The 253,449-nt window shown below is 49.6% G+C and overlaps 6 protein-coding genes and 1 pseudogene across 31 annotated transcripts; 3 read left to right on the forward strand and 4 right to left on the reverse strand.

Annotated features, from left to right (window-relative positions):
- The first annotated feature begins 1,166 nt into the window (after positions 1–1,166).
- Nkd2 (NKD inhibitor of WNT signaling pathway 2) lies at positions 1,167–31,701 on the forward strand. Of its 6 annotated transcripts, XM_063288362.1 has the most exons (13): positions 1,167–2,324; positions 3,304–3,380; positions 4,026–4,135; positions 4,410–5,052; positions 5,149–5,185; positions 5,439–5,542; positions 23,269–23,329; positions 24,437–24,558; positions 25,079–25,174; positions 25,842–25,986; positions 26,860–26,944; positions 27,396–27,523; positions 28,639–31,701. In XM_063288362.1, exons 4-13 carry the CDS (start codon positions 5,029–5,031, stop codon positions 29,220–29,222), a joined length of 1,386 nt encoding a protein of 461 aa, XP_063144432.1. In that variant the 5' UTR covers positions 1,167–2,324; positions 3,304–3,380; positions 4,026–4,135; positions 4,410–5,028; the 3' UTR covers positions 29,223–31,701. The 6 variants fall into 6 exon arrangements, with proteins under 6 accessions (XP_063144432.1, XP_063144436.1, XP_017444579.1 ...); XM_063288366.1 differs by lacking the exons at positions 1,167–2,324; positions 3,304–3,380 and having other exon boundaries at positions 4,018–4,135; XM_017589090.2 differs by lacking the exons at positions 1,167–2,324; positions 3,304–3,380 and having other exon boundaries at positions 4,410–5,053; positions 5,159–5,185.
- Positions 31,702–33,553: 1,852 nt separating this feature from the next.
- Positions 33,554–115,136, reverse strand: Slc12a7 (solute carrier family 12 member 7). 4 transcript variants are annotated; one of them, XM_006227789.5, is made up of 24 exons: positions 114,850–115,136; positions 65,691–65,785; positions 65,148–65,270; positions 61,684–61,830; positions 60,397–60,451; positions 59,611–59,741; positions 58,132–58,373; positions 56,729–56,940; positions 56,008–56,175; positions 55,629–55,727; positions 55,079–55,136; positions 54,240–54,414; positions 53,383–53,501; positions 52,880–52,978; positions 52,253–52,372; positions 51,509–51,613; positions 50,576–50,744; positions 45,948–46,143; positions 45,356–45,525; positions 45,118–45,249; positions 42,631–42,738; positions 40,209–40,387; positions 36,524–36,657; positions 33,554–35,348 (listed from the first exon to the last, which is right to left on the reverse strand). In XM_006227789.5, exons 1-24 carry the CDS (start codon positions 115,067–115,069, stop codon positions 35,257–35,259), a joined length of 3,348 nt encoding a protein of 1,115 aa, XP_006227851.1. In that variant the 5' UTR covers positions 115,070–115,136; the 3' UTR covers positions 33,554–35,256. The 4 variants fall into 4 exon arrangements, with proteins under 4 accessions (XP_006227851.1, NP_001013162.2, XP_063144456.1 ...); NM_001013144.2 differs by lacking the exon at positions 114,850–115,136 and adding an exon at positions 86,765–86,936; XM_063288386.1 differs by having other exon boundaries at positions 33,554–36,657; positions 114,850–115,116.
- A 31,918-nt stretch (positions 115,137–147,054) lies between these two features.
- On the forward strand, positions 147,055–167,243 carry Slc6a19 (solute carrier family 6 member 19). Of its 2 annotated transcripts, NM_001039722.3 has the most exons (12): positions 147,055–147,313; positions 153,688–153,828; positions 154,988–155,125; positions 156,972–157,153; positions 157,258–157,368; positions 157,701–157,813; positions 160,615–160,743; positions 160,885–161,041; positions 162,380–162,584; positions 162,702–162,861; positions 164,821–164,983; positions 165,150–165,828. In NM_001039722.3, the coding sequence occupies exons 1-12, from the start codon at positions 147,112–147,114 to the stop codon at positions 165,351–165,353; spliced, it is 1,905 nt and encodes a 634-aa protein (NP_001034811.2). In that variant the 5' UTR covers positions 147,055–147,111; the 3' UTR covers positions 165,354–165,828. The 2 variants fall into 2 exon arrangements, with proteins under 2 accessions (NP_001034811.2, XP_038946126.1); XM_039090198.2 differs by lacking the exons at positions 147,055–147,313; positions 153,688–153,828 and adding an exon at positions 154,205–154,262 and having other exon boundaries at positions 165,150–167,243.
- A 1,644-nt stretch (positions 167,244–168,887) lies between these two features.
- Slc6a18 (solute carrier family 6 member 18) lies at positions 168,888–182,789 on the forward strand. Of its 8 annotated transcripts, none has more exons than XM_063285328.1 (12): positions 168,888–169,150; positions 170,946–171,086; positions 171,296–171,433; positions 172,187–172,368; positions 174,030–174,140; positions 175,233–175,345; positions 176,872–177,000; positions 178,720–178,957; positions 179,818–180,022; positions 180,423–180,582; positions 180,792–180,954; positions 182,139–182,785. In XM_063285328.1, exons 1-12 carry the CDS (start codon positions 168,994–168,996, stop codon positions 182,328–182,330), a joined length of 1,929 nt encoding a protein of 642 aa, XP_063141398.1. In that variant the 5' UTR covers positions 168,888–168,993; the 3' UTR covers positions 182,331–182,785. The 8 variants fall into 8 exon arrangements, with proteins under 8 accessions (XP_063141398.1, XP_006227836.1, XP_006227834.1 ...); XM_006227774.4 differs by lacking the exon at positions 179,818–180,022 and adding an exon at positions 180,095–180,185 and having other exon boundaries at positions 178,801–178,957; NM_017163.2 differs by having other exon boundaries at positions 168,964–169,150; positions 178,801–178,957; positions 182,139–182,789.
- Positions 182,790–190,977: 8,188 nt separating this feature from the next.
- Positions 190,978–197,954, reverse strand: LOC103690946 (activated RNA polymerase II transcriptional coactivator p15 pseudogene; annotated as a pseudogene).
- Positions 197,955–198,076: 122 nt separating this feature from the next.
- On the reverse strand, positions 198,077–220,961 carry Tert (telomerase reverse transcriptase). Of its 9 annotated transcripts, none has more exons than XM_063287988.1 (16): positions 219,444–220,952; positions 218,031–219,354; positions 212,712–212,907; positions 211,534–211,714; positions 210,739–210,900; positions 209,894–210,052; positions 208,227–208,328; positions 207,415–207,500; positions 205,264–205,377; positions 204,929–205,000; positions 203,305–203,493; positions 201,474–201,600; positions 201,011–201,072; positions 199,794–199,918; positions 199,470–199,607; positions 198,077–199,015 (listed from the first exon to the last, which is right to left on the reverse strand). In XM_063287988.1, the coding sequence occupies exons 1-16, from the start codon at positions 219,672–219,674 to the stop codon at positions 198,912–198,914; spliced, it is 3,372 nt and encodes a 1,123-aa protein (XP_063144058.1). In that variant the 5' UTR covers positions 219,675–220,952; the 3' UTR covers positions 198,077–198,911. The 9 variants fall into 9 exon arrangements, 8 of the variants coding, with proteins under 8 accessions (XP_063144058.1, XP_063144068.1, XP_008756905.1 ...); XM_063287998.1 differs by having other exon boundaries at positions 219,456–220,949; XM_008758683.4 differs by having other exon boundaries at positions 210,739–210,918; positions 219,444–220,949.
- Positions 220,962–228,404: 7,443 nt separating this feature from the next.
- Clptm1l (CLPTM1-like) lies at positions 228,405–244,459 on the reverse strand. Of its 2 annotated transcripts, none has more exons than NM_001108240.1 (17): positions 244,032–244,388; positions 243,402–243,502; positions 242,046–242,235; positions 240,603–240,751; positions 239,458–239,536; positions 237,156–237,273; positions 236,707–236,801; positions 235,953–236,037; positions 234,771–234,874; positions 233,856–233,921; positions 233,343–233,393; positions 232,527–232,609; positions 232,015–232,049; positions 231,201–231,256; positions 231,072–231,116; positions 230,338–230,453; positions 228,405–228,986 (listed from the first exon to the last, which is right to left on the reverse strand). In NM_001108240.1, exons 1-17 carry the CDS (start codon positions 244,191–244,193, stop codon positions 228,902–228,904), a joined length of 1,620 nt encoding a protein of 539 aa, NP_001101710.1. In that variant the 5' UTR covers positions 244,194–244,388; the 3' UTR covers positions 228,405–228,901. The 2 variants fall into 2 exon arrangements, with proteins under 2 accessions (NP_001101710.1, XP_006227853.1); XM_006227791.5 differs by having other exon boundaries at positions 228,433–228,986; positions 240,603–240,748; positions 244,032–244,459.
- Between the last annotated feature and the right edge of the window lie 8,990 nt (positions 244,460–253,449).

The raw sequence follows: 253,449 nt of genomic DNA on the forward strand, positions 1-253,449 counted from the left end.
GTTCTGCCTCTTCATCCATCTGAAGGCCACTAAGAAGAAGACTGTCTTACAGGCAACAAGGATGAGGGTCTTAAAGCCCACACCCACAGGGATACTCCTACTCAAACAAGGTCACATCTACTCCCAACAGGGTCACACCTCCTAATAGTGCCACTTCCTGGACCAAGCATATACAAACCATCACACCATCCTTCCTGTGAAGAAACATGCTTCACATCCCACTTCCTGGGATCTCTGGGTTTGGGGTGCTCACTTCAGGGACACTGGAGGAGCTGCTCCGGAGATCCGTATTACTTTCAGATTGGAGTTTTCTCCATCTAAGATCTGCTGGGCCACAGAGAGCAAGCAATCCAAATTTTGGAATGGATGAGAGTGGAGTTACAGGTATGCAAATGGTTAGGCCTAGCCATTATCTACTGACTCTCAAACACACTCCTCGGACATCTGGCAACCTTCTGCACGGCTAGATGGGGCAGGGTTTCAGAAGTGAGCGTGTGGGGCTCACATTCGCTGCCATATATCTTTCCTTAACTAATCCTCTACCCATGAGTGAGTGATGGTTTTTATGTATGCACCTGCCAGTGCATGTTTGCCCTGGGTCCGAGATGGCTCGACCTTCGTGCTCTCTACTGCTCACTTACGCCTTCCAGATGCCCCTATTTTACAGCTTACAAAGCTTGATCTTAACTGTGATTAAAACAAATAACACACACAAAAAATTACGTTGAGGACACGCTTGGAAAAACACTCTGTGACTAGGGTGGATTTTCCCCTCTTTGATTTCTAAATACAAACTTGCATGAAATGTTTGCACAAATGTGGCTTGATATTGAAAGCCGTTATCTCCTTCCCGTTCATAAAGCAAGGCCAATTCTCTTTGAGTAGCAGAGTTACACCCTTCACTCATTGAGGTGACTCCCAGTCAGAGGGATGAGGTAAATGCTTCAAGAACCTCGGTGCGCAGAAACCGCCAGGCGTGCTGAGGTAGGGCTCATTACCTCAAATTCATGCCCCTTTAGCTTTCTGCAGCTGCCACACCAGCACCGGGACCCTGTAACTCTTTTGTACTCAGGGTAAGGTCTGAAGTCATGAGAGTGAGGAAGACACAGCTTGAAATACAAAACACTGTGTTCTGTAAATCAGTGTTGGCTTTTCTCTCCAGGCCTTAGAAGGATCTGTAAAAGACCAGAGTGCATCGGTGGAAAGGAAACAGATGCCTGCAGAGAGCTGGCGGCTACTATTTCACAAACAAGCAGAAGCAACAATCCAGCCACAAAATAGTGAGCGCATACTGTGTGAAGGAAATATTCCCTCAAACCCGGCCTCTGCCTGCATGTGTGTGATACCCTCATGGAAGAGGCTCAAGAGATAGATTGGTGTGTTCTGTTACCTAATGTTTGTTGTCCCAACGCAGACCCTATTTCTTAAACAACACCCCAGGTTCATGAGGAAGCTTGCCTATGTGCACCCTGGTCCACAATTCAAGTGGTCTCCCTGTGTGCTGAGTGACTTCAAACAGGCCAGGATCAGCAGAGCTCAGTTCTGGGCCCTAGGGCCACCTTCTACCCTCTCTGCCCGCAACTGGCCAAAGCACAGCCCATCACAGACCTCCTTTCACTTCTGAAGAGGGGAGAGCGATGATTAACAGCAACCACAACCGAGACAACCACAGAAACAGGACAAGCGGCTTCTCTGCACAGTGGACACCATGTAAGAACAGCTCATAACAGGTGCCACGTGGTGCCATGCCATCCCATGGAAGAAACACACACACACTGGTCTTCTTTCTTAAGAATTCATGAAGGCAAGAGTCCCCTTCCCCTGCCTGAAACAGACCCAACAAGAGATCACCACCACAGGCAGAAGTGGGAAAGTGGAGGGCCCTTCTAGGAGGGCCCCCATAGCTATGCCTCATTCAGACTGGGGCCCAGCCTCAAAGAGCAGAGGGCACACGGCTACTGGAGCTGTTGAGCTTTCGCTGTTGGGAATGGAACAGCATGGGACACCATCATGGGCAGGTGTGAGTAGCTAGGGCTTGGATGCAGAGATGGACACCAGGCAGCGTCTCTTCATCTTAGAGATAAGGGCACTGCCCTACCCGCCTCTGACAGATAATGACAAAGTGCTTTGAACAGCTTCAAGCCCGCGACTTAATGAGACAGGTGTGGCTGTAGCGCAGCCTTGCTCTTTGAAAGTTCTGAGAGTTGATTTTTATCAACTGATGAAGTCTTCCCAGAGCCTCAGGCCTGAGTAAGGCAGGACACTAGGTGTGGGATGCAGGACCCAGGATGTTAGATCAAGGACACAGGATGTTGGATACAGAGGTAAGTCCTCATGTGGCCAGCCCAATTGTGTTCAATTCTCACACTGAGCAGCCAGAAAGGGGAAAGGGACCCCAGCTCAGGCTGTCCCAAAAGATGAGAGTGGGAATCAGGAAGTGGGAACAGGCTGAGAAGAAGCCTGGGTACAGGGCCAGGGGCTGAACCACAGACAGGTCCAGAGAGGACATGTCAGGCTGGCTGCATGTAGAGCGGGTGTCTGCTCCACTGGACTCGAGATGAAGCCACAGTCTAAATGGGTTCTGCCTTGATACCAGGATGTGGCTTTCATGTCTGTGGATTTGTAGTACAGCAATTTCCTATTGGTTGGAAATGGCCATTGCTATCTTGAAGCAGAGTAGCTGTAGCCTCCTGATCTTCATGATATCATATTAATTTATTAATTTTACATCATGGAGGGATGGAGAGAAAGTTTTGAGGTTCGGGAAACCTTCCTGGAGACCCCCTAAGCTCCTCCCCTTTCTGATATTGTGTAAGGAGCAAAGCGGGGGTTGGAGTTCTTGGTGGTGCGGCTGCCATGTGAATAACCCTAACACACTGAGTGGTTCACCAAGCTGCACTTGCACAGAACTGTCTTTGTTCTGTCTGTGCTCTCTTTGTCTGGGGTAAAAAGATGTGTATTTCTCCCCAGGAAGCCACATGCAGCCTTCGTGTTGTTTGTTGATGTCAAAGTCCTTGGTTCAAAGCTCAGAAAGACCACAGCAGCATGGGGTGGGGGTAGATTCCAAGGGACAGAGATTGGCCTGGACACGGGATCAGTGAATGGAAATTCACTGCCACACCGGGTTACCTCCTGGGCCTCGAATCCCAGCCTGAGGCTACTTTTGTCCAGTTTGACAGTTACACTGGGTCTTCTCAGGCCAATAATTTATCTATCTTACCGAGCGGTGACTCTGGGAGTGGGGAGGGTGGGAAGAATGGCCATTTCTGGAAATTTCCATCCAAGTCTGTCTTCATCAATTAGGAAGCCACACTCGAGACACCTGAACAGGGTGAAGCAGAGGATATAGACCAAGCCAACCTCCCCTGGTTTGCCCAAAGGTGAGCCTGAACTGGGGTAGGCAGTGGAGCACTGTCCTCGTGGGAACCTTCCTCATTTATGACCTCTATGATGGTGATGGCTGTATTTGCAAGCAGTCCCCAAACATAGTTGTGAACCCTGATCATTGAGTCCCCTCCTGGGACTGCATTCCGTCTTCCTCAGTTGCTGGTTGTGGGTGGAACCCTGACACAGATAAAGAAGGGAGGAAGCTAGGTGAGTGACCTGGTGGGTAAGGAGTCCCCATAGTTACATGAGTCCATTACAGCCGTGTCATGCCTGTGGCTATGAGACGGTCCTGTTCAAGGTAAGCAACTTTATTTTCTTGGCAGCCATGAATCCTTAATATCAACAACTCCAAAGAACTCCAGAAGTTCAAGGCCATCCTACCTATACCGTGAGTTCAATGCCAGCCTGGAATACAGACCATGGAGAAAGGGCTGCAGTTCTTTGCAGGAAGTACATGCTAACGTTAAGTCAGTCTAGGAGTTGAATGCTACAGAGCGAACTATACCAACATATTTATGAACAGATAACAGGTCACTGGGTAGTGACTCTTGAATGGGAGAGTTATAGGGTGTATGAACCACATCTCAAGAAAGCTGGGGAAGAAAATTATCCATTTGTTCTTGACCTGTGTGTTCTAGATTTCCGCGGGTAAAGTAGGGAACCAAGGAGAGAAGTGTCACCAGAACAAGCTGGAGCCCAAGGAAGAAGGAGAATGAGCTTTCTCCGAAGATAAGCAAGATAAACAAGGGTGAGCGATCTCCCATAAGGGAGAAGCTGCACGAGGGGATATTGAGAAGATTTTCAGAGGTTGGCTAGCCAGCCAAGGAGGAGCTGGTCAGAGCTAGATGTACCAACCACAGCACAGCAAGAACCCTGCCTGGGCCAAAGTCAACGGGAAGGGTGCAGGGCCGTCCATGCTGATAGGCAACACTGGTCCTTCATCAATGTGGAAAGAAGGAAGGAAGGTCCACTCCAGCAGACCAAGACACAGTTTGGTCCTACCTGCTCTCCCTCTCTTCCAGGTACCTTCCTGTAGCCTTCTATCTCCGCACCCCACTCACCTCCAGCCCTCTCACGACGAGCCTGTGCCTAACACCTCTCCCAGCCAAAGGAATCAAGATTCTGTAAGACCTAAGTAACTCTCTTCCAGGGTTCTCTCTTCCAAAGGAGGGTTCTTAACACCGAATTTGGGATCTCAAGAAAAAGTTTGGTGAGGATGGAGGGTGTTCCCCACAAGAAACCTCAGAGAGCCAGAAATCCTGAGTCCACTGCAGGCAGGCCCTGTCTGCACTCACAGATGCCCTGTGCCAGTCTGATCAGAGCAGGTTCAAAATTGCTTGTCTGATAGAAAAGTCCTAGGGTGAAGGAGACGCTAGGGTCCAGTGTGCTACGGTCCGCGGCCGCGGGGGGCGCTGCGAGAACCGCTGTTAAAGCCCCGTCGCGGGCACGCGCGCTCATAGGGAGGCCGGCCGCTGCCCGCGCCGGTGTCTCCGGTTGCCGGGCCAAGCCTCGCCCGACTGCCGGGCCCCGGATCCAGGCTCCACAAGTCTCTCTCGGCGCGCGGTTCACGTGCCCCAGGCTCGAACCTCGGACGTGCGCCTGGGAGCTCAGCCGGAGGGTGGGTCCGGGTCCAGCGGCGACATGGGGAAATTTCAGTCCAAGCACGGTGAGGAGCCGGCCGGGGGGCGGGAGAGAGGGAGCGGGTGGGCGCCGCCACTCACTGTCCCTTCCCTCTTCCCTGTGTCCTCCGACCGCGCCGCTGCCGCTGCAGCCTGCAAGAGGAGAGAGAGTCCCGAAGGTGAGCCCGGGCACGGTCAGGGCGCGAGGCGGCCCTGGGGCCGGATGCGCAGAGCTCTGAGCTTGGGGCGCGCCTTGCCTCGCGCCCTCGGGTAGGACACGCCTTGGGTCTCCGGGAGCGCATGGCCCCGGGGCTCTGGGGACCGGGTGGGCGCTGCGAGGCAGGCTGGGCAGAAGCGCACCCCGCGAGTCTCACTGTCTCCTTTCTTCTCCGTGGGTGCTGCGTTTCCCGCGCGTCTGCGGGCGGGCCGCAGGGGACAGCTTCGTGGTGTCGGCGTACGCGAGCGGTCGCAAAGGAGCGGAAGAGACCGACCGGCGCGCGGGCAGCGGTGTGGAACATCGCGCACGGGACAAGCAGGTAGGCGACGGGAAGGTGGGCGGGGTCGCGCAACCACTGGCCTTGAAGTACCGGTGTCGTGCCTCTTTGCAACTGGGAGATGCAAAAGGCTCTTTTGGCTGGCCAGGATAACCTATCCCTCCTCACCATCTGGCATAGCATCCCAGAGGGGGCTGGGGTGCTGGAACCTCCAAGTCCTAGACTGGACTGGTGGCTCCACCCCTGAGGCAGGAGGAGCTGGTGAAAGGACTCTAAGGCAGAGCTGAACTCAACTGGGGGCCATGATCTCAGAATTCCAGGCTTCAGTTGGAGGACCTCCTCTAATCTGTTCATGGATGGTATAGGGCTGATCGCTTACACAATGAAGTTGTCCAAGAGGTAAGGGCTACCCTTGCCTCCCATGTTTTAGAGAGCGTACTACAGGTCTGTAGGGAGGGTCCCTGGACAGATGAGCAGTGGAAAAACGGTGCACCCAAACCACAAGTGTTTGTTACCCCGTGTTACTCAAAGTAGATAAGCCATGTGCTGTGTTTAAGAGCAGAGAACTGCCCAGGGTCAAAGCCCCAGGGATGAGATGTGGTGGAGCTTGCTAGCAAGAGGAAGTAGACATTGGGTTATTGGTGTTAGAAAGAGCAGAGTTTGAAAGGACAACTACATACACTTGTCACCTACAACTGGCTCCCCACTACTGGCTCCTACTACAGACAGGCCCCTCACTGGCTGGGAGCTCTGTGGAGTCAGCAAGTGGACTGGCTCAGTGTTCTTTCTGAAAGGACCTTCTGGTTGATGAATAGAAACTTCTGGGTGTTCATGAATACTTTGTGTGGGCCTGACCTGAGACCTGGAGCTACAGAGTAGTACATAGTATAATATGTACTAGAGTTCGGAAGCGTGCTTCCTGGGAGGGTCTGCTGTAGCTTTAAAAGTGGGTATGCTGAGGTATTGTGGGTCTAGTGTGGAGATTCAAACAGTTATGTGCCGTCCATTTCTGGGAGAGGAGCCAGGCCAGACTCCAGTTCTGCCCAGGTCTATCTTGCTACCACTTACATGTCCTGAGGAAATCTTGATAGGCAGTTGATGCCTCTGGACAGCTTGGTTCTCAGATGCATGTTAGCCAGAGATATAAAATTGAGGCTGGTGTCTAGGAACTTGTTCATGCCGTGGGAGAACATTTAGATTGGCCCTACCCCTGAGCCGTCAAGCCTAGGGTCTTTGCCCCCCCCCCCCTCACCGGAGCAAGTGTGAGCTCAATCCTTGGAATCCCTACTGGAGAGCAGTGCTGTTCAGAATGGGGCACATCTTAGCTGACAAGGAAGTGGGTGTCACTGGAGTATTGAGGACCAGAGTATCTTTCTGGAGGGTATAGGCGTTCCCTGTGTAGATGTGGAATTACTGAGGTGAAGCTGTGATCTTAGGACCATGAGTACTACACTTTGGGTCATTCTTGTTTTGTTTTAGTTGTGTGGGCTTTGGCTTGCATTGTTTCTTTTAGCTTTGTCCTTTTGTAATTAGGCTTTTCTAAGGCGGCTAAGAACAGTCTTAGTAGGACCGACTTGGCTTAGGTAGCTATAAGCAGCAACACTCTGTTCTCTGGGTTTCCCTTATCTGGCTGTGGCTCCCAGCCAGGCAAGACCTTGCTTGAGCTGAGGCCCTGGCCCAGGTATTCTTGAAGCCACGTTGGTGCCCTTGTGTCTAGCAGCTTGAGCTGCCCTAGGTAGCTCTTGCCCAGGTCTGGGAGGGACTTTATCGCCATGTTCTTTCTTCTATCTGGAAAGCTCAATGGGAACAGTTAGTGTTGGGTCTATGTCCTTTCTGAAATCCTTCTTTTCACAATGTCCAGAGTTTCGCCCAACTTAGTGTCCTCCCAGGAGCTGTGCCCCAAGGAAGGGCAGCCCTGATTGTACTGCATAACACTCATGACGGTCATCAGGAGACTTGCATTCTCCTCTCCTGACTTCTCCTCTGCTCTCCCCATTCCCTGAAACCAAAGAATGAAGTTGCTTTTTTTTTAACTTTGTTATGGAGCTGTGCATCTGTGTACACCTAAAAGTCTCCTGAGTGCCACTTTCTGCCTTGAGTGGCCGCCATTGCTATTCCCAGAAGCTCTGCTGTGTGTCAGCACCTGTGTGGCTCCTTGCCTGTGGGGATATGAAGGAAGGGGCTTGGGTTTGTTAGCAAGAGCCAAGTGCTGATTTAGAGAGAAGCATGTGGCTTCAGAACTACTCTAGTCACAGGCTTGGAGACAGTACTGATGGGGCTATAGTTCAAACAGCAGTTGGTGGTGGCTTTTCTCAAAGTGGCTGAGTAGTCATCCACAAAACAGTCTCCTTATGTGTGTCATTTCTTCCACTAGACTGTCTTTAATTTCCCCAGTTGCCCTCGAGGCTGGCAGGAAATTGCTACGAAGGCAAGAGTCACTGTTATTTTTGTTTTTGTTGTGAATTAAACACAGATTTCCATTGAGCCTAAGGAAGGAACATTCTGCTCATTCGAGTGGTAGGGTTTTAACTTGGGCTTTGGGGGATCTGCTTGTATGTAAGTTGAGGAGGCCACTGAGAACCATGCCTATGGCTGTCTATGGTCATTCTACAGCTGCTCATCTTTGCAAGAGGGAAGGACATCGCTGCTTAGCCAGTTGAGGGGCTGTGTGGCTGTCTTGAGCAGACTGCACCTTCACCATGCCACTCACCAGCTCCAACCACATCTCCAGGGCCATTCTGTGTGTGCTGACATGTTATACCTTTCAGAAGGAGATAGATAACCCTGTAAGATATGGGAGTGATCAACGTGAGACCTTGTGGTACTTTCCGGGGGCTGAACTTGGCTTCTAACAAAACCCATCGGCCCTTATCACCATCTTGTCTATAGGTTCCTCAGAACTGGAAATCTTGCCCGTTCCTGCTTTGATCCCTTCTGACTGGCTAGAAGTCTCTGGTGCTGGCTGGCAAGCCTCAGCCCCTTAACTCTGGTGCTCCTGCTGTGGGAGAGGTGGCTAGTCATTTACCTGACCTGAGCCGGGAGCCACCTCACCCACAAATTGACATGCTTCTGTTAGGGAAGGAGAGATGTTAGCCTTTGAGACATTCCTCATGTTTCTGTCACAGCCTGGCTACCTCCCCAGCCCTGGTGGACACAGAAACATGGCACACGGGCCGTAAGACATGTGCAAGGGATATACGGCGTTCCAGGGGGGGTGATGGGGAGATCATGGTTCCTCCTCAGCTGCTAAGCTTCACGGCCTCCAAGAAGAAGCTGTATTTGCCTGGGACTGCCTACAGAAAGTCTGGAATGGAGGCCCTGAAGGCGCCTGGGTAAAAGAGGCATAACTTAGGTATCAGCAGCAACCATTGTAGCACATCATCATCGCTCCCCACTATCTCTGTGCCTTCTGTGTTTGACTTTTGGGACCCAGTGTGACTCTCGAGACGTTGGCACAGAAGTGCAGAGGGATCCAGGGGCTCACTTTAATGCAGGAACATCAAGGACAAGCCTGGGCAACATCAAGGAGCATGAGCGCCCCCAAGGTCAGGTGGTCAGGTGGCCCTGAATACCTGCCTCTTCTATGCTTCTGGGTTTGCAGATGTCTCCTTGAGCCCCACAAATGTGTGATAAGCTGAGTGGTTCGTACCCAAGGGGATTTGAATCAGCAGAGGTCTCAGGAACCACCCAGCTGATTTGCAGGAAATGCCTCTAGGAGAGGGGAGGCAAAACTGGCCCGAGGACCAAACCTGAGGGAGCTAGTAACAGTATTTTAGGCACATGGCTGAAGGTTACCTCCCAAGATATGGATAGGGCTAAACAGAGGAGAGAAAGGAGGCACAGGCTACAGCGTTATCCCTGTGTTGCAGAAGATGTTGGAGTGGGCCTCAAGGACTAGCCAGGCGCCATGCAGTCAGTCTGGTACTTGGAGGCCCTGACACTGCTTTGATGTACTCAGCCACTGAGGAACCGTGTATGATTGGGCTCTGCCCTTGCTCATTGCCTGGTTCTCTGGTGTCTTATGACAGGAGCTCTGGGAGACTGACCATCTGAGGGCGTGGTTAGGGCTGTGGCCACAGAGACTGGAGGGGCACAGTCCTGGTGTCTACAGTAAGGTTGGCTGGCACAGCCTCTCTTTATGAAGGTCATTGGTATTGGAGGAGTGTTCCCCTGGGATTCAAGTTCTTTGAGAGGTTCCCAGCAAGATCAACCAGCAAGTGTTGTCTGGTGGGCACCGAGGGAGTAGATATGTGCAGATGTGTGAATTGCACACCTCTGCTTCGGAAAGCCCTACATAAAGTGCCTAGGTCAAGGCTCTCAGAATGTGGGGCATTTCGCCTCGGGGTGCCACCTGCATCTGATCAGGGGAGGTTCATAAACAGCTAGGACTAAGGCTAACACTGGGTAACTTGTCTCATCTAGATTTCTAAGACAGCTTCACCTCACAGGGTTATCCCTGTGGCCTGTGCCTCCTCTCCCTCTTCATTTAGCCCTATCCATAACTTGGGAAGTAACCTTCAGCCAACTCAGCCATTTTGCTGCTGAAGGAGCTAAAATCTTGGCTTTCTGGAAGTATTAATAAAAGTGGAAAAGTGGCTTCACCCCACCCTGTCAGCAGATTGGCCACTGTGGCAAATGGTGCCACCTCTCTAGAACTCATATTACTTCCTACGGTTTTGCTTGTGGCTGAGTAATTTACATATTGTGCTCTGTGTGTGTGTGTGTGTGTGTGTGTGTGCGCGCGCGCGTGCACGCGCGTGCACTTATGCATATATATGCACATGTATGTGGAGGCCAGAGGTCAACCTTGGCCACTGTTCCTTAGGAGCTACCCAAGAGTTAGCCTGTGATCACCATTCTTGACCAGAAGTCCTATTCAACCTGGAGCCCTGGGGAGGAGCAAGGGGTCTGAGGTGAGCTTGGGGAAAGGCAAGCAGGAAGCCACCAGTGGCATGACTTGTAACCATGGTTTCAACCATACACAGGGAAATGACTGGCCTCATGAGTGTTCTGTTCTAGCACTGTGGTCCAGTTTCATGGGCAAAAACAGGCTGGCCAACTTCCCAATCCCTATAGCTTGTCCAGAGCTAGATAATGCAGACGGCCCAGTCCTTTCCCAGCAGGGACAGGCCTACTTGCTCTGTAACTCTTGTCACTTGCTCTGTAGTCTGGGGACAGGGATTGGTGGTTTCTGTTTCTTGGTAACCAAGAAGCAGTTAAGAGCGCTGGCTTCTCTTCCAGAGGTCCTGAGTTCAACTCCCAGTGACGACATAGTGGCTCACAACCATCTGTAACGCCCTCTTCTAGGCACAGGTGCACATGCAAAGTAGTGGAGTGGTGGGTGGGTGGGTGGGGGGAGCACCCTCATAGAAGCAGGGTAAGGAGGGATTGGATAGGGGGTTTGCAGAGGGGAAACTGGGAAAGGGGATAACATTTGAAATGTAAATAAAGAAAATATCCTATTTTAAAAAATAAATAAATAATTTTTAAAAAGAAAGAAAGTAGAAGACAGCTCTGTCTCCAGTCTCAAGCCTCGGTAGTGAGGTCAGGGGGTACCCACTGGTCATCTGCACAGAGGTTGTTGAAGTCCTGGTCACAGCTAACATGGGAATCCCTGCCAGGCCCAACAGAAACATGACTCTTTTCCTGCCATGGACAGGAGGCAACAAATTGGCCCTGGCAACGATGCTATGGCTTAGCCACGTGTCCAGGTCTTGAGGCCTTCTCCACACGTCTCTGAAGTTCAGCTTAGTTTGTTTCCTGTGGCCTTGAGACCACATATTTCTCACAGTTCAACCAGGAGACATGAGAGGACAGATGTGAGGGTCTAGGATAGGATGCACGATCTTGGCAGAGGCTGACCCCTGTGCTTCAAACTGGCCTGGTCTAGGGAGTCAGTGTCAACACACAGTAGGATCACCCACATGTGATTAGGAAACACAGTGGCCAGCCTTGTGCTTAGGAAAACCCTGTGGACATAGACCACTTCTCCCTACAGGTAAGAGACATTCCCAGAATGTTGCTTGTGTCAGAAAGTCTCTGGGTTATGAAGACAGGCTTGTGTCACCCCAGGAGACTATGGAGAAGCTAACGCAAAGCCGCTCAGAAAGGCTGCTGTCCCTAACTGGTTAGTGGTGAAGCCCTTCAGAGCTGTGTGGCTCTGAGGATCACAGTAAAGAGTTGTTCATGAGGGAGCTCCCTTCGTATAAGCCTTGGATGTGTGCTCTACTACTGAGAGTGAGGTTAGCATTACATGGTAATCTTGTCTGTTCATTGAGCTGCTGTGGGTGCTCTTGTGGGCTGCTCTTGCTGTGGAATGGTACAGGCGCCCATGCCATCAAGTTCATCCATACAGAGCAGAGCAGAGCCTGAGACCAGTGACCAGACCCTGACAAACAGGATAGCAGTTCAGTACAGTTGTGCCTGGAGGTTCAGATGGGTGTGTTACTGCTGTGTCCGGCCTCCCTTTCATAGCCTTCTTCTTACATAGACATCTTCTTACAAGAGGGAAGATCCTGAACCCAAGAGATCCCATCCCTCCCACCCCAGCCCTTCCGAGGAGTCAGTTCTGTGTCTTATGAGTTTTGTGTCAACTTTACCCACTGGCTGAAGGATCCCTAGAAGGGTTCAGAGAGCAAGCCAGGTACCCAGAATCTGTCCTGGGTCGTGTGAGAAACCGAAATCCCACTAGTGTGAAAGATGGGCTATGCCCTCCCGCTACAGAGCCATCTGGTCCCGGTGGGGCACTGCTTATGCGTTTGATCTGTCAGGTGGACATGCTGATAAGCAGAGCCAGGTGGAGCCCGGGTGGCCAGAGCTTCCGGAGGAACTTAGGCTTTGGTTTGGCTACAGGGTCACTGGAACACGTGGCTCAAGTGAGACTCCTCATACCTGAGGTGGCAGAAGGAACGGTTATTCATACAGCCCCCCTCCTTCCCAGCCCTTTCCTTGATTGGCTTTCTGTGGTTATCTTTGGGCTGTCAAAACATGAGTGCTGTCTGCCCACTGTGACCCAGCATGGGTCAGAGCAAATGGCTCCTCTTGGGCCATCAGTGGTGATTGGGGGAAGCACCATCATTCTCAGTCTCCATTGTTTTATTAACTGACCTTGGTGCCAGGTATCATTGAAGCCTGGCCTAGAACATGGACTGGCCACGTTTAAGGACAACATTGCCCTAGGCTGTGAGAGGTGAAAGCGATTACCCCACGTACTGGCAGGAACAGCGACGAGATGGCCTGCTGGATGGGGTATACCCTTCTGCTACAGAGTCGTCTGGTCCTGGTGAGGCACTGTTTATGTGCTTGATCTCTCGGGTAGTTGGTAGACATGGTCAGCTGCTAGGACCGTCCTGGGCAAAGCCCAGCACTGGGGTGGGCAAGACTGGTTTGCTGGAACTACTACTTACAGCTAAGCCTGTTAGTGATCAAAACCCTCGCTGCCCCCTAACCTGCCTCGCGGCAAGCTGCACCTTCTGCAGGGCTGGTGACTGCTGTAGTCAGCTTTCACATTGGTGGGAGATTTGGCAGCATCCGGCTGGCAGCTCTCCATGCCAGCGCTGAACAAATCGGTCTGTTCGATCCTGTTTGCCACGCACAGCTGGAATGGACTGATGTCGTAAAGCCTGGCAGCCAGAAGGGAGGATTTATTTTACTTTTGTTCTTCGGAATCTTCTCAGCTAGCTCTGGCGAGTTTTGAGCCCTGAAATCAGAGACACTAAAAAAGCATGTAATATTTTAATACAGAAATTCAGATGGAGATTATTTTAACACACCGTTAGGCATCCTGGTTGGTCAGTGTCTAAAGCTCTGTAAAGGATGTTCTGTGTGCTAGGAAGCACAGCCCTTCCTGCTCTCTGTCTCCAGGATCATAGGGGCTGCCTGTGTAGGGGGTGCCAGGGCCCTCTTGGCTTCTCTTATGCCGCCAATGGGGAGGTCCTGAGTTGATATATTTAATTCACTGAAGGGATGTGATTTACTTGTATCGCCTTGAAGCGAAAGCCTGACCTCATCCCGGCTCTGAGGAAGAGCGTGCTCAGAAACAGCAGGAAACAGTCACCCTGGTAAACTGTCATCTTTCTTCTGCCACAAGGACCTGGCACACAAGCTCCACTACAGGAACCTGCAGTGTCCTCCCAGGGAGACTGAGAGTAAGGTGGCTGGTTAGCCCTTTCTGTTCACCCTGCTCAGTGGACTCTCGCAGGTTTCCTTAGCCTTCCGCTCTGTTTGTGTCTTGGTAGGGAAGTCCTGGATGCTCACCCAACACTGTTGGCTTCATATCCTGTTCAGTGTCCCCTGCCCACTCAGTCTTCCTTCCCCATAGCTGACTGGGTGCCTTAGCTAGACTGGCGTTTGGTCTCTGAAACTCCGTCCAACCCTGGCCCTTGCTGTCCCGGGGCTGCTCAGAAGCTCCCACATATGTCACCCAGTTCAGGGTGTCCAGACCGTAGGTCTCCCAGAGGAGTGAGTGTCTCTGAACGTGGCCTGCTCTTGTCATTCCCTGTATAGATCCGGTCCCTGCTGCTCTCTCTGGTTGCCCACAGACCCTCGCTGGCAAGGTTAGCCCTCGGACTCCTATAGTGACTTATTAGGAGGAAAGGCTAGACTAGGGCAGAACCACCTTCCTCTTCCATCAACTTTAGGTGGGCCTCACCTATGCTGGGAGTCCTGGAGCCTATTTTCCTAGGGCTTGGGAGAGCCAGCTTTAATCTGAAGATAACATTGCGTTTCAAGAAAGATGAGTAGAAGAAAGAGAACTGCACTGCACTCTGATGGATTCCTTGGAAATCTGGGATGGGGGCGGGGGTCCACGTGCTTCAGAGTTGTGTACAGGAAGCAGTGGGTTCCAGGAGGCCAAAAGGATCACTGGCGAGTGGGCAGTGGGAAGAGAAGTTGGTGGACTCGGCTGAGCCCTCGTGGAGTGCAGAGTCTACAATAATGGGATGAGGCTCCAGGGGTAGACACGGTTTAGCATGAGGCCTAGGAAGAAGGGACCAGAATACGTCACTAACAAAGTTCAAGCCGCAGTGAGCACCGTCTGGCAGCCCAACCTGTGTAGACTGGAGTGGAAGCGAGGAAGATGGTAAGGAAGTATTGGGATAAAAGCAAAGAGTACCCCAAGTACAGAGAGAAAAGCCACATCCGGGCGCACTGAAGTGGTGGCCCTAAAGACCCTTCTAGGCATGCAAGGCAGTAGGAGCTGACCAGTGGCTTTGCCTTGGGTATCCACATCCTGTCAGAGAGGGCATTAGCTCATCTGTGGAAGGGGGAAGCTTCCCGGGGGTTCTTTGAGGAAGAGCTCCTTCGGGAAGCAGTGAGGGAATCACTGGGTACCATATCTACCTATGCAGAGAGGAAGCAGATCCTTAGTGGGTGAAGTAACCAGGTCAGAGCTCTCACCTCTCCCTGGCCAGCCCTGGCAGCCAGAATCTCCTTGGTGTGATAGCCAGCCAGTCCCTTGGACTCCTTCATGAATATCCTAGGAGCCTTGCTATGTCCCAGGCTTCCTTTTGCGTCTGGATGACCCTGCACTCACTTCCCCTCACTTCTCCCTGCAGCTGGGCAGCGTTCTGCTGCCTGGAGCGGGCTCCATTTCTGAACCAATATTATTTGTTAAGAGCTACAGTGCAAGTCTGTCACGGGGACCCTACTAAATCCCCTTACAGTTTGGAGAATACAGGTTCAGCTTTTTCCCCTTTAAGAACTTCATGTGGCTGCTGCCAGATAGGGTAGCTGTGAGGCCCTCTTTGATCTTCACGGCCCAGCCAGGCAGCAGAGCCAGTGAGGCTATGTTTCCACAGAGCTCTACGGAGAGCACTTAACCAAAAACGAACAGCATTTATTGCTTTTTCTGAGTCGTGAGCTCCCCAGGGGCCTGGCGCCGGTTTTCAGCCTGCTTATCTCTGGTAAGAACACCACATCACACAGAACCTTCTAAAGTAAAACAAAAACAGTAACGTGGGGTTCAGTTCTCTTCCAGCTTTGGAATTAATCTGCCTTTGAAATAAGAAGCATAAAGCTTTAATAGGAACGAAAGGAAACAAAGATGGCCAGTGGGTTTCCTGAGTAAGAGTCGAGGTGGAGGGAACCCTGTGGGGTCTCTATTCAAATCAATTGAGTCCACGTTCATCCAAGCAAGAGGCAGAGGGATCTGAGGCTGGGAGACCAGAGTTTGGGTTCCATTTTGTTATTTTGCAACCTTTGTGGCCTGCGAACATGAATAGAAACTGTGAATAGTCACCATCAGAGAAGGTTGGCCAGCCTTGATCATCATTTTCTGTGAAAGACAGTCATGGTGTCAGGCATGACAGGTAAAAGAAGATCAAGGTATAGACCAGTTACAAGTGACTGGAACATGGAGGACTAAACCAAAGCAATTGCAGTGTGGCAAGGGTGAAAACAAGGGATGTAGTCAGCATGCCTCATGATTATTTGTCTCTGGAGAAATGCATGTATGTATGCATGCATGAGTATGTGTGTATGTGTGTGTGCACGAATGTGTGCATATGTGTGTTCTAGTGTGCGATGTGTTTGTGCACGTGTATGTGCACACATGTGCAAATGTGTATGCGATGTGTGTACACATGTGTGTATACAGCATGTGCAAATGTGTGCACACGTATGTGTTTGCATACATGTGGGCACACACGTGTGCAAATGTGTGGTGCACTATGTGTGCATTAGTACTTGTGTGTGCACCGTGTGCATGTTTGCACATGTGTGTATGTCCATGTGCGTGTGTGCACACATGTGCACAGGTGCACATATATGTGTGCATGTGTGTGCATGTCCATGTGTGTTTGCATGTACAGTGAGTACAGACATGCTTATGTAGAGTCTTCACACTCACACATAGAGATTTAATGTGCGTGCTGCAGGCAGTTTGTTTCAGGGTGGGTCCCCTGTGATGTCTTTGTTGGAGATGGATTCTTGGAAGGATGTGGCGTCTTCTTTCTTTGCTGAGGTATGGGGCTAGTTGTACTCTGCTTCCCACTTGTGTAGGTGAGTGTGGATGACACGAGTCACCCAAGTCCTTCCCTCTGAGTGAGGGATGGAGAGTCTTGGCTGCCAGACATTAAAGGGAGGCTGCTGACCCTTTACGGCATATGACCTTCCCGGCAGCATGTCTCACCGCACGAGTTTCTCCAGCAAGTGGCCAAGGCTCATCCTTGTAATGCATTCATTCAGGGACGCGTCTACCCTCTTCTGTCCATCTAGTACTCTGAGAACTGGGCTTCCTTGGCGTCCACCTCCTTGTGGACAGTAGATGGTCAACTCCACACAGTACATGTGGCTGGTCAATCCTATACAAATTGGGGAGTAGTGTGTTTTTGGATGAATGGGTATTGGGAATATGGTCCATGTTATATCTTCTATCGTTAATTGAATGATAGAAACAATGGGAAACTATGGTAGGAAGATGATGACGGAAAATGAAGGAAGGCAGACACTGTGTGCAGGAGTTTGTGTTTTAGGAAACCCAGCTGTTATAAATTTTACCTTTCTTTGGTTATACAGCCCCCGGTGAAAATGGTCCTAGCTTCCCCTCCCCCAATTAAAAAAAAAGAGTAAAAACACCCTGCAGATCTTAGAAGAAAGTGAGACACTAACATGCACTTGTTGTGTTCCCTTCCCACGGTGGGCTCTGGATTCACTATCCTTAAACATCCTGATTTAGATTCTCAGGCACTCAGGACTTCATGGCTCTCAGCCCCTGCAGGGGACCCGCCAGGCACCACAGGAACTGCTGGGCCCCTACTGCACAGGTGTCGGAATTATTAAGCCCATAAAACTAGATTGTCACATCTGAAACTGTTTAGCTGCTGAAACTGAGTCGTGACTTCAAAGCTGCCCAAGCGTTTCCAGACAGACGAGTGGGCCAGCACCTGGAAGTGGAATTCCAGCCCTTGGCGGCAGGCAGAGTGGCCTCCTCACCTTTTCCTAAGAAAACACTGTTCCTCAGAGCCTGGGGCTAGATGCCACACCTGGAAGCCTGTGCGTGGAACAAGGCCCCTGCATCTGAGGGCTTTGCTACTTCCCTGCTCCAGAGCTGTCTGCAGCTTCACCCCTCCAACCACCCCTGCCCACCCCCATCTCCTCCTTGTCTCCTGTTCCCTGCTTTTTGCTAGTCCTTACTCCACCTGGTACCTGCCCCAGCAGAAGAGGCTGTGGCCTTGCTGTCTCTACCCAGCAGCCTCTTCCTCCATTTCCCTCTTGTCCCTGCCTGTTCCAGTATGGTGATGGTCCTGGCTTCAGTTACCTCCTTCAGGGCCTCAAAGCTCTTTGTGGCTCTCCAAGAGTAATCTGTCCCATGGGAGATGCCCTAAATGTAAGATATGTGAGGGATGCCCATCAGCAGCCTCTAAGCAGGAGCCCAAGCGTTCTCCTGGCTCCCTGGGCTCTCCTGCGTGGCCCTAAGGAAGCTGCAGCCCACACTTGAGAGTACTACTGGCCACTCCTCTGGATGGCTCGACTTCTGTCTGACTCCACAAACATGAATCTCCACGGCATGAATCTGGCATAGATCCTGTAGCTCTATCTTCCCATCAGGATATTCTTAGCCTGGGCTTGTGCCCCAACACCAGTCTCACATAGTGGCCAGGTCTGATAGATACTGCAGAGCTGCCCCAGAGGCCATCATGGTGGCCTCTGTGATATGTTTCTGGAGACTTCTGCATCTGAGTAGAAATAACTAGGAGTTGAATGTGGGTGATTTTTCTGACAGCCAGGAACAGAGTAATAGAATAGTGACAGGAATAGAGTAATGAGACACCATGCCTTCTAGACCACATACCCTCCCCAGCTATCCTGTTGGGCACAGTTCTGGAGAGTGGCTTCAGTCTGCTCTAGCCTCGCTTCCTTCTGTCTCCCCTCCCCTAGAGGACCCACTGAGGGTCTAATCCCACTTCTTTCTCTCCCCATCCCTGCCTGTTTCTGTCTCTGTATTTCCTTATGGGAAGTCTGTCTCTCGGTGTGTCCTTCTCCACAACCTCACCCCGTCTCTGAGGCACTGACAAGATCTCCCCCTTCATCAAGGTCTGTATTCCAGGATGTACAGCCTTGACCTTAAAATTGACAGGTGGGACCAGAGCTTCCACAGCCCACAGGCTTCGTTGAGGGTCACACATCGCCTCGTCACAGAGAACAGGATGTTTTGGGAGCTGGCATGGCTTGTCCTTCCACCAGAGGCCTGACTTGATTCTCTACCTCAGCCTGGATTCTGCTTACAGAAGTCCGTCGGGAAGGACACATGGGTTGTTCTCTGGACAGGAGCAAAGTCCCCTTGCATGAGGCCCAGGTGAAGACAGAGTTCTTGTGTTTCTGAGTCCAGGGACACCTCAGGCAGTGAACAACTGGCATGTGGTTGTCCTGAGGTCCATCTGCCTGTGGTTGCTCTGTTCCTCATTCTTTTAGCTGTCTATGGTCTGTGGGCAATTGGAAGATGCTGGGGTGTGGCTCTCCCAGGCCTGCAGGTTCTAGTGAGTGATTTGATTCAGGAACATGACCCTCTTCCAAAGGTGGGTGGCAGTGCCACCGTCTCTGACTTTAGTAGGACAAATTGTCTTCTTAGGAAACTAGGACTCCGGGTTTGTCGGGAAACTTCCCCGCTTGCTACTGCCACCTAGTGGCAATTATGGGGAATGTTTTAAGACTGGCCTGGGTTGTCCTGGGTCCTGTCACCTCAACCCTTTGTGGGGTGATAGAACAGGGCAGGAAGTGTGAAGAACTGTGGACCCCTCATTTTGGGTGTGAATAAATGGGTATTTCTAGTATGTGGACTATGTATGTATGTAGCAGCAGGGCAAGGAGCCCCATAGGCCAGCACAAGTTAGTCCCAGACATACCTTAGATGCTTATGGGTTACGTTCCCACTGTGGCATGGGCCCCCACAATCATGACACCGGTCCCCAGTAACTAGGGGAACATTCATCAGAGACTGGAAAGTTGCAAAGGCATCAAGCACCTTGGGGTAGGGTGTGTAGTGCAGGGAGGTGCCTATGTGTCAGGCACAGAGGACACGTGCAGAATGCTAAGCTGGAGCCTCCTCAAACAGTCGACCTCGACAGGACATCTGGAATATCCAGCCGCCGAGAGTGTGAGGAGGAGGGAAAGCCTGATCAGAGAGGAGTGACTTCTGAGGTCCGAGCAAGAGGGTGTGGTTCTTTTAAGAGGAGCTGGGGTGAATGGGGAGGTAGGACCCTCAGGTCCCTATCTGCTAGGGCCTGTGGTCACCAGACTCTCACAGCAGGGGTGTGTAATGTCTGCCTTTCACAGCCTTGCCTGTGAACCTCAGTCACAGGGAAGGGGGCTGCGTGTCTGGCCGGTGGCCCTGTACGGGTTTTATATGATGGTGTTTCTACTTAACTACAGCAGTGCAGATTAAAGGACATTTCTTTGTGAGCAGAGCAGATTTGACTTAAATCACCAGGCCGAGGCCAGAATTACCCCCGACATACTCATTTTCTCCTTTGATCCGGGTCCTCTCCAGCCACCCCTGGGCTAGTGTCTAGAATCCTCCATGTCCTGGGTTCTGGTGTGTGTTGACAGAATCCGCTACAGTGGCCCTGCCCACAGATGGTGTGGCTTTGGTCAATTATAGCAGCCCTGGCCTATTATTGTAGCCTTGGGAATGTCTCGGGAGACCGACCTAGAGTTTGTGCAGGATCTTCCTTATTTATTTTTCTTCTTTTCTTGCAGTGCTGGGCATTGTACCTGGAGGGTTCATTCCGAGCATGCTCTCCTCCACGAAGCCCAACTCCTAGCTCCCTTTGTGAATTGAATGTCCTTGCTTCCCCCACCTAACTTTAAAGTCTCTACCCATGCAAGGCTCCGAAACTCAAGATTGTTTTCTTAAAAAAGGGAAATGGAAGGTGTCCACAAATGCTGGTGGTTCCAGCAGTAAGGTAGTAGTGATAGGCAGTTTATAGCAACTGGCAACTCAGCTAGACTTCCCTCTGGGGGTGCTATACCCACCAGCTTCTTGGTAAGATGAGACTTGCCTGTTCATGAAGGATTTAAGCTCTCAGGGGGAAGCAATATGTCTGGAGAGGGAACTATTGAGAAATCTTAGGGATTGTCCCTGATGTCACCTGCATCACTTTTCAGGCCCAGCAGGGCCCCCAAAGGTAGCTGTTGGTGACTCAGGAGATGACGCCTTGACATTTGCTCCATCTGCCCTGCTCCTGTCTCTTGACGTGAACTGGAGTCTTCGCCCCTCTCCCTGATGCCACCAGCTTCGGTTTCCCTGCATACCTGTGTTTTGTCAGCAGCAACTTGAAACCCAGGACTTGTAATCAGACATAGTACCTGTCAGCCACAGCACCTGAGGCTCCTCCAGGATGAAGCTGAACCCTTGGGGTTCATGTCCTTGAACCTAGCTTCCATACCTCCTAGGATCTGGAACTGAAACTCTCTACGAGTTACTCTGATTTCAAAGAAAAAAAAAAGAGCCCCAAATCAGGTTTTTAGAAATTACTAAATTTTATAGCTTTGTGTTCAGCCGGGACAAACTGGTCCCTGTCTGTCTAAGCTTAGGCCTCCAGTCTCAGGAGGACCTGTCACTAGGCACTGTAGACATAAAAGAGCTTCATAAACCAGGACAGACTCCTCGCACTTCCTTAAAACCAGATCCTTTGAGCCTTCATTCAGTCGGTGTGTTATTTGACCAGTGCATTGGACCTTCTCCATTTTGAAAAGGGGTTTGGGGCTGGAGAGATGGCTCAGTGGTTAAGAGCACTGACTGCTCTTCCAGAGGTCCTGAGTTCAATTCCCAGCAACCACATGGTGGCTCACAACCATCTGGATTGAGATCTGATGCCCTCTTCTGGTGTGTCTGAAGACAGCTACAGTGCACTTACATATAATAAATAAATACATCTTTAAAAAAAAAAAGAAAAAGAAAAAGGGTTTCATTATGTAGTCCTAGCTATCCTGAAACTTGCTAAGTAGGCCAGGCTGGCCTCAAACTCACTGAGGTCCCTTGCCTCTCTGTGTCCCAAATGCTAGGATTAAAGACACATGCTACCATATGTGCTTAGAAAGGGGACTTTTTAATAATTAGAGGTTTTCTCATAAGGACGATCTCTAGTATAATCTCCTAAGTGACATCCTAAGAACGAGCTTTGTATGTATCCTATTCATAATGGCTCCCACGAGTGGGAGTTCCAGAGAGAAGATGACTCTGGGGGTACTCATAAGATGTAGAGACGAGCAGGGGTCTTCCATGCTTCCTGGCCCTGGTCAGGCCTTGAGCCTTTGGTCTTCTGCAGTGAGGGCTCCTCAAATGCTGTGTTTCCTACAACGGCTGCACAGCCAAAACAAAACAAAGCCTGGAGCGGAGCCCTTCTCTCTCTTCCCCATGTTACATTTTGGAGTAGTCCTAAGGAGAAACCTATCCTGGCTTCTCCCTTCAGGAGATGAACGCTGGGTTTGTCCTCACCAAGCCTCCCACAGCTAATACTGCCTAGAATACTGCTGTATTCCTGTCTCTGTCGTGTACCTGAGCACTTCTGGTATTCCTCATCACGTACTGCAGAACAGTCAGCCTGTCCGTTCAGACGTGGGGCTTTCACAGTTATTTTCTCATTCGCTGCTAGAGAGCAGACTGTTTTCCCCATCCTATCCCAAAGGCATCAGGCTTTTAAACCTGCTCTGTCATTCCATGCTCTGGGTTTGAATGAGACCTGTGTCCTTTATGTTCTGCAGATAGGCATGAACCCACAAAGTTGTGTTAGGTCTCCTGCCAGGCGCCCCGTGTTACCTCAGTGAGGAATGGGGTAGGGCTAGCGACCACCCTGCAGTCACTGACAGGTGAGAATGTGCCACATGCCCCTGGGGTGGGATATAAAGTTGAGGAGCCTTATCTTTCCCTGTCCCCAGCTACAAACCAAAGGGATCATTTGGCCCATGTAATCCCCAGGGGCATTGCCAGTTAGCCAGATGAGTGGGTCTTAGCTCAACTTCTCATCTCCTCCAGGGCTCGCAAAACTTTGAAGCCACCTGGAATCAAACAGGGGTGCCAGGAAACTGGTGGGAAATCCTCCCTCCCGGAGGCCCTGAGTGCCAGGCTGGGGGCTGAGAGCCCCCCTGTCCCGAGGGGCCCTTTGATTGCAGATGGCTTCCGAGGCACATTTTCTGTTTCCTTTCTCGTAGCCTTTGCTTCTGTGGACTATTTACAAGAACCATGTGAGCTTTTGTTCTGCAGAGCTTCTTGGCTTAAACATTGCCTGGATGTGTTTGAAGTCCTTCCCATTTTTCCAGAACTGGTCTTGAGATCAGCTGTGGGCTGAGGATGTTTCTTGGCAGCCATCCCTGCTCCTCAGCCCAGCCCTGAAGGAGGCAGTGGCCCCTTTGCCGCTTCAGTGAATGCTACCCTAAGATCATCCCATGGGTACCATGGGGGCAGCTTTGGTGGACAGCTTTGCAAGCCAGGCCAGGAGCAGAGGGCCACATAGGACTCGAGGCTTCTTATACTTGTGTTGGCTGAGACCAGGGAGATCCCAAGCCTCACTTGAAAGTGGGTTTTGCTTGCAGACAATGAGGCCAAGTCCTGGAAGCGACTCCAGCACATGGTATTTGTACACTCTGCTGTGTGAAGTTGTAAGGAGCTGGCCTATGTGGGCCCACAGATTGAGGGACCTCTTAGAGGTCTGATGCTGGTTTCTAGTCAGGGCTCAGGCTCACAGAGCGCCTATTTAGTGACTTCCTCTGCTCTTCGAAGTCTCAGAGTTAGTAGTCATAGATTATCACTTTTTTTTTTTTTTTTTTTGCAGGAGCTGCCCAATGGAGACCCTAAGGAAGGGCCTTTCTGGGAAGACAAGGGTTCCCTAGAAGGTGAGTCTCACTCCTTCAATTGATCCCAAGACTTCACCCTGACCCTAGGACTCAGACCCTCAACACTGGCACACAAAAGCTGGGATCGATTGGTTCCTAGTCTCAAGAGAAGTTAGCTCTTTAGCAGGCAGGAACCTTAGTCACCTGTGATTCCTTACCAAGCAGGCAGCTCAGATCTGTCCATGGCAGAAGCAAAATACTGAGCCACAGGGTCCCCATACAATAGTTTATTTTGTGTGCGTAGTCCTGGGACTGAGCAGGGAGGTCAGACCGCATGGACTGGTGCTCTTGAATTCTGAGCTACTGTCATGGTCACTTGCTTCACCAGTTGTGGAGTGGTGGAGCAGTCCTAAACATGCCAACTGTGACTTGAACCCCACTTGAGTCATATCATATGTGTACGTCTTTAGTGGAGTCAGCCCCACTCAGAAATGGGATGAGTTCTTATCGGCTTCTGGTTAGTAGGTGCACTGGCCTGTAGACCCACCTCCAGACATCTGCTGAAGCCCACAGGGACCCCCCAGCACTTCTTGCTGGAAGTCAGGCACTCTCAACGGACACCTAACCAACAGCCTGGGTTCCTCTCAAGACACAGCTTGAAACCCTGAGAAGACATGAACCCCAGAAACAGGGCTTCTTATGCATCCACACTAGGATTCAGGGGAGACAAGATTGCTTGGCCAACAGACAGCTCACACGTGGCTTTGCCAATGGGTTTTGGATTAAAGACATTAGAAAATGGCCATGAAAATGAGGAGAAATGCCAGGGACACGGGGACTCGCTCTCCTGGAGGACTCTGGAGTGGATACTACTCCGTTTTGGTCTTGAAGTTTCTTCTCCTGTCCCACCTGTACAGTGTCAGCCTAGAGGAGACAGACTGCTCACTGAGAGCCACTATGGGCTGTGTAGTGCAGCCAGGGTACACCCAGTGGAGCTAACCCAAGTGAGGGAGGCCTCTCCTTCTCTCTACTTTCCTATTCTCCAGAAGGCTCTAGCTCAGGGCTCATGGAGAACAGAAGAGAGCAGAGATAGTCAACCCATTTCCCCTCTGTCCTCATGCTACCCTCATGGACAGGCCCTTGCCTCACCTCCTCTTGTCCCCTCAGTTGTGCTGCCCCCTGAGAAGTCTGAGGGCCATGAGGGCCAGCTCTTCAGCGTAGATGATGGGGAGAAGGCAGCAAACCGAGAGGGTCCACTAAGACTCAGCAAGAAGCACTTGAACATCGACGTAAGTCCTCTCCTGTGTACACTGGCGTGAGTGGGATGAATAGTGATGACCTTAAATGGGAACCATGGCCTCTCTGAGGTCTTATCGCAGGACTAAAACGTGCTGCTCTGGTGGTTTCCATGGTATTGCTGTGAACCTGGCAATGCTGGGCAAATGAGATTACATATGTGATAGGTATCTAGCACGACAGTCAGGGAACAAGAGGGGGATCCCCTATGCCCACAGACAGGGGGGCAGCAGGAACACCTGGTTCTAATTCCTCCAACTCAAAGTGATCGTGCGTATTTACATGAGCAGAGACAGATGCCACAGGGGAGAAACTGAGTCATGAGGCATGGAGTCAGCTCCTCACTAGAAGGGCGGTTAGAGCTGGGCAGGGAGCAGGGTTGAGGGGTGCAGGCCAGCTGCTCCTGAGCTACCGTTTCCTGGCTGAAGATGGGGGAGAGCCACAGTTGGGGCACTCCCAGTGTCAGGCACCAGTGATTCTTCCTAGTTCCCTACCCCTGCATACCGCCTACAGGCACTCCAGTGTGATGTCTCAGTGGAAGAGGACAACCGTCAAGAGTGGACGTTCACGCTGTATGACTTTGACAACAGTGGGAAAGTCACCAGAGAGGTAACGTGCCCACATCTGTCACTCTACCCACAGGATGGGGAGTTAGGGGTGTGGCCTCTTGAGATCTGGTTCAGCAAGATGGACAGATAATGTCTGAATCCTTAGATGGATAGACAGAGTGAACCCTGACTGGAGAGAAAGAAGAGACCAGAACTTTCCTGAGACAGAAGAGGAGGCAGGGCCCATTTTAACATCCTGACCTAGCTAGTGCCAGTGTCTCCTTACTCTGTCAATCTGCACGTGTCTCCTCACCAATTCCAGCATGGCCTTTCTCTGTAGCTCTGACATCCCTAACTAAGCCTGTGTTCCTCACAAGACAGCCTGAGTTGGTGGAGTGCCCTTGCTCCATTGAACTGTGTCTGAGAGAGGCAGAGGAAGCATCTTCATTGGCCATGACAGTGCTGCTAAAAAAAAGTGTATCTAGGTAGAAAGCTTATCTGGTTGCTCATCTAATATTTTAGAATGTAAAAGTCAGAGGTGTGGCTTCAAAGACAGACAGCGGGGCTACTGATAAGCCATGTACAACATCCTGGGTCTAATCTGGGTCTAAGTCAGTCTCAGATGGGGAATAAATGGACCCAAGGTGCCTGCTGTGGACAGGGGGTGAATACATGCTTGGTAAGGAGAGGAAAAAGCTGTCCCTTGAAGTCTGTCATGTTGGTCCCAGGACATGTCCAGCCTGATGCACACCATCTATGAGGTCGTCGACGCCTCTGTCAATCATTCCTCGGGGAGCAGCAAGACCCTCCGAGTGAAGCTAACTGTCAGCCCTGAACCCTCCAGCAAGAAGGAATGGCTTCCCCCTGGCCAAGGTGAGGCAGGAGCCTTCTAGTTCAAGTGCTGTTATCTCCATGAGCCCCACCCCTCAGCCGATCCTGCAGGGGCAGGCCACGCCTCCAGCCACCCCTTCCCAAAGCACTTGTCTCCACCATTGGTCCCTGATATCAACATTGTTTCCCAGCCACTTCCAGTCAAACATGTCTTGTTTCCACAATGCCCCAAGCAGAACCTGGTACCTGGCATGGGGACAGAACTTTGCTTAGTGAGTGGATGACTGAGCAAGGAAAGTAATTCATTAACAAAGGGCACAGTGGTGTAGGCCTCAGTCCATGCGCTAGAGAAGCAACAGGGTGAAAAGTTCAAGGCCAGCTGTGACTTGTTTTATAACTTCGTATCAGCATGGATTGGTTCCTGCACTTTATCCCGTGCACTGATAAAGTCTGACCTTCACCTCCGTTACGCATACTCTGCAAGTGAAATCATGTTTCTTTGTATCCAGCCATTAATTTATTTTTAAACCATTAACTCTACACACAACTGTGCTAAGACAGCGTAAACTATCAAATCCCTATGTAGGGATATGCAGTGTGCAAGAGGCAATATCTCGTATGGTGATGTATGATGTGGAATAAACCCTACGTCTTAACACTGGAGTCGGGGGAGTTCAAGACCAGCACTGGTTATACCATGCCTGTCTCAAAACAAAACAAAATAAAACAAAACAAAACAAAAAACAAGACAACAGCAAAGAATGAGTGGGTGGATGTCCAGATGCGTAAAATGGATAGGCAGAAGAAATGCATGAGTGAAGGCGTAAGCAGGTGGGTCAGGGATGAGTGAATGACTGAATTGCAATGAGCGAATGAATGAATGAACTAACGAATGAACAAACGCCTTTCTTTCAGAGCGGGAGCCCACTCGTGGCAGAACAGAGAGTGAGCTCCCAGATGACCCACGAGTGGCCGACAGAAGGCTGTCTGCCTATAGCAGGTGAGATGTGGGGCCGGTGGTTGCTTCCTGCTTGCCCCCCTCCCCCCTCCAGTGTGCTGTCAGACAGGCTGCTGAAACAGGGAGGCATTGTGTGCTATGAATAGTGAGGTACGTCGTGGGGCTGAGCACGTCTATCCAAAAGAAGGGAGCAGGGGCCATTGTGGTCCCAGTTAGGTAAACAGAGGACACCCTAAATTTAGGGCCACTCGAGCCTGTGCGACCTGTGGTAGTATCCTGAGTGCTGGCATAACAAGCTGTGGACCTTAATTCTCTGGACAGCAAACAACACTGTCCAACTATGTTACTTCTGCCTTCTCTGGGTAGTGGGTTCCAGTCAAAGTCCCTACCTAGGCCTCCTAGACCTCTATCCACCTCTGCAGGCAGCCCTGTCTTATGACTGAAGGTCTGGCCTTGAGCAAATTGTCAGGCCTATCCTCTCCGCTCCACACAGGAAGCCCAACACAGATCCCCAGCCCTGTCCTGTGCGAGTGCCCTACTGTGTGGATGAGAACACAGAGCGAAGAAACCACTACCTAGACCTTGCTGGCATTGAGAACTACACATCTAAGTTTGGTCCTGGTAGGTACTGGAGGACTCCCACCCTGTATCTACCCTGTTGGGTATAGATGTCTCCCTGAAGGTCCAAGTAGACTGTGCGTGTGTATGTGTGCGTGCCTGTGTGCATGAGTGTGTATGCACATGTGTGTGTGAGTGCGTGCGTGTGTGTGTGTGTGTGTGTGTGTCTGGAATTCCTATGATCTGGTCCCAGGTGCACCACCCCATTATCCTCTTCCTAGATGTGAACCCACAGCTTACCCTTCTTTCACTGTCAGGGGCCTCAACATCCAGGTGTATGTATGAGACATACTCTGGCTTAAAGAAGATATAAAACCACTAATTCAAGAGCCCTCCAGCTGGGGGAGCTGGCAGTTAGGCCAGAATTGCCAGCTTGTGTAGAGGTGGACAAACCAGCATTGTGGACACTTGTAGTCCTGCTCTGCTTCATGTTCCTTTCTGGTTTTGTGCCTCTTGTATCCTTTAGAGATTCACCAACTGCAGCCTGGCTGGCACTCTGAAAGCTGGAGGCCGAGTCTCCTGCTACTACCCCATTTCCACTAGGCATCCCTAAGGGTCCACTCAGGCGATCTGTACACTGTGATAGTGCCTGGTCAGCTAGAAGCACCTGGCTAAAGTGGACCCACACTTGGGAAGGGCTGGCTCCATGTGCTTTGCACGAGAGCTTTGGCCTCTGACGATGGGGCCAGCTGAAGAAGGACTCCAAAGGTTTAGAAACTGGCCCCATATACTAAAGCCACTGCACAGGGCGACCTTAAGGGTTTAAGCATTTCGTGAAGCTGATAATGTGACACAACTGTTACCCTCCTTATAGCCAAGAAGGGTTCTGACTATCCCAGTGAGAATCTGCTTCATGGGACCCACAATAAGGACAAAGGGTCAGCTGAGCCAAGCCGCAAATTGCCAGGGTAGCCAAAGGGTGACATTCAGGGTCCTCAACGAGGTGCCTGATTCCCAGAGCTTGGGACTGAGATTTTACTTCTCCCCCCAACCCCCACCTTGGGGCATGTGGCCATCTGAGATGTGATCCAGCCAGAAAGCCAGCTCTATTGCAAACCCATAGTGCAGATATGACATGTCCCAAGCCTTACTCTGGGCCACCTTTGTCTTGTCTCTAGGGTCACCACCTGAGCAGGCCAGGCAAGAACATCATGGCAGGGCCACACACATTCCAAGCAGGTCCCGGTCTCAGGAGTCGGACGCCCATGCTATACACCACCGCAGGTCTCAGGTCCTGGCTGAGCATATTGTGCCAGCTAATGAGCCTGCTCCTCGGGCCCTGGCTGCACAGCCCCGACTCAAGGGGCAGGAGAAGCAGTTCCTCAGGTCTCCCAAGGGTCCGGGAAAACCTCTTGGGGCACCAAGCGGCAGCAAGCCAGGGAAATCGCTCAGCCATTGCCTGCAGGCTGTGCCGCTGTCCCAGGGTGCTCAGGACGGCCACCACCTTCCTCAACCCCCACCGCAGCCTCCGCCACAGCCCTATGGTCACAAGCGGTACCGGCAGAAAAGCAGAGAAGGCCACTCACCACTTAAGGGGCACGGCCAGCCTACCATGGTGGAGCATGAAGTGGTCCGGGACCTTCCTCCCATGCTGGGGCCTGAGGGCTACGTGGTGCCTATGATCCAGAGGCATGAACACCACCATCACCATGAACACCACCACCATCACCACCACCACCACTTCCACCCAAACGCCTCCTAGCGCCCAAACAAGCACTCCGCCCAAATGCCCTTGGGGACATAGACCAGATGCTGGCAGGTGCCCGGTAGTCTAGCGTCCCCTGGCCCCAGGGAGATGACACCAGCCTGGATATTCGTGGACAAAGCTACCTTTCTCCATGCCGTTTGGATGCCAGTGCATTTGATGCAGCTGATGATTACAGTAAAATGTGCTCCCGTGTGGTCCAGAAAGCCCATACGAGTACACAAAAGCATGTGCTCCCACTTTTACTGCAGTGTCGCCGTGGGACGTTGGAAGGGCTGTGCCTAGGCATTCTTTGTATCCGCATGGTCCTTTGACCTTTGGGTGCCTAAATGGAAAAGGCAATGCTTTTTGTGAAGTTCAGACATTGGAAAGTCTGAGGGCTGGGATTGGGAAGTGCTTCTTAAGTGTACCCTGTTAAACGAGGCAGAACAAAGAAGCCAGATTATCAGCAACCGTGGAGGGGGCGTGGCTGAGCAGAGGGGCGTGGCTGAGCAGAGGGGCGTGGCTGAGCAGAGGGGCGTGGCTGAGCAGAGGGGCGTGGCTGAGCAGAGGGGCGTGGCTGAGCAGAGGGGCGTGGCTGAGCAGAGGGGCAGGGTGGTGATGTCCAGTGGCAGCGTGAGGCTTGGTGTCCAGAGCTCCTAGCATCCTAGGTAGATGTGGATAAGACCCAGACAGGTTGGGGTGGGTGGATCAGGTACTATGCTGGAGGTCCCCAAACAGGCTGTGCATAGCTAAGTGACACTTAGATGTCCCTCCATAAAGGCTGCAAGGGTGTGGAGACTTCGACAAGCCATGATCCTTGTGGTCCCACCAGCAGGCTACAGCGAGGGGACCTCTTTGCCTTGTGAGTTTGTGCAGGTGGCATTACGCCTTCCTGACATAATAAAAGATGGCGCGTTCTGTAACATGGCATATCCTTGTATTAAAACACTTTCTGAGCGCTGCGGTCAGTCTACCGACACACCGCAGCTACAGGTGAAGGTGGCAGGTCCTTGTGGAGGGTAAGTGCTGTAGGACCATTTTGACTTATGCTGGTCACGCACATGACTCCATAGTAATACTACTCACTAAGCGATTCTCAGACTAAGAAAAATCAGCACTCTAAACCCGGAGCTCAGCTCATGTTAACAAGGAACACCAAGCCCCACGTGGACTCCGTGGGCTACAGCTTATGCAGGCTGTTGGGAAGCAACACAACCTTGTGCTTATCCCCTCTCCCTAAAACCCTGTGCCTATTCTAAGGAGTTACTGAAGATCTGAGTGTGATGGTTCTTGGGACCTGGCTGCACATGTGTAGGGAGACCTGGGGATCAACCCCCTGTAGGCTGTTGCTAGTCACTTCAGCTAGAGATGCTCATGAAAACCAAAACGTGCCACCCTTTCCTACATGACTAAAGCGCTCACATCATGGACGTCGAGATGGCACATTCATAAGGTCCCACCACCCACGCCACAGCAGAGGGACTGCACAGGAGGTCAGCGTGGACTCCCAGTTTGCTTCTCAATGTGCAGCATTCTTACACTGGGTTTGTAAGACGTCCTTTCAGGAAGAGATGATGATGATAAGAGCACTGGTTGCTCTTCTGAGGACCTGGGCTCAATTTCCAGCGCCCCACGTGGCAGTTCACGCCTGTCTGTAACCCCAGCTCCAGGGCTTCGGGCACCCTCACACAGACATCCATGTGGATAAAACACCTATGAACATAAGCTAAAAAATAAAATAAAAAAGCCAGCGATGTCACATAGGATATCCCCAATGACATGGTTCAGCTGAGCACCGTGGGAAGCGGTGAGATTCAGCCAAGTCTGAGCCCTGGCTTCACATTTTAAAAACTCAGGGCAGGCGGTAACCCTAACGCGCTTGTGGCAGGGGCCGAGCATCTGCCGCTGTGTGAGTGTTAAGCAGAGGACTGTGCAACACTCCAGACAGCAGGATCCTCCATGCCGCGTGTCAGACCTAAAGAGATGGGAAACAAACGCCCGGACCATTTAGTTGGGTGTGGCAGTGAATGCTTGCGGGAGCCTACAGCAAGAGCTACAATTCAGGATCAGGCTGGGCTGTCTAGTGACACTGCCTCGCCTGCCCCACACTGCTGGTGCTCTCCAGCATTTAGCCACTCTAGACATGGTCACCAGTGTCTGCACATGTCGTTTAGAAGAGTGGATCTGCTGAGGTGCAGAAACTTGGGTTGATTTAGAGACTCCAGGACTAAAAGTAAAGAGGTAAAACAGCCATGTTGCAAGTGGAACGAGAGGTAAGAAAGCCAGGGGTGGGGATGCCTTGCCCACCCTGTGCTGTGCGCCAGGACGGTGTCTCCATGGCAGTTGGTAGCACCTGGCAACAGGAGAGGGTGGCCATTGTGGGGAAAACAACCAACCTTGGCCGTGTATGTGGAGGTTGTGGCTACTGTGTGTTCCTAGAACTGAACAGCCTGATCTACGTACATCCCCAAATAAAAACCGCCAAGGGAACAAAGGTGTCGCCAAGATGCCCCTTTCTCAGCAGGTACCCCATTACTTTCAGGGTGAGCCTTTTGACTCCAGTTTCTATTTAGCCTCTCAAGCAGGATCTGGAATCCTGATGCCCTGAGCTGGCTACGGCCTTCGTTCACACATGGAGGTCTCCTAGCAAATTCAGTCAAGCATAGGGTCCTTGTTCTTCTAAACCTTCAGGGCAACTCTGTCTCTTCAGGGCTTAGACACACTGCTCCTGCCTGCTACCCAGGCCAGTTGTGAGAGCAGAAGACAGTCTTCGCCACTCTCAGCTGGCTTCAGAGTGTCTTTGTCATTCACCAGACCATCCCCATGCGCACTAACAGCCCCGGCCTACGCTGGGCAGCTCTTCAAGGGTATCTGCTGCTTGGCCCTTGTTCTACCTTAGGTCACAAGACCACTCTGCTTTTCCCTTGGGCCTGTCCACAGCTGCATGTTTTCGTGACCTTGGATAAAGTGACCCGGGTGCTGTTCCCCAGCCCTGGGGTTCCTCGATACAGTGGTATCATCGATGTGATTGTCAGTGAACCAAGTCCATCCTCAGGGACTCTGGGGTGGTGCCCTTTCTGTTTCTAGTGTCCTTAAGCAGAAGATGTCAGAGTCACTGACAGATAGCTGTGGTTCCATAGCTCTGGCCACTGCACCATGGCATTACTCCCAAAGGCAAACAAAATTCACTAAATCCCACCTGCAAGTGTAACAGGCTTCAAAGGCTACACTGCCTAAGCTTCGTACTTGCCATAGAACCTGGATATGTGTCTGCACTTGTCTCTGTGTCCGCCTGCTCCCTATGACACCCCCATTCCTGAGCTCCTAGTCTCTGCCATGAATGCCAGGCCCATGTGCTCCAAGCCATGCATGAGATCTCTGGTCTCCAGTAGGGCCAAAGGACGGCTTTTCTCCCAGTTCATCCTCATAGCCAACACACAGCTATTCCGAGTCCTTGCTGTGTCCACGGTATTCAAGGCTCACAACGGATAGTATGACTACTCCACACGACAGTCATTGGCAGGTCAAGCTTCTCCATCAGAACATCGTCCCAAAAGCAGCTCAGTGTTCACTTGGCAGTCTTTCCTGAACTGTCCTCCTTCCTTGAATGATAAGCACTCTCCTTGGATTTGCTTCTTCTGTGACACAACATGCGTGAACTCCCATACTGTGGGAGCAGCGTCGGCTTCTCTGAGTAAGTCTTCCAGGTTTGTGCATGCTGCTGTTTCTGTAATCAAACGCTTCTCTACTGCAGAATGTCTGAGTATAGAAGACCCCATGATGAATACCAGGGAGGAGGTTTATGAGGATATGTCCTGGGTCACCAAGATAACCCTACTTATTAACAATTGTGGGGACTCCAATGCCATGGCTGCACAGTTCCGCATTCCAGTGATTCAACACCTCCTTCCTGGTCCCCGTTTTCTAGACTATAGCCTCACTGTGGTGGTTCTGGGGCTCCCATCCTGGGCAAATCCTGAGTTGCGTCACTATAATGGCCCTACTGAGATGGCAGTTACCAATGGCAGCACGCACAAACCTGGGAGACTTACTCAGAGAAGCCGATACTGCTCCCGTAGTATGGGAGTTCACTCACGTTGCGTCCCAGAGGCAAATCCAAGCAAACGGTTTATAGTTTAAGGAGGACAGTTCAAGCTGGCACAAGTTTCCCTAATATTTTTATAGAGCTTCTCCAATGCAGGAGGGTCATCCCTGACCCCGAGTGCCCTGGGCAGTCAGTCCCTCTGGTGGTCAGTCTTGAAGTGGGCCTCTGAGGAGCTCTGGGAAGGAATGAGCAAGTGCATCTTCCCCCACCCCTGTACTCTACGGAAACAAGACACACGGAGTTCCTTAAACATTTATATTTTATAGAACTTTACTCTTCTACTAACAAAGTCATACAAAGGCAAAAGCCTATAAAAAGGAAAACATGAAACTGATCTGAATGGCCACAGTTACCAGGAACACGGAGTCTGCGAGATAAGGAGGCTGGACACTCTTGACAGGCAGCTCTTGTAAGCAGTGACCCAGAACCTGAAAGGGCCACCTGCCCAAGGCATTCCTGACAGCTGGGAGCAGCGCCCCACCTGCTCTGCTCTAGACATCGAGGGCTCAGGAGTCTGAGCCAAGTCCAGTGCTGAGTCAAAAGCAGGTGTGGAAATCACTACCCTGATGGGGACACACACCGGGCAGCAGTTACTTGGCAAGCCTACCTCTGGCTGCCTAACAAAGTCTGAAGAAACTGTGCAGGTGCAAACTTGGCTTCTACCCTAACCAGAACGTCGTGAGTGTGGACGGGGTTGATTCTCTCGGAGGAAGCCAGAGATGCCCAGAGCCTGGCAGCACGGGGCATCCACACAGAAGCTATCTCTATCAAGCTTCCCCAGGGAGGGTTAAATAAATAAATATGCCACACACAATGTGAGGAACGGATCACTGCTGTTGCCCACAGCCTGTGAACAAACCATGACCTACAGAACAGAATGCCCAAGGGTAAAGTGCAAATCATCTGTCAGCTCCTTAGAAAGTGCAGAGGCGCCCATGGCCCCGGCTGAGCAAGGCTCCACAGCAGGAGACAAGAGACTCAGCCAGAAAGACCCAGGGCTGTGGCTGCCGATGCCGAGGGTACTGGGCTGGGCCTGGCTGTTCTCTCCAGGAGGGTGAGGGATGGGACGGCATGTCATATGTGAAGCTGTGTGCATGGTTCACACTCTGGAAGGTGCCTTGCTGTCATCATGGACTATGTGCAGAGTTCTCAGTGTTCCTGCTGTTTGTCACACTGTGGCTCCCGGTAGTCACCCGCTTGAGGTCCCAGCTCAGTGCTTATGAAGTAAAGTGACTGAGTTCCCGTGAGAAGAGAACGCGGGCTCACTGCAGAGAGCCCTGCAGAACAAAGGTTCTCTCTGCAGGAGCTCCTAGGGCATCAACTCAGATGGGAACAGAGCTGGCAGGCACCACCGGCTCTAATGGTGACCCACTCCTATCCTGTAAACACTATGTCACTTTCCAGTGGTACCCTGAGCCGTGTCTGAGGAGAGCGGGGAGGAAATAAGGAGGTGAGGTGTGCGTGAGGGTGAACAGTCCTCAGTGTGCCTACTGTACAGAAAGCACATCAGGGATGCTCCAAGGAACGAAGAAGGCAGAAGCCAATGGAGAACCGCTCAGTGACATTCTAGCCCCAAGGAACTGTGTGCTTGTTCACGTGTTCTGGTTCATCTGTCAGGTTCGTGAAAGGTACAGAGGCGCCAGAGCTGCCCCAGATCCCCTGGGTATACCTACCGTTGCCCACGACAATGTTAAGGAGCCATTCCTGTCAGAACAGCTCTAGATACTCCCCATGTAGCATCCTCTGCTTGGAGGAAGCCTACGGAGTATTATGTCTGTGGGAAGCCATGTGTGTCAGGGTGACCAGGATCACTGCAACATCTTGGTTGGCCAGGCAACAGGTGCTAGGGTAGGCCATCAGTCAGCAGCACCTGGTGAGCCCCAGCCTGGTCACAGGCAGCTCGCGAAGTCCTGACCCCATCCATGTGTGTCCAGGCTTCAGGTGTTAGGAGTAGATGGTGATGACTTCCCGGCCACCACCCCTGACCAGGAGGACCCTGTTCAGCCCTTCGGTCAAGACCTCAAGAAATTCCATGTCTGGGTTGATAGTTAAGGCCATACCAATCTTAACTGGCCATATCGAGGACCGCAGTTCCTATTACAGACTCAGCCTGAGAAACCAAAGCCCATGACAGATGGGAAGATGCCAAGAGGCTAGCGACCTCCAAACCGAGGAAATGACAGGCTGGTACCATGAAAGAACAGGAAGAAAGCTGCCACCTCCAGAGGGCAGAGATATTCCTGGAGTCTCCAGTTATTAACTCCTTCCACTTGAAACCGATAGGTAACGGGGTCACAGGAATCCCGGTGGTTCTGTGGTCTCTGACCAGGAAACAAGAAGACATCTCTCTCACTTGCCATTCTATGGACCAGAGCGGCTGTCGGACAAGACCCGAGATGTCTTGACACTAGCAAAACACAAACTGCCAAGGCTGTGGCCACCTGTCCTGCTTGCTATGTCACTGGGGAAGACTAAGCTCAGAGTATCAGAGGAGATTGCATCTAGGCAGGGAGACTCAGCACTGTTCCCATGTCAGCTCTGCGCCTGTGGCAGAGAGCCACTGAGACCATGGCAGGACACGCAGGACAGCCAGGGCTCAGTTCTTCCTGTGAGACACTGTTCTACTCAGGAGGGCTTAGGATCACGCTGCACTCGCTGGGCATTCAGAGGACCTAGTCTGTGTTCCCACTTATACTGCTTTGGGTCAAGGCTTATCACCCAGGGACACACCATGCAGTCGGGTATGAAGCAAATCAAAGGTGCACCCTGGGACAGGGCTATCGTACGCTTACTAGCATGCTCCAGGGCCTGTGCTTGGGCCCCAGCACTGTAAGGAAGGGCCCATCACTGATCCTCAGGAGCTGAAACACAATGTCCTTCCTTCAAACACTAGGAAGGACCTGACTTCCCCAGCCCTCCCAGTCTGCTCAGACTCCATGACACTTGCCTAGCTCTGTCCCCAGATCTCCCAAGGTCCCTGGGATCATGCATGATACACAAGAGGTAGAAAAGCATGTTTTGGCATTGATGGGCCTAGGTGGAGCCCTCACTGTACCACACATCACTGTCTGCCTTCCCCCCCCAACCCCCATCACTGTCTTCCCCAACTCACAAGAGTTGAGACTCTGTGAACAAGAAAGGTCAGGCCTGACAGTGTCAATAGTTGTGATACTGTTCACTACCACCACCAGGAAACATTGGAAAAGGATACAGTTCTCGTCGCCCTGCCGACTTTTTGGGGGGCCTGGCATATTCAGCAGGACGAGTTGAGCATCCTGGGACTTGTTGAGAACCACACCATTGAGCTTCACAGCAGTATGCATCCTTCTGACGTTGGACTGGTCCCTGGGAGAAGGGTGGTAAAGTGGGCACAGTGGGCTTGAGGCCTGTAGTCTGCCTGGCCCTCCCATCTGTTCAGGGGAAGGGCGAGGCTCGGCAGATGATCTGAGGACAGGGTGTGGGGACGTAGCAGCAGAAAGCATCTGGCTCTAGACACTAGAACGGAGCATCACTAAACCGCTAAGCCTCTAGGGACCGTAAAGTGATGCAGGTAAGCTACAACACACTCAGTAAGCTGCATTTGCGAGGCAACCATCGGTACAGGCAGAAACAGGGTATGAGGGCACAGCAGCTGTCTGGGCAGGCATGGGAACTGGCCTGTGTCTTAGGGCACTGGTACAGCTGCTGAGTCCCTGGCATCCTGACATGTCTGGTGCTGCCAGGTAGCAAATCTGTTGAACTGAGTCCACAGTACTTAGTGTAGTTGGAACTAGGTGCTCAAGAGGAGAGCGCGCGAATGTCCTCTAACCAGCCAAAGACACTGCCATCCTGGTCCTGCCAGGTTCTGTGTGGAAGCTGGGATTCAGCAGAGAACTGGGTCTGGGCTTAGGCAACCCTCTTTCCCACACTGTCAAGCTGTGACAAAGAAACAGCTTCTGGCACTGCACGGTTGAGATTCACATTTCTAGACACTGAGGTGAGTTCTCACGCCACGTGTTCTAATGCTGTAATGGGGCCCTGCACCCTTCATTTTCCCAGGCAGCAGGGACCACACCCACATAAGTTTCAGGATATCACAGGCTTATTTATACTCACTACAACACATAAGCAGTGGGGTGCCTGTAAGACAGAGGTCAGCCTCTGACCTTCTCATCCACCAAACATCCCCTTCTCTAGAGGACTGGACCAACCACATGTAGAACCTATGTTTAGAAAACTACCTTGGGAAATTTTGCCACAGAGCACTACCTGTCCCAATGAATTTGTATTTCTATCGGTCCTGGGACATCTGGGACATCCTTGGGCTCAGTCAGGACACAGGGCAGAATTTTTGGTTAGCCTTTAATCTGCCTATACAGTCTTGATTGCAGCCCTCCTGAGAAGAGGCATCTGCTCCTCAGAGAGAGAGACAGGCAGATGAAGCTGCCGTTTGAGGGTCATAGAGAGGTCCTGAGATGCCCCAGAATCACACCCAATGATCAACTCAACTCTAAGCCAAATATAACAGCTTGTAACTGCCATTCTCTGGGAAGAAAACAGTCATGGGCCCTTTATCTTCTCTCTTCAGTTTAATCTGATAAAATTATAGGCGAGTCTCTGTGGCCCCAGTCAGGCCTTTCATTACAGGAACCCTGAATTCACTCCATGGAAAGGGCACAATTACTGTATGTTTGGTCCAACAGCAGTTCTCAAGCTGCATGACATGAAGAGCCTGGGAGAGCGCAGCAGCCACGTGGAACCTGAGTCCTAGGTTTGGCCTGTTATCCACGCCACTGTGGGGCATGCCCTATTGCAGCTAGAAGAACACCAGAGGGCCAAGGAAACTGAGTTCTGAAAGCTACCTCAATCCCACCTCTGTTCCCAGTAAGCCAGCAGAGCTAATCAGTAAAATGTCTTGTCTTTCTAGACAGTGTCCACACCTGGGAGTGTAAGTCTACAGAGTCTAGGAAGCAGGAAGTGAAGTCACATGTCCTTTAGCTGGCTGTCAGCAGACCTGCCCAAGACCATCCAAAAGTAGAAAATACATGCACTTAAATGTCTACAAATGCTACCAGGTGCATTCCAACTCACACATGCAGGTAGGTACACAACACAAATGTCCTCAAACTGGCACACATGCTCATCTGATAACGCATGCATGAGCTTTACCTGGTGCACACATGTTCTAGCCACTTTACATGTTTTCTAACTGATACACACATGCACTCTAACCAACATACATCCACAGCCATATATGTTCTAGGGAAACTGAAAGGAAACACATCTCTTGCTAGACGAACCATGAAATACACCTGAACGCTAGATCTTCTTCCTGACCCTGGCTAAGCTTGGGTCCTGACAGATAAGTATCCCACCGATAGTCCCTAGGTGTATGTCAGGGAATCTGTATGTTATATACAGGCACATGTATATAGGTACATGGGCACAAGCAGTGTGGGGTCAAACCCTGTTACTATGCCTTCCTGATTATGTGTTTTAATAAACCATGGTGGGTGGGTGGGGCTTTAGATTTGCAGACAGCAGGAAGACTGAGTGGGGTGCTCTCAGCTTCTCAGTTGTCCATGCTTCTCAAGGTTCCCTCGATGTCTGAGTCATTCAGCTATAGTCACGTAACTACCTAACCAGTACCTTGCACATTACATGTTAGGGACAATGGCACAGAATGACTGGAGGGAGACAGGACAGGGACGACACAGAAGAAAGGACCAAAGAGCATCTCCAGGAAACCTCAGCATATGTTCTCCCAAAATATTCCTGACCATGGGCTTGTGGGTAGACCCTCAGACTGCATCCCTGCCTATGACGCCTGGCCCAGAGCTCACACACGGGTACTCTGACTATACAGAATTGATCCACTACCCCTTCTCACTGGAGAGGAAAGATGGCGGCCTCCTGGATAGATGGAGAGCCAAGGAAGCAATTTTCTATCAACTGAGTAGACCTGGAGGGGTGTGGGTGAACTCGTTCATTGATGCGGGAAACACACACCTGCCCCGTCTCAGAGCAGCTCAGAATCAGCTCTCCCACTCTGCCTTTGATGTCACTTAGAGAAGGACATCTGGGTGTGTGCCCTGAGCCACTCTGAGTGGAGGCAGTGAGGTCAGCGGGATGCTCTACACACACAAGGGCTGTACACACACAGGCATGCAAGACAGCTCAGTCTACGGCGGTCTAAAAATCGAAAGTGCACTTACAGGTTTCCCCACTCTCTACATGGAAGAGAACACAAAGAGCAGGTTACTCCAGCAGAGGATTCCACACGATTCAACCAACTCAAATACTGATGGCGGCCATGCTAAGTGGTAAAATGGCTGGCCTTGGCCCTTCAACAGATTTCCCCACTCCACAGAACCCTACAACCTTCTTTCTCTCCCTAGGAACTTAGAGCTTTAGAATAACCCTGCCATAAAGACCTAGTCAAAGGGGGCTCTGGCCCTCTTTTTGGCTGTGACAATTAAGTCTTTTTTTTTCTTTTTTTCGGAGCTGGGGGCCGAACCCAGGGTCTTGCGCTTGCTAGGCAAGCGCTCTATCACTGAGCTAAATCCCCAACCCCGACAATTAAGTCTTAACCAAATCAGTCATGATGGCATCCCCACAGCTCTGTGACAGCCACAAGGACCTCACAGTCTTGGGATTCTCAAGTCAGCCAAAATGACAGGACCCCAGAGGTCTATGACAACAGCCTAGACTCTGAGGGTAGGGGTGGGGTCTGGGAAGTCGTCTCATAGCCCAGTCCTCTCGGGACCTGGCTCACTGGCACTGACAACATAGCCTTGGTCTGGTCCCAGTCCCTATGGCCCAGTGCGCTGCCCTCCAAAACTCCTTGGGGCACACGGGGGGAAGGGGCTGGAAGTCTATCCCCATTGTGCATTGGCCCAGGCCAAATAGACACTCACGGCTTTAGGCTGAAAAGGTCTTTGAAGCCTGATGTGCCGGTGTCCTTGTTCCTGTGTTTCTCTGCAATGAGTTTCTCTTTCGTCCATGTCATCTGCACTTTGTCAGGTGTTGGTGGGGCTTCAGTTCTAGCCGTTGCTACGGTGTGGGATGCAGTGTTCCTGTCGTGAATCAGCTGGGCCTGGTGAGGGAAGAGCAGGTCAGAATGGAGAGTGGCTCCTGAAATCCGGCTTCCCCAGAACGGGCCCAGTGAGGCAAGCAGGCTGCAGAATGAACCCAGAGGATTCATGTGCAACTGACTAGAACCCCTCAAGAACTCCACAAAGGGTGCTGGCACTGTCCCCACCCCACAAGGATCTCCCTATTTCTTGTACCACCAGATGGGAGTTCACACTGCTGCATCTTCCTACCTCACTTTTCTGCCTTGAAAGAAAAGAAAAGTGGACCCAGAACTCTGCTGAGCTATTGGAACACTGGTGCCAGTCTCCTTACTTGATGTAGCCAGCCCCTGACCTCTCAGACATCAACCCTAACCAGGACATACTTTGGTGCACCTCTGTGGCAGCTTCCATCTCAGGGAAGGGCTAGCTCAACAACCCCTCTGGCTGCCAGGCTCACGGGGGCTTTAAAGGGTCATAAATGGGTGGTACCTGGTAGCCCCGGGAGGTTGAACTCAGGGGGCACCTGCCTATATAGCTCCCTCCAGTGGCTCAGGCACTGAGGGAGCAAAGGGAAGTTTAAAGATCTGAGACCAACCTGTCCCCTAGGTGAAGGATCAAAGATCTGAGCAGGCTAGAAGAGTCACCACTGGTCCTCTGGATCTGGGCTGTCAACGGCCGGGCATAAAATGGAATACGGTACCTGTCTCACAGAGCCACAGCTAAAGCTCAGAGAGAAGGAACTCTGGAGCTCCAGTGAGAACCAAAGACCCTAGGAGGTCTTGCTCCAGTAAGCACGTCCACCCACAGGAAGGCTAAGTGGGACAGCATGCAGCTGAGGACACGGAAGCCCCCACTTGGAAGCAAGCCCCTCATAACTAGTCTCACTAATGTCCCCACACGACAAATCGGTGTCCTGAGGGGAGCTGACAGGAAGAGGGAGCCACATGCCTTCTTCATGTTTGACAATATGAGTCACTGAACGATGAGGGCACACAAGGGCACGTGCCCTCTGTGGGATCCAGACAACTGAGTCTGGCTGGGCGAGGACCTGCCACGGCCTCACGGCCTCAGCCTATGTGGGTAAGGACTTACTGCCTGCTCACGTGCAGAGCCCCAGCCAGGGAGTGCTTCAGGGAATGTTACTCAATAACCAGTCAGTTCTGTCTATACAGCAGGGGTTAGCAGGGGCCTCCAGGATGGACACTGGAAGGCCTATGAGGTAAGGCTCAGCCTTGACCTCCTCAGATAGTACATGGGTCAACTCAGCTATATATGAACTTCATGGTCCCTTAGTGTCCTTACCTCCAACATGGCCTTAACTTTTCCATAACTTCCACAGGGAAGACTAGCCTGTTAGCTACCTACCATAATAGATCCAGTATAGTCTAGCAGTGCAACCGGAGGTCCCCACCACCCTGCTGACCAGCCCATACGGGACAAGTGGCCTCTGTGCCATATGGAAGCCCGTCTCTGCTGAAGCTTGAGGTCAGGCTCTTGAATGTCATCCCCCTACCCCAAACCCTTCTTTATCTGAGTTTAGTAAGTCTCCAGGTTAAAGATGCCGCTCAATCTAGTACAGGTTCTTTGTCCTGGACAAGGCTGGAACAGACTGGCTGACACTAGGACTCCCTGCAGCCCACAGGGACAGTGAGAGAACAAAACCGTTGAGTCTTTCCTGACGTTAGAGCCAGCTGCCCGGCATCCATGTTATGGTCTCTGTGCACAGCATGGAGGGCATCCTACCTGGATCCCAGCTCTCCTGTCTTCTATGCCCCCAAGTCACCTAGAAGCCCAGAGCAATCACTGCTCTGACTCTCCCTTAGTTATGTGGCAGGCGCTGACCATGGCCAATCATCATGAACCAGGTTACAAGGTGGTGGGAGGCAGGGGTCCCGTGCCTCTGTGACCACAGTGTGGTGTCACTGAGTCCAGAGAGAATCATTCCTTCTGCCCAGTGAGCCTAGAGTCTGTACAACAAAAGATCTACGGGCACAGTCCCAAAGAAAGGCAGACGTCACGTTATCCACCGTCTGTGTCTTTCCTAGGTATGACACGACCGCACAGATGCCAGCCCTCAGAGTCGCACTGTACCAATGGGTACAGGTGGCCATGCTCGCTCTCCATTAACAAAGTCAAGTGCCACAGGAACTGTGTGAATCCAGAGCCATTTGTTTCGAGGTTGCTCTGTGCCCCCATCAACACAGACTCCATGTTTGGGGTCAGATGGCACTGACCCTACCTACTTTCTCCCCAGTGCACACACCTCTCTCTCCCGCTCATTCTTTGACAACTGCATCTGTTTCAGCATCTGTGACCTCTGCTCCATCATTAGCGTCTTCTCATAGGTGAATGCAGAAATGTCATTTTCAACCTAAAAAAGCATCAAGCCACAGAAGTAAACAATGTATACAAAACATGGTGTCACTGTCAACCACCACCTACCCAACCCCCATTGTCAAGTGAACTTGAGCAAGCAGTGGCTATGTACTCCAGGCCTAGATGTCTGTCCCTGGATCGTCAGGGCTCTGCCCTAGAGCAGCCGGGCAGGGCGCGAGAATGTGTGACAATGAATGCAAATGTGTAGTCTGCAAAAACAGGTGGACAAACACAAGAGCCTAGCTACGTTCCTTCTGGGGACTCCGTAGCCTTGCCACGGTCAAGGCTGCTGCTGTATTTCACACTGACTAAGCACAGAGCTGTTCAGGGTTCTGGACCGGACAGTCCTGGCTTGTCTGTAGGAGCTGTGGTCTCGAGGGATACATACTCCTAAATAACTAGTGTCATTTCCTGTCTCAGAGCAACTCACTCTTCACAGTTATTAAATCCATAGGGGACGATACTGAACCGAGGACAGCAGCATTTAAGCACTAGTGATCTAATGATCCCGACTGCTGGCACTCAGCATAGCCCTGCCTGTTATACCCAAACACCTAACTCCTTACACTCTGGGTAGCCCCTTGTCAGTAGACCATTTCCCCAGGGTAGGGACAAAGTCTGTATTCTAGTGGGAACTCATAGGGAGGTTAGCTCTAAAAGCCACCCCCCTGGGGCAAGACTGAAGCTGAGGGCTTAGGCGGACCACACACTGGACATTACAGACACTGGTCCAGGCCAGTGGACTGCTGGGCTCCATGCCTAGCCTGGACCACGTCATAAGACCTCGTCTCCCCCCAGGGTTCCTTTCTGGCCAGCTTCTGTTACTTAGTCAAAAAGGTAATTTCTGACTACTAATAATGCAGACAGACCTAGAGTGCCACCTACAGAGGAGATTACAAACAGAAGCCACAGAGAGCAAGTCTATAACTCCAGATGGCTGGGAAATGTCCAAATGTGGACATGCATTTCTGACCAGCACACCCAGAGCACAAAGCGCAGTGAAACCCAACCTGCCCTTACCCAAAACTCTCACAGAGGTCTCCAAGTCTCAAAGACTCACACAAAGCTCCTATAGAGAGAAAATAAGGTTCCCTGGGAGCTGACCAAAGAATGCAAGAGGTCGTCAATAATGCAGAGAGAAGCCAGACCTCATCCATCATTAAAGAGACACAGGCAGAGACAAGCAGTGTGCAAGCCCCAGCTAAGAAGTGCTTCTGCAGCCCCAGAGCTGGGATTCCTCCATGAGACCATGGAGGGTAATGAGAGTTCCCTTTACCTAATGTGGCACTCCGCATGGCCGTGGGAAAGAAATGGGCCCTTCTGGTACACCCTTCAAACATAATCTCTCTGTGAGACTGTAGAAAAGCCGGCCTCTCTGGGACTATTTTTACCAAATGTGACTCCCTGCCAGTTCTACTCCAGGGACTGAGCTGCACAGCCACGCACAGACCATGCAGGGTGATCATGTACTGGGTGTCATCCAAGATCAGGTGATGAGGAATAAGTCATGTTCACCACACAAGTGAGAACTGGCATTCAGAGGAAGCAGAAGGCAGTAAGGAGCGAAGGACACAGTTAATCCACATGGGGCTGCTCAGTCCGTAGGGACAATCTTGAGTCCTCAGAGACAGCTGGAGTGGGCACCTCAGGATTAACCTCACTCCTTAGTCATTCAGACATGGTAAACTACATGTACTGTAAGCCACAGTCACTTTACCTATTAGCCCAGCAGCTCCACTCGTGGCCCTATATACCCACAGACGGGAGATAATTTCTAGCTGAGGAACTATGGAGTCAAGGGCAAAAAAAGAGCCCCAGGCTCCAGACCTCTGGGCAAACCTCACCCCCAGAGACTACACCCCACAGGCCTTCTCCTCCAGAGCTGCTGTCAACTGAGACATGCTCAGACAAAGGATGGGGACAGTGAGACAATACAAGTGTCACCCTAAGGAACACGTCAGGATGTACTATCTCTGAGGTTCCACAAGTGTAGCACGACACCCAGTCCAGTACACTCAGTCGTCTGTCTGCCTGTCTGTCTGTCTGTCCATCCACTAAAGGAACAGGTCAGAATGTACTATCTCTGTGGTTCCACAAGTGTAGCATGACATCCAGGCCCATTTGCCTGTCTGTCTGTCTGTTCATTCATCCATTCACTAGGGAATGCATCATGATGTACTGTCTCTGTGATTCCAGAAGTGTAGCATGACATCCAGGTCCATTTGCCTGTCTGTCTGTCCATCCGTCCATCCACTAAGGAACGCATCAGGATGTACTATCTCTGTGAGTCCACGAGTACAGCATGATGATCCGTCCGCCTGCCTGTCCGTCCGTCCGTCCGTCCCCCCGCCCCAGCACCCAGCTGTGCACGCACCATCTCTACCACCTCCACCTCGGCGCTGATCCTGAGATGGTACAGGAACATCTGCAGGTCCTTCTTCATCTGGATGCTGTTATCGTCCACCTGGGCGACCGTGAAGATGCGCATCCGGCACTTTCGCCACACCTGGGGAAGAGCGGGGACATTTCTGCAGGGACTCGGGCCAGGCCACACCCTCCACACAGTGCTGTCCCTGTAGCCCGGCTGCTGGCCTACGGCCCACGGCAGACACCTTGTGCTGGCGCAGCAGGAACGGCAGAAGCATGAGCATCCCCCCATCGTGCACGATCCACCACACATCGATGTTGCCGTCGCTGAAGCGCTCCTGGTTCTGCGGGAACAAGTCGATGTTCTTGGCCACCAACAGTGCCTGATGTGCTGCTGTAGTGTCACGGACAGTGTCTGTGGAGAGAGGTATCCGTGGGTTAAGTTACCAAGGGCCAGCTGGACCATGGGCTCTCAGGACAGAGAGCTGGCTTCCCTCCGGATAGTGCGGAGACTGTCATGGGCTAAATAGACAAGGTCCCTTTAAGTCATCTACCCAGGAAGGCATCAAAGAGCAACTTTCCGTATCACCAGCTACTCCATGATCTCCAGAAGACTGTGTGTCACATTCTAGGAAAATCCCCAAATGGAGACTGGTCTCAGGCAATAGGAGAAAAAGTATTCAAGAATGTAAAGCCGCCATTTGCTTTCTCAGGAACTAACAACGTGGCCAGCACATTCAGAGGACCCAAGTCTATATTATCTGGCTACATACTTGGTGTGACACTAACTCTTGGGACTATCAGGGAACCTGGGAGGGGGATGGCTGCCACACCCACCCACAAAGTTCTTCCAGGAGAAAGGGTTATCTGCCTGCTTCCAAGCCTCTGGCCAGGCCATGAGGACAGTGTTGTGCTTCATGCCACCAAGGCCAGCTGACTGGATCAAGTGGGATGCACCGTCTCGCAGGTTGGACGACACCACCAGCTGGCAGAAGCCTTTCATCTTCTCTGCACTCATCAGAGACCGGATATTCTGTGAGAGTGGTGGAGGTGGGTGTTAGTACACGATGCCAAGACACATGTCAGCGACACCATGTCCTTCATCCTTCCTGTGAGGTGGCCCCACACGTACTCCATAGCCTGATGCTTAGGGAGGGAGACGAGGAGGGACCAGCCATGTGTGTTTGTACACGTGTAAGAGACAAAGTGAACCAGACGCCGTGAGGCACAGCTGTGAGCAGGTGTCAAGGAGGGTCACCACCAGGGTATGCCAGATAGTGCTTGAATGTGATCTCTGACTTTACCCACCACCCCTTACTATTTGGATTGGGGGTGGGGTCATATCAGACAATAGGCATCAAACGCTCATGGGTCATGTTTCATGGGTCGACGTTAACAGCCTTTGAGCAAATGGAGGGCTCCAGCAGGAGCTATGTGACAAGCCACAATGTCAGTCTCTACGCCTGTCCCTTTCTGTCATTCCATCACCGTTAGCATTTTGTCCAAGTTCCACCTGACAGTTGCCTGGCAGTAGCCAGGTGTGCCTGACTCGATATAACAAGGGCTGCTTGCCCCCTCCTCTCTCTTGCTCTTGCCTTCTTGGCTCTGTGCCCTTGCCCCTTCCCCCCCTCTCTCCCCATTCCTTCCTCCATGTGCTCTTCTCTACTCTTTCTCTCTCTGCCTTTCTCTGCCTCTATTACCCCCTCTCAAATCCTCTCCCCTCCCCCTGAATGAACTCTACTCTATACTATACTGTCATGTGTGGCTGGTCACTTAGGGGGAAGGGAGGCCTCAGCATGGGCCCGTTGAGGCACTCCCTTCCCCCATACCTTACCACACACCCACAGAACATATTCCTCCTCCCTCTTTATCTTTTTATAAACACAACAATCACTATGTCAGGCATCTACTAGGACAGCTCCTCCCTCCCCAGAGCAGCTTAGGGACAATAGAGAGGTTGGACACTATGACTCAGAACACACCATTCACTAGTCAACAGCCCTAGGGATGCAGTCCTTCTTCTGTGACAGGCAGGCTACTAGATCCTGTTGGGTGTAGGGTGTCTGACGGTACCTAGAGGAGCAGCCCTACTACACTTCACACTTATGCAGACAGCGACCCTCATGCCTTTGCACTCTCCCCTTTAGAACAGGAAGACCAGGCTGGAGAGATGGCTCAGTGGTTAAGAGCACTGACTGCTCTTCCAGAGATCCTGAGTTCAGATCCCAGCAACCACATGGTGCCTCACAACCATCTGTAATGAGATCTGATGCCCTCTTCTGATGTGTCTGAAGACAGCTACAGTGTACTTATATATAATAAATAAATAAATCTTTGGGCTGGAGGGATGGCTCAGTGATTGAGAACTGGAAGACCACATCACTGTCCGGCAAACATTTTCCACATCTCACGGTAAGCAGAGAGGAGTTCCTCTTGTTGTAGTCTGTAATGAGATTCATACTTATTGATGCTCAAGACTTTGGAGACTGCAGCACAATGAATGTAATTTGCTCGGGAGGTAGATGTGCTTAGGGAACTTGGACTGTTGAGGGCTTGAATGGTGTTCCCAAGAGGGGTTCGTTTTGACCTTGCTACAGCCAAAATGGGAAAGCATGACCTTATTTGGAAATAAGTATCCTTGCAAAGGAATCCTAACTGTTCAATGGGACCCTGAACCAAGTAACAAGTAACTCTGAGAAGACAGACAGACAGATCTGAGAAGGAAGGCAGCCACGCAGAGACAGGCTGAGTGCCTAGGAATGCCTGGAGCCTCCAAAGCCAGAAGTGATTTGAGCCTGCCCTGCCCACACCTCAGATGTAGACTTCACCCAGTCTGGACTTGCTCCACTGGTCACAAGGCAGTCTTCTCCCTCCTTTGCCCCACAGTGACACTGCCCTGCACCACTGCCCCACAGCTAACGCTGCACAGATAACACATGCGGTCCCAGCCATCCTCTCACCTCCACCAACCACCAGCCACCCCGGGTAGGCCAGGCTCACAGCAACATGTTCCACTTATAGAATCCTGCATAATCCAGAAACAATCTAAACACAGTCCTAAAAGGGGAACATGCCAGGGAGTGAGAGGCAGCCCAGGCGGGAGGTGTGGTCACGGGGACACAGCTGCTCCCAGGCAGGAAGGACAGTGCTCACGACGGGGATTTCACAGGAGAAGTACTAGAGAGGCTGACTCAGCTTAATGGCATGTGGCAGGGCTACGCTGTCCTCCTATGGGCTGAAGCTGGCTAAAGGTCACAGCACAGAGAATAAAGACTGTGGACCAGAAGGGTATGTCTACTGTTCAGAGGGTCTACTCACCTGCCCTGGCTTTGTGATGCCTGTGTCCCTGACACTGGCTGCAACGTTGCTTTCCCCATGCGAGACCCAAGGAGCTAGATCTGGATCTTAGTCCTTACCTTACAACCAGAGACTCTCCTGCCCAGCCTAAGGCTTTAGAGGCCAAAGCCCTGACCAGGCAGAGCCTGCCCTGGACAAGAAGTCAGCACTTCTGCCAAAGCCACTGTGGGCAGGGAAACCTCACAGAAGAGGAAGATGGGACCCTCAGTTAGGGAAGGATAGGGTGACTCAGGCCCTCGCATACAAATGCTGCAGTGGAGGGAAAGGAATATTAATCTCCCAGATGTTAAGGAAATGCCCACAACGCATTTCTTACACAAGACTTGATGATGGCTTTCCCAAACTGTCCTCATTTACTACTACTAATAGTCTGACTCAATGGCAGAGCTCCGTCAGAAAAGTGACAGGTCCCAGACGCTGGCATGAGGGACAGGTGGACCCTGGGGCAGCTCCTTCTTGCTTTTGCTGAGCAATAGAAACGACTAATTCCAATGCTAAACTTTCCTGTGGTTAGCAGGAGAGGCAAATGCTTGGCTTCTGTTTTTCAACATGTGTTCCTGATTCCAACCTTCCACCTAAAAGCGCACAGAGATTAAAGTCATCCAGCCAGGGTTTGAGTATGGCTTAGTGGCCAGCCACTCGTCTAGCACATATGGATCCCACCCTAGCACAGAGCCACCCACTTCAACACAAATACCTTCTCCCATGTTCTGCCAGGGACATCCGATAATAAGAGTCCATGTGCACCCTTAGAATCTGTCCAAGGGGTGGCCTCAGTTCTTGGGATCTCCTCTAAAGTGTGGAGGAGACACCCGAAAAGGACATGAGCTTAAAGCAGACACTGGCCTCTTTGTACCCAAGAAATATCACAGATAAAAACAAGAGTACCGCCAAAACAGAGCCACCTACCCTCTCTACCCTAACAAAATGTCCCTCAGACCAGCTACAGGCCAGACACTAAAGAACAAGACAGAAAAGCACCCACCCTTAAGGGCGAGAGCTATGATGCTAAAATTCGTGGGTTTGCAGTCAGCAGCAGCCAGAGCTCACCCGGAGGCTCCAGTGCCAATGGACAACAAACTGCTTGTCCTCTTAGAGGAGCAAGAAAATGACCCCTCAGGCCTCTTGTCCTCTTGGAACTTACTAAATCTCAAAGTGGCCTGGCAGGCTGGCCAGGCAAGTGATGCCATGACTGAAAATGCCACAGGATTGTCACTCCAGACCAGGGATATCAATAGTCATTACCATCAATGCCCACAGTCACTCCTCAGAACCCACTCTCCAGAGTCCATTCCACAGTTCACCTGGCACGGACTGGACTCAGAAACTGGGCTGCAGCTTACAGACACACAGACAGCAGGAGGCCTGGATGCACAAGCAAGACCAGATAAGGCCATAAGAAAAAAGCTCTGTGATCAACCCCCTCCAGAGAAGAGGGTGACACCAAGACGTGGCAGCCATAAAGGAGCCTTGGGGAAGGAGAGAGAGGAATAAAAAGATTTCTGACAATCTGGCTAGCTGGATGCTGGAGGTAACAAGACTCTGCCCGGTTCTGGGAGGACAGCAGAGGCTAGAGGCAGACATGAGGGACGGATGGCACTACTTGTTCTGCTTCTGCTTAGGCTGGAGGTGGCTTCCTGTCACAACTGAATGCAGAGAAATAAAAAGGCCTATGTAGAAACCCAGGAGTTACAGGACCACCAAAGTGTGGGCAGCAGGCATCAGAGATGGCTCCAGGATGCTGTCTGAGCAGGTTCTGGTTACTCACTCTTATCCAAAGGATCAGGACATCCGGCAGCCTCATTACATATAATCTTTACCTACTACAAGGGGCTGGGGTGCATACTGATTTATAACAGACACCAGGGATGAAGTGCCAAGGCTAGGCACAGGGCCCCTCAGGGCTTCAGTCCCATGGCAGCTGTCACTGCCCCTGTCTCAGGAGACTGCACACCTCATCTCTTCAAAATTCAGTAGCCACCATGAGAAAAACCAGCAGCAGCACATGTTCAAATTGTACCCCTCAGCCTCGAGATGCAGGACATGGCTCAGCCCTTCTTAGGTGGTTGTAACCCAGACCCCATTCACCCAGCACTCCACCCGCCTACCTCCTCAGCCCGCTGGGCCTCCACATGCTTGTCTAAGTAGGTGCCCTCCAGCACAGATCCCACGATGGTCAGGCCCTTGCCAGCCTTCAGCTGAGAGGTGAAGGACAGCAGGCGGGGGTGCTTTACACACTGCTCAGAGTCCAGGTTCAGCATCACCAATACCTGGGGCCTGTGGGAGGATAGGCAGGGACAGGAATGGTGATACATAGCCAGGGCTCCCGTGCTCATGGAGCCAGACGGGATAGAGATGGGAGAGCAAGCAGACAGACAGCACAGGAAGACCAGGTGGAATGGGAAGGACAGATGGGACAAGTGGAGCAGGTGGGGCAAGTGGGACAGGTGGGATGGGAAGGACAGATGGGACAGGTGGAATGGGAAAGACAGGTGGAATGGGAAGGACAGGTGGGACAGGTGGATGGGAAGGACAGGTGAGACACGTGGAATGGGAAGGACAGGTGGAATGGGAAGGACAGGTGGGACAGGTGGGATGGGAAGGACAGGCGGGACAGGTGGAATGGGAAGGACAGGTGAGACAGGTGGATGGGAAGGACAGGAGGGACAGGTGGGATGGGAAGGACAGGTGAGACAGGTGGATGGGAAGGACAGGTGGGACAGGTGGGATGGGAAGGACAGGCGAGACAGGCGGGACAGGTGGGACTGGTAGGGCTTCAGGTGTCCTAGCTAAGGTTGCTTTGCTTGGCCTTAGGGCAGAGAAAACTCCCTTAGAGGATCACGCCTCCAATCCACACTGCTGGTGGCTTGTTGGCTAGCCAGGACTCATCTCTGGTTATTCTCCCATTCTTTGGCAACGATGCCCTGTCAGATCTCTCCCCAGAGAGTCAAAAGCTTCTGAGACAGTGCTACCCAGGTAGCAGGATAAGGGTCTCTGCTCCATTCTGCTATCTTGGGGCTGTGGTTGTGGGGCATACTCACCTCCAGTTCTTGGTATGTGGGGGCCCATGTTCCACACGCAGCAGGGCATAGCGGGCAGCATTCAGTGACAGGCCCCTGATGCCATCCCCCCACTCCTTCTCAGCCCTGTGTGGGTACAGAGGAAGGCCACCTTGTCACAGTAACACTCTTTAAGAATGTTACCTAGTTGGGACATTTACAATGTCTGTAAACCCAGCAGGAAGGGGTTTCCCAGGACAAGCAGGGCTAATGGGTAAAATGAAAAGGTTTGAGCAGCAGGACTTCTGGTACCGTTCACTGGGGACACCAGGGTCAAAGAGAAGAATGAGGGTGAGGCCATGACTTGCAAGCCCTGAACTAGACTGGTCTCAAGGCCCAGAGTGGGGACGGAAATGTCAGGGAAGGACATAGGTAACTTTGTGGGGACAGATCGCTGAAACGTAATGTAGTGCTATGGTTGACAGAGTGCCAAATTCCTTACAGACTGTTAGCAGTGGGAGCTGGTAACAAATTAGAACACATGTAAAACTATCAAACACCAAAAACCAAAAACCCTGCCCAGCTCCTGCACAGTAACTCCCGGGCAGGAAATCAGCATATACCTGAGTAAGTCAGCCTGGCTGGGACAAGACACCTAGGACCCTTCCCGAGACCTCAGCACCAGTACCCAGACTCATGCCCCCGGCAAGTCGAGTGACTGCTCTGGTTCTGTGTGAGCATGGGGAGTGTGGTAAAGTCACAGCTTCCTCAGTGGCTGCCACTTACCCTCGGTACTCGATGTACTTGTAGATGCAGCCCGCGATGAGCATGGCGAAGAGGGCGTAGTACCAGGAGCAGATGAACATGAGCGCAAGGCAGAGACTCATCCCAAGGAAGGAGAGGGTCCTGATGGACATGACGTTCAGACTGGCCCATATGGCCCCCAACCAGCACCTGCCTGCTTCACCAACAGCACTTTCCCCACTATGAAACTCTCCCTTGAACAGAATATCAGCCCCAGGCCCCTGCATCGGCACAGCAGGGCTGCAGCCTGAGGAGAGTGCAACCGTCTATTTCCTTCCTGAAGTACACAGGACACCCAGCTACATGCATCACACAGAACGGGCTCCACCCACCTACCCAGCGCTATGCTGGAAAGGGGCCTGAAGAAGTCCCGCAGCTCTGGGACCTCAACATTCCTGGCTGGAGAGGACCAGGCTGACATTATGAATTACGTGTGCACTCAGGAATGCATGTACGAGTCAGAGGCCGGGACAGGCCCACGGCCTCATGGACATCACTGGGGCTCCTTCCACCAAAACAGTTTTAAGCCCAGCAGCAGGCACCCTGCGGAACAGACTGAGCGTGCTCAGGTTTGTGGGTCCTTCGGGGCGTCCACACGGAGGGTCTTACCAGTGGTAGAACTTGAAACGTGGACGCCAGTTGGGTGTGCGCAGCAGGGTCTGAACAGCACAGGCCAGGTTGACGAACATGTAGCACATGAGGAAGAACCTGGAGCGGAAGGGACGGTCCAGTGAGGCTACAATGGCACGGTAGTGTCCTGCCGCTGTTCCACCACACTCTGCTCACTACCTTTCAGGAAGACCCTCCCTGCTCACACAGTGGAGCCTCCTCTACAGGCCTCCACACAGCAACTCAGGGACCCCATGAACGATCACATGCCTTCTGTCCCCCGGCGTCTACCACAGGAGCAGCCATTGCACCTACCATAGCAGCTGTCTGTCCAACCACACTCACCTCAGCGGGTCCAACAGCTGTGTACCCACAGCACAACCATCTGCCTTCCTGCCTACCCTCCATGTATCTTTATTCCTCACTTACTCTATGTCCAGATAGGAAGGAGGAGTAAGCAAGGCCTCACACCCTCCACCCTGATGTCCTCGCAGGCTACTCACATGGACAGGATGGGAGCCACGCTGTCCAGGGAGGCGATGAGGATGCCGGTCTCACAGATGAGGGCCGTGAGCAGCAGGGCCCACGTGGGCTCCCCGTTGGCCTTTCCATGGCCAAACACCTGCAGTACGCAGAGAGCAAGGTGAGCTGGGTAGGAAATGCCTGTGTGCACGGAACGTCTGCAAGGTAGTGTCACCTGAACATCTAAACAACGGAACTTCTTACAAGACTCACAAGCGAGACCTAGCTTTAGTCACATGTCACCGCGCCGTTTGCAGCCAAGTCCAAAAGAAAACCCGACAGCCATACAGACAAACAGGCTCAGGGGACAGCCCTGCCACACCCAAACCTCCATGTTTTGTTGTTTGTTTTGTTTTCTATCTTCAAATCACTTTTGTGTGGTCAGTATCCAGAATTTCTGGAAAACAACTTTCTTTGGTTTTAGCCATTGGGCTATGACACCTTGGTGACATCATCCCAGGACTCTCATTACACCCTGTACCTCTAGGTTCACTCCAGGAGCCTTACTCCCAGTTATAGAGGCCAGGTCCAGGGACACCAGGCCCCTGGTCAACACCAGTGGGACCATGGCCTCAATAGGTCAACGGACGGACATGAAGCACTGGAAAAGGACTGTATAGTCCTGGGCAACCTCTGCCCTGGGCCTGCACCCTTAGCCCAGCAGCTACAGTGAGAGATAACCAGAGTCCAAAAGCAGAACATATGTCCCCTGTCCTCATCCCACGCGTCCAGCTCTGCAGGATGGACGGTTACAGACCCCCACACCCAGACCTGACACTACACGGTCCCTTCTCAGGACAGCTAGCACCATCTGCTGCAGCTTGAGTGCAGGACTCACCTGCAGGAAGGGGATGATGCCGTCGCGTGCAATGGCCTGCAGCAGGCGGGGTGCCCCAGTTAGGCTCTGCAGGCCAGCACCACAGGTGGAGAAGAAGGAGCCAATCACGATGACCCAGGGAGATGGCCAAGCCAGCATGCCAATGACCAAGTTCCCTTGCAGGGCCTCCCCAAACCTACAGGTGAGGAGGGAAGGTGGTCAGTAGAGCTTCCAAAAAAATCTCTGTCCCCTGGTTGAGTGTGAACCTCTGGGCTTGGGGAGAAGGAAGGTAAAGAGCCCACCTCAGAGGACCAACCCAGCTAGGATCCAAACAGGCTAAGGGCGTAGACGGCTTGAAACTGTTCCCCTAGAATCCTCTCAGGAACAGGAAGCCCTGGCTGATACTAAGGTGGCCATTTCTACAGAGGTCTTATCTCTAGGTCTGGTGGTATTCTACTTCTTCACCCTGCCGTTTACAAGACCTCTTGAAGCCCTGGGATGCTGACAAGCCTGGACCCTAAGAATGAAGGGTCCATGGTAGTCCACACCAAGATTCTGCTGACTGAGCAGCAGGACTGAGGTCCCTGGGTCCCATCTCTCCCATTCTCACACCTATACTCATTCCCCATCTCCAGCTTTATCAGGCCTCAACTGTGCTCTTAGCAATCTTCAGGCTCCAAGCCCAAGGGGTGACACATCAATGTTTTAAGTCAGGCGAAAGGCAGTGTGACCCTCTCAGAAGGGCATTTAACTCATACACAATTATGAGGCCCAGAGGTAATTTAATTTCAAAGCTGAAGTCTCCCTCAGAAAAGACAATACCAACTACAGTCATTTCATGTAGTGAAAACCCAACATACTTATCTCGCAAGACTACACCCTCGATGCAGGCCCCAAACAGCACAATGCAGGAAAGATCTGAGTTGAGGTCAAGGAACAGACAGTCCTGGGGCAAGAGAGTAGCATGCAAACTCCAGGAGATGCATGCTGGCCTGTGGGTCCCATCCCATGGGCCTGGAGCAACCCAGCAAGGGCCACCTAATAGTAACATGTCTCCATATCCTGTCCCCACAGATGTGCCCAACACCTCCACAGTCCACTGAGTACTGTCCTCACATCTGTCTAGCTATAGAGTGCTAGCCACAGGGTACTCAAAAGGTGCTTGGTTGGTGACACTATTGGAGTAGGTGTGTCATTGTGGGCGTGGTCTTTAAGACCCTACTCCTAGCTGCCTGGAAACTTGGTATTCTACTAGGGTCCATGATAGTGCATCCTGAGCAATGCAGGCTGTGAATCTGGACAGTGCATCACAGATGGGCACAATTGGGGTGTGACTGAGGGGAGTGGAGCTAAGGCAGCAGCACTAGAGTTCAAACACCTCTGGCCAGGGCCCCTTTAAGGAAAGGATACAAATGAAAGATGTAGTCACAATGGCCAGAATGGTCCCTGTTGGGATGGACTTCTGGGCATCTTTGAGGTCCCCGGAGCGGTTGGATCCTGCCATGATCCCTGCAGAACAGACAGAGGTAACAGTGACAGAAAGATTCATCTGTAGGTCAGAGAAGATGAGTTAATAGCACCACTGCTTGCTGGGAGGGTGTGGTCTCTGAGGACTGGAAGACAGAAACAGAGACATACACACAGAGACCAGAAAATAGAGACAGACCAAGAGACATAAACAGTAATGGAGAAAAAGAAAGACAGAGTCAGAGAAGAGATAGTCACGGTGGGAAAACACAGAAAGACACAAAGACAGAGAGGGAGGGGAGGCGGGGGGAGGGGGCCGCACCCGTTACGGAGGGGAAGTAGATGCCGACTAGCATGGTGAAGTAGGTCATGATGTCTGTGAGGACATATGGCAATCCACCAGGCCGGCTCTCCTCGGACACAGGCACCGAGGACACGCCCTTCTTTTCCACAAATGCCCCCTTGTCCGAATACGTGCTCCACAGGTTATCTGTAATAAAAACAGTCAGGATTTCTCAGGACTGCCCAACGGACTGTGCGCTCCCAGCATCACCACTCAGCAGCAGGCAGCTCTTCCATGGCTCTAATTCCAATCAGGGCACTCAGCCTGTGAGGACCACAGTGGCAAGAAGCCACTCTCCCCAAACCTCAACATGAGGCTTCAGTAGCACTGGGGGATCCCTGCATGCAGCACTCACAGACCCCTAAACAGCTAGCTTCCCTCAGTCTTGGTGCCCTCCCTGCTAGGCGTCCACCAACAAGGCAGAAAGACAGGGCCTGTAACTGTATTGGTTCCTCCAACGATCCAGGGAGTGTGGCCACCTTTCCTCTCTACTGCAGTCTTGCACTGATTGTGAACACACCCAAAGGGACTTCTCCGTAGGTGGGCTCCAGCCAGCAATCCATATGCCCTTGCTGCCTCCCTTGAGACCCTTTGGGGGTTGCTTTTTCCAGGTATCCTTCCTCAGAGACCCCAGCAGATCCCATGTGCTCCTCCCCGATGGCCCAGAGAGGTGGTCCTAGCCGTCCCCACCAGTACTCACCCAGGAAGACACCACTGGCCACACCAGGAATGCCCTGGATCTCAGTGACATTGTTCTGCACAAAGTACTCATCGCAGGAGGCACCCAAGCTGGAGCCGTTGCAGAAGAGGCGCCAGAGCGCGGTGGTGACTGTGCCATTGCTGACAACCTGCATTTTGGCACAGGTATCAAAGTTGCGATTCGCCAGCGTGCGGTTCCCTAGAAGGCAGACCCTGGAGCAAAGAAAGGGCAGAGCCTGTTTTCACCACACTGCTCAGCTGACTCACGGGGGCTGGCCAGGGCGGGGGGTGGCGGGGCTCAACGCCTCCTGAGTGGCTCTAATAAACCTGACCCATGTCACTGCAGGTGCCATGTCAGGAGCAAGCGTGAAGACTGATCTCACATACGGCCCTCCATGGGTCAGGGCTGTCCTCCTCCTGTCCAGAGCAACTCACTCTGGAAGGAAGGTGACCACACCCTGCACAGAGATGGTGGAACTACAGCTCCCACATTCCCTACCAAGGACCATGGCTTTGGTCAGTCCCAGCATGCCCAGACTCCACCTAGGTCCCAGGCTCACTCACTTGCTATGACCCAGCCACCTGGGCTACCTTCCTCAGTGCCATAGGAAGACAAGAGGCAGCTCATCTGAGGGGTTTCTGTGAAGATGAGGAAGCCACGTCTCATGGGATAAAGCTTGCCCATCTGACTGTGGTGGTTTGGATGAGGCTTGTTTCCCACAGGCTCAGACATTTAACACTTGATACCCAAAGATGGTGCTTCTGGGGGAGGTTCAGGACATATGGCCTAGTTTCAGGAAGCTATATTCTAGGGACAGATTTGTCAGTCTCACTTTCAATTTGCCCCCACCCCTCTCGGCTTCCTACTTCTGCTACCGTGCCTGCTTTTGCTGCTTATTTCTCCCTGCTCTCTCACCCCTCTAGAACCACAGGCCAAAATAAACACTTTCTTCCATAGCCTGTTCCTAATCACTGTGCTTTATCGCAGGGACCAAAGAGTAACCAATCCACTGTGCGCACTGACAAACGGACAACCTTCACCAGCCTCCCAGATGCACCCAGAACCAGCTGCATGGGCGCCGTGCCCACCCCATACTCCAAAGTTCCTTAAAACCACACTGGAGGGGCTGGGGATTTAGCTCAGTGGTAGAGCGCTTGCCTAGGAAGCGCAAGGCCCTGGGTTCGGTCCCCAGCTCCGAAAAAAAAAGAACCAAAAAAAAAAAAAAACCACACTGGAAACCGGGAATGAACGACTACCAAGGAACTACCAAGGACACCTCCATGTTCTTCCCTAGAGAAGCTAGGAGGAGAGGGAACCAGGAGAGCAGGCCCAAGCCCCTTGAACACCACGAGATGCATTAGATCACACCCCTCTCCACCCCACAAGGACGGCCTGAGGCTCACGGGATGTCAGGTGGGGCGAAGGCTGTCTTGATGACACCAGCATAGATGGCCAGGATAGAAAGCACAACACAGGCTAAGAAGACCAGGGCCAGCTTGTTGACATATTTGACTCCGACGAAGACCACCACGGCCATGAGCGCCAGTGCGCAGCTGCCATACACACGCATGTTGTTCAGCAGCGCGGCCGCCTCGCCGTCTGCTGTCTCTGCCTGGAAGATGGCTGCACTTGGAGAGATGTAGGTCTGTGGGAATAAGGCAGGTCAGCAAAGAAGGTCCTGTCCAGGAACTCACCCAGCCTTGACCTCACCCTGGCTCCCTCCCTGATACTGGCAAAGAAGGCCCGTCAGGCTTGAGGCCACTGGGTGCACGGAGACAGAATCTTGTGTGCCATCCAAGACGGACCCAGGGCATCGGGCCTGCAGTCATTCCTGTCTGGTTCCCTCGAACTGCCAGAGCCAGACTGTAACCTTGGTCAGGTTACTAATGGGCAGGGGAGAATCCTTGTGGTGAGGGGCCAAGGGCTCCTGCCAACAGCCTCAGCAGAGCCCAGTGCAGCTCCTCCGTGTTTACTAATGCCAGCTGACTGCTGAGCACAGTCTCCAGAGCGCTACCAAACGGCTACAGTGTCCTGCAACTGCTCTACTGTAGGTGGGACTTCCTTGGTGACCAATGGGACCCTAGGAACGAGCATGGCAATCTAGACTCTGCAGTCCAGGACCTATAGGGGGACAAGGAACCCTAGGTCCCAGCCCAGACTCCCCAAATTAGAATATGCATTTGCCCCCATGAACCCTTTCTTAGAAAGCGTGGGAAGGTTTCCCAGCTGGCTCCGGGATGCTTGGGTAGCAGAGAAAAAAAGAGCCAACTCCATGAAGATGGTTATAATGGTTAATATTTATTATCAATCTATTATCAATCAGGAGGATCTAGAATCACCTAGAAGACCTGTGTCAGATTAGATTAGTCAGGATTAGATTAGCTCACAGGAGTGAGGGATTATTTTGAGTTTGAGATGGAAAGACCTGCCACTCTTAGGGTCTTCTTCCTGAATGCTGACACAACTAGCTGCTTCAAGCTCTTGCCCCCATAATTTCCTGGCCAGGATAAACAGTACCCACAGTGAACAAAAACTTAGGGTACAAAGCCCACCAGACACTGAGCCCAAGCCCAACATCAAGGTGCAGGGAAGCCCTTCTGCAATGGGGGCTGCCTGCCAGGACTGTAAGAACCAGGGATGAGCAGAACGGCTTTACCTTCTTTCTGGGGCTTGATCGAGTCCTACTCAAGGAGTTACAAAGTCCGGTCTAGCCATGCCTCCTGAGACAGCACAGACTGTGAGGTCTCACCCATCAGGGACCCAGACCCTCAGCCCAGACAGACAGCAGCTTTGAGTGCCCAGCTGTCCGTAGCAGCAGGGTAGAGGACAGTCTGAGGCAAAATGACTGGGCAAGGAAGGAAGACTTCCGCAGATGGACTCACCAGGAAGATCTCGATGGTTCCCAGGATGTACATGGCGCCTGCGAACGTTGTGCCCAAGTAGAAGCAGAGGCCAACAGCCCCTCCAAACTCAGGCCCCAGCGAACGGGAGATCATGTAGTATGAGCCTCCCGCTGTGAAGACAGCCCAAGGCAAAATATGGGTCAGGGAGTGTCATTAACTGTGAACACTGAGCACTTATAAAAAAAAGATGTGTCCCCATTAAGGGACGAGCAGCTTTAGTCTGCCCTCAAAGCAGAATCACTAGAAAGCCTTGGGCTATGAATTCATGTCTACCCCGTCCACAGTCACAGGCTAGCTCAAGTGTGATGAGAACCATCTGATACAGGCCTCACCTGTCTTCAGAAAACCTGCTGTGCCCTCAGACGGTTGAAGGAGAGACACTGGCACAGGCCTGTGGACTCCTTTATGCAGAGGACAGGCAGTAGTGCTTGGGGGTGTCTCTGCTAGCACATAAGAGTCCACCGCTTCAGAAGGACCTGCATTCTACTTAGGTTTGTGTCCAACTCAAGGATGTGGTGTCTGTCCTCGTAGTAACAGACAGGCAAGCAGTGAGGGTGTGTTTACACCAGAGCCTCTGGGGAGAGAGCCTCTCCCTTCTCTCCATGGGCAGCACAATACTCCAGTGCCACCCTGGTGAAAACAGTTAATGTCACTGTCATCACATGAGCCTGGGGCGGGAATGGCATCTGCATGCAATAGCTCTTGCCCTGTACTGTGAAGAGATCGATAAACCAACTCAAGGGCCACAGGCGCTGGCACCCTCACCTGGGACCACACCGTTGGTAGCGATGGCACTCATGGAGATGGCTGTCAGCATTGTCTGCAAAGAGAGGCAGCTTTTTCAGGAAACTCGTGCCCTGAGATGCTCCGACGCGCTCAGCCTGAGGCTGCAAGCTTCTGACCTCAAAGGAGGTACTAATGACCAGGGAAGACAGGCCTCCTGCCTGTCAACCCTTTTCTACCCAACCCACAAACCCATTCCCAAAGGTCACAGAAGACACAGGTTTCGGACCCTGTTCGCCACAGACCTGAAAGCTGAACCTCATCTAAGTGCCTGACCTTTCTACCAATCCAAGAAGCACAAGAGGACGCTTCATCTAGATGTGCATGCAACAGGGAACAGGGCACCACACCTTGTATCCCCCTCACCTCCAGCAAGCACCCTCTGCTCAGGTAAGTTTATTTGAGGGTACCAGGAATGTGGTACCAAGAATGGCATCCACTGGAAACCAGAAGACAGCTTGGGGTGACCATGTGGAATGACCAGCCTGGAAATATAGGCGAATGCCCTAGGGTGGTCATGGTGTGGCAAAGACATGAAGTGACCAGTTGGGAAGCATGGGCTGGAGGATTGGAAGGACAACATAGACTGACCAGTCATGGAACAGGCAAGCAGGTAGCCACAAGAATGGCCAGTCAAAGGACAGTAGGTAGCCTGGGATAGACACACAGGTGTGAGCTATCAGGGAACAAGTGGTCAGGTAGCCTGGGGTAGGAGTCAAGGAGACTCCCATTCAACCATATTATCTGACTTCCCTACAGAAAGGACCCAGTGACACGTGGGTAAGTAAAACAAAGGTATACTCTTCCTCACCAGAGGAAGGGGAAGGACAGAAAGTCAGCTGGTAAACAAGGATAAGGTAAACCAGCATGACAAAAATGTCAGTAGAACTAGAAAACATGCTGGAAGCCTGGACTTGAACAAGTTTCAAACCTGTGTCCCTTTCTCTTCAAGAAACTCTGAAAATATCCATTATCCTTCCAAACTAGGGGGGTCTCATCATACCCCAATAAGAGGCACCTGTCCTGACGAGAAATGCAACCCTCAACATAGATACAGCTAGATAAGATCTTCAGACTAGCAGGAAACCTGCTTTGCCAGACCGGATGGGCCAGCCCACCTCTCCTGAGTCCTCTATAGGACTGAGCCTCTCTGGTTCCTAGAGAGGGACCTAAAAACGCAGACCTGGATTTCCCAATAGTAGCCTCCCCGGGCCCTAGCACAGCTCCTGCGAAATTGCCCCAGGACCAGCTGCAAACATGAACACTCACACAGGTGCAGCACATGGCCACGATGAGGAAGGACTCCAGAACGCCAGCCGCCCCCACAATCCAGGTCAGGCGCAGGAAAAGGATTACACCCAAGATGTTCTGCAGGCACGGTAGGTAGACTCCGATGAAGGTGCCCATGCGTGGGGCCTGGAACAGAGTATCATATGTCTGGGGAGGCTCACAGCCCGCACCCAGTAACTCAGCCTGGAGCCCTACCCCATGTTTTGGTTTGGAGGTCACAGGAAAAGAAAAACTGGGCAGGGACATGGTGGCCATACAATGAAAATACAAGGATAGGGAAGATGCCTACAAAAATCTACGTCCTAAATAAGATGAGGTTCTGTGACTCTAGAGCAGACTCCTGGCGTCTAGAGCATTGTGCTGGAGGTTGAGAAAACCATCCTAGGCAGACACAGGAACAAACCGCCTGACTCTGGTTTCCTGCCGGGGAGAAGAATCAGAGTGGGAAGTTTGGAACAGTGAGGTAGGGTCCCTGTTCTATATGTGGGACAGCTAGGGGCCTGAATCTTGGTGCCAGGTAGCTTGAGGCATGAAAGAAAGGAGGCCAGAAAGGGGCCAAACACCAGTAAGACTACCTGAAAGTTCAAAAGTCTCACTGTCATACAATAGGAAACAGACTAGAGACTCGGGGACACAAGAGCTGAGAAGCCAGACCCCAACAGGGAGGCTCATCTCAGTCTAGGTGGACACAGAACAAGATGGAGGACTAGCTTGAGCACATTGCCTGTAGATGATGACCACAGGGCTGGCACAGAGCAATGCTCGCACAGAAGCCTGGCCAAGGACGTCATCCAACCTAGACCAGGCAGCGAGAGCCCAGCAGCTGAGGGATGGTACAGGATGGCTGTAGCTGGCCAGAGGGCAGAGTCCAAGGAGAACAAACTGACCACCTAAACCTGAGAGAACAGGATGGCAGCTCAGGCCTGCACAGGACCCTGCCACTGTGAGCCACCCAGGGCAGGGCCGCTTAACGTCCACCAACTCGACATCAAAGGTTTCACAGGAAAAAAGGAGAGTGTGTGGAGAGCTCTGGGTTTGACAGCCTGGAGACCTTATCCCTGCACCCAAGGCCAGTGAGCATCAAGGTTCACACAGAAGGGAGAAATATATATAGCAAGAGGGAGGCCCAAGACTTGACCTCATGCCCTCCCTATCTTTGAGGTCTGGCACTGCATTGTGGGGTCAGAAAATAAAATCCTTATGGGTTTGGATTCTGTAAGCTGGTAGATGAAGAAAGGCCTTTGGGACTTTCTGAGAGTTATTATCATCTTTAATCTGTTATGTGTACATGCACGTCTGTTGGTTTAACGCACATGAGTGCAAGTACCAATAGAGGACTAAAGAGGGCACTGGGTCCGTTTGAAATGGCATCCTAGTTGGTTGTAAGCTGTCCAACACGGGTTTTCTGGAGGAGTAGCAGTCACCTACACTTGTTGAGCCATCTCTCAAACCTGCCTTTTTAATTTTTCAAGAATGTGTGTGTACAAGACCACAGCATGAGATGGATACTAGGGACAGCCAATGTCTCTAATAGAAACGCGGCAGAAAACGACTTGTCTAGGCAGGCCATGATGGGCAGCCTGAGTGAGGTACATAGGAGGCTTAGCTTCAGATCCCACTGACACATGGGCTCAGGAGCCAGCTGTCTGCCTGGGGTTCCCAGATCCTTCAAAGAGGGGATGGCCACCTCTGAGCTCTCAGCTTTGTCCAAATGACCCAGACCTGTTTACAACCCAGAAGCAGTTCAAAAGAAAGTGATTCCCGTCTCTGGGGACAAGCTTCTGTGCCATCAAAGGAGACACCGGGGGCAGGCTCTACTTCTCCTGTCAAGCTGACCCAGTGGATCACTAAGTGGGGCATTTTCAACCAAGATAGGCAGCTCTGCTGTGGTCCTAACCATTCATCAACTGAAATCCAGTCCAGAAGTCATGTCCTCGAGGGAAACAGTGGCCAGAGAATTGTCACACTTTGGGATAGGGTAAAATATACAAAGGCCATACCAAGTATAATATCCCCAAACCTGGATGTTCTGTTTACAAGGACAGGTTCTTTCCACAGTGCCCTTGTGGGCAGCCAAGCCTGCTGGGTTCCACTCTTAGGGAAAAAAGACTAAACTGAGTGGGGCCGGGACTATGCAGAGTTGAGGCTGAGGGTCAGTTCCAAGATGCATTCAGACCTGCTCCCTGGCATGGGCCAAGTTTTCCTTGGACACAAATTCCAGCAGACAAGAGAGACAGACAGGCAAATGGACATGTGTACTGTGGACAGGGAAGGCCTAGGGCTTATGAGGCCCAAGAGTCTATTGGGCCATGAGGCAGTGATGGGGGGCACAAGTAAACCCCACTAATGCATCTGAGTGACAAGCCTACTTCTACCACCACCACCGCCCCTAAATTCTCCTTTATAGTCTGTCATTCAGCACATCTGGGTAGTTGTGACTCTCAGCTAAGGATGCCCAGAGTATCCGGGAGAGGGCAGAAAAAGGCATGGTCCAGACAACGTTCTGAGGAAGCCACTGCCCTGCTCCTGGGAAGACAGCCCATGCCTCTGTGAACCTTAGCCCTGTCCCCAGGGACCACATGGCCCCAGATCTGAATAGTCTCAAAAGTGCTGAACACTTGTAGATTTGAAACACAGTACTGACCCTGCCGTGTTCACAGCAGGGGGAAAGAAGACAGCCAGTGCCGAGCTGTGGCCTGACTTCCATAGACCCACAGTCAGGCTGGGCACCGGCTCACCAGAAGCACCTAGGAAACAGCTAGCTGTGACAAACAGGGTAGATCACCTTCGTTTTTGCTCACCAGCACTGAACTCCTACCTCCAGAGAAAGCAGGGGCCTCAGGCAGCTAGACAGAATTGATGGGAATAAAACTCAAAGTCTTGGGGTTGGGGATTTAGCTCAGTGGTAGAGCGCGTGCCTAGGAAGCGCAAGGTCCTGGGTTCGGTCCCCAGCTCCAAAAAAAAGAACCAAAAAAAAAAAAAAAAAAAAAAAAAAAAAAAACTCAAAGTCTTTAGTGAAGGCTTTAAACCAGACATAACGGCACACACCTGTAATCCCAGTATCTGGAAGCTGAGGCAAGAGTTCAAAGCCAACTCTGAGTGACACAATGGGCTCCTGGCCAGAGTGAGAATATCTCAAAAACAAACACAGCAACCAAATAATAAAATGAAACACAAAGCCAGACCTCAGGCAGGGCTTAGTGTCTGAGGAGTCTCTCTGGAGCTATAATAGTCCCACAGACGCCCACTCAAAGTATGCAGGGCAGCCTGCACACCACCTCTAGGACCTTGTCCCTTCCCAGAAGCATAGGACATTGGACACAGTACCAGAAAGATGAAGGTGGCCAAGCCCCATAAAAGGAAAGGATACACAAGATCTGAAAGTCTGGCATTGGTGTTCTCTGCCTAGAAAGACGGCTATCCACAGAAGGCAGTGTGTGTACCTTGATCTCCCGCCTCCGGCTGTCCTCATCTTCCTCATGCTCTACCACACCCTGGCTCAGGTTGGTATAGTTGGCCAGCTTGTTCAGCAGTGATGATACCATGGGGTTGCTGTCCATCTCTTCCTATGGGTACAAAGTGTCACATAGTTGGGACCAGATTCATCAACATCCCAGGGCAGCAGATCACCGGCCCAGAAGATCCATCTGTCCCAAGAGCCCACAGCCAAGTGAACGGAACCACCACCACCACCACCACCACCCCGCCCCAGATCTGTGTGCCCCAGAACATCTGCCCGGCAGGTTTAGAATCAGAGGACTGAGGGGGTCCTCAGGCTTCAGGACCTGTAGGGAATGCGTCTGCCCAGGTTGCAGCTCAATTATCAGAAATAGATCAGCTCAGTGGATCTCAGACAGAAGCACTCTGCTCTTTCCTCATGAGCCCAGGCTGCCCTTGCCCGGGACACAAGAAACGACTGCTCCTTTACTTCCCCACAGGTTCTTCACTAATGTACCTTTTACATGTAGAAACTAAAATAAAATTACCTCAAAAAGCGCCATGTTCTTCCCCTCGAAGTAGCTCTCTCTTTCCACCTCCACATTATTGATGAATGGGCTGTTCTCCCTGGGGTTTCCATCTCCTGTGGAAGACAGTCAGGTTCTAAGTCCAGGCATCTAAGGATGCCAGGCCATGCAGGCCCGGAGGCAGCGTGGCCAAGTTAGTAGGTATGGGACCCTGTATTCTAATTCCTTCCCTGCCAGGGTCTCGGCAGAGATGTGCCTCTGAGGGACTCCTTAGCCCTTGGTACGAAGGGCATGCCTCATGCTGCCAGGTTCCTAGACCAATCCTCTCTGCCTCAGTTTCCACATGTGAGATGGTGACATCCTATGTCTGCTTCTCCCCTCTGCACACGGGGCTGGACTGGTGAGTACTCAAGTAAGGAACCCACACACCTAGGAACAGCTTCGGAGAACTGGTTCAGTTTATTGCTGGGGAGAACAAAAGCCATTTAAACCCTTGTGGGATAATAACAGGCAATTGAGGGTGCCATATTTGCATGAGGACATGACCTTGTAAGGGGAAGGGAAGCTTAACCTGGCTACCAGCTATGTGACCTCCTCTGGTGAGGCATAAATGGGGGCATGGGACTCCCGAGGCAGAAAGAGAGAGAGTGATCCTACTTCTGCCAATCTCAGGAACAAGGGCCAGAAAGAAGGGGACCCCCCCTCCAAAAAATCAGTAACAGTCTTGACAAATGGGATGGAGGAGGAGGGACAGGTTAGGTCCTGCAGTGTGTTCCACACAGGTCTCTACAAGTAGGATCCTCACCTCTGCTTCCTCTCCATGTCCACAGTCAACGAGTCATGGACACTTAAGGCCCTTGACAGGCAGGTCCAGTAAGCAGTATAATGTTATGATGCCCAGGATGAGAGGAGACCACACCTTGGGGGTTTGGATTCCTGACCCAGAATAGCAAGGCATTGGGCACATGGCCTCGATACCTCATGTTCCAGCTGCCCAAGGACCCAGACATTTGTTCAGTCACAAAAAACACAGGGCTAGTTTGGCATCCACTGAGGCCGAAGTAGTGATCTTGAGATACTGCAGTCGGAGGTCTGTAGAAAGGGAGCATCCTTGAGGAAGGAAGGAACCTAAAGGAGACCTCTGCTGTGAGACCTCAAGAACTGAGTCCTGATGTGACAGGTTGTGACCCTGTGCTGGTGTCTGGAACCAAGGCCTTTGTCCCTGAGCATATTGTGGGCCAGCAGCATAGGATAGGAGCAGGGCAATGAATCTTTACTTGGACTTATTCAAGGTAGCTACTTGGAAGGAGGAACAGGTAAAGATTCTAAACAGCCTCCAGTTGGGGAACAGAAAGTTACATTAAGTCCTCTTTCAAGTCCTACTAACTAGGCATGTGATACTTCTGGGGATGACTGGCCTAAAAGCCAAGAATCTCACAAACAGATTGGCCCCATTAAAGACTAAAGCCCTCTTTGAGGGAGGACACACACACACACACACACACACACACTAAGGTTTGTTTTTTTTTGTTTTGTTTTGACAGTAGCTTTGAATTTCAAATTCCTCAAATCCCAATGGGATTATGCTGGCCTTCCGGGAAAGGCCCACACACAGCTCCTATTAGCTAGTTCAGACCATGGTTTACCACCAATCCTGATTGGTAGCCAAACAGAAAAGGCTGACGCAGATCCCTGAAGCTCACTAGACCCTTTCTGTCTCAGGATACACCTGACCCAGGTCCCAGTAACAAACTCCAATAATCAAGGTCATCAGGGGTCAGGGAACAAAGGAACACAAAGTGCCCGGCCCTGAATTTAAGTAGGCCCTAAAATGTGGCATCTGATTACATGTGCTGAACCAAAGCAGAGGGAGAAACCTTTGTGAGGGCCCACAACCCAGAAGTGGCTTTGTTCTAGTAAGAAATTCCCTCGCCAGTACACACGCAAATGCTATTAAGTCCCACTGGTGTCCCCCTCCTCCTAATTCACGGCCCTCAGCTTCCCCCAGATCGCCAAGGAACTAAAATAAGGTAGGAACAGAACAGTCTTCTACAGAGAATTAACTCATGGGGCAGCACAGACAGCTGAGAACACGGCCACACCATGCTTCTCAGCAGGGTCTTTGATAAGACAGGAGCTCTGAGGGCAGTGGAATATACACAGCAAGGCACGACCCCACCCAGTGTGTTCTGTGTAACTATCCTCCCTAGTGGGACCTTACACCCTTCGAATTCCACTCACATCAGAACCGTGGAGCAAGTAGGAGGGGATGGACTGAAGCTAAAAATAAAGGCTGGCTGGTCCTTTACTGGATGGTCAGGCAGCTGGGGGCTGAGTGAGGTCTGCTGATCCGCCTGTGCATACACGCTCGCTCATCCTTGCGAAATCATGCAGAGCCTTTCATACAAGTGAGGGCTCACCGGCCAAGGCACAATTCCCTAGGTTCCCATCAAACCCATGCCCACCCCCACACAGAGCTAACCAGGCCAGCATCCTGCGGAATAACCACCTTCCATCTGGAGGCGAGAGCCTGTACTCTCAACTGCCCCCAGTGTGAGGTCTCCTCATCTCATCACCTTCAAATCTTACATGTGGCAGACCTAAGAGAGTCAAGGGACAGATGAAGAAGAGAGTCAAGGGACAGAAGAAACAGGAGAGGTGGATCACAGCAAAACAGACACTTAATAGGTATAAGAGACCCTGGCCAAGAGAGAGCTGAACAGTGTGGTTCAAATCTTCCAAGGAATTCTGGCCAGCTCCAGCATGGCTCTAGAGGGCCTTGCCTTTCTCCCTGAGTCCCTCTGCCTTGCTAAAAATCCTTAGGTTACATTCCTAGAGCTAGCCCTCACACTCTATTCCCTTATTTGGCCAATCCTTCCTCCTAAGCCTGACTACCAAAAGTCCAGCAAGTCTTGCAATCAAAAGCCCCCCTTGGCTCACCTAATTACCATGCCCAATTAAAATTCAACACCTCAGCCTAACCCGAGGCTTCCCATTTTACCTTTCTAAGCCACCAATTGGCTATGTCTGTCTCCTCTCCATCCTGGGATAGTACTTCAGTCCTTCCGTGCTTGAGGACAAATAACCCTCCACCCCCCTCTCGGTCCCCTTCCCAATTCAACCTCACCCTCTATCTCCTGCCTTTGTTTCTTATTCCCTACTGTTTGCCCCTGTGGGGCAAATAAATCTCCTTTGTGCTGAGAACCGGTCTTGGGGATCCTGAGCCAATACGTTTCCTTTCATGGCTTCTGAACCTACATAAATATTATGCTAAGCACCCAAAACACTGTAACCAAACACAGACTCCTCATTGTTCAGTTCCTGCTCCAGAGTATGGGTGAAGCATTCTAGAACAGCATCCCAGGTCTTCTAATAAGTGAACTAAATTTAACAAACAACAAAGCCCACTGTGGACAGTGGAAGCCAGTTTCTACCCCTCTAGGAAAGGGAGGGCCAGATGAGCCCTGAGGCGTGACACATCTGAAGAAGGGGTGGAAACTCTGGCCTTTTCAGGGCGTGTCCAGTTACCCACATGCATAGACATATGTATCTTCCTACTCTGCCAGCTAACAGGCCAAGAAGCAGGGCGCGCTAGTCCCTAGATGTATACTCAGCACCTACAAATGCTGCTAAGCTCCACTCAGACCATCTCAGGAGAATCACTGACTACAGGGCTAAGGCAGGGGGATGGACACTAAGACTAAATGTAACCAGGAAATGTCAGTGATGTGTCAAAAGCCAAGGGGCACCATCTGGATAGTCCCCCATGACCACTTCTGGGGCCATCTAAGCATCAACTGATTAAAGCACAGATATACACAGGCACCTGAGGACCACACAAGCCATGGAGACCTGCTATAATGCCTTGGTGTTCAGACCTGTGGTCAGGCTAGAAGAAACTGCCTAGGGAGACTGTAGCTGGGAGACAATGGGGGATACACAGCCGAGTGGGGTAGGCCCAGCTGAATTACTGAGCAGTCACGGCTATCATACCATACACAGTAAAGGGTAGCTGGACAGCAAGCATTCTTGGTCCTGTGTATCAGTGGGTGTTCCCACCATGCCACTATCCAAACTATTGGGCCCACAGACACAAGCCTGCAGTCCCTGCTGCCCAGAAAGCAGAGGCACACAGGAAAATTTCAGAATCAAGCAGGATAGCGGGCTTTCTGTGGTGACATCACAACGTTATATGACTCAGTGAAACTCTTTGTTGAGTGAACATTAATTCTCTCACCTGGTAAATGCTGTAGAAATTCTGAAAGAAAATGTGGTTTTGGGGGGGTTTTGTTTTTGTTTCTTTTTTTTTCTTTTGAGAGGGCCTGCCCCAAAAAAGCCTCACAGCCTCTGCATGTGTGTGAGAGACAGATGAAGAAGGGAAAGAAAGAATATTTCACCGTGGTAAATATGTCATATGCAGAGAGCTAAGGCCAAGTGTAGGAGAGACTTAGGATTTCCTGATGTCTGGAAATCAGTTAATATCAGGTTTAAAGAAGCCAGGTATGGTGGCACACACCTTTAACCCCAGCAGTTGGGAGGTAGAGGCGGATAAGAGTTCTGTGAGTTGCCAGCCAGCCTGGTCTACATGGAAGTTGTAGGCCAGGGCTACACGGTGAAAACCTGCTTTGAAAACAAACAAACAGCAAGAAAAGCAAATACAAATGCAACACACCCTGGTGTCACCAGCTCTGAGGACAAAGAGGACCAGGGTGTGACTCATACCCCAACAACCCTGCAGAGGGTCAGGAGACAGGGTTTCAGATTCTCCCTTAGATGCTCAGAGGGAGCCAACTCAAGCTCATGACCTTGAACAAAGTCTCTGCTGCTCGCCTCCAGCTCAGCTCAAGTTACTGGTCTCCAGGGAGGAGGGCTACATGGAAAGAAATGGAAGGGCAAAAGCTCTTCAGAAAACTGTTCTTCTGGCCTCCAGTCGTAGCCTGCCTGGGCCTCTCACAAAGGGCAGCCATAATGCTGTTCTGAGCAGTCACAGCTGGTGTTCTCAAGAGACTTTTTTGACCCGTTGCCCAGATGCACAGGTACAGCAATGGTCACTCATGGAGGGAAACAGTGCTCCCACAGCCTGACCAAGAAACACTCCCGGGAGTGGTGGCAAGACACTTATGAGGTTATTGACTAGATGAACGACCGTTCAGTGGGATGACTACACGGGGTAGCTAAGGCTGCGAGACCTGGAAAGAAATATAAGGATACGAACACATGCTGGGGAGACTGGGGTAGACTCGACACACAGCCTCAACCTGGCTCACAGTAAGCCGTCCACTACGGCAGCTCATACACCTCTGACTTTGTATCACTTAGCAAAGTAATGTGTGAGTGCACAACACAGAAACACACACTCACATACACACATGCACATGTGCTCATAAACCTTAAAGATAGTAAAACACATCATCAGAATTTCAGTACATCCCTCCAGTTGGGGGCTGTGCTGAAGACCGTAAGCTTGCAATCGACCATTCTCTCTAGTCCCCCAGGTCTCATCTTATACTCCAACGACACCAATTCTTTAAGACATACACTCATCATCACACCTTACACTCTAACAACACCAATTCTAAACAGACACACCCATCATCAAAGCCCAAACTCTGACTGGACAGATACAAAGAGACTAATCACAGGTGAGACCACACCTAAACCAAACAGATGGTAAGTATTTATGGCACCCATCTTCAGGGCACAGAGGACATCCAAAGGTCCTCCTTTCCTAATTCCACCAGAGTCATGAGATAATTGTGAATGAAATAGGGACTGGAGAGATGTCTCAGAGGTTAAGAGCGCTGACTGCTCTTCCAGAGGTCCTGAGTTCAGTTCCCAGCAACCACATGGCTGCTCACAACCACCTGTAATGGGATCTGATGCCCTCTTCTGGTGTGTCTGAAGACAGCTACAGGTACTCACACATTAGCTAGATGATAGATGGATAGGTAAGTGATAGGTGGATAGATAGATGGAAAAAAAGATAAATAGAAAAGAACATAACACCCAAACACTCACGTCCAGAGCTCAGGAGTCCCCAGAGCTGAAAGCTGCTAAGCTCCAAGGTGTCAGACTACACACTCACAGCAGCACACTCACAGCGGCACACTCATAGCAACACACTCACACTCACAGTGACACACTCACAGCAACACTCACTCACAGCAGCACACTCACAGCAACACACTCACACTCACAGCAACACACTCACACTCACAGCAACACACTCACACTCACAGTGACACACTCACAGCAACACTCACTCACAGCGGCACACTCACAGCAGCACACTCACACAGCAGCACACTCACAGCAGCACACTCACAACAACACACTCACACTCACAGCAGCACACTCACACTCACAGCAGCACACTCACTCACAGCAGCACACTCACACTCAAAGCAGCACACTCACACTCACAGCAGCACACTCACACTCACAGCAGCACACTCACAGCAGCACACTCACAGCAGCACACTCACACTCACAGCAGCACACTCACACTCACAGCAGCACATTCACACTCACAGCAGCACACTCACACTCACAGCAGCACACTCACACTCACAGCAGCACATTCACACTCACAGCAGCACACTCACACTCACAGAAGCACACTCACACTCACAGCAGCACATTCACACTCACAGCAGCACACTCACAGCAACACTCACTCACAGCCACACACTCACAGTGACACACTCACAGCAGCACACTCACAGCAACACTCACTCACAGCCACACACTCACAGTGACACACTCACAGCAGCACACTCACAGCACACTCAAAGCACACTCACAGCAGCACACTCACAGCGACACACTCACAGCGACACACTCACACTCACAGTGACACACAGCAGCACACTCATAGCAGCACATTCACAGCAGCACACTCACAGCAGCACACTCACAGCAGCACACTCACAGCGGCACACTCACACTCACAGCAGCACACTCACAGCGGCACACTCACACTCACAGCAGCACACTCACAGCAGCACACTCACACTCACAGCAGCACACTCACAGCAGCACACTCACAGCAACACACTCACAGCGTCACACTCACAGCGACACACTCACACAGCACACTCACAGCAACACACTCACAGCGTCACACTCACAGCGACACACTCACACAGCACACTCACAGCAGCACACTCACACTCACAGCAGCACACTCACAGTGACACACTCACGGCAACACACTCTCAGCGGCACACTCACAGCGACTAGAAGCATGTTGGGCAGAGGGCAGCTGAGTGTGCAGAGGGATGGATGGCATGAAGAGGAGTGGACACTAGGTCAGGTATCCACTGCCTCAGCCACGCACTTAAACATGGGCCTCTCCACCAGAGGAAATGCAGGCTCCAGTACTCTGCAGGCAGGTGCCAGGCAGCCAGACTCTGTCCACCTCGGCTAAGATGTGGCCAGGTCAAGAGACCACAAGGCTAACTCTCCACCCTAGGAAGACGAATTCTTCTGATAAACCTCCACACTCGTGGACCAAAAGTGATCAATTTCTCTCATTACAGAAATACTTCTAAAACCCTGCCTACTTCACACGCAGGTAACAATGGCCTGTCACTTACTCCATGACAGAACAACCAGAAAGGGTTCATTCGGAAGTCACAGGGCGGGCAGAGCCCACGACCCTCCATAGCTGAGATGCAGCAGGATTTAGAAAATTACAAAGCCAAGCACTCCCTATAAATGCAGAATGGGGAGACAGAGAACACCGTGGGGATACCTGGGTCTGTAAATAGAGAGAGGCAGATGAGTCATTCAGCCCTCCCCCTTTTCTGCCGCTTCTGTCATTAAGGGATGTGACAGAGTCTGATGGTAGAGATATATGCCCTTCATCAACCACAGCACTCAGAAGCAGGTTGATCTTGGTGAGTTTGAAGCCAGCCTGGTCTACATAGCCAGTTCCAAGACAGCTAGATCTATATAGGGAAACCCGGTCTCAAAAACACAAAAATAAAACAGTAACGAATGACAGGTAAGATCTTCAGGGTCTTCAGCCATAAAATCTAGAATAGAACAAATGAGGTATGGATGGATGCACCCTTTCCTGCCTGCAAGCCTCCCTCACAGAAACAACAGAGACAAAGAATGCTCAGCTGAGCTGTCATGTATCTGCTACAAACCCCAGAGCCTCTGGGCCCATAGACACACAGACCCACAGAGGAGAGGACCTGAGGTACTGAGGGAATTTTCCTTTAGAGTAGAGGGGGCCGCAGACCATAGAGGTTCCTCAGGAAGGCCAGCACTTCTAGCAAACCTTCCAGATGAGCTGGTGCCATATCGGCAACCTCATGCATAAAACTATGAAACAGTCAGACTGCAGCAAAGAACCTCGAAACCGAGGGAAGCCAGATGGACTCCTAGAAAGATACAACTGGAGGTATCACGCCTCTCTTCTGACATCCGCGTCCTGCTGGCCTTTAAGATGCAAGTACAAGGGTCTCAGGCATCTCCAGCAGACAGTGACTATAATCCCCATGGCAGCCAGAGCCTACTCCCTGTGTAACACCTATGACCTGCCAGTTGATGCCTCAGCAGCCATTCCAAGGGCAGCTGGCCTCAACAGAAACCAGAGAGGGCGCAGTATCAGCTGACTACCCATGCCTCGTGTCCTTTGTTGAAAAGAGAAAGAAAAATTAAAGGACTAAATGTCAGATGAGGGACCTAGAGAGGAGATAGTGTAAAGGGGCCTCACGCAGCTATCCCCAGTGCTGAGGAAAATAGGACAGAATTCTGGGACAGTGAAAGACCCAATGTGATACCAGAGGACAGGTACCCATTCCCTGAATCCTTCCTCCCCAGACACAGACCCAGGCAGGGAAGTGACATGATCTCCACAGAAGAAACTTTCCAGGACCTGACCTCACTCCCGTGACGTCAGGTTATCAGAAATGAGTAAGTGTAAGAAACCCTCTCAGCTAAGGACAACTAGATATCCTGAGGACTCCTGGGACAGGATGGAGACACTAAGACTCTGCTCTTTCTTTCAAAGGACTAGGATTCAATTCCCAGAACCAAGGTGACTCACAACCAACTGTAGCGCCAGTTCCAGAGCACTTGGTGCCCTCTTCTGGCCTCCGTGGGCACAAGGCACTCATGGTACACAGACACACATGTAGGTAAAACATGCATGGACAAAAGGAAACCCCACAGAACCTAGGCATCAGTGGACAGAGAACCTTCGGGGAATATGGCAGCAGTGGCAGAGAGAGTAGCATCGTGACTCTTTAGTGCTGACTAGTCCCAGCACAGCTCCACAATCCGGCCATGAGATAAGGCGGACTGCATCATTCCTGTCTGGCACCAGGGAGGCCCAGCTCCTGATCAGCCACCCTAACAACCTGCCAACCTTGGAACCCTCCCTTAAAAGACCCACCTGCTGTAACACCCTGTTACCAACCTGGATGGTCAGGGTGTCTGGGCATCCTGTCTATGACATAAAGGGGATTGGCCACTGTGACTTGCTCCTCTCCTCACCATACAAGGTCTGGCGGTTCTGTGGACACTGCCCACAGCCCATCTATCTTCATAGGTGCAGTTCTTCACAGGGCCACTATGGGGCCACTCCAGGGCCTCCTATGATGATAACTTACACTATCTGGTCAGTGGGCTTAGCTTAGACTACAGCCCTGGGCCCACAGAGACCATGAAGTTTTCTTACAAGTGCATCAAATGCTTTAGGAAGACATGTTATAAATGCACAGAACCTGGGCCGACCCTGACCTCTATCCTAAAGAATACAGGATGTTTCAACTTGGAGAAAAAGCCTCAACTTGGTTTTTCCCTTTGTCATCTTACATTGGGACAGCCCTATGTTAGCCTAGGGACAGTTGCTCCTAGCTGCCCACTAGCTATAGGCTGCCCCTGCTTCGTAGATGTCCAACTGATGCATTTTAAAGTTTATGGACATGAGTAGAGATAGTTGTAAGCACAATGTCCCAGAGAGCCACCATGCTAAGGTTGTGTTTGAATGGGACTCGCCTGTAGAAATGCAAGTTTGCTGACTTTTGACAAGGACCTGCACCTACTCATCTTCTACTTAGAAACCCCTCTCAGAAGCAACCTCAGGTCTGGCTTCTCAAACATGTCTTAATGAATTCCTCTAAGGTAGGCAAATGCAACCTCCCTTTTCAGCAAGCAGGTAATAAAACACAGTTTCCTCCTATAGCTGCAGTCTCTTAGGTCCCACTGAAGGAGGGACTACAGGCTTCAAGCTTCAGGAACCCTGTCCCGTCAGAGAATCTGACTGTGAATGTAAGAGAGGTGCGTGCATAGGTCAGAGGTGGCCAGGGTCCTGGGCATGGGAGACAACCTCTCCACTAGATAAGCATCAGGTATGTGTGAAATCTGGCCAAGTTTCATAGGCAAGAGCCAAGCAGTGCCAGAACCACTGCTGGCCCTCAGCCCAGGATCTGCTCCAGGACAGCAAGCTGATTCCCTACTCCCGGCCTGCTCCTTGCAGAGTGGTGTCTTAGTAGGGAGAAACCAGGCACAACCTGGCAGGCCCCCAGACCCATTCACAGGCAGCCAGGCCTTCACAGCAAGATCCAGGCATGGCCTCCTCCCTTGTTCTTCCTGAGGCAGGCAGGGCTCCAGGGCATTACTACTAATCCCTCAATGGCTCAAGGGAGGGATAGAAAGCAACCCTTGGGCTGGCATTGTTTACTCTTTATTTACCAACTTCTGGCCTAGGCCTGACAGTGGGCACCTTCCCCTAGCACTGCTGGGCCCAGTGCCTGTGTTCTGTGTTAGAAAGGTTTTATATATATATTACTAAACACACATGCACACACACACACACACACACATAAACACATGTGATTTGGGGGCCCTGTTCCTTGCACATCTTACAGTTACCCCATTTTTCCCATGTATGTATTTGAGAAAATGCTAATATATAGAGACAAATGGTTCTTAAAGCTTAAATGTGTGGTTTTTCCATCCCACTGGACTCACATTGGTTTGTAGCATTTAACATAACTAGTATGTTGTACTATATATGTGTATACTGATTGAAATTTTTAACAGATTTGTACTTTTTTTAAAATGAAAGTTGCTAGTTCTGCTTGACCAAGTCGTGCAATCATTATTTTTTTTAATATTGTTGCTGATTTCAGAGGGATATTCACTAATAAATGTATGATGAATAAAAAAAAAAGAAAGAAAGAAAGAAAGCAACCCCTGAGACTCGGAGCCACATCCCGGATAGGCTGAGGAGGCTGGCCGGTAGAGCTGGCTGCAAAGGCCAGCAGCCTCCTCCCTTTCCGGCCATCCAGGGTAGGTGGAGAGTCTACCCAGCTTAGCAACACAGGAGATGGGGCATGGGTCACAGAGGAGCAGAGTTTGTGTACAGAGAGGCCTGGTGGAGGAGGTACGCAAACTGCTTAGCTCAGAGGGCTGGCTACTAAGCAAGCACCCACGACGAAATGCAGTCCCACCTGGTAACCTTCGGCTCTTTGGCTTCCTAAGGACGGCCTGTCTCCAGCCAGGACCACCACCACGAAACTACCCTGGTGGCTGCATTGTGAAAGGGTTTTGTGCTAGAATAGGTTTCAGAGTTCCGGGTCCCGGAAAACTCAAGGACTACCCATCGGCTCCTGACCGCCCTCCAGATTCTCAGAACCATCATGCATCCTGAAAATCCAGGCCAGTGGGACAGGCTACAGAGCATGGTTAATGAGAGAGAGAGAGAGCCACAGGCTGACCGACAGGCTGACGGCTTTCCACTTTCAACAGCAAATTGCGGGCTGAATGAACAATGCATTCTGGAGAGAAAACAAAGGAAATATTGAGAAACAAGAACCACCCACAGCTCCGGCCCAAGAGGGTCACCTCTTATGGCATTTTCCATGCACATTCCTCTAACCCCTGCCTCCCATCTCAGGTTTCCAGAAACGTGAGGTCCAGTAGAGAGTCGCTGTCTTCAGGGAACAGGCCCAGTCCTTTCCCATCTGCTCCGAGTCCTACTCAATGCTTTCAGGCCTGACTTGACCTCTCTGTCACTCCAATTCAGTGTGGGAACTTTTGAAGTTAGTGGCTTAGAGTGTTTCCTCTGCACTCAGGCCCAGCTCCACCTTCTTCCTGCAAAGCAATGCACTTTACTTCAAGGTTGCACTGATGCCGGGCTGCAGATGGGGCTCTAATGCACAGGCAGAACATTTGCACCGGGTGGCAGGCAACCCCACTTCTTTTCCACAAGGCTCCACGGGAACAGGTCCAGATCTAAGTAGAAACTGGCAAACCAAGTGTGTGAGCAAGGCTAATGCCTAGGGGGGGCTGGAAACCCCGCAACCTTGGTTAGTACCTACATCTACAGCTTGCTGTCCACGCTCCTGCTCACCCTAACTCAACTCAGTAGCACATCTCATATAGTTTGAAAGGCAAAGATTCTCTGAGGAACACTAAAAAGATCTGGGGGCCCGGTGAGTAGTGAAGGAAGCTTCCCAAACGATGTGGCAAGCCTGTTCTACCTCCTACCCTTGAATTGGTAGGACGGTCCCCAAAACATGCCCATAAAGGTCACTGGTATTCCTTATGTCCACTTACAAGGCATCGCTTCTAATTGCTTTTAAGTCTAGCATTCAAACCGGCCTAAAAAAACCCAGAGAAGCAGAAGCTTTGTAGCCCGCCATCTAAGAGCTTCTCTGCAAAGAAGCAGCCAATGAGGACAAGAGGTCAAAGCCTGACGCACCACAATTGCACGATTTCAGATTTCACAGTACACACAACATATATCTACATGAGTGTACACACACACACACACACACGCATGCATATGCTCACACATGTGTACTCATGCACACTCACACATATACGTGTTTTCATCCATTCATAGTATATACCAGAGTCACACGTATACTGTACTTATGTGTGCATACCATGCACACCTGTACATAGAAACACACCCATGGTTCATCTGCATGGCAACATACTCCCCGTACAAGGCCAAAAGAAATCAGAGCTCCAGACTGTTTCATCGTGGAGGACAAACCTCAGGGCATTAGTCATCTATGGGAGAACAGCCCTAGCAGCTACCTAAGCCGTGTGTAGGTCTGGGACTTAATATAAAAGACATGCCCTTGAGGAAGACAGCCTCCGGTGACCTCACTCTCCAACAACCCACGTCACACAGTTGGTGCTAGCCATGATCCAGTCTCTCTTCCCCAGAGACTAGAGCATCCTCAGAGCTGAGAAGAGGAATGCTGTACCCGAATGCCCAGATGCAAGAAGCCCAGGACAAAGCAGAGGAGGACGGGGCCTGTGCCTGCATCAGCGCCCCCACAGAACACCAGTCGGTCCCTCCCAGGGGCAGCTTCAGTTACATACTTGTCTGGGTTGCGGTCAAGTCCCTCCATTAAATGAAAAGGGAAACCCAAGAAGAGCCACTTGGCACTCCCTCCTATGGCCTCCAGAGCACTCAGTCCTCCCCAGTGACCATCAGATGTTTCCTGAGCCTCCCTGAAAGCCAGGCCCAGCCTGCTGGCGCCAGAGACCCACAGAAGGATGGGCCAAAAGATGAAAGGTCATGGCCGCCTTTGTAAGAGATGAGGCCCTGGTGGGGAAAACTGAGGCACAGAGAAATGCTCAAGAATCATCCGCCATCTTCAGAAATGGGTCACCCTGCAGTTGTAAGCTTAAAGAAGCTCAGACCAGCAAGGAAATGAAAGTGTGTCTAACTATGAAAACACAGGGCTGGACTGCCACTTTCCTCCCTCGAATTCCGCAGACCCTTCCCTCATGGGGCTGTGATCAAATGCATGTGTGGTTCTGAGAACATCAGACCAAGCAGCGATATTGCCAGCGTATACTCCAATATACCAGTCAGCCTCCACACCCTGACACAATGGTTTTCTTAAAGCAAGCCTACCTAAGAAGGAGGAAACAGCCTGGGTACCCCAGCAACTGGCTGATGGAGCCAGTCTTGCCTCCCACCTGCAGATAGCCTAGACCCTAAGACACTGGCACCAGCAGTACAGGCCTTTACTTAGGAGGGACATGATTCTATAGCAGCCTCCAGCCCAAGGGGACATCTGACCTGCGTACTAAGCAACTCAGATCCAGGGACACCATAACTACACACCCAGAACCCCCCAACCTATACTTGCTTGTGGCCTGGCCACCATGGACATATATATGAACACAGAGCTGAAAGCCTCATCACCAAGGTGGGCCTGCCATTGAGCAGGACTGGAAGGCTTCTCTGCACAGCCTAGACCCTACCCTAAAGGGCAATTTCCCTCCTTCACGTCATAAGAAGGTAGGAAACTTTCTATGACTGATCCCTAGTGGGGGCTCAAAGTCAGCACCCATTAGGACCTGTCACCTCAAGCCATCAGAACCCCAAGACTATCTACCTACTCCTGTCATCCTGTCTACACAGGGGCTTCCTTGCCTCTACATAGAGGAGGGTGTTCCCTCTGAATTCCAGCCCAGCAGGACTCACTCTCCAGTGGCTGCCTCCTGTATAGCTGTCACTCCAAATGACAGTAATCTCCTCCCAGCCACTTGGCCAGGCCCTGACAACAGGAGCATGGGAAGAATGGTTAATACTTAACACTGTACACCAAACTTTGCCCTCTAGGCTTGCAAAGGCAGGGTTTTATGTTCGAAGAGCTACAGGAACTGCAAGCTGTCTAGCCAGCTGCCCGCTAGACTGCTGGGTGTCTTACCACACGCTATACCCAACTGTACGGCTAACAGGATGGAGCTACTGTCTCAAGCAACAGAAGGCAGAAGGCCTGGCCCAATGTCTCTGCCCCTCAACACCGAAGCGTGGGCTTGCCATGACGCTCTCTGGTCAGATCTTGTCTGCTAAGGTGGTGCTCTTACATTTTTGCTCCTTGACCTCTCTCCCCCATTCACTGCCAGGCAGGCAGAGTGAAACCACTCCCAAATGGTCTTGAAGGCGAATGTGACCAAAACCTCTGCTGAGGTCTGAGATGTTTTCTGGGGTGCAGCAAAAAACCCCATCAAGTTAGACAGTGCTGAGAGCTGTGGTGCACTTCTGAGTGACCAGCTCTATCCCGTGGACAAAACCTCTCTCCTTCTCCTGGGCTCCGCCTCTTTCTGATTGTCCTTCCTGACCACAGAATAAGTACACCAGAAGCCAAACAGCTCTAAGGGACATTGGGATTATCTACCTAGAGGAAAACTACCCTGAAATCCATGAGCACCACTCACAGAGGGGAGTAACATGGTTCCTAGTGTTCTCCCACAGCTGTGTCCAGAGCAAAAAGTAAAAATGGGGTCTCTCTCCAGGTTCAGAAGGTGACACCATGCCTGGACATGTGGTCGCCTACATCTGCTGCTCCTCAAGCCAGAGTCTAACTCCCAAAGCAGCTCTTAGGTTACACATACAACACCTATGGTGTTACTAGGAGAGCAGGTAACTTCACAGACCACACCCAGCACAAACGGGTGAGTTAATAAACTAAAGACACACAGCCCAGCAGCTCACATAATGCTACTCACCACTGGCTTCTTCCTAAGGGACGCCTCTGCATACTAGAATCCATGGTAGCCCTGCTCTGATAAGAGTTGCCTCAGCCCCTGTGGCATGCACACACTTGAATGCAAGACTCTTCCTGCCAGGCTCAAGGCCATTTTTCCTAAGGAATTCCCTCCAGCCACCTCAGCACCCTGTGGCCACCCTGAGTCACCACCAACAAAAGCTAAATTCATTCTGAGCCTAGGCCCTTCACAAGTCTCCTAAGGCTATAAGGCTGTCTTTCTGGAAGCCATCAGTTTGTCTCTGCTACCACTGGTGAGTGGTCCGTATCGTTCCTGCGCACCCTACTGGAATTTCTCTTTGCTCTCAGGTCCCAAGGAACACATGGCCACTCTCCCACTGCTCCAGCAGGCAACAGATGAGCATCCTACAAAGGTCCCCTTGACACTCGGCCCCACAGAGCTCACTCTCCACGAGGTATTGCCCTACACCATGTTAGGTTCCTACTGCGCCAGGATGAAGCGGGGAACCCATCTGGTCACAGAGGCATCAGGTCCAAGAGACACCACTTTACTAGGTGATCTTTCTCCATCAATGTGACTGCAATACCCAGTGCCCAAACAACCCGAGTCGGCTTGGCCTCAAGTGCACAGCATTATGTAGGGTCCAGAAAAGGATGAATTTCTAGGTACAGGAGGACCCTCAGATTTATTTTTTTTTTTTTAAAAATGGTAATGACTGGAGAGTCAGAACATTCAGCCCCCTCATCAGTCCTGAAGGCCACCCAGTGACACTAAGCCACTTACGAGGCAGTCTGACCATGGAAAATGACAATGTCTAATACCATGTGACCTGCCATTGGGGAGGAACCAGCTCCTCTAACCATCACATGCAAACACAGTACATATATGCATGCTCACCCACATGAACATGGGCCTAGCATGATGACTGGTGCTGACACCTGTATCACTGATTCCTAAGGGAAGGGCCTGTTGCACGGATACAGTTGAGAGGAGGCAGGACACAGCCCATAGACACCTGGGTTCCCAGCAGCCACCTGGTCACCTGCTCCTGTGAGATCCTTTGTTTCCTCCAGCTGTTTTGTGCAGCTTTGTCTTACAGTACTAATACTGGTGATCAAAGCCCCAGCCCCAAGGCAAGCACCCTACCACTGAGCAAAAAAGAACCCAGCACTATCTTTGGTTTGAAAAGGGAAACAGGGTGCATGTTTCCTTCTTATTCTGATTACACACACACACACACACACACACACACACACACACACACACACACACACACACCTTTCCTGAAAAATCCCAGGATGAGGCTGTTAGCTCTTGTCCTAGCCAAACAGAGCAGGGCCTAAATCTCCTGCTCAGTCCACTTCCTAGCAGTACTTTTCTCTGAATCTTTTCGTCCTAACTGTGACCCCTGTCAGCAGCAGCCCTGAAGGCACAGAACACTATCACCTGCCCAGCCTCCACTCAACCTCCAGACAGGACAAAGGTGACTCAGGACTGTCTCCGTTAGCGTACCATAGGGTCACTTCTACCATAGGGTCACTTCTACGGAGGGAAGAAGTCCCCAGGTGACTAACGTGAAGTCAACTACAGAGCACGACACCACGGGGATGGAATCTGAAAGGGGACCTACAACCAGACCGGAAGGAAGCCTGCACAGACATCAGATTTGACCTGGAGTGGAAGGGCCACCAGGTAGTGATTACCTTGCAGTAAATCCAGAAAGACTCCATTGAGGAATCTCCTTTCCCATGCCTGGGGCACCTCACTAGGAAGCCTGCACGTTCCCTGACAGGTTCCCCAAAGGTCTTGAGATCTAATGATGCCCCACTTTGATAGACAGGAAAGGTCCTGGCCCCAAGCAGTGTTCTCTCCACTGTAAACATTTCCAGCAGAACACCAAGAATTCACAGGTCCTTTCCACTTCGAGAAGAATCTCACAATAAATAAACTCCAGATCCAATGTCTGTCCTGCTGAAAGGCTGAGGGGCACGCACGCTCCCTGTCCAGACGCTCATCCCAGGTGCTTCTAGAACACATAATTAAGGGAGGGACCCCGAGTGAGGGGGAAACAGAAGTTAAAAGACTAAGGGAGCAAAATGTGGGTGTCCCACTCACCACGCCTGCCCTCTTCTTGCCCAACAAATTTTCACCTATATGGGTTGGGAGGCCAGCTCCTACACAGGGCCAAGGACACAGGTAGACACACACTATCTAGGAGACAGAAGCAACTGCATTTCTGCCACTAAACTGCCATCCCAGACCCTACCTCGGTCACACAGCACCAGGGGAAGTCAAGGTTAAGGCTCAGCCTTATGTATGGCCCAGGGAAAAGTCTACTTCCTACCCTCACAGTACCTGCTTCCCTGGGAGAGAAGCTGCACCAGGCCCAAGAGGGCTGGGGTTCCCTATAGCCATGTGTTCACAACTTGAGGAGACCCCTAGGCAGACTAGACTGAATGTGGGTCAGATGCCAGACCTACATTCTGGTTCCAAAGACACGGGCTGTGTAAGCTGGGATGGCCTAGGAGGCCCGTTCAACTGCAGCCTGGATCTGTGTAGACCTAATGAGGTCTCCAAACTCACTCCGTCACAAGCAGGAGACATGTCTAAAAAAATGATACTTCCAAGAACTGTCAAGGGATTTGCATAGGAGGCAGGACAAGGTTGCAGTGTACAAAGATGACTCCTGTGATCAGGCAAGTTGGCCCTGGCCTGTTGCCCACACACATGCCCACATACATGACCACACACATGACCACACACATGGTATAGATCCACACAGCCGACCTTTGGAAAGCCTTCTTCTTGCCTATACAGGACTTTAACCACCAAAAACTAAGTGTAAGGTCCCTTTCTTATCCCGGCTGGGGTCTGCAACTCCTGTTAGAAATCAGGACAAGGCGGTCCAATGACTAGCCCAACTTGGGATCCATCTTACGGGAAGGCACTAAGGACTGACACTGTTACTGATGCTATGATGTGCTTACCAGACAGGAGCCTGACATGGCTGTCCCCAGACAGCCCTACCAGCAGCTCAATGAGACAGAAGCAGATACTTACACCCAACCCGTTGAACTGAAGTTGGGGACCCCTGGGGACCCCTGTGGTGAATTAGGAGAAGGATTGAAGAAGCTGAAGGGAAGAGTGACTCCATAGGAAGACCAGCAGTCTCCACTAACCCAGACCCCAGGGAGCTCCCAGAGACTGAGCCACCAACCAGGAGCGCACGTGGACCAGTCGGAGGCCCCTGGCACACAGAGCAGACGTCTGCTATAAGTCAGGACTTAATGGGAGAAGATGTGTTTAATCCTCAAGAGACTTGACAGAAGGGGGATGCCTGGGGGAGAGGGGGGAGGGGGACGGGGGTAAGTACCCTCTGGGAGGCAAGGGGAGGAGGAATAGAATGAGGAACTGTGGGAAGGGGGACTGAGAGAGGGAACAAGGACTGGAATGTAAAGAAATAAAATAATAAAAATTGAAAACAAAAATAAATAAATAATAACTATAAGAAAGGAAGGAAGGAAGAAAGAAACAACCAAACCCCAGCAGACTTGTGACTACAACATATTCACCCCCGTCACGGTATGGTGGTTAAAGTTTCCAAAAACCATCTTTATAGAAATATTAAATATACAGAGCACCAAACTGCCAAGTTCTATATGAGCCCAGCCAAGTTACTCAAGTTCAGCTTGGACCATAAAAGGATCGTTAAAACACGTACTCTCAGAACGAGTCTGAGAGCATTTGCCTAACAATGTACCTAGCCCTGGTTCAATCCTGACCAGCAATACATATTTAAAAAAAATAAAGTGGGTGTGGCAACACATTACGTAATACAAGCTGTGGGTAGAGGCACCAGGATCAGGAGTTCAAGGTCATCTTCAGCTACATATTGTGTTCAAGGCTGCATAAGACCTTGTCTCAAAACAACTAATGAATTAAATTAAAAGTGCATGCTTTCCTCTCCTTAGCCTAAACATGTGCAAGTCATAAGAAGCCTGATAGTTACTTCCCTTCCTAGAAGCTCAATCCTCAGCTCTGACTGACGTCAGGCACCACTTGAGGGCCCTGATAGTGCAGGGAACAAGAAATGAATCAAAAGGAAAATTACCTCTGCCTGAGACACTAATCATATGGGGCATCTGCAAATGTGTAGAATTGTCTGCCTCAGGCCACTGGGCATCAGGAAGGGCTATCGGGGCAGTACTCTGGGGGTTTCTGTGATGCTGTCGACCCTCCACACTTCCGTGGCTGCTGGACACTGAGTTTGGACTTCTAGATTCTGCTTCCACCTTACAACTGATTTTATGTGTTTAGCCAGGCAGCAGCCCTGAGACATGGCATGCTTTGTCTGTGCAGAGAAATCTGAACAGTCCAGCATCCCATGGAGAGAGAGGGTCACAGAGTGAGACAGGTAGGCTGCTGACCTGGGCTAGGCCACTTCCAGGCCAGCACTTCTAGCATGTGAATGCAGACTCCTAAAAGTATGACCAGAGGAAGTGCAGTTTCTACTGCCTGCATTCTGGGCAGCAAAACCTCTGAGGCCATATGAAAGATCCGTCTCTTGAAGATTGGACCCTCTTTTCCTTCCAGACCCAGAGCCTTGAGCCTGAGCCTCCAACATAAGACGTGGGGTATGTGCAAGGCCAGCTGCAGCTGTGGGTCTGTGCTGGGTCCTCTCACCTCAACAGCTGGAGTAGGGCCTTTTAGGATCTAGGTCTAGAGCAGAGTTGGAACAGGGAGGAAGCAGCCAGTTCAAGGTGACTTGCCATCAGCAGAGGGGGTGCTTGGAAGTGGGATGGAGAGAGATTCCCAGGCCCATCCCCACCCCGTGGAAAGTGAAAGTGCCAGAGAGCTCCGGATTCAGGGAACAAAGAGCAGCAAAGAGAAGCCCGCGCTCAGAGTGCGCAGCCCCCTCCCCAGGCTTATGTGGGCCTCTGTCCTTCCTCTAAGATCCCAAGGGAGGTTTGGCTGGTCCAAGGTCAGTGGAGACAGAACTGGGATTCCAGTCAGATTTACTAGATGACCGCACTGGGCCATCCTGGAGCAAAGGAAATTTTGCACAGAGGAAGCTGTACGTCAATGAGATCACCCATCCAGGGGTCTGTACCTCCAGCTCTACCAAGTACTACCTAGACACCTGGGCCTTCCCGTTTCCATAGGTACCTCGAGTAGCTCTGTAACTCTTCCCTAGTCCCGTCAGAGTTGCCAGACCAAGTAGTTTCCGGTGCTTAAGCCTCGGTGCTCCAGTCAGGCCTTGCAGAGGGGTGGGAACCGCGCCCCCAGGGCTGACTGAGTCCAGCCAACAGGGAGACGTGCAGTGGGCGCCCCATGCAGCCCGAACGAGGAGCAGAGCACTGAATTCAAGAGACTGAACGAACAGGACCAACAAACCACCAGCCCAAGAATCCTCTCCCGGGCTCGGGTCACTCCTCCGAGCCAGGCAGGCACCAGCTGGCCCTTCTGACCCCGTCCCATCGCCCCGCTACGCGCCGCGCGGGCCGCCGCCAACCAACGAGCCAGAGCGGCCCAGCGGCAGCAGAAGGGCCCAGCCTCTGCCTTTGTCCCGTTGCAGGTGCGGCCAAGCTCACCCGGCGTAGGGCAGGCAGGATCCGCGCTCTCGGGAGACCCGGGTTCTTCCGTGCGCTCAGCAGCTTCGTCCCCGGCGCCGTCGGCGCGCGCCTCCACCGGCACCACCGTAAAGTTCGTGGGCATGGCTCCGTTAGACTCTGCGTCCCTCGCAGCCACACGCTGCCCCGGAGCAGCCGCCGGACTCCGGCGTAGGGGCGGGGTCCGCCCGGCCCGCCCCGCCCGCCACGTGACCTCACCTGCCCGCCCCCACGGCTCAGGAAAAGTTTGCCCGGGGCGGGGTCGGGCGGCTTCCCGGGTGGCCACGCCCACTAAAGGCTCCGCCCCTGCAACTCCGCCCCTGTAACCATAGTCCCTGGGTTACCCCGCCAGAGCCCTGTACCCTCAAGGACTCCGTACCCACAAACCCAACCCCTAGAGGCCACCGCCTAATGAACGTCCCACAGTTGCAGACCTCCCTCAGCACAGGAGACAACAGTTCTGCTCCGCAGGACCGCGTTCTCCCCTCACCCCTACTCACAACACAGGCTCTGAGTCCTCCCGCCCTCCAAGAGCTGGTGTCATTCACCACTTCCTCAGTTTCAGTTCTCCCATTCTCACTCCAAACTCCCGTGGGGCTTTTCTCCCACCACATCATGACCCTTTCTCTCAGCCTGTCTGCAGCTTCCTCTCCCTACCAACGCTGGTGATCTGGGCCGGGGCCCTGACCAGGTCAGGGTGCTAACCTAGCCCAGCGAATAATCCATGGCTAGTCAGGGGAAGCTGTGCACCCTGCGGTTAAGTAATCCCACCCAAGAAGGTGGCTGGGCTCTGGGACAGGCCTGGCCAGCCAAGTCCCAAGCCTCTTTGTACCTGCTGGCAGGAATGTTTCATGATCCAACCTGGGGAACCCTTGCAGCCCAAGCTTGGAGGATGGCACTTCCTCCCTTACGTTTGGCTCCAAGGACAGGTAAATTCCGAGGGTAGTAGTGACAGGAAGATCCGAATAAAGAGTTCCAGAATACCACAGGGAGGAAGTCACAGATCTTAAGGAATTTCAGGACCTTGTGCATTTTCGATGAAAGACTGGTGAAAAACCTGAAACAAACACTCATCGAAAGAGAATGGAGATGAAATGTTAGGGGCAGGCTTGGGGTGTAGCTCAGCAGAAGGTTCCCTACCATTTCAGAGACCCTGGTATTACACTCACATCCTACAAAAAGCCATAGCCCCCAGGTGTAACCAGTCCCCTAAAACTGTTTTAGATGTCTCAAGAGAAACATAGGTGATAGTGTTAGAGCTGCTCACAACCTGTGGAACAGTGCCAGCCTGGTGGCCTGGCCCAGTTCAATCAGGGACAAGGTCTGGAAGGCAGCTGCCGGACCAATGGCAGGACTGGAACACTGGAGTTACAGGGATTTGCATATCCTACCAATGAGAATAAAACATCTTGAAACCAATCAGAAAAGCCCTTTCTGTGAAAGCCCAGCTATGCCCAGCACGGCCTGCTTTCTGCCCACTGGCAGAAAGGAGCATGAGGGAATCATGGGCGCTCAGGAATGTCCCCTTATACAGTTACTCCAGCTCCTGTAGGGGGTAGGGTGAAGCTTATTCAGGCCATACTGTCACCCCACCTCCCTCCATATCCATAGCAAATAGGAAAGGGCTATCACCTGTTTCTCCTGATCAACTGAACCTTGGGTGGAAACAGTGACCGGTGGCCTCCTCCTCAGAACACCATCCATACAGGCAACCATTTGATACTTAGACCCTTCCCCTGCCCTCCCTTCTGTTGTTTTTAAAGACAGGGTCTCATAGCCCAGGTTGGCATCAAACTTTGATACTGATAGCCAAAGATGACTGAATTCCCGGTCCTCCTGCCTCTCCCTCCCAAGTACTGGGATTACATACATGTACAGACATGCCCAGCTATAGTTCTTTTTTTCAAACTTGTCTGTCTCTCAGCCATTCTTCTGGCTGACTGAGCACCAGCGAGGTCTGTTACTGTGGCATGATACCCACAAGCTGGGAACTCAGACGACACTGACCACCGCACGTAGTTAAACTAAGGAAGGGTATTCTCAATATTCTCAGATATGCTGGGAGCTTGCGTGGGTAGGGGCTGCCCACTGAGCTTAGCGACCCTACAGAAGGAAGAGCCCATAGAACAGGGCACGGTAGCCTAGGGATTGTCCCCTATAAGGGGACATTCCTTTAATCCCCACAGAGTAGAGATGTAAGATTTCCATCAACCAAGTATGGACAGCCTCAAGACCAATGCAGCACCAAGTGCTTTAACGGGAAAGAAAGCAAATGGCTCCCACAGAACCAGGATCAGTGTGCCAGCTACCACACCTTCCTAGACACCCGAGGGATGTTCTGCCCACTTCAAGGGTTACAAAAAATGAAATGTCGGGGCTGGAGAGATGGCTCAGTGGTTAAGAGCACTGACTGCTCTTCCAGAGGTCCTGAGTTCAAATCCCAGCAACCACATGGTGGCTCACAACCATCTGTAATGAGATCTGATGCCCTCTTCTGGTGTGTCTGAAGCTATAATATACCCATATACATAAAATAAATAAATAAATATATCTTTAAAAAAATAAAATATTTTTTTAAAAAAACGTAATGTAACTGTGCTTTATAACTGCTCCAGACAGGACACCAAAGTCTGATGCATACTCAACCTATGAAAATACATTTTTCTTGACATGAAATCATGCATGCAGAGGTTAAAGAAGACTGGGAAACTCTGAGAGCATGTTATTCAGTGAGCACTACATTGTAAAATTTCTTAAGCTGCAATGAGATACACATCATAGGATCCACCATGCTCCTCCCAGTCCCCCCCCCATGTGTGATGTGTGAGCATGTATGTGTGCATATTCACGCTTGTGCCATAGGTAAGTACATGGATGGTGCATGTGACGACCCCCGCTGTGGGCCCTTAGGCACCTTCTTCCTTCTGTTCAAGATAGGGTCCACCATTGGTGTGGCACTCTTGACACGGAGCCTAGCCTAACTGGCCTCTGAGCTTCCAGGAAGTCACCTGTCTCCCAGTACTGCTGGGATTACAAATGCAAAAGAGAACCCAGATTTCTACCTGAGTTACAGGGTTCAGTAAAACATTTGCAACCAGGCCCCTTCCCAAGTACCTCTGAAGTGCTTTTAAAGTACTCAAGAAATAAGATGCAAAGGTCTGGCTCTCCTGTCACCTTCTTCCCCAGCCTAACCTCAGAGATGAGTCTGTCCTTGCTCAGAGGGACCAGCTAGGCCACAATGAAGCACATCCAGCAACTGCTATATGGTATCATCCATCCCAAGCTGTTAGCGTCAAGAAACCATGGGACACCAGCAGCACCTCCTCCTAGCTGTGACCGCTTGTCTTATAAAGGTCCAGGGCTTTGGTGCACATAGTCATAATCATATAATTTTATTTATATGAGTACACTGGAGCTGTCTTCAGACACACCAGAAGAAGGAGTGGGATCCCATTACAGTTGGTTGTGAGTTACCATGTAGTTGCTGAGAATTGAACTCAGGACTTCTGGAAGAGCAGTTAGTGCTCTTCACCACTGAGCCATCTCTCCTGCCCATTTAGGAACTTCCTGTAACCTCTAAACTTTGTCATCTACAATCCTAGACCCTGGCACCAGAAGGTTAGCCCAGGCGGAACCCTTCTTTGGGAGGCTGCCTTCAAGGTAGACCAAGGCCATAGCCTGCTTCATATAGGGCTTCCCCATTGCATAATTATTCTAGCAATGGTCAGGAAGGGACCACCTAGCACTGTGAGGAGTAAGCCAAGGGGACCTTGGGCTCTGGTGAGGTCCATCTGCCTTCAGTCAAACAGCTCTACAATGCCATTCCTTCTTCATCCAAAATCCAGTCCACTTGGACCAAGAGTATGCACAGAGTGTCACCCGAAAGGCCATTCAAGGCCACTGTCTGGTCACTATCTCATATTGCACTGCTCATCACTGTTAACAGCTCAGGGTCTCTGCTCAGCTGTAGGGTCCGGCCAGTCCAGTTCACTGCTCAGATGTTCTAGGCTATGGGAGCCCAGCTGGGCAGGAGATCCCTCATGTGGCCTCCAGAGGCTAACAAAGAAATCTAGCTTGTAATGCTGTTTGTCATCAGCAGCCGCTGCCAAGTGCAGATTGGCCTTCAGCATCCCTTTGTGACCTCCAAACCTAATTACCTCCCGGGGTAAACTGGAAAAATATTCTCCATGAAAATCCCTACTTTTCTGTGCCCCCACAGCGAGGGTGGAAAAGGGAGCCTAGTGTGCATGACAGCCACTGTACACAGGTGCATAGTACACAGAGCAATAGAAAAAAGGGCAGGACTAACCAGCTGCTCCGCCGGGACACCATGCTTGGGCAGGTACCTGTAGGCACACGAAAGAGACTACTCTGAGCCACAGTTCCACCCTGTGATGGCAAACCCAGTTCCCAGGCTGTCAGAGGCACGTGTAACCTGCAGCCACCTTGGCCCACTGTACAGCAGGGACCAGAAAAGCCAATGATCCAGAAACACCAGCTCAACAGAGACCAGAAGACTGAGTGCTCAGACCATGGAAATGTTAAACGGTTCCCCAGTGCATCCACAGTCTTGGAAATCGGAGCCAGCCATTACCACACACTTTCACAGGTGCCCTTGTGACCTTGCTGAGTGCTAAAGCAGGTGCTTGCAATTTTGTCCACCTGTGGTTGAAGTGGAAACCCCAGACCCGAGGACTATACAGAAGACACCTCCTGTGCAGGGGATGGTCATGTTTCGACCTGATCTTCTGGTGGGAGCAGGGGTTGTATGCACAGAATTCAGACTGCAGAAGTGGGTCTCCCTCTGCTTGAGCTGCCCTCAGTAGGAAAATGGAAGGAGATTCAGCCTTTAAAAAGTATAGAACCATTCTCCCAAAGCTGTGCTTTTTGTTGTAACAGAGAATTCAGAACTACCGAACCAAGGGCCCTCCACCATGCCTAAGTGACTGCTTGCTGGTCTGCAAGCTCTGCACTCACTTGGCAAGGAGGGTTATCTCTGACACATCCTTTTGTCAACAGAACAGGGTAGGCCAGCAAATGTTTGTTAAATCACAAAGCACAAAAGAACTCACCTGGTCCCCAACCCATGACAAAGGTGCCTGGCTCCAAGGCAGGAATTTCTAGAAGCAGAATTCTCAGACATTCGTCTGGCCTGGTAGTGGCCAGCCTGTACCAAGGTCAGGAAGAGCCCCAGTCAGCTTTAGCTTCCTGATCAACCCCAGCGTGGCTGGAGAGCTCACAACCTTTACCACCACACTGGGTAGGGAGGAGGCCCAAATTCAAGGCCAGTCAGTGCTTTCTTTCTCTGCCGGACAGCAGCCTAACATTTAATTACCCCAGGAACACTTGAAGCTCTTTAATTACCCTGGGGTGTGTGGTGCATGAGAGTGTATGTGGTGTGAGTGTGAGTGTGTGTGTGTGTGTGCAATATATACATACATGTGTTCTGCTCCTTTAGAGAATCCTGACTAATACACACCCTAAGCTCTTTTTGACATAGCCTCAAATAACCCTGAAGAAGATAAACATCGATAGGCACAATAATAACATAATGCCTCTTCTGTGGGTTCCAGGGTGGCCAGGGTGGACAAGGAGGGCAGCGTCAGGACAAGGAAACAAGTTCTAGGACCCTGGAATGGATGGAAGGGCCAGGAAGCCTCTGCCCATCGGTGCCCTGCCCAGGCCCCATGCCTGGGCTGCCCTTAGGAACGGAGAAGGCTCTGATGAGAAGCAGCAGCTGCGTGTACATCCTGGCCTCAGAGTGGATGCTCACTCGCATCCAGGGACTTGTGGGTGGTGGAATGTCCGGGAGACAAATGGGGCTCCTGAATGGCAGGGTGAGACGCATACCAACCTCCTCAGCCCAGCATCCACTCCTAAGTCACAGCTCCCAGACAGCATCACGGCTGTGGCTGTGCATACAGTAGGAGCTCTGTCTCGGGCTACAGAGACGGAGCCAGCTCTTCCCACACAGTGACCATCTCCGAATGCTCTAGACTCCGTGTTTCTCACATTTAAGCTGCATCGACTGACCCATTCTCTTTCCGGTTTGGCTGAGGACCAGCACAAGCTGACCCTTTGACCAAGCCAGGCCCCTCCCCTTGTGGGCTAGTCAAGGTCAAGGAGACTTTGGAGGTAAGGCTTACGAACCCACTCAGTGTCAGAGTCACGGCTGACATCTACCCACGTTGAAAAGTCCTCCTTGCAGAGTAACTGTGGCCATTGAGCTATCACACGTCACACTAACAACAGCTGGCCACAGGTCGCCGTCCACACGCTGCTGGCACCTTACGGGTGATTGTTAAAAACATCTACTTAGAGTTGGCAGGATTACCCAGTTGGTAAAGGCACTTGTCACTCAAACCCGAGTTTGATCCTCCAACCCAAACAAAGGTAGGAGAGAATAAAGCCCACAAAGTTCCCTCTGACCTCCATGCACATGCAATGAAATATCCCTGCCCCCAAGCTGCTCACAGAGGCTAATGAATAAAAAAGAAAAAACTTTATCTAGTCATTTGCTGCTTTTTCATGGTTTGGGAGGGTTGGGTTTCGGGGGTCAGGGGGTGGGGGGTGTTTGTTTGCTTATTTTGAGACAGGAGCTCCATGAACAGCCATCATTTGGCCTGGCACTCAGTATGTAGACCAGGCAGACCTCTGAACTTACTTCAACCTCCTGCTTCTGACTCCCAAGTGTTGGGATTAGAGGCATGCACCACCTTTCTTTTTCTTTTTAAAATAATTTATTCTGTTTAATTGCAAAGAAAAAATACTATTAGAATATTAACATCATTCTTTGGCCTGAAATGCTTCCCAAGGCATCATCAATACCAGCATCATCTATATCTATATCTATATCTATATCTATATCTATATCTATATCTATATCTATATCTATATCTATATATAGCATCATCGATACTAGCACCTTCTCTTCTCAAACTGCAGCTCTGTCCCCAAGAAACACCAGTTCCCCAGCCCCTGACCCCGCCATTCTTCCTGGTCAATAAGCACAGTGACTCTAGAGACATCATGAGACTGGGAGTCACACATCTGTCCTTTCGTAATGGCTCAATTCACTGAGCACAATGTCCTGGAGGCTCATCCATGGTGCGGCTTGTGTCAGAGTGTCCTTCCTTTTCTGAGCTAGTAACATTCTACCATGTGATCAATCATGTCTCTCGCTTACCTTATGGGTACTCCAGTCCTTTCCACCTCTTAGCTATTGTGAATAATTTCTCTTGTTAAGTTCCCCCTATATGGAATGAACAGCACATTTCCCGGGGTATATATTGAAGCAGAATAAAAAGTGGTTAGGGGCCACTGCTTTTGTAGAGAAGCATACATCCACATGCAATCTATCTGGGGAACTCGAGACACAGCACGGTGGGGTCTATCTGCTGGGACTAAGGGATGACTTCCTGCCCTGCCTAAACCAAGCATAGTCTGAAACATGTGCAGCACTGGCCAGACAGAATACTGCACCATCCTTTAGTAACCAGATTCCACTGCCCAGAGATAAGCAGGCTACCTCCCACCATGATCTCTGTCCTGTTATTAAACTAGCATCGGCAAGGTGACTCAGGCCTGTGCCAAAGGTCATTCTTTGGTTGCAGGCAGGTGGAGATGGCAGTCTTACAGCCCCTGGGGGATGTTGTGTCTGCACCCACCAAAAGGCACCTCAGCAAACAGAGCAGAAACGACTGCAGGACCCTCTGACCACTGGAGGGGCCATGGATACCAACTCAAGGCTTCTGAACCCTGGGGCTGGACATCTGCAGTGCAGCCCTGCTGGAAAATAATACCAGCTCCTCAAAACCCAGAGAGTTCCCAGAAGGACTTCCAGATAAAGGAGTAAAACCTTCCAGTCAGGTTTTACACCCTAAGGGGCAGTTGCTCAGCAGGGCTACAGGGCAGCTGGAGAATGAGGCACTGTGGGTGGACCCTCCCCAATAGGCTGAGGAGGACTTAACCTCTGAGCATTTCTGTGTGCACTGGGAGTCCTGCATACACATTGCTAAGGGCAGTAAATCCTTACCAAACCAACTCGATTTTCATCTTCTCATATTATAAAGTTTGAGTTTTGCTTTAAAGACCTTTAAAATCTACCTCCCGCCCCCAGTCCTCTCCTTCTATTTCATTAAAAGAAGAGAGAAGGAGAAATACGTTTGCCCAGCAGTCGCTGACTTAGATAACTCTCTTGGCTTAATCACCTTGTTCAAACCTTAAATATTTGACTTATGTCCCATGACAGAGTCAGCAAACATAATGTTAAAAACTGTGCCATCAAGAATGAACTTCTTTGTGTAAATAATGCAAGTCATTAATTTCTATTTCCTTGGGGCATGAGTTAAAAATACATTTCGAGAATGAGCTTTGATTGCTATTGAAGCACAGCCACATCACATGGCCCTCACAACTCTAAACTCCCTATACCATGTCAGCCTCCCCCAAGGCAAGCCTGATCCTTTCTACAAGACAAAGAGCACAGTCCAAAGATGTGCAATACCAGGATATGGCAGAGTCCAGACAGACAGACACAGACACACATACTCGCGTGCATGCGCGCGAAGGGTCAGGGCTGAGGTATGCAGAGCACTTGCATATATAGATGTATGAGGCTCTGAGTTCAATACTTGGAGGGGAGGGAAGGGAACTGGAGTGGAGAGGGAGAGGAATCACCAAGTAGTGGTTAGTTCAACTAACGGGTACATGTGGTTCTACTGTACTCTAAGGTGTTAAGATTATGAATGTTTTACTGTAGGGGTGGTGTATGTTTGAAGAGATAGATATGCTCACCCTGACTTAAAAAGCAATCTCTCTCTCTTTCAGTCTCTGTCTCTTTCTCTCTCCCTCTCTAACTTTGTGTTCTGGTTATCAGGTAAATGAACTAATTTTAAAAAGCACAAAAGCAAAAATAATTTTAACCCTATCTCTGACCACAGCAGGATTCTTATTTTTGGTGGTCAAAGGATGGGTTAGCCCAGGAGACTGGGGTGCCTACTACTTCCATGACCACTGGGCAAATGTCTCCTTGAAGATGAAGGCAGAATCAAGACATCTCCAGACCTGTAAAACCCCAAGCCTGGCCCTGAGAAAGTTCAGGAATGCAGACCATGAGATGGGGGCCAGCCACTACGGTTAATCTAAGCCACCACGTGGCAGGTGCGTGGAGCAGAGTCCAAAAAACAGAGATGCCTTCAAGGTAGGAGCACAGAGGTCTCAGGTGCAAATGGCCTTAATTACAAGATCTCTGAGCAGTTGCTTCAACAAAAGCTAGGGCTACATACTAAAAATGTGATTCCTACTTTTAAAAATTGCTCTGCTGTGACAGGAGTATGGTTTGATTGTAGAACAATTTCCTAGCACGTGCCTAGATCCAATCCCTAGTATTACAACAAACAAACAACTACTGCTTGTTCAATCCCAAAGGAGGCAAAAGAAAACACCCCTGGCATTCACTGTAGGGGCTATAGACCCAAGAGAATAAATGGTGGATAATTTGCTGAGGAAGCTAGAGATTTGGAAACACTGGGCTTGGCACTTGATAAAAAAAACACTGGGCAGGAAGAAAAGAAATCAGAGATTAAGACAAGACTGCACAAGCTGCCATGAGTGTGCCTCTCCACCGTGCTACCCCCTTCCACGGAGGCTTCTCACCTCCACTAGCATGGGAACAAGAGAGAATGTGACCTCTGTTCTCAAAGGAAGGAGCGGAAAGTCAGCCACAGAAAGACCACAAGGAAATTGTTAAAGCCTTGAGGATTTAAGCAACCCATCCCAAGGACCCAAGGTCTTGAGGGAGTCCCAACTGAAATCGAACACCGTCTTTTTCCCCAGGGTGGAGGTGGGGGAGTTCCCTCCTTGTGGGTCTAGCAATGATTATAAAGATAATCCAGGGGGCTTTACAGAGAGCCATGCAGAAACCCTGTCCCCAGTGCCTGGCCACTTCCCACAGCAGCGCTCGCTTCACTGGGTTACACAGCCACAGTGGGTTCCAGCATGGAAACCAGAGGCAACGTGTGAGCTGGCCCCAGAGGAACAGACCGTGATGGGAACCTGCATCTTTGCAAATGTTTAATTGAGGTGAGGTGATGCTGTATTAGTGGTGGGCACTAATTCCACACCTGGTGCCCTCATGGAAAAAGATCCGAAGACTCTGAAGGGAGACACAGAAGAACCTACCACAGATGACAAAGACTTTATTCAGCACACCGCCTTCCAGACCACTGTCCTGTGTCTCTCCTTCCCACTCGATAAAATCCCCAAGTACCCTCAGGCGGAGAATTGAGACTGAGAGGCCCTCATCTGATTTCCCTTCCAGCTCACATTTCTCGAATATTGACTTTTGAGTGGAGACGAATCCAGCAACAACATTTACCACCCTGGCAGAAGTAGAGATATTTGAGACACTGTGCCCCTCCCTGTGGCTATCAAACTACTGAAACTACGGACCCCCAAGAAGTTGGAATTCTTCTCAGGAATCTCATGTTGGGAGGATGAAAAGACTAAATAAAGTCTAGTGCTACCCAGAAGAAAAGCTTATTTCCAGGAAAGAGATTCTGACACTTGTGACAACCCGGCAGACCACCTTACAGGGCAGAATGGAGCTCAGACAATGAGATAGGTTGAACGACCCTGGGACCAGGACTCTTAGTCACGCAGATATCCTGGCTTCTAAACCTAAACCTCTCAGTTCCTCAGAGACTGGGTCAGGAGAACCACTGCCTCTCTTTGTTCCTCTTCCAACTGTGGCCATACTGGATAAATCTTTCTCTGCTTCTCACTATTCCCTGTTTGTTTAATTGACCTGTTGAGGACAGGAGACTGAGCCTGGAATGTTATAACAGGGTCCAGGGTCCAGGATCAGACTCTCACTACTCCAATAACAACACTACAACACTCACTGAAGGGATAGTGTAAACTCAGGAGCCCCCAAGACCACTTTCTCAGCACAAAGGAGATTTAATTGCTCCAGAGGGAGAGAGGGCAGGGAATAAGAGACAAACACAGGAGATAGTGGATGAAAGGGAAGGGAATAAGGGAGAGGGGAAGGGGGTATTTGTCCTGGAGGGAGACAAAGGACAGCCTTTGGTAGAGAAGTGACAGAGGTGGTCCATTGGCAAGTGGCAGTTTATAAATGTAAAATATGAGGCTCCCTGTTACGATGGGGTGTTTGATTTTAATTGGGCATGCTAATTAGATGAGCCAAAGGGTTGTTTTTTTTTAAGATTTATTTATTTCATGTACGTGAGTACACTGTAGCTGTCTTCAGACACACCAGAAGAGGGCATCAGATCTCATTACAGATGGTTGTGAGTCACCATGTGGGTACTGGAATTGAACTCAGGACCTCTGGAAGAGCAGTCGGTGCTCTTAACCTCTGAGCCATCTCTCCAGCCCCAAAGGGGGCTTTTGATTGCTGGACTTTAACACTTTGATTCCTGGACCTTGGTAGTCAGCCTCAGGAGGAGGAAGTGGTCAAGTAAAGGACTAGATCTTGCTGGCTAGCTTTAGGAATGTAATCTAATGGTTTTTAGCAAGGCGGAGGTAATCAGGGAGAAGGGCAAGGCCGCCAGGGCTGTGTTTGCCAAGCTCAGGCTGGCGAGAGGCCCTTCACTCAGTGCATCCAGTTAGTTCTTTAAGAACATTAGTTCTTAAAACTAATTTTAAAAAATTAACAACTGCATTGGCCATCAAGAATCTGACGGGCTGAGAACCCCAGTGAGCTGTGGCACATCCGTGTGACCACTGGCTAGTGTCTGTGAAGTATGCACGCTGTGTATAAATGTGCCATCGCGTGTGAGTGGAGTGTACTCCTCAAGCTCTATCAGGGATAGCTTGAGATAAACATCTTCCATAACTAGAATCATTGGGAGAAACAGGCTGAGCTGTAGCCCCGAGGAGTCCTGCTGAAACCACCTTCTAGAACTCCTACAGAACTGTACCCTTAGCCTTAATCCTTATTTAGATGTCATATAAGGATGCCTCTTAAAAAGTTCCTGGGAGGGGGGCACAGACACCCTGACTAAAATCCACCGGAGGCAACCTAGGTTCTTCCCCACAGTACCAGACTCAGATACATGAGGAGCACTGCCTTGCTTCCTCCCCTTGGGCTCCTTCTAGACTGGGCACAACTGCAAACGTGCTTGCACAGACACTCAAGGGAGCCGCAGAGTTGCCCTGGCTGCTTTCCCATCCTTGCAGTGCTTTGTGGCTTGATCTGCTTGCTACACCTTCCCTTTACCTATGGCATGGCTAATTCCGTTACCTGCTCCAATTCTGTTTTCACTCTCCTCACAGCCTGCACACCCCTGCCGCTCCTGCCCAGCTTCGGTAGGATCTGGAGATTACAAATCTGATGACCACACATGGTACTTGTCTGTGAAGACTGCGCCCTTGCAGGTCCTGAGAACAACTGGCACCCAGGGCTTGCTGCTCCTGGAGCACGGTATGTCTTCCCCCAATGTGTCTCCCGTAGTGGCAAATGCTTTTGATGCTGGCTTCTTTATCCATCTTCGTGGGCCAGCCTGGGCGGCAGAAGTGCTGCCTGTCTTCTGAGGGAAGCCTAGGATGCATTAGTGACTCCCCCCCTCCTTCTCAGACAGAGTCTTATGGACTTCCAACAAAGGATCATGCCACATGGGACTGCAGGAATATGCCCCAAGACTCCAGCCTTAGGCTGACCAGAGACACTTTCAGTGCTTTCCTGATAGGTCCCCTTTCTTGTCCATTCCATCCTCCTCATGAGATCCCTAAGAGATGGGAGAGCAAGGGCCAGGTGCCTGGCTGGCATCAACCAACCTCGGCCCAGAATGACTGGCAGCTCTAAGCCGGGCTTCAGTCGCACAAATAAACCCAAGAACTCTCAGGAACCACCCACTGTTTCAGGAAGGAGGCCGCAGCTCCACTCTGCTGGATATAATTTCTGGACATGATTAAACAGGAAGGAAATAAAAGACTCTGGCTGAGATTACATTCAGAAGCCTAGCTCTCCAGGCTCTGCATTACCCACTGCTAGAAAACTAGTGATTAACCACTCCTGTTGTTGTCAAAGGCAGCTCAGCTCTGCCATTGTCCCCTGACCTGAAGCCACCAACCATTGCCTGGCAGTAAAGCTGTGAGTTTGGGGTCAAGCACAAAAGCACATTAGCAACAGCTGAGGCCCATTCTCAATTCCCCCTTAAGCAGGAGAGTGTAAGCTGCCACCCAAGCCTGGATGTTACAGACCTGGCTTTATTTCCAGATGTGGGTCAGAATTCACACAGGCACTGGGTGTGGCAGTGCACTTGGGAGATGGATGAGAGGATCAGAAGTTCAAGGTCAGCTCACCTACGGAGGAGTTAAAAGCCAGCCCAGGCTACATGAAACCTTGCCACAAACAAACAAATCCTAAAACTGCTTTTGTTTGGTTGACCTGAGAGTTCACTTATGAGTAACTTTAGAGCCATTCCTCTGAGGTGGCAGCCCAGAACCCTCAGTATCTCCAGGGCATTGGTTTGTGCCTGTGACTCATGGAACCCTACCTGGAAGATCCCCATCCAACTTCCTGCCTCAGCACCTAGGCAGCAGCTTTTGAGCTGTAAGGACGCCTGCTGGGCAGAGCCATGATGGAGAGGAAGGAACTGCTGTTCTGCTTCCTCCACTTCGTGGTGAGGGCTGATGGAAGGTGGAGGAGGGGCTCTGGCTTTCCCAGGTACAAGGAGATCATGCAAGAGCCCCAGGGAAACCCAGGACAGCCAGATCCTCAGGAAGGGATTTCTTTTTAGGATCTTTTAAGGCATCAAATGGCAGGAGGGGGCCCCCACCATGGGACTTGGGGGTAACTCTGAGCTTCAGGCACACATCCATATCCCACCACTGTCCTTGCCCAAGGTCTGTGCTCCTCAGACACCTGTGACCTCCACCCGGTGACCTTCTTCCTCAGCAGTCTCTCCTGTCCCAGAGGCTAAGGGAGGAGTCCTCACTAGAAAGTGGCTCTGTCTCCCAAGGACCAGAGGCTGCAGGGCCACACTGATCCTTCCTAGAAATCATCACACGCAGGACACATGAAGGAAACCTGCTAGCCAAGGAATCCCTGTCCAGCCAAGTGAACTACATCCCAACCAGGAACTGCTCCGCAGGGACTTCCTCAGCACCAGCTCCTCCACCAAACGGACCGTGCCCAGACAAGAAAGGAGAACATCCAACTGTACCATCAGCCTGCACAGAGTGAGGCTGCACTGAACTAAACTCAAACATCCTGTCTTTGTGCTAGTCAAAGCTGTACGTGTGTGTGCGTGTGTGTGTGTGTGTGTGTGTGTCTGTGTGTGTGTGTAAGTAGATGCATCATATATTTTATATATATATATATATATATATATATATATGGTAAATCTATACCAGAGTAGCTACTCTGCATAAAGTATAGCAGGCTGTGGTCCAGTAAGTTCAACAATGGCTGCCTACTAACGGCCTAGAGTTCAATAGTCAGTCCACAAGGCTGGATGGTCTTCAATATATGCTGGAATCCCAAAGAGTAGGCTCTAATTCCAGTGAAGGAATGAACTTTGAAGATTAAGGCCAACAGGCAACGAGGGAGCAGGTCCTTCTTCCATGTCCTTTATCCAGGCTGCCACTAAAAGGTGTGGCCCGGATTTAAGGCTGATCTTCCCACCTCAAAATGCTTGGATGTAAGGTGGGCCTTCCCGCTTTGAATAATTTAATTAAGAAAAGTCCCTCACAGCTTTACTCAGCTGCTTGGGTTTCAGTTAATCCCAGATGTAGTCAAACTGACAACCCAAAATAGCCATCATAGTCTTCAAGTAAACCTCCAAGACAGCACATGGCCTCGTGTCTTAGCCCCTTTAAGCTGCAAGGCACCCTAGACTGTATAACTCATGAACAGCACACTTTTCTTACAGTCCCGGAAGGTTAGGATCTGAAATGTCTGCTGATGGCCAGCCTCCTGCCTCACAGAGGTCACTGTTAAACCTTGTCACTCACCCTGGGGAAGACCCGACAGCTTGATTCTCCTGGCTGGCTGCCTGTGGTGGTTTGAATATGCTTGGCCCAGGGAGTGGCATTATTACAAGGTGTGTCAATGTCGGAGTAGGTGCAGACTTGTTAAAAAATATGTGCCACTGTGTGGGTGGGCTTTGAGGGTCCCAGTGCAGAAGGGACCCTCCTCCTGGCTGTCTGAAGAAGAGGCAATCTTCTCCTGGCTTCCTTCTGATTAAGGTGCAGGACTCTCAGCTACTCCAGCGCCATGTCTGCCTGGATGCTGCCATGCTTTCTGCTAATGGTAATGCACTGAACCTCTAAAACTGTAAGCCAGCCCCAATTAAATATTCTCCTTTATAAAAGTTGCCTTGGTCATGGTATCTCTTCACAGCAATAAAACCCTAAGACACCTTATCCTCCCCCAGGTCCCTCCTCTTAAGACTAAAGCTGTAGGGTTAGGAACAGTATATGAATGGAGGGGCTGACACAAACACCTCTCTGCTAAGACAAAGCTAAGAGTTGGAAAGATGGCTCAGTGGTTAAGAGCACTGACCATTGTTCCAGAGATCCTGAGTTCAATTCCCAGCAACTACACGGTGGCTCTGAAATGGTATCTGATGCCCTCTTCTGGTAAATCTTTAAAAAAATAAAAAATTCCCTCAGGCAAAGACAAGGCTAGGACTGCTGTCTATACCACATTCACATCTCCCCTCTAGTTTACTGGCCTGACTCCCCAAGTCCTTTGCAGCTCTGTGCTCCTGTTGAATCAGGGTGCTAAATCAGAGTGCTTCTGAAGCAGCTGAAGCAAACCATTTACCACAGGTACACTGAGGGCTTCTGTCACCTCAGGGAATCGGGATTTGCAGGTGTCAATGATATCCTTGAGGTAAGGTTACAGAGAAGGTGTACCATGCAGCAGAAAAGAGAGGCCTTGGTGGACCAATGAGAATAATGAGCCACCTGGGTGCCCACATCTATTCCCCTCTAAGCAGATGGCCTGCCCACTGAGTACCTGCTTGGCTACCCTGCCCTGGTCACTTAATTTCTGGCTTAGGTCCTCACTTGGTGGGGCTCCATGAATTCTCCTCTCCACCCCACGCTGCTGTCCACCTATGCTAGGACACCATGCTTATCCCTCCTGGGAATGTCTCATATAGAGCCCCCGTGAGTCCCTGAGAATGAGGGCACCACCTCAGAGGGCCAGGGCTTAGATGCGCAGTCTCCATGGAAACAAGATGTATTGTTCAGCCTGAGCTGGATGTGCAGAGCAACCACATATGCAGGAGCACAGAGTGACAGAAGAATTGATGGGGTGCTAACATGCCCTAAGAGGCAGGGGCAACAAGTATACAAGTACCCCCAGAGCAGGAGCACCCCAGAAACATGTCCCAGACAGGTACCTCCCTACAACATGGGCCAATCTGCTGCCAGACAAATAACTCTCTCTTGGGGTTGTCCCTGGCAACTTCCTACAAGTCTGTCTTGCCTCCCCTAGCCTTTTATATCCCGGATCTTTCGCAGCACATTGGCTTTCTTTAGATTCAGATCCCAGGACCTCTAGTGACCTCAGTAAGCCGCCCCCTCCCATTTTATATTCAGTCCTTGAAGGGATTTGGTCTAAAGAGAGAGAGAGTCAGGATCTGCCCCCAGGAGGTCCAAGTTCAGTGTGCATTCCTGAGCAGAAGAACCAGACACACCTTGACGACTGTTGGGAGGCAGTAACCTCCCTACACATTGTCTCCCTGAAACTCCTTTCCCTCCCTGAAAGCCTTTTGTGGCTCTGAGTTGCCCAAGACTGAGCTTTGAGGAAGCTACTACCCTCTCAGGACTGCCACCCTTCCTAAGATCTGACTCCTTACCAATACACAGCTCCCAGGACTTGGCATTTGAGCAGCTGGCAGCCTGGACCTTTACTCTGATGACATCAGGGCTGCTATAAGTGCAACCAGATGGCTTCACTTACAGGTGACCCTCTCAAAGTTCTGACCATGAGAGCTGCAAACTGGCTCAGGGTCACCAACCATGAGGAGACCTTGAGCAGCTGCATGCCCCCTGTGGGAGCCTCTCTGGTCCTATAACCCAGGCTACCCCCATCTCTGGAGATGGAGTCCCTCCCTTGCTTTTTCTGGTGCTTAGAAGGGCTTCCCTAAGAGGAATGCTGGCCAGTGACACAGAGGCCACACCACACCTGAATGGAAAGGCAGCTCCCAAGGGACAGGGAACACTCCCAGTCAATGTGGCACAGTATGTCTTCACAAAGGCATAGCTGGCAGAGACCAGGACTATGAAGAGATGGCCTTTACCACCTGGGACTCGGTAAGTCTATATAGAAAGACTTGTTTCCGCTGAGAACGGAACCACTACATTAACACTGCCACACAGAGTCCCTTCAACAGCTGGCTGACCAATGGTCCCAGAAACATGGATGCCTAAGGAAAAGGGTCAGAATGACCGTGTTACTTGTCAGAAATCAACTCTGTTGTATGCCCGATGAGTGGTGGAAGGAATCTTTCTTGACCCAGTGGGGGGCCAGCTATACACTTCTACTCCCTATCTCCTTCTAGATGTCTCAGAAAATGAGTCATTGTGAGTGAGGCCTGTTGGGGCGCCTACTGGTCCAAGAATAACTTTGCAGTCACAGAATATGCCACAACATTCAGCCTATGTCCTGCCTGCAGCCCGCATCCAGCGCATCCTCAAACCACAGCACGCAGGAGGCATGGAGCCGAGGCTATACCAGCTAAGCTCTGCTGTTGCCCAGAATACTCCAGCACATGTTGACCAAGGAGCCACATTACCTCTGCATCTGTTAGAGTCTCCCACAGGAGCTATCCTATTCTCTGGAGCCACTTGTGGAATACTATGTTTAGTGGCTGGTGGCTGGGGACCAGCACCCCACAGCCCAGGCTGCATTCACAAGTACTGGGAGCTGCAGAGTTGTGCTGGATTGGATAGGCACAAAGAACGTGTCCTGGGCATGCCTGCCTGTAAGCCAGTGTTGACAGGGGCCAGTTCCGGGGAAGACATAGGTCTCTCTTGTGCCTGAAGCTGGAGGAGACCCAAGCCCACATCAGTGCAGGTCCAGCCCTTAGCTAACTTATCCCAGGTAAAGGAGGACATCAAGTCTCCAAGGTTCTTGGTGGGTTGTAAGTTTCTGCACACCAGGAGCATGTGTGTCCTGGTCCCCACTTACCCCAGGCCTGACGGACACGGGTGAACTGCAGGAGGTGGCGGGCAGTGTTTTAACTTCAAGCTGCTGACACTTTCTGCTCTCTTTACTCTGCTTCCCCTGAGCCCCTTTGGGGAGCATTGCTCTGTAAACAGAGAGATGAAAGCCCAGCGCTACCAGGGGCATTGGTTTGCCCAGGAACACGGGCTGTCCCAGCCCTGAGCTGTCTTGTCCAGAGGGACAAGAGAGCTGTAGTTGCCAAGCAACGGGATGGAGGCATCAGAGGTGCTTAGGGCCCCAGGGAGAGCACAGGTGGCCAGCAGAGGGGGTGCCGAAGAGCCTGGTAGAGGTGGCTTCAGGGGACTCCCTGGTGAGTAACTGACAAACATCAGGCCTGGGAGGCACAGTCAGGGCGCTGACCATGCAGGCTTACAGTGATCTCCTAGTGGACCACAATGGGAAGACTGATAGCGAGGAGCTAAATGGGGGCGCAGGTGACTTTCAGGGCATTTCCCGGAGAAGCTGAGAAGGTCTGTGTGGTCACTTACTCCCTGTGAGAGCCTCCAGTCCCCCTCTTCTGGTTAGGTCGCAGTTCTATCACTGCAGGGCCTCCTTAGAACCTCCTTTTAGCTCCGATTTTCTCCTTAGAGGCTCAATTCTGGACATCCACTTGGAGGCAAGGGCTTTAATCTACACATCAGTGTATAGCAGGATGTAACATTTATATTGATTTTTCTGAGGTTTCCTCTATTCTTGCAGTATTCTTTCCACACCCAGGGCTCTTTGTTGGCTCCTGAGCTCCAGGTGGTGTGGCAGCCCCAGACAACCCTGCATTCAACTTTGGGTACCTGTCATTAATTAGTCTCAGCATAGCACAGATTTCCTTCAGTCTATCCAGCAAACCCTGCACAGCAAGGCCTTATCACTAGCAAAATCCCAACTCAGTTGCTCCTTTGCTCACCCCACCTCTCCGCCAGACAAGGAGGTGCTATACCCTGGCTTGTGTAGGCTCACCTAACATGGTCTCAAGCTGAAGCCCAGAGCCAGGAAAGAACTCAAATGTAGAATTTCTAGATAGGCATCTCAAAACGCCGGCATCCACTAGGGAGTGTCATGTACCTGAGTCTACAGGGGGCCACCAGTGGGGGGCCCCTGACACGGAAGTGATTTCAGTGAAGAGAGCCCCTCTGCAGACATCCCATAGACAAAATTGTGAGCATACAAGACTTCCTCATCCACCATTCTTCATCAGCACAGGCTTTGCCTGTTCCTCACAGACAGGAGCTGACACGCCGGAATGAAAATGAGATGCTAATGCTGCCCCCATGGGCAATTGCTTTGCATTTGGGGTCTGTCTATCTGTCTGTCTGAAGAAGTGGACACATAATGGCACTGTGTGGCTTACTGAGTGTACACTCGCCATTTGGTTGTTGCTTGCAGATTCACAGGCCTCCAGTTGGGGCTCCCAAGAATCTCAGAGGAGAGAGTGATGTATGCAAAGCAACCAAGGAGAAAACAGCCAGCACCCAAAATGTTCACAGCCCACTTTGTGCCAATTTCTTCACATCACAATGGCAGACCAACTTGTTCAATCCCCACCCCGACTGCACAATACAGAGCACATAGGTTAGAAATACCTGTGGAGACGAGCTTACTCTCAACTCTCGTCTCCTCCAAGGATGAGGCCAGAGCCCAAGGCAGAAGACTCACCACTTTACAGTACCAGACTTCATCCCATGCATCCCACACTGTGGCCTCTGTGCTGAACACAAGGCCATAAGCCACTCGACAGCCGCTGGGGACACGGAGTTGGCCCCAGCACATCAGGAAAGTTGGTTTCACCTCCTTTTTTTTAGTACCTGAGAATTCTGAGAGGAAAACTGAGGCTAGGCCTTTCTATGGGTCACAGGAAGAGTGGTTACACTGCCAGTATTAGCAGTCATATTTCCCTTCATGATTTGTTTGAGACAGTTTCACTCTGTAAACCAGACTGGAGCTTACTAGCCTTCTGCCTCTACCTCCCTGGGAATGAGATTATAGGTGTGTACCACCATCCCAGTCACTTGCTTCCTTAAATTCTGTTTGCTTGGGTTTACGATTAGTTTTTGTTATTGTTGTTTTGTCTTTATTGTTGATAATAGACACGTCTTATTCTATGGCCTATAACAGTGTGTCACCCTGAAACTCACTATGCAGCCCAGGCTGACTTCAAACTCTCAAAAATCCTTCTGTCTCAGTCTCCTGAGTGCTCAGATTACAGGCATGGAACTATATGTTATGCCTGACACTATAAAAGGAGCTGCTTGCCCCCTCCCCCCCCCCCCCTCTCTCTCTCTCTCTCTCTCTCTCTCTCTCTTGCTCTCCCCCTATTCCCCCTTTGTCCCTTCTCTCCCCATGCTCATGGCTGGCCTCTACTCTTCTATCTCTCTCTCCCACCCCCCCACCCTCGCCTTTTCTCTGCCCTACTACTCTCTTAACTGCCCTCCCCATGCCCTGAATAAACTCTATACTATACGCCATGTGGCTGGTCTCTCAAGGGGAAGGGATGTTTCAGCATGGGCACACAGAGGCACCCCCTTCTCCCACACCTCCATAGAACATAACCCCACTCTCTTTATCTTTTTATAAACACAACAATAATGATTTGCTTTAAAATTAGAAAGCATGGGCTGGAGATGGCTCAGCGGTTAAGAGCACTGACTGCTCTTCCAGAGGTCCTGAGTTCAATCCCCAGCAACCACATGGTGGCTCACAACCATCTGAAATGGGATCCAATGCCCTCTTCTGGGTGTCTGAATTTACAGTGTACTCATATACGTGAAATAAATAAATATATCTTTTAAAAAAAATTAGAAAGCACAAAACAAAAATTTTTGAGCAGAAAATAACTTCTGATACACAGATAGGACTTCCAATACACCAAAGATAGCCCGATAGCCCGCCTGCCTGCCTTTGAACACAGGGTGTGGAGATGTGTGTGTGCATATGTGTGCACACACACACATGACATATTCACATCCCTATCCCACCCTTGGCCCCTACAGAACCACAGTTACAGGTAATAGGATGTAATTTTGTACAGGAAGATCTTTAGACAAAAATATCTGTTCAAAGAACACCTTGCTGAGAGTAATTTAGATGATAAAGGGCTCCTCTGAGAACAGCTGCCCTGGTGTAAATTGATTTAATCAGGTTCACGCCCCTCCTACTTCCTTGAAAGGAGCCAGCATCAGGTGCTGTCACCTACAGGAGGGCAGGACGGGGAAGATGTGGTTTTCTCAGACCTCTACTTCCTGTTTTCATCTTCTTTGTGTCTGAGTCTATATGTGTTATGTGTGTGCTTAAATATGCAAGGGTGGGACGTGTGTTCATACACACACACACACACACACACACACACTCCTAAATAAAAGTGAATAAGTTTATTTACAGTAAATATCGATTTTATGAACTTTACTATACCCAGCATTCTAAGTGAAGTCCGCACATGGGGCCCTGCTGTGCCCCTGCATCCGCCCACCTGGTAAAATGCAGACCTCAAAACTGAGACTCTGTGCGGCACTAAGTAACAGCCCCCCCCCACCTCAACCACCTTCTGTCTCTGATAAAGTGACAGTCCAGCAGCTTCATAAAGCAGAACTATACAGACATGTCCTTTTCTGACTGCCTTCCAGTCCACCTGTGTCCTTTTCTAAAGGCTGGATGTCATTCCATTATCAAAAGGCAAAATTCTAATGGACTTAGCTATTTTGAGCCACCAATCTTGGCTGGTGGTTTTTACAGTGGGAGCAGGAGATAGAATCATAGGAAACACCTGACTGGTTAGCTCAGGTTACCTCTTTTTAAAGGGTTAAAGTCGCAGAGACTTTCTCACCAGCCTGAGTGTCAGGCTGGCTGCCTACTGCTTCCTGTAAGTGATGTAAGTGATGACACGGAATTCGGTATGAGTGGTTTCCACGTTGGTCTGGTTTCAACAGCTGGGGCCTAGAGCAGAGGGTCTCCCTAGATAACATCCTCCATGACCTCATTTCACACCATTACTACCTCAGTGTGGTTCCCCACTCTCCCTCTGAGAGACACTGGGAGGCTCTACTTTGCTGCTGTGAACAACACCGCTGTGTGTGGTGTGCGGAGATCCGCCTGCGCCTGCCTCACTGAGCTTGGACACCTGTGGGGATGCAACCGTCGTTAATTCAGTTATCACATAACTAAGCTGAAATTTGTATCACATTCTTCCCTGGTATGTGTGTGAAAATGTGAGAGAGCAGGCACCATGACACTTGCGTGGTCAGAGGACAATGCGTGGGAGCCAGCTCTCCTCTCACCATATGGAGTCCCAGGGATTGAACTCATGTTGCCAGGTCTGGTGGCAACCTTTCCCACTGAGCCATCTTGATAAGCCCCAAATGACTACCTTTAAGCCCTCGAGGAACTCTATACTGTCTTCTCCTGGGAGTATATTATTTGACATCTATCTGCAAGCCCAGGGCTCCCATTTCTCCATATCCTTGATAATACTTGATAGTTTCAACTTTTTAAAAATAGCCATGAGAGACATAAAGTGGTTTTTCACTATGGTCGGGTTATTTTATTTTAGCTCGGTTTTGGGTTGTATTTTGGTACTGGGATGGGAGTCGGGGGGCAAGTGTCCTATCACCTACACCCTCAGCTTTAGCCATGGCTCCAGCCTGCATTTCTCTACTGACCAGTCAGCTGAGGATCTTCTCACAGCCTACTTGCCAGCTAGCAGGTCCTTTTGCTCATTTTGAGGTGTAAGGATAGAACCCAGGGCCTTGTCTGGGCAATGCTTTGTCGCCGGGCTACCTCCTTGGCCCCTTTGTCCATTTTTTAAAACTTATTATTTATCTTACGTATAGGAGCACACTGTAGCTGTCTTCCGACACACCGGAAGAGGGCATCAGACCCCATTACAGATGGTTGAGAGCCACCGTGTGGGTTTGGGAACTGAATAGAACCTCTCTGGAAGAACAACCCGTGTTCTTAACCACTGACCATCTCTCCAGCCTCACCTTTGTCCATTTATTTGGGTGTTTTAGTTGCCAAGTTTTGGAAGGTAACCCATTACCAGGTAGATAATTTGCCAGTGTCCCACCTATTCGTATTTAACAGATTTTCACCTTGTGGGTTTAGGAACTGTCATCCCCCACTTTAAGCCATTTCTGAATGTGAACATCACCCTCAATGTCACCCAGTTGCTTCCTCTGCCAACGGGGCTGCTTTGATTCAGGCCAGGGTACCCTAGACACAGATATGCTCACGTGTTTGTTACTCCATCAGGTTGGAGAAGGCCATGTGCCCACTTGAACACAAATGCTCCTGTGTGTTTGTTTCTCTAGTGGTTGGAGAGGGTGGGCGTCACCCAGACATGTATTTATTTCTCCCATCAGGCAGGAGACACCAAAACGGTTGTCATCTTGAATGCCTCGGGATCAAGTTCCTCTGCTTTGCTGCAGGGTCTGCAGGGGCACTGGGAGGCCAGCTCAAGGGCAACCCCATCCCGAGGCCTTGAACACAGGTTCTTCCTGACCCGGTAGTGATTCTCTTTTGGATGTTCTTGCTTTATTTAAAGAAAATTCCTCCCCATATGTGATGTGAGGTCTCAAACCCTAGCCTATCCCGTGAAAAAAAGAAGCCAAGTTAAATATTATTTAGCAAAGAGAACAGGACGTGCACGGAGAATTTTCTTGTTAGGCCAAGTTAACAATCACCAAAGCGAGGCTCCTTTCACAGCAAAGTGACAGAACTTGAGCTGGCGCTGCTCACCGAGGGCTAAAGGCATCTCACCGATTACCAGGAGGGCCACACCCTATGAAATATTTAAGCAAAAAGTAAACAAGTCTGCCCGGCAGGCCGCGGGTTTTCAGGCTCCAGAGCCTGGCCATCTCTTGACATCAGCTCTCCAGCCTCAGCAGCCTAGTAGTATTTCTTTCCAGGAAACCCAGGTATGGCTTGGGATGTAATTTTTACCAAGACTTGCCCTAAGCAGAACCTAGAACTGTAGTGAGAGACATTGCCCAATGTGTGAACACATCTCGGAGCTGGCACTCCTCACGGGATGAACTCAGAACTGTTCTTGTAGAAAGTGCCTCAGAGGAGGCCATAGAAAATATGCTAAGCAACAAACCACAGAGCACAAAGACACAGGGACACGTAGGTAACATGGAGACAAGCACACCAAGGCAACACCAACTCACATGCAAACACAAGGGACAACAAAGAGACAGCACAGAGACAAGACACACTGATCCACACAGATGACATGGAGACCACACACAAACATGCGTGCAGACAGCACAGACACAACATGATGTTTGAGACAGGCACACAGAGACACAAAGAGAAAACATGACATATATACACCATAGGACTCATACAAAGACAACATGGAAATAGAAAAGCACAAGAAAACACAAAGATACATACACAGCATGGAGACATTGCAGGTAGTAAAGAGATACAAGGACTTAGAGCCACACGCATGTGGATATATGTACACATCAGGAGACTTCAGCTTGGACTCACTGGAGAGGCCATTGTTGTAGAAGGTGAGCTGTTCTCTTGATCTGGGTCTCCAGGAGGCAGGAATAGCTTCACTAGATCTCTGTGGTCAAGCCCTGAACCACCACCCCTCCAAATATAATTATCAAGGTTTGGCAGACATGTAGTCCTACCAGCCATAACAGTGACGGGAAGCCAAAATGCCAACCTCCAATCAGGGACCCATATTGGTCTTTGTCCTGGACAGAAGTGAAACCACAGGAGTCTGCAGCTCAAAGGCCAGGCAGGGCAGAACAAGGGAAGGCAGAGAACGCTCCAGGCCACTTATGACCTTCTAGGCTGTTGTTACTTCCCAGGAGCTCTAAGTCTTTCTCATGTGTCTCTTCTTGCTATCTTAAGACTTCTCTTTTCCTTGTCCCTTCTGTCTTGGGGGCACTCTTGGTGACTGACCACTTCATGTGCTATTAAATGGTTCTGAGACCACCTTTGCAATTGCCATAAGAACTCTCACCAGAATCCCTTCAACTAGAGAGCAGAGAGGGCCTTCTCTCTGGACCCTTGCCACAGGGCCAGAATCTTTCCTGTGGGTCTTTTGTGCTGGGTTATCTCCCCTTGGCCCATGCACCCTCCCCTGTGCCCCTCTGCTCACAGGAGATACAGTAACAACCAAGGAGCAGGTAGTCACCCCTAGCAAATGGCACACTCACTTCTCTCCCTCCATGGGTGACATCTTCATCAAAATAAACAGAACACAGTTCAAAGTCTCAGTGTTGAGACATGTGTCTTATGGGAAGTATGCAGAGCAAGCTCTGCAGACATGAGACACAGTATCACATTCATATCCCTCCATACAGCAAAGGAAGACCATGCCACCATGCGCAATCTACTCCTACACATCCCGCCAAATGAGATGAGACCAAAATGCTCAAGTGAAGGGTGCTGGTCTGAGTCAAAGCATCAACTGGGCCAGTATCCATGTATCATGGTGAATCCTAGTAGAAAGCTTTGGGAGTTGGTCCTGAAGGAAATTGAAAGCCACGAGACCTGATGTCTCTGGAGATTTGGAAAGTTCCTTGTCATCACCTGCCACACATATGTAACCTAAGGTTGACTAAGGACAACACCCCAACCAGTGCTTGGCTCCTGGCACTGTGCCCAAGTCGGACCAATAAAACCTTTGTTTGTTTTTTCAAACTTAGTTTACACTGTGTTAATGAAACACCAAATAATAGGTCTTCTGTTCCCACGTAGGAGCATAGCACAGAACCACTGGATTGACCGTTGTCTGGAACTGTCTCACGAAATCCCACACAGCTGGAGCCAGCTGTCCATGGACAGATGCATCACCCAGCCAGGACTGCAGAGCTGGGACCCCAGTCCCACATCCCTAACACCCACACAGGGGTGACAGGGACTGGCCCAGCCCTATCTCCAACTTCCAATGGGATCTGACCCCTGGACAGCTAACCTCTGGGCCTTCTAGACAGAAGTCAAAGACACTGCTTACAACAGAGGAGAGGAGGGTGGAGATTTCAGGGCTGAGAGGTCTCCTGGTGGGCTCTCCTAATCCTGTCTTATCTGTTACATCCAGGACTTTGGGTCATGTTTTTCCTCTACATTACTTTAAGAGCCTGAAATGAGAGAGGGGGACATGGAGAAGTCTCTATCCATGCCTGTCCCCTGGCATCCTGTCTCCAAGGACCTCTGATGGGGTTTATAGTCCAGCATAAAGGACTTGGAGGATGAGGGGGCAGAAGCCACTACAGTGTTGGCCTAACTCATGCTCCTGGCTCCAGGTGTTGTAGGTGTACAGTGTTCCTGGGCAGTCCTACCCAGAAGCCTGAGCTCTCCACAAGTACAGTGGGAGCCAGAAAGCCCAGGTCAAAGTCAGCATAGACCCCAGCCCTGTCATACCACCCATCAGCAGATTCTCTGCCTAAAGGTGAGGGATGCTATCCAGGAGAACAGTAGGCTCCTTAACTCAGCAACAAGAGGACCCTAGCAGCCGGGGCTGTCCTGTTTTCTCCCACCCACACCCTGTGGCAAGCAGGGAGACAGCCACATGTGACCTTGCTGCCATGCCAAGATTAAGGAAGGTCAACCACTACCCAGCAGGACAAGCATCCTGGCAACCCTGCCCGTCCCCTAAAAGCGTGAGACAACTCCTGACCTAGAGCTCAGAACAAAGACAGTGGAGACATAGCTCAGCATGCCTACGGTCTAGGCCATCTAGGGAATGGGTAACTGTAGTGAACGTGTATACACAGATACACACACATGCACGCACACACATGCACACACGCACACGCATGCACACGCACGCATGCGCGCGCGCGCGCGCGCGCACACACACACACACACACACACACACACACACACACACACACAATCGATGCAATGTCCACAGGGGGAAGCAATTGCTCAAAGTTTGCTATATAAAATAACAGTGCTAAGTTCTTAGTCGCAGTGTCACAGCATACCCTCATCACCGGATCTCTGCATGTGTGCAACATGAACATGGGTACCTGTGATAGGGCCTCTCCCCAGCTGACCAGGGCAGGGCATCTTGGTACTGGACAGATTGTTTTTATACAGGTACCAATCCAGCTCTAGATACCCTACCCAGGAAGACAGACAGGTGCTCAGAAGGTAGCGGTCTCTCACAGAATGCCTGTCCAGTGCCATCTGTCCTCCAAGTGGGGGGGGCAAACACCAACTCATGGACCAGATCTGGTTTCATCTTCACTCTGAGACCCAAAGTCCGGCTCTGGCGCAATCTGGGCAATCTGGAGAGTGCATTGTGAGAGCCTGCTTCTGTCTCATGTTCCCCAGAAAACCTGGCTCACCAGATGTGTGGCCAACAATACATTGTACTGTTCCAGGATTCCCACATGCAAGCACGGGTCGCAAGTCATTCTAAAGGACAGCAAGCCAAGTGGGCATCCACAGTGAAGTTACACTCACAGTTCCCACTAAAGGCTGGCTGCCTCTGTCTTCCTTGCATCTTCGAATCCCTCACCAAGACAGAGGAGAGGGCTCCTATTCTCAGTGGTCCTAACTGTGGGGGATCCAGAGTTAGTGATCAGAAGGCAACCCCGAAGCTATTCTCCACCAGCCACAATATCCCACCGGTTCTTACAACCACTCTACAGAATGTTACCACCTACAAGGTCCACAGGACATCAGGCAGGGCCAAGGATTAGCCGAACTAAATTGTGGGACAAAGGACACCAGCTGATTCCAAAGCCAGCGCTGTAATTCTTGATGACCTGAAGGCATTCCCAAAGTCAGCAGGCAATGGCCACCTCCTGACACCTGGGCAGCAGGCAGGGAGTCTGTCACTTGCTGCTCCCACAGAGGCAGCAATGACCCACTGGGAGGACGGCTTAGCTGCACCTACCATAGCGGCTGGGCTCGCGGCAGTAGCGCAGAATGGGCAGCGCATCTACTTCTTGTGTTTTCAGAGCGGCCGCCAGGCTGGGATCGGGGTCGGGGTCAGGGTCGGGGTCGGGGTCGGGATCCGAGCACAGGCGCTGGCTGCCGCCGCTGCCACCTTCTGCCCTGGGTCCCGCGTCCCCCGTCCCGCTCTGTGCTGGGATCACCACGAAGCGCTGGGACATGTTGGCGTCGGAACGCCAGGCGCCGCGATGACTGCTGGATGCGAAGGTCTGCCGGTGCTGACCGTGGGTCTCGGGGAGCGGGGCGGGGCAGGGGCGGGGCGGGGCACGAGGTGGGGGCGGGGCAGGAGGAAGCCGAGGCGGGAGCGGGGAGGGGCAGGACAGGAGCAGTGGGGGTGGGGATGGATGGATAGAAGTGGGTGGGTCTGAGAGAGTATAAGTGAGGGCTGAGTGACACCCGGGCTGTGAGAAAGTTGGGGTAGGGGCAGGGGTCGAGGCTGGGGCAGGAGGTGAGAGCAAAAAAGAGCGAGAATGAAAAGGGGAGCAGGGGACTGGTTAGGAGAGAGGGGCGAAATAGAGTAAGGCAGAGAAAGGCCATGAGAGGGCTGAGGTGGCCATGGAGTGGGACGTGGATGAGGTTGCGGGCAGGGCTAGGGGAAGGGGCAGGGACCCATATGGGAAGGACCTGTACTGGACCTAAACAGACGATGCTTGGGCAGGAAGATGCAGGGCGTATGGCCTGGGAAGGGCATTCGATGACCTACCTGGTGATGGCGGTACAGATCTTACTGGTCACTACCAGCCAAAGAGACGGAATCTTTGATTTCCAGGATGGTCACCGAAGTGTAGCCGTCCTGCCCCGGTCCCACCCCTGCCCCTAGCCCAAGTTTCTCACAGCACCCCCACCCCCATACCTTTCAGCCCTCCCTTATAGTCTCCCAGAGTCACCCACTTCTATTCAGCCATCCCCACCCCCACTGCCCCTGCCCTGCCCTCCCCGCCCCGCCTTGATAAATGACTAGGATACTCCAACTCCCACACACCTCCAAGCCATTCACCCCCCATCCTCCCCTGCCAACAACTCACCAGATCACAGGGATCTGGCACAGGGCCAGACTGGGATAGGACAGGCTATGGGACGGGCAGTTAGGTGTCCCAGCGGAGCACAGTTCATTCGAGGCTGAGGAGGGTCAGGGAATGCAGTGTCTGATGAATGTCTGCTGAGACCCAAGGTAAGGAATTCTGGGAGTAGGGGCATGTGAAGGCCTAGAGCAGTTGTTCTCAACTTGTGGGTCATGACCCCTTCGGCAAACCTCCAAACGTATTTACATTAGGATTCATAACAGTAGCAAAATTATAGTTATGAATTAGCAACGAAAATAATTTTATGATTTGGAGTCAACAACAACATAAGGCTTTGATACTGTTGATCTCCTAGATTTATGTCTGGGTTGCCAGACTCCTGGGAGAGCCAAGGGTGATAAAGAGCTGTTCAGACGGCCTGAAACAGGCAGACATTGGAAGGGGGACACCAAGCGCTCTGTGCTCATGGTCGTTACATAGCTCTTCACCATGATGGCTTGCACATGCTTGGCCCAGGGAGTGGCACTATTAAGAGGTATGGCCTTGTTGAAAGAAGTGTGTCACTGTGGGGTGGGCTTTGAGACCCTCCTCCTAGCTACCTGAGGACAATCTGCACCCTTTGGATGAAGATGTAGAACTCTCAGCTCCTGTAACGCCATGCCTGCCTGGTCGCTGCCATGCTTCGTGCTATGACCATAATGGACTGAACCTCTGAACCAGTAAGCCAGCCCCTCCCTGTTAAATGTCCTTTATAAGAGTTGCCTTGGTCATGGTCTCTTCACAGCAGTGAAACCCTAGCTAAGACATTCACCTCATATAACATTGGTTGTGTATTTGCTCACTCAAATATTTATTCATAGCTCCTTGTCTCAAGCTCAGAAGGAGACGGGAGGCAGATATTAGGCAAGCCGGGCCTCTCCAAAGCACGCCTTGCAGAGTGGAGCGGAAAGAAGGTATCTGATAAAGAGGGAGAGAATGAAGGAAAGAAATGTACGGGAACGGGGCTTCTGTTCTTACGGTCATGGCCCACTATGGTTAATCTTGGCCCAGCTACCGTATCTGTCTTTCAGCAGTAGACAGGCTGGGGAGAGAAGGTCAGTTAGCTGCTCCCACCTATACTGTAGCCTGGATGTTGCATATAGTATTGTTAGTGATGTGTGAAGCCTCTCCAAGATGAATCCAGCTCAGGAGAAAGATAGTTTCTCTTTTGGAAGCCAGGGTGTCTTTCTTAGGAAGTTAAGTTTCGCCACCCACCTCCATTTGCCTGGCAGCCAGAGAGGGGAAAACCAACCAGGATGAGTGTTCTCGCTTGCACAGACATCTTCCTGGGATCCTGTCCCTGCAGGAAGAGGCTCTTCTCCAGTCAGTCTGCTTCAGTTTTCCAAGGCCATTCTTGGCCCTTTCTCCCAAGATGAACTTCTGGGTCATGTTTTAAAGTTGCCATGTATTGGCTACTTATTCGGTAACTATTATCTATTAAGCTTATTGCTTAATGGCTGACAAAGGCAACTTGAGAAAGGAGAGGCTTAGGAAGGGACACAGCCCATTGTAGTGGGAAGTTGTGACGATGATGACATCGATGTCACGAGGCAGCTGGTCATGCTTGAGCCCTCCAGAGAAATGAGTGCCGGTGCTTGGCTGACTCCCACTATTTTATCAAGTGAGGAATTGCAGCCCGGGGGTTGGTGGTGCCGCCCATACTCAAGATGAGTCTTGCTACCAGGTATGATGGTAATCCTAGCACTTGGGAGACTGAGCCAGAGGCGTTCCATAGTGGCTTTCATAGTGAAACCCTGCCTCAATTAAAAAAAAAAAAAAAAAAGTAGATCCTTCCTTCTACACTTAAACCTCTCTGGAAACACCTGGACAGCTACCCCCAGAGGTATGTCTCCATGGTGGTCTAAATCCAAATCCATTCATGCTGAAATGCACTCATTAACTTGCTGGAAACTGATGTCTTTCCATTGTCAAACGCCTCCCTGAGGTCCCACATTTCCCATCCAGCTGACTCCGTGTTACTCTTAGAAGGAATGGCCGTGCTGATGAAAGAGAAAAAACAGAAGAGGACACTGGTGGCTTTGTATGTTTCCTTTGAAGCCTGACACTTCATGGACTTTTGAGTTGTACGACTCAAGGGCTTTTCTCCATGGCATTGGAATATGTTTTAGGTTATAAATAATGATAACTTTTTCCTTCCACCCACCCACCCTTAAACCTCTACTGTTTTCTTTTCATCCCTTGGTTCTTATTTTGGAAATGTTTAAGACATTTCAGGGCAACCCTCACAATCACTGCTCATAGAGTATCTCTATTGTGACTTAGACTCGTGCTGTGATCGGCTCAAGACGGTCACTGGCTGGGTCAGAGTGGCCTGTCCCTTTACATACCTTTTGTGCTCAGCTATGACTCTGGATGGGCATGGTAGGAGAGGGGGCCTCAAAACCTCTTGTCTTTTGAAGCCTAGGAGGGTGAAGGCTTCCCAGGACGTTCCTCAAAGACAGCTTACACTTTCACCTTTAAATTTAAAAAAGCCCAGATCTATCCTTTTGGACACAACCTCTACTCCCCTTGTCCCTCTGCTTGCAAATGTCTCAAGAATCTGCGAGACTCTGAAGCCACCCAGAAATGTTAGTCAAACCGCTCATAGCAAGTGCTAAGGAGTTTTCCATGGGGACCACACTCAAACTGTTCACAGTCAGGAGTTTTGTTGCAGCCAGAGTTTGTGGGCCTTGGGCACCTCTAGGCTGAGACCAGACAGGACTGACCCATGGGAAGCTCAGTTGGTCCTGCTCACTTCTGTGTATCTGCACAAGAAAAAAGCCATCAAAAGTCTAGTGACCTCTTAGAATGACAAACAGGGAAATGAAACCTGCTTTACATAAGACCCCAGTTTTGAACAGTAAATGGGTGAGGATTGAAAAACAAGGTAGGGGTTGGGGATTTACTTCAGTGGTAGAGCGCTTGCCTAGCAAGTGCAAAGCCCTGGGTTTGATCCCCAGCTCCGAAGGAAAAAAAAAAGAAAAAGAAAAAGAAAAACAAGGTGACAGTGAGTGGGGAGGAGGCACAGGCAGTAGGAGACATAGAGGACACGGTATCATGCAGGAGGTAGGGAACAGGATGGAGCACAGTCCTGAGGAAACAGGAGAGCTTCTCCAGCATCTTCTCCCATCAGTGGGTTTCCATGGTTATTGCTTCTTATAGCTTGTTCATTCTTCTTTTCATCTGAATTGTAAGTGTGGGTTCATGCTATAGCCCAGGCTGGTCTAGAACAAACTAGAGCTCAGGGTAGCCTTGAACCTTTGGCAGTCTTCAAATACTGAGGGGACAAGCATGGCCACCACACCCAGCTCTCACTAAGTTGTCTCTGTTATGTCTCAGTGAATAAAGAAAAACACTGATGATAATACATTGTCCTCCCAACACAGACATGGCCTCGGTTCCACACTCTCCTGGTCTATAATTGGAATCCCAATCTTGATTGCCAGCAGACTATTTATAGCCTCTGCAATTTTTTTGACTGTTATGCGAGGTCTGACTTAACCCTGCAAGCAGCATGCTTTCCTCAGAGCCCCATAGATCATACCCATAATCCCTCATACCCACTCTGTCCATTCAGTTTGTCTTTGCAGAAGGGTACTTCCTACTGCATAGAGCATTTTGAGCCTTGATCTGGAAGACACTTCCCTGGCCATAGATAGTATCCCTTTTGTCATCGGGACCCTAGAGGCCTCTCCAAACTAGAGGTGCCAATGCATGGATCCTTGGATGGACCTTGAATGTCACCATGACAGGCACAGTAAGCAGAGGGCATGATGGTGACTCAAATGAAAGCAACTGGCAGAACTGGAACACTTCGTCATGGGACTTCACACGCAGGAGTCCTCTCCATTCCCCAATCAGTCACAGGCCGTGGGCACAGAAACCCAGCCTGTCAACATCTGGATGTCCTAAGGCTCCCCGAGAGCATCCTACCTACCAGTCTGGGCAGTGGCCTCTCTACTGCTATACCACCTATGAGACCTGAACCAAGGCCTCCAGAAAGGACACTAAGGCATGTCTGATCACTGCCCAGGCTACTGTGAGAGCTGAGGGAGGCTTCAGGAACTTCTGAAAAGGCATCAGGTGTCTCTGTGGCCATGAGGAAAGATGCCACCTTTGGTGGCAGCAGTGGGAGGGAGAGGGGTAGCACCCAAAGGGAGGCAAAGCCCACGAGTCCTCATTTTAGAGAAAGCCATGAAGAATCGTGAACTAGGCTATTCAAGACCCTAACCCAAGAGGGCAACTACAGAAAAACCTATTTCAACTTATTTCAGAGAGACCTGGGCAGAGCAGGGCTCCAGGGCTAGCCTGGGAAGCTACTTCTAAGGTCACCAGAACCAGAACCAGGCTCCTCTGACCTCACTCAGCGAGCACATCTAATCTTATCCCTGGAGGTGGGGAGTGTTCTAGGGTGTGTCTCCTCCTGCCAGGAATGGGTTTTCAAGGAAGCCTGGGTGATCAAAAGTCAGGAAGGTCGGAAAGTCAGAGAAAGGAAGTCACAGAGAGGTGTCAGAGAAACAAAGATACAGAGCTAGAGAAGTGTGGGCGGAGAGACAGGGCTGTAACTAGCTACCTCTCTATAAGATGACTGGTGCCCCACCTACCACACAGTACAGGGCCTTTTGGGCTTGTGAGTCTTAGGGCTTTTACAGGGTGGGCTTTCCAGAGTGGAATGTAGAGTCAGTAAGAACAGTTTTACCACTGCATAGGCTAGAGACGTGGCCCGTGGATTAAAATGCTGGTTCTCCCAGACCAGAGTGGTTCTTGGAAGTCAGTCTCATTGGTGCCCATTTGAGAGGGGTCACTGTGTTTGGCTGCAACTACAGTAGGTGACAAAGATTGGAAGCCCTGTCCAGAAAAGGGCAGTGTAGTTTGGATGCTTCAGCGGTCCTTGTTCATCTTTGGGTCCTCATTCGCTGTCCTGAGGGAGACTTGGGTCGCGTCTGCACATAATCAAGTGCTGATAAAGAAGCCCGACTGTGAACAAGGAGACCGTAGATGCCAATCAGAGGAGGTTTGAAGCTTGTCTATGGTCATGGTCACCCCAGGACAGAAGGACTATGCCTGGTCAGCGACCTTCATCACCATTCACCTCACCAGGGGAGTAACCTGGGAGATGCTGTCAACTGTTCTCAGGCCCTGCAGCATCTCTTCTCCACAGGGGGAAGATCAGCCGGAGCTGTGAGCCGGAGGTGAGGCGTGAGAGCTGTTGCTTCACGCTGATTCAGTGCAGATAGTGAGATCCTGCCAACTCTCTTGCCCACTGTCCCATCCCCACCCTACACCCTAGGTATTAGGGTGGACCAAATCCCAGCCAGCAGAGTTTGCCTGTACATACTGTAAATATTCACAGATCCTTGTCCGTTTTGGAACTCGCCACCCATTATAACAATTCCTGGATGTTCTCACCCTGCAGGAGGTCAGCCTTTCCCCAAGGCTCCGTTCCCACAGTAACCAGATCCAGCCACTTATGGTTTTAGGACACCCTGCTGCCAACCCTGAATTCCCAGAAAAACAATTGGCCCCTCCTGAGCAGAGGAGAAAGGAAAAGGCTTCTGAGCTACAGTGGACCACTCTGAGGCTTTCCAGGCAGAAAAGGGAAATTCCACTTAAAATGGCATCCTTGCTTACCGTGTGCTTCTATGGGATTTCCTTTGATTTGGGCCTCCTCTTCTGGAAACGGTATTCTCTCTGAGATCTGTATCTCCGAGGCTTATGGGAGGCGCCTGTACGAGACACCTCTCCCAGAAGTCTTGAACCTCATCTCCTAGTTCCAAGACTCTCATTTTGTGCTGGTGGCAGTGTGGAAGGCGCAGGGCCAGACCTGGGAAACTGAGGCAAGGCAGCCCCTCCCCATTCAGCTCACTGTCACTACTCCCTCTCCACACCGGAGAGATGACAAGGTAAGTAAGAGCCAGACGGCCCGGGCTGATACTGGTGTGTCCGTGCAGCTCAGCATTGCACGGAGCATGTATTGAGTACACAGCTCAAAGGCAGGCAGAGCTTACACTTGAGCCAAAATGTGAGTGACCACAGCCCCAGAACACAGATGCGGGTTGCCCCAAAACACCAGGCACCAAAGGGAAAATGGTTTCACAAAGCTTTTTGGTTATGAATACAGTCATAAATCAAGGCATTTTCCAAATACGTTGGTTCAGGGAGACTATATATAGAAAAGTGGGGGGAGGGCAGGCTCCCCACTAGAAGTCTTAGGTATTATCCGATGACATTCTTAGGTTTTGGCTTGCTTACAGCTAGTGGTCTGCTAAATTAATACATTGCAAGAATTTGTCGGACAGTCATAAGGACATTATGTCTGACACAGATGATCAGTGAGTAGCCAAGCACTAAGAGTATTAATAATTTGACTCAAGAGCTACAATATTCCACATCTCCGAAATCTCAAGACACTTTAGTCAGCCAGGGTTTTGAATATTTATCAAAGGTGTGGCTTTTTTTTTTTCTTCTGTGAATTCACTGGCACAATGGGAAAAAGGCGGGGGAGACAGACGTGTGGGATCTGCCTTGTTCTGGCCACCGAATTCTGTAATTCTAAACCTCTCTTTAAAATGAGATCTAAACTTTGAGTCAAACTAATGGAACACATGAATTCTTGAGACATTGGAAGTAGTCGGTATCTTAGCTGTATCTGACACTTGGCCTTTGAAGGAGACCTGGGAGAGCTGGTCCTTCCTTCCTTCCTTCCTGACTCTGGAGGATGCTTTCCAGCTTTGGCGGTCACTGTGGGTAGGCAAGGGTCTCCTGGAGCAGAGACAGGCTCAGACCTCAATGGGTACTCCTGGAGCCCACAGGTAGTTTTTCTTTTGGTGTTGTACAGGGATTTTACTCCAACAACATATTCTGACTGGAATACAGACACACCCTTAGCACACACCTTTAATCCCGAACAATGCAGGTAAAGTTAATTTGTAGAAGCTCCCATGTTTGAAAGTGATGTCTAATTAAGAAGCAGAAAAGTGATGAATTAGAGAAAGATTAGACAGTAAGATATGCTCAACTCTCAGGAGAACAGAGGTGAAAGAGAGGCTCCTTAAGAGAGAGCAGTGCAGAGAGAAGGGAGGCAGCTTTACCAGAACAGTTGTACAAAGACATGTTGCAGAGAGAGAGAGAGAGAGAGAGAGAGAGAGAGAGAGAGAGAGAGAGAGAGAACAAGCCAGACACAGGTGACAGCAGAATGAGCCCGAGAACGAGAAGGAGCTGGAATATTAGAACATATTGCCAAAGTCAGTATGAGGCCAAGCAGAGTGATTCAGGAGAAACCAAGAGAGAAGGCCGATCGATTCAGTCAGCTTGGAGAGGCGTTCGAGTCACCAGCTGAGTTAAGTCAGCCAGCGATCAGAGAGAACTAGGAAGTGGTGAGCTCTCTCAGCAGCAAGTCTGAGAGACTGAAAACGTTCTAGGACTAAATATGGTTGTGCAGAGGCTAATCCTTCCAGGATTAGGACTAAGTTAGATAGACATAGTAAGCCTCCGAGACAATTATATCAGTTTTGATAAAAGATACTTTTACAGGAAAAAAAATATTTCCTTCATGAAACCCCACGAGACTGACAAGAACATCCCGAATGTTTTCTTAAAAATTTTTTTAAGATTTATTTAGTATATGTAAGTACACTGTAGCTGTCTTCAAACACACCAGAAGAGGGCATCAGATATCATTACAGATGGTTGTGAGCCACCATGTGGTTGCTGGGATTTGAACTCAGGACCTCTGGAAGAGCAGTCAGTGCTCTTACCCACTGAGCCAGCCATCTCTCCAGTAAACTATCTTTTTCATTTGAAAGATCCTTTTCATTGTTTTTAACTCCTTTCTCTTTTGTTCAGATATCAGAAGGAGGCTGGGCATGCTTTCTCTGACATTCTGGGATTACTTTTTCTTTCTCTGATGTTTTTGCCCCTCTGGGACTGCTTGTCTGCCACAGGCCTGCTTGTTAACCTCTACTGAGAAGACACGGCTCTCTTCCTCTTTATCTCTCATCCAGGAAGCTGTGGGCATTTCCATCTTTCCACCTTGCTGCCCTACACCCCACTCCTGGACCCCTACAAGCTATCACTGTGTACTCTTGGCTAGCCTGGAATTTGCTATGAAGACCAGGCAGGTCTCACAGAGCTCTGCCTGCCTCTGCCTCCCTACTGCCGGGATTACAGCTTGCTTTGCTGCTGAATAAACTCCCCCTTTCTAGTTCTTTCTGAACTCTGGCTGGCTGGTTCAACTCAGCTGTTCTGGCTCCAACTCCTCTCCAAGCTGACTGATTCGAACTGGCTTCTCTCTTGGCCTCTGACTTTTTGCTCTGATTGGCTTCCAACTAACTCTGACGATCAGCTTTAGTCTTCTGGCTCCTTCTAATTCTCTGGCTCACGTATGCTAAGGTCTGAGCCACGCCACAGCTAAAAACAGCTCCCCCCCACCCCCCGTAAATAACATAATCTCAGGGTTCACCGTGTGACCAAATATCATGTAATAACACTTGGAAAAATCTGACGGGTAATAGAAAATGTGGCCACACCTTGAAATCCTCGAGAAATATGAAATTCTAGTTTAATTCGTCTAAAAGGGGACCCATGCGTTGGCGATTTCTAAACTTCCCAGACGTTATTGCTGAGTAGTTGTGGTGGTTAAGTCCTCCCAAATGAGAGACTCATTTAGCAGACAAACCTCCAGGTACATCTGTGAAGGATCTGTAAATAGTGCTAGCCTCCGGGGGGGGGGGGTTATCATGATTATGTTAATTGACATGGCACTTCTCAGATTGTGGGCAGAACCATCCCCTAAGCAGGAGATGCTGTGTGGAGAAAGCTTGCTGAGTGGCTCTCTGCCCTCTGACTGAATAGGATGTCACCAGGTGATGTTTTGACTTCCCCACCAGGATGGACTGTGTCCTTGAACCAGAATAATCACCTTTTTTTTTTTTTTCTTTTTACTTTAGCTGCCTTCTTGGTATTTATCACAGGGAGAGGATCTAAGACATGACGTAATTCATGTCTCATGTCAATGCAAATTCATTATGCTGTTTGCTCTACACGTATGCTAGACATTCCGTCAGGCCCAGGAATAGGCTTAGCAAGCTTCAAGGACAGCAGGGGCCTTCTGATAAACAGGAAGAGCAGACGGCATTTCGGTAGAGTCCCACTTTGGGGCTGGAGAGATGGCTCTCAGCAGTTAAGAGCACTGACTGCTCTTCCAGAGGTCCTGAGTTTAATTCCCAGCAACCACATGGTGGTTCACAACCATTGGTAATGGAATCTGATGTCCTCTTCTAGTGTGTCTGAAGATAGCGATGGTGTACTCACATATGTAAAATAAATATAACAACAACAACAATAATAGTCCCACTTTGACAAGAGCCTTTACACAGAGTATTGCCTGAGGCAGAAGGGCAGGTTGTGCTGGTGCTTGCTAAGTAGTTTGAGCTGGGCTTGGGCCTTACTCAACTAATGGGTTTCTGGGGATTGGATGCAGTGGTTCTGGGGATTTTGTCCAGAATTCAGCTTCTGTACTTAGTTGAGTTGTTTGTTGTGGGTTGTTGAGTCTTGGTTGTGGGTGGGTTGTTTTGGTATGTGTGTGTGCACATGTCTGTGTGTCTGTGTCTGTGAATATCTATTGGGCAAGGCTTTATAGTAACCAGCAAGTAGGGGATAAGTATGTAAACACCTGATTGGAAAGCTACTGTGGCCTTTAACATAACTGACTGGTGCTGGGAGTCATATCATCAACTTACCCTGCTTCCCTCTGCAGTGACTGGAGCTGGGCTTGGGTTTTGTTGGGGGGACGACTTGGAAACTAATGTTAGGCTCCAGCCTCTTAGTTTACATGAGTTCAAACTTAGGTTTTCTAAAATGGAGTCTGAACTTAAAAGATTTGGCCTCTCCCTAAGAAGACAACACCTCTGGCACATGTGGGCACATGAACATGTGTGTGGATATCACATGAAACAGTAAGAACAGAGGCTTCTTCTTGGGGTAGTTGAGACCAGGATCCGGCTCAGATCTAAATTCTCCCTCTTCCCCCCCCGCCCCCCGCCCCGGCATCTTCTGTCTGCTCATAGTCTGTGGTGTTCCTCTAGTTTGTCTGTTGGCTGTGTTCCGCCCTGTTGTCGGTCCCTAAAAATGCCTTTGACCTACATTTATTGAACATCACAGAAAACCTGTTATGAGAAAGGAATGAGGGCGTGTTTTTAAAAGCAGAAAGATTTAACAGAGGTTTACAAGAGAAGTTTCTTTTTGGCCCAGGACAGTACTTGAAACCTCACGCAGATATTATCAGCCTACATCCACACGTTGTTTTCAACACTTATATGGTTGGTATTTGTTGCCTTTAAGGTTAATTTAAGTCTGTTGGTTGCTTTCAGCAAACGATCAATACCACCACCACCACACAAACACATTCTGGGTCAAGGCATGGAAGAGTACATTTGTGGGACTGTGAAAGGCACCCTGGTTCCTGGTTGAGCCAAGGCTTGAAACCCTGGAGACCCCGAAGGAACGGTAAGCATTCTGCCTGACTCCCGGCCACAAGGCCCCTGTCACTAGCCTCAGCCCTCCATAGATCTGTGACCATCAGTCCTATAAGGGCATCGCCCCAAACCCCTCCACAGGTAGAGGATGTTACCTGTGGTCACGTAGGCTCGAGACAGAGCTCCATTTTAATGAGGTACCTAAAGGTTTGGTGGCTTAGCCAATGACACTTTCCTTCCCAGACGCTCCTCCCTGCAAAAGGTATTTAATCTCAGGCCCACCCTGAGAAGTGGAATATAGTTCTTCACATTCACTTTCCACCATGACAGTAATGTCTTTTTTTTTTTTTTTTTTTTTTTGGTTCTATTTTTCGGAGCTGGGGACCGAACCCAGGGCCTTGCGCTTCCTAGGCAAGCGCTCTACCACTGAGCTAAATCCCCAACCCCGACAGTAATGTCTTAAAACCATGGACTGCTTCTTTTCATGGGGATCTGCCATGGGGAGCCATGGAGAGCTCCTTCGCCTACAGAACTGCCATCTAATCTCCTGTAGTTATCTCTGCACTCAGTCACAGTTGTCCACTAAGCCAAGCCTAGCCCAAGCCAACCACCATCAAGCTAAGGACTGCCCCCTGCAGGACCAGCCAGAATTCCTTCTTCTCCCCCTCCACCCCAGGCTAGATCTAGTCCATGGTCTCCACTCCATTCTCAACTCTTCTGTGGCTCCCAGCAGTGCCTGGGTATTTGAGAACCTGAGAACCAGACAGCCCAGGCCTTGCCACAGGCCCGGGGACCCCCAGTTCCAGCTGTCCCACCTCTGACTGTGCTTCTTCATCCTGGGGCTTCCCTACTGACACCCACCCCCCAACAGCCTGGGGTGAGCACAGGCAAGTCCCATGTTCTGCCTCCCTGAGCAGCAGAGCCTTTTGGCGGAGTGGACGCGGGACCCCAAAACCCTACATACATTATTTAAGAGTATCTTAAATTTACCTTTGGTTGTGAAAGTTGATTACATGGAGAATTTAAGGCATGTTAAGGTTGGTTACATTGTTTTTCTAAAGAAAATGTCATTCTTAAACTGATTGAGTACTTTGTAGAACAGCATGTAGAGTGGACAATTTTAAATCACCTCAAGGTCTATTATCAGCTTAGTTGCAAGGTTTGGAAAATGTTTAGTCTCTTCAAAGGCAAGAGGTAGTTTCACAAAAACATATTAATGCACACACACACACACACAAACAAACACGCACGCATGCACACACACGCGCACACACATACACATACGCATGCACACATGCACACACACATACACAAACACGAATGCACGCACACACACGCACACACACGTACACACACAAACACATGTGCACACATGCACGCACGCACGCATGCACTCACGATTTAAAAAATAAACTTTTTACTTTATGCTAGTAATTTGGGCAGTCTGTAAGCCCATTTGACAAGCGTTTCTTAAGGGGTCTTCCAGTTCTAATTGCAAATGCTTCTAACTTAGCTCTGGTCTTTCACCTAATGAGAGAGAGGGAAATTAGCCTGTTTGCCTCCTTGGTGGCTTTTCCTTAGTTTTAACAGCCTGTCTGATTTGTCCAAGTTGCTCTTAGGAAGAAACAGGAGTGAAGCCATGCTGCCACCTTGTGACCACATTCAGAAGACATGCTTAACATAACAAGAAAAGGGGTAGGTGGGTAGTTGAAGCCAAGTTATATGTGAAATATAAATACACCAAGCACATTAACTACAAGTGACTGTCAGACAACACAGCATGCACCACAGAGCAGTCCCAGGATGTACAAGGTGAAGGAGAGAATGTTGGTAATAAAAGGTGAGGTTTAAAATGTTTATTAAAAAAAAAAAAAAAAACAGGGGCTGGAGAGATGGCTCAGCAGTTAAGAGCACCCGACTGCTCTTCCAGAGGTCATGAGTTCAATTCCCAGCAACCACATGGTGGCTCACAACCATCTGTAAAGAGATCCGATGCCCTCTTCTGGTGTATCTGAAGACAGCTACAGTGTACTTATATATATAATAAATAAATAAATCTTTAAAAAAAAAAACAAAAAAAAAAAACCAAACAGGGGCTGGGGATTTAGCTCAGTGGTAGAGCGCTTACCTAGGAAGCGCAAGGCCCTGGGTTCTGTCCCCAGCTCCGAAAAAAGAACCAAAAAAAAACCAAAAAACAAAAATGTTTATTACATAGTTATTTACGTGTGTGTGCGTGTGTGTATGTACGTGTGTGTGTACGTGTGTGTGTATGTATGTGTATGTATGTGTGTGCGTGTGTGATTGTTTATGTGTGTATGTATGTGTGTGTATGTGTATGTGTGTGTATGTGTATGTATGTGTGCCTGTATGTGTATGTGTGTGTGCCTGTGTGTGTATGTGTACATGTGTATGTATGTGTGTGTATGTGTGTATGTGTATGTGTGTGTATGTGCATGCATGTGTGTATGTGTGTGTGTGTGTGTGTGTGTGTGTGTGTCCATGTGCATGTGCCACAGCTCAAGTGTGGAGTTCAGAGGACAGCTTGCTGGAACCAGTTCTCTCCTTTATGGAGTATGGAATTGAGCTTTTTATTTATTCTGAGATGGATGGTAAACCTTTCTTTCTTCTCTTTCCTCACACTTGATAGGAAGGCCAGGGTTTGAACTTCTTGTTCTACCATAGATAAAGTGCTCTAAGCTGGAGAGAGACACCTCAGGGTTAGGCTTAGGGAAGGATGCCATATCTGAGTAATTTTAGTAACAGATTTTGCTTCCAAGAAATAATCCGTCTTCAAGGTTTTTCTTAAACTTGAGCCTGGGTTTTTCAGAGTCAGAGGGGGAGCATCATGTAAACAAGAATGCATTTGTACTCTTTCAGGGACCCTGTTTTAGGATTTCTTCTGAGAACCACCAATAGTGTTGTCAAAGTCACCATAAGCCAAGCCAAATAGTAAATAAATAAATAAATAAAAAATAAAAAATAAATAAAAAAATAAAAATCAGAAAGTGTGACCACTGAGCTCCCAGCACCCTTCTCCCATCCTGGGATGGGAAAGCTCCTAACCATGATCTAGAAATGGTGGAAGTTCCAAGCTGGTAATTTAATCTCTTCTTTCTTTCTGACAGGCAAGGGTTCCTCCTTAGACCATAGGTTCAATGGCTGTTTGGGACAGCAAAAGTATTTTTTTTTCAGTTCTGCTCAAGCCCTCCAGCTGGCAACTATTCCCTTAGGACCTGGGCAGAGAGGTCTTAGAGTTAATCCCTGATGGCTGGCTCTAGGGAAATTTCATGAATTTTAACCTAGGATGAGATTTTCTTCATTGGGAGGTCTTGGAAACCTAAGCTTTACTTGACCCCCTACTCAAAATGGAAGTCTTATTCTAAATAAATGGAGTCTCTTACGATAGGGTTTATCCCAGGAGCAGCTTATAAAAGCAAATACCATAAGGACTTATACATAAGTACAGGAAGCACTGTTGGATGGTTGGTTCGGGCCCAAGCTTCTTGTGGGTAACTACACAAAGCAGTTCTGCTGACTTGTAGCCTGATTGGTTTCCAAGGGCACAGAACACAACTTGGGCATGAGAAAGTTTCCTAGTAACAGCAGAAACAGTATTTGAGAAAGTTTCCTTATAAAATTGGTAACAGCACAAAATGGCAGGCTAGCCAGGTAACAGTTACCTGGACCTTAACATTTTACCTAGGCTTTAACAGTATGCCCACTAATCTTGAGGAGCCCTGGACAATTTTGAGTGTGAGTGATTGTGATCTTTGATTTATGATAGACTCTGCAGGGAGATTCTATTCCTTGACCTTCTCCCTTACTTTCCAATCTTGAAGGTCCACAACTATTTAGGATATACTGGGGTAGCCTCAAAGATGGACCTCCATTTCTGTCATTTCTTTTTGGTTGTTCCCCATACCTTGTCTTTTCTATTGAAAAGTAACTCTTGTCTAAACTTAGGGTTAAGCTACTTCTCCTTCCAGGGCCGAGGTCTTGGTAAAGACAGATGGAGATATGACAGGAAGGATTAAGATGGCCACTCTTGTGGATAGACATTTTAAGAGCATTATCTAACTCCTCTATCAAAAGCATTATCTCCTCAAGCCTAGAGGCAAAATAGGATTGGTTTCCATAATAGACTAAAGAGACCAGGAAGCCTGGTTAAAAGTTCTAACCCATATCACACACTCATCCGTGTTGTTGAGAAAGGGCCCAGCAAATAAATGCTACCTCACCATCTCCATCTGATCTACAAGGTCATGGGTCAATCCCGCATGTACTTTCTTACTCAGACTCTCCTCACCCAGAGTCCCTTTCTTCTGCTAGATCTTTTTATTTAATTTTGTCCCATCCAGTTAGCCACTTTTAATCTCCTCTCAGGGTGCCACCCAGGGAGACGGGCGACCCACTTGCATTGTTCTCTCACCAGGGTTCCCAGGCTGCCCTTACTTAATTGGTTTAGCACTATCCCAAGACCTGAAGGGATAGTTTGTTGGTTGATTGGTTGGTTTCTCTGTGTAGCCCTGATTGTCCTAGAACTTGATCTGTTTAACAGACTGGCCTTGAACTCAGAGATAACGCCTGCCTCTGCCTCCTGAGTGCTGGAACTAAAGGCGCGCTCAGTGCTCAATCACCAGGGTGCCTGAAGGAACAGTTAAATACAGACACCACCTTCATCTAGTGTGCAGATATCCCCTTCTGTGCAGGCCAACGGAAGAGCTTATTGCCTGAGGAACAAGATCCATTTTCTTTTTAAAAAAGATTTATTTATTTATTTATTTATTCTATGTATGTGAGTACACTGTAGCTGTCTTCGTCTGAAGACACCAGAAGAGGGTATCTGATTCTCTTACAGATGGTTGTGACCATGTGGTTGCTGGGAATTGAACTCAGGAACTTTGGAAGAACAGTCAGTGCTCTTAACCGCTGAGCCATCTCTCCAGTCCCCATTCTTAATTTCTTGACTGACAGGAATGACAGACTGTCTCAAGGAAAAGTCCAACTATGTGAAAATCAGTGCTACTTACTTTGGATTTACTTTCGTTTGGGGTTTTGTTTTGTCCACCAAACCAGAGTCTTGAGATCTGAATAGATTCAATCCATCTTAAGCATCACTCAAAAAAACAAAACAAAACAAAAAACCCACTAAACAGGTGAGAACATTTCTAAACAGAGCAGGATGTTCTATATGAGTACACTGTAGCTGTCTTCAGACACACCAGAAGAGGGCATTGGATCTCATTACAGATGGCTGTGAGCCACCATGTGGTTGCTGGGAATTGAACTCAGGACCTCTGGCAGAGTAGTCAGTGCTCTTTACCACTGAGCCATCTCTCCAGTCCCAGAGCAGGATGTTCTAGAATTGGGTTCTTGGTTATGCAGAAATACCTAGATCTCTACACCAGGCCCTCAAGGAAACCCAGGCTCAAGGACTCACCAAACTTGAATGGATTTCTAAGTTCTAGAAGGTTTTTCAGAACTTAAAGAGGCATTAACCAGGGACTGCTTGTGTCAAGTTTGATTTGGGTACATCAAAACCAGGACTGTTCTATAACTAGGATATCAGAGTCCCTCTTTCACAAAGTACCTTCCATCCACATAGGGTCAAGCTGCAGTGTTTTAATGGTTGATCTGAGAGAGCAAGGTGATCTGCACTGCTGTCTATGAGGGTTTCCTCAAAACAGTAGACAGGCTTCTCTTCCTCCTCTGGAAGATGGATGGATTGGATTAGATTTTTTCCAAGTCTTAAAGGCAATTTCCGGTTTCTCCCACATGAAGGGCTGATATTTAAGGAATCTGCTGTCAGTCCACTGAAGGTTTTTCTTGAGAAGTATAATGGTCCTATGCCATAAGGCTTATAGACCGTGAAGAAGTACACAAGGATAAATTTAGGCTTTCAGGAGTCAGAATTCTAACAGAAGCAACTGTCATAAGCCTCCAAGCCATACCTTCAACACCTGATCTAATTTCCTACTGAGGTGTCTTACAAGCTGAGAAGAGGGTCTAGGAGCGGGGTAATCGCCTCAAAGTTATGCCTTGTCTCTCAGTCACACACACGTGAAGCACGTGTGTGTGTGTGTGTGTGTGTGTGTGTGTGTGTGTGTGTGTGTGTGTGTGTGTGTGTGTATCTAAAGCTAAGTTATTTGGGGAGAGGAAACCTCAACTGAGAAAATGCCTCCATCAGATTGGCCTGTAGGCAAGTCTGTGGAACAATTTCTTGATTAATGATTGATGATACGGAAGGAGCCCAGTTCTTTGTGGACGCTACTCTCCTGGAAGGTGGTCCTGGGATGTGTAAGAAAGTGGACTGAACAAGCTACGAAGAACAAGACAGCAAGCAGTGTTCTTCAGTGGCCTCTGCTTCAGTTCCTGCCTTCAAGTTCCTGCCATGGCTTCCCTGATGCTATATTGTAGCCTATAAGCCAGATAAACTCTTTCCTCCCCATAGTGGCTAATCTTGGCTGTCAACTTGGCTACATCAATTAAAACCCAAGCAGCTTGGGCACACCTGTGGAGGAGTTTTTCTGGATTGGACCATTTGAGATTAGAAGATGTTCTAAATCTAGGTCACGCCTTTCGGTGGCAGGCCACATTAAAAAAGATATGGAGGAAGGAAGTGTCTGCTTTTTGCCTGCTTGCCTTTCCTCTCATGGGCAGGTTCATCCATCCTGCTGCAGAGGTACTCCTTAGCTACTTTCAAGGTTTCTATGGAGATTAGGTAGTACAGGGGTGTCCTCTAGGCCCTGTTCTTTTCATGATGTTGTTTCCATACGACCCTGCCTTGTGAGCTCAAATTCTAAGCACTCTGTGAACTGACTAGTTTTATGTGTCAACTTGACATAAGGAAGAGGAAGGAGCCTCAGTTGAGGAAATGCCTCCATGAGATCCAGGCGTAAGACATTTTTTTTCAATTAGGGATAAATGAGGAAGGCCCAGCCAGCCCATTGTGGGTGGTGCCATCCCTGGGCTGGTAGTCCTGAGTTCTATAATAAAGCAAGCTGAGCAAGCCAGGGGAAGCAAGACAGTAAGTAACATCCCTCCATGGCCTCTGCATCAGCCCCTGTCTACCCTGTTTCTACCCTGTGTGATTTCTAGTCCTGACTTCCTCCAATGATGAACTATGATCTGGAAGTGTAAGCTGGAAAAACCTTTTTCTTCCTGGACTTGCTCTTTGGTTATGAAGAAGCCCTAACAGAGATATTCTGTCTGGGGTATTGCTGTTTGTATTTTCTGTTCTCTGTAGCTCTTTTCAGAGAGGTGAGTTTTGTCCTTTGGTACTTCAGGTAAGGTAGTTCTGCATCCTGACCGCTGGAGGGAGTCAAGCAGAGCCTGTCAGCTTGGGAGTCCGGTCTCTGCGTGTGCCAGGGTTGGTAGCTTTTCAGGAAGTCTTCGTTGTTTTCCTGAACTGGCAACAAAGGGCAGAGTTGGGCTTTGGGCTACAGTGACTAAGGGTCCATGCAGTCAAGCTTTACCCAAGGCAAGGTAAGCTAGAAGGTAAGCTAGAGTGGGGATGGGAGTCACCCAGGCAAAATCCTAGGAACAACAGGCCACACCTTCTCTGAATGGGGAGAAGAAAGAAAGGAGAAGAGGGAGGGAAAGAAAAAGGGAAGTAGAGGAAAGAGAATAGGAAAGAGGGAGAGGACTCAAGTAAAGGGAGGGGGTGGGGGGGGGTCTGGTTTCTCTCTTAACCCTTGCCCTCAAGGAGTGAAGTGTCATGTACTTGCCAGGATATGACGGGCAAGGATCCTGTCCCCTCACTGAAATTCCCTCCACTTCCACTTGAGCTGCCAGCCCTTCCTCCAACTCCTGGTGACCTTAGCACCTGCCACCCAATTCTACTCAGCACCTGTCTCGTTCTTCAAAGTTCTAAAATGACTCATTGCACCCCCCCACCCCAGTAATCACTCCCCCGGCTTTGTCCTCTGGACCCTAGCTACCAATCTCAAGACCACGCCTTGCCCTCATCAGTTCCAAACCGAACTCCATGTTGCCACTGCCGCTCTACCTTCTCTGTCGCTTCCCTCTCCTTACTCTTCCTACTTGGCTCTTCTGTCTGGTCCCCCAAGCTTCATCTCATTCTCCCCTGGGTCTTGGTCACTGAAGCCAGGTCTTCTCAGTATCTCCATGAGATCCCTGGTGCTTTGTTCTTGGTCTCCCAGAGGCCCTCCTCCTACAATCAGCCCCTTTCTTCAAAGCCCAGTTTGTATCCCAGATGAGACGGTGAGTCCTCCATCCTGCCTAGCTGGGCTCTGCTGGTTTCTCTGGTTTTCTGTCACCAGCTCCACCTCTGTCACTGTGCCCTGGGTCCTTCCCTCTGCCCGTGCTAGCTCTTCCTGCCTTCCTGAGTTCTGTATTTTCTGGTTACACCTGATGGCTTCACCTGAGTATTCATATGAGCTCCCTACCTCACTACCCTACCTGAATGTGTCTCTCTCCTCTATATCCTAAACTCTCAGTGTGTAGGACAATCCTGTTGGGACCCTGCATACAGAGGTCCTCAGGAAATCCTTGCCCTGGATGTAAGGGCCAGGCCTTGCTAGCTCCAGGCAAGCTTACTGTCAGAACTCCAGGGAACAGAGGCCAGCTTTCTTTCCTTCAGAAATGTCCTGGATTTAAGTGACCCCCCCCCCAAGCACCAACAGACTGTTTACAAAGATTCTGGCATCATCTTGCAGCAAGCCCTGGTGACATAAAAAGGCTCCTGTTTTCCCAACGCTAGCTACCTAGGCAAACCCCTTTCCTGTGCTCCAACCTCTTTGGAAACCTTCCAAGGTTCCCAAGGGCAGAAGCCCCCTCAGGCATAGCTCTGAACTCTCATGGGAAAAGATTCAAGGCCTCAGACTTCCTGCTACCAATGGCTATCTGTAACATGTGGGAAGGCCCTTGAGTGTGATGCAATAGGAGCTTATAGAAGCTCAGCTTTGTTCAGCCTTACACTGTTTATGAGGGAAAAGCGAAGGGGAGTTTCAGTGCTAAATCTGTGTTGGCCCTGGGATCTCACAGTGTATGAGCCAGAGAGAACTCTGAAAGATTCAGTTGCTTTGCTCGTGGTGAACTTAAATCCTAGTAGAGGGTGGGAAGGCACCTTAGGAAGGCCGGGGACACCCAGAGGCATTTCTGAAGGCTGGTTACTCGTGAGCTGTGAATTCTGCTTCTGAGATGTCCTCTTCAGTATGTTTCCTTCTAGCCACTTCCATTTGAAAATACAGTTGCATGTGGCCTTGCTTTGTCTGCAAGATTAGTAAGCCAGTGAAAAGGGCCAAGCCCAGTGACTTTTTAATAGCGGTTCCTTTTTGCACAAGAAGTCAATTACACTGCAATTACACAGTACCAGAACTATAATTACTTGAAAGCCAACTCCCAGGTCAGGTCAAGATCTCAAATGCTGAGATGCAGGACTCAGGTTCCTAACAAGTACAGTCGGCTGGAGAACAGTGACCATGCTAGTCTGGGGACACACAGAGAGCCAGTACTCCTTGGGAAGTCACAGGCAGGGCTCTCCACATCGTGAAATTGAGCTGGTATTTGAATGTAGAAAGGCACAAGGGGTGGAGGATAGGGTTGGCCATAGAAGATGTTTGGAAAGCAAGAAGACCTAGAGGACATTTCAGAAGGTTTGGGGCAGGGGCAGGGATCAGACCACCAGGAACAGCGTGTCTGCTTTGAGAACAGAAGCAAGCAGGTTTTTGAAAGCACTATTGGCCTTAGGACAGCAGTTCCAACACTTCAAGGCCACAAATTCAAGGCATGCACAAGCCCCATCTTTATCCTGGCTTCTCTCAGAGATATCTCCAAAGCATGTATTCATCTCGGAAAAGTACTGACCAGAGAGCATGCCCAGAAGACAGGCCCTCGGTTGATGGTTAATCCGGCACGGGCCATTTACCTAAAGACCATTTTGCAAGTTTCTAAACATGGCTTGAACAGAAGCCAAATGATAACTCAGAGTGGGGCGGAGACATGCCATGACCTTGAGTGCTACTCTTGTCCCATTCATAGGCTGGAGCCTTGAGAGGGTCAGAATCTAGCTCCTATCATGGCTCCACTTTCCTGTTGGGTCCCTAGGGTTGGGTTGACAGACCAAGGACTCCTTCCCCATAAGGGAAGCAGCCAGTCATCTCCTTAAACATCTCTTGACCCCAGCCTTGGTGTTTACTCCACACTTCTATCTCCAAGAATACTTGGCTCTTGTGCTGGACCTTCAAGCCCTTGGCTATTCAGAGTTCAGCGCCATCTTGGCTATTTAAAGTTCAGCTCCATCTTTCCACCTTTAACCAGACCCCCTGCTGCTGAAAGGCTTCTTGGAGTTGACTTGACAAGGAATCTTGGAGATGTGGGGATCTGCCAAGCTCCTCAGGTTACAGTTAGGAATTCCTCCCTTCTTACCCCTTTCTTCCTAAAACACCCAATCTACCTTGATAATACCGTGGGCTAGACTGGTCCCCAGTGAAACATCCCACACAGCCTCATGGCTGCCAAGAAGTCCCTGAAGGTCACTCACCTCCATCTCATAATAGGGAGCTAGTGCTCTGGGCTAGGGGGAGGGCTCAGCCCCGCATCTTTCTATACAGCTCCCATCCCCCTTATAGTGCCTCAGCCCAGTAGCCTGGGATACATGGGCCCACAGAGGCTGTGCTGAGCCTATGCCTTCCAGTTGTGACACACACAACTTAAGCTCAGATGCTTAGACCGCCAACCCATGGAAACAGGCAGAATAGCTTGTCACAGAAAACCTACAGAAGCCTGTGAATATGGAAACTATCAAGCGAGTCAGAAGTTAAAGAGACATAAACCAATTCTCTAAGAGATGACTTTCTATTTTTTTTTTCTTTTTCTTTTTTTCGGAGCTGGGGACCGAACCCAAGGCCTTGCGCTTGCTAGGCAAGTGCTCTACCACTGAGCTAAATCCCCAACCCCGACTTTCTATTTTTTTAAATCGGGCATGATTGAGATGATAACTAACCAGTGCTCCCTGGGGGTTGAGAGAGGTGCTCCCCAAGGCCTCTTCCAATGCTCCCAGGTGGCTGAGAGAGACTCTCCCAAGGCCCTTCCTGGAAGTAGTTTTCATCTCTCTTAACCATCAGGCACTTTTTGAGAAATCCTGTGTGCGATGTATATAAGGAAGGCTTCTGAAACAGGTGCCTGTTGCAGCAGCGCTCATAACAGCTAAGGATCGTAGCGAAGCCCTGGCCACTAGCAGCAAAGTGGCAGAAGGCTCTGGGGCTGAGGGAGTGGGCGTACTCAGGGAGGTACTGGTCACTCTGGCTCCCCTTCTTGTCTGCACAAGGCCAAGGGTCAGCTGTCGCTATAACTCAGAGACAAAGTCAAGCTGCATCCCCCATTGTTTCTGCCAAGATCCCTGGTAAGAAATGTCCAGTGGGCAGTAATCACTTATAGGCCTGAGAGGTTAGGAGCAGGGCTAAAATATCAGGCAGGACTCCCTTGGGGAAGCCTCCTCCTAGTAACCAGAACTCAGAGGCTCACAGTAAATTTCTGATGCTTTCAGCACTGAGGACCACTCTCTCCCCTTGTCTCCATCCTGTTTCTGTTTCTCCTCCCCATGTCTGTTTCTCCTTCTTCCCCGACCCCCACCTCTGTCTCCCCTCTCTCTGCACCCCACTCCTACCCTCCTGCCACAGAAATGTTTTAGGGAAGACAAAGGCAGGAGACACAAACAGAGATGACTCTAAGGGGTGAGGCTAATATCGTGGGCTTAACTGCGGGCTCAGAGTCAATACTGAGCTTAGCAGGGGCTGGTGCATCTGGAGTCTCGTGACTTCTGAGCACTGCTCAGCAACTCTGGCCTCCAAACACAGCTCTCCTGTAAACAAACTTCTCCAGACAAAGGTTAATGACTGCCCATCACGAGCCTTCTCCTGATGGCTTTCCTCCATGGCCTTCCTCCAATTAGCCCTTCCCACAGTCCTCACGGAGGAGGGCTAAGGAGACCCATCAGAGTGGTTTCTCCTCTGTGCCTCATGGCCTAGGCACTGGAGTTTTCAGAAAATCACTGCTCAGTCTTTGTGATGGGCATCCTGCTCCAGCTCTTCACCCAGTTCCTGCCTCTGTTCTCATAAGAAAGGCACAAGGAAGATATTGTCAAGGGCATCATGGCTGGGCTTCAAACTCCTCTCCCTGTTTGCTCCTCAATACAGTTAAGAATGACTCAAGCCCCAGCCATTCATCTTGGTCCATGCAGGCCTGGGTGGCTGTCAGCCACAGAAGATGGGGTCTTACTGTGAATGACTGTCCCTCAACAGTGTTTTGGTCCTCCCTCTACAGAGGACATGAGAGCACACCAAATGTTCTTCCACACCTGCTGCTCATATCTGGTAGAGGCTGCACAATGCTAGGTCCTTTAGGGACATTTAACCTTGAGCTGATGGTGGCCTCGAGACTTGCTTTGGTAGAACAAGGGTAATGTATGGGGCAGGGATCAACGGCCAAGCCTGGCTTCCATAATGTTCTCCTTTCCCTGAAAGAGTAGCCTCTCTGCAACTGTCCCCACCCATTAGGGAAGTCATTCTTCTTCTTCTTGGAGGACGGTAAGGATGGGGACAGTTGAGAAGAAACCCTGAGACACAGCCAAGGTCAGGCACAGGCATCCTTACTAATGGTCCTTCTGTTTCCTAGCACTCTGGTGGGAATCAGAGGGATCCTATGGTAGGATCTGCCACATAAGTATCTGTGGGGGCCAGGAATGTTCACAATGTTGATCACTTGGGGACCAGCTCTTGGGCCTGGTGATGCAGAAGCACTGTTTATTGGTGAGTTGGACGCCATGTGACTGATCACTTCTTAAGCTATAGTAACCAAGCAATTGTTACAGACTTCAGGGTCCTGACCACAGAGCAGGATGGACATGCAGTCTGAAAGGACATCATCTTTTGGACACAGAGGCTTCTTGCTCTGTCAGGATGCTCAGGAACAAGTTCCTGAAGGCTGGGTGAGGCTGCCCTGCATAGCAGAAAATGCTATAAGGACTGTGGCTCAAAGTATGGGGTTGGGAAAATACATCATGTCTAATAAACCATCATCCACTCTGGTAACTGTGAGTGCCTGTCACCATGACTTTCCACCCCCCCCCCACTGTGCCTCATGGGCTTGCCCTCCTCACCCTTTGAAGAAGCTGGTAAGATATGTGACTTCTTTGGTCAGCAGAATGGCTCATCCCTGCCCTTTCTCCTCAGTCACGATGCCAAGATAGATATGAAGATACAGCTGTCCTAGGGGTCAGCCTGCAGGACACTTTTCTGTGACTCATCTATACTTGTTGTTCTGCATCATTGGGAGTGTTTGTAACTGCAGCCCAGGCCAAGTTGATGTTGAATAAAAGGACATCTTTGTGATTTGAACAGCAGGTGTCTACAGTACTGAAGGAAACGATCCATGCTCATTAGTTCTCCATTGTTGTGACAAACACCAGAGACAAGCAGCACACAGGAGGGAAGATTTCAGAGGCTTCAGCTCATGGTTACTGGGTTCTGTTACTTTAGGCCTGCGGTGAGGCAGTATATCATGGTGGAGCACCAATATTAACCTTGTGGCAGCTGAGAAGTGTGTGTTGTGGACGGATAGTGAAAATTTTGGCTTCTTTAAAAACCTAGCTATGTGAATATGTTTTTGTTTTAATCCCAGGTGTGGGCTAAGAGGCTACTTCACAGCAGTTCGTTATGATTTGCCTCATGCTCTAGCAGAGGTGTGGTTTTACTGGCTGTAGATAGTTTCTGTGAGTGTGTGACACTTGGAATTCTGGGAAATTTTTGAGAGGGTATACATTCGAGGGTCCTGAGAGGGGCTGGGGGGCATGCTCTGAGGAGGCTGCTGTTGTGCTTTGCCAAGTGGTTGTGAGCAAAGAGATGAGAAGAAGAAATTGGATATCCTGACAATGAAGATTGGACTTAACCCAGAGAACTTGATTCCCTTAATCAGCAAGAAGTAGCCTAAGGTCTACTCCCCATCTCCTTCTAACCTTTCTCTCCTACCTAGTAATAGGGGGTTGGACGGGATTAGGGCAGAATAAGGGTTAGAAGGGCAGTAGACATAAGAACCTAACAAAATAAAGAAGCCCTCAAAAGGCTAACCTACAGGGATGGGGTTCCATATCACCGTGGTATTGGGCTTTTATCCTCCTGAAACTCAAAGTCCAAATAAACCATTCCTGCTATAAGTTGCCTTGGTCGTGGTGTTTTTATTGAAAACACACACACACACACACACACACACACACACACACACACACACACCTCTTACCAAAATGGAGACAACTCGTATAAGTTCTCTCCTCCCACCATGTGGGTTCCAGGGATTGAACTTGGTTGTCAGCTTTGGCTGCAGATGTCTTTACTGGATGTTGACCTTTCAGTATTCTTTTTAAACTGAAGGGATTAGTTGGGGGGGGGGGTAGAGTCAGTCAGACCCACCAAGGAACAGCATGTCTTTAACTCCAGTGGTTGGAGGAAAACCCAGCTTTTTCAGCACTATGGACACAGATATTACTGTAGAGACAGAGACATTTGACTTTAAGGAGTGTCTTAGTCAGGGTTTCTGTTCCTTCACAAACATCATGACCAAGAAGCAGGTTGGGGAGGAAAGGGGTTATTCAGCTTACATTTCCACAATGCTGTTCATCACCAAAGGAAGTCAGGACTGGAACTCACACAGGGTAGGAAGCAGGAGCTGATGCAGAGGCCATGGAGGGATGTTACTTACTGGCTTGCTTCCCCTGGCTTGCTCAGCTTGTTCTCTTATAGAACCCAAGACCACCAGCCTAGGGATGGCACCACCCACAGTGGGTCCTCCCCCCTTGATCACTAGTTGAAAAAATGCCTTACAGCTGGGTCTCATGGAGGCCTTTCCTCAACAGAGACTCCTTTCTCTGTGATAACTCCAGCTTGTGTCAAGTGAACTCACAAAACTAACCAGTTCAAGGAGTGACCTAGAAGACCCTTACAGCAACCAGGATGGTGAATAAGGTGGATGGTGGAGTCTTAGAGATTTAAAATGGATTCGTTATGAGCTGATCTCATCCATGGGTAGGAAAGCTACAGTCCTGAACCAGTTGGGGTCATTCTAGGAGTGGAGGAGTGGCAGGACTCCGAAGGAACTGTGCATCACGTTAAGAGAATGGGGATAGTCTACTTGTTTCCAAAATGTAGAGATGAATCTCATTGATGAGAACAGGAATCTTGAGGAGCTGGAGTGACAGTTGAGGGTTGGTAACTGGTGGGGAAAAGGCTCCTGAAGAGGACATGAACATGGCCATGGGGCCTGGACCATTAGATGTCATGGCTCTTGATGAAGCCCCAAGGACGGAGAGAGTATAATGCCAAAGGACAGTTCAGGGGCCAGAGTGAAGGACTGACCACCTACACAGGGGACAGCCTCTCAGCAAGGCAGCCTGCAGAATGCAAGGAAGGGCCCAGGGTAGCTCAGCACCTTGAGGGCAAAGCTTTTCATAAAGGATGGGTGATTGACTTCATAGTCAAAGCTTCTGTCCATCAGGAGTGGAAAGGCAACATCTGAGTATGTCGAAACATTTGTAGGTATCAAATTCCAAAAATTAAATCCCAAGAATGCATGGAGAAGGGTCACTGTCCTTTAGGAAGTGGACTGGGAAGTGTTTTAGATGATAAGGGCTAACAAGGCCCATATCCTGACAGTCTCATAGACCATTGTGGAGTGGAACAGCAGTAGAACTCATGAGCATGAGAGGACCCATGTGGCCCTGGGGTATCTGAGGATTGGTCCCTTGTTCTTAGAAATGTTTTGGCAGCACTGATAGAGTCTCAGTGTGTAGCCCAGGCTGGCCCTTAAACTCTCAACTCTCCGGAGCACTCTGACCCCAGATGCTGGGACTATAGGTGTACACCTCTATGCTGGATTTAACATCACTCCCCCCACAGTGTTAGAAATCAAAACCAGGTGTTGTGTACTCCCCTAAGCTACCCCCAACCATGGCAGCACCTTACAAATCATTTGAGACTTGGGAGGCAGTGATGCTCCCATGGAGGTGGGGATAGAAGGAAAACAAAACAAAAAACCCCGACATGTATGTGCTTAGAGGCAGTGATGGCTTTGGCATGATGAAGATGAAGACTGTCCCTGGCCATAGGGCAACAGAATGGTGGACAGCCACAGCATGTCCTCCAAGAACACTGCAGCCAGGACTGGCATGGAAAGCACTTACTCTACGCTCATTTGACCTCATCAGAGTGCTGAGTGAAAGCACAGACTACATGGAGCCTTCAAGATGTCCAAGAGCCTAAAACAAAACAAAACAAAACAAAACAAAGCTATAGTCTCAGTAGGAGAGGTCAAATGGCTGGGAGAGAGCAGGAGCTTTGGGATTATGGGATGTCCTGGGTACTGACCTGAGTGGTAGTTACATGAATTTATCAACACCAAAAAGAGTCGCCCACCTCAGAAAAAAATAATGTTTGAGCCAACCAGCTTTCTGTCGCTGTAACAAACACCTCAGACGGTCCACTTATAAGGAGGAAAGCCTTGCTTAACCTCGTAATTGTGAAGGCTTTAGTCCATGGCCAGCCTGTTGTTCTTGAGCCAACGCAGCATATCCTGACAGTCTCGTACAGTAAAGCAAAGTCCCCTACGTCATGGCCAAGAATGAAAAGACAAAAAGAGACCAGGCTCCCACTTTCCCCTTTGAGGTCATCATGTTCCCAGTGACCTAAGACCTCCCCAAGCCCCAGTCCCATCACTTTCAACACCGCCACCCCAAGGACCAAGCTGCAGCATGTGGCCTGTGGGAAATGCTCCGGACACACACTAGCAACTGGAGTTTCAACACAGCACCACAGAGAGGATCAGATGAGCTGTGCTTGGGAAGTTTTGGTAAAGAATTACGGGTACCCAGTACACTAAGAACTTTCCGTGTTATAACTCAGAAATGGTACTTGGAAGAAAAACTAAGTAAAAGTTCAAATTTAAAACTATCTCGACTTAACTGTTTGAAAAATGAACGAGAGGGAAATTCTCAAGCTGCAATGTTAAGTGAAAACCAGGTATAGATATTGGGACTTAGGAGGGAAGCAAGGTTGTATGGAGGGATGGACGGATGGAGGGACAAACTGTTCTGAACACACAACTGTGAACTAAGAGGCAAAGAGGAATCACCTTGTCTTCTCCAGCATGGAACTGGAAACACCCGTCCTCTCAGTATAGCGGGCATTGTGTTTATAGTAAAAAGTGTTCCTGAGAAAAAGCTGTCATCCGCTCCCAGGTGCTGGCATAGGGCCACCAGTGGCGCGGTGGTTGTGTGTGGACGCAGACCCATCAGTGTGTGGAGTCCATTCTGCAGGGCCCTGTCCTGCTGGTCCCAATCACCTCCTCAGCTCAGGTGCTAAGTGAGGCTTCCACCTTTTCTGACCGTTGAGATTTGAGGAGTGGGTGAACAATATTTTCTGCAAGTTTTAATCTTTTTTTTTATTATTTTCGCATGCTGTTTTAGTAAAAGCAAAAGGCTCACACAGCCACTCCACCCTCTCACTTGCCGTCACGAACTGTCCTAGATTCTGAAGGGGAACTTGCCTGTCTGGAAGGCCTTGTGTGGCCAGTCTCCTGAGGTCTTTCTGAGCTGCTACTGTGTACGTGCTGAGAAAGGAGAGATTAAAACCTGGATAGGTTATCTGGGGGTGGATATGTGGTTCTCTGGCCACACGAATTCTTCCACTGGAAAAAGACCCACAGATTTCCTGGATTTGCCAGCCTTAGACACCAGCTCAAGACTCTGCAATTTGCCTAGAACCTGTAAACTATATAGCCTAGGGAGGAAATAGCACTGTGCAAAAAGAGAGACTTAGATAGGGCTTCAAGTGGGGTGAAGACTGAGAACAGGCCAGAGAGCCGGCTATGAGCCAGGAGGGTCGCACACTGCACACCATCTGGAGGCTGGCGGTCTCTGCCGATAGTGACATTGGGGCATTCTGGGCAGGAAGCAGGATCTTGTAACTATATCTGGGCATGCAAATGCTTTTCTGGGCTGCTCTACAACTGAGGAGCTAAGGTCACGGAAGGCCTTTTCTGCTTGCACAAAAAAGCAGGGATATCATGAGACCCCACATCACAGAGGTAGCGACCACAGAGGGTGAGCCTCACTCCATGTCCTCCATAGGCAAGATCACAGATAGAAAAAAGCTCGGCCCTGACCCCAGACAGCTGCCCCTGCCCTCATCTGCCCACTCAGGTTCTGAGGCAGGAGAGACACCTGGCATCACACCTTCAGTTGAATAAGACACATGCAAGTTTAGGGAGGTGCTCAGAAAACGTAGGTAGTAATGATAGGATCCCACAGGGCTCATAGTAAAATCCCCATCTGGACCCCAGTCCTGGAACACAGCCCCACCCATCCACTCAGCCTGGGCACCAGCTTCACTGATAGTCATTTCCGCCATTTTCTCAGGAAATGACCGGCATTAGACAGCTTGTGTACAATTCACCCACAGGATGTAAGGCCTCTGCACTGATTGTGTAGGCTGTTGCCCAGGTGACATGGGCCCATAACCCGGCTTCTCTATGTCATTTCTTTTGTGGAAGGGTCTAGAGGATTGAGGGGAGAAAAATTAAGTGTGGTCTTAGAAAGGCTTGCATAGATAAAGTCCTCCCTATCACCTCCACAGGCCTCCCTCACACTGTCTCTGTGGTCTGGGTCCTCACTTTAGCCTCCTTGCTGGTCTTCTGAGCCAGGCTACATCTCCTTCTCTGTCCACACTTCCTATTCCCAGGTCCCACCACTTGGCCTGGTTCCTTCCTCTCTGTCTCTGTATAGCTATGCTTCTATCTCTGTCTCCCTATTTCTCTATGTCTCTGTCTGTCGCTCCATATCTTAGTCTCTTTGTCTTTATTTATGTCTCCTTTTCTATCTCTGTATGTCTTTGCCTGTGTTTGAGCTTCTCTCTGTTTCTGCTATCTCTGTCTTTGGTGCCTGTCTCTCTTGGCCTCTATCCCTCTCCATCTCTGTCTCTGTGGGTCTTTTGGGTGGGGTGGGGAGATCTCTCTAACAGAGTCTGTTTCTTTGTCTCTGTTCTCTCTCTGTGTCATCTCTCTGTGTCTTTCTGTTTCTTCCTTCATATTTCTATCTCTCTATCTCACTGTGTCTTTTCCTGTCTTTGGCTTTGTGTCTCCTCTCGGTCTCCGTCTCTCTGGGTCTTTCACCTTCTCCTTCACATTCTGTAGGCTGGATATTTCGAGTGTAAACTTTGTCTCGCTTCTGTCCTCCACCTATTAGTTTCCCAGTGTGTTTGGTCAAAGGTCAGGCCCCTGCCCTTACTCTACCCTGAGTAATGCCCACCTTCATCTCTGCTATTCGGGAATATCAGGAGGAACTAGTGTAGGGGAAATGGATAAAACTGGGCTTTGGGGTGCTATCATCTAGTGATGTTTTGATTGCCGATGAAATAAACAAATAAGCAGAGACAGATTTTAAAAATCTCATCATCATTTAAAGAAAGAGATGACAATGAAAAGGGAGAAGACAACAGAACATTAAAAGTCCTGTGTATTCTAGGAACATCACGTGTGCCAAGGACATGATGTGGAGGAGGCTGGGTCAGTAGAGTCTAGGAAGGGCCCCCTGGAGAGCTGACCCTTGAGGCTGGACCAAGGTAGGTGGGAGGGGAATTTGAGAAGGGGGGCATAGGGTAACATCCTTTGCCCTCAGGGAGCTCAGGGTAGTTCCTAGGGGTGGGGAGTCATGGGGTAGGCAGGAGAGGCAGAGGGCTCAGAACAGAGGGCACGCCCCACCCAAATTCTACCCTGCAAAGCTTGCATGAAATGGACACTGTCTCTTTCTGGTCTTAATTTAGACATAACCCTTGGGAGCCTTCCCTTGACCTTCTAGCTTCAAAAGCTAAGTAAGGCCATTTACTCCCAGCCTTTCCTAGCAACCAGAGGTCATCCCTGATGTGATGCTGGCCTCTCTGTATCTTCCATCTGGTCAATCTGCCAGTGGCAGGACTTCATCACTGTAGCTGCCCGGTATCGGCACAAGCCATCTCCCCATCCCCTAAGTGTTCCCTGGAAGAATAAATACTGTAGAGTGCTGGAAGCTGGGGATAGCCAGAGATCCTCCAAGGGACACTTAGAGCACAGAGCTGTGCCTGGAGAAACCCAGGCCATACTGTGGCACTTTGTGTGAGCAGCAACTAGGGAACAGGGCTTTAGCCACCTTCAACCCCCTGCTTAGTTTCCTGCAGGTGAAACAGATTTTCTGGGAGCTCCAATAGTCTGGGGAGAACCAGTATCCTGCTGGTCTGTACAGGACATTGACAGACACCATCTATTTGATCTTTTGCTGGAGGTACCTCCCTCTTCCCTGGGGAGTGGTCTGACACTGTCCCCCTCCACACCCAACCCTGGCCTATGTCTGGGTTTGTGCAGGAGGAGGGGTGTTCAGGCCTTCAGCAGGACCTCCTGTCAGTGAGTGGAAGGGGGTGGCTTAGCTGGTTAGGCTGGGTGCCTCTGCAGATAAGGCATTAACAGTGCTTCGGGACTCGCCCCGAGGATCTGCTGACGCCTCCTTTCGGCCCAGGTGCTCGGGGTGAGGTGCCAAAGGTTCTCTATAAAGAGCTGGAGCTCCTGGACACCGCCACTTGCCCTTTGACTGCCGAACTGCCTGAGTGTGCCAAGCCCAGCCCAGCGACCACCATGGTGAGGCTTGTGCTACCCAACCCTGGCCTAGAGGACCGGATTCCGTCTCTGGATGAATTAGAGGTCATTGAAAAGGAAGAGGCCAGCTCCAGGCCCAAATGGGACAACAAGGCCCAGTACATGCTCACCTGTGTGGGCTTCTGTGTGGGGCTGGGCAATGTCTGGCGCTTCCCTTACCTGTGCCAGAGCCATGGAGGAGGTAGGACCCGGGACCCTGGTCGGTGGGTGAGGTATGGGTGGAAACCGAAGCAGGAGTAAACAACATGGACCAAAGACACAGGATGGACGTTCCTCAGGATTCAGCCTGGAAGGGGGTCACAGATGGGGAAGGAAGAGGTAGGGTAATAGTCTCAAGTTGTTGGTGAGGGAGATGGGCTCCACTCTTGCCCATGTGAATGAAGCGCTTTACGTGGGGCTGCAGAAAAGTCTCCCCCGGGAGATTAGGGTACAGATAGTTCCTCCATGTTCCTCCCTGAGGTTAGAGCACCCACTTGGGCGTTCTGCATTCTTCTTGGAAGAAGGAAAGTTGGGTCCTCAAGGGTGATCCTCAGAGGACGGGACATGGACGGAGTCTGTCTTGTTAGACTCCTGCTGACCCTGGACAGCGTGTACAGAGAGGAGCTGCTGCACTCGGTGGCTCACGAGCCTCTTCAGAGAGCCCCAGGTCTGACCCTTGTTCCACTGAAGGTGCTCCACACCACACATCCAGTTGGCTCAGGAGGACATAGCTGGGGCATAGAGGTCACAGGCATAGCTGCCCCATAGGCTCCTGTGTTACAGAGACAACTTCTTCCACTCGGTACTCTAGCTTTTCTTAATCCCCAGTCCCACCAGAGCTCATGTGTGTACGTGCACATTTGCACAACACTCACACACACACACTTACAAACACCATCACAAACACCCTTGGGAGTGTGTGTATATGTGTGTGTGTGTGTGTGTGTGTGTGTGTGTGTGTGTGTGTGTGTCGGGGGGTGCTTCTGCCTTTGTCTCCTCACCGTGAGCCCAAGTTCTGCCTTCTTAATGTGGTGCTGTCAGTGGAGGTCTGGGTAGGCCTAGCTGCTCTAGAAACTGGCTCTGCTGGGCCTGGGGTGTGCCGCAGGTGTGGTTGCAAGGGTTCCAGACATTCTCCTCTTAATCGGGATTCTCTGACTCAGGGGCTTTCTCTACTTCTGGTTTGTGCAGTCACACACTGGCATTGTGATGGGTAGTTGTCACAGCTAAGCTGAAACGGCCACTGTGTTGCTATGTAGATGTGGAGGTTGGCTGTTTATGACTCTGCCCATACATTTCACTTGGATCAGGCTCTATGGCAAGTGAGAGAACTGACAGTCCCTGGCTTTGCTGCCCAGGTGACCTCACCTAGATCCCAGGGGATTTCAACAGAACCGGCCCCAGGCTTTCTAACCTCCTTTCTGAGGACCGCATTTGTATGTAGGCACTCCCACAGCAAACCGGCTCTGGCCTCCTTCCCACTTCCACCCAGGCAGGGCACCCTTAGGCTCTCCTGCACTACCCTGCTGTGGAGGATCTCTGTAGGGATGTGGAAGTGTCAGATGGACGGAGGGTAAGAGGCAAGGTGCAGTTGTGTCAGGTCACTCCTGTGCCTAGGAGAGATGGGCTGGTTCTGAGCTGGTCCCATAAGCAACTGTTCAGGATTTCCACAAAAGAACTGTGTCTACGGTTTGGGCTTCTATGGGAATCTGAGGGAGATTCCCAGCACCTGAGATCACTGATGTGCCCGGGGTGCTGGGCCCACAATGAACCACTCTGAGCCAACAATGCTCTGGGGACTGTGGGGTGTGGCATTGTCCCTGTAGGTGTGTGGCGAAGTGGTCTGTGGATCAGGCAGGACTTCAGACTTCTGTGCTAACTCTGAGAAGACAGGAGGGGAGGGCAGTGAGGGCTTGGTCACAGCATTGGTCCTTTGGGCATACTGTTCTGAGCCTTGACTTTCTGAGAGGGCCTGGGCTTAGGTCTTAGAGGTACAGCCTAGGTAGAGTGGGAAGATCACCTCTTGAAGGAGCCATGTGTCTTTGGATCACTCTGGCCTGTGTTGACACCCCTAACACACACACACACACACACACACACACACACACACACACACACACGCCAGACAATCACCCCCTAATCCTACTTTCTCACACATGGAAGTTACCAGATCTACCCAGGATACTGGAGAACCTGCAGGTGTGGGGCATCCTCATAGTAGGCATCTTTCCTGGACATGCCTGTCCATATATGTCCTGGTCCTGGTTACAAGCCTTAGGACACTGGGGAACCCACCTTTCCTGTGTCCTGGCAACAAGAGCGCTTGTGGTTAAGGTGGGCGCCATGGGTCCCTAGCCAGTAACTGCCTTTCTTCAAGTATCAGATTGGCTCTACAGAAAGTTCCTAATCTTTTCCACGCATCCTCTATTCAGCTGTACAGTGAGCCCACCACCCCCGTCTAGACCTGGTTTCCTTGTGTGCAGCACGCACCCTTGCTGGAAAGAGGGAATAGCATAGATCTCTCTCCACCTGAAACACTTGATTTCTGTCTCTTGGCTCCTCCGTTGCTTTCCCTTCTTCTCTCCCCTCACTCCCACTTTCCCAACCATGATTCAAAGACAGAATTGGTCTTATTCAAGCTGTACATTCCATTTCCCTTCAGCCCTACTTTGCTACAATCTCTCCTGGTACTTCTCTCTGTGTAAACAGCAAATGCCTAGGACTCTGGGCAACATGAAAGACCTTATCTCTGGGAACCTTTGGACGTTAGTGCTTGGTACTCCATCCTGGAGCCCCAGCGTCTTCGTGGTCAATACCTGTACCCTGTTCTCCTGTCCCAAAACTCTGTGGAAAGGTGGAGCAGCAGCTCAGAGACGAAGACCCTGTCCAGGGCTGTCCCTCTGTCAGCTTCCACAGAAGCTCAGGTCTTGCACCAAGTTTGCCACTCTGAGGTGGGAATGCCATATGGGCACCACTGCAGGAACCTCAAGATTGTCAGCAGCTGACACACCCCCACGTGACTGCCTCCCCAACAGAAACAATAGGAACACAGTGGCAGCTTTCAGCTGCACTTCTCTGCACAGGGAAAACAAGTGCTGGCCTTGGTTCACTTACTTGGTCCGCCCCCTCCCGCCCCCCTCCCCCCAGGGACCCACGGACCTCTAGAGAAACAAGAACATCTCTACCTTCCTCCATTCCTTTGTCTTCTTGTGTCTGCTTCTTCTGTCTGGCTTTCTGTTTCTCCTTGTCTCTCATCTCTTCTCTAATTCTCTGTGTCTCTGTGTCTGTCCCTCATCTCTTTCTCTCCATCTTCCCTTGTTTCTTTCTGTCTTTTCCCAGCTTCTCTGTCTGCCCCAGTCTCTGTTTCTATACCTCCTCAGCTACTTCCCCCACTTGTCCTTCTCTACCTCTTTCTGCCTCTCTCCTTGATTTTTCTGTCTCTGTTAGGTTGGATGATGGTGCCATGGCTTGGAGAACATCCTGAGTGGTGTTCCTCACCTGAATGTTGGGATGTCTTGGTGTTCCTCTGTTACAGGCCCAGCGGCCTGTGCTAGAGACACCTGGGCATGAAGGGCTGTAGTATGTATGGGACCATGGTGGGTTCATAGATGTTTGCTCTGGACCATTCCCAAGGGACCTCCCTAAGTCCTTGCAGGATAGAATCGCAGGTCAGTGACTCTTAAGTGTTGAAGGGAGTCAAGGCCTTGGCTGGACCTGAACTCCCAAGTTCAGGCTGCTCTCGAATCTAGGCCTTGGTTTCGGTTTGAGCTTTGTCCTCATTGAGCCTCCCTGAGGCCTCCAACGGAAACAGTAGGAACAGCGGCAGCTCTCAGCTGCACGTCTCTGTTTTTCTGGAGAGACAGAATGCGATGTTGGGAGTGAACATTCTCCTCAGAATTGTGATCGCCCCAAAGCTCACGCTAGGCCTTTCTGCCAGCAGTAGCCTGGGTGCTGGCTTTCTTACAAGACACGTGTGGGGATGAAATGGAGCCTTCATGGAAGCTGTACTTCCCACAGGGCAGCACATGTTTATCCTTGTTTTAAAACAGCTCCGAAGTACTTAATCTTTCAGTCTTCCTTGTCATGGCGGCATCTTCTGGGACAGGTCATCTTCTGTTTTGTTCTACCCCAGCATCAATCTACAACTGTTTCCAAATGCCCACAGGGCAGCGTACTTCAAAGGTTAATTCTTAAAGATTTATTTATTTATTATATATAAGTACACTGTAGCTGTGTTCAGACACGCCAGAAGAAGGCGTCGGATCCCATTACAGATGGTTGTGAGCCACCATGTGGTTGCTGGGATTTGAACTCAGGACCTCTGGAAGAGCAGTCAGTGCTCTTAACCACTGAGCCATCTCTCCAGCCCCAAAGGTTAATTCTTAATGCTCAAAATCTGGGGCCAAATGTGATCGCCAAAGCACTCCTCAGAGGAGAAGGAATTGAGATGGATAAAACTGCCACTGTAGGAACAGAGAGGGCTTCATGCACTTTCTGCTTCCGTGTGTGGGGAACATGCAGTGTTTTTAAATGGCTTTTTAAAAATGTCCTGTTCAACAGCCTTAGGTGCATTTGTGAGGTTGTACAGGGTGACCACTGTCCACACCTTGAACACTCATCCTCTCCAACTGAAACTGTCCCCATTTTCACCACCCCACATTGCTTCCTGCCCTTGCAACCTCCGTTCTGTGGTTTTCATGAGTATGTTCTATCCAAGGACCTGTTCAATAGGCCATTTGGTCTTTTGGTGACTGGCTTTTGCCTAACTTAATCCTCCACTTCCCTCCCTCTGTTGAAATCCTTCTGTATGGGGTAGGCCATGGTGTGTTTGTCCACTCAGCTGTGAACACAGGCGTCAAACACCTCGCTGAGGCTGTGCTTTCGGTTCCCTTGGGGACCTACAAATGGAGTTGCTGGGTAACACGGAGTTGCTGGGTAACCCGGTGGTTCTGCGTTTACTCTTACCTCACAAACGGCCCCCCTGTTTTCCATGGAGGTTATACTAATCTGTTTTCTCACCAACAGCACTGAGGGCTTTAGTCTCCACTTCTCCTGACCTTATAATTTTTTTCCCCTGCTTTTGTGGCTATCCTCATGGTATGAGGTGGTAACTCACAGTGTGGACTTGAATCTACATGCTCAGTGATGTGAACACCTTCTTATCTGTTCATAGACTCCGTGTCTTCTCTATGTCAACAACTTTTGGGGTTCTGTGATTAAGTTTGACTTTGCTTGAGTTTTGGCCTCTAAATATTCTGAGAATTCTAATACCTCATGAGACTTGTAGTTTGCAAATCTTTTCTCCTATTTGACAGGTTTTCTGTTGGTAGTGGTATTCTCCCCTTCTTTCCTTTCTTTCCTTTCTTTCCTTCTTTCTCTCTTTCTTTCTTTCTTTCTTTCTTTCTTTCTTTCTTTCTTTCTTTCTTCCTTCCTTCCTTCCTTCCTTCCTTCCTTCCTTCCTTCCTTCCTTCTTTCTTTCTGTTTGTTTGAGGTAGGTTTCTCAACATAGACCTAGCTGTCCTGGAACTTGCTATGTAGACCAGGCTAGCCCAGAACTTACAGAGATCCTCCCATTGAGAATAAAGGCATGTGCCACCACTTTCGGCCTTTTCTTTATAAGATTTACTTAGTCATTATATGTATGAACATTTTTGCCTTCAAATACGTTTGTGTATTGTGAGCAAGCCTAGCTCCCACGGAGGTCAGAAAAAAGGGTTAGATCTCCTATAGCTGGAGTTATAGATGGCTGTGACCCACCACGCAGGCGCTAGACTCTGAAGGAACTTGTGAGAGCGACAAGTGCTCAGCCTCCTTTGTGCCATCTCTCCAGTTCCAACATTGTTGTTTGGTATACATTATTTAATTGTTCATTGATGAAGCTCCTAGAGAAACATAATTAATACACATAACACCATTGAAGATTGCTTTCTTAAGTCACAGGAGAGACACACTTTCTAGTATTAGGCTTTGTTAGGTTTATCGTACACAGGAGCCCACACAGATGAGGGCAGTGTGGCAGTTATTTGAGACCATTCTTGTACTTCTTACCCTTTGGAGTAAAGAACGTACACCAGAAAATGGAGCTGCTCTAAGCCGGAGGGTGCTTGCTTCCTCTCCGCGTGGTCCCTTTTCACGCTGGTGTCTGGCAGCAGATTTAGCGTTAGTTAACTGTGCAGGGACACACTGTCCTCCATAGCTATTTCCAGAAACTGTGACTCTGTCCTTCTGTTCTCTGTCAGTGCGAGGCCTAGAGCCAGCCAGTAGGCCCCTCTGGGTTTCTGTTACTGTTAGTGAGCATGGTTGCACTGCCTCCTGCTTTGTTTAACTGTAGCATTCTTCCAGCCAGCGGGGAGTGTTAACACGTGACAATGAAGACTCTACCTGCTGAGCGATACCTTCTAGTCTGTGCAGTTTGCCGTGGCCCCGCTCACATGGCTTACAACTGCATATCAGCTCTGTTCAGGTGCCACAGGGGTGTTGGTGGCATCTAATCATTAGAACAAAGGTTATGGTTTTAAAGTGCCTGTCCCCAGGTGGTGTCCTGGATTGTAACAACATATTTTGCTTCTTCCCATTCAGGGGCCTTCATGATCCCCTTCCTCATCCTTCTGGTCCTGGAGGGCATTCCCTTGCTGCACCTGGAGTTTGCCATCGGACAGAGGCTACGCAAGGGCAGTGTGGGCGTCTGGAGCTCCATCCACCCTGCTCTGAAGGGTGTAGGTGTGTGTCAATGCTTCCAGCTGGCCTAGGGTTTACAGCCCTTGTCTAGTTCCTCCTGAACTTTCCCAATCACTTCCAGGTTGATGCCCTCTGCAACCTGTCATTAGAATCCATGGGAGTGTGGGTTACAGCATCTAGGCAAGCTTCATGGTCAACAGGGAACAGACAGGCCAGCAGAGGTCGCCTGAGTCCCCACAGCCCAGGGCACAAGGTGCTGGGGGCAGAGCACCTGAGCCCACCTTCCTAGAGCAAAAGACTCCAGGGCCAGAAGGGGGAGCTGGCTGCCTGCTCTGACCACTCCTACACACCCAGCCAGGATGTCCAGCGCTGCCACCAGCCTAGGTGTGGTCACTCATTTACAAACTTTGTCTTGGAGATGATCCAACCTCCAGCCTCACTAAGAGGACATGGCTCACTGAGAGCTCAGAATGCAAGTAAGTGATATGGACTCTCCACCAGGGAAGAGGAGGTCAGGGTCCACGGACAGAGAGTTCAGATGTGTTTATCCCAGAGGATACCCCAACGCTCACACAGCAACCTCTCCCTGACCTCAAGCCCTCCCTGCCATTGCTTACCCCCACCCCCGACTCTCTGGCTCTCAACTTTCCCTCCCTTCTCTTTCTTTTTCACATACACTTAGTTTTTAGTTTCTCAATTAAAAAAAAAAAAAAAAAAAAGCACATTCATGAAACTCCTTACAGGTCAACCTGTTTTCCCCAGATACTGAGCCATTGCCCACTATGATCTCTGCTTGCCTCTCTCACTCCTTCTTCACAGAGATTTCCCTGAATCTTCCTACCTGTCTTTGGCTTGGGACTTGCCAAGTAGGTCTCCCCGAGGGAGAGCCACCCCCTCTGGCATTGTCAAAGGCTCTTTGCAAGGTCCCTGTGTCCACTTGCCTGGACAAATCTTTTGGGGCCATCGGTGGAGCAGATGAGGGTGTAGAGTGCTAGGACCTTGAGCTCACTCTGAGAGAATCAGGTGAGCACACAATGGTACTCCACTTCTAGGTCCGGGCTGTATCTGCTCTTCAGGTTGGGAAGCAGGCCCCCGCCAGTGTCCTACCGTCTCTCCGGGGTGGGACAGCACAGATGGGTACCCATGCGCTCACCTGCTAGAGACACCTGTATGCCTTGCACACTGCCATCCCTCCCCACAGGCATCGCCTCCATGTTCGTGTCCTTCATGGTGGGCCTGTACTACAACACCATCATCGCCTGGGTCATGTGGTATTTCTTCAACTCCTTTCAGGAACCTCTGCCATGGAGCGAATGCCCACTCAACCAGAATCAGACAGGTGAGCCATTGGCCCCAACTGTGGAATGCAGATGCCACCCCCACCCCCACCTCTGTCCATCTGATCTTGTAGGAGAGTGAGAAAAATGGTCGCTGGCAACTTCTTAGACAGATGGTCATACCCTGTGACCAGATGACATATCATTCTCTAAGAATTAGGTTCTTAGGGGTTGGGGATTTAGCTCAGCGGTAGAGCGCTTGCCTAGCAAGGCCCTGGGTTTGGTCCCCAGCTCCGAAAAAAAAGAAAAAAAAAGAAAAAAAAAGAATTAGGTTCTTAGAGACCAGGGTTAGCAAAAAACTAGAGTGACTTTTAAAGCATATAACATTTACAAATCCATGTGGTATGGGCCAGGGAGATATCGTAGTCAGTTTTAAGTGTTTATGATAAAAGCACGAGAACCTAAGTTCAATCCCCAGTGCCCACATAAAAAGCTAAGCATGTGTCACTGTAATACCAGTGAGCTGGGAAAATGGAGGCAGGAGGATTCTAAGGCTTTGCTGGCCATCCAGCCTAGCCTAATTAGAGAGTCCAGGTCCCAGTGAGAAACCCCGTTTCAAAAAGTAAGATGAGTAGCTCCTGAGGAGTGATATCAAAACTGTTCTCTGGCTTCCACACATGAACTTTTACACACCTGAATTTGCACACACACAAATGCACACTCCATGTACATAGACTCCATGTACACAGACATAGACTTGCACACAAATACCTAGACACAGGCACAGGCGTAGGCACACACACAAATAGAGAGAGACAGAGAGACAGAGACAGAGAGAGACAGAGAGACAGAGACAGAGAGAGACAGAGAGACAGAGAGACAGAGAGACAGAGACAGAGAATCCACAGATATACTTATTGCCTCAATATTTAGGAGGCAGAGGAAAGAATTGCTACAGATTGAGGCCAACATGGTCTACACTGTAATATGGGCTTCAGTATCAGACCCTCTCACAATAAAACAAAATAGAAATCTTCAGTCCAAGAAGAAAGCCTTACACACGATGATTTCCTAGGTCATACTGGTCCCGTGGCTAAGACCATCAGTAGAGGAGCCACGGGAGGTATGCAGGTGGCTCCAGGTCATCAGGCAGCACTAGCAAGAGTAGAGGGTACAGATCCTTGGTAGGAGAAGTTCTACTTCCCTTCCCTGTGCTCCCTGTGTCTCTGCACAAAGAGACCACACTGCCACATGTGCCTTTAGTCACCTGTACCTTCTTAGGCCCCTCTCCTGTGGAGACAGAGAGGCAGGTATCTTTGCGGGGACACATCTGGCTCACAGATACACATAGCTGCAGAGGAATTTGAGCAGCCTGTCTTGTAACCCCTTTCCTGACTACCAGCTCTGAGGGCCTCCCATGAGCCCTCAGGAGCCCATCAAGATGGACCCATTTTGGTCAAAGGACATATGCCTCCTTAGGATCTTCACTGCTTCAGGTAGGAGAGCCCCAATTAGTTCTTTGTGAAAGAGGTGGTAAGATAACCACCACCTATGGGCATGACCACAGAGTCCCAAAGACCATGTGCCGGCCACTTAAGCAGGAGTTTCGTCCACGAGTCAGGAGGAGCTGGTGCTCAGAGGCCCGGGCCCATGTCAGAATCCAACAGTGTCTCTTAGCAGACTTCATATAGAGGAGAACTTATGTACAAACAAGTGTGTCCATGCACATGTGTGTGGTGTGCGGATACAAATGTGTGGGTGTATTCACAATGCCCACGTGCATATGTGAGGCAATGGCCACGTTGTGAATGTCTCAGACAGCAGCTAGGCTCTTGCCATTCCCCCTGGCTTATTTCTAGCTCGTCCCCACTCTTGACGCACGCCTCGGTGTGTGCTCCGCTTCTGCAGGCTATGTGGAAGAGTGTGCCAAGAGCTCTTCTGTGGACTACTTCTGGTACCGAGAGACTCTCAACATCTCCACTTCTATCAGTGACTCAGGCTCCATCCAGTGGTGGATCCTGCTCTGCCTGACATGTGCCTGGAGTGTTCTGTATGTGTGTACTATCCGTGGCATCGAGACCACTGGGAAGGTGCAGTACACAACTGAGCATGCTGTACCCTGAATTAGTCCTTCTTCCTCATCTGACCTCTGCCCGAATCCCACACCGTGTCTCCCCCACCCTGTTCCTCGTAGGCTGTTTACATCACCTCCACCCTGCCCTATGTCGTACTGACCATCTTTCTCATCCGTGGCTTGACTCTGAAGGGTGCCACCAACGGCATTGTCTTCCTTTTCACACCCAATGTGAGTCTCTGTCATCTATCAGCTGACTACCCCAGGGCTTCAGATCCCAAGGAAGACGTCCATGCTGGACTCTCTTGGCTTCAAGACCAGCTCATTTCTATATGGTGACACCTGACTAGACCAGTGTCCTGGTTGAGAAGGACCTGGCGAGGGGTCAGCCTATGGGTGGGCCTTTAGCATATGTATCCTAGATGGAAACTCTTGGGTGGCTTGCCCCCTTCCTCCCCTCCCCCGTGTAGAATGGCATCCACTGCTGGGGAAGGAGACAGCTTCTTCCTCAGTGGAGGGGGAGGCTTGCATCCTGTGGTCACAGCTGAGTCCCTGTATGACAGATCACAGAGCTGAGCAACCCCAACACGTGGCTGGATGCAGGTGCTCAGGTCTTCTACTCCTTCTCACTGGCCTTCGGGGGCCTCATCTCCTTCTCCAGCTACAACTCTGTACAGTGAGTATGGGGGTAGAGGGAGGGCCCTCAGGGCTAGGAGCTGTGGGGCCCCTAAGAGCCCGAGTCTCCCCTTGGCTCTAGAGTCTAGTTTTCCTGTCAGACCATGTGGAACTCTGCTGTGTGGTTAAGGAGGAGGGTGCTTTCAAAAGCACAGCCCCAGAACCAATGTTGGCCAGCCTGACTCTGCAGCTGCCCTCGACCAGCCCTGTCTAAGCACAGAGCTGGCCGGAATAGAAGGAACAGAAGGCTTTGAGAGGATCTCCCCTTGCTGGGCCCCTCTATAATCTCTGCTGCTTGGTCTAATATGCTCCTTCCTCCACTCCCAACTTGATGGCCACACTGTTCCCAGTCTACCTCAGAACTCTAGGCCCCAGGTATGTTGGTGTCCCCAAATCCCACCCGGGACCCAGGACAGATCCTGAAAGGTTTAACCCCGACTGCTTTAGACAGGCTGACATCTGGGAGTCCCCAAGCGATGAAGAACCCTCACAACCTTCAGAGAGGATATAGGTGATATTTACTGTTGTTTCCTACAAAGGTTTAAGGAACACAGCCAGGCTTGGTGCACCAGACCTGTCTATCCTCTGTGACCAGTGTTGGTCAGGGGAAAGCAGTAACATCAGTTGGTAGTGATAAGATAAGGGAGAGCTGGGCAGTGAGTGGATGGAGGCTCCTGGTAGATCAGAGCTTCATGGCCTCAGGATAAGCAGCACCAATGGAGAGACCTAGGCAGCAGACAAGGCTAGAGCAGAGGCAGGGCCTGACAATCAGAGCATGTCTGCTTCGGGAGGTTCAATAGGCATAACACAGGAACACTCTGGTCTTAGAGGCCATGTTCTATGGTCCCTATGGTCTAGGAGGGCAGGTCCTTAGGAAAGTGTGTTGAAATTGGGTTGTATGGGCAGGTGTTCCATTGGGTTATGGTCTTTTAGTCACTGACTGATGGGTTTCAGGCGTTGGAAAGCCAATTCTGGTGCCATGGGAAATGTTCTAGAAGGCAACTGTAGAAGTGCCACTATAGGTAGAGCCCGAGTGGAGCTGTGGGTGAATTATTTTTATGGCAGTTTTATTCAGTTTGTATTCTGTGCGGTTCACCCACACTAGGTTATAGGAAGTCATTCACAGGAGTCCGATCACTGTAGCACATCCACACAGTTGTTCAGTCCCCATGCTCATTTAGTTCTAGAACATTCTCATGAGCAGGCACTCCTGAACTCCCAGGACCACTGATAGCATTTCCCTGCTCCTGTCTCTGCTTTGTCTGCTTGAGTATTTCCTGTGGGTAGACCTGGAGGTGTGGGGGTCTTTGGCATCTGGTTTCTCACTGACACGATGCTTCCCTGATGTAGTGTATGTTTGGTGCTACAGACCAGTGTGGCTGACTGGCCACCTCCTGTTGGGACAGCCTAAATATACTTGCCCATCTACCTGCAGGGACTCTGGTTGCTTCCACTTTTATAGTTGTGAATGGTGTTTGTGCCACATGTGCTGTTGCCACATTCTGGGGTATGCATGGGAGGTGCCACTCCATGATCAGCTGTCTAAGGACCCACAGGTTGCTCTCCACAGCACTTTGCATTTACAAGTTTCCTCCAGATGTTCAGGGTGGCCTCAGTTTCCCTTTCTTGTCAACTTTTGTAATTATCTGTGTTTTGGGGGTAGCCTTCCCTCCAGGTGGGGTGGCACTTTTCTGATGGTTGCGTACTCTTTTGACCCAGCATGGGACAGCACAATGACAGCTGTGTGTGTGTGTGTGGGGGGGTTGGGGTTGAAAGACTGGGATCAGGGCATGTTCAAGTCGTGCTGAGTATCTTCACATGGGACTTCAAAGGCTTCACTCAGGAAGCCAGTGTGGGGTCTAGGTCACAGAGGGCTGAGGGTGAGTAAGGGCCAAAGAGTTGGGTCAGTCCCTGAGCTGTGGCCACATCTTCCATGTCCCTGAGAGCCAGGAACATGAAGATCTCTGCTGCCTCTTTGCATAAAGCTGGGTCTCTCAGCTGGTCAGAAATACATCTGGGCCCTGACCCTAGAACATTCCAGTCTGTGCTATGGGCGAGCATCCGTCCCTCTGACATTGCAAGGGCAGATGTTCAGGATGGTCCTACCCTGCCTCAAATGCCAGCCAGGATGGCCAAGTCCTGTCTGGAAAATTCTAGAATCACTTTTCCTCCTTTTTACTCCAGGCACGTAGCCCACCCAGATCTGGGGTTCTCCCAGGCTTGGGAGCTATAAATATTAATCCAAAGTGCTCTTATAAATAAAACCCAATGGCATAATAGTAAAACCTCATCTTTAGAGAAGCCTGGGTTGGGAGAGAGGCTTAAAGCAGTAGAGAACCTGGCTTGGCCTCTTTCTCTTGGCCATAGAGGACCTATGCACCTTGTAGTGTGAGGTCAAGGCCTGTTTCTTTTGTGAGACTGACTGCTTATCTGAGACCTAAGGTGGCATTTGATTCTAGGAATCTCCAACTCTTGGTATCCTGGGCTTTCAGAGCATCTCCATAGCTGTGGTCTGTATGTTTAGGATTGGAACACAGTAGACAGCAGCTTGGTTCAGGGTCAGGACACTGCCCTCTGGTCACCTTGAGACCTCAGTGGCCACATGTGTCCATAGCAGGACCTGGGTTTCCCTATATCACATTAGCCTATTGCCGACTGAGGAACATGCAGGAATCCAGTCGTAGACCTGAGCACAATGGACCTGCTGTGCTGTGTGCTGACTTTCAGTGGGTGGGGATAGGGCTTGGGCCTTGTGAATCAGTCATGTTGTCCTGGGGTGGGTGACATTCCTCTCATCCTCAGCAATAATTGTGAGATGGATTCCGTGATCGTGTCCATCATCAATGGCTTCACATCTGTGTATGCGGCCACCGTGGTCTACTCTATCATTGGCTTCAGGGCCACCGAGCGCTTTGATGACTGTGTGAACACGTGAGTTACCACCCTAGCGTGGGGATGCATTCAGATGGCATGCACATAGACCCCTTTCCTCCTTGCCCACCAACCCTTGCCAGTTCAGCCTTTGAGCAGCTCCCCCCTAGGACATACAGCAGCCCTTTCCATCACTTCCAGGAACATCCTGACCCTCATCAATGGGTTCGACCTGCCCGAGGGCAATGTGACTGCGGAGAACTTCGAGGCCTATCAACATTGGTGCAATGCCACTAATCCCGAGGCCTATGCCCAGCTGACGTTTCAGACCTGTGACATTAACACCTTCCTCTCTGAGGTAGGTGCTTCGATCTCCATGCCATCAAAGCCTCATGTGTGGGGAGGGGGAGAACATCCACTTTTGGTCTTTGCGAGTCACACAGAGAGGCTTTGTACAGTCAGCATCTTAGCCCTTCGAGAGTGGCAGGAGTTAAAAACCAGGCAGGAGGAAGAATCCACTGTTCACCCACCATCACTCTCCCAATATGATCCTCCAGCCTCTCAAATCAATTATACAAAACACCCCCTGCTCCTCCCTTCAATCCCTCTTGTCTTCCCCCTCAGTCCTCAGATCCAAGGCCTCTTTTTCTTTGATGGTTACTGCCATATATACCCATACATACCTAGCTATATGAACACAGCCTGCTGAGTCCATTTACCACAGCTTGAATGTGTATCGTTTCGGGGTTGATCACGTGGTATTCGATAACCAATGACGGGGCTTTTCTTTGAGGAATTCTATTCTCCTGCTCTCAGCATTCCCTAGTTGCCTGTATATAGTTCTTTGTAGAGGGGCGACTTCCTCTTTGCCTCTCCCCTCAGTGAGGTTTACAGTCTCCGCCACCTCATTCTTGTTCAGGTCTTGTTTAGGCAGGTGTCATGAGGTGTCAGGAGTGTTGCTTCCTTGTCATAAAAACACAATACCACAGCTGTTTTCTTGATCTTTGGCTTCTTACACTCTCCCCCTCCTTCATAATGTTCCCTGGATCTTGGGTACAGAGTTGTGTTTTAGATACGTCCATTGGGGATGGGTACCCCGAGGTCAGTTGTTGGGTGCGTTTTGACCGATTGTTGTTTTCTGCTAATAGTCTCTAGTTGATTCAAAGGGAGGTGTCTTAGATGAGGGGGTGAGGACCACACTCCTTTGTGTGTATAAGGATAGACACTCAGCTTGCGGTTAGGAATTATGCTGGTTTATTAAAGTAGTTCAAGTCCTTCTTTTGGATCCAGGACCTCAACATTCCAGGGAGTTGGCTTGGCCCAGTGCCAGGCATGATTTCCCTCCTTTTGAGTGGGCCTTGGGTTCAGTTAATCAGATGCCAAGATCTGAAAGCCACTGTTGACCTTTGAGGGATCATTGTTACAGTTCACAGCTGAGGAGAACGATTGTTTTGCTTCCCTCCCTTAGCAGCTTGCTCAATACCTTCGGTACCTTGAATGCTGGTCCTTGGGGAGGAGGTTTTCAGATCACATTCAGCTGGATTCTTCAGTTGTCCTGTGTCCAAAGTGCATGGTGTCTTCAGCAATGGAGACTTAACCTTTAATCTCTGGGGAGGCGATGAAGGGCAGTAGTAATAGCTGACCCAAGAGGGAGGAAAGGAACAGAACATTGAGGTAACCTTGTGCATTGGTACAGGGTGTAGAGGGCACAGGCCTGGCCTTCATTGTCTTCACTGAAGCCATCACGAAGATGCCAGTGTCCCCACTGTGGTCGGTGCTCTTCTTTATCATGCTCTTCTGCCTGGGCCTCTCCTCTATGTTTGGGAACATGGAGGGTGTGGTCGTACCCCTTCAGGATCTCAATATCACCCCTAAGAAGTGGCCCAAAGAACTGCTCACAGGTATGTATGAAGCTTACCATCTAAGGGAGACACACGTGTGTTCCTCATGACAATGGTGGGTGCAGCCCTAGGTTGAGGAGCCTTGTAGCCACAGCTCTGCTCCCTGTCTGGCTGCAGGTCTCATCTGCTTGGGGACATATCTCATCGCCTTCATTTTCACACTGAATTCGGGCCAGTACTGGCTCTCCCTGCTGGACAGCTATGCTGGCTCCATCCCTCTGCTAATCATCGCCTTTTGTGAGATGTTTGCTGTCGTCTACGTGTATGGAGTTGACAGGTAGGAGGGGTAGCTCTGTGGCAACACGCCATCTTTAAAGAAAAGCTGAGTCACAGAATCTCTGTTAAGCTAAGCCAGCCAAGTAGGCACAAGGGGAGTAGGCATGCCATGGCACAAGGCTTTCACTATTGCGCAAGAGGGTGGAAACTTCCTTCATAGGAGTGGGCTGGCATTGGCTTAGTCCTGGCACTTGGTCTAAGAGGTGGACAGAGGTCAGAAGATGAAGGGTTGGCCTTGTTGAAGTGGTGCCTCCTTTCTTATTAAATGTGATCTAAACAGTATATATAACTCCCCATGGCCCCTGCTATATGTCCAAGGACAGGAATTTGCAGGTGTACTAGAACTGACAAATAGTAACTTTGTGTGCCAGATAAAGAAAATACAAGTGAAAATCCTGACACCTCATTACACAAATTATATATATATATATGTATATATGTGTGTGTGTGTGTGTGTGTGTGTATGTGTGTGTGTGTGTATTTAATGGATCTTGATAGATCGTTTTACAGTGGTCATGATACAGCTTCTTTGGAAGATGTAGCTTCCTGAATCTCTGTCCAGCAGTATTATATGTATACACACACACACACACACACACACACACACACACACACACGCACACGCACACATGCACACACACACATGATCTTCAGTCTGAAGCCCCAAAACAGCACTGGGTCTAGAACAAAAGCAGGTAGAAGATAGGAAGTAAGGAGGAGGAGGAGAGGCATGTAAGACAGCAGGACTTGGGCTCTGAAGGACATAGGCATTACACATCCTGAGGTAAGATGGAGCTCAGTGCCCTTCATCCACTTGGGGGCCATCTATATCAGGAGTACTTCTGGGATTGGCACAGGCTCTTCTAGGCAGAAGGGGGCCTCAGCAGCTTTCTAGAACTCAAGCATAGAAAGGCACAGAGGGCCACCATTAAGGGCCACTTCCAACTCTCCGTTTGATCCAACATCTCAAGGCATCATTGCCACTGCTGGACAGAGATCCAGGAAGCTACATCTTCCAAAGAAGCTGTATCATGACCACTGTAAAACGATCTATCAAGATCCATTAAATACACACACACACAAACACACACACACACACACAAGATCCATTAAATTTAAGTTGGTGTTAGTTCAAGTCACTGAAAAGTGAAAGGCCACAGGGGACATGGGCTAGGTTACACCAGTATGAGTGAGGACCAGACTCTAAGCCTGAGGAAGCAATGTAGAGGCTGCGGAGCACAGGGCCAGCCATGTAACCTTTGTGATGCCAGAAGACATCGATGAGGAATGTTTCAACTGATACCTGGAGTGGCTGGAGCTAGCGCATGCACAGTGGTCTGAATTCTACCCCACTGTGAGTAGCGCTGGTAAAGTGATTGCCTAAGGATGTGAAGAAAGGAAGTCACATGACTAGTGATAGGCTCAATGTGGGTTTCTCAAAGGTTGTCACCAAGTCTGCGTCTAAGCCCTAGTGTTTGCTGGGACACTGGACAAATCACCAGTAGTTCTGTATGTCTCATTGTGATCACAACAAATCCCTATGCTAGAAGGAGCTCTGCCACTGAGTTGCCTCTGAGCAGGCCAGGAAGTGGTGCGCATCGCCCAACTTCAGGCTGCTGTTGTTCACACAAGGGCTGCTGAGTCTGTGTCAGTTGGAAGGAGGAAAGTCTGATGGCCTCCTGCCCTCATTGTCACATTGTGAGGTTATGAGACCTCTGATGATGAATTCATAGCTCAGTGCTGTGGGGATTCCAAGGTCAAATGGCAGCTGGTGACAGTGTCAACCTGGGTCCCCTCTGAGTGCAGACACATCTGCCTGCAAAATTAGAGGAAGTTATCAAGGGAAGGCTAAGGCACAACATCCCAAGATGACAGCTACTGTCCAGATATAGAAAGCTGGTCAGTCTTTGGTCTTCATGAGCTAGCTACTAGTGACTCTGCCCTCTGGCTTCTGCTGCAGGTTCAACAAGGACATCGAGTTCATGATCGGCCATAAGCCCAACATCTTCTGGCAAGTCACGTGGAGAGTGGTCAGTCCGCTGATCATGCTGGTCATCTTCCTCTTCTTTTTCGTGATTGAAGTCAACAAACAGCTCATGTATAGCGTATGGGACCCTGACTATGTGAGTGCCCAGGCAGTGGCTGGATGGGGAGAGGGAAGAACTGTCAGGGAAGGAGGCAGGAAGTGGGGCAGGGAGGCAGTAGAAGGCTCCACTTTGAGAAACAGAAGATGAGGTCATGGGGGTGGTAGGCCTTTCCCATGTGTGTTACCTGTGGTTCTCTCCCCAGGAGGAGTTCCCGAAATCTCAGAAGGTTCCATACCCCGACTGGGTGTACGCAGTTGTGGTCATTGTGGCTGGAGTACCCTGCCTTACCATCCCCTGCTTTGCCATCTACAAACTCATCAGAAACTATTGCCAGAAGTCTGGGGACCAACATGGGCTGGTCAATGCGCTGTCCACAGCCTCTGTGAATGGGGACCTTAAGAACTGATTGGGCTTAGTTTGCATAAGGCAGAAGACAGTGTGTGGAGGAAACAAGGTGGAAGACCCATGGGGGAAGTAGGCTGTAATATGTGTGAATGTGTGAATACATATACATGTATTCATGTCACACAGATGTGTACATATGTGTTACACAAATATGTGGGGCATATGGACATGTTTATGTGTATATACCAGTTTTACACATGTGTATATATAGATGCACATGAACTACATGTGTACATAAATGTATATGCATGTGTGAGTTTATGTATACAAGATGTTTGTGTATATATTTTGAGGAGGGTATATTTATATATACATGTATATATGCACACATGTGTTATCTACATGTATATATATGCTCATGTGTTAACTCATATATGTGCACACATGTGTATACATATATTCACAAATGGAGTCTATTGATATGTGTATATGAATGTATGAACATGCACTCATAAACTTATATATGTATGTCTGAATGTGTGTACCTTCACATGTGAGTTTTGTGTGTTGTATGTGTATATGCATGCACATGTTCATTTATGTTTGTGCATTGCAAAGAGGTATGTGCACATACCTATATGACACACATGTGAAAATATTTTTACATGCTCTTGATGGAAGTGCCTACCACTCTGGCCTGGTTGCCCTCTGCATACCCTCACTATAGGGCATGGACTACAGCCTGAGGACAGACATAGCTCAGGACCTACTTTGCCCTGCAGAGTCCTGGCAGAGAGCCAAAAGTGAATATGTGGAGGCCCGGTCTGGTCTCCTTCCCTCTGAGGGAAGGTAGGAAGTGAGGATATGCTGCTGGCCCGGCTCCTGGGAATGCTGTCACTGCCCACTCCCAGCCAGCCCTCTGCCCCTTGCTGTGAGGGCTGGACCGAGGCTCTTCCGCTCTTTAAGGAGAAGCACAGGAAGCTGGCGGGTTGGCAAGGCTGACTTGTCTCAGTCAGACCCGATACACCCTTACTTCCTGCATGCCTGCTTAATCATTGGTCACTGAGCAGGCTGCTGAGCAAGAAAGCTGACCTTCCCTTCTCTTCCGAAGCAGGGGCCGCTCTGTGCACCTCGGAAGAGGGCATGAGCTCGTAAATCTTTAGCCAAATGTTGGAGAGGGAGGGTTACAGGGTAACTCAGCTGTGGCCACTGCTGTTGAGAACACTCCAAGAGAACAGGGCACCCCAGTGACTGAAGCCTCGAAGTCTTCAGTCCTGTGGCAGTGAGTGAAGCCAGGGAGGGATATGTGTACCCCTCCCCACAACAGGCTGGTTGTTCCTGGGTTCACATCCACCCTCAGCCACAGGTACTTGGGACTTGGGGTGTTTGTTACAAGCTACTGCCCTCCTATTTCTATGGGAAAGCCCAAATTTAAGTTGATTTGGACTCTCTAAAATCCTCACAGAAAAGGGTGAGAAACTGTGCTGGGCCCTGATGTTTGTCAAGTGCTTCCTCTTGGTGACACCAGCCACATTTCACCCACCACAAAGCTGCAGCTCCTATTGTTGAATCATAGAGCCCTCTTACACCCTTCTATACACACTGATCCCGAGTACAATCACCCCAAGAACCATACAGAGTCATGGGATGAGGGTTGGCCCTGTGAGAATAGGAACAGTGCCACACTAGTTGTTTCAGTGGGTCCCACCTCTAGGCCTCTGAAGCCTCGGCTACAAGGATACTGCTGGGTATTTATAGCCATCGATATATGACCTGATGTGTACATAATGGAGGTTCCTTTCTGGTCCCCTGTGGTCTGGCTACAGGCCAACCAAATTCTCTGCTATCTCTGGTCCATGCCTATGTTTAGTCCTTGTGTCTCTGTGTGATAGAAACCCAGATTGGCTATTGAGTCTAAGTACATCTTTCTCAATAAAGCACTTCTATTTAATGTTCTTGGATTAAGAGTCATTGCTCAGGCATAGAAGGATGAACCTGGCCTATGTCAGGCACCGAGAACCTGCAGGGTTGATGTGGTCAGCAAGTCCAGTCTACCTCTCAGACAGCTCTGAAGAGGTTCCTAGAGCCCAGAGGGATAGACTAAGACTAAGGCAGTGGCAGTGGAGTCCTACACACTCTGCTGCCTACTGGCACGTGACTGCTGGCCTTTGGACCTGGGACATGGGGGCTGCATGGGAATGAGGACAGTTGGAAACAGAGGTGGAGAGACAGGGCGAGTAGGAAGACAGAATCACAGAAACGTGTTCAGCATATGGGTAACACCAAAGGGTGCCTCCCCTATCCTAGACCCTCCTCCATACCCTCCACTTCCCTTCATTTCCTGTCTCTTCTCAAGCCTTTACTCACGTATACCCTCATGCTGAAAATGGGATCTCCTATAGAGCTTCAGCAACCTACATATTTGGAGTTGTGGCTGCACACTTGGCAAAGCAGTGTGCTGAAGGATGAGAATTATAGGTCCCAAGGGCTTAACATGCTCTTAGCCTGTCTCCAGGGAGAAACATTGCGAGGGAGGAGTCTCAGAATCCGGGGAACATCACAAACACACATGGTCGCACCATTCTCTCCTTCCCAGCTACCCCAGACAACAGTCGGGTCACTAGTACAAAGGATGAAGTTGGGAAGAAGCCCCTCAGACCCATGCACACGAGGAAGAAGCTTTCTGGGCCACACCCATTCATAGATGGCTGCGGGCTATTGTTAGGATCTTCTGGGCTGTGCCAAGGGTCTGGAGCAGGTGCAGCCTGGGGGTGCAGATGGAGTTTTTCTTGACAAAGTCGAGCCATGGAGGTTTAGAACTAGACACTTGAAAATAAGTGTGCTTCAAGATCAAGCAAATGGTAGATCCCTTCTGACTCCATGTCTTAGGGGAATAAAGGCCACATCCAACGTCCATACGGAGTCAAGGTCAGCTTCTCATTGCAACTGTACCTGTGACAGCCCAGCAGGATGAGTTTAGCAGCTGTGTGGTTTGGGCAGTAGCATGCACTCTGGGCAGTACCCGCTGCTCAGTAGGAGAAGCCAAAGAACCCCAGGCTGTACTGGGCAAAGGCAGCAGGTGTAGGCTGTATGCTCAAAGTCCATCTAAAGAACCTTCATGAGAGAAGACGACAGAGAGCTTGGGCTGCTGGGCCACTGGGGTGGGTGAGCAACACAGAAAGAGCAGCAGGTGGCCTATGTTTTGGACCATTAATATCCACGTCCACAAGCCACAAGCTTGTGCCACAAGCTTCAAGGTATTACCTGGAGGAAGAGGACAGTTTTGGGAATGCTCTACCGAGTCTCTGGAAAGTGAGCATGTACTACCTACACCTCAGGCTTAGTAACAGCATAAGTAGGGTTTAGTAGCCAATTGAACTTCCCGTTCTGGGAGTCCTGCAGGTCTCGGGGAGCATCCGGCCTATATTGAGTGTGGTGCTAGCAGGCTCTGCTACTCACTGATCACATGGTACAGAGAACCTCAGGTAGGCCCGGAGATGCGGGTGTTGAAGATGGACTCTGCAGTAGGCAGGAGCTTGATGCCAGTTATCAATTAACTGGGCTCCTTTAAATAAATGCAGAAATGCCTCAAGGAGGGGCTGACTGCTTTAGCTTCCTCAGAGGGCCTTCTAGAGTAGTGTGCTGTAAAGTGCCCACTGTACACCCAGCCTTCCCAGCCATTCCCAGGGTGACGACTCAGCATGGCTCAGGCCTCAGGGATGGACCCACTTGTGGACATCGAGGACGAGAGACCCAAATGGGACAACAAACTTCAGTACCTCCTGAGCTGCATCGGCTTTGCTGTGGGGCTGGGGAACATATGGCGGTTCCCCTACCTGTGCCATACCCACGGGGGAGGTAAGCTGCCTCTTCACACCATGCCCTCTCCGCGGCATTCCCTGCCCTTGAGTGGCGACTTTCCCTTCTTGGAAATTATGATTTGCTTTCATTCAAAGAATAGCTTAGTGTCTTTGAGTCCATCCTGGTATCCAACCGTCTGGGGTTCTTGAGTAGAATGTTCCACCGTTGCGGCCTGCTACATCCTACCTTTTGTTCTGGATGCAAGCAGCAGCCTCTGGGTTTCCCATCACCACCTTGGTGTCCAGCTGGACTCAGAGCTGATTTCTTCCTGGTTCTTCACGTAATGTTATAGCTAACTGCTTGGCCTTACCAATGATTCACTCCAAGGCAGCAGCTCTCCCTGAGAGCACAAAGTTTCTGCAGGACACCTAGTACTGTGAACGCTTTGTTGTTGACCACTAAACTGTCTACTTATGAGAGCTTATTACTTAGTAAAGGACCCAAGTTCCCCACCTTCATACACACACAGAGCCTTCCTCCCTCAAGCACTTGTTTCTCTTCACATAGCCACAAATTCATGGCACACACACTGATCTCTCCATACTGAGGGTGCAGAGGAGACAAAGAGGCTGTACCATCTTGAGAGCTAACATGGGGCATCTCCTAATCTTGTCCCTAGGTGTCATAGGACAGTTGTGACTTTGTGGGGCCAAACTGGGATACTAGGTTGACTTGTTCCTCAGATTTCTCAGCTTCTCTAAGTTCTGGGGTCCCCAGGATGCACAGGTCTGTCTACCTACTCCACGGTGTCTGTTTTGGTTGCAACAACATGGAGAACTTCATTTTCAGGGACCATAGTTTTATGCTTCTGCCTAGAAGCAGACAGGGGTGTGCGCTTGTGGGCCTGGTTGTTCTGACTGGGGAACAGCACAGAGAAAGCTGTGGTGAAAAGTGTGTGTTTGTGTGTGTGTGTGTGTGTGTGTGTGTGTGTGTGTGTGTGTGTGTGTGTGTGCATAGCAGGCCAAGAGCTGATAGAAGTACAGACAGAGCCATCCCATTTGATAACAAAGCACTTCCAAGATTCATGGTGTGTAGAGCCTTTTGAAATTCAGACAAACAGGACTAAGGAGAGGGTAGTAGGACTTCTGTCAATTCATAAGGGTTTCCATGTGACTGGGATGGGGCTAGGCATCTTGGCCTTGAATCTTCTCAAAACGGGCCTCTTAAAGCATTTCAGTTATGTCCTTGGAAGGCTGAGACAGGAACACTGTGAATTCTAGAGACAGCCTGGGATATGTAGTCTAAATTGAATGTCTGTGAGTGCATATGTGTGTGTATGTCTGCACACATGTGTGCAGGCCAACAGACAGCCTCAGCTGATGTTTCATTTACCTGATTTTTAACACACTATCTTTTAGTGACTTGAAATTTACCAAGTAGGCATTGTCCAGCTGTCCATCAAGCTACCAAGATCTGCCTATCTTTCTCTCCTAAGAGTTTAGATTACAAGTGTGCGGAACCATGAGCAGCATTTTTGCATGGATTCTGGGAGTTCAACTTATATCTTCATGGCTTGCAAGATGAGCATTTTAACAGCCAGGCTATATCCTCAGTCTGCAAGATACTACCTTTAAGACAAATTAGAAACAAAGGCCCTAAAGTCCAGGCAGGATCCCCATGTCACTCCTGAGGCCTCTGCTGCCCCTCTTTCTGGAAATGTTGCCAAAGTACACGCTGGGCACACACACTGCACTTAAACTGCTCTGAGCACAGCCTAAATGTGTCATTTTATTAACTACACTGATATGCTACCGGCATCTGGGAGCTATGGCCTCACTTTGTGTCTTTGCAGGGGCCTTCCTCATCCCCTACTTCATCGCCCTGGTCTTTGAGGGGATCCCGCTTTTCTACATTGAGCTTGCCATTGGCCAGCGCCTACGGAGGGGAAGCATTGGCGTATGGAAGACCATCTCCCCCTACCTTGGTGGAGTAGGTATGCTTCCTTCCCATATCATGCTATCTGCTTAGGCCTCTTGGGGACCTCTCAATTGTATTTGTGGGGTGCACCTATGGTGAGAGACATGGCAGGAAGACAGGGTGAAGGCTATTGGGAAGACACAGAAGCTACTGTGCCAGGCCATATGTAAGGGAAGAGTTCCACTCATTCCCTACCCGATCCTGGGTGCACCACCATGTCTGCAGGCCTGGGCTGCTTCTCAGTGTCCTTCCTGGTCAGCCTGTACTACAACACCATTCTCCTGTGGGTCCTGTGGTTCTTCCTCAACTCCTTCCAACACCCACTGCCCTGGAGCACATGCCCATTGGATCTCAACAGAACAGGTGAGAGCCCACTGGGACGTGGAGGTTCTATGTGTGACACTGGGACAGATGCAGATCAAGCTACAGGGCACATGCTCAGGTCTCTCTCTGCAGGGCGCATTTGAAATCCAGTCCTTCACCTCTACTCTTGGCCTCTGACTACCCACAGAGCCCAGAGCCGTCTGGACAGATTGGTTCAGAGAGGCCCCTAGTCTCTTGTAGAGCTCTCCATCTTACCCTGAAGCCCAAAGAGAAACAAGAAAGGGCTCCTGGGGAATGAGGAGATAAATCAGTTGGCAAAGTGCTTGCCTCACAAGCATGTGCATCTGAGTTTGATTCCCAGAACTCATGTTGTATGTTGTGGTGCATCCTTATATTTCCAGTACTGAGGGAATAGGAAAACAAAGTTTCCTGGGGCTCACTGGCCAGCCAACCTAGCCTAATTGGTGAGTGAAAGACCCTGACTCAGAGAAGATGGATGACATTTCTAAGGATGATACCCAAAGTTACCCTTTACCCTCCACCCCTCCATGCACACAAGTGCAACACACACACACACACACACACACACACACACACACACACACACACGGCTCCTGAGCCCTAAAGGGAGTTGTTAAAGACAACCCATGTAGGCCTTTCAAGGACAGCTTGAGTGACAGGTTGTGAAGGGCCTGCTACATTGGCACCTATAATTCTTGGCTAGTGCATGAACCATGGTATAGACTGACCCCAAACCCTGTGGCTAGCCAGTGACAGTGCTCTTGGCTCCAGGATTTGTGCAGGAATGCCAGAGCAGTGGCACCGTGAGCTACTTCTGGTACCGGCAGACTTTGAATATTACGTCTGACATCAGCAACACAGGCACTATCCAGTGGAAGCTGTTTCTCTGCCTGGTGGCCTGCTGGACAACTGTGTACCTGTGTGTCATCAGAGGCATTGAGAGCACGGGGAAGGTGAGCTGTACTGCCCGTACACTGCAAGCGAGGAGACCTGTGTGCCAGAGATGCTTTCTAGACTGACTGCTCTCTGGCTACTAAGTGCTTCCTTTTCCCGGTCCTGCCCGCATTGGAACTGACCTGTATCTGATGGGGATCAGCTTTCTTCTGTGCGTTTACACAGCATGTCCACCCTCCTCTGGGTGTATATGTCAGATGTGTGCTTCTGTTGAAAGCATTCTATTGGGTCTCTTTCATCCCACTCTGACCACTTTTGCCACTCACACCAGTTACATGACTAGGATCAACTTTTCTGTCGGCTTCTCTTCTGTGAGTCCCGACAAACCACGCCTCCTGTTGCTCTTTCTCTGAGAACGCAGGTTCCACTTGTTCTCCTTGGATTGCTACAGAGCTGCCAAAGCAGTGACTGTCCCACTCCTATCCTGCCCCTACTCATCACCAGCTGACCCCACCTATCCTGTCCCTTTAAGAACCTCCTCCTGTTTCTTCTTTTTCCTCCTGGCTTGGCACTGCTTTTGTTTATAAAGTGTTAATAGTACAAGCATTGTGAGGCTCTGCCATAAACAGGGAATTGTCTTTCAGAGACTGAGAACAGAGATACTTCTGGTTACATAGCTCCTCTGGAATGGAAGTCCATTTTGGAAGTCTCCCGTGTTGTCATGAGCAGGTTCTGTGCAGGTGGCCCGTTTGAACCCTTACATCCGGGCTCTGCCTTTGACTGAAGGCTGCAGACCTTCTTCTACACAGAGTCCACACAGACTGCCATGTTCTCAGCAAGCTCTTGAAAATGTAGCAGCAGATTCTGTGGTCTGTGTCATGGGTCTTATGCAGGCCCAGAGATAATTGTCCCTTGCAGGTCCTTTTCACACGGACACTCAGTGAACAGAAGACTGAAATACCAGCTGAAGACCTCTCCTGGGCCAGTGTAGGAGGGGAGAGTGTGGGCAGGTGTAGGCAGGGCCTAGTGACCATCTGGAGTACCAGGGGAAAGAGGATGGGTTAGAGAGGGCCCATCACATAGCAAGTGCCTGATGGGCTTAGAAGGAGGGTTTGAGAGAGTTTGAAGAGGAGTTCAGAAGGATACGAGGTCAGAAACAAGGCTGCCTAAGAAGGATCAAGTAGAGGCCTTGGCTATTGCAGAAAAGAGGAGGCTGGAAAGGGGAGTGTAGAGGAGGCGGCTGTGGGTTGTGGAGAGGGAGGGGAGAATCGAAGAGGGGAGCCTGGGATAGGAGAAGGAGGAGGCCAGGGGAAGAGAACAAAGGCTGGGAATGAGGGAGAAGAGACTGAAAGAAAGAGGAAGGGCTGAAGGTGGGAAGGGAGGCTAGAACTAACGCTAAGAGGAGGCTGAGGATAGGACACCTCTTTATGGAACTGGTCCTGCTGGGAGAGACCTGTGTGTCCTAGGACCTCGATGCTCACCGAACTGATCTGCAGGGCTCAAATGTGAAAATGGTGGTATATCTGATCACCTGATGTTTGCTCATGAGCCCAAATCACTAACCTGACCTTGCCCTGACCCCACATTCCCAAGCACCCACTTCTAGCTTGGTTTCAGAAGATTCCCGGAACACAGGCCCTGAATGTCTGCCCAGCTGCTCCTACAAAGGCTGTCTTGTGACACCTGCCAGGGGCCACATTTCATACCTTGTTATCCTCAGGTGATCTACTTTACAGCCCTATTTCCTTACCTGGTGCTAACCATCTTCCTCATCAGAGGTCTGACTCTGCCCGGAGCAACAGAGGGCCTAACTTACCTGTTTACTCCCAATGTAAGTAGACCTTATGCCTCCGGGGATCATGGCCACAGCATGCTGTAGGTAAGGGCTGCCAAGGTAATGCAGGGTGAGGGCTCCCACAGGAACTAGGAGGGGCACCGTAGCTACATGCAGCAAGCGATACTTTGATCGAGGGCAAGTAGGTAACTGAGTGGGAGGCACATGAAGGAGGGAATGCAGAGCAGGGAGAGGCCGACTGGGGACCATGTGTCCTACATCTGGGGCAGGTACTGACTCTGCCCTGCTCCCCATAACAGGGGGCTACAAGACTCAGGACGCCTGTGCCCACATATATTAGTTGTCCTTGGTGGCCTTAGTGTGAAGTTGTGGTCCACGAGAGTCCCTGTAATGGTGACAAACATGCAAATATATATGTGTGTGTATACATACATACATACATACATATATGTATATATATCCTCATAAAGGAACATACATATGTACATTTGAACACAGAAACATACACACATATGTATATATATATATATGAACACCTATATCTGAATGTAAATATTTGAATATATACACAAACACATATATATCCTCATAAGGGAACATTTGAACACACACACATAGATATGAACATATATATTTAAACACATATTTAAACATAAATATTTGAACACATACACATATATATGAAAATATGTCCCGCATAATGGAACATATATATGTATGTTTGAACACACGCATATATGAACATAAATATTTGAACATATACACATACCACATACACACATATATAAGTGTATGTATATATACACACATACACACATTTGTATGTATATATGTGTATGTATGTGTATATATACATATATATACACATATATATGTACATATATATATTCTGCTCCCAGGACCCCTCAGGGTATCTCAAAGCCCTAGGTCTGCAAGTTCTTGAGTTAGGGGCTTGCCAGACTTACCTCAGAACTGGGTCAGATGCTACTCCCAGGCCTGCTCACTTGTGAGATGTTGGAACAAGCCACGCCCTCCTGCTCACGAGTATGCCAAGTGTTTTGGACTAGTCAGATGGACCAACTGGTACAATCTGCCCTCTGCATAATGAGGTCACCCCGTTCATTCCAGATGAAGATTCTTCAGAATCCACGGGTGTGGTTGGACGCAGCCACCCAGATTTTCTTCTCCCTGTCCCTGGCCTTCGGAGGGCATATTGCTTTCGCAAGTTACAATCAACCCAGGTACGTAGCCCGTTTGTGGTGTGGATGACTTTACAGTTCCAGTGTTGAGCCAGCAAACCTGAGATAGACACACCACTTGAAACCACACTGTTGGATAAGCGAACTCGTGTGAAATCCAAGTGAGACTTTCATTCTGAGCAGGGCTTTTGTTCAGACTTCCTGAGGTATAACTGAAGACAAGACAGGGCATCCTCTAAAGGTTGCCAGGTTAGGCCTTGGTGGCAGTGACTCAAGTCTACCAGAATATTCAGCTCATCCAAGACTGGACAGAGCTGCAAGGGGTGTGCTACAAAAGCAACTGAGGATGCTTCAGAAATGTTGGCGTCCATTTGGAAATAGCAGAGCGCTGCACTGGGAAGGCACGTTCCATGTATTCAGTCAGATCCAAATGAAGATGAGGATATCACAAGCTTTCTTACACAGCGGCCAATAAACAGTCAGAAGTTAATCAGACAGGATTAGTAGTTGTTCTTGCAGAAGTATTCTTTTGTGTCCTTTGTGTGAGGTTGTGGCCAAGGAGAACAATTGTGCATGGACTCTCTTCTGTCATGACTTCTGGTTTTCCCTTTTGCTACGGCTGACAGAAAGCTCCATTTTTAATGACTTGTTTTAATTTTAAAATTTTATTAACCTTTTTATATTTAAAATTATTTTTATTTTTATTAAAGTATTTTTTATGTGTAGGGGTGTTTTGCCTAGCGTGCACACATGTGTGCCTGGTGCCTGAAGAGGCCAGAAGAGTGTTAGGTCTCCTGGTACTGGCGCTCTGTGGGTGCTGTTCGTGAGTGCTGAGAACTGCACTTGTGCTCTTCGCAAGAGCAGCAAGTATTCTTACCCACTGAGCTAGCTCTCCAGCCCCAGCAACTTCATTTTTGATGACAGTATTCACATGTCTTTCACAATGGGTAGAATGCCGAGTCAAATATGTATGACATGTGCATGAACCATAAAAGCATACATGTAGTGTTACACGTACTGGTCTCCTGAAACGGCCATGATGCCTACACATGCAGAAGCTACTGCCAGATACCCAGTCTGCATAACACCAGGTTGCAGCGCTACTGAGCTAAGCCACTGGGTCACACGATGACAGACTCTAACAAGTCAACTTTGTGTGGTCATCCACTCTTCCGTGGGATAGAGGAGGTTTCTGAGTGGCTCTTCTTTAGGGAAGGATGTGTAGTCTGGGGCCAAAGGAGTGTTTGTCATATCTTACTGGCCTGAATTCACTCAGAGTGCACCTATATGCATTCTTATTGGAAGGCAGTCTTAAAAACCTGCATTCATGCTCCCCACCCCATGAATGCCCAGACCCTTAGTGGCCCCGAGCTAGGTCATAGTGCAGTGGTATGGGGAAAGGCTGAAGTCATCCTGGGAGCGTGAGACCACCCCTCCCCAATCCTCCAGGTTCAGAGTGAGCATATCTCAGGTTACAGAGGTGCTAAGGAGGAACCATTCCATTTCCTCCTGTAGGAAGCCTGGTTCTGAATCAGAAAGTCCCATGTTGGCCATGTGCTTGTGTCCAGGAACAATTGTGAGAAGGACGCCGTGACTATTGCCCTGGTCAACAGCATGACCTCCCTGTATGCATCCATCACCATCTTTTCCATCATGGGGTTCAAGGCATCCAATGACTATGGGAGGTGCCTGGACAGGTGAGCATAGGTGCTGTGCTGGGATTTACAGGACAAGGCTGTCACACAGTGAGTGCCACAGTGGAGTCCACATAGGCACAGAATGCACGGGCATGTCCTCTTTCTCCAGGGCAATGAGACAAATAGTGTCCTCTGAGGGTTCCTGTCCACTGGCAACCTCAGAATATGACTTGATTAGAAGGAGGTCTAAGAGTAAGTCTTCTTCTGATGGAAGGAAAGTAGGCATTGCGATAAGGTGACTCTGGAGTAGGGTGGTCCTAAAGCAATGGTAGATGTCTTTATGGGACAGAAATGGACACAGAAGAGACAGCTGTGATGGAGAGGGCAGAGGCTACAACAGAACTGAGCAATGGCTGTGGCCACTGGGTTGTAGAAAAGGAAAGCATTGGCTGCTTTTCTTTGACAAAAAAAAATTACCTGGTGGAAATAACCTTCAAGGGGGATTATTTTCCTCATGGTTTTAGATTATAAACTTTAGGATGTTCAGTTCATGCTTGCTTGGTCTCATATACTGAAGCTGAAAGGACATCATAGGGTTGGGGATTTAGCTCAGTGGGTAGAGCCCTTGCCTAGCAAGAGCGAGGCCCTGGGTTCATTCCTTAGCTAAAAAAAAAAAAAGAACAAAAGAACATCAGGAGTGGAGGGTGTGTGTGTGTAAAATTCCTCAACTCATTGTGAATAGGGATAAAAGAAACAGAAAGGATCCGGAAATAAACTCTCCCAAGAGTACACCTCTAGTCATTGACTTCCTCTTTAAGCTTCTAGAACCTTCGAACAGCACTGCCAGCCATGAGACTAGGATTTCACACACGCCCTCTGTGGGATGCTTTCTATTCCCACCATTACATTCCACCTCAGCCCTCAAGTCACACGGCTCTCTCATAATGACAAACGCACCCATGTCCAAGCATCCTCAAGCTCTCAACAGTTGTAACATGACTTGAAAGCCAAAGTTCAAAGTCTCCTCTGAGATTAACACAAACTCCTAGCTGTAAGCAACTGTAACATCAAGGAGGGAGATATTTCCAAGGTCAAACGGCACAAGAAACATTCTCATTCTAAAAGGGAGGATCAGGAGAATAGTGAAAGAAGGATCAAATGACTGAAAACTAGAAGAGATAGATGTGAAATCCCGCATCTCTTTGTCCGGTACCCAGGACACATGGTCATGGTATGAGCTGCAACAGGCCTTGGCAGCCCCACTTCCACGGCACTGTCAGCCGTAGCTGTATGGCCTCTCTCTTGTACTAGTGTTTCTTGTCGCCTGCAGCTTTCCTTAGCAGAGTTCCAAGTCTCTCTAGCATCTTGAGGTGTCCACAGCAAGTTAGGCTTCGCCTTCACAGCCTCCCATGCTGTCTTCCCAGAAGCTGCCTGAAGGAACTGTGACATCACTTCACCTCCGGGCTTCTCAGACTTTTCTTAGAAATCTGGGGTGGGGGTGGGGGTCTTACCTGACCTATAACTCCTATATTTTACACAATCATAAAAGCAGTATCAAGTGGACGATACCAATGTTGGCTACCCGCTTACTGCCAGATCCTTCACTGATGAGGAGAGAATCTGCCTCCTCCTCACTCATGCCCACATAAAGAGGCCCCCACTTTTGGTTCACAGGTAGAAATAACTTTGCCTTTCTAATTGTGGCCAGATAGAGGTATCTGTGAGACACCAAAGGGTCCAGGAAAGTTGGAGTTCTTACTTGGGTGCTATTTGCTCTAGAACTTTCCTGGAACATTGGAACATATGCTGGATCATAGAGCATCCAGTCCCGTCCTCACTGGCCTTTTCCTGCTCCTGCAGAAATATTTTGAGCCTCATCAATGAGTTCGACTTTCCAGAGCTTAGCATCTCCAGGGATGAGTACCCATCTGTCCTCATGTACCTGAATGCCACTCAGCCTGAGAGGGTGGCCCGACTTCCCCTGAAGACCTGCCATCTGGAAGATTTCCTGGATAAGGTACCCACAGGGACAGGAAGGGAGGATACGTCCCTAGGAAACCAGGGCCACTTAGGGTGCATACAGAGCTGCAAAAGGCTGGGGACATTTCCCACAGGAAACTACAAAAAAAACACCTCAAACTACCTGCATCTGGCAGACAGGATGACTTCAGCATGACAACAGGAAGGAGTAGCCAGAGCCTGGTCATAGAGGCCAGTGGATGCTGGGGACCCACAGGCACCAGACTAGGGATGGACACTCAGGGGGAAGCTTCTCAGGACAATAGCTCTGGTCTCTGATTCCGAGGTCATCGATTGATTCCCTATTCAACTGTTCCATATTCCTTATTCAAAAAGAAACCTTTCTTCTCTCTGAGGTGTGCCTGTGGCAGGGTAGCACTTCTGACACCAGAAAGCATGTACATGTACTTAGGTCACAGTGTAGAGTGTGTACACGTCACACAGTATGTGACACACATGTCATGGTGGGTGAGAGGGTGCACAGATGTGATGCTGTGACTCAAGCACACTTCTCAGTGAGAGTGTACCTGTGTCCTGGTGTGGGGCATGTATGTGTATGAACAGTGCAGGGTATACACTGGTGTGGGTGCACATGCATTATAGTATAGGTGCATGTGTTACAATGAGGGTATGTATGTGTTCTAGTGTGGAGCAGACCTATCACTCTATAGGGCACGTGTATCATGGCATGGGGTGTGCACATTTTATGGTGCTATGCACACATGTCTGAGTGGGCACATGTTACCGTGAAACATTCACAGGTAATGGTATGTACATGTGTCATGATATGGGTGCGTACACGTTACGATGTGAGGTGTGTGCTGTGTACATGTCCACAGCACAGACTTTGTGTTGCAGAGTGCCTCGGGCCCGGGCCTGGCCTTCATCGTTTTCACAGAAGCTGTCTTGCACATGCCCGGAGCTTCTGTGTGGTCTGTGCTCTTCTTTGGGATGCTGTTCACACTGGGCCTGTCCTCCATGTTTGGGAACATGGAGGGTGTCATCACACCACTATTTGACATGGGGATCTTACCCAAAGGTGTACCCAAGGAGACCATGACCGGTGAGTAGTAGCCTGGAGGGCCTGTCCCCGCTGTCTACTTTGGTCCGTTGTCCATCCTGGCCACTGTTCCAGTCCATCTGGAAGCAGAGCTCTGGGGCCCATGTTCTTGGAGAAGACTGTGCCGGGCTGACTTCTAGAGTCTGCAAAGCCCCAGTGCCCCCGAGTTGGGGAAATAGTGAGAAGGAACGGATGGGGGGAAGGAAGATAGGAGTGGGGGTAAGGGGGAAGGAAGAGCCTGATGTTTCTTCCCCCACTCTTACGAGCGCCGTTGTTAGCAGGTCCTCCCTGTTGCCTGGCACAGCAGCCTGTGGGGGTGAAAGCAAGGGCTGAGGGCAGGGATGTCCAGGGACTCCTGGCCCTCCACACCATTGTTTCTCATCCAGCTTACCTTTGTTCCCAGGGGTGGTCTGCTTTATCTGTTTCCTCTCAGCCATTTGCTTCACACTGCAGTCTGGAAGCTACTGGCTGGAGATCTTTGACAGTTTTGCAGCTTCTCTGAATCTGATCATCTTCGCCTTCATGGAGGTGGTGGGCGTCATTCACGTTTATGGGATCAAGCGGTGAGCTGTCCCCATGCCTCACCCCGGGGCATGGCAGGGAGTGGTCTTGTGGTGCAGCGTATGTGCCCATGGCTGTCCAGATCTTGGGGAATACTCTGAGATAGTACCCTAAGATCCAGGGTGGGGTCAGGGTGCCCACTGTTGTTGATTTTAAGGATGACCTGTTCGATGAGGCCATGCAAGGAAGCCTGAGCCTGTGTCTTCTGCAGGTTCTGTGATGACATTGAGTGGATGACTGGGCGGCGGCCCAGCCTGTACTGGCAGGTGACATGGAGGGTGGTGAGCCCTATGCTGCTGTTTGGCATCTTCCTGTCCTACATTGTCCTTCTGGCTCAGTCATCACCCAGCTACAAGGCCTGGAACCCCCAATATGTAGGTCCCTCCCACAGTGCTGTGGGGATCCCTCAGGTTTGACCTAGCCCCCAAGGCACTACCCACAGCTTAGATGACCTGCATATGGCAGTGTGGTCTGACCACTTCTGGTAACTGGGAAATTGGGGATGTAGATAAGATGGTTGGCTATAAGGGCTGAGGCTGCTGGCATTCCAAGGCAAGGGCTCTGGTAAGCAGAGAGTGGATCCCATGGTGTCTAGACTCTAGAGCAGCTGTTCTCAACCTGTGGGTCATGACCCCTTGGGAGGAGGGGTCCAGAAAGACATTTCACAGGGTCACCTAAGACCGTTGGAGAACACAGATATTTACATTATGATTCAGAACAGTAGCAAAATTACAACGTAGCAACAAAAGTGAGTTTATGGTTGGTGGTTACCACCTGAGGAACTGTACTAAGTCACGGCATTAGGAAGGCTGAGGACCACTGGTCTAGGGACATCATAGGTCCTATTAGCCTCCTTGTTAGGGACATGGCCTCATTTCACTGTCTCAGTGTGTCTGGGGACAAACAGCCCGAAAACTACTCATGTTCTATCTGGGAGACGACAAGTGACGAGCAGGGGGTGTCTTTATGACCTCAGTCTTTGCCCAGGCTCCTAAGGCAGGCTGGTCTCTTCCAGCTGTGTCCTTTACCAACTGCCTGGTCCTCATAGGCACACATGCACACTTCAGAACTTCACCTACACCTGTGCTCCCCCTCATTATGACAGCAATCCTTTCCAAGTCATCCCTAAAGAAAGACCCCAGCACAAACCAGCACGTAAGGCTGTGTACTTGAGAGGTTTTCGTGAGAACTGTCTCATTAGACGTACCTTTTACTTGCCCACAAAGACACACAAGAAGCAGCAGAAGTTGGGTCGGTGGGGTCCCCATGTCACAGAGGAGAAAGCTGGGGGTCCGGAGTGATAGTTGTGCAGACCCAACTGGCCTCTTGGTGGTTCCCACCCTCGGGAGGGGCTGGGATAGAGGGAATTCTGACCAAACTTCTTTCATTTTCTCAAGAATCCATGTGCACACTGTTGTTATAGGAAGGAAGGGGTAGGGGGTGAAGTGGCCACTTACGTCGGTGGTGATCAAGGAGCAGCCTGGCTCCACTTGGAGATGTGTGGTGTGGTCTCTGTCAGGACACATATCTATCTGAGCATGCTCTTTTGTTCCCACAGGAACATTTTCCCTCAAGAGAGGAGAAGCTCTATCCAGGCTGGGTACAGGTTACCTGTGTGCTCCTGTCCTTCCTGCCCTCACTGTGGGTCCCTGGAATTGCTCTGGCTCAGCTACTGTTCCAGTACAGACAGAGGTGGAAGAACACACATCTGGAAAGTGCTCTGAAGCCACAGGAGAGCAGAGGCTGCTGAGACAGAGCCAGGGTAGATCAGGGTTGGGAGGAAGACCTGTGCCACTCCGATGCAGCCTCATTACACTCTGTCTACGACTGAGACCACGTGATTATTGCTTTCCTAGCTTTCCGTATAGTGGAAGACTCATAGATTCAGGGCAATTGTGTATTGCCCAGTGGATGTCTGTGTGATGCCATTCCTCTGAAGCTAGGTCCCACAGGGTGCCGTCTGCATGGACATGGCTTTTCCCTAGAATCCATGCAGATTTGGGTTGTCCCGAGTGTACTTCATTGGCACAGTGGCAAGACTGTGGAAACCTTTTCTCTGAATGGCCTTGGCATTACTAATTTTAGAAATCCAGCCCTATGCTGGTCTTCAAAGAAAAGCTGGAACCTGACAGGTGGGAAACTTCTTCCTCCTCCCATATTATCCTGGTGTTACCATGTCTATAAAGAGACCCTCGGGTGCAGATACCAGACATTAGAGGACTGAGTATTCCATGCCTACAGTCATTGCCACAGGGGTGAGGTGGTCACAGCTGAGGAGGCACTGACTGTACCCTGACTCGCCATACACATTGACGTCTTTACTTTTCCAGCATCTAATGTTTGCTTGTCCAGAAGATACAAAACAGCTCTTAGACAGTTAGTTTTTCTCTCTCATGAAAGTGATAATTCACTCACATGTGTTCACCACTGGGCCTCTGCAGTCTTTCAGCACAGCCACGGCTCCAGAATCCCAGCAGGGCTCAGAGAGCCCCCCTTTCCCTCCTGTTCTGTTTTCAGCTCCTTCTATTGGCACCGTAAAACCAGAGTCATCTCCGAAGTTTGGGGACTTGGGCAAGGATGTTCACTTCTTGCCATCGATACCGACCTGTGGCTTTGTGATGGCAGTAACTTCCCAGGCACAGCAGACCCTGGTGCCTTCAGGGGGATGAGGGCGGGAGGAGAAGGACAGTGATGCTGTCCATGGCACTGACATTTCAAGCAAGAAAGGTTTATATGGGTACAAATGTGGCTCCTACTGGAAGCCATCTTTCCAGGGCTAGCCCAGAATCCAAAGTAAACATGAAGGTTTCTGTGGCTGTCCACCTGTGTACACAAAGGGCTAAACCCTGCACTTGGTCCAGCATCCTGGACTATGACAACTGCCCATGCCCATCCAGTCTGCCATTGATAAATACTCTTGATAAGCAGGAATGTAAGAGACACCTATCTTTATACAAGGTATTTTATGTCCATATCATGTTTCAAAATTGGGTTGTCATAAGGGCCTATTATCAGGGAAATACTTTCAGTGTAGGATATTATAAAAGCAGGGCGGGCTCTGCCAACATCTTGGAAGAATATGCCTTCTGCCAGGACTGAAATGAAAGCACAGACCTCAGAGTTTAAGTCCTGCTGAGCACAGAGAGCAAGAGCTTGGACGATAACCTCTTGAGAATGGTTCACTCTGCATACATTCTTGATACGGCTATGGCAATATCCAGATAGAAGGAAAGATGGACAGGAGGCACATCCAACAGGTGGCTTACAGGCAGAGATACCAAGAGATAGGCAGTCCAAATCAGCAGAGGTTCACCAACCTCTACCAAAGAGGCTGTTTGACGCCTCTGATGAGTGCCTGAGATATTGGGGTGGCTGCCAAAGCACTACCCAGGGTGAGCAAGAGACTGGATTGCAGAGCAAAGGTGAATAAGCTGAAACTGCATGGCCATACCTACATGCAAAGTATCCTCGAGTTGACTCTTCTCTTGAGAAAACATGGGCTAGGCCTGTTCAGCAAAAACTGGACCACAAAGCCTGCAACCTGTTGGGACACACTACTTCTCAGGGCAACAGTGTCGCCATGGGAACGAAGCTGCCATGAATTGCCTGTGAATTCTGAAATGGACACAGTGTCCAACATCTCTTCCTCAGTCACATGAAAGTCACCACTCTCTCAGTATTTTCCTTCAGACTAGCTCTATCCTATGGCTAAGGTTAGGATTGTACTTGGAGAGGTGTTCGTCTACACTCTAGGGTGAGAGGTGATTCTGTATCCCAGGCGATCCTGAGAGCTCAAGCTCAGACAAGTCAACTTGCTGCACAGGAAGCGGCCCCCTCTTACAACAGGTGGAGCCGAAGTCATTGTGAAAGACCACGCTGTTGTGACTAGGGAGTGAGTCTGTAGGTTTGTGGGCACCGGCTCTGGCTGGGCTACAGAAGTGGCTCTGTTTGTCAGGAGAGTGAGTTCCCTTTGGGTTCTTGGTCTCATTAATAAAATAATTAAAAATGGACTCAGAAGGCAGCCTGAGGACATTTCTTTTAAAGTTTTAGAGACAAACAGTACAAACAAGATGAAAATCCCATCACTGCCAAAGGAGGGGAGATGGACCTTTTAAACTAGGCATAAATATAGGGAAATAGAAAAATCCCAGAATCTCAAGGAAAGTGTGTCCAGGAGCACCAACTTACACATCTGAACTCAGGGAGTGTTTTGTTCTAGGATTGCTCCAGTGATATGTGGCTATAAGTATAAATAATAGCTTTTTTTTTTTAGGAGCTGGGGACCGAACCCAGGGCCTTGCGCTTCCTAGGCAAGTGCTCTACCACTGAGCTAAATCCCCAACCCCGAAATAATAGCTTGTTAAGAAATAGAAAGTACTCCCAAGAATGAGACTGTGCTAGTATGCTTAGAAAAGAACCCAAAGAACAATGGAGCAAGGGGCGCATGCATGACCTTTATTGGACATTCATGTGACCCCCAGCTCTACTAAGTTTGTGTATCCCACTCATACCTGGTGTACGACCCATTCCTTATTAAAAAAAAAAACAGGGGTTGGGGATTTAGCTCAGTGGTAGAGCGCTTGCCTAGGAAGCGCAAGGCCCTGGGTTCGGTCCCCAGCTCCAAAAAAAAGAACCAAAAAAAAAAAAAAAACCCCAAAAAACAAAAAAACAAAAAAACAGTCCAGGTGAAGAAAGACTCCAGTCTTTCTCTGAAATATGGCTTCTTTCCCACGTCAGTCTTGATGTTTCAGTCCAGTCTCTTCCCCTATCTCATGTCCACACACTGGGACTGAGAAAAACAGAAGCTTCATCCCAAACACATCTGTACTCTCAATACCCTGGAGGCCCAGAGTGTGAATTGGGCCTCACTGAGCCAGGACTGAGGCATGCTGGGCAGCGGCTGTCTGGTTGGCAGTACCTTCATTCCTGGGCTTCGCCCTTTCTTCGAACTCAAAGACAACAGTGGCTGGCTTAGTATTTCTATAACCCAGCTCTACTTAGCCTTCCCTTTTATTGACTCCTGTGATGACCTCAGACCCACTCAGATAATCAGGATGATTCATATCTACAGGTCAGCATACCAGGTCCCTTCACTCCATCTGTAACTTAAGTCACACTTCATGATCAGCTTCTGGGGGGCCAACACATCTTTGTTATATTGTTCTGCTCACCACAAGTGTGTTGTCTAGTTTTATGTCAACTTGATACAAACTAAAGATGTCTGAGAGGAGGGAACTTCAATTAAGAAAATCTATCCATAAGACTGGGTTGTACACAAGCTTTTAGGACATTTTCTTAGTGAATGATATGGGAGGGTCAAACTCATTATGGGTAGGGACACTCCTGGGCCGGTGCTCTTGGTTCTATAAGAAAGCAGACTGAGCAGGCTATGGGAAGCAATCAAGAAAGCAGCACCCCTCATGACCTCTGCATCAGCTACTGTTTCCAGGTTCCTGACCCGTTTGAGTTCTTGTCCTGACTTCCTTTGATGATGGACAGTGATGAGAGTTGCTTTGGTCATGGTGTTTTATCACAGCAATAGTAACCCTAACCAAGACAATAATCTCTTGGTGGTGAGGGGACTTTGAGAAGCCAATTAAAATTTTGGGGAACCTCCTTTAGTTCTACAATATCCTTCACAGGTTGTCTTAGGGTTTTTTTTTTTTTTTGTCTTAGGGTCTTTTTATTGCTGTGAAGAGACACCATGTCCAAGGCAACTCTTATAAAGGAACAGTTATTTGGGGCTGGCTTACAGTTCAGAGGTTTAGTCCATATCATCATGGTAGGATGTGTGGCAGAGTGCAGGCAGACACAGTGTTGGAGAGTTCGACATCTGTATCCTTAGGCAACAAGAAGGAAGATTGATACTGGGCCTGAGCAGGAAACCTCAAAGCCAACCTGAAGTGACATACTTCCTCCAAAAAGGCCACTGTATTCCAACAAGGCCACACCTCCTAACAGTGCCCCTCTCTCTGTGCCTATGGGGACCATTTTCATTCAACAGCCACACAGATGAGCATCTAGGTACCAAGTTTTGAGCTCAGTGTGTGGGTGTCCAAAGAAGGGCAGAAAGGAACTCTTACCCCACAGGGGAGCTCATGACTGGTTCCACTGCCATGCCATCTAGTGCTCAAACCCCTTTCATTCCTGTTCTTTGACTCTGCGTGCTTGTTTGTGAGGTCAAAGAACAAAGTGTCCTTCCTCAGGAGCCATCTGTCTTAGAATTGCTGTGACAAAAACACCATGACTAAAAGCAAGTTGGGGAGGAAAGTGTTTACTCAGCTCATACTTTCAGATCATAGTCCATCACTGGGGGAAGTCAGGACAGGAGCTCAAGCAATGCTGGAATCTGGATGCTGGAGCTGATGCAGAGGCCTTGAGGGGTGCTGCTTGCTGGCTTGCTCCCCCTGGCTCGCTCAGCCTGCTTTCTCATAGGACTCAGGACCACATGCCAGGGATGACACCACCCATTATGAGCTGGGCCCTCCCCCACGGATCACAATTGAGAAAGTGCATTAGAGCTAGGTCTTAAGGAGGCACTTTCTCAACGGAGGCTTCTTCCTCAATGAGGACTCTAACTTGTGTCCAGTTGACACACAAAACCATACATATTTTTAAAATTATTTGATTTGATCTTTAGACAGGGTCTCTTGCTGGCCTGGAACTTATCAAGCAGGCTATGCATCCAGGGAGTCCAAGAATTCACTTGTCTCCACTGAGACAGTTCAGGATTGAAAGCATGCACCATTACACCTGACTTCTTTGCATGGCACACACACAGAGAGAGAGAGAGAGAGAGAGAGAGAGAGAGAGAGAGAGAGAGAGAGAGAGGAAGAAAGAGGAGAGAGAGGGAGAGAGGAAGAGGGAGAGAGACAGAGAGAATGAGAGAGAATGAGAGAGAGAGAATGAGAGAGAGAGAGAGAGAGAGAGAGAGAGAGAGAGAGAGAGAGAGAGAGAACGCTTCAGCTCGGATCTAAGAGAGCCCCCATAACTTTGTCATTTTTGTTTCACCCTGAGCAGGTCGGACAGTCTCTATGGTAGTTGAAGAAAGAATTCAGTAACTTCATGACTTGGGCCCATAAGAACATGAGCCTTTAGCCAGGCCTTAACAATTTGGTAGGAATACAAATGTTCTTGAGGAGAGCTGGAACTAGAACAACTAGAGATAAGATGCTGGCACCTTGTGGGTTGGTCGATGACATGCTGTTCCTGGAGCACCCGAGAGCCTAGGTATGCCCAGGCCAGGTAGACGATTTCTAGTCTCATGCTGAGCTGTGATTTTGTCTCCTGGGATTTCCCGAGCCTGTTTTGATTCTTACTAAATGTCCTCTGCCCTGGGACTGGGTTGGCTCCGGCAGGCTGGCTGCCAGGAGCTCCAAACATATACCCTCCATATGGAAGTTCCAGGAACCTGGGTGCATTTATGACCCACTCCCTGGACTTGGCTCTGCTGTAAATGCCTTGGGCTTAGTCACTTGGATACATTAGAAGGCATCAGATGAGCAAGGTGATGCCATAAGGCTGAAGCCAATTAGGCTGCATCAGCACTGGGAGCTCTGTCCAAGGTACAGTTTCTGTGGCTCCACCAGCGATATCCCGGAGTTTCCAGGATTGCTCAAAGCTAATTGGTGGTCACTGAGACATCGGTGAATCCAGCTCAGTCAGTCCCTTTGGAAGTGGAGGGCTGTTCTCCCCACCTCTGTGCCCTTCATGTTGGTTTCCTGCTCCCCACGTTATCTGCAGGCTGCCTCTTGAATGGCATTTGTCTAGCTTTACTAAGACCTGCCTTCTCTCTAGGGAGCTGCTGTGGTAATCTGTGGGGACAGGTGGTATCTCAGCGGAGTGGACAGGAGGGCCCTGACTGACGAATATCTCCTGGTGGGAATGGGTTGTAGGAATGAGGACAAATCCATCCTAGGTGTTCCTACAAACTCTTCACTATAGGGTCCCCTGGCACAAAAGCAGGGGTGAGGACCAGAAGGCCAGATTCACCAGATTCACCAGAGATTTCTTACCCTTCAGCATATCCATGGCCTTGCTCACATCCTGGGTTATGCTCCTGTGGCCTTGCCCTCCTATGTTTTCCCCAACTTGACTCTGAACAGAGCCTGTGTCTGTCTGCTCCATCCTGGGGCCAGAGCAAGGAAGAACCACGCATATTGGTGGCTGTTTCATTCGGGTCTTATTTAGGCAACCATATTGTTTAGGTATAATAGGTGTAGCTTCCCTGCCATTCTAGAAGAAAAAAGTTTTTCCGATGCTCTGTCTCTTACAATCTTCTCGTCCCCTTACCCATTACGCTTCCTTGGGGGTTAGGTTGTAGATGAATGCATTGGGGCTGGACCCTTGTCTTCAGCATTTTGGTAGAGTTGTGGGAGTCTGTAATGGTACGTATCTATTGCAAATAGACACTTCTTTGAGGAATGATAAGTGCTACACTGAATATGGATATAAGAACGCATATCTAGCCTGCAGCTATAAAGTATGCTGGTTTAATAAAGTAGCCGTGTTAGGCTCTTCTTAAATCTATGACCTCACTAACCTTGAGGAGTTGACCAGATTTCCAGTATCAGGCATGATCTCTCCTGTTAACGTTTTACCTAGGCTTTAACATTCCATCCAGGCCTTAATATCCTACCCAGACCTTAACACATGAAACGCTGTCTTGAAAAAGTCAAATTAGACAACTGTTGGTTACTGCTGGTATGAGGGCCACTGTTGCACCTTTCTGGCTATCTTGCCATGCCGGTCACTCTTGTGCTTCAAAGCTGGGTGCTGCTGTTTGCTTCCCCCTTGGCAGCTTGCTTAACGTCATCTGGGACTATGAAGGCTGGTCCTCAGGGAGGAGGCTTTCAGATCAGTTCCAACTCAAGTCCTCCAAGTCCCGTGTCCCAAGTGTATGATGGCTTCCTTCATCAATAGGAACCTTCAACTCCTGAGAGGAGACTAAGGACAGCAACCATATCCTATACTATTCTGGCCTCCCTTGATTAACTCAATGGGAGTTTCTAAATGTCTGGTACTATTTTTTTTTCCAGATAGTCTATTGTAAATGTAACTTTTATTCTCATGTAATGATTGTCATCTCTGAGGCTTACTGTCTCTGTCTGCTAACCTAGACCTAGTCTTGGAACCTTCTGGCCTCTATACAATCTTATTAGGCTTAGAATGTTTCCTGCCTCTGAGACTCACTGCTGAGAAAGCTCACCCTTTCTTGTTCTTTCTGAACTCTGGCTGGTTCAACTCAGCTGTTCTGATTCAAACTCCTCTCCAAGCTGACTGATTCAATCTGGCTTCTCTCTCAGACTCTGACTCTTTGCTCTGCTTGGCCTCAAACTAACCCTGGCAATCTGTTCTAATCTGGCCCCTTTTTATTCTGTGGCTCATTCTGTCTTCACCTGTATCTAGCTTGTTCACTCTGCAGCCTGACTATCAGTGCCCCAGTAAAACTGCCTGTTAGGACCTACGTAAAATATTAAGGCCTAGTTGGAATGCCAAGGCCTAGGTAACATTTACCTGGCTAGCCTGCCATTGTAAGGAAACTTTCTCATATGTTTCTGATGTTACTAGGAAACTTTCTATCCCAAGGTTGGTTACATATTCTGTTATGTCCCATGCCTTTGGAAACCAATCATCATATAAGTCAGCAGAATTGTTTTGTATAGTTGGACTGGAACCAACTACCCAACAGCACTTTCTGCACCAGTATATAAGCTTTTAAGATATAAAGTGCCCTTGAGATGGATCCCCAACATAAGAGAGATATCTGTACCAATATAAGAAACTATTGGAATAAGACTACCATGCTGAATACTGGTGAGTAAAGTTTAAGTACCCAAGACCTCCCTGGGAACTGACATTCTACTTGACAGAAAGAGACATGCACATGGGTAACTGACATGCTAGTTGCCAAGCTAAAACATGAATGTTTTAGACAAGCCCCATGCTGGCAGATAAGTTAAGACATAAATATTAGACAATACAAGTCCCTTGCCACAGCTAAGTACCCCAACCAATGGGAGCAGGGCAAGTGTACCACAAAGACACGCTCCTAAGGAAATTCCTATCCCTAAATGCTGATTGGTGGAATACCTTGGCACAGATGTTTGTGAATTTCAGGTTTAAAAGCCCTGTAGGATTTTTTTAAAAGACTGTAATGATCTGACTTTTTTTTACACTAGGTAGGGGGCACAAAGCAACCCTCTTTAATAAAATTGACAATTAGCTTCTCTTAGAACATTTTAATAATGCACATTTTAAAAAAAAGTATTTGTCTTTCAAATTGTCCTGCAATCCAAAATATACAACAGCTTGGAAAACAACATTTAGAAAACAAAAGCCAATGTGAAAAGACAGAGTAAAACAGCTACCACAGTTCAGGCTTGATATGACTCAGACTACGGCTTTCTTATTGCATCATTTGTCAGAGATCTGTTCCTTCAGCTGGCTCCACTGCTCCATGTTTAAAGAAACACCTTTCCCCCTGGGTTTTCACCTTCCGACTCCATCCAATATTCTCTAATATTAATTAGAAGTTTTCCTTTAAAGTCCTGAACACTGACAGATCCCGCCTTTCCAATCCGCAGCAGGTCGTCATTTCCGGGGCAGCTACTCTGCTCGGAGGATGCCAGGCTCTAGAACTCTCACCAGGCTTTTGCTTCTTTACAGGTTTCTCTGGAACAACTTGCTTTTTCCTCTTTTTTTTCAACTTCGCTGTCAGAATCACTGCCTGAAGAGCGTGAAGAAACAAGTTCCTTTGATTTAGGCATTGCTCTGCTCCAGCATCCAACAGCCCCTAGCTCGCTCGCTCGCTCCGGACTAGCCCTGTAGGATCTTAACTTGGGGTCACAACTCAGTTCCTGAATCTGGACCATGGTCCTGATCCATCAGTCCTGGGGCATATGCTCAATAAATTAGCCCTGTCTGACTTAGATCAGTGTCCGTGTAGTTTGTGAGGTGATTCCTAAACCCAACACTGCCTCCTTCATCTTCCTCTTCTGTAGTCTCTTAAGTAGCTTCCCCTCCTCTTTGTTCTTGTGAGAGTGGGGCATATCCTACTCTGTCAAATCTTTCTCTGACTCGCCACCACTCAATTAGACATCACTTTCAAATTTGGGTGCTAACTTCTACAGACTAACTTCATTTTCATTTTTGGGGATTAACGATGTGTAGTAAGGGCATGTCTGTATTCCAGCCAGAGAGAGTAAAGGTGTGCACTAAGGAATGAGCTACACCACAAGTAGAAACAAGTTTTACAGTAACACAATCTCAGGGTTCACAGTGTGATCGAATATCTTGCAACAGTCTATGGCTCTTAGAGGGAGCATTGTCAGATCTCTCTCTCTCTCTCTCTCTCTCTCTCTCTCTCTCTCTCTCACACACACACACACACACACACACACACACACACACGGATTCAGGTGGGGTTTTCTAAACACTACCAATGCAAACTGGAACCTTAGCATATTTACTAGGTACAGCACAGGGGAAAGGGTTGGCTAGTCTCAGTACAGGGTCTCTTCAGGCTCTTGGGCTTTAAATGTTTAGGAGGGAGCAGCAGTTGCTAGTCTTTGTCCACACTGACCACCTTCATTAACACTCATGCTTGACACCCTAAGGAAAGCTTTGCTGTTACTCTTTTGCTTGATACCAATTTGGATAATGGCTTTACTATGGGTCTGTGGCGTTGAACCCTCCATCACCATATCAAAATTCATATTCTCTTAGAGCTTCTTCAACTCCCTACAACCCCCTCGTCCCTGTGGTATCTTTTTATTTTCCTGGTTTCTGCAGTTACTCCAGGTTATGTCTGAAGATTTTGAGCGAGGAATCACAGACATGGCATTTGTCTTTCTGGATATAAGATACTATGGTACAACCAGTCCAAGCGTATGCCCAATTAGCTTACAAATAAATGGAACTCAGACATTAGTTACTTTTATTTGGCTTTGACAATTACTGGAGAATAACCTCTAATACTTTTCTAACTTCTGGCCTTGTTACCTCTGCCACCATGCATGCTCATGGTCCATCTCCCCTCCTGGTGGCTTTCTCCTCCTTCCCCTTGCTTTTCTCCTCCTTTCTCTTCTCCACCTCCAACCAGGTAACTCAAATCCCACCAACCTCTAATCCCTCCAGTGATTGGATGTAACCAATTTTACCTAACCAATAATTTTAAATCAAGGAACCAAAGCTTAAAAAACTTTGAATTCACTGGTAGGCCTAGACTTTCAGGTACAGAATTTAGCATTACAATACACAGCAACAGACAAGCCTCAGCAAGTTACTCCACTTGATATGATATTTTCTAGTTCCCTCCCTTTACCTCCAACTTTCGTTTTTGTTTTTGTTTTTGTTTTTTTTTGGTTTGGTTTTTTTGTTGTTGTTGTTGTTTTGTTTTTTTCTTTTTTTCGGAGCTGGGTACCGAACCCAGGGCCTTGCGCTTGCTAGGCAAGCGCTCTACCACTGAGCTAAATCCCCAACCATTACCTCCAACTTTCATGATTTCCTTTTTCTTTACAGCGGGATAGTATTTTGTTGTGTAAACATTTCACATTTTCATGATCTATTCTTCTGTTCAAAGACATGTGGGTTCTAGTCTCCATATAAGGAGCATGACCATGCAAGTATCTGTGACGAAGAACACTGAATCCTTCACATGTGACAAGCGATGACATAAGTGCGTCATGTGTATGGCGGATTTGCTTTTAGGTTTCTGGTAATTATTTATATTGATTACCACAGTTGCTACACAGCTTGTAACCCACAACAAATGCAGATGGTTTTGCCCACATCCTCACAAGTGTTTGTTGTTGTTTACTGACTGTCTTAGTCAGGGTTTCTACTCTTGCACAAACATCACATCCAAGAAGCAAGTTGGGGAGGAAAGGGTTTATTCCGCTTACATTTCTACACTGCTGTTCATCACCAAAGGAAGTCAGGACAGGAGCTCACAAAGGGCAGGAACTTGGAAGTAGGAGCTGATACTGAAGCCATGGAGGGAAACTGATACTGGCTTGCTCAGCTTGCTTTCTTATAGAACCCAAGACTACCAGCCCAGGGATGGCACCACCCACAATCACTAGTTGATTAAATGCCTTACAGCTGGATCTCATGGAGGCTTTTCCTCAAGGAAGGGTCCTTTTTCTGTGAGAACTCCAGCTTGTGTTAAGTTGACACACAAAACCAGCCAGTACACTGACCTTAGTTGTCTGACCAGGGTGAGATAAAATTTCAGTTGTTCTCATTTGAATTTTCTGAATTGCTAGGAATGATGAACATCTTTGAGTTTTTAGAAGCCATTTTTAGTTTTTCTTTTGAGAACTCTGATCAGATCATATCCACAGCAAATATTCTGAATGGCTCATTTGTCTTTGGACTCTGTTTTTACAATTCTGTATATGGTGTGGGCATTCATCCTGTTGGATGTGTAACTGGCAGATTCACTCTCACTGTTGCCTTCCTTTTCTCTTGACTGTTTCCTTAGCTATGCAGAAGCGTTTTCATTTTATGGCGTCCCACCTGTCAACTGTTGGCCATAATCCCTGGGCAAATGAAGTCCTATTCAGAAAGCCCTTGTCTACACATTTATCTTGTGGGGTAGGGCCTATCTTTTCTTCTAGCAGTTTCAGGCTTTATATTGATAGCCTTGGCTGTCCTGGAGCTCACTCTGCAGATCAGGTTGGCCTAAAACTCAGAGATCTGCCTGCCCCTGCCTTGTCATTCTGTTGTTTGGAGAAATATAAAAGACTCTGGACTAGAAAGTCGGTTAAATGCTGTAAGTGGTGCTCAACAGGCTGTCTTACTAGGAACATGGAAGACAGTTGTGCTGAGAGTAATGAGGGTCATGGAGGCTCAGCTCAAGAGGGTTTAGAGAAGGACATTATTCGCAGCCAGGCTATAGACCATTCTTGTGATACTTTGGCAAAGAATTTGTCCTTGCCTTAAAAATATGCCTGAGGCTAAATTGAAGGAGTTTTTGAACTAGTGTCTTTGGCAGAGGAAAATTCAAGATAACCTAGTAGCGACTGTGTCATGTGTCACATGGTTATTAGTGACCACTCTTATGTCGAGCTACAGTGCAAAACAGCAAGAGGGGTAAAAACAAATACATAGTTTAAGCCAATAAAGAGCATCAGGAGACAATGTTGGAGCCAAGCTTTGTGCTCAAAATGATGGGAAGCCCCGATGATAAATGGAAGAAAGGGAGTGTTACCTTCAGGGAGAAACTCCACTCAGTTAAACCTGCAACCTCTGAAAGGCAAAGACTGAAGGTCACATAAAAACAAAAATCACTAACAGATCTAAGCTTATGAAAATGGAAGTCATGGAGGCGGGCAGGTTTCAGCCCAAACAGGCAGAAGAACTTGACAGCATCAGCCACAATGTTACTGCTTTATCAAGAAAAATATAGGTGAAGAGAAGTTGTGGGATCATCTTCTGTGGTGAAGGAAAGCAGCTGAGGCCAGGCATGTGCCAGGGGAGTCTCATCATGGAGACCTGGAGAAGCTATCACATGACGCTGTGAAGATAAGGTCTGGATTGCATGGGAGACCCCGAGGTGTTGGAAATGCCAAAGCCACAGGACACCTGGCAAGGAGAGCTGCAGCTAGGGTACGGAACCAGCCTGAGGGAAAGAAGCTGCCATTGAGAAAGCTGGAAGGAGTGGCGTGCAGAGAGGCCTTTTGACAGTGGGCACAGAGATATAGAATTTGGAATTTGCCCTGCTGGCCTCTGGTTTTCTTTGGTCTAGTAGCTCTTCAATATACCCCCTTTCCTCTATTTTTGACACAGTAAAGTATATTCTATGCCATGGTATGTTGGAAGTATATAATTTGCCTTTTGATTTTATAGGGGGGTACAATTAAGAGATTGTCTTGAATCTCAGAAGAAACTTTAGGCTCCCCCAACCCCAGTCAAGAGTTTTTCTGTGTAGCCTTGGCTGTCCTGAGACAGTGAATAACTATGGGGACTTTTGAATTGGACTGAAGGGATTTTATATTGTGACGTGGCTACAAGTCTATGTGGGCCAGGGAATGAAATGTGGCGGTATGAAGGAGAATGGCCCCCATTGGCTCATATATTTGAATGATTCCCAGTTGGTGTAACAGAATCAGAAGGTGGTCCCATTGGAGGAGCTGTGTCACTGGGAGGAGGCTTTGAGGTTTCGAAAGACTCTCACCAGTGCAAACTTGTACAGCCACTGTGGAAATCAATAAGGCAGTTCCTCAGGAAACCAGGAATGATTCATTTGTACCACTCGTGGTCATACCCAAAGGACAATGCTTCATGTTATCACAATAACACTTGTTCAACCGTGTTCCTTATGGCTCTACACATAATAGCCTGAAACTGGAGACAACCCAGATGACCCTAGATAGAATGGATAAACAAACTGTGGTAAATTTACACAATGGAGTATATTACTCAGACATCAGAAAAAGAGACATCATAGAATCTATAGGTAAATGGATGGAATGATACTTCATCCTGAGTGAAGTATCCCAGACTCAGAAAGAGAAATGTGGTAGGTATCTACTTATATGTGGATATTAGCTGTGAAGTCAATAATAATCAAGCTACAATCTGAAGTTTAGATATAGAGGATGGGACTAGGGGTGGGCACATGGACCTCCCTGGCTGGGGAGATAGAACTGACTTTATGGGTTGACTTGGGGCTGGAAAATAGGAGGATTAGGTGGGGAAGGGGACAGAAGACAGAAGGAGAGAATTCAGAGAGAGAGAGAGAGAGAGAGAGAGAGAGAGAGAGAGAGAGAGAGAGAGAGCTGGAGCTGATGGGTGTTTGAGGAATGATATGGAAACCTAGGGCAGTAGAAACTTCCTAAAATGTATGAAGATGATCCTAATGAGGTCTAACAATGGAGGATACTGAGTCTCAACTAGCCACTAGTCACCAAGTGAGGCTTCTAGTAAAGGGACTGGGGTGTATTCCAATTGAGTTGTTACCCAAAGTGGGGGGGAGGGGGGTCCCATAATTCCCACACATCCCAGGGTTGTTGCTGAGGAAATAGGTTTTCTGCAAACTGACACCAAGGTCCCATTGCTGAGGACAACACCCACGCAAATCATGGAACACGGAGATAGCAAGTTAAGGCCTACAGGGAACCTTCACCCCTACATTCTAGTGTCTTTGGTATGGGAAAGCACCCTGCAGGTTACCAAAAGAAAAATGTAAACACAAGCTCAGCCACAAAACCTTTGATCTACAATCTGTCCTACCCATAAGACATGCTGGGGCAATGGTGGCACAGAACTTGTGGGAGCAGCCAACCAATGCCCAATTTGACATAAGGTCCATCCCACACGATGAAACTCATACCCAACACTGCTTGGGTTACCAAGAACCAGACAAGATAATCCAGAGAGCTAGGGCAAAACCTCTTCATTTCTCTCCCCTCAGAACTCAGGGAAGCCTAAGAAAGAGGAGGCAGAAAGAGTGTTAAGAGACAGAGGGGATGGAGGACACCAGAACAGACGGAGGCCCTGAGTCAACTAAGAACGACTCATTATGAACCTACAAAGACTGCACAGGGTCAACCCAGATTTGCACCAGGTCCTCTCCATATACACTATAGCTTCCAGCTTCGTATTTCTATGGGATTCCTGAGTGTGTGAATGAGTGGGTCTCTGATTCTTGAGCCTACTCTCGGGGCTCTTTTCTTTCTGTTGGGTTGCCTTGTCCAGCCTTCATGTGATGGCTTTTGCTTTATCTTCGTATATTTTATTTTGTCATGTTTGGATGCTATCTCTTAGAAGCCTGCTCTTTCCTAATGAGACGGAAAGGGAGTGGATCTGGAGGAAGGGGAGGTGGGGACAAACTGGGGGAAGTGGAGGGGAAACTGTAATCAGAAAAAGTTATTTTTAATAAAAGGGTAGAAATGAGAAAAAGAAGGAAAGGAGGAAGGAAAAGCAGAGCAAGATGAAGGAAGTAAGGCCTCTATTAGCAAAGGGAATGGCTCAAAGACAGGAGATTCATACAACTTGAGGAAAGGATAAGGCTAGAGTGGGGAAAAATTAGTTTATGTAAAAGATATGGGCTGGCAGTTTGAATGGGGCTTCATGATGAAGAGTGATAATGGGGTTAGCAATTCAGGAAGCAGGCTGGGGAATAGTGGTGTATACCTTTAATCCCAGATCCTGGGTGGATCCAGGTGAGTTTGAGGCCAGCCGAATCAACACAGTTATAGGACAGCCAAGATTACAGGAGGGGAAATGGATCTAACATATAAGAAGTCTTTTTGAGGGCTGGAGAGATGGCTCAGTGGTTAAGAGCACTGACTGCTCTTCCAGAGGTCCTGAGTTCAGTTCCCAGCAACCACATGGTGGCTCACAACCATCTGTAATGAGATCCAATGCCCTCTTCTGGTGTGTCTGAAGAAGTGACAGTGTACTCATATAAATAAAATATATAAATTAAGAAAAAAAAAAGAAGTCTTTTTGAGTGGTAGTTAGAATTAGTATGACAGACAACAATTCCACAATTTACTCTTTATTTGCATGTGACTTTCCACTTCAGTACAAATACACTTTACCCTATTTTATCCTCACAGTGATCTTGGTAGACACCCACCATGGTTACTGTCAAATGCTGCCGAGGAAACTTAGCTTCCGAGAAGTCACGGAATATCCCTAGTGTGATCCCTTTGGATTTCACTGTGACCTGTTGGATTTCAACCTCCACCTTTCCTAACTGTCTGTCAGACTGCCACTGAAAAATTAAGGTTTAAAAAGAAACAAAAAGGAGACTCCCACCATTCCCAGATAGCTCTCTCTCTCTCTCTCTCTCTCTGCCTCGTGCTTACGGATCAAGACGTAAACTCTCAGAGATACTGCTCCAGTAGAAAGATCCTGCTTTTGTAAGTTGGCTTGCTGTTTTATTGCAGCAGTATAAAAGTAGCTAAGGCAGTCGCCTGAGTTCAGAGTATGTTCAGGCTGCAATAGGTTGCTGTCCTGTTTCATCTCTGAGACGCTTGGATGTACTGTGAAAGGCTCCATGGTTAGCTGTGAAGACTCCAGGGCCCAGGAATCACACCTGTCCACTGTCCCAGCGCCAATGTGCACTATGTGCACTGCTCTTAGTGCTAGTGGATCCCTGCCACTAAAAGGGGTGGGATCTGCTTCCTCCAGGGCATCAGGAAAGAAATCAAGCCTATTACAGGGAACAAGGCACTGGGACAAGCTCCCATACTACTACCCATGGCACAGAGGTTTTGGAGGACGACCTAGCTTCACAATAGGCCAGTCCCTCTTGTGACATAGATCCACCACTGAGGCTACAAGGCCCATGTTCATCCAGCCGAAGGGGACAGGGTTAGTCCAAAATGGTCTGAAAATCTGTGCTTAGGGCTGGGTCAGCTGCAGTCTTAAGGAGGGTCATTGTTGCCTCTGGGAGCTTCCGGCACAGCTGTTTTTGGGCTGCAACAGAAGATGTACTCAACTTTCATTCCAAAGAGGTAGATCCTTAGCCTTCCTGGGTCAAGTCCCAGCCATATGTAGGCCAGGCATAAGCAGGAGTCCCACCCAGGAACCCACCACCATCACCACAGTGGGCACACAAGGACCTCAAGATTGGCAATCCAGAAACAGGAACAAGACAGGAACCTGAGGACCACCCCAAACACCTCTCCTCCCACCCCACATCTAGGAAGCAGCCAAGCAGAGGTGTGAAGGGACCAGGCAGGGATCAGGAGGTTCCTGAGTGAATCATGTCCACCCATGGGCCTCTCCTGAAATAAGAGTCAGCACAGAGGGAGCAGGAAGGAGGAGGAGGAAGCTGTGAGTGGGCCCCTCCCCAGGAGATGGGCACATGTATAGTCTGCCTTTGGGTTCACCTGGGCACTCACTGTCTGAGGGGACGGAGCTCACTCACCTGTCCTAAGAGGTCCCAGGAGACACTTGTAGGTGACAGAATGAGCAGCCAGCTTGAGCAGGAAGGCTTGGTAGCAGAGCCAACGTGTGGCCTCGGGCGGAAAGGAGCCAGGGGCACCCTTGGCCCTTAGTGACACTCCTAGGGGACCAGACAGAGGCTGAAGAAACCTGCTGGCCACAGACCCTCATGGCCTCCGAGGAGCTCTCGACAACCCCAATGTGCTAAGGCTGAGGCCCAGGAATGATGGTTGGTTACACTCGCTCCCGAGTGAGTGCAGGATGCCCATCCCTCCACCGGAATGCTGGTCCCCGGTCATCTACGCACCTGGATTCTTGACCTTCAGGATGGCGTAGCAGCAGGATGCTAGGTTGGAGATGATGCCCAGAAAGAATGCATGGTTCTTCCTAACATGCTGGCCAAAGGGAAGCCGAATCACACATGCATGGAACCTGGGCGGGAACCACAGTGGTGGGGAAGAACACCTGATAAGTGTTCACATGCATGTACACAAGTGCAAGCTCTTATCTGTGCATACATGTGAATTATATACAGAGATTTATGTGCAGCACATCATAGAACTGCATGTACGAATGAACCTAACAACTACAAGTGAACACACAAACGTGTGTGTGTGTGTGTGTGTGTGTGTGTGTGTGTGTGTGTGTGCATGTGCCCACGCACATATCTTCAATCCTGTATAGTGCCATGTAATTAGTCCCTTCCTGGGTGCCCCGTTGCACCTGTTACAACATTATCACATCGGGGGTAGACTGCCCAACACTGAAATTGTGTCTTCTACAGCACAAGCTCTTCCCCACACCCAGCCCCAGTGACCAGAAGGTTATGTAAGAGGCAGCCACATCCACAGTGGCATAAATCTGACCTGTGGCTGGTGTGTCAATCTGCCAACTCCTGGCAGAATGGTGCCCTCCGCTACGGCTCTCCTTTCATGAGTCAAGGGAAACCAATCCCACCCCTCAGAAGAAAGGGCCTATGCTGTGCGCCTATGGTTAGTAGAGAAGTGACTGTGTAGTGAATGAACGACATGGGTCTAGCCTAATGCACCTGACTTAAGGTGCAGACAATGGAGGACAAGAATGTTCCAGAGGCACAAGCCCATGTGTGGGGCACCATGATGGCCAGGCTGCTCTCAGCTAGGTGCTTGTCATGCCTTCTGGTGTAAGACTGGGTTCTCTGCTTTCTGGGACTCTGAATCTCCCTGCTCCCCTTTCCCATCCTATTTCTTCTGAGGGGCTTTCTTGGGGGCTTCTATGCCAACATCCCCTCCTGTCTCAAGACCATTCTGGTCAGCACACAAGGTTACATGTGCTCCCAGCACAGGCAGACCACAAGAGGTTCTTACCCTACAAATACGGGCCTGTGTGGAGACTCAACTAAATGCTGCTTTTTCCTGACCGCATTTCAGCATGCCACCCAATCTGGGGGAGCAAACAGCCTTGAGCTTGAGAGCCCCAGCAAACAGCATGACTGGCATTTCTGGCCTGTGCCTCCCTCTAGTGGCGGCACGGCCGCTGACTCACCTGTAGGCCTGAAGCAGGAAGATCTTGTATATATTGATGCAGACTGTCTGCAGGCTGTTCACCTGGAGTCAAGGGTAAGAGAAGCGTCAGCAATGTCCCCGAGATCACAAATGAATATTTTCTGTGTTGTCAAGTAGGATAAGAAAGCCACGTGTGGGGAAAACAGAAAATCGAGCCAGGCCCCCATGGGGAGGAAGCAGGAGAGAGCTGAGGCCTAAGACTCCAAAGCCAAGGTCAGGATCCAGGGAAGCTGGATGTCAGTACTGAAAAGTGACGGAGATGAGCACGGTAAGTGCTCAAGGCTCTTCGGTCTCTTCAGTGCACATCCACCTTCCTACGTGCTCCCCACATACACGGCTCACGCCTGTGCACACACATGCATATCCATGAACGTGTCCCCCCACACAGAAGAACAGGACCTATACTAAGATCCAACCGATGAGGTGGCTGCCTGTCTGCTTACCTGCAAGTCTAGAAACAGACCATGACACTTCAACCGCAAGACTGACAAGAGCTTGTACCGCATGGTCTTCCCGGCCCTGGAGACACCCTGGAAGGTGAGGCTCATCTTAATTGAGGTCCGTCCGTAACTGCGGCACAAAGGTATCCTGTGTGATAGCTGCACTAGCTCGTCCTGAGAAACCAGCACCACTGCCCTTCCTCCTCTCGTCTCTGCCACACGCCGCAGGCTTAGATGGGGTAGGACCTTCAGACATGGGGCCCATTCCAGCTTTTGGTACTTGCTTATAGCGCCACTAGAAGCCCTGGACAACCAAGCCCAACCATGTAGTGAACAACATCCATTTTATCTGAGCTTGGGATTACCAGACATCTTTGCTCACAGGTGGCAAAGAGAGCTGTGAAAATTCAGAAAGAACTGTGAATCTTACAGGAAGTCGCAAACCCTGTGCTTCTTTAAGTGGCTGCAGCCTGACAGAGCACCTTCCCAGCACAGGGCTATGACTGGAGTGGAGGATTGTCTCCAGCCAGATCTTGGTGACAGGAAACAGTAAGGGAGTGCCTACAGCGGTGTCAAACCACCTGCAGAGTTGGTCACTCTGGGACGACGGATGGACGCGTGCAGGACAGAATGATGGGGTGGTGCCTTCTTGTTGTCCAGTGACTTGGCATCATCCTCAAAGATGAATACAAGTGACGGGTATGGTTACCTCTGTCAGGTTTCTTACTTTTTGTGCATGTGTGAGGTGCATGCCTGTGCGTGTGGGTGGAGGAAGAGGTTTCCCACTCCGTGACACTCCACGGTGCTGTCAGCTCTCTTCACACTTTGCATGAAAGCTGTGGTTTGGGGAGAAGAAACTCCCATCACTGTGTTTTCCCTTTAGGATGTTGCTAGCCACTTTGGCTGACCTCCAGATGCATTGTCCCTGGCTCCGGCAGAAGGATACTGAGCTCGGCTGATGCACCCACACCAAAAGCTCAGGCTGAGCTCACAGCCACACTTAACATGGACTCTGGAAACAGGGCCCTTATGGTCTACATATGGTCGCTAATGGCCCCTGTCCAGGGCCCGCCTGGCTTCCTATAAGGGTGTGTGGTTTTCAGACTCTAGCAGTATGTTCAGAGGGGAATTCTTCTTCGATTGATTTACCCATGACTCTGTAACACTGAAGAGTACCAGGGGCTGGGGCAGGTACACTGGCGAGCTCAGCACTAGGCTGGGGCTGGGGCAACAAAGGTGGGTCTGGGAGGCAGAGGGTGGAGTCAAGAAATCTGAACTGAGTCCCATGGACTGAGGCTGAGGAGCCCAGGCCTGCGAGAGCACGGTACAGACGGCTTATCTGCACCCAACCCTTCCCTTAGAATGGGACCCTCCAAAGAACACAATGGAGATGGGGAGTCTGAGCATAGAATGGACAGCTGTCAAGATGGTGGGTTGCCAGGCTCCTGCCGTAATGTCAGAATCTTCATACTCTTCACTCATAAGAAGAAATGGTCCAACTCTTTTCACCTGTGCCTATCCCAAATCTGTCATATCTACATTGAGCTACAATCTGGGTTGTGAGCTCTTGGTAGGTGGAGACCAACACCCACCCCCTCCCCGCCCCTTATACTTCATATAGAGGAACATCTTGGCTCCATGGTCTGCAGGAGCCTTGGGACAAGGCTGAAGATGTTCTTATATTGGCCGTGACCATCTCCACAAAGGAGGGAAACACCTTTCGGCCTCTATCACTTCAGGCCTCACGGTCACTTGTGTCTAAAAGCAGGAAACAGAAAGTCGTAGCCACAGCACCGTCTGCTCCCATGACCTCATGACTCCCCTGTGTGCTTACCCTGAGTAGTCACAGAATACTTCCAAAGTCCGAGTGTCCAGCAGTAAGCCACACCAGGGAAACAGGCAGTGAGCAGGCAGCTGGTGCGGGGCTGCACCTCCCAGGGCGCCGGTCTCCACAGGGAAGTTCACCACTGTCTTCTGCAAGTTTATCATGCAGCCATACTCGGGCACGCCATGGACCAGGGTGCTGAAACAAGAGAAGGAACATCGGTTATGGGAGCCTGGAGGCACCCAGCACATGCCACAGAAGTTCTCAGAGGTGCTCTGTGACGCGAGAGAGCAGATGCTTGTGGGTACCGTGATGGAACACCAGACACTCTTGCTCTAGACTGCAGCCTAGCCCCCGTCTTCATTGTAAAGCAGTGGAGCAATAAGGCTATAAGCCAGGCCTCAGACAAGTGGAAAGTTTCCCATGACTCTGTGGGTCAGATCTTAGCAATCACGTAGCAAAACATCCCCTCCCTACTACCCCCAAAGCCTCTTTTCTTGTAGCTACTTTGGGATGCTTGTCGATGCGCAATGCTTCTCCTTATCAGCAAGTACTAATCAATAGACTGCTTCCTTGCGGACAGACCTTCCCGGGAAGTTGGACTTATTAAATAAACATTGGTGTTCTGAGGTGTGGCTTTTGCATCAGGAGCGGTCTTTTTTCTTACATAATATTCATACTAGTGGGTTATAGTGTGTATTCCAGGCTGTGTTTGCAGTATGTACGCTAGCCCAGGGTTTCGGGCACACCTGCTTGTAAAGTTAATTTCTGTGGCTCAAACTAGAATCAGGTACTATGGCCTTACTTCAGAGCAGTGACCTTACATTGAGGTCCCTCAGGCACTGGGATGCTTGTAGGCTTCTCTTTACTGACAAGAGATGAGAAACTGAAAGTGGTTAATGAAACTGAGCCCTAAGAAGTTGTCACCACTGAGGTACTGGTGTTTCCAGTGCTCTGTGCAGGCTGCATGCACTTGTAGTACAGGGTCCCAGAGCCCAATTGGTCATCCTTATCAAAGTCAGTAAGCCACCCCCAATGAAGGCCCCACCACATCTGTGGCACTTAGGAACTAAATGGCCTATAGGCAGTGGCCACTGGGACAGAGGACGCTGCTCCTGTTGAGGAAATTTCCAGAAGCCAGTTTTGCCCCTAAGACCTTGTCAGGGAAATGTCAGGATGTCCTGGATGAATATCAGGACAACCGGGAGGGGCTGCTAGGTGGGGTTGTCCATGGACACCTGTAGGACAGAGTTACTGCAGGGGCTCACCAGTCACAAGAATATAGAGTGCACAGGCAGTGGATAGCACATCAAGTAGCCACACTCATGGTACGGGGGGAGCCAGATGGCTGCTGTGAGTTGACCTTGGGGGATAGACCAGGCCAGACCAGTCACAGGTGTCAGACTCTCTCCCTCGGTGCTGCAGGTGTCCCACGCCTGGCTGCACAGGTGCGGTGCCTCTGCCACTTTGTAGAGATGCCACTAGGTTTTGGTGACTATATGAGCTCCAGGCATGCAGAACTACTAACCAGTTAAATTTGCTGCCTCAGCACGTTTATATCTTATGCAGATATATGTACATACATACTTCTATCTTGATCACACAGCAGAAACCCAGGCATGATGGTCCTTACCTGAGAAAGGCTTTTGCATGGGCCAGGTGAGGTGTCACCAACAGAAAGTCATCGACAAAACGTAAAAGCAAGCTAAAAAAAAGACAGACACACCAAGAGGTCTCACAGAACGCCCACCTTCAAGTGAGCCACCCTATAACACTATAAGTACAGGAATGCATGGAGGCAAAGCAAAGTGATTCTTCAAAAGAAGGGAATGACAGTTTCCCTGTCCTAACAGCGATGGCTCTGGTACGCCTCATGGCTTCTCACAAAGCGAAGGCACCTGAGCGTACAGCAACAGCGACACCCACTCGGCAACCCAGCCCCTGTGAGCAGTAAAAGGAAGCACTTACCCGTCCTGCTGCACCTCGGCAAACAGCTTGTTCTCCATGTCTCCGAAACACAGACTGCAGAGCAGGGTGGACAGGCTGGAGCCCTGGGGGATGCCCTGGCATTGCACATAGAACCTGGTGGTATTGGTGACAGTTATGGTCAGAAGGAGCAGCCACGGTGGGTCTCACACCTGTACCTGACACCCCTCCCCATGCATGCATGGGTAAACAGACACCATTCAGTGAGCATGCTCACAGGTCACATATACAACAGTGGTATCTACCACCGTCAGCTGCTGAGACCTAAGAAGATAACCCTTATCTCTTCCCTTTCCCACTCTTCCGCTACAACCTGGGGTGGTGCGGACCACAGCCCTGCCCACTGACTCCACGGCGTTCCTAAATTTTATACAAGAATGACAAGCAATCAGCCTCCTGAATGGAAAATTTATCTGGGACAATTCATAACAGGTTATTACGGAAGGAATATTCTTGGTGACAGCCGTGTTAAAAAAGTTAGTGCCTTCTCAGAGAACACAATGGAACCAAACTGACAGACATGCAGGTACAGACACACAGGTGCTGGCAGGGGTGGGTGTTATCAGATGGTCAGGACAAGGAGGTCACCCAGGGAGGCACCCCTCACATTTACGAGAGTAACCGTCAGGAAGCTCCGAGGCCCTGTGCACATGGACATAGACTCATGAATCTGTGCTTACTACAGATGGACTCTGGAGCTCCCTTGGCTGTGAAAAGACACTCGGTTGCATGCTTGTAGCGTCCCAGCATGCTCATTGAACATTTCCAATTACATCCTAACACATATTGTGACTTCAGATAATCAGATATTCCTTGTCCTGCCTGACTCCATCTCTAATAACCCTCGGATTCTGTTCTGCATGGGCACTCATGGTGGGTTTCTGTCAGCTCAGCAAAAAGGAGCCAAGTACACTGTACCAGTCTCCAGGTGAGGGAGGACTTTGGGTGCAGAAGGTGTAACCAACTGCTCGAGCACTCAACCTCACATCTGATCCAGACACACCAGACAGGCCTTTGCGGGCTGGTGGGCAGCTCCAGCCCAGAGCGACTTTGCTCTCTTCACCCTAGCAGTGCTTTTTAAAAGAGTACCTGTTTGTTCTTTTTTTCTCCTGGAAAATGGGTTATAAGCTTAATTAGTTTACAGTGTGTTCCATATTTTGTAAATGTTACATTACAGAGTATCTTAGTCAGGGTTTCTATTCCTGCACAAACATGACCAAGAAGCAAGTTGGGGAGGAAAGGGTTTATTCAGCTTACACTTCCACATTGCTGTTCATCACCAAAGGAAGTCAGGACTAGAACTCTAGCGGTTCAGGAAGCAGGAGCTGATCAGAGGCCATGGAGGGATGTTACTCACTGGCTTACTTGTTCTGGCTTGCTCAGCTTGCTCTCTTATAGAATCCAAGACTACCAGCCCAGGGATGGCACCACCCACAATGGCCTGGGTCCTCCCCACCTTGAGGACCACTAGTTGAGAAAATGCCTTACAGCTGGGTCTCATGAAGGCATTTCCACAACCAAGGCTCCTTTTCTGTGATAACTGCAGCTTGTGTCAAGTGGACACACAAAACCAGCCAGTACACGAGCCTCTGAGTTCTATCGTCGAAAGCCCTTTACTGCGTCTAGGTGCATTTGTGTCAGTATGTGTGTTTACAGAACTACACACGCCAAGCCATTCTGCACCTCTGTCATAAAGCCAAATTGTTTGTGGAAAAGAATAAAAAAAAAAAAGAGTGCCTGGTCTGGCTTGTAACTCATGGTAGTCTTGGGCGGACTCAGTCCCGGGCACTGTTCTCTCTTCTTTGGTGATCCATGTGCCCCATGCCTGGCTGCACAGGTGAGGTGACACTGACAAAATGGCAACATGAGCTCGAGGCACACAAAATCATTAACTTCACTGGACTCTTGCTTATCCCGGGGCTCCTAAGGTCTCATAGGTAGGCAGCTCTGTGGCCCAAAAGCCAGCAGAAGGGCAAGGCAGGGAGGGAGGAATGAGGAGGAGGCAGTCACTCGAGAGTTCTAGGTGCTGTGGCCAGTCAGCACGCACCCTGCTCAGCAGCCAGCGTAGCCCCTACCTACCTGTACCTGTCCTGCCTCCGCCACTCTGCCCACTTGCCCCATGTCTGGGCCTACCTGCCATCGATCTTCACGACACTGTGACGGACAAAGCGCAGGAAGAAGTGGAGCAGGCTACTGCCAGTCTCATTCATGGAGATGCTCTAGAAAAGCAGACAGACTGGCATGAGGACGCTGAATGCTGCACCAGGCCGTCACCGAGTGTGTATGATAAAGTCAGCGTGGAGCCAGGGTTAAGAGTCACTGAATGGCTAGGTTGGACCTGACTCAGTGTGACAGGATATGCAGCTTACAGAGCAGGGAGGTAAACTTGTCCATTCCCACAGCACTAGGTCTGGAACCTTAGCTCACACAGTACCCCTGAAGAGCCAGGAGGCAATCATCCAAACGTCTCAGTGAGCATGGCTGCCCCACAGGTAGAATATGTATCAAAGAAGGCTCTATAGAACCACTGGTTTGTGTGGGAGGAGATCTCTGGTGTGTGGCTTATGGAAACACAGCTTCTGACGTAATGGGACCAAGATGGGGAACACAGGTCAAGTCTAACGCGTCCTCTAGGAGCGGGTGAACTGTCCTATGGTTGCCAGGTCGAAATTGAGGAAGGAGATATTTTTACCAGTTCACCGGTGGAACACCTGGGGTAGGGGAGACAAGAGGGTGGGAAGGGCACCTCAAAGCAACTCTTAGCATGGCCACCTAAGTTGGAGGGTTCTGGTTATGTCATGAGGACTGCTACCAGTCCTGCTACCCTTGTTCATGGGACCCACTACCAAGAAGCACATCAGCCACATCCCTGCACTGAAGCAAACAGCCAAGTAAAGCTGGAAGGTTCCCCCCAGGGGTGGCTTGTTAATAGGAAGTCTGAGGACCTGCTCGATGACAACAGAGTTCCTCAGTGCACTGGCATCTGAGTCCTGCAGATGCTTGGTGAACTGGCCCATGTATGGCTGGAGGTCAGAGAGGGTGGAGACCTGTAGCAAAGAAGAGGTGGAGACTTGAGGGAAACAGGGGCACATGGTTTTCTAGCCAGGACAGGCACAGTCCAACCCAACAAAAGGACTACGTGGGACCACTCCATTGCAAAGGCTTGTGTGGGAACGAGCACCCCAGCGGGAGGCGCCTCAGAAACAGCAGCCTTCACCACGGTCAGCTTCTCTCAGGCCAGGCATCTCCATAACTGTGGTTACCAATGATGGCAACACAAGCAGCACCCTGACTTCGCCACAGAGACAATGTGTGGCCAGGAGGAAGAGTTGACAGGGGTAGGGAGTGGGGATGGCTCCTTCAACTTCTGTAGCAGACTCTCTAGGAGGCCTGACTTTTATTATGTCAGCAGAAGGAATACAGCACCATCTGCTGGTAAGACACCTGACCAAGCCCGGGCGTGCCAGGTACGGGCATCTAGGGGCGTGAACACTGCAGGCTCTGTGTAGCCCCGCTGTCCTCAAGCTTACAATCCTGCTGCTCCATCCTCTCATGGCTTGAGATGACACACTGACCTTGATCTTTAAAATTTACCACGTTAGGCTGCAAGTGTGAATACGGTCAAACGCATTATACACACTCATGAAGCTATCGTAATGAAATCTGTGCACAATTAGCATGTGATAGCACAAAATAAACAAAAACCCCATGTGCCAAGTGGGTTCGTTGTAGTGTCAGGAGTAAAGTCACCCAGAGTAGTTTAAGCACAAGAACTAACCTAGAAAAGAGAAGCAAGACATATAGAAAATGCCTGCACTTTCAAAATAACTAAGTAACACGCTTTCAAATAACCAAGAGGTTATCTGAAAAAATTATGATAAATAAATGAAGATTTTGAACAGGATGATAATGAGCTGGCAACATGCCAGAATGGGTGCAACACGACTGAGGGCCATTAGAGAGAGAAATGTGCAACTTCAGGTGTTTACGTGGGGCTGGTGCCTCAAAGGCTCCACAAGTAAAGACACCCAGGGTCAAACCTAATGACTTAGTTCAATTCCCAGAACCCGCATGTAGGTGGAGGAAGCTAACTCCTGCATGTTGTCCTCTAACCTCGCCACAGGCCCAGGGTGCTTGCTCTGGTTGGAAGTAGGGAAGGAATCCCCTGTAGTAACTGTGGCTATGCCCTTGGCGCAGAAGGCACATGGCCACTGTCACACATGTATACGGCTTGCCTGTGGGCCTTGTATAGCCTACTTCAGGGAGAGGCATTGTGCCTCTCCCAGGCCTAAGTGCAAACTCTTCCTCCTTTAAACCTGCAGACCCCGCCTTCCCCCTGGAGGTCGTTGGATGCATAAATCATTTAGCTGCCCCAGAGATTTGGAGGTATCTCCTGAAAGGGGACGCTCCGTCCAGAGTTCCCGCAGATTGAGGCAGGCTGGGTCAGACAAATGATCACTGGCACCATGTGCTGCCCCGCCATGGACATGCCACAACATGGACCTATCACAGCCATACCTCTGTCACTGACAGAGGCTAGATATCCATGACGTGAACAGGCCTGTGCCACTAAAATGCTCACAGTACTGACAAGAGTCCGCTATAGTCTTACCTGTCTCCTGAAGGACTTGTGGACTTGGCCTTGGCTATCTTTCTGAACCACTGCATACTGGCGGATACAGTACATGCTCTCTGAGCGCCTGATTATATTGGCGACAATTTCCACGAGCTTGTCCTGGGGGATGGCATCATAGGCCCCTGTCACATCTGCCTGTGGAATACATGCGAGTATTACTAAGCATGGTTAGGTCCAGGTTCAGGGGTCCTTGCTGGCTCTGTCCTTGGTGCTTGGGTTCCAACCTGCCCAGAGCAAACTGCAGGAGACAGAGAGATGCAGGAGGAAACTCCATGCTTCTCTACTACGCCACTCACATTCCCATCTCACAAATTTCCTGTTCCAGACAAAGGACCCTGGGGGCATAGTGGGCCTATAGTCCCCTCTCTATCCCATTGCCCCAGACTAAGGACTGTAGGACAAGGAAAGCCTACATTATCCTTGAAGAACCTTGGGGCCTACAGGGCCCCTGGCTAACCCAGATACTGAAGCGTCCAGGCCCTGGTGGTAAGTCAGGCTTGGCTACTTCTCTGAATAGGACCCAGCCTCCAGAGGGATCTCCCACAGAGCAGAACCCAGAGCAGTTGGAATGTACTGTCCAGGGAACCCATATAGAGCTCAAGACTGTTCTGAGAGCTAGTTATCCGCCCCCCAAAAAGTGGGGTCCCCGATCCTGAGAGAACTGGAGGCCCTAACACTTTTAGCCTGTAAGCACTCACAGGCCAGCACTCCCAATCACCTGCTTGAGGTACAACAGGTCACCCAGTGTTGGCTATTCCAAGGAGGTCCCTAGAACCCAGACCATGAGAGCAAATGTGGTAGACAGGAGTCCAAATGATGACCTTAACAAAGTACATCCTGGGTGTCTGGTCCAGAGCACGCACACGCAGCACGAAGGTCCGCCAGATCCTGTAGCTGTCACTCGTACCCAGTACTGAAGCACCCATAAGGTTAGGATGTTTGGTCCGCTCGTAGTTGAGCACGCTGAACAAAGTCTTGAGACTCTGAGTGAAACACTGGGTCTGAGCCAGGGCCACAGAAAACACATCAGAAAGGGACCCGGCAGACCATTCCCTGACCACCCTGATTTCTGAGCCCAGAACCTCAGCTCAGAGCCAGAGTCTTAGAAGACCTACCTCACTAAGTCAACTGACTGTATTTGGGACCCTTATCCAACCTGCCTCAACCTGTTCTCACTCACCCCCCACGGGCCTTCTAGAAACACGCCCACTGGTTAGAGTCAGGGTCAGGGTCGCCTTACAAGGGCTTCCAGCTGAGCTGAGGCACCAGTAGCTTCATGTTGTCCTCTGAGGCCTTACTAATGACCACACAGGCACTGGTGGGGTTCAGAGCTGCTTCTGACATCCAGATATGGGGATGGGTGGCAGCTGCCCCTGGTTACTTTGCCTCCCAGCATAGAGGCCATATAGTGCCTACCCTACCTGGCAAGATCCCTGAGAGCTTGTGTCCCAAGCTCTCTGTCTCTTGGTACCATCTCCTATCTCTTAAGACCTTTCCACATGCTAAGGTTTTAGACTCAGGAACAAGTTACTTAGCCTCCCTCAGAACTTCATGAGCCCTTACATAGGTCAGAGCATAGACTCGACCAGCCGTACGGGGGGGCCAAGTTCAGTCACCTGCTTCTTTTTGCCAAAAGCTCTGGTGTCCATGCCATAACTCATGTTCACAATGGGCCGGAGACCATTGAGCTTGGGGATGAAGCGCAATCTGCAGATAGGCATGGCCAGCCAAGTGTCCTGGTGATGCTTGACCTCCTCTTGTGACAGTTCCCGTAGCTGAACTCTCTCAAGCTGTTGCCTGTTGCAGAGAGTACCGTGGAGTTATGACATGCATAGTTCACGAGACACGTCCCATCGGGGCGCTTGGGAACTTGGAGCGCTTGACACCCAACCATGCTATGGGGCTACATCTAGGACCATAGCAACCCACACCAACCAGACACCCCATAGAACTGTCTGGGAGGGGCATGTGACACCTAGCCTGAGTTGGTACCTGGGACATCTGGTCCCATAGTCTCCACTTGGTGTTCCCTTCTTTTGGGGGGTGGGGGTGGGGTTGTCCCACTGGCCAGGACACTTTTGAAGCAATCTGCTGACTCTTATGGATATTCTGGCTTAGACACAGGTATGAAAACAAAACGTGTCCATGCCTGCCCCCAGGAAGCCCTGTGCTGGTTGTTAAGAATCCCCACAAGCATAATGTATGGCTGATGTGAGATACATAGTTAAGGCTGGACCTCAAGAAGGCTAACACGGAGCTGTGTGGTAGTGGGAGCACACCCTTAATCCCAGCACTTGGAAGGCAGAGGCAGGTGGATCTTTAGGGGTTTGAAGCCAACCCAGGCTATGGAACTAGTTTCAGGACAACAAGAACAAAACAACAAACAAAGTTAACATGGTAATCCACTCTCTGTGGGCCTTGCCTGGCCGCTCCTCTGCCCTCTCAGCTTGGCCTTTGTAAACTTCTGCTGAGACAGCAAACTCTAGCTCAATCAGCACAGAACCTCAGCCACTCAGAGCCCTGCCACTTCTCAGGGTGGACCCCTGTGGTCTCCCACCGAGGAGACACTTCCTTCAGGGGTAGACACAAGGTGGAGTCCATTGATAAAAAGCTCTCCTACTTTAGGGATCCAACTTATGCTTTCACAGGCAAGAAAGCAGGGTGTCCAGTCCATGGCTCCAGGGAGGCCACGCCTGCAAGGTCCATGCCCAGGCTGGCAGGTGCCACAGTGTGGGTGTCGGTGCCTCTGGATATGTAAATAGGAGACGCTTATACCTGAGAGGCTGTGTGGTACCTGATTCCAATGCTCTGCAGCTTGCTCCACACACTCTTACGGTAGAAGAAAAGGCGGTTCTTCTGGAACGTGGTCTCTGTGATGTAGAAGAATGACCTCAGCAGCTGTACCACATATGTGTCCATTAGCCAGAACAGGAACATGGCAAGGATCCTCTCCCTCAGACGGTGCTCTGCGGCAGGGACAGTGTCCTTCTCTGAAAGTAGCAGATATTCAACATCTGTGACTCAACCTCAGACCCATAATGTCCGGCATAGGAGCCACGGTTCCCAAATGAGCCCATGGGGTGCTGGACTGGACATGCTGGGCTCTAATAATATGTATTAATAAACTCATTTAATGTGTGTGTGTGCATGTGTGTGCATGCGTGCATGCATGCTTGGTTTCTTTATGTTGTAAACTAAAGTTCCTGACAAGGCCGTGTCGGTAGTGGGTGAATCCTGCAGGCCTACTGACTACAGATGAAATACCCCTGACTGACAGAGAAATGCTCTCGAGGTATTCTTCAGCCCCCAACAGCCATTCACTATCAATCTCTGAATCCGATCTAGGACCATTGTAACTATCGACTGATTCTTTTGAGCTAGATTGACTTAGCAAACCTTAGCTTCTACCAGCTCTAGATCAGATTATGTCTTCAAATAGGGGATGGGGCATGGCTCAGTTGGCAAAGTGTTTGCTGGAGGGGCGCGAAAACCCAGTTTAATCGTCAGAACCCATGTTTTAAAAGCCAGGGGTGCTGACATGTGCCTGCAAGTACCACTACGGAGGCAAAGGCAAACGGACTCCAGCAGGATCAGCTCCAGGCGATTAGAGAAGACACTCGGCGTCAACCTCAGACCTCGTACACATATACAGGCAAACCTCAGTGGGAGCTACTGCTAAACTACCAAGTCACCAACTACACATACCCATTGCCACTGAGCAGTGAACACAGTTCAGAGAGGTCCAGAATGAAGTAGAAAACAGGTTAACTCTTACTGCCATGCTGGATGTGTGAGCTCCACTCTGTGTGTCTCCAGATACCGCAGGGGCCTCCTTATCCAGGGAAAGGAGGGTTTACCAGCAGTGATGAATATGAAGGAAACTTGTGAAGGAGAAGGGGAATCCCAGAAGGAGGTACAAGCTAGAAGACAGAATGAACAAACAAGGAAGGAAACAGGGCTGGAGAGCTGGCTCAGCAGTTAAGAGCACTGGCTGCTGTTGCAGAGGTCCCTGGGGTAGCTCACAACTTCCTGTAGCTCTAGTTCCAGTGTGGTCAGACCCAGCACCAGGCACGCCATACATACATTCAGGCAAAACATTCCTACACATAAAATGATCATTAAAAATAGGTCAATATATGGAGAAAATGGCGTGGAAGGTTAAAACTAAACAAGCAGTGACCTTAAGAAAACAAGAATGATGTTTGATTTGGGAACAGAGAGGCTGAAGGCAGACCTAAATCAGCAGAGGGATAGGAGCTAATGGAGTAGCTACTCGGAGTTCCAAGTACCTTAAGGCTCAAATGTCAGTTGACCTGCTGACAGAGAATGGTGCACGTAAGTTCTTACAGCTAGAAGGTAAAGACAGAATGGAAACACCTGCAGCAAGGAAATGCACTTTACAGTTACTCAGAGAGCAAGACAACAGAGGCACAGCGAGAGTTAAGAGCAAACCAGCTGAAGAAATGGCCCAGCTGTCAAGATACTGGCTACTTTTTTTTCAAAGGACTGGGTTTTAAATCCCAGCATCCACATGGAGGCTGTCAGGCATCTACAAGGTCAGTTCAGGGAGATTCAATACTCTCTTCTGGCTTCTGCAGCTACCAGGCAATGGAGGCGGTGCACAGAGATATACACACAAGCAAAGCACGCAAGACACTAATGAAAGCAAACCGGAAATAACAGAAACAGCTTAAAGACATTCTTAAAGAGAAAGAAAGCAAACAAGCTAAGCTTTCCAACTAAGTGGCAACTGTCAAATTGGCAGGACTATATATAAAAAATTCACCTGCACGCTGTGAAAAGACACATCTAAATTCTAAGAATTCGAAATTTTTTTTTTGTTTTTTTTTTTTTTGGGGGGGGGGGAGCTGGGGACCAAACCCAGGGCCTTGCGCTTGCTAGGCAAGCGCTCTACCACTGAGCTAAATCCCCAACCCCCCGAAAATCTTTTTTTTAAAAGATTTATTTATTTTTTTATATATGTGAGTACACTGTAGCTGTCTTCAGACACACCAGAAGAGGGCATCGGATTCCATTACAGATGGTTGTGAGCCACCATGTGGTTGCTGGGATTTGAACTCAGGACCTTTGGAAGAGCAGTCAGTGCTTCGAAAATCTTAAAAGCAAAACTTAAAAGGGGGGGGGGGGAAGACATAGCAGGAAGATGGCAAAGCAAGCCAGGTGCAGTCAGTTTGAGGAGATGGGAAACTCAGGTGTGCACACCTTTAATCCCAGCTTCCCTAGAAGCTGAGAGGCAAGGGGCTTGTAAATTTGAGGGCAGCTTGAGTAATTTATCGAGAACCTGTCTCAAAACAAAACAAAACAATACAAAATAAAAACACCAAACCAAAACAACAACAACAACAACAACAACAAAAAAACCCCAAAAACAAAACCCCCACAAAAACCCCAAACCCTCTTTTACATTAAAAAAAAATTACTAGAGACATAATTTATATTCTAGTAATCAAAGAATCTCTAATCAGAAAGACAAAAATTCCAGCTGGGTGCCCTGGCTCACATCTTTAATCCCAGCACTTGGGAGGCAAGGGCAGGCAGATCTCAGAGAGTTCAAGGTCAGCCTCAACTACAAACAAGTCACGGGCCAGCTAGGACCGCCTAGTAAGACCTTGTCTCAAATAAGCATAAGATAAATAAAAATTTGTAACTCGTACACACCTAACACTGTTGTATGTAAAACTGCCAGAGTAAGACTAAGCCCAGCTGTCCAGCGAGAAACCAAGGCAGCCCTCGCCCTATTTCATGACTAGAGGGGATTCAGACTTTTCCTGTATATATTTGACATAGTGGACACAAAATTCTCAGAAGTATAGCGAACATTTAGGAAAACTGCCTGTGCAGAGGTGTAAGTTTCCAGCACCTTCGATTACTGGTATTACAGAGTTCAAAATCAATTTCAAAAGAAAATTCAAAATATTGGGCATTTGGGATTGAAAAATTCTACATAATACACACACGCAAACACATATACACAAAAACCAAAAAGCCACAGTTATCAAAATGGCCACATACAGAAGTACTAGGTACAGCTAAGGCAGTATCCAAGAGGAAACGAGTAGCCAAAAACCCAACCTATGATGTCGGGGTGGCAGTGAAAGTGGTGGGGAACCAGAATAAACCTGAAGACAGGTATAAAATTCTAACAGCACGCTTAAGTCTCCACAGGCAAACTGAAGGTCAAAGGGGGTTCTTTGGAGCAGGAAAGAGACGTTCAAACAAGTCTAGAAAGGCAACAACAAGACTGGATGTAAACTGGTAGGATCTGGCGAGGTCTAGTCGAGGCGAGGCAGGAAGGAACCAGAGTGCAGTATCTCCTTTCTTTGGGTGGGCGGGGTGAGGGGGTGGGGTCAGTAACCCTGGGCAACCGATACAGACAGCGGTGGGTAAGGGAGCCAGAGAAGCTGGAAGGGAGGGGACTTCAGTGCTCAGCAGGTGGGAAGAATTGCAAAAGCCACACAGTCTGTGCTGCAGATGGAGAGTCAGGTGTGTTTTCTTTCAAGATAAGGTTTCTGAGTGTAGCCCAGGCTGTCCTGGAATTCACCCTGTAGACTAGGCTAGCCCCAAACTCTCTTTAGAGACCTGCCTGCCTCTGCCACCAGAGTGCTAGGATTAAAGGTGTGCCCTATCACCTCCAGGGTAGGTCTGTTTTTGGTTTGTTTGTTTTTGAGATAGGGTTTCTCTGTGTAGCTATCAGAGCCCCCAGCTTTGTAAGTCAGGCTGTCCTTGAACTCAGAGATCCACCTGCCTCTGCCTCTGCCTCTGCCTCTGAGTGCTGGGATTAAAGGTGTCTTACTTTGAAGCTTCCTAAGATCATCCACGGTGTGTAAACAGGGCTCTACCATCTTTTCCCCATTGGTTGTTACTATCCTAGGGGTCTGGGAGAAGGGGAGCAGGATAGAGAATTTGGTCCCTTCCATACAGGCACAGGTTGTAACAGAAGGGCCGGCTGAAAGGGAAGGGGCCAAGTAGTACTACAGGAGGCCAATCTCAACATTAAACCCAGAAAAGCAGGCAAGGAGGGACCTGGAGTCCAGGCTCTGCAGCCCCCCAAGAAACACAAAGATCCCTTTTACACACCAGGCTCTACTCTCCAGTCTCTACTCATGGCTAAGATGGGACAGGGATCTCCACTGTAGGAAACAGTCTTTTTATCTCTCCTTAGTTCACCCTACACACCGTGGATGGACTGACATCATAGCTTAAGCACACATCTGCACATTGGGAGAACCAGAACAACCTTTGAAACCCAGGCGCCCCACTTCCCACAAGGACAACGGGTTCCTGTGTTGGACTCCCACTGTTATCAGTGAGGCACCATTCCACAGGGGGATTATGGTTAACCTGGAGTAGTGAGACAGGCTGACTCCTTACAGGCTTCAAATTGGCAGTCTAGGAAACTAGGCCTAAGAACTGAGCAAGTCCAGACAAGTACGTTACTAGGGAAAAACAAAGAAACAAACAAACAACTTTTAGGTAGCCAGTCAGAAACTCTCCTGCCCTTAGAAGCTGCCTGGCTACCTGGCCTGAAGCAGGGACAATGGGGCAGCAAGTTTCCAGACCTCCCCACTAACAGTTTCCAGCTGACATGCTTCAGTAATGGTATGCCCCTAGAGATGGGGTAAGATAAAGGTCACCTATCCCAGAATCCCCTTTAAATCTAGCCTGCGAGACCACTTGTTTGTCTCTCCATCTTGGAATGAGAGACACCCTCCCTCGCTGCCCCCTCATGCTCGACTTCTGCAGAATAAACTGCTCCCTGCTTCTGCAGACTCTCATTCTTCAGTGAATGCACACTGGGAGACTTCACTCTCTCTCTAACCAGGTGCCAGAACTCCTATCCACCGTGCTCCCCATCGGCATAACTGTTCACCACAATGTCCCCAGCACTGAGAACCTGCCCAGGGCTTGGACAAGAGTCTTAGTTTGTGCAAGGTGAGCTGGAGGGAGCTTGGTATCAGAGACCATCAGATGGAAGTCTTCCAACCACTGACTGCATAAAGCTGCCAGAGCACCGGGGATCTGGGTTACTGTCACCCACTGTCTCCCCTCCCGGGGCCCCTCGTGCATTCAGCTGGGCACCAGCCACACTCACCTGGGCTGCTGCGGAGCCAGTGGCAGTCCTCCACTTTCACCCTCCACATCAGTTCCTGCAGGGATAGCTTGGCGTACTTCCCCAACGAGATGAACTTCTTCACGTTCTTTAAGAAGCGGCGCTCATTGTGCCTGGTGCCCCAGAGACCGGCAGGCACCAGCTCGCGGAGGCAGGCCCGAAGAAAGCCGTATACCTGCCAGGGGCTGCTGTGTAACCGGAGCAAACTCGTGAGGTGGGATGGGCTGGTGTCCATGGCATCCGGCACCCGCTGGTTTGCTGTTCGAAATCTGCAGTGCGACCGGAGGAATCTGACATATTGGCACTTTGCGTGGTTCATGAGCAGCTGCTGGAATAGGGGTCGCATCTGCCAGTATCGACGGGGCAGGCGGCGGGTCCTGCAGAATGGTCCTGATGTCCTAGGCCTTGAGCCCAGAAAGATGATCTCCACCAGTCTCCTGGCCCCGGTCAAGCTAGGCGGGAGGCTGTTGAGTAGGAATGAGGGATTTAGCTCCTCTTGGCCACCTCCCCTGGAGTAAAGGAAATGTCTGGTCTCAGTGAATGGCCTGAGCTTTTCAGCATCTTGGGGTGGTGATGACAGCAGGGACGAGGAGCTGGGCTTGTGTTTACAGCACACCGACCCAGAGAGACTCGGGTCAGATGCCTTTCCTTTCAAAGACAAGTTTTTCGCTGCAGGAGGCACCTTGGGGGACGCAGCAGGACTTGGCGCCCATGTTTTGCCTGATGGGGTTGGTACCACCTGCCTGTGGGGTCCCTTATCCACTCTCAGGGCAGGTTCAAACCTGGCCTTCTTAGCTGAAGGCACGTTTGTACTGGTGAGACTCAGAAGCCTCTTCGTACCTCGTGATGGCAAGGCCTGGGGTTTTGGTGCTTCCTGGTGACCACTGTTTTTGATCTGGTGTGCGGACCCAAGGTTAGTGAAATTCCCGCCCACGGGTCGAGTGGGCCTGTAACCAGCGGGCACAGAGGACCAGGTATCCGTGGTGGCACAAATTTGGTACAGGGGTGACCCGCACACCTGGTAGGCACAGCTGGGGGGCACCAGCAGGTAGAGCGCACAGTGCGACAGCAGGTAGACCAGCAGGTCGTCGCCCACTCGGCTCAACAGTAGCATCCATGCACCACTGACACACAGGGACTCAGTAACCGAGTTGGGCAAGTAGCTATGCACGCTGGTCGTGAAGGCCATGGGAGGCCCACCTCTGGCCCCGTTAAGCAGTGCAAAGCCAAAAGCCAGCACATTCCTCTCACCGCGCTCGCAAAGTTTCTGCACAACCCTGGACACCAGCTCTTTCAGGGATGACACCTGGTAAAAGATAAGAGGGTCTTGACATGTGAGCTAGGCGCTGTCCCGCATCCTTCCCGCTTTCCGTCCCCGACCCATGGGGATCCCACCTGGAGGCCCACCTGGTGGAAGGAAAGGTCAGCAGGTGGCGGCTGTGAGCCCCAGGGCACGCACACTAGGCACTGGGCAACCAACGTGCGGAAGACCTTCGGGTCCCCGGGTTGCACAAGCCGACTGCCCTCAAGCCCCAGGCGCCGCACAAAGGTCGCCAGCGGCCACACCTCCCGATATCGGCTGCGCAGTAGAGAGCGCACGGCGGGGCAACGAGGAGCGCGGGGCATCGTGCTCTAGGTCGGGATGAACCTCCCACGTGCGGGAACCAAGGCGCAGGGGTGTGCTTAGAAAATCGTCAGAATCCCAGCCATTGAGAGCCCGCGGCGGAAAAAGAGGAGGCCGGGAACGGAGGAAGGGGCGGGACCCAAGAGAATTAAGCGTTGTAGCGGAAGGGGCGGGGACGCAGCTGTGTGATGGTCCCACAGCTGGTGCTTGGGACTACTGACCAGGTGTGTTCCCAGCCAAGTTCAGTGGTTGGCGGAAGTGTAGAAATAACGAAGGGAGGCGCAGTCATGCAGGGCTTCTCTCTACAGAATGCTTCTCGGGCTCCCTTTTCTCTGGGCAAGCAAAGAAGCCCATCCTTGACCTATTGAAGATTAGGTAGGCGGAGGGACCTAAGGCTTTGCCACTCCCCGAGCGGGCCGCTGCTGCCTGCTGTGGTTGACATCGACAGTGAGTGAGTGAGGTAGTGGCAGTCGCAGTTTTTCCCAACCAGGCTTCATGATTACAACCGGGATTCTATTGTATAGGTTCTTAAGGCTTTATTGTGGTACTATCACACACTCAGATCCCAAATATGTTCCAAAGGAAGCGGACTAGGTGAAGAAAGTCTTGCTTTAGCTTCTCTCCAGTGTCCTTCACCCTAGGGCACCAGAGCGAGGCCAGGGCCTCTAGGGGAGGGCGCTTGAGTTTGCACACAGCCAAAGCAGTGACCCTAGACCTTGGGATGGCAGTTTCGATAGTACTTGCACACGCGAGGCAGGGGTGGAATGAGGAGGGGGTTGTTGTTGGGGCATATGTGATGACAGAGCCAAAGCTAGAGAGGGGCCGCTGAAATTTGAATCTCTGGGAAAAAGGGAATCTGTGGTCTCCACAGTAGCTGAATTTGGCAAACACTGAAATGCTAACAAATATAACCTTTGGTGCCTTCAGCTTTCTGAGGAAATTGCTTCTATCAACCGACCTAGCATTTGAACAGGCGCTTTTTCGTATTTACTCCCTTATAGGAGGTCTGCCGCCTTGGAAATGCTCAGGATTACGGGAGCTATTTTAGAAGTCCGTAGGGTGGGTGGCAGTCTTTTCCAGGGGTATGTTTGAGATTTGCTTAGTTCTGCTACTTAGGAGATATGGGCCTGAACTAATAAATTTATACCAACAACGAAGCTACCTTAGAGTAGTTCCACAAAGAAAGCAGCATAGGAAACAGTTTCAAAGAACAAGAATATAGCTGGGCATGGTGGTGCACACTTGCAATCCAGACTCTTGGGAGGTAGAGGCAGGATGAGAAGACATTCAAAATCAGGCCAGCTACACAGTGAGATTAAGGTCCAGTTGGGCAAAGTGAGAACCTGCCTCAAAAAAAAAAAAAAAAAAAAAAAAAAAAAAAAAGAATTGGAGGGGAAGAGGTAGCCAAGCATCAGAATCAAATATAAACAGACTACAGGAAACAGAAGCAGAAAATGTGTAGAAGTTGTCTAGGAGCTATGATGAAGTCAGTAAAAGAAAGCCTTGTAACAGGCTTGCTTTAGAAAGCTGTTCTTAGAGACATGAGGCCAGATAGAGGCTCTTTTGGGAGGGGCTGCAGCCCAGGAATTATCCCAGAGACAGATAGAAGGAGGTAGAGGAGAGGACCCCAAGTGTCCCTACCCACATAGGAAGCAGTATCCATGTAGGAAATCCTCAGGGACCTACCATGCTCCAGTCGGCTACCCCAATATGCTAGCAGCAAGTGACTCCCACTGGATTCTCCCCATCCAGAACCGGGGCAAAGTTCATGCTGGTGCTGCTGTTCTGCTACAGCTTGTCACGTTTGGAGATCACTGGAACTGGTTTACTTCTTAGTGGTCAAGATGGGAACGTGGAAACAATAATTGTCCTTTACATAGTTTGCCACTGACACAGCAATTTCATACCCACTGTTTCATCGTCATCAAACAGCTCAGGAAGTATGTGAGTGAATTCCACCATGCACTTTTATAGGTCCCAAGGCTGGTGACTCTCTGACTTCCCAAACAGCACCTGAGGAGTATGTAAGAGTTGGGGCACAGGAGTCCTGGCACTGACCTTAGATAGGTTGCCTTGTCCAGTTGTCTCACTACCCCTCCCCCACAACTGTCACCTTAATGCACGCCAATACCACTCCCATCTCTGTTTGCTTCATCTCGAACATTAAAGCATCCATGAAAACCAATAAAAAGTACTTAGGGCACAGAAATCTCTTTGAATGTCATTATTTAATCCTCATGGCTTGGCAAACAGAGCTCGGTTCCTTTTTTTAACCTCTTTGGATCTTTGAGCCCTTGAAAGTTATTTGATGAGATATAAGAAAACAGTGAGATAAAATCATCCACGTGGTCTTGGAAAGGTTGTATTTGCTTATGGAATTAAGTTTCTTAATTGTTCCCTTTGTAAGGACCTGGCTGGCCAGCCTACGTGGGCCTTTCTCGGCGGATGGGGGATCTGTGAAGCCTCTCAGAAGAGATGTTTCTTCCAAGTCAGGCAAATCATCAGGTCCAATGTGAGCTGGCTGTAATCATGAATGGCAAGGGAAGGGAGAGGTGACAGACTAAGCCCCTGGCTTTGGGCTCGAGAGAAGACTGTTCGGCTTTTCAATCCTTGAAGAAGGTGCCTGATCCTCTCTTTAAAGAGGAAACTCTGCCACTGCTCAAAAGCAGAGGAAGGCCTACCTAGGCCACTGTGAAGAGATGGCTTGAGTCCTCTGCATGCTACCTCTAGCCACTACCACCTCTTCTCCCATACTGCGGGAGGAATGATCTTTGAAAGATATATGGGAGGACTTATCATCCTGTTTAATATACCCACCACACTCTGCTTGTTACCTTCTAGCCTTTTTTTTAAAAGATTTATTCATTTATTATATATAAGTACACTGTAGCTGTCTTCAGATACACCAGAAGAGGGCATCGGATCTCTTTACAGGTGGTTGTGAGCCACCATGTGGTTGCTGGGAATTGAACTCAGGACCTCTGGAAGAGTAATCGGGTGCTCTTAACTGCTGAGCCATCTCTCCAGCCCACCTTCTAGCCTTTTACTCTAGGTTTCTGATCCTTACACTGTGGCTTCTGCCTCACCAAAGTGATGTGGTGGTGGTGGTATGTGTGTGTATGTGTGTGTCTTTATGAGTGTGTATGTGTGTGACTGTGTGTCTGTAAGAGTGTGTGTGCATATGTGTGTCTATCTGTCTCTGTGTGTGTCTGTATGTGTAAATGTATGTGTGAGTGTATGTATGTGTCTGTATGAGAATGTATGTGTGACTGCCTGACTGTGTGTTTGACTGTGTGTATGTCTCTGTGTATATGAGTGTGTGTTGGTGTGTGTGTATGTCTCTCTTTGTGTGTGTGTGTGTGTGTGTGTGTGTGTGTGTGCGCACGTGCATCACAATTCTGGAAGCAGTGCTGGTCCTTGCCAAGTCCTCAAGTCCTCCCTAGGTTATAACAACAAACATTTCACATTTTAAGTCTTAGAATTCACAGTCTAACAAAATATGAAAAAACCCAAACCACCCTCCGAACACATAGAACTCAGGAGGCCCAAACAGGATTGATATGAGTTCAAAGTGATCCTGAGCTACCAAGTAGGACTATTTCAATTAAAAAACAAAACAAAAATTAAAAGTCCAAACACAGGGAAGTACAAGAACGAGTCTAGGAAGAAACAAGAAAACTGTGCCAACGGTGTTGCTAGATGTAGGAACTCAGCGACTGAAACTGATTCATTGCATGGCCTGAGTTTATGGTTAGAATGCAAAAGCTGGAGGAACAGAATCTAACTGAAGAGCCTGTCAGAAGACTTAGAGAAGCAAATACAGCTTCTTGAAATAACATGCACATATAAACTGAACCAGGCATGGTGGCTCATGCCTTTAGTCCCAGCACTTGGGAGGGAGAGGTAGGTGGAACTCTTGTGAGTTTGAGGCCAGCCTGATCTACAAAGTGAGTCCAGGACAGTCAGGGCTGTTACATAGAGAAATTCTACCTCAAAAAAAAAAAAAAAAAAAAAACCAAAAAACAAAAAACAAACAACAACAAAAAAGACAGTTTCCCCATACAAGTCAAAGGAACAAAAAGTTTAATAAATGGACCAAGTATCAAGTAAAGTTTATTGTAAAAGAGGAGACAATAGAGAAGTAAACTTAAAGAAGTTAGATTCAGCACAGATTGAAAGGATGAGGTCGTCCAGGAAAGCACATATATGTGCAAAACAGGCTGTGATTTTTCCATTGTTAATAGACATACATGAATTACTAATATATTATTTACCAAAGAAAATCACCCAATGAAAAAGAAAAGCCTAAACTCAGACAGGGAGAGAATACATTTTTCACCAAGGGTGACTCCCCCAGACTTCAGGGACTCATGATGATGGGACAGCGGAGGGAAACACATGGAAAGCCATGGCCAGTGGGCCACCCTCCTATTCGTGTACCCAGGAAAGCCAGGCTTTCAGGAGTGGAGTGAGGCCCAAGCTTAGTCACTGGGACAGGCCTCAGAGTTAAGCTGTGCTAGATCTCTGACATTGAAGCCCTTCTGAAGTGACAGCCATCTCTGGGCTTTTCTTCCTTGTGAGATTTTCTATAGCAGACCCAATGTTTCCAAGGGAAAGTTGATCAAAAGTACCCAAGTCTGAGTACTTGTGTTTTGCTTAAACTGTCAGATAGACTGGCACAAAGCCACCCACAATGCACTCCTGTTACTTCCAATTGTGCAGAACCTGGTGACTTGGTCTGTCTACTTCACCATCTACTTGATACTGTAGCTGTTTAAGAACCAACTTTGGAGGTCCTGGCTCTCAGTGTGGGCTTCCTGCTGTTTCTTTGAATTCTAGTCTGACTTTATTAATCTTACCTCAAGATTCATTTCCTTGTCCTTTTTTGGTCTAAGAGAGACATCTTGGACATTTAAACCATTTTCAGCTTCTGAACTAAAATAGACACAGCAGGTTTTCCTATTACCAGGCCGCCATAGTTCCAGCTTAGCGCACAGGTATACACTTTGGTATTTTGTTTCCAATTCAGGTGGAAATGTTTTCCATGTTCCCCCTTTTAAGAGACAGGGTCTGTCTAATGTAGGCAAAGATGGCCTCAAATTTATGATGATCTTCCTGCCTTAGCCTCCCAGGTGGTGTATTAACAGGTATGTGTCACCATACTTTCTTTTTTGATTCATGGGTTATTTCAAAGTGTGATATTTAAATCCTTACTGCCAGAAATATGGCCTTTCTTGGTAAACATTCCATGTGTTCTTTAGAAATCTATTTTGCTAGCGTCTGTGGGGGATAGGGCCTGTGAATGTTAACTTTGTGGCATCAGAAGTGTGTTCTGCATGCCTCCCTGTATCCTTATAGACCTCCTGCATGCTCATGCTGTCAGTGCTGTGAGACTCACTTGATGGATATGGATTTGACTTTCTCCTTGTAGGCCAATATCTGATTACTCGTTTGAAGCTCTGAGGCTGGGCATATAAACATGACTACCATGTTCCTATGACAAACTGATGAGAAGACAAACTTTACTCCTTGGAAATGTTTCCCTCCTCATACCCATGTTCTCTGATATTAGTAGGGTCAGCCTAGCTTTGTTTTGCTGAGTATGAATGTGGTCTACCACCTAGTCTTGCCTTTATATTTAAAACAGGTTTCTTTTTGTTGTTGTTAAAGATTTATTCATTTATTATGTATAGCATTCTGCCTGCGTGTATGTCTCCAGGCCAGAGAGGGCATCAGATCCCATTACAGATGGTTGTGAGCCACCATGTGGTTGCTGGAAATTGAACTTAGGACTTCTGGAAGAGCAGACAGTGCTCTTAACCTCTGAGCCACCTCTCCAGCCCTAAAACAGGTTTCTTAGAGGCAGTACACAATTGGGTTTAATTCAGTCTGACAATCCTTGCCTTTAATTGGAGCTGTGTAAGCCATTTATATTTAATATAACTAGCAAGATGCCTTGACTTGTTTACTCTTCTTTCCACTTGACCCATCTACACCTCCTTCATTTTACATGTCTTCTCGTTTGTTTTCACCTGTTTGCTTTTTTTGAAACAAACTCTCAGGTAGCTCAAACAGGCCTTAACCACGCATGTAGATGAGGCTAGCCTTGAATTCCTGATCCTGTTTTTCAAAGACTGCGATTATAGTAATGTATGACTTGGGTTGAGGACTTACTGTTCTATGATGGCTTAATGGAAATACATGTGTTTGGTTTAGAAATTTTAGGGTTTATAGTGTGTATCTTTTAAACTCCCAGTGTACCTTTGACTCATACTGTATCAATTTAGTCAGTCGTATGTGACTTGAGCTTCATTTGCAAAATGCTAAAAGATGCTTTGGTCATCACTGGACCACATATGTGATAGTAGTCCTATAAGACAACACTGCCTAGTGATACTGCAGCCAACTCAGTTTGTATAGAATACTGTTTACACAAGGACACATCCTCAGAACCTGTCTCTGCCACTGTGACTCATGATTCTTTGAGAATCTAGCACCTGGGATGCTATTGCTGCTTTCCCTGCCAGTGTAGATAGAATTTCCAAATGTTATGAACCCCAAAGCATTGTTTATTTAGCTTGATGTGGCTGCCAATTGACATGATTGAAGCAACACGAAAGCACATTTTCTAGTGTCCTCATATGAACACTCCCCTCATATGAACACTACTGGGTGGACCTGGATTCTTAGCTACTCCTGCTGCTGTCTCGTGTTAAGGAACGTTGTGAAATCCCTAAGGATCGGAACCGTATTTATCCTGGGGAGCAAATTCTAAGTTAGCAGAATGCATCATTGCAGTGGTCTAGGTCTTTTCAAGTTGTTCCCACAGGCACCCTTGGCTTCACTCTCTCTGTGCTTTGTACGTCACGCATCTTGGTTTAGGCTATTGTAAGATTTTTCTCTGTGGCTGCATCTCAGCAGTTTGAGGAATACCGTGATGACTTGGAGTTTTATTTTCCCTCAAAGTTCTCTGAATCTTTTCCGGTTTTCATCATGTCTGAGGTTTTCCCAAACGTTGTTTGTTCAGTACCCGCTCCATGTTTTCTCTTCAGCTCTAACTGGTTTGCTGGAAGCTCAGCTCTACTGACTGCTACTTTGTTTTCAGAACACCTGAGCCCACGTGATCTTGCCTCAACTTCCTGAGTGTCGGTACTACGGGTGTGTGTCATACCCAATAATGAGAGCACTAACAAATACACACTTATGGAAAAAACATAAAAACAAGCATCTCAGGGCCACCCAAATTATCAAGGGCACATGGCTAAAAGCACCCAATGTGGTCAGTCACAGTGAAATCTGAACTAGACTTCTTTATCACAGCCCTCATTCTATGAAAATGTAAACACTTAATCCTTTTGGAAAACTTGCACTATTGAACCGAGCACTCATTAACAGTCTGTTGTTGTTCCTCAGTCCATGATTGAAAGATTTGTGCACAAACTTACCTCTCCACAGTCCAAGAGGGAACTTTTGAGTCTGTCAAGGACTTGTGCATGTCTATGGGTGGGGGTGGGGGTGGGGGAGTGAGACAATGATTCTTCTTATCAAGGTGAGAAGAGCAAGAGGAGAGGATGGAGGTGGGCCAATAAATGGCCATGAAATGTAAGTTACAGCTTGAGAAACTGAAAATGTAAGAAAGTTCCCCAGAGCTCCCATGTCCAGACTTGTCGCTCCTCAGAGTTGATCCACGGAGACCTGTCTTACATTTGTTCTAAGCCATGGAGTGTAAAGTGACTTTATGTAGTGTCCCAGGGTCCTTCCATGGTTGTATCTCTCAGAAGTTACCATTGCTGAAGCAGCTGCTGGAGTCAGGGCTGTTTCTCGTGCTCCTTAGGGAAGGACAATGTTCTCATACTGGTGTGTAGAGACTTCTATTCCTTCAGTGCTCAGATAGATATGCTATCATAGGTACAAGTGCTGGCAGTTGCATGCCCCCATGCCCGGGCAACCCATCCTTATACACCCTAAGCTAATCCCACTGCTTTTGACTTGTGCACTGCCTGGTGAGGACCTCCAATGCAGCTTCAAGACTACCTCCTACCCCAGGACCCAGGTATAAGGAACCTCTGAAAGCCATGTGCCTTGCACAACTGTGTTGGGAGTACCTTTAAAGATCCTTGGGACGTGTCACCCACTACATTTATCTGAGACTGCATATGTGCATTAGCATTTTAATTGGTAATATTAAAGGGATTATTTGAAACCAATGTTTGTCTTTTGAGTCATGGGATCAGGTTGATACTGAGACTTGGATTTCAGTTTACTACCCCAGAACAGTATCTCATCCAGGAAGGTACAGATAAGGATGAATGTGTCCCACTTAGAGCAGCCTTCCAGGTAACCAACTCTCAGATAAGAGCCTGGCACCCAGGATGAAGAAGAATGCTGCAGAGGAGCAAAAGAAACCATTTTCAATTACCCACAAACCTTCAGGGACGACAAGGTCCATGTTACCAGAGCACACTTCAACTGTTCCCAACACAGTCCTCTTGCTTTTAGAAGCACTTCTTTGCACCTACTCCTCTCCATAGTGTTTCTCCTAAAAATACGACCAACCTGAACACTGGCAACCATGACAAGCCATTAAACGACAACCTGAGCTCCTAGGATGTTTGTGGCTCCATAGCTGGGAGCATTTGCCACTGGGCATTTACTCCTTTCAATGTAGAAAAGAAATCTATCTTTTGTATTGATCTCTAAGAAAGGTTTAACGTATAATATCCACAATATTTTCTATATTATTATAGGTTAAGAAAAATGTCACAGCCAAAGAAATTTATTTTAAAATAGAAACAAACATACATTAAGCTTTAAACAATCAAATTTTAAACAAAAGGGAAAAAGAGCCATTTGATCCCAGAGTTGGTACAGAATGACTTTTGTGTGTGTGAAATCCACGTAAGGAGCACGTGGACAAGCTGACATGGAAATCCATCATGCGTGCTCAGGTGTCCACTGGCTGCCATCAGACACTCATACACTAAGAGCTACCCTTGACTGACTGCCCACTGGCACCATTCCCAAGACCCAAGTTCATGTGGGGTATATGGTCAAGTGCTACGGTTCCTTCTGAACACGAGAAGAGAGGGTGCTCAGGGATACTGAGAAATGCTCAGAGGGATTTGGCAACGCAGAAGATGTGGTATCTAGGAATTCTCCCAAAGGCCCCAGGAATACTCATGGCCCAACTGTGCTGTGCAGTGCCGCCTGGGAGCCTGGGCTGAGATGCTCAGTCTGGGTGGGGCTTCCGCTTGGGCTGCTCCTCATAAGACTCCCCAAATTCATTGACCCTGCTCTTATCCACAGGGTAAAGCCTGCAACAGTAGGGATGGATGACTATTAGCAAGGCAAGTCCTTATGTCCTAGAGAGGCACAGTTCCTCTGAAATCATCCTCCAGCATCTGAGCCACTGCAACATCTGGAACCTTCCTTCACAAGTCCTGGGGCAGCCTCCCATCCTCTCATGTGCCCCAGTCTGCAGGGTTAGGAAATGAAGAGCTAGAAAAGGACAGCAGCCCTGCAGAGTGGGGCCTGGAGAGTCCTCCCTGTGGAGAACTATGAAAAGTTCCAGGCACAGTTACAAAAATGGTAATCCATGGCTTCCGTGGTTTTAAGTGCTTTGCCCACAGTGGTTATGCTCTTTAATCCTGAGACTTCCTTTCCCATTCTAGCAACATACCCTGCTGCTATGAAGACACCAAGGTAAAGAGGGATGAGGTGCCCACTGTTTGCAATTTTCCTGGTGCCCCACAAACAATGAAACAACCAGACCCCAGCTTTAAACAAGCCCACCTTCACCAAAAGCCCTGGGGCTTGGTCTCTGCATAAATACTTGGAACCACTTCAGAAGCCCTGCTGACTGATCTAGGACTCCCAAGAACAACTCTGTACCAGGTAAGACAGGGCTCCCACAAGCTGCCTTCTACCTTTAGGTGTATCAGGGAACCTCATGTGGCTATGAAAAGCTTGGAGCTAGACCTCATTCAGCATGTGATGTGGTACTGTGTTATGACACACAAGTGCAAGAACATTTGCAGGAAGGTGAAGTAGTAGCTTTGGGAAGACAGGCTCATCCTGCATAGGATAGCCACAGCTCAGGAAGCTAGAGGAAGGAGCTGTCACCACATGGAGACTGAGGCAGTAGAGGTGTGGAGAGGCAACCTCGAGTTCCAACTACTGAAGGATGGGAGGTAAAGTGGCAACAGTCCATACAGAAGCCTTTTCCTCAACATGGACTCAGCTCTAAGGTCAGAGGAGATGGGCTGCCTGAACCTCTATCAGTTTTAAGCTTTGTTTTAGAAACTCCCCAAGCCTGGCTCTACCCCAGGCATAGCCCACAGGCTGGGGCTGCATCTGAACAATGGAAAGGCCAGATGCCAGCCCAGAGGGGGAAATGGAGGATGGGCAAGCATTTGCATTTTAGTGTATGTCCTAGAGGCTCTTCCTTCGCTGTGCGTCAGTCTGAGGCCCTGCTTGCTATTACCTGCGGCTGGATACAATCTAGGCCTGCCCAAGTGAGGGACCCACTGACCTTCACCCACACTGTTATCACAAGACACAGCTGGAAGCTATTTTGGGCAACAGAGAAAAGCCATGGCGCCCTGCCAAGTCTGCCGGAGCAGACAGACAGGTGCAGGTCTTTCCACTGAGGAGTTGCTCACTCACCACCGCTGGTAAAGGTAGACCAGGAAGACCACGTCATCTCTGAAACAGGCCAGCCGGTGGGATGTGGGCATGGTGATGATGAAGGCAAAGACATCATCAATGAAGGTGTTAAACGCCTGCAAAGCCAGAGGGAGCAGTGAAACGACCACCAAGCTATGTTTCATAACCCACATCAGTGAGCTGCCTCTCAGCAGACTGACGGGAACTTCGAACTGTGATGGTCACAGCGAGTGAGTGAAGATCTAGGGTAGAGATATCAGAGCAGCACCAGCAGGACAGCGGGGTCCCAGGCCCACAAGGATCTGCAGCTCTGTGCTGGGAGCCAAGAAGTTACTGGGGAAGATGAACAGTGCAGCATTGGACCTGGCTCCTTAGAAAACTGAAACTGCTTCCGATCAGCTCAGCCTCTACAAACCTTTGTGAAGGGTTCTGGGCACTGCTGGGAAGACACAGGGCTCTGGTTTCAAACACTCAATTACTGAGCCAAAATGCATTTGCATTTTGACAATATTGCCAAAAAAGAACATGGCCTGTCACTCAAAATTCTCCCTTACCATGACTATGAGAACCTTCATCCTGTATGGTTTGTGGCCCTTCAGAATTTGAATAAGATGTCTTAGTTTTTCAACAAAGTGGACAGGGCCAAAACTACTGTGTGTCTGTGTACACAGGAGAGCTCATATGAATGCAGCCCACAGTCTTCCAGCCACTCTCGGCACAGACCTGTGGCTTACCTTGTAGGTGAAGGCCTTCCAAGGCAGGTGGGCCACTGACTTCATCTGAAACAAGGAAGACGCCACAGGTCAGCCAGAGGCGACAGAGAGGAGAGTGGTACTGCCTCAGCAGAGACACCTTAGCCTTACCTTATAGTTGACAAAAAGCTGGGGCAACATGAAGAGGAAGCCAAAGGCATAGACACCTGTGGAAACAGAAAACATCCATGAAAAAGAACCAAACATACACTCTGCTGGGGCTATGCACACTGGGACACCCAGCTTCCAAAAGACCTCTGCTGGCCCCATCACAGTGCGGCTTGCTGGCTAATAAATTCACCAAGAGCCAAGGACAAATCAGAAAAGAGCACTGATTGCTGTTGACTTTTGTCCCCAGGATCAAGCAAGTGCTGGGCACCAGGGTCATCATATCATGGGTGCGTTGGGGAAGGTGCCAGGATTAAGTCTGGGACTCATATCTGCAAGCATGGCCATCTAGAACTGCCTGCTTATAGTGAGGCTGCCTGAGCTTACTGCTGCTCACTGTTACACTCCAGAGCATGAGAATGCAAGTCTGCGACACTTAGTCACGGCACAGTACACACCCAGTACACAGAGGCTGTGCTGTGAAGCACACACAGCAGCAGGGCCCTGACTAGCCTCCCAGCACGTCCCAAAAGGCAACTTAACACACTCGGGGAGACTCTGGATAAATGTCAGATGGGAGCTGAATGCTATGCCGCCTGTTTGTGGGAAGGTAAATGGACGATCCACTGGAGTATTATTCAGGTTCGGGAACAGGCTTGTTTGATGCTCACGCACCACAGGGCTGGGTACTGTATGTGTGCTAAAGGTAAGGGCTAGCCTTCCACCCTAGAAACCTGTCCCACAAGTAATGGAGAGGGACAGGAAAGGCAGCACCCACTGCAGTAAACACCATCACTAAGGAGAGACATGTACTCACCATTCACAAAGCTGTTGATGAGCCAGGAGTACCAACTGAAATAGAAGTGGAGAAGTTGTGACCCCCAGAGAGGCCATGGGCATGCTGCTGAATTTAAAATAAAAGAAAGGTCTCTTCCTGAAAAACCATTTTGACAGCCAAGGGCTCAGGGGAGCTGGGATGCCAAGGCAGCCTGCACATGGCTCTCTATGGAGGAGTCACGTGGGGAGACAGCACTCTGAATAGACAGGCTTCACTCTGTACAGTCATTGTACCTCAGTGAGATGTGACACATGTACAGCATTCAACCCTGGATCCTATCCGGATCATGCTGCTTACCCGTCCTACTATCAGTCTGACCTGAAACACACTGCCCACAACTGTCCCCGACACAGGGTCCAGTCTTGTAGTCCTTCCAGCTAAAGGGTCGGGAAGGTGGGGTGTGTGTGTGTGTGTGTGTGTGTGACCAGGTTCAGAAAACAAACTAGGTTTTCAGCTGAGAAGACTGAGGGTGTGAACTCTGCAGCACCCACCTCTTATACTTGATATTCAGGAGTGAGTAGACAGCGCCCCCGACACAGAGAGGGTAGAGCAGATAAGACAAGTACTTCATGGCCTGTGAGGAAAGGCAGATTCCAGTTAAATACCTCAACCACCAAACACCTCAGCAGATGCACTGTCTAACTTACCACAACGAGAGCAAGCAAAAAAAAAAAAAAAAAAAAAAAAAAAAAAAAAAAAAAAAAAAAGGTGGGAACCCCAGTAACATTTCAGGTAATAGCACAACTGTGTCTAATGGCCATGGAATTCTGCCAAGACCCCAAAGCGAGACCCTGAATGCACAGCATGGACAGCAATGACTGTGAGGCATCAGACGTGCTGCCTGCATCATGTGGCAGATTCAGTCAGGAGAAACCAAGGAAGCCTGCAGTCACAGACCCAGGCTGCGCCTGCACCATGGGCCCTGTATTTACTCTGGGTTGGTATTTGTTATCATATCCCTAAAATGTGAAATGCAAATATCTGAGCTGAAACACCAAAACCGTCCTGCACAGACATCCTGTTAAACGCATCACATCCCACTCCCTAGCAGCAGTGGGAAGCTACTAGGATCTAGGTGCTAGTGGGCTTCCCGAGACCTCTGCACGATGCGGAGAAGCCAGGATGGTCCAGGTGACAAGCTGTGAACCAGTGGCCTGGGAGCTCATTCCTTCCCTGGGAAGAGGGTAACCCCATGTTTACTCTTGGGACTGCTTTTCAGGCTGGTTCCATTGCACTCCCTGGACAGGTTCCCCAAATTACCACAAGAACCCAACACTTTATGTTGTCATGGGTCCCCAGCTGCTTACCTGAGCATCGTATTTCTCAGTCTTCCTCTCAGACTCACTATGGGTGCCAAACTGTTGTAAGATGAACATAAGGTCAGGTGACACAGAGACCCTCACCACAGCAAAGCTGGCACTGCAGCAGTGAACAGTACAGGCCTCTGCACTACCCTCAGTGCCAACACTGGCTGTGCCCAGCCGCTGGCCTAGTCACCGGCCACTCCTGCTCCTGTTCTACCATCACGAAAGCCCACAGACAGCCCAGTCTTCTGATGAATTAGGTGAAGAAAGAATTAGCAACTGATTAGAAAGCCGACAGGAGCTCTACTGGTGAACTTCTTAAGCAGAGACCTGCAAAGCCCGCCTGTGTGAGGACCTTCCCCATCCATCTTGCATGCATGTGCCTGTGTGCTGGGAAGCTCTGTACCAGGCAGCAAAGACAGGATAGTCTCCAGAAGCTTCAGCACTAATTTAGAGGGACTACAAAATGACAGCCTGGCCAGTCTGCTCAGGATAAGCTGTATCTGAAGGTCTCACCTGAAACACAGGTCTCACGCCCCTCCAGGTCACTGTCATTTTCAATGCCTTCTTCACTTTCCAAAGCTGAAGGGAGAGGAGGAAACATACATTTAGTTCTGAGATGCTGGATAAGGACAAGACTGGCACCTTTCCCCCTGGGCCCATTTGTCACTGATTCTCTTCCCTCCACCTCTCATGGCCATCTGTGGACTGGGAAGGCTGTGCACCACACACCTGGCTGTCCACTGGTAAAACACAAGGAAACCAGTACTCACACTTACCGTAAATCAAGCTAGTCTTCATCCTGGGCCTAAATCTTTTCCTAGACTCACTAGGATCCACGGCCTCCTCAACATCCTCACTGTAACCTTGCACCAGCAACATTTACTAGGGTCAGGTCTAGAACACTGCCTCCGAGAGGGATTTTCATGCTGTCGCTGTGACAGACACAGAGCAGCAGCATCAGTGAAACCTGTCTCTAAACAAGCACTCACAGGGCAGGTACTCAACAGAACTAGACCTCTGGATCAAGCTCCTTCGGTGCCTTCTTTCCAAACGGAGCTCCCATGGCTCCTTTCTACAAGCCCCTCCTAGCAGCAGTGTTACAAGGTGTGGAGAGGCATTAACTACGTCCATATGACTGCCCCATCCAACTGCCTATCAACCAGGAGCTTCTTCAGCGTCACACCGTCCTGTTTCACTTAGAGCTTATCACCTTGTTAATACCGGGTCTGCCTAACGCAATCTACTGTTCTGAGTTGTACTCTTAGAGACCTCTTTACCAAGCAGCTGCCTCTCTAAACCTGTTTCTCCAGGTATGCAGGTCAGGTCCTCAGATTGCCTGTTTCAGCACTCGGAGCAGCTGGGCAAGCATTAGAGTTCACAGACCTCACAGAAACCCCAGTCCTGACCCAGCTGGTGCCCAGGACTCACCTCAATGGCAGCCCCAACACCTGCAGGGATCAGCACCAGCAGGCTTGTCTGTTCATCCAGCAGGAAGAGGAAGATGACCACAGTGCTGAAGCAACGCCAGAGCACTGGGGACATGAACACAGGAGTAAGAGCAAACTGCAGCCACCCCTTGCACACACCTCCAACCAACTGTAAGCCCATCTCCTCTCTCCTCTCCCGCTCTAGTCAGCCACAGACAGCTGTGCTGGAGTTGGAGCTTAGCAGGAGAGCCTGTACCCAGAGTGTACAGCCCCTGGGTTTTAGGCCTAGCACCAGGGGAGACAAAAGGGAGAGCAGACCACCATGCAACTCTTCACAGCACTTTAATTATCAGAAGCCAGAGTGGGGCAGAGGGTGGCACATGGTCTAAGCAGGTACTAGATCTGAGCGACAGTCAAGACACTAATAAGCACAGATGCTGGGTTGACTGCCCGGGCTGAGTGCTTCCTTACTGTATGCTCTCTTGTTCTGTACCATTCTAGGGTTTGTACTCTGTAGACAGAGTATGGTCAGGGCTACGTTACCAGATTCAGCAAGAAGCTTCTCCACAGGTGCCTGATGAGACACTGCACAGCTTCCCTGAAAGCCTCGTATTTTACACTCATTGGGCCAGCCCTGCCAGTCAAATCTAGCTCTTGCTAGAGCAGCCTCTCAATTCTATCCCTTACACTTGCACCTACACTTACCTCATGACAAGTCTACCTACTGGCTAGTGCCCCTTCTTTTATACAGCAAAACCATCCTCCTCGATCTTATTTAGTGAAACAATTCTGCAAAGTTGGGTCTCACTGATAAGGACTCTGCTCCAAGGACTGGGGATTTATTTTGAAAACTAACTCTAAAGCTTGCAGCCAGAGCTCTATCAAGCCGGTGGGAGCTGGCTGAGATGGTCTGATGCTATAGTGGAATCTATGAGCAACGAAGCTGCCCAACAGGACCATGCACCTTGTGCTTATGTAGGCAGGCCAGCGCCACACCTCATACAGGAGGCCTGTGATTGAGGTCTATAGCCTCAGCGGGATTTGGAGATGCTCCTTGGCTGCTCACACTGCTGAGTCAGGGTCAGGAGTTATGCTGCCCAACCTCAGAGGCATCTCATAGCCAAGCACAAACCCAGGACTGTTGAGGGACACCCTGGGCAGGTGAACTATTCCTGGGCCCTACCTGCTTTGGTAGACATTCCAATCATGCTCTTCTTTTTCTTCCAGAAACTGATGTCATTTTTAAATGCCAGGAAATCAAAAAGAAGCTGTAAAGAACAGACAGGACAGCAGCTTGCAGTCTAGTCACTTCCAGCACGTTCACTGTCTGAGCAGGCAAGTACACCAGGCCCAAACAGCAGGTTTAGCAAGACATGTTCACTGTCTGCCAAACCCACTGCCACACGTTCAAAGGCCAGAATTGTGGAACGTGGAGGGAGACGTTAGTGGGACATTTTTCAAACATACATCTTTGACTCATATCTTGGGGTGTGGCTAACCAGGCACCCTAACCTAGGTCTCACCCATTACTTGTTAACAGTCCAGTTTCTCACTGTGTGACCCCTTACAGTCATTCTTGTAGACAGTGGCCTTATAAAGTTACATTTGCTTTGTAGTAACTAGTACTCAGAAAGGTCCACCATACCCCAAGCCTCCCTACCTGGCGCCCTAATTGTGCCCAGCTCACTGTTAGAGAGCACTCTATTGCTCTGCACTACAGACACACGATACACACAGGAGGACTGCTCCCTTTCCTAGCTGAAGATCTACGAGGGCACCACACAGTTCTAGAGATACTTGCACCTGGACAAGGGACAATAGGGGCCAGAGACTGTGCAGGACCCAGGAACTGACCCCAACTATACGTGCCAGTGCCCAATGAGCCACCCCAATGTCTGTCCCTATTCCCTGTGACAAGAACCCAGGGGACAGCTCACGTGAAAAGCTGCAACAAAGAAGGTCAATGCTAAGAGATACAAGTTGGTGTCTACGAAAATTCCCTTCACTTCATCTGCATCTTTTTCTGAAAACCCTGTAAGGAAAACACATTATAAAGAGCCATTTTAGTCTTATCCAGTGTCACAAATATTCTTCTGACTGTAGAAAACACACATCTTGTCTGGAGCAAAGTCAACAGAAATGGTAGCATTTAAAAAACTGTGTTCTGAACCAAGCCAACTTCAGCTAACCCCTAAGTCACACTCGGGGATAAAAGGAGCTGAAGCACTACAAGCTTCTTGACCACAGGCCAAAGGTGACCCAGGAATGACCCCTAGCAGAAGTACAGCAGTGTGGGTCTGTGTCAGCTGTTGAACGAGCGCCACAGCATGGCTTGGATGAAGTGAACACCCCACTCCACCCTGACCTGGGCCCCAGGGCCACCCACCGAACTGCTGCAGGGAGTACACGGCATCCTGCATGTGGATCCAGAAGCGCAGCCGCCCCAGTGAGATCTTGTCATAGGACACAGTGAGTGGCAGCTCAGTGGTGGACCGATTTATCACCTGCCACCAAGAGATCCATAGGTGAGAGAAGGCCACCGAACATGGCCAGAGTCAGTGCAACACCCCGCCCGCAGCCATGCACCAGATCCCAATAGACCTCGATACCCTGACAGGTCCCTGCACAGCCTTGTGCAGCTCCATGCCAGCTCCAGTGGGCTTTGCAGGGTTCAGGGTCTGATACAATGCCATCCTTCTTCCTAGGCTCCTCCATGTTCGGACTGGGCCTTTTTCACAGGACTGGAGCTCTGTGTGCCAGCTACTATCTCCAATCTGAACCACCCTCTGACATCTTTGAGCACCCAGCTTTTTCACCAGCTACATCCTAATGTATTACTTCTAACTAGGAGCTCATCATTTTAAGTAGCACCCTGTTCCATGTGTGTCCATCAATTTTCAAGCCGCACAAGCCCTGACAACTAAAAGGTAGGCTCACAATTAGCACTGGCTAGAAGCTGGTCAGCTTACTAGCTGAGCCAAGGGAAGGGAAGAATGCCAGGCTGAGGTGCCATGGCCCCATCCTCAAAGAGTGGAAAACTGAACACAAGAAGGGCATGCCTAAGTGCTCTCAGGTGAACCATGAAGAGACAGCACTTCAACTCACACCGCACAGCGGGTGAAATGTGTTCATGTTGATAGAGCAACCATGTCATAAGCTGACACATATCATCTACTCTTCCTGCCCCAACCTCCTGCCACGAACACCGCTGGTGTCAAAGGCATGATGGTCACTCACAATGGAGCTAGCAACCTGAAATGTGTCAGGGTTAAACAGCCACCAGGCTTAGGACTTGTAAGTTAGGTGCTGGGGTTCTTCAGAATACAGAAGGCTGCTTCACTGCAGGCAGCAGAGGCTTCTGAACACACCCTAAATAGCCAGACTTGTCCCAGGGATGACACTGTAAGATCCCATCAGACAGCTGGTTGGCTGGACTACACTAGCAGACTAGGCTGTCCCCTAAAGACAACGTTCCTGAGAAATGGCTCACATGAGACAAGGCAAGAGATACAAAACAGGCACCAAAGCAAAGCCTACACGCTCACTCCTATTTCTAAGTAGGGTTTGCCAAGGGTACTGTAGCATGTACAGACTCCAACAAGGACCACTAGAACATACACTCTGCAGAGCTGGCCTACAGCTTCTTCTACATATGGATACCTAGGGGCAAAAATACAGTCACCAGACACAATTTCCCAATTGCTTACAAGAAGTTAGCACTACTAGGTCTTGCAGTATGTTTATACAGTCCCAGGTTTACTACATGCAGTTTGTACATTTCACAGAACCAGTGTTGTAAGCTTTAAACAAGGAGAAATCAAGTAGAGAAGGGGGAAGGAGTCAATCAGACTTCCTTACTTCAGACTGCCCTGTCCCTAACCCACAGATTATCCAGATGCAGGTGACACCCAAGGAAAGTAGAGGACCCTATATTAGGGACTGTGGGGGCTTGTCATCCTGAGCCACAGCCAGAATGAGCCCAGGCAGCCTCTGAGGGATCCTACTGTAAGCTCCCTGCTCTCAGCCTTGGCTCTGTTCAAGAGGAGATCTGGGCTGCCTGTTAGGGAACACTAACAAACGTCAGTGGGCGACACACAGGTGCTCGCTTACAATCTTTGCTCACCCGTGACCCCAGTCAAGCTCTCCTTTCCTATCCCAACTTATTTCCACTGTACAGAACACTGACACAGCTCCTGGCAGCAACCATCACAATGAATACGAGATATTTAGCACGGTACTTGATTCGGCGTTAACCACTGTTATTCTCCTTATAATGCAAAGCCAAAATTCAACCACATTTCTTCTACTCTTAAACACCCCTGTTCTCTCTGGAAAAACAGCATCTTTATTGCCTATAACAAGGGCATCAGGGTAGCCATTTCACCTCTACAGGACATTGGCACTGCCCAATTGCAGGACTATGCCTAAGGACAAGAAGCTGTACAGAAACTACGAAGTCTCATCCGCCACACACACTAGGAGCAGGCATGGGGCCTTAGGTGGGGCTCTGTGGGACTGCCACCTAAATCCCTGAGTCTATCACCAGGAGACCCCACAAACAGCTACCACAACTAGAGCCCAACCAGGCACTGAGACCTCTAGTGGGCCCAACATGTGCTAGGAGCATCCCTCTCCGCTCTGAGGAAGCAGTGCTGCATCGAGAGCAAGGCACAGAGAGCATGGCTCACCATCAGGTCTTTCACCCGGTTGCTCAGCTGGTCAATGAACAGGATGGGGAGGTAGTGAACTGTCTTCCCAAGCTGAATCCTGGGGGTTTAAAGCACAACAATCTAAAATCAGTGTCAGATTTATCCCCCTGGGTCACTAAGTATGTTGAGAAACCAGGAGTTCCCACCCAGCATTACTGTTGGCCACATCCTGGCTACTGGAATCTCACAAGAACTTTCCAAACAGAAGCAGGAGATGTTAGCACCGCAGGACAACAGTTACAGCCACAAGTCGGAAGACCCACACACCTCCCTCTGAGTGAGTGGTAGGCACTAGCTACCACACAGGACAGCCTGGAAGGAGGCTACCCATACACTGGAGGAGGCTGCCTGAGAGGCAGGCTGGAGACAAGGTCAGAGCTGGCCCTTTATGTACCAATTTGGAGCATGTACACAAATCAGAATTTATATTAACAAAATTTAGGGTAGGGATTTAGCTTAGTGGTAGTTTTTGTTTAACAGGCACAATGTCCTGATTTGGCTTCCTAGCACCACATACACATAAAGATTTAAACCTTACGAAAGAAAATATGAAACTTTGACTATACCAGAGGAATTATCTGTTGTGAATAGAAGTGACTCTCAGCCAGCCACTCTCAGAAGTCATAGGACACCAAGAGGACATACTGATGGGTCTCAGCACTGGGCCTCCTGAACACCATCACAGGTCCACACAACTAAGGATGGCAAGCAGTATTTAGGTCACAACCTGGAGATGAAATCTTTAAGTGAATCCAGGTTCAGAACCCCCATATTTCATGGCTCAGGTAGCATGAGGACAGGGCAAAGCCATAGAGTACACAGTCATCACAGCTAACAGGCACAGTAGCTTTTCGTTTCAGCGCAGGTGGGACACTTTCCTAGACTAAAAAGCAGGATGCACAGCTGCAGTTTTACTCTTTCCCTCAGTCCTGTCAGCCACCTTGATCACAACCTCTAGGTGGTTAAGCAAAGAGCTGGATGGGTTCTGAGGCAGGGGCACTCACAACACAGGCAGGGTCCAGAACTGAGGTACGGCACGCTCTATTTGGGCTCACCAAACTGAAGCCCGCTCTGCTGTCAGTTCTAAGCGTAGCTTCCCTCCCTGGGTTCCATCTGGGACTTACATCTTCATGTATCGATGCACATCTGCAGGGAGGGAGGAACCATCAAAGACGAAGTCATCCACCATCACATTCAGGGTCAGCCGTGGTCGCCAGTGAGAGACGGGCTCATCTAGGGCATTCGATGGCTTCCTCTCTGCTTCTATCTGCTGCTATGGGATAAGAATGGAGGTTATATTACCTGAGACCAGCCTGGGGCAACAGGTAGTCTTGGCCTCCATGTGAGAAGCCTCTGGCTCCCTAGACTGGCAAAAGTGGGAAAGGGGGCCTACGTGGGTGTTCTAGCCACCCTGGGCTATGAGTCTCAGAGCATAGCCTCCTTCCTCCCACCTGGTTCTATGAGACCATGAGGAGGCAGCACCGAGGGATGAGGGACTGGGGATCTAACAGGAGGCCTGCATCTCTGTGGGCTAGGCAAAGACTACCAATCCCGTGCAGTCTTGGAAAGAGATGCACAAGATCAGGCACCTATTCTAGATAAAACTAGACCCAGGGAGAAAACTCTGAGTAACTGAGATTTATCTCAAACCCGGGTAACTAGGAAACAGCATTACCCTTCCTGCTGAACAACAGCTCTCCCGCTGCACTTCACGTTCCCCACAACAACAGCCACAGCCCGTGTTTAATGGTTCCAGAAGTTCCATACCCACCACGAACAAGATACCAGCCTGCTCCCAGCACTACCATCATGAAGCCCTTTCCACCTGCCCCCAAGGAGACACAGTGGGGGACCACAAACAGGAAGAGGATTTTTAAATACACTCCCACCCCCAGACTCTGGCTGCTTCCTGCCAAGTTGCCATCATTCTTGTTTTGTGATTTGTCTTAGCGTCTACTCAATTCGGACCCAGACAATGAAGATCTCGTTTCCTGCCATGGGCCCATGAATGATTTCCTTGCCTCCAACAGTCTTGGTCTATGTTCAGACTGGTCTGGAAGCCATGGCAACCCTCCTGTCTCAGCCTCAAGTACTAGGGTACAGGAATGAGCCATCTTGCTTGGTTGAACAACCACTTTTCTGAATAAAATTTCCTTTGCACATAGTTTTCTACAGGTGAACAAAATATAAATAGTACCTATACCCTTCCTACAATGTTGAATTACAAGCATAAATGACCAGGCACGCAGTCCTACACTGTGTGTGCGTGTACATGCATGTGCCTGTATATACATAAGGACTCTCACCTGAAAGAACAGGTGACCTCTGAAGAACAACTGCCCTTCCAAGAAGGCATACACACTCACCCAAAGATGCAGAAGACCTTGAGCCAGAGAGGAGTCTCTATTCAGAGTGCTGTGACGCATCACTCATCACTAACCTGATGCACTGTATCTACGAATCCATGGGATACAATCCAAATTCCTTTAAACTGCCATTCTAAGACAGGCACACAAACTCTGAACAAGGCACACAAGCCTTCTCCAGTGACCTGTTAGGATCCTTACCTGTGTGGCAGACTCCCCAGTGAGCAAGTTAATTTCTTCTGGTTTGGGGATCATGTAAGTAGTCAGAGGACTGACCAGGTGTACCTGTTTCCCATCGTGCCAGGGCAGAATCCCAGCATGATGTAGGAAAATATATGCGTACAGCGTCCCATTGTTTCTTGTTTTCTTTGGTACAGAAACATTAACTGTCCTAAAACAGAAGAGTCATTTTGTTTGTTATGTCTCATGTTTATCATGTAGCACAGACAGTCCTCAAACTCAAGTTCTTCTTTCTTCAGCTTCCCAGGTAGTTGGGATTAAAGGTGTGCACCACTATCCTGTCTTACATTGTTTATACACACGTCAGCTAATCATCTCTTTAGGTTTACAGTCTAATTTTAGTTCAGAACGACTAAAAATGAAACCCATCTGCCGTGACTTTACCTACGCCAGGACACTTCCGTGTCCCAAGCACTATGAAGTTACAGCACTCCCCACCTCCGTTAGAGCCTCAGAAGGGACTACAACTTGCTTTAAAAGGCACAGTGGGAACTGCTACAGAAGCACACAGGGTGTAGACTCCTCTAAAGCTTCTAAGGAGAGGTGTCTCTGCCAGGGAACCGAGAGGACTCTGAATATAGGTGCTGACTCTACTGTTTTCGGCAGGTGCAAACAGAAGTGGAGCCGAGGACCAGCTGTTCCAGGACCACTCATGCTTCTTCAACTTCCTTCAGGCTCCAAAATGAATGTTACACTATCTATCCTGACACAGGTCGATGAACAGGAGGCAGGATTTACTCCTATAAAACTAGTGAATGGCACCAGGATGTCCAACCTCCATTTCAAGAGCATGGGCATGGGTAGTCAGTAACTACCCTAGGGCCACAGGCTGATAGGCCTGGGCAATGATGCTCTGGGTGGGAGCTGAAGACTGGTTGACTAATGACCTGATATCAGTTGGGCAGTACAGGACCTTGACTTGATGAGCAACTTTACAAATTTGATTTGAACTTTTACAAGTTAAAATCATGTCAAATGCTAAACCATGTTAACTTTCAAAAGTTACTGTACATAGTTGAGCCCTGAGAGCTATATTCTAATGTCAGAGGTCACTTACTTATAAGTAACAGGAGAACTAATCCTACTATGTAGACAATATATCACTTCTTGGGAGATTGCATGGACTGTGGTAACCACACTGCCATCAGACAGCAGCAAAAGCTACTTTCTAATTGACAAACTCCGCACTTGTTACTTTCAGTTTGACTGTTTACCCTGGACAAGAGTGCTTCTGTAGGATGTCCTTCCTCACTCTAGACACAATGCTATCCCTGACATCCTGGAACCCATCTCAGGGAATCTGACCCACATCCACACCTTTCAAATTTGGACTCCACATCAAAGTCTTCCACGTTCAAGACCAGGTCCACATTGTTCTCTGCACCAAGGCTGGACCGTGTGGTGGTGTAAACACTCAGCTGGAAAGAGTGAGCAAGAATAAATTGCCAAAAGGTCCTGATAGAAATCATATAACTATTGTGAGAGGGTAGCAATCTGAGAGCTACCCCTCAGAGGGTGAGCTTGGGCAAAATGGCCTTGTGTCACACTGCTGTGAACAAAGAACCTAACTGTGGAGCTGACATGTCCTGGGTTCCCACTAGAACCAGGAAGTGACACAGGTGATGACAGGGCAGAGCTAGCAGCCTGCTTCGCGAATGGCTGGAGATCTCCTGGTAGCTTCCACTGGGGTCCCGTTAGGAAACACGTGTAGGGCAACTCGATCTAAGTTATAATCGGGGTAGAGCAGGGCACCAAGGGATAACAAGAGGGTAGCAGAGAACTGAGGAGTCTTAACTCCAGCTCTCACTGCCACCTAACCAGAACACTGGGCAGTGACATTAATGATAAGGGACAACTCTGGTAGCCTACAACCCATCTCTGACCAGTACCAGTAGGGGTGGTAGCACCCGGCCGGGAAGCGCCTTCTTAGGGCTCCCCGACGCTCACCTGCAGCTTGGGCCGCCGGGCCAGATAGGGCTGGATGCAGTTGGCGTCACCCGAGCACGGACGGGTATAGACGATACCATACATAACCCAGCAGGTATGCACCACGTACACCACGAACACGCCCACCACCAAGCTGGTAAAGGAGCTGCGGCCGCTCCACATGGCGCCGCAACCTGCGGGCCCAGCGCCGCCGCCCGCCGCTCACGGGAGAGCCGCCGCGCGCCGCCGCCGCCGCCGCGGGGAAACCAACGCGCCTCGCGCGGGCCGCCGGCCGCCCCGCATGCTCCCGATACCTACACCCGGCGCCGCGGGATTCGCCGGATTTGCCGGCCGCCGCTTCCGGGAACCGAGCCGCCGGCGGAAGTGGGCGCGCGCGGCCCTCTGGGAGCCGGGTGCTCTGCCACGCACGCGCGACCGCAGAACAGGCGCGTGTGCGTGACGTCAGCCTCTTGCGCCGTCCTCCGGGCATCCCTGTGGGAGCCTAGATAGGTCACATACCTTGGTGGCACCCGGTTCTTGCAAAGATTGCACACCCATTACCCACTCAGATAAACCACCTGGGCTCATTAATTTATTCACCTTACATCCCAATGTCAGCCCCAACTCTCCTATCCTCTCCCCTACACCCTCTCATATGAGATGGGGGAGGCCACTCAGATAAAACCATCTGGATCCATTAATTATCTTTTCACTTTACAAATCGATTCCAGCCCCCATTCTCTTCCCCTCACCGCCACCCCTTTCTCTGAGAAGGGGGACCCTTTTAGGTACTTACCTACTCCCGGCACATCAAGTCTCTATAGGACTAGCCACAGCCTCTCCCACTGAGGCCAGACAAAGCAGCCCAGTTAGGGGAACAGGATCCACAGGCAGGCAACACAGGGCCAGCCCCTGATCGATTTGTTGGGGGAACTTGAAGACCAAGCTGGACATCTGCTACATACGTGTGGGTGTGGGGTGTAGGTCCAGCCCATGTATGCTCTTTGGTTGGTTCAGTTTTTGGGAGTCCCCGAGGGCCAGGTTAGTTGACTCTGTTGGTCTTCTTGTGGATTCCTATCCCCTCCAGGTCCTTCAATCCTTGCTCCAACTCTTCCACAAGACTCCCCAAGCTCTGTCTAATGTTTGGCTGTGGGTATTTGTATCTGTTCCAGTCAGCTGCTGGGTATTGCCCCTTGAGAGGACTGTTATGAGGTCCTTATGATCAGTAGTGATTAGTTCCTTACTCTGTAGTGACCTCACAAGCTGCCCCGTTGAGGTTTTGAAGCTCATTATTCTCATAGGCATGCTCCGTGCTGCATTCTCCTCTTTCCCACACATGCAATCAGAAGGATGAGTAGGCATTTCGTAAAAATGGTGTTATTAAATAGAAGGTTTCAGAAAAGGAGCACCTGTTTCAGCGTAAGAGTATCTTAGGGTTTCTGTTGCTGGGATGAGCACCACGACTGAAAGGAATTTGGCGAAGAAAGGGTTTATTATGCTTATACTTCCACATCACTGAGGGATATCAAGGAAGGCTCTGAAGCAGAAGGCATGGAGGGATACTGATTACTCACCTACTCCCATGGCTTGCTCAGTCTGTCTTTCTGTAGCACCCATGATCACCAGCCCAGAGGTGGTATTGCCACATTAATCATCAATCAAGAGGATGCACCACAGACCTTTCCATAGGCCATTCTAGTGGGGACACTTTCTCAATTGAGGTTCCCTCTTCGCAAAAGACTCTAACTTGTGTCAGACTGACACCAAACCTGCTAGCACAGGGCTCGGGAGGAGGCACAGAGAAACTGGCTAGGTCCAAACAGGTGGGGGCAGAATTTGGGGTTACAAAGACAGGTGGTACTTGGCCACAAACTCCTATGGAGCTAAAGCAGAGTCACTGGGTCCATCTGAGACTCCTTGTACCCCCACACCTTTGTCAAATGACGCTCCTCTTCAGAGTCACTTATTCCTAGGAGTTTTGTTAGCCTTGCAGTGACATCTGACAGTCCTATGTCTCTGGCCTTCCCTCCAGTTGATCTCAGTGATGTAACCCAATGCACAGGGAGCCTTAACGCTCTTTGCAAAATTGTCTTGCTCACAGGTTACTCTTCCTATTCTCGTCAGCCTGTGGATAAACCTAGGATCTCCAATAGGCTGGTAGGGTGAGGCTCTCGGCATCTACAAATGCTAGGATGCAGTGAGGCCTCGGAGGTGGTTTCAGAACCACTGTGGGATTTCTCACTATTCCTCAATAATGCCTAATTTTTTTTGGTCAAGTCCTAGGTCCATTTTTATAGCTGAAATGGGCTTGGTGGCACCTTGGGCTCTCTATTTCTGCTGTCAACCTTGCTGGCTTCAAAAGTGGGGCATTTGCTATTTGGGGTCTCACTGAGAAAGAGCCTGTACATCTGCACAGATTTCCTGGAAGATTTTGCGTTGTGGATCACTCTTGGGGCCTAGACAAGTGTTTTCACACACCCCTGCCCTGTTTGGGTCCTGCACATAAGGGAACTCCAGCTGAAGCTTGGCTTCTGAGCTAGGTCAGCATGCAACAACATTCCAAGTTGGCGCCCTTTGTCAAGCACCAGTTCCAGCAGGATCCCTTGAATTTGGAGTTTGTCTCTCAACAGGGTAGAAAGTTCTTGTTCAAATCCCAGAAACCAGTGTTTTACCTTTGCTAGACTCCTGCCCTCATAACCCATCCAGTCTTGGATACTTTGGACAACTAGGTATAACTGAAGTCTAGGTAGCTGTGTCTGTTCAGACATTAGGGATAATCCTCATTTCCAGCATGAACACTGGCCACACACATGTACACACACACACACACACACACACACACACACACACACACACACAGAGAGAGAGAGAGAGAGAGAGAGAGAGAGAGAGAGAGAGAGAGAGAGAATAAATATTTTAAAAGGAGTACTGGAGAGTAAAAGTAGTAAAATCAAAACATTTATTTTTGGTTCTGCAGAAGCCAGAGATCAGCCCAGAGAAAATGGCTGGCATGCTGATTTCATATAAAGCAGTGGTTTTTATATTCCTACTCACTTTTTTATTGCCCCAGAGTTTCTCATTGAGTTCTTCATGGAGGTACAATCACTCGGTATCTAGCATGGTCTCCTCTCCAAGTTGCTTGTTCTGTCAGTTCAGAACGCAAAGCCTTATCTAGTGTATTTCCTGTGCGTCAAGTTTCCTCCTTTTCTGATATGTGGTCACAGTCATGTAACACACTGCCTGAGACATTTAAACACGCAGATGAACTGAGAGAATCCAGACAAGCAGATGCCAACTGCCAGCTTTAGAAGGCAGCCGAGGTCTCGGGCTTATTTGTGGTTCTCCGATGAGCTCTAAGTGTACCTCGTCTTGAAACTGAGTCACATGATTTATTTCTTACATTCTCACAGGGAAGAGAAGATACTACATACCATGGATATATAGGAGCATGTGCTGCTCTTGCAGAGACTCTGAGGTAAGTTCTCAGTAATTATAACCCTCTCCCTCCCTCTCCCAACCCCCCTTTCTCACATACACCACACACACACACACACACACACACACACACACACACACGTACGTATATGTGAGTGTGTACTATATCCATTTTAGCAGATGATATATTAACCTTTAAATGTTTTATTAACACTATTATTTGAGGTCCCTTAGAACATTCCAGAAAACAGATTCAGGAAAAAAAATTACATGGACCTTTTTGTTTGTGTTCAGTGTGAACTTTGGCAGTGACACGGTGCCAGATGATAGGGGGAGGGGCAAATTAGAGATACTTTGTCCCTTTGTAAAATCCTGGGGCATGGTCAGAACACAAAGGAAGCAGGAATGTTTTTTCCCATGATGTACTGTCCCTCCATCTTGGGCAAGGGAGAAAAGATACAGGAGAGTAGGTGGTAGGGCAGGCTCTGGACTTTGCATGGTGCACACAGCCTGATTTGGCTCCACTGACTCAGGACTGGGACTAAATATCAGCTATTTGGGTGAGGAAGGCATGAAACCCCTGCTTCATGTTCACCCAGGGCTTGCACTTCAGACTCCAGGCTGGCAGGTGCATTCAGTCATGGTTAATTATAGTCTAATGTTTGGATTTCAGAACTCCTCAGTGCTCTGCGTAGTACTGGGGCTGATCACCTCCAATGCTATAGGACAGAAGCTTCTATCCTCTTAATGGGCTTGAGGGGCACTGGAGTTAGAGGGGGAGGGTGAAGGTGGTGGGCAGTAGAGGCAGGCTTCTAAACATGAAGATTTGAATTTCTTGATTCCACCGAGGCAAACTGATGTAGTGTGGACATTGCTGGTCCTCGAGGGTCATTACCCTCATTGACGGTACAATTCTACTGAAGGAAAATCAATGGGGTTGCCAGTGTCAGCTGTAAAACACAGCCCTGTCATTATCGTACACAGAGCCAGGACAGCCTCCCACAGAGCTGTCAGTGTGATTCAAGTCTGGGGTTTATAGTTACCTCAAGAAATCTGGTTTTGAGCAAATAATAGATTATATTCTCTAGAGCTCATGGGGAGCTAAACAACTTCTGACAACCAACAAGCTCATGGAAATGGCTCTTTTTGTGGCAGACATGAGGCTGCATCTGTTGTCTCATCAGGCCTTCAAGCTCCAAGCTAATGCCTTTGCTAAGCACTGGATCGTCCCTGGCTGTCTCTGTAATTGCCCCCTTGACAAGCACAGTAATGACAGCTTTGGATCTACTACCTCAAGACAGAGCCCTCTCTGAGTCAGGAAAAGTTACCACAAGCACAGAAGACAATGGGTTCTTAAGGCATAGATACAGATGCAGGCACCTAACTGTTCAGGCACATCAGAACACCGCATTACAAGGCACACTGGAGGAACCCATCGAGAATCAACGTCAAGTGGGTAAAGAAAGATAAGTATATGTGACGGCCTCTTGCTGAAACTGCTTCCCACGGTAACTCAGTCAGTTCATGCACTGTTCCCAAGTTAGGATCAAAAGTTATACTGTAGAGACAAGGAAATTGAGCCAAGAAGGGAGTATCTCCTCTAGATATTTGAGGCATCCCTTTAAAGGGGTCGTCTTCTTTAGGTTAGTTGAATTAGGATGATCTGCCTAATCCTTGGCCCCGGGGCCCTGACTTAATAAAAAGAAAAAGTAAATTGAGTATGGTATTCATCTCCCCCTGCTTCCTGACTGCTAATGCAACTTGGCCAACTGCTGTAAGCTTCTGTTACCAGAACTTTCCATTATGATGGACTGGGGTCTTGAACCATAAGCCAGAGTCAACTCTTTCTCCTTGAAGTTGCATTCTTGGGGTGTTTTTATCACAACGACAAGAAAAGTAACTAAAAACACGTGGGCATTATCTGGCTTCCACTAGAGAGGACGCAATTATTTAAGTAACAGCAATGAAGCTAGTGGAGAAGATCCACATCTCTTACCTGTGGAGATGTTCAGTTGCCCCGGCATTATGTCTTTGACACAGCCAATGGACATCTGCAACTGTCTGTTCAAGAGTATTCCTCATGATAGATCATGACATGTAGGTAAAAGATCTCGGATTCTTTGAGTCACCCTAGGAAGTTACTAAACCCAATGTTGGGGGAAGGAAAGTTGTAGTCAATGTGGGTAGAAATGTGAACTCCGGGGATTGGAATCTACTTGTGACTGGAAGGTGAAGGGGGGATCTTTGTGATGCTGAACCTTTACCCTGTAGGCTCTACACTGAACCAGGTCTTTGATGTCAGAAGTGCTTTAAAGGGTACCCGGTTAGTGCCCACAGAGTGCTGGGGGATTGCTTAGGTAAGAAACACTCATACATTTCAGGAGAGATGGACTATGCAGGTTTTCCTATTCATGAAGACAACATCAGTTTCCTTTCTTGTTTCCTTGGTGAAGCACCTCACTCTTCTTGCACAACTCAGTGCTCACCATCCTGATATGGATGTTGACATGTTGGAGACACCCTTCCCCCTAATTTCTCTGCACTTCTATCTCAGTTACAAAAGTCCACATTGGTTTCACCAGACATGAACACAGTGGCTGGCCTGGCTCTTCATGATGAAAAGAAAATTGATAGCAGTTCAGACACAAGACAGCCTGGGACAGCCACAGATTGAGGTAGCTGTGAGTCTTACTGGTAAAGCTGTGAGTGCTTACTGGTAAAGACAGTTGTCATATTGCTCAGGCCAGGCCCCACCGAAGGTCTGCTGAGGAAACTGGAAACTCTTACGGGGCTTTCAGGGGTTGTCCGATGAATGGGTTGACCTGCCAGTGTTAGATGTTGGACTGCCTGAAAGACATATGTGGGATTGGTCTCGGGACACTTCTCCAAGATTTTCCAGGCACGGAGAAGCCTGAGTGTATTAGCCTGCATACGGAGACTCATCATTTCTAATAGTTCTACTATACATTGACTTTTCCAGGAGTCTATCATGAATCACATTCAATGAGGGCAGCTCAGGTTTGCTCAGAATCTCCCAGCATTCAGTCATTGGTCTCTGTTCTCACTCTCGGGTTATCTGCATTAGCCATGGACTCTCGGCTTGCATTCTAAGAGGGCTGGTGGTTCTCTGTGTGGTGTCAGAACACCAGATTACTCTGATAAAGTGCAGTGGTTTGAAATACAGTGGAGATGGGGAAAGATGAATTCTTGAGTAGTAGTTTTCTTGGGGTCATTGTACAGGCACTTAGAAAAAGACATATCTACGCCATTACTTCTTGCCCACTGACCATGCTCAATCCCAGAAAGACTCCAAAGTGCCCAGGATTTGAGCACAGAAAGGAAAACCTGGGTTTGCTTAAGAATTACAGTGCAGGTGCCTTGTGGGAAGGGAGCCACAGAAGCAGACTAACAAAACACTGAGACATTCCACCATTTTAAAATTAGTACACCCAAACTGATCTCAGTAAGGTACCCCAGAGCTATATCCACATTCTAGGCCTCTACAGACCTAGAATGTCCAGTGCAGAGTTGGGACAAGTAGAACGAGGAAGGAGGTTGACATGATCGACTTCAGTACTGCCCTCCTTACTTACCTGAGCATATCTGAAAAGGAGGAATTGTTTATTATGTACAGTTTCTGTCAATCATGGTGGTAGGGGAGCAGTTTACATAGACAGGAAGCAGAAAAAGGAAATAGAAGGAACCATGGTAAGATATAGGCCTGAGTACACTCTCAGTGACCTACTTTCTCCATGTCACCCAGTGGTACCATCACATGCTAAACCTACTGAAGGGTTAGCATGCTGAACAGGTCAGTTCCCTCCTGATCTAACTGTGTCGAGAAATGTGCTCCCTCACACCCAGCCATGTGTCACTAATGTCCTAGGTGCTTCTCAATTAAGTTGACAGGATGAACCATTTCATGATCTGTCGGACAACTGCAGTAGGCAAGAAGCTCTGGTACCAGTGAAGGAACAGGCAGATGGATCAGCAGAGTAGAGAGAATTAAAAACTGGGACCACACGAGTATAGTCAACTTACCTTTCACTCGGGAGAAAGACAGACCACTGGAAGAAAGATGGGTCTTGGGCTGGAGAGATGGCTCAGCGGTTAAGAGCACCGACTACTCTTCCTGAGGTCCTGAGTTCAATTCCCAGCAACCACATGGTGGCTCACAACCATCTGTAAGGAGATCTGATGCCCTCTTCTGGTGTGTCTGAAGACAGCTACAGTGTACTTATATGTAATAAATGAATAAATCTTTGGAAGCAAAAGAAAGATGGGTCTTACAATAAAGGACAGGGAGCAGCAGATAAAAACATAAATTAACTTCAGGCGCACGAGGCCAAAAGCTAAAATGAAGAATGACAAAGTGCCTGGAAGATAATATGAAGAAAAAACACACCCCAGGCTTCACAGACGCATTTTCTACACAACATCAAAGGCACAGCACAGGAAAGAGAGAGTCAATCTGGACAGATGTGCTGTGTGGGGGGCAGTAATGGAAAAGACTTAGACTGTAGGGGAGAGTGCAGTGTGGGAAGTCTTTGCCTTCTTAGGTTTTCTGTGAAGCCAAACTTGTCCAGAAACATGTTTAAGAAAATTAACATTAAACTGTGCACAAATTAAGTCGCCATGAGCAAATCAAAAGCAGACATCTCTTGGGTCGGCAGAGACATGAGGCCACAGCCAGGGTATTGTGTAGGACCCGAATCCTGCTTGGTCATTCCTGCCGCATAGAGTGGATATGGCTCCCCCAAAAGCAGCAGAGTAATCGCAGAATGGAAGGCAAGGCAAACGCTGCAGGAGACCCACACATAGTACAATAGGAACAGGTTACTTGGACCAAAGTAATAAGAACGGGCCTTTTCCACTTTGGAAGCTGCAAGCCTGAGATCACAGCATCTTCAGCTCCTACCTCTCTGAGAATCGACTCTTCCCCAGCCTTCAGGGCTTCTTAGGGCGCTGGAAAGAGGCTGAGTTCCTTGGCTCATGGGCACATCATCCAGTACCTGCTGCATTCCACATGATCTCTTGAGGTCTCTCCCTATGAAGACACAAGTTCTTAGATTTAGCTTCCATCTCAATCGGACAGATCTCATCTTAACTAGCACATCTGCAGAGATCTCATCTCTAAGCCGTGTATCATTCTAAGGTCTTTGGGGGACTTGCATTTGTGGGACACAATTTCCCCAGTCTATCGAATGGTCATAAAATGATCATACTATGGGGTGGGGGTAGATCTCAAATGATTTTGGAACATAACGCTCAACCTGGGTATCTTGGCCATAGCCACTCTAAGGAGTACTTTTAGCTAGTCATTTTTAAATAGTTTACTAAAGTTTTCAATGCAGTTCAGAGAATTCCAACACATTCCATATCACTTCCCCCAAGGCTGACAGCTTACATAAGCCCAGTACAGGGTTCACAGTTAGGATGCTGATTCCAGTGCTGGGAACTGTGCAGACCTCATGTATATGTCTTGACCCAGTGTCCAAACCAGGACCTCTCACTGCGCCTCAACTTCTCCCTCCAGTGACCTTGGCAGGGGATATCCGCCAGGACTGGTGACTGTCGTTGGGCATGCAGACACTGGGCTGCCATCTTGTCAATTGGGCATTGTTGAGCTGGAGCTTGTGAAGCAGTGTCCAGGTCATTCCATGGTGCAGACACCACTTATTCTTTCCTTGGGGTAAGACTTGGTGCTAAGCGACAAGCCACTACTTACCTTATTTCTGATCACTTAATGTCCTTTGATGGCTCTGGTCACATTTTTGTGCTGTTTGATGAATGACCATTCCTGGTTCCTATTGCTCTGGGGTCTGGCCTTTCATGCTTTTCAGGTGGGCTTTGCTCTCTTGGCATGTCACTTTGGAGCCCTGCCTTACTTGTGAGAAACCGGTGCTCTAGGGTCCCCACAATGCCCCTGTCTGGAAAAAGGTGTTAAAAAGACTTGGGATGTGGGAGTACTCAGGGACACTGGGTATCCCTGTATCGGGTTATT

The sequence above is a fragment of the Rattus norvegicus genome, chromosome 1 (assembly GCF_036323735.1).
Source record: "Rattus norvegicus strain BN/NHsdMcwi chromosome 1, GRCr8, whole genome shotgun sequence".
Classification (NCBI taxonomy): Eukaryota; Metazoa; Chordata; class Mammalia; order Rodentia; family Muridae; genus Rattus; species Rattus norvegicus.

Coding starts and splice junctions, on each gene's coding strand:
- Tert (XM_008758683.4), bottom strand. CDS start 219,674: ATGCCCCGCGCTCCTCGTTGCCCCGCCGTGCGCTCTCTACTGCGCAGC. Junction 205,378..207,414: donor GTCGTGAAGATCGATGGCAG/GTAGGCCCAGAC, acceptor CAATACCACCAG/GTTCTATGTGCAATGCCAGG. Junction 205,001..205,263: donor GCCGAGGTGCAGCAGGACGG/GTAAGTGCTTCC, acceptor TCTTTTTTTTAG/CTTGCTTTTACGTTTTGTCG.
- Slc6a19 (NM_001039722.3), top strand. CDS start 147,112: ATGGTGAGGCTTGTGCTACCCAACCCTGGCCTAGAGGACCGGATTCCG. Junction 157,154..157,257: donor GCATCGAGACCACTGGGAAG/GTGCAGTACACA, acceptor TGTTCCTCGTAG/GCTGTTTACATCACCTCCAC. Junction 160,744..160,884: donor TTTGATGACTGTGTGAACAC/GTGAGTTACCAC, acceptor CATCACTTCCAG/GAACATCCTGACCCTCATCA.
- Slc6a18 (XM_063285328.1), top strand. CDS start 168,994: ATGGCTCAGGCCTCAGGGATGGACCCACTTGTGGACATCGAGGACGAG. Junction 174,141..175,232: donor CTTACCTGTTTACTCCCAAT/GTAAGTAGACCT, acceptor CGTTCATTCCAG/ATGAAGATTCTTCAGAATCC. Junction 178,958..179,817: donor TGGAAGATTTCCTGGATAAG/GTACCCACAGGG, acceptor TTTGTGTTGCAG/AGTGCCTCGGGCCCGGGCCT.
- Slc12a7 (XM_063288386.1), bottom strand. CDS start 115,069: ATGTCCCAGCGCTTCGTGGTGATCCCAGCACAGAGCGGGACGGGGGAC. Junction 55,137..55,628: donor TGTGACTACATCTTTCATTT/GTATCCTTTCCT, acceptor ACCTCAACTCAG/ATCTTTCCTGCATTGTGCTG. Junction 53,502..54,239: donor GCATCATCCCCTTCCTGCAG/GTGAGTCCTGCA, acceptor TGCGTACTGCAG/GTGTTTGGCCATGGAAAGGC.
- Clptm1l (NM_001108240.1), bottom strand. CDS start 244,193: ATGTGGAGCGGCCGCAGCTCCTTTACCAGCTTGGTGGTGGGCGTGTTC. Junction 231,257..232,014: donor CATCAACAGCTTTGTGAATG/GTGAGTACATGT, acceptor CTGTTTCCACAG/GTGTCTATGCCTTTGGCTTC. Junction 228,987..230,337: donor GTCTACCTTTACCAGCGGTG/GTGAGTGAGCAA, acceptor CTACTGTTGCAG/GCTTTACCCTGTGGATAAGA.
- Nkd2 (XM_063288362.1), top strand. CDS start 5,029: ATGGGGAAATTTCAGTCCAAGCAC. Junction 5,543..23,268: donor ATCGCGCACGGGACAAGCAG/GTAGGCGACGGG, acceptor TTTTTTTTGCAG/GAGCTGCCCAATGGAGACCC. Junction 24,559..25,078: donor AGAAGCACTTGAACATCGAC/GTAAGTCCTCTC, acceptor TACCGCCTACAG/GCACTCCAGTGTGATGTCTC.